The 281,248-nt window shown below is 45.4% G+C and overlaps 2 protein-coding genes across 3 annotated transcripts; both read left to right on the top strand.

Moving 5' to 3' along the window:
• Nucleotides 1-81,613: 81,613 nt before the first annotated feature.
• Nucleotides 81,614-130,287, top strand: LOC143963786 (uncharacterized). The gene is made up of 3 exons (XM_077473517.1): nucleotides 81,614-81,664; nucleotides 89,151-89,531; nucleotides 128,489-130,287. The coding sequence occupies exons 1-3, from the start codon at nucleotides 81,628-81,630 to the stop codon at nucleotides 128,671-128,673; spliced, it is 603 nt and encodes a 200-aa protein (XP_077329643.1). The 5' UTR covers nucleotides 81,614-81,627; the 3' UTR covers nucleotides 128,674-130,287.
• A 5,396-nt stretch (nucleotides 130,288-135,683) lies between these two features.
• LOC143961300 (2-acylglycerol O-acyltransferase 3-like) lies at nucleotides 135,684-209,914 on the top strand. Of its 2 annotated transcripts, none has more exons than XM_077470555.1 (9): nucleotides 135,684-135,829; nucleotides 151,668-151,715; nucleotides 164,808-164,903; nucleotides 168,598-168,705; nucleotides 168,812-168,882; nucleotides 174,661-174,865; nucleotides 179,087-179,261; nucleotides 188,748-188,950; nucleotides 205,309-209,914. In XM_077470555.1, exons 3-9 carry the CDS (start codon nucleotides 164,831-164,833, stop codon nucleotides 205,461-205,463), a joined length of 990 nt encoding a protein of 329 aa, XP_077326681.1. In that variant the 5' UTR covers nucleotides 135,684-135,829; nucleotides 151,668-151,715; nucleotides 164,808-164,830; the 3' UTR covers nucleotides 205,464-209,914. The 2 variants fall into 2 exon arrangements, with proteins under 2 accessions (XP_077326681.1, XP_077326680.1); XM_077470554.1 differs by having other exon boundaries at nucleotides 151,668-151,736.
• The last annotated feature ends 71,334 nt before the right edge of the window (nucleotides 209,915-281,248 follow it).

The raw sequence follows: 281,248 nt of genomic DNA, 5'->3' as shown, positions 1-281,248 counted from the left end.
GGTTGCCATGTCCACAACATAATTAAGAGACACGCTTTAAACTTATTTTGTCCAATTCGTATTGAAGAATATTTTTTTTGGAGGACTTGTGTTTTAAGTCCATTTTGCTCTTTCAGAGACAGATCATACACAAATCAACCTATGCACAGGGCAATAGCCTACAACCTCCATTATTCTGCAGTAAACCAGGGGCATAGTGCAATTATTCAAAGATGTGACCCTGCCAGTACTTGTAAGCACTAGGCAGGTGGTGTATGAAGTGAGTACATTCTTCTCTGTGCCTATTGCAATCCATTCTACCATAATCCATCTCTGTCTTCGATGGTTGTGGTTTGGTGGTGGCAAGCTTTCTTGATATAGGGGACCTCAAGTGTGGAGGTGGACATCCCCAAAGGGTCAGACATAATATTCAATGAATGGAACGTTATGGAAAGCTGTTATTAGACATACAAGAAATAGTCAAAGACCGCAAGCATGATACAGGCGATGGTCAAAGACTGCAAGTAGTATGCTATAGAAAATACTCAGAGACTGAAAACATACAGCAGGGGATGGTCAGAGACTATAGAAGATAGTCAGACACTGACCATGCTACAGGAGATAGTCAGAGATTATGTACATGCTACATGAGCTAGTCAGAGACTACAGTGCCTTGAAAAAGTATTCATACCCCTTTGAATTTTCCACATTTTGTCATGTTACAACCCAAAACGTAAATGTATTTTACTGGGATTTTATGTAATAGACCAACACAGAGTGCCACATAATTGTAAAGTGGAAGGAAAATTATAATTTTTTTTTTTACAAATATTTGAAAAGTGTGCCGTGCATTTAGCCCCCCCCCCTGAGTCAATACTTTGTAGAACCACCTTTCGCTGCAATTACAGCTGCAAGTCTTTTTGGTTATAACTCTACCAGCTTTGCATATCTGAAGAGTGAGATTTTTGCTCATTCTTTGCAAAATAGCTCAAGCTCTGTCAGATTGGACGGAGAGCGTCTGTGAACAGCAATTTTCAAGTCTTGCCACATATTCTCAATTGGATTTAGGTCTGGACTTTGACTGGGCCATTCTAACACATGAATATGCTTTGATCTAAACCATTCCATTGTAGCTCTGGCTGTATGTTTAGGGTCATTGTCCTGCTGGAAGGTGAACCTCCGTCCCAGCCTCAAGTCTTTTGCAGAATCTAACAGGTTTTCTTCGAAGATTGCCCTGTATCTGGCTTCTTCCATCTTCCCATCAACTCTGACCAGCTTCCCTCTCCCTGCTGAAGAAAAACATCCTCACAACATGATGCTGCCACCACCATGTTTCACGGTGGGGATGGTGAGTTCAGGGTGATGTGCAGTGCTAGTTTTCTGCCACACACAGCGTTTTTCTTTTAGGCTAAAAAGTTAAATGTTGGTCTCATCTGACCAGAGCACCTTCTTACACGTTTGCTGTGTCCCTCACATGGCTTCTCACAGACTGCAAACAGGACTTCTTATGGCTTTCTTTCAACAATGGCTTTCTCATTGCCACTCTGTCATAAAGGGCAGATTTGTGGAGAGCATGACTAATAGTTGTCCTGTGGACAGATTCTCCCCCCTGAGCTGTGGATCTCTGCAGATCCTCCAGAGTTACCATGGGCCTCTTGGCTGCTTCTCTGATTAATGATCTCCTTGCCCGGCCTGTCAGTTTGGGTGGATGGTCATGTCTTGGTAGGTTTGCAGTTGTGCCATACTCTTTCCATTTTCAGATGATGGATTGAACAGTGCTCTGTGAGATGTTCAAAGCTCTGGATATTTTTTTTTATAACCTAACCCTGCTTTAAACTTCTCCACCACTTTATCCCTGACTTGACTGGTGTGTTCCTTGGCCTTCGTGATGCTGTTTGTTCACCAAGGTTCTCTAACATACTTCTGAGGGCTTCACAGAACAACTGTATTTATACTGAGATTGAACAACACACAGATGGACTCTATTTACTAATTAGGTGACTTATGAAGGCAATTAGTTCCACTAGATTTTATATCAGAGTAAAGGGGGGTGAGAACAAATGCACGCCACACTTTCAGATATTTATTTAATTTTGAAAACTATTTATCATTTTCCTTCCATTTCACAATTATGTGCCACTTTGTGTTGGTCTATCAAATAAAAGCCCAATAAAATACATTTACGTTTTTGGTTGTAACATGAAAAAACATGGAAAATTTCAATGGGTATTAATACCTTTTCAAAGCACTGTATGTGCATGCTATGGGAGATAGTCAGAGACTATGTGCATGCTATAGGCATACCTCCCAACTTTCTCAGATGGGAATGAGGGACACCTATTAGCAAAATGTTCCCTGCCATGCCCCCCTTAATCACTTCAATACCAGGCACTTAAACACCTTCCTGCCCAGACCAATTTTGAGCTTTCATCGCTGTTGCACTTTGAATGACAATTGCGCGGTCATGCTACACTGTACCCAAATTAAATTTTTATAATTTTTTTCCCACAAATAGAGCTTTATTTTGGTGGTATTTGATCACCTCTACGGGTTTTATTTTTTGCTAAACAAATAAAAAATTTTGTTTCAGTTTCAAAACTTTGTAAATAAGTACGTTTTCTCCTTCACTGATGGGCTAGACTGATGAGCACTGATAATGCGGCACTGATGGGCACCAATGAGGTGGCACCAATGAAGTGGCACTGATGGGCACTGATGGGCGACACGGATGGGCACTGATAGGTGGCACAAATTGGCACTGATAGCTGGCATGGATTGGCATGGATGGGCAGTACAGATGGGCATGGATGGGCGGTACAGATGGGCATGGATATGCGGCACAGATGGGCATGGATAGGCAACACAGATGGGCATGGATGGGCACTGATAGCTGGCACGGATGGGCACTGATAGGCGGCACAGGTGGGCACTGATAGGCGGCACAGGTGGGCACTGATAGGCGGCATTGTATTATGTTATACTGTACTAATGGATGCCAATCAGTGCCAAACAATAATGCATGCCAATCAGTGATGCCCATTGTGGGAACTGATTGGCATCCATTGTGGGCACTGACTGGCATCCCTGGTGGTCTAGGGAGGATTACCTTATGCTGGGCATCCCTGGTGGTCTGGTGGCATCCCTGGCGATCCAGTGTGGGCATCCTCGGGGGGGGGGGGGGGCTGCGCTGATAATCGATCAGCACAGACCCCCCGTCAGAGGAGCAGCCGATCGGCTCTCCTCTACTCGCGTCTGACAGACGCGAGTGAGGAAAAGCTGATCACCGGCTTTTCCGATTTACAATGTGATCAGCCGTGATTGGACACGGCTGATCACGTGGTAAAGAGTCTCTGTCGGAGACTCTTTACCGAGATCGTAGTTGCGGGGTGTCATACTGACACCCCGCAAAAACGATCGCCGCTATGTGCGCCCCCGGGGGCGTGCAGCGGCTCAAAATCCTGATCACGTCATATGATGTCCGATCAGGATTTTGAAAACACTTTGCCGCCGTGTATCTGCTATAGGGCGGGTGGCAAGTGGTTAAAGGAGGACTGTACAAAAAAATAAATGATTGGTTAAACCCACAAGTGCTTTTTTACCGCTACTATTCCTTTATACTGGCCTTTCGGATTTAGAAATGCAGCAATTTAGGAATTGGATGAAAGGTTTTGCACTGGGAAACACATTTTGAAAGATAAATAGTACATTTTACATACAACAAGGGCTGTTACTGATTCATTTTCGTGTTCGATTAATCGACTTTTTTCGATTAATTATGACGCACATACAGATCCAACAACTTTTAGCTGATCCCCTTGCATTGCAACTCTGCATTAGTCAGTGGTAAATGTGGTATACACTATATACAATCACCCAACACTAGTTAGTTTCCACAATCCATGACTTAGCTTCACAGTTCACACAAATACGCTTTAAATTCAGACTGTAGCACTGACGCAAGTCATTTTTTTTCCCACAGTAGCGTGACAATCCCTCCACCTCTAACTAATCACTCTCACCTTATGGCATGGACCCCTGTGCAAACAGGTGGTGATGCAAGCGGGTATCAAAAGGGTTAACACGGACCATAAACTTCTCTCACATCTCCTTAGATCTCAGCAAGGACGCCGGGTCATGGATAGAAAGAAAAGATCTAAGTGCTCACCGCTTAATTATAAGATTTCATTTTTGTGTTCAAACACAAACTACTCACATAAGATGATAAAAACACAGCATGTAAAGCCGACAATCGTGTTAGTTCTGTAGGGCAGCAGCAGGTGATGTCATGCCTAGCTCCTCCCCCGTACGTGTTGCGTTCAATCAGAGCTTCGACGTCACCGGACTCCTCCCTCATTTCCTTCATTAGCAGACGGAGGCACTTGGGGAAAGGGGGAGGAGTCCAGTGACGTTGAAGTCCATGACGTCACCGGATCTCCGACGGAACTCCCTGAAGACCCGGAAGCTGGCGGAGAGGTGAGTACCGATCAAAAGAATTTTGATCAATCAAAAAAATTTACGATTAATCGAGGAATTAATCTTTAATTTCCACAGCCCTGACTAAAATGAGGGACAAATGAGGAGGAATGAGGGACAGAGGGACATTGCCCCGAATGAGGGACAGTCCCTCAAAACCAGGGACAGTTGGGAGCTATGCTATAGGAGATAGTTAGAGACTATGTGCATGCTATGGGAGATGTTCAGAAACTATGTACATGTTATGGGAGATGGTCAGAAACTATGTACATGTTATGGGAGATGGTCAGAAACTATGTACATGTTATGGGAGATGGTCAGAGATGGGAGAGGTTCAGAGACTATGTACATGTTATAGGAGATGGTCATATACTTTGATCATGCTATAGGAGATGCTGGAGACAGGAAAACAGGCTCCAGGAGACCATCATAGACTAGGGACATACGGTATTATACAAGACTGCTAGAAAAAAATGCTATTGCAACCCCCTTTACAAATCAATGCTGCCACATTTGACTCTCAGCAAGATCCATATAAAAATTCAGAGGAGATAAAAATAAAAAAAAGTCAAAAAGAAAATAGATGGACAGCATGGGAAAAAAAACAAAAACAAACAATTTATCTACCATTATATTTTGCTATTATATTATTTTTCAATCACTGTCTTAAGCAAGCATCTAGGTCAGGAAAACCCAGACTAATGACCGCACAATAAATTCCAAAGGGCCACAGCATGGGCTCCAGGTCTGTAGTAATGCAGCATACACACGATCGGAAATTCGGCCAGCAAAAGACCGATGAGAGTTTTTGGTCGGAAAATGCGATCGTGTGTATGCTCCATCGGACTTTTGCTGGCCAAATTTCGGGCAGCAAAAAATTGAGAGCAGGTTCTCAATTTTTCCATCGGAAAAAGTTCCTATCTGAAAATGCGTTCGTGTGTATGCAATTCGGCCACGCGAAAACTCATGCATGCTCAGATTCAACTACGAGACGGAAGCTATTGGCTACTGGTTATTGAACTTCCTTTTTTTAGTCCCGTCGTACGTGTTTGGTGTGACCGTGTGTATGCAAGACAACTTGAATGAAATCTCTTCGGAAATCCGTTGGGAAAACCCTCAGAGCTTTTCCGACCAAAATTTGGATCGTGTGTATGCGGCATTAGTTTATGATTTACTTTTGTCAGAAATGCCAAAACCCTGCTAAACGGGTCACTGGGAATTGAAATGCTACCTGTCAGTACGTGTTGGAGAATAACTGAACATGTATTTAACCAAAACAGTTTATCTTCATCCTCTATGAAAATTGCCATTTGGGTTTCTATTGCATGTAATTTGGTCTTAAAGAGTCACAAAACTGCTGGTAAAAAACACAAAAAAATTAATACTTTACATACTTGCAGTGACAAAATACTTTTTTATTCACTTGCAATTAGATATAAGCATGACAAACATTTTTTTTTTGATTCGTTAATCTAGTCATTTAGCTTCATTAAATTCGGGTGATACATTCAATTTGCATTTGGAATTCGTATTCTGAATCTTTAGAATTTTCTTTGAAATTACCGTTTTCTTTTTCGTTTCGAAACGTTCGAATCGATACATTTTAAATCTATTGAATCTAAAACATTCGATGTTTCAAAGTGAAAAATCTTCATCAAATGATTACAATGACTCTTTAAATCACCCTTGGCTTAATAAATAAGTATTGGCTTAACAGTATTATATCGAAATTTACTCTAATAACATACACAGTCTTTGATTTCAGCAATATGTGTAGTTAGAATTCGACTGGAGTTCAATGCAAAATTCAATTCGAATTTCAGTGCAAATTTTCCGAAATTTCCTTTTATTATATCTGGTAAAAAAAATTTATATTGTAATTTGGGTTTTCGGATATATCCAAATCTCCGAATAAGGACAAATTCATCAGAATATTAATTTGGAACGAAACTAACTGCACATATCTACTTGCAATGTGACTTTGAACTTGCTAGAACCTTTGACTGGTCATTCCCAAACCTCAGCCCCTACCCCTCCTTTCACATCCTTACATATCATCTCTTCCCTGCTGGGAGTGTAACTGTCTGTGCTGGCCCAGCTACTCTGCCCCTCTCTAGATATTCTTTTATGTAGCTGCTAGGGGTGGAGAAAAGGGGAATGTGGCCATATTAGGTCCATGATATCACAGGCATCCCCACCCTTTTGTATATCTGTAGACCGTAGCTCATTGGTCCACCAATACAAACCCAACCCAAACTCATCCTTGGTAGAGATACTGTATAAGCTGTTAAACTATCTTGACTCTTTACTCTGGAAAGCTCTCACCACTGTCTCTCTAGGCTGTGGGCTGTGGGTGGGTCCTCACTGTCTAGGCTGTGGGTGGGTCCTCAATGTCCTTAAGTACAATGCAGGAAAGCTGGTCCTGCATTACACTAAGGACAGTGAGGACCCACCCACGGCCTAGAGAGCCAATCTGCTGGTCCAGCAAGAAAATTGTTCCTGATTTGAAGGGACTGTTCCCCTTTTGGATCAGAGTCCCTCTTTCCTTCCCATGCTTCCTAATTTTTTGTATTTTTATATGGACCTCTATAAAAAATGCACTATTTATCCACCAAAAAGTGTTTTAAAGTGCTGGGGTGGGGGTGATGGGTCTTGCTGCATTATTATTATTTTTTTTTTAGTCCTGGAGTTGTGTTTAAGGTTTCAGTGTTGGGTTATGGCACATATGCTTACATCTTATGAAATGTCAGCTGTATGGTTCAGTGACCTCCCAGTTGTTGATTTTTTGGTATGCCTGTAACCATTGTATATATGCTTGTTTATGATATATATTGTTTTTCTGATAAACTGATAACAATTTGCTATGCATCACACTTGTATTAAATGTATAATATCTTTGTACTGACATCTAGTGGCATCCATTGTAAATACAATTTGTTTATTATTGTATTTCTGAAGTGGTACAATCCAGTTTACCTATGTGTTTAGGTTAGTTGATTTGGACTAGGGTTGCACCGATACCGGTACCAGTGCTGATACTAAGCATTTGCACGAGTATTCAATACTTTCAGGCTCAGTTCTTTCACCTGACAGCGGAATTCCCACACCGACAGTGGGAATGTAAAAAAAAAAAAAAAAGCCAGCAAGTATCGGTTGTTAAGGAGCGGGGCCGCGGCGTCCTTAGCAGCCAATGATCCGTTCAGCTGTCAGTGGGGTTCTCCTGTTGACAGCTGAAGTGTAAACTGAAGTCCCGGCAATTGGAGCTGCGAAAAAAATTAAAAAATAAAAGCAGCCGGGCAATGTTTATCAACAACATTGCTCAGCTCTCAGCCAAAGATAAAAAAAGAAACATTGTTTATTTTTGTATCCTACTTTTTTTCCTCATCTACAGATCAAAGGAATCTACTTATATCTGCAGATGAAGTCAGTTTAAAGCAACCTGTCAAGTAAAAAAAATTGTATTAAATGTTCCTCTGCTAAACCCCTTGTTAACCCTTAATTTATGCTAATCAGCCTTAACCACTTCCCGACCAGCGCACGACGATGTACGTCAACAGAATGGCACGGGCAGGCATATTGGCGTACATGTACGTCCAATCTTCAATGCCGCCTTGCCATCGGGAGCGCTGTGAGTCCGGTCGCGGGACCCGCAGACTCGATCGCCGTGGGCATCCCCGCGATCGTCTCACGGGACGGCTGAATGGAGGAAATGCCGTGTAAACAGCATTTCTCCATTCTGCCTAGCAACTAGTGAGGCTGATCTCTGCTCCATGTGATTGGAGCAGAGATCAGTGTTCACTAAATGAAAGCCCAACCCCCCCACAGTTAGTAACACACCCCTAGGAACACTTAACCCCTACACTGCCACCCTCTGGTTAACCCCTTCACTGCCAGTGTCATTTACACAGGAATCACTGCATTTATATAGCAGTGATTACTGTATAAATGAACATGGTCCCAAAAATGTGTCAAAAATGTCCGATGGGTCCCCCACAATGTCGCAGTCACAATAAAAATCGCTGTTTGCCGCCATTACTAGTAAAAAAAAAATAATAATAAAAAATTATTAATAAAAATGCTATAAAACTATCCCTATTTTGTAAATGCTATAACTTTTGCGCAAACCAATCAATAATCTCTTATTGCGATTTTTTTTAACCAAAAATATGTAGAAGAATACGTATCGGCCTAAACTGAGGGAAAAAAATGTTTTTTTATATATTTTTGGGGGATATTTATTATAACAAAAAGTAAAAAATAATGCGTTTTTTTCAAAATTGTCGCTCTATTTTTGTTTATAGCGCAAAAAATAAAAGCCGCAGGGGTGATCAAATACCACCAAAAGAAAGCTCTATTTGTGGGAAAAAAAGGACGTCAATTTTGTTTGGGAGCCACATCACACGACCGCGCAATTGTCAGTTAAAGCGACGCAGTGCCGAATCACAAAAAGTGGTCTGGTCTTTGACCAGCAAAATGGTCCGGTCTGAAAGTGGTTAAAGAGTAACATTCCCCTCTGGGTGATCTATTACAATGATTTAAACAAACTTTTTTGCAGATTCTTACCTTTTGTTATTCTGAAGAAATTCCTGTGTGCTTGTCTGTGCCCATGTGCGTGAGTCTAATGGGAGTGGTTTCATAATTATCAACCAGTGGTGCACCTGCAGGGCTCTAATGAGGAAACCTGCTGGGCCTGCATTCCTTTAGACGTGGTTTCCTATTGGGAGTATCTCAGCAAAAATTACATTTTTGTTGCAGGGGATGCCTGAAATCTGACTTGTATCTTAGTGCAGACTTCTATGTACAGAACACCTCCAGGTAGCCATATTGCATTGCATTTTCAGAAAAACACAGCGCTGCAGGTAATTTTTAATAAGATTCAATTACAATATAACTTGTTTTGCAATTGTATATGCTATATTATTTTTTCATTATTTCCTATTTTTTTCCTCACAAAACTGGAGTCACCATTTAATTAACTTCTTATTCTCCTCCTTTTAATTATTATTTTCCTGCTGATTTTTTTCTTTGTTCACTTCTATTTTATAAACTATTAATAATTAAAACTTTTTTTTTTTTGCTTTGTTCGTTGGTATTGTTACACACTTTAATATTTACACATTTCACGTTGAAAAAACCGCAAAATACATTTTTTTTAATTTAATTTGTAAATAACTTTTCCATGCTTTATACCATTGCTGACAGCTGAAGTATAAACAAAACAGATACGGTAGGTATCAGTAATTGGCACTAAAGAAAAGTATCGGTATTGGTGCATCCCTAGTTGGATCCATATTCCTCATGTTTCCATGTTCCATATTCCTCATGTTAGTTTTCGGCCTTCACATTGGACACAAGGTATAGAACAGGGGTGGCCAACCCGCGGATTCATTCCTCTTAGGCCACTATACAAGTCATCAGGTGTGCTGCTGTCCAATTGGACACAGAGGGTGACCCCTGCGTTCATCTTTAGTTGAGGGGGTAGAGCTTACATAAAACCCTAGCCGACTGCTGTTGGCATACATTCTGAGTGGGGGCCGCGGGCCGCCCCAGCCAAAAATCTGAGTACCAGCCGCCACTAGACAGGAACCCAGTGGTCAGGGAGAACCTAGCACTGGGATAGGTTCTAGAGGAGGAGGGACAGTGTAGGGATCAATGCAAACTACTTTAGAGATTTCTCTCGTTTGAGCTTACTGCATTCCCCCTTTGTGATAGGTGCCCATCAGCCTTGGCCTTCCGCTCCCTTGCTGGAGTTCAGTCTCCTGTATAAGGCTGGGTTCACATACACTATATTACCATATAGTGGGACATCTGCATTCACATAAAGTTGGAAGCCTGAAATGGTCCAAAATGTCTTGGTATGCTGATGTGGTGTTAGTTGGAGGAATAGTGTCCCATCATTGGTGTCAGTGGGAGGAATAGTACCCCATCATTGGTGTCAGTGGGAGGAATAGTGTCCCATCATTGGTGTCAGTGGGAGGAATAGTGTCCCATCATTGGTGTCAGTGGGAGGAATAGTACCCCATCATTGGTGTCAGTGAGAGGAATAGTGTCCCATCATTGGTGTCAGTGGGAGGAATAGTACCCCATCATTGGTGTCAGTGGGAGGAATAGTGTCCCATCATTGGTGTCAGTGGGAGGAATAGTGTCCCATCATTGGTGTCAGTGGGAGGAATAGTACCCCATCATTGGTGTCAGTGGGAGGAATAGTGTCCCATCATTGGTGTCAGTGGGAGGAATAGTACCCCATCATTGGTGTCAGTGGGAGGAATAGTGTCCCATCATTGGTGTCAGTGGGAGGAATAGTGTCCCATCATTGGTGTCAGTGGGAGGAATAGTGCCCCACCCATCATTGGAGCACAGGTGTGTCAGGTCGAATGTGTCTCTGGAGCTCCTCCAGCTGATCGGTGTGAGAGGGGAGTGGTGGGGAAATCTATCCCAGCTCTCCTGGCCCCTTTCTGGGGAAGCCATGGAGGCAAGCGGGGCCTCTCCTGCTGGAAGTTCTCAGCCATCTCCTGGCCGATCGGGTGACATGCCTTCCTGTGGACAAGCCGATCTCTCTGCCCCTGGTGAGGACGAAGGCTCGCAAGCCAATCGGGAGCAAGTGGTGGCCGGGATAAAGGTCCTAAATCGGGAGAGGGATAAGCTTTACAAGCTATGAGCGGAGCTGAAGCATCTGAGAAGGCAGCGTGAGGGCTTACACAGCCAGAAACGTGGATCTATGGATCAGGAGATCCAATTGACCAATGTCCGTGTGGATCATCAAGAGACCATCGTGGCCATGATGGAAGGCAGAGAGGGGCCCTTCAGGGAGAAATTTGTAAATGACAGGAGGTTTGGAAGGATGACAAGGATGGAGGTGGAGGAGGAGACCCCCAATTCCGCCCCCCCTGCCCCCCCAGGGAGAGGTAAGCAGCCCCATGCCTTCCCAGGACTCAGGAGGCATGCTGAGGGCCATCCAGGTAATGGAGTCTCCTATGCGGGGGGATCAGTTGGTGTTTAATGAGGAGGACTATTCGGATGATGTACCTGATAAGGTAAAGCCAGCAAGGCCCCATGTTGTGGATAAGACTGTTTTTGTGCCTTTCACAGATGATGACAATGTGCCTAATAACAGTCAGACTGCTAATGCTGTGTGCAGCAATGTTGTGCCTGCTGATGCTGCTAATGCTGTGTGCAGCAATTGTGTGCATGATGATGCTGCAATGCAGCAAAATTTACATGTAAAAAGTGTAATTTCTGTGGATGAACTACAGGTATCAGCACAGCCCATTAACCCTTCTTTAGCAGAGTCCAAAGCTGTTTGCCCCACTGCTGCTGAAGACTCTACAGCACAGCATCAGGAGACAGCTGGTACTGCAGCAGTAACTGTGACTATTCCTGATGGGAGAGTGAATGTTTCTGGGACTGATAACAATCACCCCAGCACTAGTGTGATGGACAATCGTCTTGCTGCGGATTCTGCTAATTCACTTCAAACTGTTAATAATGACAATGCTAATAATAATAATGTACAGACTAATGTGACTTCAGTGTGGGGCCTTGGCCCTGATAAACCTACATTTGCTCAGGTGGTACGCTCTTCTCCTGGTAGCTCCGCTCCCAAGCAGGGTTTTCCCCTACAGCCTACAACTTTGGGCCCCCCCGGGATCTGGTCTTGGGTCTCTGGCTTCTGCTGGGGGTCCCAGACGTAATGTAGTAATTCTGAAATGGGAAGGTGGTGCAGTCCCTCCAGCGCGGCGTGCGGTGGTGGATCTCATTTTAGAAATGGGTTTTGAGGCCAATGACCTGTATGCCTTTATACATGTAGCTGGGACACGGGATTATACAGTTAGCTTCACCAGGCCAGAGGGTCTTGACCTGTTCTGGGAGCGATATGAGGCTCGGTGCAGGTCAAGACCCGAATGGGAAGGTCTGGCTCCAGTTGCCATCTCTCAGAGGTCAACAGTTAAAAAAATCACAATCATTCTGACTAATGAGAGCGTCCCCGCTCGGGATTTAGAGGTTTGGTTGCGGAACTATGGGGAGGTTTTGATTAAGCCCAGCAAAATCCTTGATGAGCGTAACATCTGGACTGGGGGTTGGTCAGTAACAGTCAGGTTGGCCAGGGATGGGGATGTTGCCCGTTACCTACCCTCCTCAGCTTTTATAGGGAGGGATAGGATGACTATTTTCTACCCTGGTCAGCCGAAGCTGTGTCACCGCTGTGGAGAAAAGGGGCATTTGAGCTCCTCCTGTTCAGCCTTGATATGTTCAGTGTGTCAGGGTCATATGGCCAAGGACTGCACTGATATGATCAGGTGCAACCTGTGCCTGCACCTTGGCTGTCCCTACAGCAGATGTCCTGAAGCCTGGCACAATATGAAGAAGGCGGTAATGGATGACTTATCTGGGCTGGACGGGATGGAGGGTGAGGCTCCTGGTGTACCATCCTCCTCTGCGGTGACTGACTCCCCTGGTCCTGCTCAGGATCCCTCTCCAGTTCCTGTGGCCACCCCTCCTGTGTCTGTAAGTATTCCTTCTGTATCTGTCTCTGTGTCCCCCCAGCCTACTGTATCCTCTCCTCTTGTGTCAGAACCTTCCAAGTCTGTGCCCCCCATGTCAGTTACCCCCCCCCCCCCTCTAAGTCTGTCTCAAAGGGAACACCACCCCCACCAGGAGTGGTAGCAGGTACTAAAAAGGTCACTTCTTCCTCTGTAAAGGAGTCTTCTGTGAAGACTCCAAAGAAAAACAAGAGATTATGGCATCTCTGTAGCTGACCTGCAGTACCTGGAGGAGAGAAGGAAGGTTGGGAAGCGGAAGCAGGTGATGAGGACGGAACGGGCTCCAGTGCCTGTCTCCAACTGTCATAGGACCTCTGAATGGTATATTTCTTTATCTGGAGCTTCTTCGGTGCAAAGTTATTTTTGCAAGAGACTAGGCTCACCTCCTTGGCAGATATTCATATGACCAAGAAAGAGTGGAGGTATGGTCCATCTTACTGGTCTCTTGCAGCCGAGCCTTACGGCGGTGTGGCGGTGTTGTTTAAAACCAGCATGGTAAATGTCCGGCGGGTTATTGAGGTGGAGATTGGGAGATGTATGGTCTTATATGTCCTTGTGGGGGGGGGGGGGGCAGGACCTGCGCCTAATTAATGTTTATGGGCCGCGCACAAAGTGGGGCAGGAAATGCCTTTTTACAAGGATCAAGCCATTTCTTTTTACACCCCGGCAAGTGGTCTTTGGAGGTGACTTTAATACAGTAACTAGGCCCAAGGACAGGAAGGACTTCAAGGACAGACTGGGATATGATAGCGTTTTTTTAAATAGTATGGTTAAGGATGCTGGTCTTGTGGGTGTGCACATTAAGCACCTCCCGGATGACACCGGGTTCACCTTTCATCGAGGTAGTAGTCAGAGTAGGATAGATAGGGTTTCCTTTGAAGGAGACCTCTGCTTTCTCGCCCCCAGTGGTGCAGGCAGTAGAGTTCTCTGATCACTGTATGCTATCTGTGGTCCTGAATGCTTCAGACTCCCCTCAGAGGGGCAAGGGCATCTGGAGATTGAATTTGACTCTACTCAAGGAAGAACATGTTAGACAATCCTTTGAGGAATTCTTTCAGGCTCAGGTGACCATCCTGGACTTTTGTAGCAGCAAGGCTGAGTGGTGGGAGCTGACCAAAAAGAGGATCGCTGGATTCTTCAGGGGCCTAGCCAATAGAAAGCAGTTTAATAAATAGATGACCTACCAACGTTTACGGAGGAAGCTGGATATTCTTGTCTCGAGAGGAGGAGATCCTGGGGAAATCTCCGATGTGAAACTCCTTCTCAGGACGATTATGGCCTCAAAAACTGGGAAGACAGGCTGGAAATTGCCAATACTAAGGTGGTCAGCTGGAAGAAATGGAAGTTATCTCTAAGCCCTTGTACACACGGTCGGAGATTCCGACGGAATGTGTCCGATCGGACCGTTTTGTCGGATATGTGTGTGGTCTACATCGGACTGTTTCCGTCGGAGTATCCGACGGACCAAGTTTTCCAACTTGTTGGTAAATCTTTCAGACAAAATGCTCCGATCGGACATACTCCGATCATGTGTAGAGAATTCCGATCGGACAAAGTGCCACGCATGCTCAGATCAAATTCCTACACCAAAGCTATTGGCTACTAGCATGGACGTAGTCCCGTCATAACGAAATAACGTCATCATGTCGGATTTTCCGACAACTTTGTCTGACCGTGTGTATGCAACAGTTTCGGACAAAATCCGACGGATTTGGTTGTCGGAATCTCCGACCGTGTGTACAAGGGCTTAGGGAAAGGGTTGATCTGATTAAGACTTACCTGATTCCGATCTTCTTGTATGTCAGCTTTGTCTGCATCTTGCCAGTGTCTCTCTATGCTAGGGTCAGTAGTGTGTTCTTCCAGATGCTGTGGGGGAACAGACTGAACCCCATCAAGAGGAATGTCACCTATCTATCCAGGAGGGAGGGTGGCTTAGGTATGGTCAACCCAGTTCTTTTCTTTTCACTGCCATTTCTCAAATTTAACATTGGTAATATGCTTGCAGTGGAACCTCCTGGATGGGTAGGCATATTTAGATCTTGGTTTAGGCCTTTTCTACGACTTTGGGAAAGAAGGTGGCCAAGTGAAGAATCTCAGGGGTCATCGTGGTCAGCTACCAGCCTATGTTGCTCCGTGCCTGAAGTGCCGTGCCTGAAGTTACTGCAGCAGTGGCGATTGTCGGCTGAAGATCTCAGATTGGTTCAGAGGAAAGTCCTTATGAGTCGAGTCTTGAGCGAAGTTTTTCATGACCCACTAGCCTTAAGGAATTGCCCAGGCCCAGTTTTGAGGGTGGGGTTAAGATTGATTAATCTGGACCTCTAAATTTAGGGATTTGGCCTGGTTGTGCTTCCATGGGAGGCTCTATGTTTGGGGCAATTTGAAATTCCGCAGTGGGGTGGATCGTAGCTGTCCTCGGGAGGAGTGTGCAGATGAGGAGGAGACTATGGACCATTTTCTGCTTCATTGCCCCTTAATATAGAGGTGTCCAAACAGGTGGGACAGGCCCTTTGTGTCCCTTTCCTCTCCAGGCTGGGTTATGCTGAGTGGGTGTACGGAGCATTCAATACTGGTGGGGTTTTTTGTTTGCATACACTTTTTCTAGTTAGCCTAGTCGTCCGTTATTTCACCTGGAACGCACGGTGTCAGGTCAGCATTCAGCATAAAATCCTTCCTGTTGAGGTGGTGGTGTATGACATTCTGCATGAGGTGGAGAAGTTTCGGGTGCTTGAGAGAGACAAGCGGAGTCAGGGGGCTTGGTTGAAGGTGTGGAGGGGTTTCAAGCCTCCCTGACTGCCAGGAGTTTCTTTCCCGGGTGTGGTTGTCTGTCTCTTATCACCCTAGATTTTATAACTTATGATTCATTTTTGATAAATGGCTGCGTACATAGGTGATGGGTTGTGCCTCTTAGGCCCTCTCTGCTTCTTTATGTAAATCGTTTTCTAAGCATGTTTTGCTAATGGACTATGTATATATTGTATATATTCTGAACATGGATGTGTATTCCTTTGTTTTCTGTTGAAGTTTTATAATATGGTTTTGTTTTTTACTTTTGTATAAAATTGGCCACTTGATTCTTTTTAATAAAAGATCAATAGTGCCCCATCACTGGTGTCAGTTGGAGGAATAGTGCCCCATCATTGGTGTCAGAGGGAGGAATAGTGCCCCATTATTGGTGTCAGAGGGAGGAATAGTGCCCCATCATTGGTGTCAGTGGGAGAAATAGTACCCTATCCTTGGCGTTAGTTGGAGGAATAGTGTTCCATCATTGGTGTCAGTGGGAGGGATAGTACCCTATCCTTGGTGTCAGTGGGAGGAATAGTGCCCCATCATTGGTGTCAGTGGGAGGAATAGTGTCCCATCATTGGTGTCAGTGGGAGAAATAGTGCCCCATCATTGGTGTCAGTGAGAGGAATAGTACCCCATCATTGGTGTCAGTGAGAGGAATAGTACCCCATCATTGGTGTCAGTGAGAGGAATAGTACCCCATCATTGGTGTCAGTGAGAGGAATAGTACCCCATCATTGGTGTCAGTGAGAGGAATTGTACCCCATCATTGGTGTCAGTGAGAGGAATAGTACCCCATCATTGGTGTCAGTGAGAGGAATAGTACCCCATCATTGGTGTCAGTGGGAGGAATAGTGCCCCATCATTGGTGTCAGAGGGAGGAATAGTGCCCCATCATTGGTGTCAGAGGGAGGAATAGTGCCCCATCATTGGTGTCAGTGGGAGGAATAGTGCCCCATCATTGGTGTCAGTGGGAGAAATAGTGTGCCATCATTGGTGTCAGTGGGAGGAATAGTACCCTATCCTTGGCATTAGTTGGAGGAATAGTGTTCCATCATTGGTGTCAGTGGGAGGGATAGTACCCTATCCTTGGTGTCAGTGGGAGGAATAGTGCCCCATCATTGGTGTCAGTGGGAGGAATAGTGTCCCATCATTGGTGTCAGTGGGAGAAATAGTGCCCCATCATTGGTGTCAGTGAGAGGAATAGTACCCCATCATTGGTGTCAGTGAGAGGAATAGTACCCCATCATTGGTGTCAGTGAGAGGAATAGTACCCCATCATTGGTGTCAGTGGGAGGAATAGTACCCCATCATTGGTGTCAGTGAGAGGAATAGTACCCCATCATTGGTGTCAGTGAGAGGAATAGTACCCCATCATTGGTGTCAGTGAGAGGAATAGTACCCCATCATTGGTGTCAGTGAGAGGAATAGTACCCCATCATTGGTGTCAGTGAGAGGAATAGTACCCCATCATTGGTGTCAGTGAGAGGAATAGTACCCCATCATTGGTGTCAGTGAGAGGAATAGTACCCCATCATTGGTGTCAGTGGGAGGAATAGTGGCCCATCTGGTGTTAGTTGGAGGAATAGTCCCCATCCTTGGTGTTAGTTGGAGGAATAGTGGTCCATCATTGGTGTCAATGGGAGGAATAGTGCCCCATCATTGGTGTCAGTGGGAGGAATGGGACCCCAAAATTGCTGCACTGAAAGTGACAATTCAAATTAAGATTGAGCAGCCAGCACACAAATTATAACACACACTATACCAATAACTAATAAATACCAAGAAGCACAAGTTGATGTCTGCTTGCACTTATTGTGGATTTAAAGAGGAAGCTTGTATATATTATCCTCTTAAGAACTCACTGGTGGAAGTCATTCATAGAAGTCTCTGTGGACTATTATAAGATTAATTATATTCATTTCACAGTTTTTCTGAATTTGTATATGTTAATTTGTTTGTATTATTCACTTGCTTTATGCACTGCATTTTTTTGCTATTTATGCCCCATCATTGTTATCAATGGTGGGAGGAATGGTGCCCCATTATTGGTGTCAGTGGGAGGAATATGGTGCTAGTGGTAGGAACAGTGCCCCATCATTGGTATCAGTGAGAGGAATAGTGCCCCATGATTGATGTCAATGGGAGGAATAGTGCCCCATCATTGGAATCAGCTGGAGGAATAAAGTCCTATCCTTGGTGTCAGTGAGGGGACCAGGGCCCCATTGTCAGTGTCAGGAACTATGCCCCACTTTTGCTGACAATGAGGGGAATATTGCCCCAAGGGCCGGATAATGGCAAGCAAAGGGTTCAGGTTCCCAGGCCGCAGTTTGAAGATCACTGTGCTAGATTATAGAAGATGTGATCAGAGCTATGAGAGTGATGACTAAAGCAGCGAATATACAGTATATGTGTTTTATACACTTTTTAAGCTGCTTGTTACAATAGTGCCCTCTAGTGGTACTTTAGATTAAATTTAGGAATGGTAACAGCATTCCTATGAACCTTGTGCAAAACCCAAATAAATATGGTGGGAAAAAAAACAAAAACCTACCAATAAAAAATTGCAAACCATATATAGACCAACAGGGGATCCCATTGTGTAAAAACGCTTTATTAAAATTCCAATAAAACCAAAAACAAGAAAGTCACATAAAATTGTGCCTATTGCTCAGCACTAAGTATGTTGCACCGCAACCTCTAGGGGTCGTGCCTGCCGCTCGTAAATCTCTCTATGGAGCCGGCATATGTTAAAATTTCAATCTCTGTACAATGTTTTTGATTTATCAGCAACTCTGTAATATAAAAAATTGCCTACTTGTACAATATATTACCTGGTAAAGCCGACCCAACGCCATGCATTCTGTGGATGTGACAAGCAGCGCGAAACTGCCTGCCTTGTCACCTGTCCCTCAACAGATGCCTGGGAGACCCCACCTCCCTCTTAAATTAACTATCATGTCCCTCCCCATCCTGTTGATCCTGGCCAATACCAGCTCTCCCCTTCCTCTACTTACACTTTCTTGACCCCATAGTTGCTAACCCTTATCACTCTGTCATGCCGGTGTTTCATCACATATGGCGACCCATCACATTTGGCTACCCGCTGGACCGCGCATGCGCGCCGCCGCCATATGCATTCCAACAATGTGGTGATCTGTGCTTTTTGTGCAGAATTTTGTGCCCACACCCCTGAGTCCAGGTTCAAGCCCCACCATCCAAGTGGACACAGAGTTAGATTATAATTATGCCAAGCGCATATGGTGGCGTCACGCATGCGCACTCCAACGGGTAGCAAAATCTGATGGGTAACCGAATGTGACGTGACACCGGCCCTTCACTATCCTTTCCATTTTATTCCCCTCGCTCTGGGTCTTAGTTTAAATCAGCTAGAGGCAGGATCTAATAGAGATCATTCATTGTCATCTGTACAGAGCTACAGAATATGTTAATGCTATAAAAAAGTGAAAAAAGCAATAAATAAAAATGAACCCCCAAAAATGAGTTGAACCTTGCTGGAAACTAGCTAGTCCCATGGAGGCTCTCTACTGCTTTCTAGTGGTCATTCTGCGAACAGCAGGATGCTGCTTACATTTCGTGTTTTATGGTTATGTAGCACAGTGGATGTTCTACATACATAGATGTGCGCACGGGGTGTGCCGGGTGTGCCTGGGCACACCCTAATGTGTGTCTGGAGATCTGCTGTAAGATGCTGCAAGAGACTGTATAGGGAGCTGCCTGTGAAACAGTTTCCCATTGAGCAGTCAGGAAAGCATGTAAGAGCCGCTTAATGCTTTAAACTGTAAGGTAATGTCATTGCTTGGAGATAGGAGCTGTCAAAACTCGGGGCTGATATCGGGGGTGGGCGGGACCAAACAGCTAGCCTATCAAACATGCTAATGTCAAGGGCTGGGCGGACTGCTCCGTGTATGTGGTTCCGTACCCTTTCTATCAGCTATTAAACACCAGCCAATGATTGGGCTGCTTAAGAAAGGGGCGGAGCCACATACACAGATCGGCCCCCCCAGCCCCTATACCGTTGGCTTATGTTTGATAGGCTAGCTGTTTGGTCCCACCCACCCCCGACATCAGCTCAAGTAGTGACATTACAGTTTCACACACTAAAGCCCCATACACACTATTAGATTTTCTGCTGACTTTTTCCTTCAGATTTACCAAAACCATGTAGTAGAAGGTAAAAAATAGTGTAGCGCTTCTGTAATAGTGAATGTGATCAACACATACACAAAAAATTCCAAATAAATGGTCACATGAAAAAATCCATATAAATAAAACAAAGTCCAATAGAATGGGTATGAACTTCCGTGATGTAACTGGTGCAGAGATGGTTAAGCCGTTTCAAGGAAAGAGAGGGGTCTTGTTAAACAGATATGCCCATGTAAAACAGCTTGTCTGTAGACATTAGAAAAGTAGATAAATACTCTTACCAACTGTGTTGGACTCACACGGTCATATGACGGTTGAGTCTGTAAGGCTTGGGGTCCCAACCTAGGACCAGAGGGTGGATCGATGAGGGTCCGTCAAACTGGTGAGGAAACTCCAACCAACTGTGTGCCAAACGATGTGTTTCACGAATGGAACATCAAAATAGGGTGAAAGATGTTAAGGGTTTTAGGCCAAAAAAGAAAAAGGAAAAAGAGAGCTCCACATGCCCCTGTCGAAGACATATATGTCGAAACGCGTCGGGATAGCTGTTGGCACCCTACATTGCTTTTATTTTCATTTTTATCTAATCTCTTTGTGATCACTAAGTCATAAAATATTTTATATAATTTTTTGACTTTTAAATAAATTTGCCGTTTTATACCGTCTGACCCGCACCATGTGGAGCTCTCTTTTTCCTTTTTCTTTTTTGGCCTAAAACCCTTAACATCTTTCACCCTATTTTGGGGTGACCGGGGTATCGGTGTTGATTGTGCTACGTTCGAGCTGGATAAGAAATCATCCTGATGTTCCATCCGTGAAACACATCGCTTGGCACACAGTTGGTTGGAGTTTCCTCACCAGTTTGACGGACCCTCATCGATCCACCCTCTGGTCCTAGGTTGGGACCCCAAGCCTTACAGACTCAACCGTCATATGACCGTGTGAGTCCAACACAGTTGGTAAGAGTATTTATCTACTTTTCTAATGTCTACAGACAAGCTGTTTTACATGGGCATATCTGTTTAGCAAGACCCCTCTCTTTCCTTGAAACGGCTTAACCATCTCTGCACCAGTTACATCACGGAAGTGCACACCCATTCCAATTGGACTTTGTTTTATTTATATGGATTTTTTCATGTGACCATTTATTTGGAATTTTTTGTGTATGTGTTGATCACATTCACTATTACAGAAGCGCTACACTATTTTTTACCTTTTGATTGTGGAACTTTGTTTGTTTTAAGTGTTGGCAGCTGCTTTTTTGTTTTCATTTAGTCATAGCGCAGTGTTTTCCCCTACTTTTTCCATGTAGTAGAAGGGCCTGCCTGATTGCATACAAATTGAAATTCCTAAGGTTTGACCTCATATTATATGGTTTTGGTAAATCTGAAGGAAAAACTGATAGTGTATATGGGGCTCTTGTGGCTCTTACATGCCTAGCTGACTGCTCAATGGGAAACTTCCCCTCTCCTAGATCAGTGCTAATCGGTGCCGCCTATCAATGCCCCTCAGTGCCACCTATCTTTGCCAACCAATGCCACCTATCAGTGCCAATCATTGCTCATCTGTGTCACCTGTCAGTGCCAATCAGTGCCCACAAGTGCTGCCAGTGAGTGCCCATCAGTGCTGCCTGTCAGTGCCGCCTATCAGTGCCAAGCAATGCCATAAATCAGTGTCCATCAGTGCTGCCTATCAGTGCCCACCTGTGCTGTCAATCAGTGAAGCCTATTAGTGCCAACCAATGCCACCTATCAGTGCCAATCAGGGCTGCCTATCAGTGCCAATTAATGCTTCCAATTAGTGCCACCTATCAGTGTTGCCTATCAGTGCCCATCAGTGCTGCCTATCGGTGCAGCCTATCAGTGCCGCCCATCAATGCTGCCTATCAGTGCCACCATGCAGTGCCTATCAGTGCTGCCAACCAGAACCGCCTATCAGTGCCCATCAGTGCTGCCAATCAGTGTCCCCTATCAGTGCCAATCAGAGCTGGCTATCAGTGCCTATGAGTGCTGCCTATCAGTGCTTCCAATCAGTGCCCATCAGTGCACTGAGTGCAGGGATGGGCATTTGAATTTAGCAGCTAGGCACATTGTCTATGGGGGCTGGCCTGGTGGGGCACAACTGAAATCCGTATGTTAATGCCACGTGCTGATCTTTAGTATAATATGTAATCACCACACTACTATTTACAATAAACTACTGGAGGTAAATTAAAAAAGTGTCAGTAAAAGGCCTGCCACTAAGCAGTGTTATGTGTTCCCATACCCCAAAAAAAAGTGCAGCGCTAACTTACTAATCAATAACTTACTAATTGTGGAACCCTGTAATGTATGGAAACCTCAATAAACGTCAATATTACCACAATAACGGTGATAGGTAACGTCACATATAATACACATCCAACTGAAAAAAGAAATAACAAATGTAACTTAGCAGGGATGGTGGAAACCCCTCCTATAGATATTTGCCATACAGATTAACTACAAGTGCAATAACTCCAGTGATATGTGATTTCACATGTAATACACATCCAAATGATAATAAGACATCTTTTTATTTTTAACTTTGCAGGGATGGTGGAAACTTCTCTACAGATAATTGCAATGCAAATTAACTTCGAGTGCAACAACTTTTTAGTTGGGAGGTTCACACCATTATAGCACTGGAATTTTTATTTAGATTGTTGCTCTTAATTTTATATGTTTTAGGTACTATTATAATGCGAATTTTTGTGCTTGAAGTTAATTTTCCACCACCCTCGCTCATCCATGTCTTTATGGACCTTGCTTTCTGTATTGATGTGCAGTCATGTTGGAATAGGAAGGGGCCATCCCCAAACTGTTCCCACAAAGTTGGGAGTATGAAATTGTCCAAAATGTCTTGGTATGCTGACGTCTTAAGAGTTCCCTTTACTGGAACTAAGGGGCCAAGCCCAACCCCTGAAAAACAACCCCACACCATAACCCCCCCCCCCTCCACCAAATGATTTGGACCAGTGCACAAAGTAAGGTCCATAAAGACATGGATGAGCGAGTTTGGGGTGGAGAAACTTCACTGGCCTTCACATTAAAGTGTATGTGGGCCAACTCAATATTGAACCCTACGGACTAAGACTGGGATGCCATTAAAGTTCAGGTGCGTGTAAAGGCAGGTGTCCCAATACTTCTGGTAATACAGTATGTATGTATATATATATATATATATATATATATATATATATATATATATGCATGTGTGTATGAGCTTTGGAATGCACACCCTAATGCAATACACATACAATCTACATATTTATTACAATCTATAAAAACATTTCATAGCTTAGCTGACCACAGAGGTACATTAAACGGAAGCCCCCCCCCCCAGCCTAATATACCACATCTCTCCATTTCCACTGACCCAGATACCACAATGGCACGACACCTCTGCATTCAGCTGGTAAACAAGCAATGTGACAACTGATGACAAAATTATATGTTTCCATCGCCTTTTCCTGTCCGGGTGCTGGGCTGTCAGAGAACGGTGCAGAGAGTGATCATGTGTACAAGAAATCCATATATAACTCAGAGAGTACTGATCTATACCCTAAGAGTACTGATCTATACACCAAGAGTACTCATCTATACACCAAGAGTACTCATCTATACACCAAGACTACTGATCTATACCCTGAGAGTACTTATCTATACCCTCAGAGTACTGATCTATACATCAAGACTACTGATCTATACTCCAAGAGTACTGATCTATACCCTGAGAGTACTGATCTATAGCCTGAGAGTACTGATCTATAGCCTGAGAGTACTCATCTATACACCAAGAGTACTGATCTATACACTGAGAGCAGTGGCGGAATTATATGGGTCTCTGAGATCGCGACTGGGCCCCATGCTTCAGGGGGCCCTTGAGGGTCCCCTTGTATATATCTCAGGCGGCTGAGACCGAGCTCCCCGATCTTCAGCCGAACTGTAATCGGCACTGTGCGGGGAGCTCGGAGTCATCACACTGATTACTAGTGATGTCCAGTTCATGAACGAATCGTTCTTTTGAACCGGTTCTTTTTAGTGAACTGGATGAATCGATTCTTTTCAGTGAACTGATTCGTTTGAAACAGTTCACTCTGCACTCAGTACATAGCAGAGCAGCAGAGCTGGCAGTGGTAATATGATCCTAGAGTGAGAGAGCTCGGCCCCTCCCTGCAACCAATTAGCTGACTCTAAGCACAGTGACACTCAGGAACTGGATACAAACTTAAAACAAGAGCCAGGAGTACACAGTACACCGAGTTAAAGAATCGAACAGTACACCGAGTTAAAGAATCGTACAAGTTACCGAGTTAAAGAATCGTACAAGTTACCGAGTTAACGAGTGAAAGAATCATATCAGTTTTTAGAACACAGTACACTAAAAGAACCACGAGTCACCACCAGTAGAGAACACTACACTAAATCAATGATCAGCTAGCAGTAGTACACTTACAGACTGCTTTATAGACAGAGAGGACAGAGTCAGGATAAGAAGATATCCTCATTCAGATTAATTATTTAACCCTTTAATATTTAGTTGGTTTATGCTAAAGAAGATATTCATGTTAAGAAGGACAGGAATGCCTTCTGGGACATGTGTCTAATTTAGTAGCTATATAACTGAATGAGAGAGCTGTCTAATTTTTATAACACAAAAATACATTTTATCCTGCTTTATGGTAATATTTTTCTGCGTTCTGGTCCTGAGATTTCTATGCCCCCTGGATCCTTAGATTATTATTTATTTTTTTTAATTCCTCCAACCATGACCATTTTTTAAATAGTGGTATAAAAAAATAACACAGACAAAATAGGAAAAAAATCAACAGTTTTTAATAGAACAATATAAAACTATTTAAAAGTACTGGAATAATTACGATAAAAAAAAACATTTATTCACATGCAGATATCGGGGTTGGTGGGGATGGTTTTAGTTTTTATTTTATAATTTTTTCACTTAACAAGCCCCTATGTGATCGTTTGTTGAAGTGACAGGTTCTCTTTATTGCATATGGGGTCTGGTATATGATTATATGAGTATAGGATTGTGCTCAGTGACCTGGGTAGCAGGTGTTCTGTCAGATCAAGCGATCTATAGGAGCAGCCAATATTGCGACTTTCGGTGATGCACAAACAGTCGTGTAAATGAAAAGCGTGTTTTTGTGTGTATTTTCTGCATTCTGATGGGCCAACTTCACAGGTAAGATTGCTAGCTATCAGATTTGTCCGTAGTCTTTACAGTGCATAATGAGGCTCCTTTTACACTTGTGTGACTTATCATGCAACTTGGGACTACAAAGTCGCATGACAAGTCGTACCCCAAGATTTCCAATGAGTACCGTTCATATCTGTGGGTCTTCCAGTCACAGCGACTTCAAAGTAGTTACTGCACTACTTTGGTACGATTTTGATGCGACTTGAGGCAGAGACCTCAAGATTACATAAGTATTCCTTCAAGTCACATCAAAATCGCATCAAAGTCACGGTAAAAATCGTGGCAAAAATTGCATGACTTTCAAGTCGCACAAGTGTGAAAGGAGCCTAACGATTGGATTTTACTACCGTGGACACTTCGCCTGCACGCGGAAGTAAAATACAATCATTTTTCCTGTGAATGCGCTGTAAAGAGAACGGAAAAATATGTCTAGCAATGTTAACTGTGTAGTTAGCCCATCATATGCACAAAAATCCGCTTTTCATTTTCACAGCTTTATGTGTCACCAAAATTGATGACGCTGGCTGATCTGACAGAATAATAGGATTGTGCTACTAGCAAGGAACTAAATGCAAATAAACCTCCCAGGACCTGCCAGCCTTCTGAGAAGAATCATTCTTTTGATTCTAATCATTTAAGAAGGCTGAGTCAGAGCTTCGGTTCACTTGCTTGTCAGTAGACTCAGCAAGTGAACCGAAGAACCGAAGAATCGGTTCATTGAATCGGTTCATTTCACTGAGTAGTTCGAAATGAACCGATTCAGTTAAAAGATCCGGACTTCCCATCACTACTGATTACAACTAAAGTGAAAGCACAGTGTGTGCTCTTTGTCTCCCCTTACAGTGCAGTACCTGGCAGGAAGAGGTAAGTTAAAGAAAGCACTGCTGTTTTTGAAAAGACTTTCTGTATGTATGTGTGTGCATGTGTTTGTGTGTGTGCATGTGCATGTGCGTGTGTGTATATGTGTATGTGTGTAGATGGCGAGTTGGCAATGGGCACACTGGGGGGCATTTGATGGCACATTAGCAGCATTTGATGGCACACTGGCAGCACTTGGCACAGTGGCAGCAATTGATTGCACAGTGGCAGCATTTAATGGCACAGTGGCTGCATTTGATGGGCACAGTGGCAGCATTTGATGGGCACAGTGGCTGAAATTGATGGCACAGTTGTAGCACTTGAGGGCACAGTGGCAGCATTTGAGGGCACAGTGACAGTGTTAAATGGGCACAGTGGCAGCGTTTGCCACAGTACCTGCAATTGATGGCACAGTGGTAGCGTTTAATAGCACAATGACAGTGTTTGTTGGGCACAGAAGCAGCGTTTGGGCACAGTGGCTGCGATTGATGGCACAGTGGCTGCATTTGATGATTTTTTTTCTAAATTTTTTGCGCCCCTCAAAAATTTTGAGCACCAGCCACCGCTGTTTAGATGTATGTATGCACATTTTATGTATGCATGTTTAATCCTGCTCCCCCTCCCCATATTAGAGCTGGATGATTTTCTAAAAAAAAAAAAAAAAAAAAATCTGTGATTTAAAAAAAAAAAAACTCAATTCACAATTCGAATCAAGTTTTTTTTTTTTTGATGGACACTGCGCCAGTCCTGAGTTTTTAGGTGAGGCCGCGGCTTCGTCCTAGTCCGCGAGGCCGGACCCGTGGACTAGGACGAAGCCGCGGCCTCACCTAAAAACTCCTGCCTGTAGCGCCTCAGGACCGGTGCGGTGTCAGCGCCGATCCTGGTGAGAGGAGACTTTGCTGGATCTGGTGGCAGAGGAGGTAGGACACCCACCTTTGAGTCTTTATTAATTGGGGAGCTATTCGGAGGCCAGTCACTGATGGTGCATACAGTGGAGACCATTCATAACAGTGGAGGAATGTGACGGTTGGAGAAGCTGCCATAACTCTTATGGGTAATTTTTGACCCTTTGGGTTCCGAATGTTCTGGTAAGGAGCCAATTCTCATATAGGTGGTGGTGGATTCTGCACGGCTCACAACATTAGAAGAATTTTGTGGATGGACTTTTATTTCCATTTTTCACATTTACAGTCACAAGTGGTGGATATATCTTTTGTCAGACTTTATTTTGTAGGACTTTAGTATATGTTGCTATTTATTTACTTTTTTGTTTAGAGGTTCGAAGTAATTATATATATATATATATATATATATATATATAGATAGAGTATAATTTTTGTATCATATTTTAGGTTCAGGATTCATTCAGCATTTGTGATATTTTAGACATTTTGTCATGGTTATGCAATAGAGTTTGTCTGCTTACCTGTCTCCATGTGTTTATCTCTAGAGACCAGCCGACCCTCACCTGACTGCTTTTGTAATCCATCCTCTGGCATGACTCCACCCTAGCTTCGATCAGATAACTCTATATTAACCTGTGTAGTGATGGCCGAACAGTTCGCCCGGCGGTCGTTTCGCGGCGATTTCGGCTGTTCGCGGTCCGCCAATTCGGCGGACTATTGGCGTTGTTCGCCCGGCGGACTTCCGTGTTTTTACTGTGTAAAGGAACTTTGACCTGATGACACATCCATCATGGGGTACAGGACAGCCAATTGAGACATTACAGCACAAGGTCACTTGGACATTCCCCCTAACCTATAAATACACCCGATCCGGCGGCCATTTTACATTCTTTCTTCTGTCACTATAGGGAAAGGTTGCTGTGTGGAGTAGGGAGAGATAAATCGCTAGCTATTTGGTACACAAAAGTTCTTTTCAGGACTGGTATAGGTGTTAGGTGTATATAGGTTTGCTGTGTTACTGATTGTTGCAGCAGCCTGAGTGTCTTTTGTCAGTTTAGAGAAAGGGACAGAGCGCTGTGTCTGCTGCTATTTTAGGGACAGCCAGATTAGTCATCATCATCATCATTAGCTGTTACTCTCAGGTCCACAAAAGAGCTGTTCCAGTAACCACTAATCGTTCCAGTCTCCTCTTTTTTGCCACTTTGTATAGGGACAGGAAGGAAGCAGTGTGTCAGGCAGTGAGGGTCAGTTTAAAGAGTTGCTGTTACTATTCGTTTCACAAAGGTTCTTTTCAGGACTGGTATCAGTGGTATGGTAATAGGCTTGTACACGTATAATATTCTTTCTTCCAAATATAGAAAGAATATTATACTTGACTGCCGCCCTTCTGCTGCAGTCTGCTAATCATTCACAACTCACTTGTTCCACAAAGCTCTTTATCAGGACTGGTAACTTGGTCTGTGTAGGGTGCTACAGTACATAGGGTTGAGTGAGGTACAGTCTGCTGTTCTGTAAGGACCGCTATCGGTCCACAATAGATAGGGTTGAGGTGCACCACTGCTGACCGCTGCCCTATACTGCAGCAGTCCTTCATTGGTATAGGGACTGACGTACAGTCTGCTAATCACTAACACACAACCTGCTTGGTCCACAAAAGTTCTTATAAGGACTGGTAACTTGGTCTAGGGTGCTACAGTACATAGGGTTGAGTGCGGTACAGTCTGCTGTTCTGTAAGGACCGCTATCGGTCCACAATAGATAGGGTTGAGGTGCACCACTGCTGACCGCTGCCCTATACTGCAGCAGTCCTTCATTGGTATAGGGACTGACGTACAGTCTGCTAATCACTAACACACAACCTGCTTGGTCCACAAAAGTTCTTATAAGGACAGGTAACTTGGTCTAGGGTGCTACAGTACATAGGGTTGAGTGCGGTACAGTCTGCTGTTCTGTAAGGACCGCTATCGGTCCACAATAGATAGGGTTGAGGTGCACCACTGCTGACCGCTGCCCTATACTGCAGCAGTCCTTCATTGGTATAGGGACTGACGTACAGTCTGCTAATCACAAACACACAACCTGCTTGGTCCACAAAAGTTCTTATAAGGACTGGTAACTTGGTCTAGGGTGCTACAGTACATAGGGTTGAGTGTGGTACAGTCTGCTGCTCTGTAAGGACCGCTATCGGTCCACAATACATAGGGTTGAGGTGCACTACTGCTGACCGCTGCCCTATACTGCAGCAGTCCTTCATTGGTATAGGGACTGACGTACAGTCTGCTAATCACTAACACACAACCTGCTTGGTCCACAAAAGTTCTTATAAGGACTGGTAACTTGATCTAGGGTGCTACAGTACATAGGGTTGAGTGAGGTACAGTCTGCTGTTCTGTAAGGACTGCTATCGGTCCACAATAGATAGGGTTGAGGTGCACCACTGCTGACCGCTGCCCTATACTGCAGCAGTCCTTCAGCAGTATAGGGACTGACGTACAGTCTGCTAATCACTAACACACAACCTGCTTGGTCAACAAAAGTTCTTATAAGGACTGGTAACTTGGTCTAGGGTACTACAGTACATAGGGTTGAGTGAGGTACAGTCTGCTGTTCTGTAAGGACCGCTATCAGTCCACAATAGATAGGGTTGAGGTGCACCACTGCTGACCGCTGCCCTATACTGCAGCAGTCCTTCAGCAGTATAGGGACTGACGTACAGTCTGCTAATCACTAACACACAACCTGCTTGGTCCACAAAAGTTCTTATAAGGACTGGTAACTTGGTCTAGGGTGCTACAGTACATAGGGTTGAGTGCGGTACAGTCTGCTGTTCTGTAAGGACCGCTATCGGTCCACAATACATAGGGTTGAGGTGCACCACTGCTGACCGCTGCCCTATACTGCAGCAGTCCTTCATTGGTATAGGGACTGACGTACAGTCTGCTAATCACTAACACACAACCTGCTTGGTCCACAAAAGTTCTTATAAGGACTGGTAACTTGGTCTAGGGTGCTACAGTACATAGGGTTGAGTGCGGTACAGTCTGCTGTTCTGTAAGGACCGCTATCAGTCCACAATACATAGGGTTGAGGTGCACTACTGCTGACCGCTGCCCTATACTGCAGCAGTCCTTCATTGGTATAGGGACTGATGTAAAGTCTTCTAATCAGTCACACACAACCTGCTTGGTCCACAAAAGTTCTTATAAGGACTGGTAACTTGGTCTAGGGTGCTACAGTACATAGGGTTGAGTGAGGTACAATCTGCTATTCTATAAGGACTGTTATCGGTCCACAATACATAGGGTTGAGGTGCACTACTGCTGACCGCTGCCCTATACTGCAGCAGTCCATCATTGGTATAGGGACTGACGTAAAGTCTTCTAATCAGTCACACACAACCTGCTTGGTCCACAAAAGTTCTTATAAGGACTGGTAACTTGGTCTAGGGTGCTACAGTACATAGGGTTGAGTGCGGTACAGTCTGCTGTTCTGTAAGGACCGCTATCGGTCCACAATACATAGGGTTGAGGTGCACTACTGCTGACCGCTGCCCTATACTGCAGCAGTCCTTCATTGGTATAGGGACTGTAGTAAAGTCTTCTAATCAGTCACACACAACCTGCTTGGTCCACAAAAGTTCTTATAAGGACTGGTAACTTGGTCTAGGGTGCTACAGTACATAGGGTTGAGTGAGGTACAGTCTGCTGTTCTGTAAGGACCGCTATCGGTCCAAAATAGATAGGGTTGAGGTGCACCACTGCTGACCGCTGCCCTATACTGCAGCAGTCCTTCATTGGTATAGGGACTGACGTACAGTCTGCAAATCACTAACACACAACCTGCTTGGTCCACAAAAGTTCTTATAAGGACTGGTAACTTGGTCTAGGTTGCTACAGTACATAGGGTTGAGTGCGGTACAGTCTGCTGTTCTGTAAGGACCGCTATCGGTCCACAATACATAGGGTTGAGGTGCACCACTGCTGACCGCTGCCCTATACTGCAGCAGTCCTTCATTGGTATAGGGACTGACGTACAGTCTGCTAATCACTAACACACAACCTGCTTGGTCCACAAAAGTTCTTATAAGGACTGGTAACTTGGTCTAGGGTGCTACAGTACATAGGGTTGAGTGCGGTACAGTCTGCTGTTCTGTAAGGACCGCTATCGGTCCACAATACATAGGGTTGAGGTGCACCACTGCTGACCGCTGCCCTATACTGCAGCAGTCCTTCATTGGTATAGGGACTGATGTAAAGTCTTCTAATCAGTCACACACAACCTGCTTGGTCCACAAAAGTTCTTATAAGGACTGGTAACTTGGTCTAGGGTGCTACAGTACATAGGGTTGAGTGAGGTACAGTCTGCTATTCTATAAGGACTTTTATCGGTCCACAATACATAGGGTTGAGGTGCACTACTGCTGACCGCTGCCCTATACTGCAGCAGTCCATCATTGGTATAGGGACTGACGTAAAGTCTTCTAATCAGTCACACACAACCTGCTTGGTCCACAAAAGTTCTTATAAGGACTGGTAACTTGGTCTAGGGTGCTACAGTACATAGGGTTGAGTGAGGTACAGTCTGCTATTCTATAAAGACTGGTATCGGTCCACAATACATAGGGTTGAGATGCACTACTGCTGACCGCAGCCCTATACTGCAGCAGTTCTTCATCGGTATAGGGACTAAGAGTTTTGTCACAGGGTGATTTAAAAAATGACAGGCAGAGGAAGAGGCAGGCCCTTCCGCAGGGGTGGTAGGGGTAGGGCAGGAGCACCAGCCTTGAGCCAAAGTGGGAAGTTGCAGAAGGTGCGTTCAATTACTTTAAAGGACGCACCAGACTTGGTTGATTGGCTGACTCAGCCTTACTCTTCTGCACCCTCCTCATCCTCTCGATCTGCACCCTCTTCTTCACTCTCTGCTATGTGCACCCCCAAAGACACTACCACCAACACCACCACCACCACCACCACATACCTTCCGCTTGAGTCACAGGAATTATTTTCCGATCCATATCAAGAGGACATTTCTGATGCGCAGCCACTCTTGGTATTGGATCAGGAAGAGGAGGTAGCAACAACCGCTACTCAGCAGTCTGACGACAGTACCCAGATCAGCCCAAGGAGGAGGTTGGTCCCCGGTGTTGCTGCCTACTCCGAGATCTCTACTTATAGCGGTGGGGAAGGTGACGTTGATGATGACGTGTCTAGTGATGTCACGTGGGTGCCCACAAGAGAGGAAGAGGAGGGGAGTTCAGAGGGAGATATGGACCAGCAGATAGGGAGGAGAAGCAGGAATAACTTACATTGCACAGGAGGGACAAAGCAGACTGCAAATGTATCAGGAGCGAGTCATCGACCATGTACGGTCACATCTGGCGCTCCCAGGGCACCGGCACATGGCTCCGCAGTGTGGGCTTTTTTTAACGTGTCCGCTGCTGACAATAGCGTTGCCATCTGCAATCTTTGCAGTCAACGCATTAGTCGCGGTAAGCCCAACACTCACCTAGGGACAACCGCCTTAAGAAGGCACATGAGCAGCCATCACCGAGCCCAGTGGGAGCAGCGAAACACACAAAGCCACACTGCAGGCTCTCACCGTCCAGCCTCGTCTTCTACTTCTCCTTCTCCTCTCTCCTCACAATTGTCCTCCACTCCACCTTCCATCACGCCAAGCTCACGTTTTTCTGCAAAAAGGCAGGCTTCCGTGGGCTTAATGTTCGAGCGTAAAAAAATGATGGCTCCCTCTTGCCCAACGGTTGACGGCTGGCTTGTCAGAACTGATAGCCCGCCATCTACTGCCATATAAACTGGTGGACTCGGAGGCCTTTCGCAAATTTGTGGCCATTGGAACACCACAATGGAAGGTCCCAGGAAGGAGGTATTTCTCGGAGAAGGGCATCCCAGAGCTATATGGCCATGTTCAGCGGCAAGTGAATGTATCTCTGGCACACAGTGTCGGTGCCAAGATACATCTGACCACAGACACGTGGTCTAGCAAACACGGGCAGGGAAGGTATATCACTTTTACTGCCCCCTGGGTGAACCTTCTGACGGCCGTCAAGCATGTAACCCGTGGCACCCGTGTAGATTTGGTTTTACCGCCACGGATTGCATGCAGGCCTGACTCTTCTTCTCCTCCTCCTCCATCCTCCTCCCTCTCCTCCTCAGCTGCCTCCTCCTTTTCCGCTGCTAGCGTCTCTTCCGCTGCACCGCCCAAGCTCCCCAGAACCTATTCCACATGCCAGGTGAGACGTTGCCATGCCGTGGTGCGTCTGTTGTGCCTGGAAGCCAAGAGCCACACTGGCCCGGCACTCCTTTCAGCTTTGCGTTCACAGGCAGATCAGTGGCTAACACCGCTCAATTTGACAGTTGGTAAAGTGGTGTGTGACAACGGTGCCAATCTGCTTAGCGCATTGAAACAGGGCAAAATCACGCACGTGCCATGCATGGCACACGTCTTAAACTTGGTCCTGCAGCGATTCCTTGTCAAATACCCTGGGGTCCAGGACATCTTGCGGCAGGCAAGGAAAATCTCGGCCCATTTCAAAAGATCTTACACGGCCATGGCTCGCCTTGCTGACATTCAGCGGTGACACAATCTGCCGGTCAGACGTCTTATTTGCGATTGCCCGACGCGATGGAACTCAACCTTCTATATGCTTGATAGGCTACTCCAGCAGAAACGTGCACTTAACGTCTACCTGTATGAACTCTGCGGCAGAAACTGTTCTGGGGAGCTGGGTTTTTTTTCATGAGCAGTGGCTGCTCATGCGCGACGCATGCAGACTTCTGCGGCCATTTGAGGAGATCACCAAACTGGTCAGTCGCAGCCATGGCGCCATCAGTGACATGGTACCTTATGCCTTCTTTATGGAGCATGCATTGAGTCGTGTCATTGATCAGGCTGTGGAGGAGCAGGAGCCGGAAGATGAGGAAGTCGCAATGCTGGATGAATTCCCAGGGGGGGCTACTCTATCTGAGACAAGTCAACAACAGGAGTCTGAAGAGGAGTCAGAGGAGGATGGTGCCGGGGCGGATGAGGAGGAGCAAGAAGAGCATGCTTTAAACCTTTCTGGGATCCCTGTTGTGCGTGGATGGGGAGAGGAGAATGAAGAGGACGACATTATCCTGGATGATGAGCAGGAGCCAGGCCACCACACCGCTTCCACTTTAGTGCAAATGGGGGCCTTCATGCTCCAGTGTTTTAATAGGGACCCCCGTATAAAAAGCATAAGGGTCAAGGACCAGTACTGGGTGGCAACGTACTTAGACCCCCGGTACAAACACAAAATGGCGGAAATGTTACCGCCGTCACACAGGGCTGTCAGAATGCAGCACTTCCAGGCCTTGCTTCGAGAAATGCTGCATTCTGCTTTTGCGTGCGCTGGCAGAGGAGCAATTCCCACTCCCAGAGAAGGATTTGCGGGTACCAATCCAACAGCGCCTGCAAGAAGAGGCCAGTTTGAAGATGTGTTGGTGACTTCGGATATGAGGTCATTCTTTCAGCTGACCCATCGACAGGTGTCATCCGGATCCAGCATCAACGAACACCTAGACCGTCAGGTGTCCGACTACATTGGGTTAACGGCCGATGTGGACGCTCTGAGGAGTGATGAACCCCTGGACTACTGGGTGGGCAGGCTTGACCTCTGGCCAGAGCTTGCCCAATTTGCAATCGAACTGTTGGCTTGCCCCTCATCCAGTGTCCTGTCCGAAAGGACGTTCAGCGCAGCAGGGGGGATCGTGACCGATAAGCGTACTCGCCTAGCTCACGACAGTGTTAACTACCTCACATTTATAAAAATGAATGAGGCATGGATCTCGGAGGAATTCAACACATATGACCAGTAGACCATGTATATGTCTATAAACTATTTTTTTAATCAAGCACACAGACCTTCTTTCTTCATTTGGCTCACTTCCTTGTCCCAAAAAAGCACACCGTACTATATGCCCGTACCCTCCTCTTTGATGAGGTTGAGCGGTGTCATATTTCTACTGGGGCTGCTTATGAGGGGATCACACCATCCCTGTGCTGTGCTGAGTTTATCCTGGGCCTGCTTATTATGAGGGGATCACACCATCCCTGTGCTGTGCTGACTTCCTCCTGGGGGTTCTTATTATGAGGGGATCACACCATCCCTGTGCTGTGCTGAGTTTCTCCTGGGCCTGCTTATTATGAGGGGATCACACCATCCCTGTGCTGTGCTGACTTCCTCCTGGGGGTTCTTATTATGAGGGGATCACACCATCCCTGTGCTGTGCTGACTTCCTCCTGGGGGTTCTTATTATGAGGGGATCACACCATCCCTGTGCTGTGCTGACTTCCTCCTGGGGGTTCTTATTATGAGGGGATCACACCATCCCTGTGCTGTGCTGACTTCCTCCTGGGCCTGCTTATTATGAGGGGATCACACCATCCCTGTGCTGTGCTGACTTCCTCCTGGGGGTTCTTATTATGAGAGGATCACACCATCCCTGTGCTGTGCTGAGTTTCTCCTGGGCCTGCTTATTATGAGGGGATCACACCATCCCTGTGCTGTGCTGACTTCCTCCTGGAGGTTCTTATTATGAGGGGATCACACCATCCCTGTGCTGTGCTGACTTCCTCCTGGGGGTTCTTATTATGAGGGGATCACACCATCCCTGTGCTGACTTCCTCCTGGGGGTTCTTATTATGAGGGGATCACACCATCCCTGTGCTGTGCTGAGTTTCTCCTGGGCCTGCTTATTATGAGGGGATCACACCATCCCTGTGCTGTGCTGACTTCCTCCTGGGGGTTCTTATTATGAGGGGATCACACCATCCCTGTGCTGTGCTGAGTTTCTCCTGGGCCTGCTTATTATGAGGGGATCACACCATCCCTGTGCTGTGCTGACTTCCTCCTGGGGGTTCTTATTATGAGGGGATCACACCATCCCTGTGCTGTGCTGAGTTTATCCTGGGCCTGCTTATTATGAGGGGATCACACCATCCCTGTGCTGTGCTGACTTCCTCCTGGGGGTTCTTATTATGAGGGGATCACACCATCCCTGTGCTGTGCTGAGTTTATCCTGGGCCTGCTTATTATGAGGGGATCACACCATCCCTGTGCTGTGCTGACTTCCTCCTGGGGGTTCTTATTATGAGGGGAATCACACCATCCCTGTGCTGTGCTGAGTTTCTCCTGGGCCTGCTTATTATGAGGGGATCACACCATCCCTGTGCTGTGCTGACTTCCTCCTGGGGGTTCTTATTATGAGGGGATCACACCATCCCTGTGCTGTGCTGAGTTTCTCCTGGGCCTGCTTATTATGAGGGGATCACACCATCCCTGTGCTGTGCTGACTTCCTCCTGGGGGTTCTTATTATGAGGGGATCACACCATCCCTGTGCTGTGCTGACTTACTCCTGGGGCTGCTTACGGTGCTGCTGTCAGTGCTGTATATCGCGGTGCTGGTGTGAGTGCTTAATGTCACGCTGCTGCTGTCAGTGCTGTATATCACGGTGCTGATGTCAGTGCTTAATGTCACGCTTCTGATGTCAGTGCTCTCTATCACGGTGCTGCTGTCAGTGCTGTATATCACGGTGCTGATGTCAGTGCTTAATGTCACGCTTCTGATGTCAGTGCTCTCTATCACGCTGCTGCTGTCAATGCTGTATGTCACGGTGCTGGTGTTAATGCTTTATGTCACGCTGCTGATGTCAGTGCCCTCTATCACGGTGCTGCTGCCAGTGCTGTATATCACGGTGCTGATGTCAGTGCTTAATGTCACACTTCTGATGTCAGTGCTCTCTATCACGGTGTTGCTGTCAATGCTGTATGTCACGGTGCTGGTGTTAATGCTTTATGTCACGCTGCTGATGTCAGTGCCCTCTATCACGGTGCTGATGTCAGAGGACTCTATCATGGTGCAGGTGTCATTGCTGTATGTCACGCTGCTGGTGATCATCTCCTGCACCCTCTTCTTTGCCTACCCTGGTCCCTGACCTTCCCTCTCCTCCATTGCCTTCATGCGCTGCACAGTCCAGAATTGTCAGAACAATTTCCCATATAAAAAAGAATGCTTGTAGTTATCGATCCCAAATTCACCTCATACATGTATTATGTCATTGGCCATGTGGTGGGACTATGTTTGCCCAGCTAATAATTATTTTGTGGCTGCAAATTTGACCTAAAGGTTTGCGAAGTTTGCCTCCCATTGAAGTCAATGGGGCCCGCCGCAAACTTTCGGTTTCGCGGTCCGTGTTCGCGAAACATCCCGTCGGAAGTTCATCTATCACTAAACCTGTGCACTGCAGGCCAACCTTACTGATCAACCTTTGTGTGTTTGGCTTCCTGTTACCTGCCGTGTGCTCTTCTGTTACCGTCTTTGGCGTGTCTCTGACTATCCCTGTTTGCCTGTGATCCTGACCTTTTGGCGTGTCCCTGACTATCCCTGTCTGCTTGTGGCCCCGACCTTGGCTTTATCCCTCACTATCCCTATCCTCCTGTTGCCTACTGTGGGTGTAAGCTGGGGGTCGCGATCTGGAGCCAGTTGCAGCCCAGTCCATCCTCACCACTAGAGTCTCTGGTGAACACCTGCTGGCTCTTAGACTCTGCACCCCAGACCCTACGGCTGACTGCTGCAGACGGGAGTCAAGGTGATAAGGAAGGCAGGGCCGCCAAAACACCAAGACAGATCCCACCAGAGTTAGAGCATAAGATTCCCTGGGGCGCGGAGTCTAAGCCCTTGTACACACGGTCGGAGAATCTGTCAGAATGAGTCTTATCAGACCGTGTCGTCAGATAATCCGACTGTGTGTGGTATGCATCGGACTGATTCCGTCCGAATCTCCGTCCGACCCAATTTTCCAACATGTTGGAAATATTTCCCGACCAACTGGGCTGGACGGACCTAATCCGATCATGTGTAGAACATTTTCATCGGACCAAGTGCCACGCATGCTCAGATCAAATTCCTACATCAAAGCTATTGGCTACTAGCCTGAATGTAGTCCCATTGTAACAAAATTACGTCATCACGTTCTGAAAGATCGGATTTTTCGCCAACTTGGCCCGACCGTGTGTATGCAACAGTTTCGGACACAATCCGTCGGACTAAATCCGACGGATTTGGTTGCCAAAATCTCTGACCGTGTGTACGTGGGCTAAGCGCCAGCAGGTGTTCACCAGCGCCTCTAGTGGTGAGGATGGACTGGGCTGCAACTGGCTATTTCAATTTTCACACATAGTGTTTGGGGTGTACAAACACTTTTTGCAATCCCTTTGTGTTTTTTTCAGGAAAATCACAGTTGGTGGGGAGGGGTATTTTGACCCCAATTGGTGAGGTCATTCTTTAACCAATCTATTGATTCAGCACAGGTTAGCTCAGTTCACATTTTTTCCTTGAGCTATACCCTGAGAGTACTGATCAATTCGGCCAGCAAAAGACCGATGAGAGCTTTTGGTCAGAAAATGCGACCGTGTGTATGCTCCATTGGACTTTTGCTGGCCGAATTTCCGCCAGCGAAAGATTAAGAGCATGTTCTCTATTTTTCCAATGGAAAAAGTTTCTATCGGAAATTCCATTCATGTGTATGCAATTCTGACGCGCGAAAAAAAGGCATGCTCAGAATCAAGTACGAGACATAACTGCTCGGTCTGGTCGCACATTCATCACACTGCAAAGTTTATAATCTTTCAATGCTGCTCATAGTCACAGAGTTCTGATAAACGTATTTCTTTATTATTTCTTGTGATCTCCTGAATAATCTTTGTTTTTAAAGCCAGATCTCCATAATAATGTTTAGAATTTTTTTTATAGTCAATTTTTTTTAGTCAATATCTCCTGTTTTTTTTTTTATTATTTTTCTAGTGATCGCCATATTTCATTTTTTTTTGTATATCATTATTATCTTGTATTTTTAAAAATCAAAGGAGATTGCTTGGTGTCCCTTGTTAATTTCACATTGTATTTTTGAAATTGTACCTGCCTACTCACAAACAAACTGTCCTATTTAAAGAAAAACACATAGGCAAATATTTTCATAACAAAAAAATCTCAATTTATTCTGGCTCATAATAACAAAATTAAGAGGGAAGGTAACGCTGGAGAAACAGTTGGAATTTGCAAAGCCTTTGGCCCCCAGGGCAGACAACTCTGTGTATAAAAAAAATTGGTAGCTTGAGAAGTTCATATATAAGGGAGCAAAATCTGGTTGAGGACTCCCAGAGATCAGGAACAGCAGCAAATGACATATGTCCCCAGGCTGTGGTACTACCCCAGGCTGCGTGTCCTGTCAGACCAGACTGAAGCCAGGCAATCACTTTCATGTCTTCTGTGCAGCCTTCCTTACACGCTTTCCTGCAGCCTTCCCTAGAGGCTGTGGCTCTGGAGGTGGACGATGGGCGAGCGCACATAAGTGGACGTCATCTGTCATTTGGCCCCTCAACCCCTTATGGATGGCCGCAAAAATAATTTTCTTGCAGTTGAGGCGTTGGCCCTCCTCCATTTGCTGAAAATTTGAGACTATATAGATGCCATAGGCCTCTCCAGCTTTGAGGGGGGCTTTCAGGGCCTCATTAGCCTCCTTAAGGGGAGGCACCTGAGAGTGGGTGAGACTGGGCCCGGCCATCTCCTGGTTGACACTTACCACCGCCTCATCCTGTCTGCCACATTCCAGAGCCTTGTCCTGGCCGAGGTCTTCCTGTGTATGAAAAAGGGACATAGTTTTAGTTTTTGGTTCATCAATCACACACAATTTTAAGCTCATGACTGTTGCAAATTGAATGTTAATAAATAGAAAAGACTAGCATTTTTCATTCTTGTCACAATCTTTTTTTGCCCCTACTGTCTATTGATATGTCAAACACTTTTTGTTAAATCATTCGTTAGCAATAATAACTTCTATTTAACAATAATTTTCTCACAAAAAATTTCCAAAATACTATACCTGGCTCCAACTGTACTCCTCAATTTCTTCCTGGATGGAAGGCCCAGGTTGGTACTCGGAAGCTTCAGTTGGGACTGAGGGAAGGGCGGATGTAAGGGGAACCGGGAGAGTCGAAAGTGATTCCCTGGCTTCCTTCTGGTCATCCAGAAATGGCATCTTGTTGTAGTACCACAGGCTGGGTACATACACATCCTCTGCTGCAGCTCCTGATCCCATGGACTTCTGGACCTTCTGAAGCGCCTTCCTATATGTGCTTCTCAAGCTACCAATTTTCTTATCCACAAACTCAATGTCTGCGTTGGAGAAACTGCTGGAATTCGTGAAGACGCAGGTCCCCAGCCATGCCTTCCTTGCTGGTTTGTTGCAATATAAGGGATTTATCATCTCCCACAATTGCGTGTATCCCTCTATTTATCTATGAATTGTCCAATAAATTCAGGGTCTTTGAATTGTTTCATTTTTGCTGCAAGACCAAACAAAAAACAAAAACACTAAATATCAGGCTAAACTCTCCTAATCTTATCACAATATAGGCCTCAATTTAGAATCAGTATAGGCCACTCATGTCCCAAGTTAAAAAGTTACCTTCATTATTAAGTTTTTCGCTTCTGTTCCTCCTTCCTTCGCACACAGAACGCACGTACGACACACACATGTTAGCTTTATATACACTGCGCATGCGTGAAACTCCACGCGCGTCGCCCGCCCCTGACGTTCTTTCTAGAATATTCTTCACCCCGTCTTTCGTCGCAGTGGGAGAGGAACATGGCGGAGACACAGCAGGTGCATAATAGCAGTAACGAGGAGGAAAGCCCGGAGCCAGAAACACCCCGATCCAGGAGGAGATTTAAAGCGGAGGTCCACCCTAAAGTGGAGAGACGATCGAGAGATCGGCTTCGGGTGCCGACATCGCGGGCGCGCTGGACAGGTAAGTGTCACTATTTTAAAAGTCAGCAGCTGCAGTATTTGTAGCTGCTGGCTTTTAAAAAAAAAAAAAAAACGCGGACTCCCGGCGGACTCCCGCTTTAAGGCATCCAATATGTTCTTTGCAGAGATGGCACAGACAGTGAACATATTGAAGAGGGCCGACTATGATGGGAAGTATGGACTGTACCTAAACCCAAATGTGAGAAAGGCCAAGATCATGTCTAAAGTTGCGAAAAGTTTGCACAGGAATTTTGGGGTATGACGATCCAAGGAGCAGTTGAGGAAACGCTGGTCAGACCTGAAATTGAGGGAGCAAGATCAGTACAGAAAGATCAAGAGAGTTCTAGACTTCTAAAAAGTAAGTAGTTATCTTGTGTCCCTATTATTATTATCCCTTTCATGGTGTGCCATGTGCTTTTCTTTACTGTTAGACAGTTTAAAATTTTGCTACTTTCATGTTCATAGGCACAGTAATCGGTCGTAGTAAACATTGTTCGTTTGCCAATTAAATACAATGTTTTTGCCAGATACAGGGTTAATTATATTTGGTCATGATAATTTGCATTAAAATAAGGACATTGTCTAGATGTTTTTGAAACTAGAAGGAATTGCAAGAAAAGAGGGGGCAGGGTTAGTGGGACTTTATATGAGGCAACGAATGGGTAAATTCATCTGCCTCCATCCCTGTTATATGCAAAGAATTTGCAACATTGGCAAAAAGAATGTTGGGACTTTATATGAAGCACAGCTAAGAAAATAAAAATTTAAATCACGTGATCATGAGCTCCAAAAATATAAACATTAGGTCAAGAATGTAACATGATAATATGGTTCAATAGAATCTGAGTAATTTATTATACATGATAATAACAGGAAGTGGTTGCACCCCCAAAACAAGTCCATTGATCCTCCATGATGGGAGATAGCACATGTTGACATTAGGCATGGGATCAGGAGATAAATCCCCCAGTTTGACTCCCAATTTGTGTGTATCTCCAAAATTTGGCTTTTACAGGGGTGATATTACCCCATCTGATGAAGACAAGATCAACACATTTTGCACACTAGAATGGCTGATATTTATAACAAAGATACACTCCCCCCCCCCCCCCCCCCCATCTACTGTGTATCACCACTGCGCTGAGCACAAACTTTAAGCTAAGCCGCCACTTTGTAAAAACAAAATGTGTACAATAATCCTTATCTAACCGATAGAATAAGCAGCGCTGAATATAATATAAATCCACACCAGTGAATTAAAAAATATTAAATACTATAGATCCACTCCAGTGAACATGAATTACTAAATGTTACTACACTGTGCAAACCCTGCCCTGCGCATACAGAATTAAATAAAAAAATGAAAAAAAAACTTGTATCAAAATCAATTAACACAAATTATTATATAGTGCATATCAACAGATGAATAGTGATGGCAAATACATACAATCTTTTGAAACAAATCACCCTGTGACTAAATATTGTTCAACACTGAAAATAAATAAACAAAGAACGAGAATCAAATGAATTGTTACAAGTTCTATCAGACAGTGTCCACTTCCTAAAAACATTGTTAAGCCTCATACACACAATAGGACTTTGTACAAACTTTCCCTTGGATTTTTGTACAAAGGGCATCGGCCGAGAACTTGTAATGCATACACAAATCAGGACTTTTTCAGCCAACTTTCACCAAATCACGTGGTTTTTCTGCTCTTTATCGCCACCTTTGGTCAACTTCTGTATTGTTGTCTGATCTTTTGCATTGGTTCTGAGCATGCCTGTTTGTACTTTGTACAAAAGGCCTATGGTTTTCTGTACACATGATCAGACTTTGCTCCATCTGACTTTTGTTGCCAGAAAGTTTGTCCGTTCGCACAGCCAACAAAAGTCCGATGAAAACCAAAAAAAAAGTTTGTCCGATGGAGCATACACACGGTCGGATGTTGCTCCAAAGCAGCTAATTTGCATGTTTGTTGTCAAAAAGTCTGATCGTGTGTATGGGCCTTTACCATCACCACTGTGAAACTTCCTGAGAACATAATATAATGTAACCCAGAGAAATCATAGTCCATACGTTGAATCTTCAGATCATAATCCAAATAATCAAATAGTGAAGAAACGGTGAAAAACAACATTAACCAGTGTCTCTTGAATAAAAAGCAGATTACATCTACACTCCTCCACCACACCGCTCTAGATGTGACTCCTCTCCCCTTATGTGGTTATACTCACCTGCTGTATATGCCTCACACTTTCGTGTTTGGCTGGATACGCTTTTTACCTTTACAGGATTTAGATGGGATATCCACATTTCCAATTCAGAATAAAGGGCTGGTGCCACGGCTGTGTTCATAGATGCCACGGCTGTTCCCATAGATGCCATGGCTGTTCTCATAGATGCCACGGCTGTTCCCATAGATGCCACGGCTGTTCCCATAGATGCCATAACTGTTCCCATAGATGCAACGGCTGTTCCCATAGATGCTCTCATGCAACAAAGAAAAGATTTGCTTCCATAGCGTGATACAGTATAAAACTTTTTAATCACACATAAAAAACCTCTCTCATTACACTCAAATAAAAGGATGAGTAAGGATGTAAGATGTTCAGCATCCTATATGCACCCCTCTCTTTCGCCTAGCAGCCAAAATCCGACATTTTCCGTCATACAATTGACTTAACCCTTTCCCGCCGAGCGTACGCAGATATGCGTACTCGGCTTCCGGGGGGTATACCGGGATGATGCCCGCACCTGCAGGCATCATCCCAGTACCGTTTTTTTGCAGCAGGCGATTGGCTATCCAGGCATAACAACCGATGCGGCTAAAAGCCGCTCGGCTGTTATGCCGGAGGAGCGGGAGGGGACGTCCCCCCCTCCCGCCGCCTCCCGCCGCTGTTACCGGTGCTCCTGCTCGATCGGGAGCACCGATTCGTGATCCGACGCCTCCGGCTGCTGGGGAGGAACTGGAACGAAGCCGTAATCGGCTTCGTTCCAGTCTCCTCATGGTAAACACGGAAGCGACGTCATGACGTCACTTCCCGTTTACTCGGCTGCCAATGGCGCCAGTTTAAAAAAAATATCCGGTTTTCAGAATCGCCGTTTTCGGCGATCTGAATACATTGAAGTGTAAAGGAGGGGTGGGGGGTCTTTTAGACCCCCGATCCCTCCATAAAGAGGACCTGTCACCACCTATTACTGTCACAAGGGATGTTTACATTCCTTGTGACAGCAATAAAAGTGATCAATTTTTTATTTATTTTTTAAAACAATTTAGTCATTTTAAAATAAATAAAATAAATAAAAAAATAAAAATTTTTTTTTTTAAAGCGCCTGCCATCCCCGCGAGCTCGCGAAGCAAAGAAAACGCATACGGAAGTCGCGCCCGCGTATGTAAACGGTGTTCAAATCACACATGTGAGGTATCGCCGCGATCGTCAGAGCGAGAGCAATAATTCTAGCACTAGACCTCCTCTGTAACGCTAACCTGGTAACCGTAAAAAAAATTTAAAGCGTCGCCTATTGAGATTTTTAGGTACCATACTTTGTCGTCAATCTACAAGTGCGCGCAATTATAAAGTGTGACATGTTTGGTATCTATTTACTCGGCATATTCGTCCCTCTTGGAGAGAGACGCCTGATCAAAAAGATCCACCGGGTCTCCATCTATGACAGATCCCCGACCCGGTTGGACCCCCTCCAAGAGGGACGAATACAATCTATGCCACAGAATTAGAATAGGCTTGAATCCTGCTGATGGTGTTTCTTAAAGTGCAATGACACACTGTGGTACTGGAACCCCTTCCGGATGTTTACTAAATGTTCAGAGATTCGCACCCTTAACATCCGTTTGGTGCGACCCACATAAAACAATCCGCAGGGATACCATAGCAAAAATGAACCCTTCCTTCTGATAGTGTTCAAAAGTGAATACATCCCACCATATTTTTGCCTGCTTTTCTAGCAGGTGATCACGGTTTTTTAAATAACCCTGATGGTTAATGTTTTTTTTCACTGTTTCTTCACTATTTCATTATTTGGATTATGATCCGAAGATTCAACGTATGGACTATGATTTCACTGGGTTACATTATATTATGTTCTCAGGAAGTTTCACAGTGGTGTTGGTAACAATGTTTTTAGGAAGTGGACATTGTCTGATAGAACTTGAAACAATTCACTTGATTCTCGTTCTCTCACATACCGATGCAGATTGACATGTTAAGAGTGACTTCCTCTGTTAAAATTCTCCGCTGCCATTCACTACCGATATCTGTGTAGATTAAAATTCTGCTTTTTATTTTTGTGCAATTGAGCTTCAGATTGTTGGAGCGATATTTACATATCATTTTACATATTTACATATAATTTTAAAAGTTTGTTAGATTGTATCATGGATTGACTCTGTATTAATGAGAAATGTGAACTGAAGCATTGATAGAATGGGGACACAGGTGATGCGCATGTGCGGTGATTGCACACCGCCCATTGAGAGCAGTTTGGGGAAAATAAAAGTCAGTTCACCTTGCCTAGTGACCAGTTCCATGATTAAGTCTATTGTATGATGAAACATGTTGGATTTTGGCTACTAGGCGAAAGAGAGAGGTATCTTCCATCAATCCCTGCAAAGCGGCGGTACAGTTAAGGAGCGGTGAGAGACTATCCATCATTCCCGCATACCCTGGGTCCGCTGTGACCACCTATGCTTCAGTATGAGCTATTCAAGAGTGCTGTGACTTTTTATATTTGGCGTGTTTACTCATCCTTTGATTTGAGTGTAATGAGAGAGGTTTTTTATGTGTGATTAAAAAGTTTTATACTGTATCACGCTATGGAAGCAAATCTTTTCTTTGTTGCATGAGAGCATCTATGGGAACAGCCGTGGCATCTATGGGAACAGCCGTGGCATCTATGGGAACAGCCGTGGCATCTATGGGAACAGCCGTGGCACCAGCTCTTTATTCTGAATTGGAAATGTGAATATCCTATTTAAACCCTGTAAAAGGGAAAAGCACATCCAGCCAAACACGAAAGTGTGAGGCATATACAGCGGGTGAGTGTAACCACATAAGGGGAGAGGAGTTACATCTAGAGCGGTGTGGTGGAGGAGTGTAGATGGAATCTGCTTTTTATTCAAGAGACACTGGTTAATGTTTTTTTTCACCGTTTCTTTACTATTTCATTATTTGGATTATGATCTGAAGATTCAACGTATGGACTATGATTTCACTGGGTTACATTATATTACGTTCTCAGGAAGCTTTAGAGTCCGTTCACACAGGGGCAACTTGGGATCCGACTTCAAGTCGCCCCAAGTCGCCTCAGGTCGGACAACATTTAAAAACCAATGTAAGTGAATGAGAGCTGTCTTAATGCATGCTACTGAAGTCGCTCCCACTTCAAAAGAAGTTCCTGTACTACTTGAATCAGACTTGTAGGCGACTGGTACCCATTGATTTCAATGGAGGTCGCCTCCAAGTCGGATTTCTGTCTATACGGAGGTGACTTTGACAGAATTATTAGCTCTGAAGGGGGAACTCCACGCCAAATTTCTGAAAAAAAATTGGCGTGGGTTCCCCCTCCGAGAGCATACCAGGCCCTTAGGTCTGGTATGGATTCCAAGGGGAACCCCCTATGCCGAAAAAACGGCGCGGGGGTCCCCCCAGATCCACACCAGACCCTTATCCGAGCACGCTACCCGGCCGGCCAGGAAAGGGGGTGGGGACGAGCGGGCGCCCCCCCCCTCTCCTGAGCCGTACCAGGCCGCGTGCCCTCAACATGGGGGGGTGCCTTGGGGGAGGGGGGGCGTGCGGCCCCCCCCACCCCAAAGCACCTTGTCCCCATGTCGATGAGGACAAGGGCCTCTTCCCGACAACCCTGGCCGTTGGTTGTCGGGGTCTGCGGGCGGGGGGCTTATCGGAATCCGGGAGCCCCCTTTAATAAGGGGGCCCCCGGATACCGGCCCCCCACCCTATGTGAATGAGTATGGGGTACAATGTACCCCTACCCATTCACCTGTGAAAAAAAGTACAAAAAAAACACAACACAGGGAAAAAATATTTTATTGCACAGCTCCGGGGGTCTTCCGTCTTCGGGGGTCTTCTCGCCGGACTCCTCCGCTATCTTCTTGTAGCTCTTTTGCTAGCGGAGGAGTCCGGCTTTCTTCCTCGCCGCCGGCCTCTTCTCCCGACTTTGGGGGTCTTGTCCCCCTCTTCGGTTCTTCTGCCGGGCCACCGCGCCTTCTTATAGCTCTTTTACAGACGGTGGCCCGGTCTTCTGTCGCCGCCGCCGCCGCCTTCCGTTCTTCTCCTTCTTCTTCTCCTGGAGATGTTGACTCGACGAGCTCTCCGGCCGCAATGCCAGGGACGCGCTGCGCTGCCACTTATATAGGGACAATAGGGCGGTGTCACATGGGTTGATGTCACATGGGTTGGTCACATGGGTTGATGTCACATGGTAAGGGGGCGGGGTCACCATGTGACATCAACCCATGTGACCAACCCATGTGACATCAACCCATGTGACACCGCCCCATTGTCCCTATATAAGTGGCAGTGCAGCGCATCCCTGGCATTGCGTCCGGAGAGCTCGTCGAGTCAACATCTCCAGGAGAAGAAGAAGGAGAAGAACGGAAGGCGGCGGCGGCGACGGCGGCGACAGAAGACCGGGCCACCGCCTGTAAAAGAGCTATAAGAAGGCGCGGTGGCCCGGCAGAAGAACCGAAGAGGGGGACAAGACCCCCGAAGTCGGGAGAAGAGGCCGGCGGCGAGGAAGAAAGCCAGGCTCCTCCGCTAGCAAAAGAGCTACAAGAAGATAGCGGAGGAGTCCGGCGAGAAGACCCCCGGAGCTGTGCAATAAAATATTTTTTCCCTGTGTTGTGTTTTTTTTTGTACTTTTTTTCACAGGTGAATGGGTAGGGGTACAATGTACCCCATACTCATTCACATAGGGTGGGGGGCCGGTATCCGGGGGCCCCCTTATTAAAGGGGGCTCCCGGATTCCGATAAGGCCCCCACCCGCAGACCCCGACGACCAATGGCCAGGGTTGTCGGGAAGAGGCCCTTGTCCTCATCGACATGGGGACAAGGTGCTTTGGGGTTGGGGGGGCCGCACGCCCCCCCCCTCCCCCAAGGCACCCCCCCATGTTGAGGGCATGCGGCCTGGTACGGCTCAGGAGGGGGGGGCGCCCGCTCGTCCCCACCCCCTTTCCAGGCCGGCCGTAGCGTGCTCGGATAAGGGTCTGTTGTGGATCTGGGGGGACCCCCACGCCGTTTTTTCGGCGTAGGGGGTTCCCCTTGGAATCCATACCAGACATAAGGGCCTGGTATGCTCTCGGAGGGGGAACCCACGCCAATTTTTTTTTCAGAAATTTGGCGTGGAGTTCCCCCTTGAGCTCATTCTCTGCTTGGCCACGGCAAAAGTCGCCTGGCCTGGGGCGACTTGTAAGTCGTCCCAAGTCAGGTTGAAGTCATCACAAGTCGCGTCCAAGTTGCCTCACTCAAGTCGCCTACAAGTCGTGTTGCCCCTGTGTGAACGGACCCTTACAGTGGTGATTGTAACAATGTTTTTAGGAAGTGGACACTGTCTGATAGACCTTGAAACTATTCATTTGATTCTCATCCTTTATTTATTTTCAGTGTTGAACAATATTTAGTCACAGGGTGATTTGTTTCAGAAGATTGTATGTATTTGCCATCTCTATTCATCTGTTGATATGCACTATATAATAATTTGTGTTAATTGATTTTGATACAAGTTTTTTTCATTTTTTTATCTAATGCTGTATGCACAAGGCAGGGTTTGCACAGTGAAGTAACATTTAGTAATTCATGTTCACTGGAGTGGCTCTATAGTATTTCATATTTTTTAATTCACTGGTGTGGATTTATATTATAATGTCTGATATTGCCTGAAGTTTTTCAGTGTTGAACTTTGTAAGTTCCTGAGTTGTGTATGTTATGTTTTGAAACATGCATGTTTATGAACCCTAAAAAAAAAAAAATCAAGGTAAAACTTTAGGGAACCAGATTTTTTGTTTTTAAAAAATGAATGTTTTACAACGCACATGTACATGTATATGGAGTAAAAGGTTTTATACTCAACAATGTGTGGCTTCTTCTTTCACTGATCAATACCAGTTTGTGTGTTAAGTTGGTGTTTACAGTGACAACGGGTGTTATTTAATAATGGAAAAACCACTTGGCACTACAAGTGCACTAGGAGACATCAACAAGAAACACAAGCAGTAAATGAAAAACAAGATTTTATCTGATAAAATAGAAAATGTATTACAAATTTGCTGGCATAGCAATGCCCCCCCATCCATAAAATATTAAACATATTTTTCACGCACTTCACAGGCACTTGGGGAGGGGGGAGGGGGGGGGGGCAAGCCAGGACGGCCAGCTTCCAGGGCCATCAATGTTTCATTAAGTCCGGCCTCAGGCCCAACTGAGGCAACATAACTTGGATTTGTTTTTTGTTTTTTTAATTGTGCAGTATGCAGCAACATAAAATGATATGGTTTAGTTTGTACTCCGCCATATTTATGGCTGTTTTTAAATAGGTGGAAATGGTTGACCAGGATCTTAAATGCATTCTTCACGACTCTTCTGGCTCTGGCCAGCCGGTAATTAAAAACCCTCTTCTCCAGGTTGAGGGCCCTCTGGGGGAATGGCCTCATCACATGATCACCCAGACCGAATGCCTCATCTGCGATGAACACAAATGGCAGTCCCTCAATCCCAAGACACTACTCTGGAGACGTTGATAGAACTCTGGGCAAAGACTCCACTATCCGACATCCAGCCATTCCTTCCCAAGTCCACATAGAGGAACTCATATGTCATACACCACCACCATCAACACAATACTATTAAACCCCTTGTAATTATAATAGTATGACCCTGAATGGGGTGGTGGGATGATGTGGACGTGCTTCCCATCAATTGCCCCTACACAGTTGCAAAAAGTCCCAACGACTGGAAAAGTAGGATGCCACAGTCTGCCATTCCTGTGGCGTTGAAGGAAAGTGTGGAGTCAAACAAAAAAAAGTTAGTCATTTTGCACATAAACATTGCAAGCAGATTAGACACAAACATTCTTGGCCAGCATCAGTATAACTTTTTTTGAAGGAGTATTTTTAAGGCAAAAATCTAAGGTCCACTTATCAGATTCACCCCCCCCCCCCCCACTCCAATTTATTGACAGCTGAATGCATAAATAATGTGTGTTACTTTGACCAGCCCTTCCTTATTTACACTATTGGTCATAGCTCCCAACTGTCCCTGATTTGGAGCAATATCCCTCTGTCCCTCATTCCTCCTCATTTGTCCGTCATTTTGGTCTGATCTATATAGTTGTATATAAAATGCACGTTTGATCTATCAAAAAGTGTTTTTCAGTGCTAAACCTTTCACCTATTTCTAAATTGCTGCATTTGTAATTTTCAAAAGTCAATATAAAGGAATAGTAGTGGTAAAAAAAAGCACTTGTGGGTTTAACAAATCTTGTTTTTTTGTAAAATTCTCCTTTAAGGGGGCGTGGCAAGGGGGGTGTCCTATGCCTGCAGACTTTTGCTGATAGGTGTCCCTCATTCCCATCTCAAAAAGTTGGGAGGTATGCTATTGGCAGCCCACTGGACAGGTAAGAAGTGTCATAATACAAAAATGTAAATACACACTGTACAAATGGAAGCACATTTTTACATTCTGCAATTACCTATCAAGATAATAATCGGAGAACAAAACTTTGAACAGTACCATTTGAAAGTATTCAGACAGGACCTTTCACTACATGCTTTGGAGAATTCATCCATAAATATGACCACAAAAGAGGTAGGTATAGTGTGTATAGGTTTGGCAACATCAGCAGATAGAGGATTGGTATCGGTTGACTTAGCAATTGGGGGGAGAGAGGGTTCCAAATGAGTTTGGGCCCCCCCAAAAAAGGCCTATTGCACTATGCATGAATTTAAGGACACAAATAACATTTGTAAACATTTTAGGGGGTGTTTAGGGTAAATTACTACAATGGAGCTGACAAAATACATTGTTAAGTGACTAGGCTAGGTGTATATGGGCCAAGGATAGCATGCTGGGGAGGTTAGTGAAGGCAAATATGCATGAAGGACAAAAAAGGAGCTTTAAAAATTCCAGCATGCATGAGGACAAAGGGGACATTCACAGCATATTACAATCATGGTAATTAGGGAATTATGAAAGAAATACAATACATTAGCAAACATTAAATACATAGAATGTGATGTTAAAAAAAAAATCTTACCTTAATATAGTCCTTCTGCAGGACCTGAATAATGGCAGAACAGGTCTCTGGAATAATGATCCCCAGAGCCTGGGGGGAGATGTCTGTTGAGAACTTGAGGTCCTGCAGGCTTCTCCCAGTCACCAAGTACAGAAACGTGGCGACTAGCCTCTGCTTGGGAGTGATGGCTTGCTGCATGCATGTATCCTGCCTGCTGATATAAGGAGACAGCAAAGGCAACAAATGGTAAAAAACAGGGTCCGTCATCCGGAGATAATTTCTGAAATCATCAGGATTATTCTCCTGGATCTCCCGCAGCAAAGACATGTGAGATAATTGGTCATGCTGGAGCAACCAATTCTTGGTCCATGAACTCTTCCTTGCCCTGTTCATGGACTGGGCTTGTGTCAAAGCAAGAAGCCTAACACCAAGCCCCTGCACAACACAAACTCTTCGACGAGTTCGTACATGCAACATGGCTTCAAAACGGTCGGCTAGTCAGAACGAACTAAACAGAATGCACTGAAGAACAGCAAGACCTGTGAAGAGCGAGCTGAAAATCAGTAACAAGCAGACAAGAACGCACTGAAAAAAAGATACAAAACCACAAGCACAAACTGAACAGCAGTAAAACTATCTAAAAAAGCACGAGTCTGAAAAGCGCGAATCGTCTCTCATCAAATTTCTACTAACACGAGATAAACCCGGGATTAGCAGAAGGAGCCCAAAGGGTGGTGCACTGGCTATTGAACTTCCTTTTTATAGCCCCATAGTATGCGTTGTACATCACCGCGTTCTTGGCGGTCAGAATTTGGTGTGACTGTGTGTATGCAAGACAAGCTTGAGCGGAATTCCGTCGGAAAAGCCTTGGAGAATTCCGATTGTCTGTATGCGGCATAAGAGTACTGATCTAAACACCAAGAACATTGATATACCCTCAGAGTACTCATCTATAAACTGAGAATATTGATCTATACCCTGAGAGTACTGATCTGTACACTAAAGCCGCGTACACACGGGCGGACTGTCTGGCCAACTTAGTCCGTCGAAACACATTTCAGTGGACAGTCCGCTCGTGTGTGGGCTTCAGCTGACTTTTTTAGCGTGCAGTCTGGCGGACTAAGTATTTCGGAATTTCCGTAATACTGTCCGTCATACTTTGGTTTCAGCGAACAATCCGCTCGTGAGTAGGCTAGTTCGACGGACTAAGTATGGCGCATGCTCAGAAAGGATTTACACGGCGAAAGGTTGCATTGCTGTGTATTGGACTTCCTATTTCTAGTCCCGTCGTACGTGCTGTACACGTCATCGCGCATGCTTTCGACGGACTGTTTGTGCATCCGTGTGTGGTCAAGTCTGTTCCTTCGAAAGTAGGACGGACTGTCCGTCGGATTGTCTGACGGACTAAGTTGGCCATACAGTCCGCCCGTGTGTACGTGGCTTTAGAGTACTGATCTATACCCCAAAAGTATTCATCTATATACCAAGAGCACTGATCTATACCCTGAGAGTACTAATCTATAAACTGAGAATACTGATCTATACCCCAAAAGTACTGATCTATACACCAAGAGTACTGCTCTATACCCCAAGAGTACTGATCTATACACCAAATTACTCATCTATACCCTGATGCCGCGTACACGTGACCTTTTGACGGACTAGGTCCGACGGTCTTCCCGACGGACTTTCTGAACGAACGGACTTGGCCACACACGACCAGACTAAGTCCGTTCCAAAGTCCGTTCGTTTTGAACATGATGACGTAAGACGGGGCTAAACAAGGAAGTTCAATAGCCTGTAGCCAATAGCTGCCCTTGCGTCGTATTTGGTCCGTCGGACTAGCACACAGACGACTTGAGTCCATTGGATAGATATGAAACATGTTTTATTTCTAGGTCTGTCAGACTTTTGGGAAAAAAGTCTGCTGGAGCCCACACATGATCGAATTGCCCGACAGATTCCGGTCCGCCGGACCAAGTCTGCCAGAAAGTCAGATCATGTGTACGCTGCATGAGAGTATGGATCTATACACCAAGAGTACTGAACTATACACCAAGAGTACCGATCTATACCTCTAGAGTAGTTATCTATACACCAAGAGTACTGATCTATACCCCTAGAGCAGTGTTTTTCAACTCCAGTCCTCAAGGCACCCCAACAGGTCATGTTTTCAGGATTGCCCTCAGATGAAATGGCTATAGTAATTACTAAGGCAGTGAAAGTGATCAAATCACCTGTACAAAATAATGGAGAGCCTGAAAAAAAACCTGTTGGGGCACCTTGAGGACTGGAGTTGAGAAAAATTGCCCTAGAGTACTGATCTATACTCCTGGAGTACTGATGTACACATCAAGAGTACTGATCTATACACCAAAAGTACTGATCTATACCCTGAGAGTACTGATCTATACCCCAAGAGTATTGATCTATACCCCAAGAGTACTGACCTATACCCCTAGAGCACTGATCTATACACCAAGAGTAATTATCTATACACTAAGAAAATTGACCTATACCCTGAGTGTACTGATCTATACATAGATAGTACTGATCTATACCCCAAGATTACTCATCTATACCCTGAGCGTACTCATCTATACACCAAGAGTACTAATATATTCCCTGAGAGTACTGATCTATATCCAGAGTGTATTGATCTATACCTTGGGAATACTAATCAATACACAGAGAGTGCTGATCTATACCATGAGAGTACTGATCTATATCCTGAGTACTAATCTCAACCCTGAGAGTACGGATCGATACCCCTAGAGTACTCATCTATATAAAGAGAGTACTGATATATACTTTGAGAGTAATGATCAATACACAGGGTGTGCTGATCTATATCCTGAGAGTACTGATCTAAACCTTGAGTGCCGGCTCACACTTCTGCGATGCGATAACCTGTGCGATTCCAGTACGGATTCCCGCATCGCATGTCACCCACTGCCTGTTCACACTGCCCTATGCGAAATGCTGTGGGTGTCAATAGAAAGTTAATGACACCCCTAGGTTGGTTTGCATATCGCAGTGCGAACTGTCAATTCGGACAGGAATCAAATTGCATAGGTGGGAAAACCCATGCACGATTTTGGTCCGAATGCGATGTGAATTCAGCCATACAATCAGTATGACTGAATTTTCATTATGCAGACATCGCATGTGATCTGCACAGCAGTGCGGTGCGAATCACATGCAATGTCTGACATCACAATAATGTGAACAGTGCTGAGAGTGCTCATCTATTACCCATTATCTATACCTTGTTTTCTTTTTTTTTTTTTTTTTTTTACATATTATTATTATAAAGAAGAAATAAACAATGATATATAAACACTGATGTGTTTTCCCTATAGCGGAACTGCATCATTTTTATTTTTCTATATTCCCATTAAATATAGTAAATATGTTTTTTAAAGTGCAAATTTACTATTTTAGAAAAAAAGGGGAACTAGCATATATATACAGCCTTAATATAACTGAACATAGCCAGCATAGCCATGCATAGCCAACTTAGCCTTAAGAAAAAGCCATCTATAGCCAAAACATAGCCAACATAGCAACAATATACCTAGAAAATAGCAGTACAGAGCTAACATAGCCATAATATAGCCACACATAGCCAACATAGCTATGATATAACCATACATACCCAACATAGCCATGATATAGCCAGACCAATTCAACATAACCATAATATAACTGTTCATAGCCAACATAGCCATAATATAAAACCACATATAGCCAACAAAGCCATGATATAGCCAAATACAGTCAACATAGCCATAATATATCTGTACATAGCCAACATAGCCCTAATATAACTGTATATAGCCAACAAAGCCATATTATAACCAAACACAGTCAACATAGCCATAATATAGCTGTACATAGCCAACATAGCCATAATATAAAACCACATATAGCCAACAAAGCCATGATATAGCCAAATACAGTCAACATAGCCATAATATATCTGTACATAGCCAACATAGCCATAATATAACTGTATATAGCCAACAAAGCCATATTATAACCAAACACAGTCAACATAGCCATAATATAGCTGTACATAGCCAACATAGCCATAATATAACCGTATATAGCCAACAAAGCCATGATATAGCCAAACACAGCCAACATAGCCATAATATAACAGAACATAGCCAACATAGCCGTGATATACCTGAGCAAGTCGTACTTGGCTAACATAGTCATAATATAACTGTACATAGCCCTAATATACCAATAACACATAACCAATAAAGCCATAATATAGCCATACAGAGTCCAAATAGCCATAATATAGCTAACATAGCCATCATATACCCACAATATAGCTGAATATAGCCATAATATAGCCATGCATAGCCAACATAGCCATGATATAGCCATAATATAACTCTACATAGCCAACATAGCTATGATATAGCCGGACATAACCAACACAGCCATAATATAACCGCACATAGCCATACAGCATCAACATAGCCATGCATAGCCAACATAGCCATAATATAACTGTACATAGACAACATAGCCATAATATAACTGTATATAGCCAACATAGCTATGATATAGTCGGACATAGCCATGATATAGCTGAACAAAGCCAACATAGCCATAATATAACCATACATAGCCAACAAAGTCATGATATAGTTGTACATAGCGAACATAATCATAATATAGTCTTACATAGCCAACATAGCAATAACATAGCCATAAGCAGGAAGTAATGGATTGTATGGTTTATAAAGGCGAAGTATGTCATCCTCTGTACAAGCTTTTATACTTTTATACTTCGTTGTTGATGCCGTTATTATCTCCTCCATATAATACAACTCTGGAGTCTTTATCATTTGCACTTACTGAGCCTTTAAGTAAAATCTATTTCCAATGGTCTCAGTCGACCCTCGTTGCTTTATTTATGATAGTGTGAATTGGCATATTCCCTCTTAGCAGGTTGCAGCTTGCCGTCAGAGCCTAGATATATAAAATCTTTCAGCTGATTGAAGGCACTGTCAGTATATAAATATCTTTTTGTTGAATTCCGGCTCTCCTCGCCCACGTTGTCACGCTGTATTAAACTGTAACCATCACTGTTCTCTTTCCACCCTTTCCTTGCCCACTCACCTCTGAGCAGCAACTCCATTTTGCCATTTTGTTTTCCTAGTTACTGCATACATTAAAGCTGAACTCCGGGCATGGAAATCTTGGTTTAAATATATTTCTTAATATTCATAAAAGATATAAATCCACTTTGTGTGCACCAAGATATCGCCTTATAAAAAGTATCTGACATCATCATGGTCTGTGCAGAGAGCTGAGCTATGGGAGGGGCCCAGCAGGCTCCACCCACTACAGGCTGCCTGCACAAAACTGCAGGAGAGGGCGGAGACAAGACCAGTCACCCTGCACAAGGAGAGAGAGAGCAGCAGGAAGCAAAGAAAAAATAAAAAGCACATCGAGATTCAATTAAGAATACACGACTCTTATATTTAGACAATATTTACCCATCCTGGAGTTTATCTTTAATATGGTAGTAAACCTAAGAAAAAAAAAAAAAAACCTGCAAGAAAAAGGCATAATGAGCTAGCATGCATAGCAGACTAGCTCATTGTGAATTTCTTACCTGAGATTGAAGTCCCCCGCAGCTGTCCTCGTACACCGCTCTAGCGGCCGACATTGCTCCCAGAGCTACTTCCGGGTATCACCGGCTCCGGCGCTGTGATTGGCCGATGACGTCATGCGCACAGGAGCCCCTGGTAACGGCACACTCACTAAAGGTTTAGGAGATATCCTAAATAAGGTAATCCTTATTATAGGCTTACCTGTAGCAAAAAGTGTGTTGGAAGGGTTTATAACCACTTTAATACATGAGGCTTAATTTACAAAGATTTAAAGGTGAACTCTGAAGAAATAAAAAAAATACCCTTGCAGATGGACTTCCCCAGCACTGCAAGGGTTAAATGCATATTTTTGTCTAGGGTACCAGCAGTACTACCAGGGCTCGGACAAGGGGTGGGCAGGAGGGACGGCTGCCCTGGGCATTGTGGTATCATGTGAGGTTGGGGGCACCACAAGGAAAATTGGAGTGGAGGCGATTTATGTTGGAAAGGAGAATTTTGGAAGCCGCAGGGGCTAAGTAGTGTTATGCAGACACATAATGTTCATACATCTTGGGGGAGGGGGGTGCAGTTTGGCATGTTCGCCCTGGGCTCTAGATGACCTTGTCCTGGCACTGGGTACCATTAAAAAGTAGTTTTACTTACCTTACCCCTCTTCTCTTCAGCACTCAATCCATTGGCCACACTCTGAAGTCACCACATAAAATGCCGGACCAGCAGTGCTGCATTGTAAGTGAGGACGCAGAGGCCCACAGCCCAGAATGTCAAGGAGGAGAGACCACTGGCTGTAAGGGCTTGGTGTGCAGCTACATGTGAACAGCAGCAGCCGCTGTCAGCCTGACATTAGTTTATATAGGCTAAGGTACTATTCGCATTCACCGTCCTTCCATTCACAAGAGTCCACTGATTCTTACCAATAGAATGCGGTTTATATGGCTAAATGGTCATGTGAAAGAGACCTGAGGGCCATTTCACACTACCGCACTGCAGTTTTGCCCGCAGTGTGGGTGTAGCACAGGCGTGCCTGCAGTTTTTGCGCAGTTAGCTCACGATTTCCTACAGGCTTTCTATTAGATGGTGCGTTTTTTTCAAAATGCATCAAAGATGCAATATGAAGGACTTTTGGTGCACTTTCAGAAAACGCACTAAAAACATGCGATCTAATAGAAATAGGAAACTGTGGGTAACTGCACAAAAACCTTGGGTACACTGCGCTGCAGAGAGAAACAGCTGGAAGGGCTCATTTACACTTGCTTTGGCTTCAACAAGGCTTTGGGCAGGCTTTGTTAAAGCTCTCTGAATGCTAGTCAAAGCTCCTGTTACTAAATAAAATGGTTAGCTTACAGTCATGTTTACACATTACTTTTGCTTTGCTTTGGCTTTGCTTCAAAAATTATACCGCATGTAGCTTCAGTGGTGCTTCAAAGGGTCTTCAAAGCCTCCATAGAAGTCTATGGCAAAGCTTGCTTGAAGCCCCACTGAAGCCTCATCGAAGCCCCACTGAAGCCTCATCAAAGCCCCACAAAGTCTCACAAAGCCCCACCGAAGCTCCACTGAAGCCCCACTGAAGCCCCACCGAAGTCTCATCAAAGCTCCAAGCAAAAGCAAGGTGTAAACAGGACTGTAAACTAACCATTTTATTTAGTGACAGGAGGTTTCACTGGTGTTCAGAGAGTTCTAACAAGGCTTGTCTAAAGCCATGTTTTGAAGCAAGTGTAAACTAGCCCTAAGCCCTTGTACACACGGTCGGAGAATCCGTCGGAATGTGTCCTATCGGACCGTGTTGTCGGATAATCTGACTGTGTGTGGTATGCATCGGACTGATTCGGTCGGAATATCCGTCGGACCCAATTTTCCAACTTGTTGGAAATATTTCCCGACCAACTGGGCCGATCGGACATACTCCGATCATGTGTAGAGAATTTTGATCGGACCAAGTGCCACGCATGCTCAGATCAAATTCCTACATCAAAGCTATTGACTACTAGCCTGAATGTAGTCCCATCGTAACGAAATTACGTCATCACGTTCTGAAAGATCGGATTTTTCGACAACTTTGTCCGACCGTGTGTATGCAATAGTTTCGGACAAGATCCGACGGACAAAATCCGACGGATTTGGTTGTCGAAATCTCCGACCGTGTGTACAGGGGCTAAGAGTTAAGAGGAATGTTTGGTGGTAACAGTGGAGTTAAAGTGTTTGCTAACAACAAAAAAAAAAATAAAAATAGATTTCCTGGTCCCTTAAAGCAGATTAAACAGCTTGTACTGTGCAATCTGCCCCCTTTTAAACTGTAAAAAAAACCCTCCCTGAACCTGCCACTTCCTGTATCCCCTCTCTATACTGACCACGAAAATCAGGGCTACTGAGCCCTGACTACCGTCGTCAGAGTGCGTCCCTCCATCATACGCAGCTGTCCTCTCTGCTCTCCTCTCTCCCCCCTCACCCCTTCCTTCCCGCCTGTCAGCCTGTGTCTGGGTGTCTCCATCTATCATCTATGCCCCCCCCCCCCAGCCACTAAGCCACTATTAGCTTTAAATTAGCTTTTAAATGTAAAATGTTACATGCTCACTGCCAGCCCCTCTATGCTATCCTGGCATAGCACACTGCAGTAGGCTTTTTTAAAATCAAGCATTGTAAATACTGATTTAGCGTTGTCTTCAGCCAGTCACGTGACTCTCGGATGGTTTCCAGGGCTACTGCAGGAGGGGCTGAGCGGCCATGTGATCTCCCCAGCTGATGTCAGAAGAAGATCACGGCCCCTCCTGCAACAGCAATCGGAGCTGTACAGCGCCCTTGAGTCATGTGATTGGCCTGAAGACAGCTCTAAATAGGTATTTACAATGCTTGTTTTTCTAAAAGACTAATGCAGTGAGCTATGCCAGGCTCTAATAGAGGGTCTGGCAGTGTATGAGTTATATGGGTTCTGGTTAGGCTCAAGAGAGGGTTAGGAGTAAGCAGTGACTGAAGTTTAGGACTATGGGATTGTAGGCAGGCACAATCTAATTTCTCCACTGCAGGTGGTGCTCAGGTGCAGCGGCCTTGCAGCTAGACAAGAAGTCAAGGGGAACATGGTTCCTCTATGGTTTCCTGGGTCACTGGGGAAGCTATGCAGTTGGATGCTGTTGCCTCATGTGACTCTGACAGCCATCTTGGGTCGGGCAAAGCCTATTTAGGGCCCTGGCTCCAAGGTGTGGTGCACTTTATGCGAGTGGGTAGCATAAGGAAGGGTACCCCGCCTGTTAGGGAAAGTAGGGAGAGGTTCCTGACGAGGAGGGAAAGCGTAGGGTCACAACTCCTCCTTCCCCCTGGGCACAAGACAGCCAGGCCGCGTTCTGCCCTCTTAACAGACACTGTCAGTCTGGCTGAAACCTGTTCTCTTCACATTGCTGGAAATCGTGAGTGTACCCGGTTTGGGCAGTCTTCCCCCTGGGGTTGTTGTGAACTGTTGAGGCATTATTTCACTCCAAGTTTTCTTTGCACCTGATTGTGTGAATTATTGCCATCGCACCACATTGCACCTAACCTACAAGTTTGGTTAAGATTAAGGTTAATTTGTGTTAATCTTCCGGGTGCGCGCCAGAAAGTAACGTAGTGTGCTAACCAGCATTGACAGGAGATTGTGTTATTTGTCTGCTTGTGGTGCCCGGGGGCACGATCCATCTGACCAGCTTTCAGCATAGAAAGGATTATTGAGGATTTGACACATTATTATACAAATGCTCCTCCACTGACCCTGACAAATGTCCCGGCACAGCTGCCAAGCTCAGTCTTGTTTTCTTTCAATGTGACCTGATACGTAAAGCGCTGGCATTTACCAGTCAAATCCTGAAAGAAAGCCGTCTGGACACAGGACCGGGGAAACACCTGCAAGGGATGATAGCATGAAAAGAAGCACAACGTAGTAGTAATGATAGGAGAGTAAAAACATACAGGTTTATTCAGTACAACAGTGTGGAGAGTAATAAGGGTATGCAAAATACAAAAGGCAAAGCCAAAAACAAATAATAAAAACACCTCTTAAAGCAATGATCACTTTATGAGGTATAGGGGGCTTCAGGTGTGGGCCCTGATAAAAGCTACACATAAAGTTCTTTTATATGACCCTCTACAGAAGACTGTCTAAAAGATGGGCGGCACAGTGGTGTAGTGGTTAGCACTCTCACCTAGCAGTAAGAAGTGTCGCTGGTTCAAATCCCAACCACGACACTACCTGCCTTAAGTTTGCATGTTCTCACTGTGCCTGCGTGGGTTTCCTCCGGGTACTCTGGTTTCCTCCCACAATCCAAAGACATGCAGGTAGATTAATTGGCTTCTGTCCAAAATTGGCTCTGGGGACCTTGGATTGTGGGCTCCTTGAGGGTAGGGACCAATGTGAGTGTACAGGTACAGGGATAGGGACAGTTGTAGACACTCACTCAGGTTGAACTGGATAGACTGGTGTCTTTATTCAACCTTACTAACTATGAAACTATGGTTAGCGACTCTGGACATGACATAGTAGATGGTGAGAGACTGTGGACATGCCACCATAGGAGGTGGTCATCCCACATCCCACTAGAGGATATGGTGAGAGACTGTGGACATGCTATAGGAGATGGTCAGAGACTGTGGACTATGGTCATTCCACCATAGTAGGTGGTCAGAGGCTGTGGACCTGAGGGTTGGTTGTAGACTGGAAACATGGAGTACAGACACAGAGTTTGGAATAATTTTACCAGATTTTTAGACTTAAACCCAGGGATGCCCTATTGACATCCACTTTTATGCCCCCCACACTGCTTTTCATAGACACGTGCCGAAAAAAAATCACGCCCCTGTTTTTAGCATGCTCCAATCCAAGGCATAAATACAAACAGATTTCAAATAAGAGGCACCAAGCTGTACATGTGTAGTTAGACACTTTGAAGGTATCAAGAAGAAAAGCATAAATTGCTCCAGTGGCTCCATGTTAGGTTAGCACCTGCACTGAGCAACTAATAGCTTGGCACTTGCACAGTACGATGTGCACACTATGCCACTGGGTGAATGGGGACAGTGTCGGGATGCATGTTTTTGGGGACAGACATTTCAAAACAGGGACAGTCTCCAGGAAACAAGGATGTAAGGTAACCATAGTTTGGGAACATGTTACAAGAGACTACTAGAGATCAGTGCCACTGCAATCCTTTTATAAATCAATTACCCCAATACCAAAGGGAGCATTGATTTTTTTAAATGTTAATGTTTTGCTGGCAGCCGAGGTCCACACAACAAATCCCAAAGGTCAACAGGTAAGACACCAATGCTTCAAGGGTTAAGGAAACCTTTAAACACATTTTTCTGAACATTTCCATATATATATAAAATTTGCCTTCATCCTGTGAGGATCTAATGCATCTACCCCTTGCACATCTGCATACTTACCTAGTCCAGCCCAGTCCTTCCATGATGTCTAGCTTTGTCCAGGCCTCTTCTTCCCACTGCCTGTGTGTTCACAGTAGAACCCTGTAGTCTTCTATTGGGTCATCGCCCAAAGAGGGAAACACTCAAGAGATGGTCGTATACAAGGCTATGTGTAATGGATTTGTCCTAGGAGGGGGGATTTGGAGGGAGAGGATTTGAGCTGTGAGTGGGGATTTTTACTGGAAGAGGGAATTTGTTTGGGGAGAATTTTGGCTTGCAAAGAAAATTTGGCATCTTTGCCCTGGGCACTAGATTACCTTGTCCCGGCAATTCGATAGAGGATTCTCTGCAAACAAACTCAAAAGTTACCAAAAAATGGTTTTATTGTATAGATATCACTTTCTCAAATAAGGTCAAGGCTGCACCAAGTGATATGTCATGAACCTGGGGACCACCCTTCATTACAGGCCCAAGGGGATCCTTATTCTCCCTCCTCACCTCACGCCCTCTCCTCTCCTCTCCCCACCTCACGCCCTGCGCCAAAACGGCAGCACCAATATTAGGAATATGAATACTAGTGTAGTGCAAGTATGTTCAAAAATCATTGCAAAGAGAGATAAGTTGGATACAGAGAAAAGATGGATATATTTCATCAGATCTAAGGTGGCCACGTGTGTTACCATTTTTACAATCAAATTTTCTTAAACGTTAAATTTTCAGATATATTCATTTTTGGATCATGTAACTTATGTGTAGTGGACATCACACATCTAACTTCAGACAAAAGAAAATAGTTATCCAAGTTATTGGGAATGTTCGCCATTCTGTAGAGCTTCCTCAAAGCTTGCTGGGTGAACTTTCTTGGGAGATGAGAGTTGGAACTTCCTGCCAAGTCATTATTTATTATGCCAAGATACCTGGTGTCCTCCAAAGCAAGCTAAGAACATACATGTTTTCGACAAAGCAAACTTGTGTGTGCTGACCATTGTTAAGAGCACTTGTTCAGGGGATGGATAGAGGAGGAACGTCATGTAATATTTAAGGTCACCTTTAGTTGAAGATCAGATAGAATTTTAGGAGCCCTTTATTTAAACCCTCAAGAGCTTCAAGCTTCAAGAGACAAAGTTCCAAGCTTTATGAGATAAAGTATTATTTTTATATAAAAAGGTATATTAGGCAATACTTTTCAAAGACCCATTCCAAACCCTTTAAACATGCTAATTGGTCCTCAGGGCATGTACTAGAACCTGTAGTCCTCGGGGTTGGATACACTGAGTGGGACCTAGCTGTCTCACTTACAATTGATAGGTATACAGAAAAAAATGTCAGACCAAAAAAAAGAAAGAGCTCAAGGAATTTTTAATTGATCATAAGTTGGTTGAAAATATCCAACGCGTTTCAAGGCCAAACCATTCCCCTTTTTTTGGTTTTTAGAACATAGCTAAAATATATCTGAGCACCACAAACTGAAAATGCTATTTAATCCATTTTTAATATCTAAAGCAAATTCACCCATACATCTATGTCTCCATGTTTTATTTTGCTAAGAAATCCCTTTGACAAACACCGCCCCTAGCATTTCTGACTGTGGCCATCTTTCGTAAGGGCAAATTATTCATATAGGATTTACTTCTTGGAATACATCTGGCCTTAGCTCAGGCATGTAGGATGTAGGGTGTGCTTAGCTGAGAAAGTCCCTCCTCCCCTCCTCTAGATGAAAGGAAAAAAAAGCCCGGGAAGACTCCTGAGACGTATGACATTAATTTGGGCTAGGCCAGAAACCAGTAAGCAACTGAAAAAAATTCAAGAAGTTTAAAACAACAAGTAAATATTATATACCTTTCTATCTATTTACTAAGGCTAGCAACATAAGGATTAAAATAGTTAATATTGAAAGAGTTTAGTTCTGCTTTAAGACATTATAAAAAATGCAGCAACCAGTATACTAAGGAATGAATTTATAAAGAAAAAACTGTAGCACCCTGTAGGTAGGTAGGTGCTAAAATAGGATTTTTGTGTATAGGTATGGTAAATTTAGGCAGCCCTGGCTGGCAGCCAGGCCTGTTTGTTTTCATCTGGGCTGGGAGTGGCTCAGGAAAGCAGCTGCTGACTCACAGGCAGCATCACTAAGACCTCCCTCTTCTTTCTAGAGCCTTCTGGAAGGTACTAGAAAGAGAGGAGGAGAGGAGGGGGAGAGTTGCCTGAGGTGTTCTAAGTAGGGATGAGCTTCGTGTTCGAGTCAAACGTACGTTCGACTCGAACATTGGCTGTTCGGGCGTTCGACGAATTCCGAACGTTTGGGCCGTTCGCGTCAAAATTCGAGTGACGCGCGCGCGGACCACAATGCACTGCGGTGGCGCAGTGCATTGCTGCCCCATGATTGGCCAAGCATGCACTGTGACCCCGCATGCTTGGCCAATCGCAGCGCCGGCAGCGAGGAGAGCCATGATTGGCCACAGGCATCCTGCCTGTGGCCAATCATAGCTCAGGCTGTGTAGTGCATGCCCCACACTATATAAGGCCGCCTTTGAGGCGGCTTCGTGTAGTGTGTTACTTAGCATCTGAAGCAGTGGGTGTTCTGTGTACCTTCAACACAGTACACACCAATCGTTTTTGGCTGATTTCCTATCTTGCTGCTGTGTAGTGGTTGTTGTCTGTGCCCTGACTGCAGTATACACCACTATATTCACCTCACCTATATAGCTAGTGATCTAGCTTTAACCACTTAACAACTGCCCATTGCCGATTAACGGCTTCAGGGGGGTTGTTTAACTCTGAGAGGCCGTTAATTAACGGCCTCCCAGAATTCTGCTCTCGCGTGCCCCGAGGTGTGCGCACTCGAGAGCATCCGTGACCGCCGGGTCGCATCACGGATCACGGTAAACGGCCGCTCATAGCGACCGTTTACCACGTGATTGCTCCGTCAAAAATGGCCGTTTGACGGAGTGATCACTTGGAAACAAACCGGCGTCATGTTATGACGCCTGTTCCTCCCTCCCCTCTCTGTACCGATCGGTACAGCGGAGGGGAAAGAGATCGGTGTCAGCAGCGATGTGGGCTGCATCTGCAGTGCCCACATCGCTGCTCACCGAATTTAACCCCTCAATTCCCTGCCAATACTCTGCAATACCAGTGCATACTCTGCAGTACCCTGCCATTACTCTGCAGTACCCCGCCATTACTCTGCAGTGCAGTACCCTGCCATTACTCTGCAGTGCAGTACCCTGCCATTACTCTGCAGTACCCCCCATTACTCTGCAGTAACCCCCATTACTCTGCAGTACCCCCCAATACTCTGCAGTACCCCCCAATACTCTGCAGTACCCGCCATTACTCTGCAGTACCCCCAATACTCTGCAGTACCCCCCAATACTCTGCAGTACCCCGCCATTACTCTGCAGTAACCCCCATTAACCTGCAGTACCCCCCAATACTCTACAGTACCCGCCATTACTCTGCAGTACCCGCCATTACTCTGCAGTACCCCCAATACTCTGCAGTACCCTGCCATTACTCTGCAGTACCCCCCATTACTCTGCAGTAACCCCCATTACTCTGCAGTACCCCCCAATACTCTGCAGTACCCGCCATTACTCTGCAGTACCCGCCATTACTCTGCAGTACCCCCAATACTCTGCAGTACCCTGCCATTACTCTGTAGTACCCCCCAATACTCTGCAGTACCCTGCTATTACTCTGTAGTACCCCGCCAATACCCCGCCAATACTCTGTAATACCCTGCCATAAATTGCCATACCCAGCCATACTCAGAGATACCCAGCCATACTCGGTGATACCCTGAAATACCCAGCCATAGATGCCCCCCACCCCTCACCGCCCTCCGGTGCTTCTACCAACTCGCCAGTACGATCAAAGCCAGAATCTTTTTTTTATTTTTTATTTCAGGCTTCCCAGCCTAGAGGTGAGATGTGGGGTCATATTGACCCCCCAGATTTCACTGTAAAGAGGACCTGTCACCCCATATTCCTATTACAAGGGATGTTTACATTTCTTGTAATAGGAATAAAAGTGATCAAAAATATATTTTTGGGGAAAAAAATGTCAAACTAACATAAATAAAGTAAAATGAACAATAAAAAAATAAAATAAAAATTAAAGCGCCCATGTCCCCATGTGCTCGCATGTGCCACACATGTGAGGTATTGCCGAGAATGTTAGAGCGAGAGCAATAATTCTAGTCCTAGACCTCCTCTGCAACTCAAAACATGTAACCAGTAAAAAAAAAAATTAAAGCGTCGCCTATGGGGATTTTTTAAGTAGCGACGTTTGGCGCCATTCCACGGGCATGTGCAATTTTGAAGAGTGACATGTTTGATATCTATTTACTCAGCATAACTTCATCTTTCACTTTATGCAAACATTGGGCTAACAAGTGGTTAATAATAGAGCTTGCAGTCAGTAGTGTTAGGAGATAGTGCGTGCTGTCTGCGTGCTCTGTACCCAGTACATACCGCTATAATATAGGGCAGGCCCCTACTTTCAAACATCCAACTTACAAACATCTCCTACTTGCAAACGCAAGGAGACAGCAGCAAGTGAGATGAAAAAAGACGGACGACAAAACAAATTATACAGGGGTGATAACCCTTCCCTATGTTTTCCAAAAAGCTTAAAGATATTTTTTTTGACTGGAGCTACACTTTAAAAATGTACCGGTTGAAAATGACAAACAGATTCAACTTAACACAACAAACCTACACAGTCCCTGTCTTGTTTGCACCGCCTGTATACTGCTGTTCTGAGTATATAGGGCCTGGGGGCCACACGCATTTCCTTTTTTTAATATGGGTACGGGGTTCCCCTTAATATGCGTACAAGACCCAAATAGGCTGGTAATGGGCAGGGAGGGCTACCCATGCCATGTTTCTCAATGATTTTCAACCATATTGCAGGAACCAGATATAACATTAAAACCGCAAGCAGTTTTAAATGGTGTTATTTCCGTTTAATGTCATTTTGTGCAGGGACTGTTCTAAACACGGGAAACACGTGGCACTTCACAGGCATACTACAGACACCCCCCAGGCACCATATTTAAAGGAATATTTCACTTTCTTTTTTTCACTTTAATCGTCATTAAAATCAGTGCTCCCGCCAAAACGGCAGTTTTTAAAACTTTTTTTTGCAGTGACCCATGTCCCCTGAGGCAGGAGGCAGGTCCCCAAACCCTTTTTAGGACACTATCTTGCATATTAGCCGTTAAAATTAGCACTTTCCAATTCGAACGTTCGAGTCCCATAGACTTCAATGGGGTTCTAACGTTCGTACCGAACGCGGGGGTCGTTCGCAAGTTCTGGTGCGAACCGAACCGGGGGGTGTTCGGCTCATCCCTAGTTCTAAGTAGTCCTGACCAATCCCCAACCTGGATTGGCAGGGGGCAGGCCTCTTTAAAAACCATGAAGGCATCTTGGACAGGGGAGCTAGCATTGCCGGGCAAGTCTTCAAGGAGAGAAACAACTGGTTGCCTCCAGGAGGGCTGGTGGATGACAAGCACAGTCAGGAGGACTGAGAAGGCACGCCTGAGAGGAATGGGAGCATGCAGTCTGGGATGGGTGCAGAGCCAGTGGAGTGGACTGTGTTGTCAAGGGCAGCTGCAGCAAGGAGGGCCTGAAGATGGGTTGCTGGGCTTAGTAACCAGAGAGAAGACAGCTAGCATCACAAACTTTCTATTTGCTACACTATAGGGGCCCGCGGTCCCTGCCTGCAAAAGGCTATTGCTAAGGCCTGGCTGAGTCAGTGTCAGGCCTAATCAACATGTGCTAGCTGTGCTTGGAACCTTAGAGAGGAAGTGAAGTAATGTGCAGGAAGAGAAATAGAGCAAACCTACTGAAGTGTATATAAGTTTTCCTAATTGATTGTTCTAAAATTCTCAATTGATTGACGTCTTAAATCTATACCTCAGAGTTCTTTAAACCCAGCACGGGACCCTTCTCACCCCAAACGAACAGGGGAGTGGGGAACTTGGATGCATATATCACAGGGATTCAACAGAATCCTTCAGTGTGATTAATTTGTCTTCATATTCCCTATCCCCAGCATGAGGAGAAGTTGCTAAAGTTTTTCGAACACATCAATTCTAACAAACACAATTTAAAATTCACAATGACTTACGACCATGATAAAATGACCTTTTTGGATGTTCAAATGAGGCGCACCCCTGAGAACCAAATTTCTACCACTCTTTTCCGAAAAAGCACCGCATGAAACACGCGGAAAGTTTTCATCCCACAGTGCTTAAAAAATCCACTCCGTATCGGCAATACCTGCGGTTACGTAGGAATTACTCTGACGATTTTCTTTTCAAACAAGAAGCCCATAATCTTCAAACTAGCCTGTTAGCACGTGGCTACAGTCGCTCCTGCCTGCGTAAGGCCTACAATAGAATGGTTGTACAATCTCAATGCGAACCTGCTGTCCAAGAAGAGGGTTGGTAATGGTCCTGGTATGGATCCAACCAGGATCAGGCCTACATTTTTCCAAGCAGCACAATGCTATTAGGAATATCATACAAAGGCATTGGAGAATACTCATGGATGACCTGAAAGTCAAGGGCTTTATTTCAGCTATCCCTTCAATTACTTTCAGGCGTACTACCTCACTGAAAGATAAAGTAGTCCAAAGTGAATTAAAAAATTAACAGAAGAGTTTGAAACATTGTTCAATCCTTGGATCATTTCCCTGTGGACACTGCTCCTTTTGCCAATACATAAGACGTTAAAAAATCTTTCGTCTTCCAAATGAGGAGACTTTTAAGCCCTTACATTTCATCAATTGCCAGACACGGGGAGTGGTATACCTCATATCATGCGATTGTGGGGTATATTACATCGGCAAGACGAAACAGGAATTTCACCGCCGGATATGCAAACACATCTACAGTATGCACATTGGTAATCACTACCTACCACTTGGTCGACATGTGGTGGTAGTGCACAAGTACAAGATGCCTACAGTATCCTTCACCACACTCAATCGGATTCACATTCCGGATCGAGGCGGTGACTGGAACAAAACTTTGTTGCAACTTGAGCAGAGGTGGATATTTAAATTGCATACTACCTCCTCTCCAGGAGTTAACAAGTCCATCCCTTTTGCCCCTTTTTTGAGGGGTTTTGTTTCTGGAAAAACACAATAACTTATTTTCCCCGGAAAAATTACAACAGTAGATGTGTTTGGATATCCCCCTTCCTTTTCGTCTTTAGCATGTCACCTAAGGCCGCGTACACACGCGGGGACTGTTCGCTCAACTTTGTCCGCTGAACAGTGTTTCGGCGGACAGTCCGCTCGTGTGTGGGCTTTCAGCGGACAGTTTCAGCGGACAGTCTGCTGAACAAAGTTTTTCGGAAATTCCGAAAAACTGTCCGCTGAAACTCTGTTTCAGCGAACAGTCCCCTCGTGTGTAGGCTTGTTCGTCAAACTAAGTTCCGCGCATGCTCAGAAAGGATTTACACGCCGAAGTTTGCATTGCAGTGTATGGGACGTCGTATTTTTCGTCCCGTCGTACGTGCCGTTCACGTCATCGCGCACGGTTTCAGCGGACTGTTCGTTCGTCGTGTGTGGGCAAGTCCGTCCATGCTAATTTTGAGCGGACTGTCCGCTGAAACTGTTTGACGGACAAAGTTGAGCGAACAGTCCCCGCGTGTGTACGCGGCCTTACAGATCTATCCATTCCTGATCACTCTCGGACCCCCCCCCCCCACACAACCTGCACATGCGTGGGGCCCCGTGTGCGCGCATGACGCGGGGATGTCAGGCTGTTACGACAAGAGTGGAGCTTTTGCAGGACCGTTTGGCCTTCTCGAACACCAGTGAATCCATACGAGGCAAGCCTCACGGCGGCCATGCCCTCCATGATGACTGGGTGGTGGGGTTCACACACCTGTGGCGGATTCACAGGGATTGGTACACACCCTCAATTTCCTCATGTAAATTATAGTAATAAAGGTCACAGACCGCAGTCTTTTTTATATTGGGCGGTATGGTGCAGCCACATATGTCCTATGATACTTCTTAAGGTAATTTATGCCTTTTTTGTTTGTCAGCGTCTGTTATTTTATTTCGTTTTGGTGTGCGTTTTTGCGCACAATATATATGTTTTCACTGCCTCCCCAAAAGAACGGCCGAGAGCGGGTGAAAGCTGACGAGAACGGCTGAAGGTGGCCGAAAGCTGACGAGAATGGCCGAAGAAGGCCGAGAACTACCGAGCGCCACCGAGATACACAAGACGTGCTGATTATTAATTTTGGTTATAGATTGTATTGTTATTTATTTTTCTTTTTCTTTAAATTTTGTTAATATTGTGTATGGTATTATTAAACATCTATTTTTCTGTATTAGATTTATAAAGTGACGTTCCCTGAGGAAGCGGTGTTCTTAGTACCGCGAAACCGGTCGGATTTATGCGTCATCTCTGTACTTCCGTAAAATAACCCTTGTGTCTAGAAATGTTAAGACCATGTTTTTGAACTTATTTAGTCCTTTGATGGGATTGAATATAATGTGGTTTTGTAACACTAATGTCTATGTATTACCTTTTATATGGATCGAATTATAATAAAATGTAATTGAATTTTAATGATTGTTTCAATTTAATTTGATACCGCAATAGTCCCCGTTCCCACTGAACTAATAGGAAACTCAATTCTAGAGTTTTTTCCTCTTAGTTTTTCTGAGCTATATGCTCAGTTTTTCTTCACACATACTAATTGGGACGATGGTATCTCGGTGTCTTTAGAGGCTATCTATTATCTAGAGATACACAAGACATCGGCCTCTGTATCTGGGTGGTGCCATTTTAAAAAAAAAAGCTGCAAATAGAACTGTCAAGGCTGCAATTGACACTGACAAGGGTAAAACGATGGACAAGGCTGCATGACAAAGCTGCATATGACACTGACAAGGCTGCAAATAATGGATAAGGCTGCAAATGACACTGACAAGGCTGCAATGATGGACAAGGCTGCATGACAAAGCTGCAAATGACACTGACAAGGGTACAATGATGGACAAGGCTGCAGATGGACACTGATAAGGCTGCTTTGATGGCCATTTAAATGTAAGTTTTTTTTCCTTAAACTTCCCTCCTAAAAGTTTTTTTCCTTTAAAATTCCCTCCTAAACTTGGGGTGCGTGTTATACGCCGGTGCTTGTTATACGCGATAAATACGGTACCTCCTTACAGATAGGCAAAAGGTCAATTTTGTCAGTGGGAACTTATCCAAGAGGCAGAAATGGCCCAATGCTGAAGGAACCCCTAGCAACCTCTGGAGGAACCCTAGGGCTCCACGGAACCCTGGTTGAGAATCACTGCCATAGGACAATGGCTCTGCACCATCTCTGTAATACCAAATATACCTAATACTTGGGTTGTGTTTTTAAACCAAACATATATTTTGGTTAAATTATTTATTGTTATAATTATTCATTTTAGACTGGTTGACTCTTCCTGGATTTCAATCCATAGAGCCTTTTATGCCTTGTACACACAGTCGGACATTCCGACCACAAAATCCGTCGGATTTTTTCCGACGGATTTTGTCTGAAACTTGTGTTGCGTACACACGGTCGGACAAAGTTGTCGGAAAATCGGATTGTTCAGAACATGGTGACGTTCGTAGCGTACCACGGGACTTTGTTGAGGCTAGTAGCCAATAGCTTTGGTCTCGTAATTTAATCTGAGCATGCGTGGCACTTTGTCCATCGGAATTCTCTACAAAAGATCGGAAAAAGTCAGATCGGATTTTTTTGCTGGAAAATTTTAGATCCTGCTCTCAAATTTTTTCCGTTTGAATTTCCAACGGAAAAAGTCCGATAGAGCCCACACACGATCAGATTTTCCGACAACATAATCCAATCGGACCTTTTCCGTCTGAATTTCCGACCGTGTGTACAGGGCATGAGTGTTTGCGGCCAATCCCGGGTTAGGACTGCAGTCTTTTTTATATTGGGTGGTATGGTGCAGCCACATATGTCCTCTAATACTTCTTAAGGTAATTTATGCCTTTTTTTCCCCTTGCACTCTTTGGTTGTTTCTTTTGCTGTTGTTTTGGTTAGCATTGCTGTGCTTGCTATTTTATTCTGCATTGATGTGCGTTTTTGCGCACAATATATATGTTTTCACTGTCTTTTCTTTTCTAGTCATGTTTTCCTGTGTTTGTCACTTTCTCCACTTGACATCTCTTGTTGTCATCTTCCTTCCTCTGGTCTGCACTTGTTTTCACAATCATATTATTACTTACACATACTTTTCATTTTTTTTCTTCACTCGTCCTATTTTCATACATCCTTTCTGCTCATCTTTCACCCCTATACACACTTTTTACTTCAGTTTCATTCATTTACTTTTTTCTTTTTTTTTCTTCTCTGTATTCTTTATTCTTTTCACTGTGCAGAATACACTTGTTTATGGCATACTATTTTCACTTATAAAGCTGATGTTTAGTGTCACTCTGACCCTCCGTTTATTTATTTTGCTTATTTTTATGCACATATGACCAGAGGCCCATATATGCATGTGTGTGTGTGTGTATATATATATATATATATATATATATATATATATATATATATATATATATATATATATATATATATATATATATATATATATATATATATATATGAATGCATTGTTTATTTTGTCGGATACTCTATTTTAAGTAATTGGGTGTTGGTACCATGTGATTTGGTTGTTTGACCGCTCACGTACACTATGGGCAGGTCATCTAATTCACCCTGGATTTCTGCCATAGGTGTGACCCAACCTCCGTCCGACCTCCGTCTGTTTGTTGGGGGGTCATTTTCAGTGTGAATTCTTGTAAGCCTTATCACTGGATTATCGCCTCAGCTTGGTTTTTGGGACTGTGGGGTGCACTGGGACCACCTGGGGAGAGGAAAAAAGTTTTTAAAGGATCTCCATGTAGGAAGTTTTTTCCTTGTTGAACATACACTATTGGGTATACACGATATTACATGTCTGCACCGTAGGGCATTTATTGTTCTTCCATTGTGCGTATATAACTTTGACATGTATGCCTACAATATATATATATTTTTTCTTAGCAGACCGATCCTCTGAAGAAGACCCTTGGTATATGGGTTGAGTTTTATTATTAATGTTGCTATGAAACTCCTGTCTGCAAATGTATATTTGGTTTAGTTTTAATTTTCCTAATTTTTTAACAATCATGTTTGCCGACAAAGAAGTAAGCAGCCGGGTCTGGCGAGCTGAGAAGGAGCATGGAGGATCGCGGATCCCCGGCTTCCAGCGACACATCCACTGGAGGGCAGTCGGCTAGCGAGGAAGAGCTGGCAGATGAGCGATCCGAAGGTGAGCTGTTGCAGTCGGAGGATGATGAGCAGCAGGGATGTCCGGCAGTGGTGGAATCGGGACCTTCGGCTGGTGGGACCCCATCCAGGCATCTCGGTAAGTTTGCAAATAATGTTTCTTGTGTACCGTGTACTGATGTGGGAAATATGGGCGTAGGTCAGGTCCCAACGGGGCGGTCAGCTATGACCGCGCCTTCACGTCCGGCCACGTTGGTCTCGGACCGCACAACGGCGGAATCAGGGTTTCACTGGTTCTTCGCGAGCTTGAAGGCGTTAGTTCACCGGTTTGAACCAGGTAAAGGTGGGGTTTAGGCTCTGGCGTCAGCATGGGTGGCCCCAGGGACAGGGGTTGGGGGGACCAGTGGGACGTCGATTGGGTCAGGGAGTCTTGCGGGAGTGGCTAAGGAGCCAGCAGACAAGGATGCAGTACAAAAGCCCGCGGGGGAGGCTACCACTGAGACGGCTAAGAAACAAGACTTGGTGAGGTTGGCGGACGCAGCTAAATGCGAGGTTTATGTGTGCTTCGAGGGGCCCCTCAGTTCTCATTTCAGGGAGAAGACCTTGAATGGGGAATACATGGATATTTTCGCTCTTCTACTGCTGGAAAAGTTTAATTTGGATAGGGTGAGGCCGGAAGACCACAAGAAGGAGGATGAAGAAAAAAAAGAGGTATAGGCTCATTCCTAGGACTTTCCCAAATTGGCTGCAGGCGTTTGCGATAATGGCAAGCGTGATAGGGGAAAAGAACCCAGAACACTGCTCGGCACTGTTCTGCTATTTGCACGCCATGGGAGAGGCATACAGAGTCTGCGATGGAACATCATGGCTGCGCTACGACGAACAATTTAGACAGCGGAGGGCGATTTGCCCATCCTTGAGGTGGGATCATAAGGACATCAGCTTATGGATGCGCCTTATGACCTCAGCTAGGCCGACGAGTCAGTTTTTTCAAGGGGAGACCGGTGGGTCAACCAACCCCCGGACAATCAGCCACAAGAAAGAAAGGGGTGGGTTGGCAATTCAGTGAGGGCTCCTGCAAGTTTGGGGCTCGTGCAAATACAAGCACGAATGCTCTGGCTGTGGAGGAAGACACCCCATGTCCCGCTGCTTCAAACAAAGGAAAGGTAGGACAGGAGACGCTGTTGGTAAGGGGGACACCAACGGTGAGAGTGGAAAGGATGCAGCCTTTCCTCGATAGGTACCCTGATAGGGAGTAATTGCTGGCCCAGGGTTTTTCAGAGGGATTTCGGATTCCGTTGCAGTTGGACAACACTCCCCCGTTGGCACGCAATTTGAGATCCGAGCTGCAACACACTGGGGTGGTGTCGGAAAAACTAAAAAAGGAAGTTGCGCTGGGACGCATAGGGGTCCCTTCCCCTTTGTGCCAATACCGGATTTGGTTCTGTCACCATTGGGGGTAGTGCCTAAAAAGGAGCCTAATAAATTCAGGCTCATCCATCATATGTCGTTTCCGAAAGGGGGTTCAGTAAACTATGCCATTGAACCGAAGATTTGCGCTGTGTCTTATACATCATTTGATGCAGCAGTATTCTGGGTGAGGAAATATGGCAAGGAGGCTTTGGGTTTGGGAATCAAAAATTTTCCTTTCACTCATTTTGCATAGGGGCAGCTACAGAAGCAGTTAGATGGGGATTAGATGAGGCTGCGGTAAAACGGATTGGGAGATGGGGATCTAGGAGGTTTAAATCGTATGTTCGCCCTCACCTCTTGACTGTATAAGGTAGGAGGAGGGAGGGGTAACAGTACGCTGTATTTTGTGTTTTTAGGTCAATATTGACTGTGTTGGGGGTTGTTTTTCTTCTCTTCCTTTCTTGCAGGAAGAACTCAGGGCCTGGTCTGGATAGTAGGCCACTCATATATATGTTGGGGGGCTAGGAGAGGTGATGCTCATCCAGAAGGGAGGCAGCTTGATTTTTCCAGACAGGATGCATGTATTAAATAGTTGGGGGTGCCGGGCATACTTTGGGGCAGGGCGGTGTCAGGGGTACATAGATTTGCACTGGACAGGCCTCCGGATGTGTTGGTACTACACGTGGGGGGCAATGATCTAGGCAGCAGGACAATGTTGGATTTGGTGAGGGATATTAAATTCGACTTTTGGCAGCTCCGCCTTGCCTTCCCACACATGATCGTAGTGTGGTCAGACATGGTGGCCAGGACCTCTTGGAGGTTGGTGAGATAGAGAAGATCAATAGGGCAAGGAAGAAAGTGAACAAGGAGGTCATTGGCTTTGTGGTCAGGAATGGGGGTTGGCAATCCGGCACCTGGAATTAGAAGTGGATACCTGGCGTTATTTGAAGAGAGATGGTGTTCACCTGAACGATGTGGGGATTGACTTGTGGTCCTTGGATCTGCATGATGGGATACAGCGAAAACCTTACCCTTGTGTGCTGTGGCATGTTGTTGTTCTTTGCAGGTGAAGGATTAACCCCAGATATGGAATAGTTTGGGACCTATCGGTGGTATGGTACCCGTGGGTGGTGGTCCAGCTAACAGTGGTTTTAGCTGGAAGTTGGTTATCGGATGCACTGCGGTCAGTGGTCTTGCCTCTGAGTTAGCATGTCAGCTTGAGGCCTATTTTAGTTTTAAGGTATCGCAGTGCGGTAGTGGATCTGGAGGTATGATTGGTGGGTTTTTCCTGCAAAGGCCAACGGGAGGAGTTTAATGGAGGAGGTGCCTTACTACTTTATTCAGTTATGTTAATTTATGTTAATTTAAGGGGCACGCAGCAGTTGGAGCAATAATAAAAAAATGGTTATGGTAGCAATAAGTAAGTAAGACATCTGTTATACAATGGTCATGATCATTCATTTGTTATTGGGCAAATGTGCAAAATCAGCAGAGGATCAAATACTTTTCCCCCACTGTAGCACCCTCCCTGACACAAGACATGACAAGGCATGGTGAAAATTGTAGTTCCTGAACAATAGGAGGGCCATAGTTTGGAATCCATGAGCTACATTTTTGTAGCTTAACCGCTTGCCGACCAGCCGCCGTCATTATACTGCGCCAAGGTGGCACGATCACGCAAATCGACGTAGCTGTACGTCGGCTCGGGAACTCACTTGTGTGTGCACGCTCCCATTGGCCAGCGGGGGAGCCAATCAGCAATCGTTCCCCACGAGAGCTGTGTAAACAAGGCAGATCTCCATTCTGACAGTGGAGATCACACAGATTCTGTCTTTCTGCTAATCAGGAAGATGGATCTGTGGGTTTCCCCAGTCACACCCTCCCCCATACAGTTAGAAAACACAAACAGGGAACACATTTAACCCCTTGATCGCCCCTTATGTTAACTCCTTCCCTGTCAGTGTCATTAGTACAATGTCAGTGCATATTTTTAGCACTGATTACTGTAATGTCACTGGTTCCCAAAAAAAGTGTCAAAAATTTCAGTTAGGTGTCCGATCTGTCCACCACAATGTCACAGTCCCGCTAAAAATCATTGATCACTGCCATCACTAGTAAAAAAAAAAAAAATAATAATAATAATAATAAAAATTCCATAAATCTATTCCGTTTTGTAGACCAATCAATATGCTTATTGCGGATTTTTTTTAACCAAAAATATATAGCAGAATACATATTGGCCTAAACTGATGAATACATTTCTTTTTACACATTTATTTTTCTTATTTGGAAATGTATTATAGCAGAAAGTAAAAAAAATATTTATTTTTTTCCAAAATTGTCGGTCTCTTTTTTTTTTTTTTTGTTTATAGTGCAAAAAACAAAAACTGCAGAGGTGATCAAATACCACCAAAAGAAAGCATTAATTGTCTGAACAAAAAAGACATCAGTTTTGTTTGGGAACAGTGTTGCACGACCGCGCAAATGTCATTTAAAATGAGGCAGTGCCAAATCGCAAAAAATGGCCTGGTGCGGAAGTGGTTAAATATTGATATTTGCACTGAAAACTGGCATTTTGCCTAACTTTTTGAACTGCGTCAGTAAAAATATGGCTCTGTCAGTAATTTTGTGTGTCCTGTCAGTAAATTTCACTATGGGAGGTTGATCTGTTATCCTAGTGCGCTCCTTCCTGTATTCCTATGGTATGAGTCAATATCAAGTTCCCGTTGAAGGAAGCCTTGCTGTATGTAAACGTCTTTACTGAAACAAGTGAGATTGTTTGAAGTTTTCCTTCATGATTGCACCAAGAAGTTTTTTGGGTCCTAAGGGCTCTTTAACTACTTGACATCCACTCTATTGCCGAATGACGACCACAGCACGGATCTGAATTCCCAGGAGGCCGTCAGGGTGCATGTGGAGCGTGCTGTGATCACCAAGTCAATGAGACTCGGGTTATCACCGATTCGAGTAAGGGGCCGGTCCCGGCCCCTTACCATGTGATCAGCTGTCAGCCAATGAACAAAAGCTCTTTTTTTTTCTCCTCAAGCTGACAGCGGAGGATAAAAAAAATCTGATCGCTGGCTCATTATTATTATTATTATACACGATTTATATAGCGCCAACAGTTTACGCAGCGCTTTACAATGTATAGGGGGGACGACAACACAATTAACAGTGCAGTTCAATACAAAAGGTAAAGGAGGGCCCTGCTCGTAGAGCTTACAATCTAAATAGAGGGGGCGGTACAAAAGGTAATAGCTGCAGAGAACGATTTGATGGGGGCGGCTCGGGGACAGTTGTTCGGTGGGTGTGGGATAGGCTTCCCTGAATAAATGAGTTTTCAGGGATCTCCTAAAGGTGGACAGGTTAGGGGCTGATCTGATAAACAGGGAGTTCCAGAGGATGGGAGAGGCTCTGCATAAGTCTTGAAGGCGAGCATGGGAGGAGGTAACAAGGGATCTGGAGAGCAGGAGATCCTGGGAGGAGCAGAGGGGACGATTTGGGTGATATCTGCAGATGGGGTTGGTGATGTAGATGGGGGCGAGGTTGTGGATGACTTTGTATGTTATGGTTGGCATTTTGAATTTTACACGGTGGGGTAGGGGGAGCCAGTGAAGGGATTGGCAGAGAGGGGAAGCAGTCACGGATTGATTAGTAAGGGGTATTAGTCTAGCAGCAGCATTCATAATAGACTGAAGGGGGGATAGCCTGCTTAAGAGTAGGCCATTAAGGAGAGATTTGCAGTAGTCAAGGCGGGAAATAATCAAGGAGTGAACGAGTTACTTTGTGGTGTCATTAGTCAGGAAGGGTTGAATTCTGGAGATGTTGCGGAGGTGAAGGCGGCAGGATTTAGCCAGTGATTGGATGTGGGGCCTGAAGGAGAGGTCAGAGTCAAGGATTACACCCAGGACCCTGGCATGTGTGGAGGGACCAATGGTTGTGTTGTTGATATTAATGGTGAACAGGGGGGTGGGGGGGGGGAGTGAAGGAGGAAATATAACAAGCTCAGTTTTAGAAAGATTGAGTTTGAGGAAGTGGTGTGACATACATACTGACATGCGGTGACAGAAGACCGGGCCACCGCCTATAAAAGAGCTAGAAGAAGGCACGGTGGCCCGGCAAGAAGAACGGAAGAGGGGGACAAGACCCCCGAAGTCGGAAGAAGAGGGCGGCGGCGAAGAAGAAAGCCGGGCTCCTCCGCTAGTAAAAGAGCTAGCAGAAGATAGAGGAGGAGTCCGGCGAGAAGACCCCCGAAGAAGGAAGAAGACCCCCAGAGCTGTGCAATAAACCATTTTAACCCTTGTGTGTTGTGTTTTTTTTTTACTTTTTTTTACAGATGAATGGGTAGGGGTACATTGTACCCCATAATCATTCACATAGGGTGGGTTGGCTGGGATCCGGGGGCCCCCTTATTAAAGGGGGCTCACGGATTCCAATAAGCCCCCCGCCCGCAGACCCCAACAACCAACGGCCAGGGTTGTCGGGAAGAGGCCCTTGTCCTCATCAACATGGGGACAAGGTGCTTTGGGGTGGGGGGCCACGCGGCCTGGTACGGCCCCCAATGTTGAGGGCACGCAGCCTGGTACGGCTCAGGAGGGGGGAGGGCGCTTGCTCGTCCCCACCCTCTTTCCTGGCCGGCCAGGTAGCGTGCTCAGATAAGAGTCTGATGTGGACCTAGGGGGGGACCCCCACGCCGATTTTTCGGCATAGGGATTCCCCTTTAACTCCATACCGGGTGACGGGGCCAGCGACGCCTCCTTCGCTGGCCCCGGCTACCTGGAAATGCGCTCAGAATGAGCGGACTTTTCTCCGGGCGGGAAAAGTCAGTTCATTTCAAAAGTACGGCGGACTGGCACACACACGGCCGGATTGTCCGCCGAAATGCGAGTCCAGGTAAAAAAAGTCCGCCAGAGCCCACACACGGGGGAATTGAAGTCCGCTGGACTTTTCCACTGGATTGTTTGATCGTGTGTACGAGGCATTAGGAGCTCACAATCTAATGTCCCTACCACTGTAATACCCCCAAATACAGCCAAATAATTCATCTTTGAGTTTTTTAAGAGGGCATGTACAATTTGCAAGAACCAGTCCTGCCGATGGTGGACTTTACTGGCACCCACATGAGACAGAGTCCAATTCATAAAAAGTATCAACCTTTATTCAGAACCTTTTAAAAATAACGCTCAATGCGTTAGTAAATCGTTAGCAATGCGTTAGTCAATTGTTTAAACCAATAATGTCACAATATGGTATACACTGTTACCAAAAGTATTGGAACGCCTGCCTATATACACACACATTAACTTTAATGGCATGCCCTGTACACATGGTTGAACTATCTGGCGAAAAATGTGCGATCGGATCTTGTTGTCGGAAAATCCGATTATGTTTGGGCTCCATCTGACTTTTTCCGTCAGACTTTCCAACACACAAAGTTTGAGAGCAGGATCTAAAATTTTCCGTCAACAAAATCCGATCGTTTGTCCGTGGGAATTGTGTACACATGATCAGAATTTAAACGATCGGATTTTGTTGACGGAAAATTTTAGATCCTGCTCTCAAACTTTGTGTGTTGGAAAGTCTGACGGAAAAAGTCAGATGGAGCCCAAACATAATCGGATTTTCCGACAACAAGATCCGATCGTTTAAATTCTGATCATGTGTACACAATTCCCACGGACAAAGTGCCATGCATGCTCAGAATAAGTTACGAGACAAAAGCTATTGGCTACTGCTCTCTTTATAGTACGTATTGTACGTCACCGCGTCTGAACAATCAGATTTTCCGACAACTTTGTGCGACCGTGTGTATGCAAGACAAGTTTGGGCCAAAATCCATCAGAAAAAAATCAGACAGATTTTGTCGTCGGAAAGTCAGACCGTGTATACAGGGCATTAGTCTGTAGGATTCAATATTGAGTTGGCCCATCCTTTGTAGCTATAACAGCTTCACCTCTTCTGGGAAGACTGCCCACAAGGTTTAGGAGTGTGTCTATGGGACCATTCTTCCAGAAGCGCATTTGTGAGGTCAGACACTGATGTGATTAGAAGATCTCCGCTCTAATTCATCCCAAACGTTGTTCTATCGGGTTGAGGTCAGGACTCTATGCAGGTCAGTCAAGTTCCTCCTTTGCGCTCTGGTCCAAATAAATTGGTGGATGGGGGATTATGGTGTGGGGTTGTTTTTCAGGGGTTGGGCTTTGCCCCTTAGTTCCAGTGAAGGGAACTCTTAAGGCGTCAGCAATACCAAGACATTTTGGAAAATTTCATGCTCCCAAATTTGTGGGAACAGTTTGGAGATGACCCCTTCCTATTCCAACATGACTGTGCACAAAGCAAAATCCAAAAAGACATGGATAGCATGAGCGAGTTTAGGGTGGAGGAACTTGATTTACCTGTACAAAGTCCTGACCTCAACCCAATAGAACACCTTTGTGATGAGTGAGAACAGAGACTGCAAGCCATGCCTTCTTGTCCACATCCAGTGCCAGTAAAGTCCAACATCAGCAGGACTGGTTCTTCCAAAATGTACATGTACAAGATAATTTGGATGTGGCAGGGGTAGAGGTCTCCATGAAGCCCCATGCAGAGGATGTTCGGGTGGAATTTAAAACCAGGATCCAGTACTGGGGAGGCTGAGCAGGAACTAGTGACCAAACACTTAGCTACCAGGTAAAAAGGGGTTAATTTTTTTTACCTTTTTTTTTTTTCGTTTAGTGTGTTTCTGGCGGATGCTTTCTTGTCTATAGGGTGGGGCATGATGGGTGACCTTATTTTTATTATGTCACTTTAGAATGTGCCTCAGTTTGCTTGCAGTGGCTGCAGCTGGAGGTCATGCTACCGGTGTCCCTCATTATCCTGCTTCTGACAGGTGAAACAATCCAGGGAAGGGGTTTTTGGGGGGAACATTTACAGGGGTGTCTCCTTCCAAAATCTATGTTTTGGTTATGTCTGGATGCTTGGAAGCAGAACTGTCTAACAGCTTCTTATATTACAGGGTCACGTCGCCCTAAATTTATATGTCAACTATAAATGGAGACAAGTGTCATGAGCCACTTGATGAATTTTTTGGGGAAGTTGCCTTAAAGGGAAATAAAATTTGGCCATATATCTGTTCGAAATGTTGTAACATATTTGCTATTTGCCATTTTCTGTGTTAAAGTGGACCTGCCATAAGAGAGTTATGGGGGCTGCTATCTTTCTTAAGGTGGTATTAAATCCAAAACCAAGCATTTATTATATTGCAGCTTAGCAATTCTTAGATGTCATAGTTGATTCGTTTTAGGCTTTCTTTCCTATATTTTCATTTGGTGATCTGATCAGCAAGTCTGTTGTCTTTCAAAAGAACAAGCTTTCTTGCAGTTACAGGGATGAGACAAACCATTTAACACTGAGGCCGCGTACACACGGGCGGATTGTCTGCCCAACTTAGTCCGCTGAACCGTGTTTCAGCGGACAATCCGCTCGTGTGTGGGCTTCAGCTGACTTTTTCAGCGGACAGTCTGACGGACTTAGTCTTTCGGAATTTCCGTAATTTTGTCCGTCCAAACTTGGTTTTGTCCGTCCAAACTTGGTTTCAGCGGACAGTCCGCTCGTGTGTAGGCAAGTTGGACGGACTAAGTATGGCGCATGCTCAGAAAGGATTTACACGGCCGAAGGTTGCATTGCAGTGTATTGGACGTCGTTTTTCTAGTCCCGTCGTACGTGCTGTACACGTCATCGCACAAGCTTTCAGCGGACTGTCTGTTCATCGTGTGTGGTCAAGTCTGTTCATTCAAAAGTTGAACGGACTGTCTGTCGGATTGTCTGACGAACTTAGTTGGGCAGACAATCCGCCCGTGTGTACGCGGCCTTACAAGGGTATTTAAAGTGGTTGTAAACCCTTAAACACCACTTTGAACTACAGGTAAGCCTAGATTAAGGCTTACCTGTAGGTCCAAGAAATATCTCCTAAACCTATACGGTTTAGGAGATATTTCCAAAAAGACAGGCACCGCTGTCTACGGCGCATGCGCCGTAGACAGCGGCGCGCAGGCGCACTGAGCGCGCTGCAGATCGTGGCGATATGCCGCTCGTGTCGGCTCCCGTGCGCATGCACGGGAGTGACGTTATCGCGGCTCCAGCGAATCACAGTGCCGGAGCAGCGAGACCCAGAAGTCGCTCCGGGATACATGGCAGCGGTGAACATAAAGGAGGAGGACCGCTTCGGGGGCTTCGTTCTCGGGTAAGTTATTCATAATGCTAGTATGCTAGTAGCTCATTATGCCTTTGCCTTGCAGGTTGCATTTTTTTTTTTAAAGTGCCTTTACTTCCTCTTTAAAGTGTAAGTTCACCTTTACAGAAAATCCGTAAGATAAACTTACAATGGACCCCCCCCCCCCCGGGTCCCCCTGTACCGGAGTCCTTTACAGAAAATCTGTAAGCTAACCTTACAATGGAAAATCATCACCTTTTATATAATTATATAAAAAACATTGTCCTAAAAGAAAAAAAAAAAAAAACTGTTGCTGTAACTACTTGTGTAAACGCAGTGTGAGCTCGAGTTTGACTTTAATTTGTGCGAACAAACTGCACAATTAAAATTTAACTGGGACAACATGACCACTGCTGATTTATTGTGTTTGTTTTTTTCTTTATCAAACCCACACTATAACTCACGCTTAATGGAAAAAATATAGGAATATATGCAAAACATATATAAAAATATATAAAAAAAGACCGTCTCTGCTGTTACAAAGTTACTAAATAAGGGACTAAAACCTTAGTAGTATAGTATATAAATGGTAACAGCGCTGGCAGAATAAAGTGCTAACATAACACAATGGGGGTTATTTACTAAAGGAAAATCCATTTTGCCCTGCATGTGCACTTGGAAGTAAAGTCGCTATAGATCGGAGGGGGATATGCATGGAAAATAAAAAACAGCATTTTAGCTTGCACATGATTGGATGATATCTACTGTATCCTATGTAGATATTGGAAGCACTTAGCACTTTATATTTTTTTCTTATTTCACAGTAGGGGTTATTTACCAAAGGAAAATCCATTTTAAAGTAAAGTCGCTGTAGATCCGAGGGGGGCATGCAAGGAAAATAAAAAACAGCATTTTAGCTTGCACGTGATTGGACGATAAAATCAGCAGAGCCTCCCCTCATTTCAGATCTACCCTTTAGATTTACAGCTACTGCACTTCCAAGTGCACTTGCAGTGCAAAGTGGAGTTGCCTTTCATAAATAACCCCCACTGTGAAATAAAAAAAAATATAAAGTGCTAAGTGCTTCCAATATCTACATAGGATACAGTGCAAAAAGATCACACAATAGACCATATAAAATGTTCTGAAAATGTGCCAAATGCTCCCAATGATAATCAATATCACTGCATGAATGTTTCTGATTAGATGATCTCCCCTCTTGTGACCCTACTCACCAAAGTTGGTGGACCCTCAGTTTGCAGTCCGGGGGTCAAAAAGGCTTAGCCCTTGTACACACGGTCGGAGATTCCGACAACCAAAGTTGGTGGACCCTCAGCTTTGTAGTCTGGGGGTCAAACAGGCTTAGCCCTTGTACACACGGTCGGAGTTTCCGACAACCAAAGTTGGTGGACCCTCAGCTTTGTAGTCTGGGGGTCAAACAGGCTTAGCCCTTGTACACACGGTCGGAGATTCCGACAACCAAATCCGTCGGATTTTGTCCATCGGATTTTGTCCGACGGATTTTGTCTGAAACTGTTGTATACACACGATCGGACAAAGTTGTCGGAAAATCCGACGTGATGACGTTATTTCGTTACGACGGGACTACGTTCACGCTAGTAGCCAATAGCTTTGGTGTAGGAATTTAATCTGAGCATGCATGGCACTTTGTTCAATCGGAATTGAAGCGCCAACCCCAGCCATTTCTCCGATAAATTGCCTGCAAAAAAATGTATTTTCTGGCAGTGCCCCTCCCGAGACTAGGCTCTGGATCTGCCCCTGGCTACAGTAAGGTGGGGGTTAAAAATTATTCAAGTACAGTAAGAGGAGGTCTGAACTTAAGGAGGGTCTTCAAGAGAGATACATCACTGGAGGATAGTGGGGTGTAGCAGGGTGGGGTTGGGTGGTCCTTAGGGGTTGCTAGGAAGGGTGTGGGGATTCTAAAATCATTCGTCTTGGGACAGCAAACAACGACATTCCCCCGCCCACCCGCCCCCTTTTTTTGTGCAGGTCAAGGATAAGTTTGTTTGTTGTTTTAGCTTGTTTCTAGTGACAGGGTCACTTCGGATGTCGTAGCAGCTAGCAGTGGTCATAGGGATTTGTAAGCGGGGGATGGTAACATTATTTGGAGGACGATGGGCTGGGCCCCTCACAGAGATGAGTGGACCTGCCCTAATGAGGGCAGAAGTAGGAGGTGGCTGTATCGGCTGGTGAGTTTTGCCAAATTAATTGTCCCTGTGCTGGCGTAAGTCATGGCTAGGGGCCGGGAAAGAGGCAAGGTGGTGCCAGATACAGACAGTGAAGTCAATAGTGCCTTCAAAAATCCTATGCAGTTATGTTACCAGATGATTATGGATGTTTTAAATGCTTTAAAAATGTTTTCTGTTATGTTTTGTTAATAAAAGGCTGCTATGGCCATTTAAACCCAAAGAACAAGGTGTAATGGGTGGTGTAGTGGTTAGCACTCTCACCTAGCAGTAGGAAGCGTCGCTGGTTCGCATCCCAACCACGACACCACCTGCCTGGAGTTTGCATGTTCTCCCTGTGCCTGTGTGGGTTTCCTCTGGGTACTCCGGTTTCCTCCCACAATCCAAAGACATGTAGGTAGGTTAATTGGCTTCTGTCCAAAATTGGCCCTAGTATATGAATGGGGACCTTGGATTGTGGGCTACTTGAGGGTAGGGACTGATGTGAGTGTGCAATGTACAGGGATAGGGACAATTGTAGACACTCACTCGGGATGGACTGGTGTCTTTATTCAACCTTACTAACTATGAAACTATGAAACAAGGTGTCTGGTTTATTTACTGGTATGTTATGGAAATGAAAGGGAAATGGCATTCAGCCTGGAATTGGACAATAGCCCAGACATGTCACAATTAATTTTGATACATAGGGCTTACTATACCCCCAAAGAAACTTTTCCGGTATGGATATAGAGTAGATGATGAATGTCCAGGATGTCACGGAATAGGGGATTTGGTCCATCTGATGTGGAGGTGTCCAAAACTATTTAGGTATTGGAACGACATACTTGAAGAAATTAATAGTACCTTCGGGACCAAGTTGGAGATGGATGCCACATTATGTCTTCTGGGAAAAATATCTAAAAATATCAAGATCGCTGTAATAAGACGCTTATTTCAAGCACGAAAGTTAATCGCTCAAAATTAGCAATCTGTAAGGCCCCCCCCTACAATGGAAGAATGGGGGAGGGTGATGGATGCTAATGTATGGAGGGAAAAAGTGGTATTTACAAGTCAGAAGACATTGGATAAATTCTTAAAAATGTGGACGCCATGGCTGGATAAAATGGAGTGCCCATTATAGAGGTGAAGGGAGACTACTCTGCAAGAAAGAGCAAGGAGAGAGATCTAAAGCAGGATATGGCAAGGACTGGAATGGGAAGATAGGTGGTAGAGAGTAGGAAATGAATAAACACTATCTTTATTGAAACTCAAACAACGAATACCATGATAGATTGGAAAGTTTAGTTTGGGTTGCACGGGAAGGTGGGAGGGGCTAAAGGGGAGGGAGGGTTATAAAGAAGGAATCGGTACTAACTGTGGTAAAGGAAACACGATAGGTGCAGCACATACATTTTGGTTTGCCATCCCTGTTCAAGGGATCATCTCCTGATATGCTTCACAACGAATCGCTCCCAGCACCAGCTGAGGGAGGACGGGCAAAGAGCAATGGGTTTACTACAAGCTATAGAGGGCTTGCCCGGCTCCGTCAGCTGATGAGGGGAGGCAAAAATGGCTTGGTAAAATGTTTATTTTTCTGTATTTCTTTGATTAAAATGTATGAGCCTCTGGAGAGGTGCTGTATTTGTATTATATGTATGAAAGAAATGAAAATATAATAAAAAGAAAGTAGTTTGAATAATGTTTTAAATGTAATATTTAAATATGCTAGTACATCTAACACTCCCCTTCCCCCAGACTGACAATGCTGCTGTCCAAAGGTGTCCCCTGTGCTCCTTCATTCATAGTGGAGGCACTCTAATACACAAGGTGTGTTACTGTTCAGAAAAAAAGCTTTAAAAAAAAGAAAACTAATGCATACACTACACTACTGATTGATATATTACATGTGTGGTTTTGGATTTAACACCGCTTTAAAAATATTATTTGCCTGGAACTGATTCTGTTCCATCACTCACCACTCTGACTGTCTTGCATGGCAGTCTCATTCCTTACTAAGAGTCTGGCCCCACCAGACATACACATGCACATAAGGCATGGGTTAAATGCTCATTTGGCTAGGAAGGAAGAAATATATACCAACAAAGTAAAACGAAATAAAAGGCTTATGATCAGGATAAGCCTAAGGGCGCGTACACACGGGCGGACTGTTCGCCCAACTTTGTCCGCTGAACAGTGTTTCAGCGGACAGTCCGCTCGTGTGTGGGCTTCAGCGGACAGTTTCAGCGGACAGTCTGACGAACAAAGTTTTTCGGAATTTCCGTAAGACAGTCCGCTTGTGTGTAGGCTTGTTCGACAAACTAAGTTTCGCGCATGCTCAGAAAGGATTTACACGGCGAAGGTTGCATTGCAGTGTATTGGACGTCGTATTTCTCATCCCGTCGTATGTGCCGTTCACGTCATCGCGCACACTTTCAGCGGACTGTTCGTTCATCGTGTGCGGTCAAGTCCGTTCATGCAAATTTTGAGCGGACTGTTTGTCGGATTGTTTGACAAACAAAGTTGGGCGAACAGTCCGCCCGTGTGTACGCGGCCTTAGAAAGCTGAGTACGAACATAGTCAAGTCATTCACAAGTGTAATCCTTGTAGAGTTGCCACCTCATCCCTTTAGGCCAGGTTCACACTGATGCGACAACACTCCAACATTGGGAACTCATGTCGCATGACATGTGAAAATCAATGTTTCCCTATGGGAGCCATCTTAACTGGTCCGACACAAGTCGGTCCAACTTTGAAAATGCTCCCTGCACTACTTTGGTCCGACTTTGATCCTACTTAAGCCCATTGAATATCACTGAAGTCAGATCAAAGTCGGATCGCCGTCTTACCTGATCCGACTTTGGCATGTGACTTGTGCTCTGATGGTCTTGAGGGGGAACTCTACACCAAATTTTAAATTAAAAAAACGGCATGGGTTCCCCCTCCAAAAGCATACCAGGCCCTTTGGTCTGATATGGATTTTAAGGAGAACCCCCTACGGCGTGGGGTTCCCCCCAAAATCCATACCAAAACAAAGGACCTGGTGGTCTTGGAGGGGGAATCCATGCCGGTTTTTTATTTAGAATTTGGCGTGAAGTTCCCCCTCAAAATTCATACCAAAAAACAGTGCCTGGTATTGGCGGGGATCCACGTTGTATCCACGTTCATTGAAGTCGGACTGGTCTCTGACTTCAAGTCGCAGGGCAAAGCCGGATCCAAAGTAGGACAAGTGTCATGTCGCACCAGTGTGAGCCCCGAACCTAAACCTGAACACATATGGATTACACAGATTCTGAGGCTAATTTAATGCAGATAAGGCACCAAGTGAGTTTAATTACCACCTTAATCAGCCACGGAACAGTGTAATTAACATGTGTTCAGGTTTAAAGGGATGAGGTGGCAACCCTAAATCCAGGGCATTAAACCATCAGATCAAAGTCAAAGTCAGGCAAAGCAGAATCCAGGGCATGAGCAGACAGACAAACCCAATGATTAAGCACAATCAAAATGTTCGGCAGTCTTTTTAAGTGCTTTGTTATAGGACAGGTGTGGTGTGCGCTACAGCAAGTCCTGAGCTGTAATGTGAAAAGATGACCATCAGCTGGCACAAGCTTTATGCTGGTCACTACAGGATAACATGGCTAAAACTCAGCAGAAAATTTGTGAAAACAAGCTGAATATAACTTTAGAAAAGCATCTGGTAATATACAAAAATATGGATGTAGAAGCGGGTGCCGGGTATAGGGCAGTGATGGCGAACCTTGGAACCCCAGATGTTTTGGAACTACATTTCCCATGGTGTTCATGCACTCTGAAATGTAGCTGAGCATCATGGGAAATGTAGTTCCAAAACGTGGAGTGCCAAGGTTCACATTCACTGGTATAGGGTGTTCTTGCCAGCTGTAACTTAAATCAGCTTGAAGTGGCCTGCAGATCATGGGGACCAAAATAATCTTACACTGGTATTTCTTTTCCAGGTTTTGTGACACCATGGAATGTCACCCAGTTTCCGGAGATCCTCCCTGTTCACGAACAAACTCAACTTAACCTTAAATGCACCTTTGACCAGAGATCTCCAAAGCCTACAGCCGTCACCTTCATGTGGTTCTGGAATAATGTCAGTGTCTACGGCTTCACATCGAAACAGGGAACCAATGGGAGCAACATAACTGAACTTGAGGACCCCAGAGTGAGCCTGGAAACAGATTGGGAAGGCACCAGCAATTTGACAATAAGGAATTCGATGCCTGGAGACAATGGACTGTACGTGTGCTTGGTGATAATACACACACCCCTCCCCATAACCACAGGAAAGGGAAAAGGGACTCAGGTTTTTGTGCTGAAGAACCCAGAGAAATGTGAGTATGACTGAAGGAAGCTGTTGGGGAATGATTATGGGAGCTTTGTTGTAGGGCACATTAGGTGTCACATACATTCTTGCTTCATGGCTTATTGCAGAAGTCTACAAACCTTTCACTACAAGGGCCACATCCTACATGTTTAAAATATTCACAAGCAGAAAGAAAAATCAGTTTTAGAAATTAATTAATACAATTTAATGAGTAAATAAACACGATCAGAAGTCCCCCTACCATTACATAAGATGTCCTGCCTTCACATTAGAGCACCCCCTCCCCTTCATATTAGAGTTCTACGTTCACATCAGAAGCCCCCCCATCACACCAGAATCCTCCCCATCACCTCAGAGTTCTTACTTCACATAAGAGCTCCTACTTCACATCAGAGTCCCATTTCACTTCAGGGTCCCCCTTCATGTCAGAGGCAACTCTCCAATGACATTAGACATCCCTCCTTCACATTAGAGCAGCCCTCTTCACATCCAAAGCCCCCACTGCAGTAGAAGTCCCTCCTTCATATCAGACACCCCCCTTCACATCAGAGCCCTCATTTTACCTCAGAAGTCCCCCCTTCACATGAGAGCGCCCCCCCCCCACTTGACGTCAAAGTCCCCCTTTCACATTAGAAGCCCCCATCACATCAGAGTACCCCTTACATCAGAATCCAAATCAGAGTCCCCCCTTACATCAGGGTTCTTTTTATATTCCCCCCTACATCAGTATTCCAATCAGAGTCCCTCCTAATATAAGGGTCCTTAGCCGAGTCCCTTCTTATATCAGCGTCCTCAGAAGCAGAGACCAACTGATCTGAATCCCAAGTCTGTGCGCTAAGTCTCAGGATACGCCACTGACCCTAGCTGCGGACTGGATAAAATTTCATAGTGGGCTGGATGTGGCCTGTGGGCCATAGTTTAGGAACCCCTGGCATAGTGGGACACAGGTAAAGAGAAAACTGTGCAGCTGCTGACATTTGAACCCCCCAACCTGCCAACCTGCCTAGTTCTTTCAGATCTTTCCTAAGTAGGGATCCAAGGATGGAGGACAGCCCTAGAGCATCCACTCACTGCAATAGTTAGCTCCCATGAACTGTATCAGTCCTGACAGATGACCTTTAAAATGCAACATAACTTTTTGATTTACTTTACCCTAAAACCCCATAAGCAGTAAACCACACTGCAATCTCCTTAGCCCTACACATCTTCTCTGATTTTAGCTATGACTCATTTCAAACCATATGTAGTTTCCACAGCTCTTTAATGCTGGCTTGGCATATATAGAATTAAGGCACAATAGCAATCCTTCTAAATCTTCATTGCCTAGCCAGGCCCAGGGGACCAGGGCACCATTGCCTCTTGGGCAGAGTTAAGTAATTTTAAAATTTGTCTGTTCCTATTTATAAGTTGATAGAATCTTATTTTTGACAATGATTTCAGCATGGAAGGTTAATTTAGCATTATTTGTGGGGAGTCACTGCTGATAAAGCCCAAATACTTACATGCCTCCCAGCCATCCATACTTGTTGTGCTCCCACTCTGGCTCTTAATGATCTAGCATCCCTCACTCCTTGAAAGAAGTCAGGGAAGCACAAATGGCTTGGTGGGGTAACATTTCATCTCTTGGTTGGATCCTGTATGTTTTAAAGAGTGTGAAGAATTGGTCTCCAGTCACTTTTGAAAGGGTTGACAAAGTTTATTTAGTATGAACTCTGGGGAGAAAGGGATTAGGGCACAGCATACCCAAAGAACCATATGTAGAATTTGAATCCTACTTACAGTTAATATACTGTAGAAAATGAACTTTAAGCCAGGCCGACACGCTGTATTCTTCTGACTGTAAAGCATTTACAGCACATGAACTCCTTGGACGAGGAAATAGACTTCTTACCATGTCCAAGCTTGTACCCAGCTTCTCCAGACATTCTTCCAGCAGATGTAATGCCTCTCTGGTTCCATCTCCATTCCTCATGGGTAGTCCCTGTGGCAAAGCAGATCAAGCTTTCAAGCCCAAAACTCAGGCTCTCTTTCTTCAAGTACATGTCCTCCCCAGGGCCGTCTTTAAGGCAGGGCAAAAGGGGCAGCTGCCCTGGGCCCTGTCATTGTTGTGGGGCCCAAAAACAGCTGCCTCATACTTGCCAAATATCCAGGTTTAAATTCCCTTGTCCCTTGAAGTTTTATTCCTGTGCTGTGTCCTGATATCTCAGTGTGAAGTGCTGCTACTAATGCTGCCCAGCTCTGCCCTATTGTTGTGTGCAGATGACTCACCTGCAAACCCTGTGTTTACATGTAAATAACCGGCATTCGTATGTAAATAGCGGTGACAATACTGAGTAAATAGCTGCGGCTGGCAGCATTGATATGTAAATAAATTCCTATGTATATCATGCTCCCCTGCTGTGAGGAGGTGATGTGCTGTAAACTCCAGCAACTAATCAGTGAGCCGTAATGTGTGCTGTAACTTCTAGCAACTAGTCAGTAAGCAGTAATGATATGCTGTAACTGCTGGCAACCAATCGCAATTGCTGCCTGATCTGATACAGAAAACTGATTTTAAGTCTAGCTACTATTTATTGTATGTCTCAGAGTAGGTGGAGAGGGAAATTGCATGGGGGGGGGCCCAAGAAAATTTTTGCCCAGGGTCCAATCTATATTAAAGACGGCCCTGGTCCTCCCAGTAAGCAGACCATGGAGATCAGAGAATAGCTGCACACCTCCTTCCCAGAAAATTCCTTTGAGGCAAAAGAGCTTCCAGAAGGTTCCCCCCAGATATTTTTACCCTTCCCGGCAACAATAAATCTCCTAGTGGTTGGCCAGGGAGGTATAACTATTCATAACTCAGAATTATTGAACCAAATCATATGGCAATTTTTAAAGTAAGCGATACATACAAGAGTGGGTAACACAAAAATACTAAATACATTTTACATTTTACATTTAGAATAAATATAAAATAAAAAATGCAGTGTTTCCAGTGATACTTGCCTGGGTTTAAAGAAGAAACATACAAAGTAATAACAAAATTATTATTTTTTTGGATCCACGTTAAAAGACAACTGTAAAAAATACGGATGCAGCCATTGATGATGGTGCCCTATCCTTAATTTTCTAGTTTCTGTACTTTTTTAGTCACTAACCATGAACACATATGCTGTGTGATATGGGGAATGTTTAGCTCTCGTGGCAGATGCACTTTTGAAGTGAGTTCCCATCAGTCCAAACTATTTTTAAAGGGTCTGGTAGTCCAATTTTATTAAACAGAAAAAAAGAATGTCCTTACACACAGATTTTCCATGCAGGGGTTTGTCTCCAACAAACACAAATAATGAAAAAACAAAACAAATACTAAGCCACCTGGCTCCTAAGACTCACTTAGCCTTGGTTGCAGTACCTTGATGCATGGGCCCACTCTTGCCCTCCAAACAGGTTTCTCCAGCCCTCCTCCCTCCCCGTGTTTTAGAGACTTCCAGACCTCCTCCAGCCCCCTGAACCTGCTAGCTGCCTCAGCTTTCTGGCACTCCTAGACCCTCTCTTGGTCTCCCAAGCCCGTGTAGCTGTCCTGACTTTTCCAGTCCTTTGGGCCAAACATCCCCCACACAAGGGATGCAGTCTCTGATAGAAACAACCCAATCTCTTGACAGGGATCTGTCTCTACAAGACAGTAGGGATGGCCGAACTGTTCGCCCGGCGGTCGGTTCGTGGCGAATTTCGGCTGTTCGCGGTCCGCCCAATCTGCGGACTATTGCCGCTGTTCGCCCAGCAGACTTACGTGTTTACTGTGTAAAAGAACTTTGACCAATGATGACACATCCATCATGTGGTACAGGATAGCCAATTGAGACATTACAGCACATGGACACTTGGACATTCCCCCTAACTTATAAATAGACCCAATCCGGCGGCCATTTTACATTCTTTCTACTGTCAATATAGGGAGAGGTTGCTGTGTGGAGCAGGGAGAGACTGCAGTGACACAAATCGCTAGCTATTAGATGCACAAAAGTCCTTTTAAGGACTGGTATGGTATAGGAGTAGTACAGTATATAGGGTTGAGTGAACTGCTGTGCTTGTAAATCCAGCAGCCTGTCTTTAGTGAGTGCAGGGAGGGACAGGACGCTGTGTGTAGCAGGGACAGTCAGTTTAATCATTAGCTGTTACTATTAGGTCCACAAAAGTCCTTTTCAGGACTGGTATGGTGTAGTAGTAAGGATATAGTTTTGAGTGCAGTGCTATTCAAGTTATTGTTGCAGCAGCCTGTGTTTTGTCAGTTTAAATAGGGACAGACAGGAAGCTGTGTGTAGCAGTGAGGGACAGTCAGTTTAATCATTAGCTGTTACTATTAGGTCCACAGAGGTCCTTTTCTGCTGATGTCAGTGCTCTCTATCACGGTGCTGGTGTCAGATCACTCTATCACGGTGCAGGTGTCAGTGCTCTATATCACGGTGCTGGTGATGATCATCTCCTGCTCCCTCTTCTTTGCCTACCCTGACCTTCCCTCGCCTCCATTGCCTCATGAGTCCTGAAGTTTCAGAATTTCACATATAAAATAAGAATGCTTGTAGTTGTCGATCCCAGATTCACCTCATACATGTGTTATGTCATTGGCCATGTGGTGAGACTATGTGTGCACAGTTAGTAATTATTTTGTGGCTGCAAATATGACCTGTAGGTTTGTAAAGTTCGCCTCCCATTGAAGTCAATGGGGCCCGCCGCGAACGTTACGGTTCGTGAACTATCGGCCGCGTTTGCGTTTCGCGTTCACGAAACGTCCCGTCGGAAGTTCGCCCATCACTACAAGACAGCAACTGTCCTGAGCTCTGACCAGACCATCATTATAAGGGCTGTGGACACACACACACTGCTGGTTTTCCACGAAACCCAGACACTGGGTTTAAGATCTCTTTCTTCTCAAGACACTTTGAAATCACCAAACTACAGAGCCCAATCCAAAAATACAAAAATCCAGTGAAATCTGTAAAAACAGTTTTCTTCGCTCATAATCTATACTCCAGAGTCCCACATGCTGAAAACGTGCAAATCCAGTGTCGTTTTTCCAACCATTCTCTAATCTCACACCGTGGCAGGCCCTGCACTGTCACAGCAGATAAAAAGTCCTGACTTGATAAGGAGTCCTAACTTGACCCTGACTTTCCTAATCTGCATATTTGTTTTAGGTCAGCGTCTTAATAAAGTATGAAAAGCCAGAGATTCTGACTTCTTGTCCAGATAAGTAAATGCTTGACCTCACAAATGGTGTTTTGGTGGAATGGGCAAAAGTTCCCAAAGATGCACTCCAAAATCTTGTGAACATTCTTTCCAGAGGGGTTGAAGCTGTTATAGCCACAAGGAGTCAGATCAACTCCAAACTAATGCCCATGGTTTTGGCATTTAGATGTCCAACAAGTTTATATAGGTGTGATGATCAAGTGTCTACAAATGTTTGGCCATATAATCTACCTGGGTAGTATAATTGTATTCTAAATGATAGGACTGGATAATAAAAACTAGAGTAAAAATCAAACTGCTGACAACAGTATTAGATAAGCCAATATTTTCGAAGGAACGGTCAGCAATGGCCGCTCCTCCCATGAAAACATACTTTGCAGTGTATGCTTGACTAATACTCCTGCAAACAGTTTGTCAGACCTTGGAACCTTTTTAGTTGCACGATATTGCTTTGAAACTCACATGTGTAACTGCTAATTGGAACACCTCTTTGATGGCTTTTACCTACTGCTAATTAGAAAGTTGACTTCATAAGACTCAGATCTATGACCGTGTCGGTTATTGTGGTTTATTTACTTTGTAGCCTTTTCATGTGATGCTTTTCTCTCCTTTCAAGTTTAGTGCTAATCAGTTATATTTAGAAATTTCAGCAACTTCTCATTTCTAGCTCAGCACATTTATATTTTTCCTGATTGGCTTAGCATGAAATGTGTACATTTCTTAGCTATCTACTGAATGTATGCATTGATTGTATGTAAAAAATATTTTAAATATTATGTCGATGTGTTTTTTTTGCTCTATGAGCATTTAAGCTACTCTATATGGCCAAATGCATGCGGATACCCCTCCAGATAATTGAGTTAAGATGTTTCCAGTACATTGCATATGCTCCGGCATACAAAGACATTTTAAACAATTGTTTGCTTTCACCTTTGTAGCAACAGTTTGGGGAAGGCCTTTTTTTGTTCCAGCATGAATGAGACCTTGTGCACGAAGCCAACTCCATGAAGACATGGTTTGTCCAGTTTGGTGTGGAAGAACTCTAGTGGTCTGCACAGAGCCTCCATGTACTGGACGGGCCTTAACCCATTACAACCCTTTTGGGAAAATTGGAACCCCCATTGCAGGCCAGGTCTTCTTATCAAAATAAGTAAGTACCTGTCCTTATAAATGCTGTTTTGTCGAAATGGGTAGAAATTCCCCAAAGCACTCTTGTGGCAATCCTTCCCAAAAATATTGAAGTTATAGCCACAAGGGGTTGGGGCTACTCCAATCTAATGCCCATGTTTTAGGAATGGGATATCCAACAAGTTCATATAGGTGCGATGGTCAGGTGTCTACAAACAGTTTGCCGTGTAGTGTACATGGGTAGGATATTTATATTGCTAGATGACAGGCCTCATTTATAAAAACTAGAGTAACAATCAAACTGCTGATCATAGTATTGCTCTTATTTTCCAGCGAATGAAAGATAAATATTGATAGATTTACAGTTTTGCTGATCAGTATGCTCTGGTGACATGCTCACAGCTTTCAATCAATATATACATGTAGTGGGACCCCGTAAGGGCCGCATATGTTACCAGGTCCTAAACTATAGGACAGAGGCAGCCAGGCACACAGCGACTGTTTATACACTCTGGCTCATTGATCAGTCTACGGCAGGGATATGCAATTAGCGGACCTCCAGCTGTTGCAGAACTACAAGTCCCATGAGGCATAGCGAGGCTTTCACAGCCACAAGCATTACACTCAGAGGCAGAGGCATGATGGGACTTGTAGTTTTGCAACAGCTGGAGGTCCACTAATTGCATATCCCCGGTCTACGGGTTTGACTTTTTCTGTATTTAATTAATACTCATTATTTATTATTATTTTTATATTAAAATAGGGAGGGGATCAAGGGTGGGGCAGGATACTCCAAAATGCTGGGACAAAGGTGTCAGAGGGCAGTTTACACAATTGCAGAACAGTTTCTTTTCACTTTACAGCAGTGGACTGTGAGATATTTGTAAAGCAACACAGTAAAACTGGAACAGTCTTCAGATTCACAATTAGGGACCATGTAGCAGCTTGTACAACAGATAGGAGGTTCTACTTAAAAAAACCCTGGAACAGGATCAGTCCATAGGTTCAGCATCTTGTAAGTAGCTTGGCATCCAGCCCTAGGGCTGAAGGGGCAGACATCCCCTCCTTGGCTCATTGATCAATCCCCACAGGGGGAAAAGAGACAATCCTCTCAGGGTACCAAACTATTTAACAGCACTCACAGCCACCTTCTGGGCACAGCTCCCCTAGGGCCCTCCTTAATATTCAGGCCGGTTACTTACTTTGAACCCCTTCAGAAACTTCAGACTAGGTAATGGCAACATTTCAAAAGCTTTACCTAAGGAATAAATCAACATGATGGCAATTGCAGTTAACAGTTTGAAATAAAATGAAGAAATTTCCCTAGCATTCCTAGTCCCTCTTTGGCAGAGCCCATACTTGGCAGAGGCCAGGAATGGTATCTTCAGGAAGGACTGCAGGTTCCAGCAATCCTTCTACATCTTGCTGGCTGTCTGTGTCTTTCCTCCCATACAGACTATGTGTTAAGCCCCATACACACTATCAGTTTTTCTTTTGAGTTTTTCCTTCAGATTTACTAAAACCATATAATATGAAGTCAAACTTTAGGAGTTTAAATTTGTATGAAATCAGGCAGGCCCTTGCACTACATGGTTTTGGTAAACCTGAAGGTTTTTTTAGTCTTCCTCTCTCTCTCTCTCTGTGTAAAGATCCTCTCTCTGTGTGTGAGCTCCCCTGGGTCTCAGTCCTTGCCCCTTTTATAGCACACAGGACCAGAGGGTCGGACCCTAGATCACTACATGCCTATAAGCCGACCAAAATGAACAATCATTGCTCCTCTGGCTACAGCAGGAGGCAAAAACTGCATTTACCTGGCAGCCTAACTAGGAGGATGGCACATACAATTTTAAAGTAGATCTAAGAGTTTAGGTCTTCTAGCCTAGGATACTACCTAGTGCCTACAGAAGCCATTTGGCGCTAAGGAAGGAGATGCCTTAAAGCGGAGGTCCACCCTAAAGTGGACCTTCCGCTCATCGGAACCCTCCCCCCCTCCGGTGCCACAATCGGCACCTTTCAGGGGGGAGGGGGGTGCAGTTACCTGGATAATCCAGGTAACTGCACCCACTTCCGGGACAGCTCTCTGCGGAAAGGGGCGTAACTTACGCCCCTTTCCGCAAGTGCCCGCCCCTTCCCGCAAGTGCCCCGCTGCCTGCTGGGAAACACACAGCTCCCAGAGGCAGCGGGGAGCGTCCTTATTGCGCAGCGCAATTCGCACATGCGCAGTAGGGAACCGGGAAATGAAGCCGAAAGGCTCCATTTCCTGATTCCCATACCCAAGATGGCGGCGGCAGGACCCGACAGACGACCTAGCGATCGGCTTCGGGTGCCGACATCGCGGGCACGCTGGACAGGTAAGTGTCACTATTTTAAAAGTCAGCAGCTGCAGTATTTGTAGCTGCTGGCTTTAAAAAAAAAAAAAAACGCAGAGTCCCGGTGGACTCCCGCTTTAAATGTCAACCTAACTCTTATGCTAGGTTCTAACTGCTGCAATGTGATTTTGATCTGACTTTCAGTGTGGTTATGTAATGCTACTTGGATGCTACTCTAAGTCTACATATTCTATGGGGCCAAAATCACGCTGGAATTGCATCAAAGTAGTACAGAAACCTTTTCTAAAATTGCTCCATGTTGAGTCGCATTGATGTGAACTGACACCATTGAAAATAATGTGATTTACATGTCATTGTCTTGCAATTCTGTGCGACTCAAGTTGCATCTGAATTCGCATTAGTGTGAACCAGGCCTTATTCCATTTTAAAACACTAAACCTCAGCCCAACCCCTAACCTTTAACTTAACCTTATCCCTCAACACTACCCTTTACCCAAACCCTAGCATTCAACCTAACCAATAACTTAAAATCCTAATCCCATCTGCCGCCCCAACTTTAAACCTACCACTAATCCTTAGTCCTCAACCAAACTACATTTCCACCTAAATACTAAACTACAACCTATCCCCTATCCACAAAATTAACTCAAATCTAACCCGTACCCGTCAACCCAAATGTTGATCCTTCATCCTCACCCTAACCTTCCACCTAACCTCTTACTGGTGATAGATATCTATCTATCTGTCTATCTATCTGGCTAAGGACAGTCAATTTCATGGTTCATTATATCCGGTAGTAGTTAGTTACATCCAACTGAGCTTGTTATGTAATGTTGAAGACATTTTGTAGCTTGTCTAAGCTTCCTCATGGTTCCTTGCACTATAAGAAGCCTTGTCTCCTTCTCATAGAAGAAATGGTAGCATCATCTTGATGAGTTTATTAGCTAGAAGACTCTTTCTTTGGATACCACCTTTGTCTGCATGGAGGAAAGGGGCAGGAGGAGAAGGAGCAGATTGTCTCTCTCCTTTCCTATTCATGTGAAGAAGGGGAACTGTCAGTGCAGGCTCTGGGCTGTATGAGGATGTATGAGAGAGATACTCACAGCTCAGAGCCCTGCGGCCATCAACCCCCCTAGGGCCCCCCCCGACACAGCCCTGTCACAAGTCCAACCTTTGCGACCCAGGTAGTTCCACCACTGGTGAAATTTTTATATGAATTGAAGAGATGTTAAAAGAAAGGGACAGGGGACTAATATTTTACATTGAGGCCCAAAGAAGATTTGATACACCACTGCTTTGTAGACATCATTGTGTAAATCCAGGGAGACCAGAGACCAAGGAGACTTTAATATCACAGTGTGCTAAGAGTTATTTAAAATTTAGAATGACATTTGGAAGGAATAAAGCCCTGGTTTTTATTGCTGTCTGTGTCTCTGTTGGGTAAATTTTCCCTCACTTCCTGTCCTGGCATTGGGGCAACAGGAAATGGGGGGGGGGATACCCTTGACACCCGATCATTCCTTATTATTGCTAAAACACAAAAGAGCATTTAACCACCGTTGAACTAATCTGAGTTTAAGCTAGAGGGCACTATACCCAACATTATCTATTTCTACACAGTTCATTCACCCATGTTGTTTATGCACTGTTTTTTCACAAGGCTTGTCCAGGTATGGTTTTGTGTAGAGCCCATATGTCATTCTCTTTTCATATGCACCCATCACAGACAATGCAGCGTCCTGGGCGTGTTGCCAATCACAGTTGGTTGAGCGAATTAGGCTGGCACGATCCCCCTATGTTGCTGTGACCCCTGGGCCAAGCCGCCTCTCTCCCAGTCTCCGGTCCCTTGTTTACACGTTACCCTTCAAAAGTATTAGCTGACATAAGCTTGACATGTTGCGGATCAGCGGCATAGCGCTATATTTTGTTCCTGGCACTCCGCTACTTCAAAGCCCGTGCTCACTATAACCAAATTACATCATTGTTGTTAGCTGGTTTATGTAACAATGAGTTTAACTATATAAATTGACAAATATTTGGAGACTAATTTGAACTGAAGATGCTTAAAACTAAGGTGGTACAGAAGTGGAACGATATTTTTCCAGCCTACTGCAGACTCATTGACTAAAGGTGTAACCAACACCAGTTTACTGGGATTATAAATGGAGGAGAAGCGCAGGTCAATGGTCAACAGTGTTAAAGAGGAAGCTTCATCGGTGTTCAGTGGGCTAATAACCACCAATGGAAAATGCCATTTCTTCAAGTACAATTCAGAGGAATTTCTGTGTTTTTTGGAATTTAGGTTGGAACCATCAATACTTTGGAACCGGGGGTTACACTTTTGGTTATAACCAAGAACCTGACTATCAATATCTTGCCTTGCCAATGGTTTATTTGCAGGTTGGTCTTCCATCTGTTGTGTGGTCCTCTATCTAAGAACCGACTGTGAGTTCAGCCTCTGTCAAGGGGGTTACTGCTTGACCTCACCCTGATTGACATTGATGGCCTTTATCTCTTTACTGTTCCTTGGCTTCTTTAGGCTGTTTTTAAATTTGCACTTAAATTGGAAGTAAACTTTGTTGGTGGGGTACAAGTTTTTGCGTAATCTGCAAGTATGCACAGCAAATTTACAGCTTATGATGCACGTCCCCCACCACCGCCATCTCCACTACCAATTCTTTAAGGTCCTGCTGTGATCTTCTTTAGACCTTTGGTGAGCACTGATGACATAAACTTCAGTGCATTCTAGCTGATGTAACTCCTGTACATCTTGTCACCTGGGCTAAGTATACTTTGCATGACACATGTAAAATGAAAGGAAAAAATTAAATTAACAAAGCTAAATAAATAAAAAATCTAAATTAAAAATAAAAATAAAATGAAAATAAAGAAAAAATAAAAAAATGTATTAATTAAAGAAAAGGTTGGGAAAAGAGTAGACATCTTTTGGCAGAAGAGACTTTGCATGGCTCTTCTACTGAAACCTCTCTTTTCCCTACCAATTTTTTTGCAATTGTCTTGCAAAATCCCTACCTTTTAGCATTTGTTTATTTTTAGAATTAAATTTTACTTTAAATATCCAAATTAACACCTAAAACTTATTGATGAAGAATCAGCAATAAAATGTGCTTTTAAAACGAAATTCCATAAAATGTGCACTTAATGCCTTCTAAATTGCAAGCGCACACTTTTACATTCGCAAGAAAAAAAGAAATTGACTATGATGTCACCAGAGTTGCAACATTTTAACGAGTAAGGTTTAGTTAAAAATGTCTGTGAAAACTTTTTACAAACTTTCCCGTGGATTTTTGTACAAAGGATGTCGGCCGTGAACTTGTATTGCATACACACGGCAGAACTTTTTCAGCCAACTTTCACCAAATCAGGTGGCTTTTCTGCTCTTTACCGCCACCTTTGGTAGCGTCTGTATTTTTGTCTGATCTTTTTCATTGGTTCTGAGCATGCGTGTTTGTACTTTGTACAAAAGTCCTATGGTTTTCTGTACACACCATTGGACTTTGCTCCATCTGACTTTTGTTGCCAAAGTGTTTGTCCGTTCGCACAGCCAACAAAAGTCAGGCGAAAACCGAAAAAGTTTGTCCTACACACGGTTGGATAATGCCTTAAAACAGCTAATTTGCATGTTTGTTGTCAAAAAGTCTGATCGCGTGTATGGGCCTTTACAAACTTACTTCAACCTTGTGTGTAGGAGGCAAGGATGGGTTAGTGTAATGAAACATAGATATCTACTAGAGGGCAATCTAAAAGACTTTATACAGTGCCTTGCAAAAGTATTCACCCCCCTTGGTTTTTTACCTATTTTGTTTCATTGCAGCCTTTAGTTCAATGTTTTTTTAATCTGAAATATATGCGATTGATCAGAAAACAATAGTTAAGTTAGTGAAGTAAAATTTGAAAAATATATACATAAAACTTTTTTTTCCAGAAATAAAAAAATTGATAATTGCCATGTGCGAATGTACTGGCAAAACCAGGGACAACTTCCTTGTTATGTACAACCCCAATTGATTCTTCCTTAGTAGCTAACAGTCTGAGTTAGTTCAGCAACATCCCAATACAGCACAGGCTAGGAACTCTCAGTCCCTTTGAACGTAGCACAATGTGATGTGAACTGCATCCTGCAGTACCCCCAACTCCCCTTTTTGTAGACACTGATCCTAGCTCTACCACTGCAGGAAATGCTAGCCCACCTGGCTACCTCTTTACCAGTGTACCCGACTGACTCTCTTCACCGGTCTACCTGACTGACTCTCTGGAGATCTCCCAGGACAGGGCTATAGAAGACACCATTATATTCCAGAGAGACCTGCTACCTATGCCAGTCTCTCCCCTTGTAGATCCCTGCACCATGCTGTAGTACTCCCATTGTCCTCCTTGCTCACGCTGCCTCTCAGGAAAGACTCCCTCCAAGCTTCTTCTGTTGTCAGGATCCTCCCAGGCTAGCCCTGTCCAGAGGCAGAGCACCCACCCCCTTAGACTTGGGGGTTTGCTTCAAGGGCCAATGACAGCCTCCTCAGCACTGCATCGCCATCTTCCACTCGACCAAGGGCTCACTTAGTCCCCTACCAGGCCCACCTCCAGGGGATTGACTAAGCTCCCCTAAATGTGTAGAACAACCCTCCTAGCCTTCACCTTCTAGCTTCCAGAATGTTCTCCAACTTTCCAGAACCAGGGTGAGACACAAGAGAACTGTCTGTATGAGTCAGGCTGCCCTGTACTCTAATAACCTTGGCCCAGATTAAGACTCACAGGGTTTAAACATGAGCCAGAATATGTTTTACCTAATCTACCACGAGTAGCATACTAGAGTGTGCTACACGTATATATACATTGGGCTTGCAAGTGGTTTACCAGGGTTATAGCTGTTATCAGCCATAGCCCCGATAGTTTTTTTTCAGTAGGTGATTGGTTTTCTCATGGAAGAGTTCTGAAGAGCTAATTAGTCGCTGGATCACTTTCAGGAGCAGCAAGAGGGGTCGCTGACCCCCCTCCCCCAGCGCTCGGCGGTGTTTCTTGGGCTTACCGCTTTTACCAATTCCCACGGCTGTCCATAGAGGTGAACAGAGACCAGATCATCTCTGATCACCTCTATGATTTTGGAGGACCAGAGCAACGTCATGATGTCACTTCCGGTCTAGTGCGGAAGTAAACAATTCTTTTTTTTTTTTTTAAGCAAAAGATGAAAAAAAAAATGTTTTGATCTTTTGCTTTTAAAGGTAGAGGAGAGATTTGAGGTCTTATAGATGCCAGATCTCTTCATAAAGAGGACCTGTCATCCCTTCTATTACAAAGGAGTTTTTCATTCCTTGTAATAGGAATAAAAGTAATAAAATTGTTTTTAAAAGGGACAGTGTAAAAAAAAAAAAAAAAATAGATATTAAAGTGCCCCCATCTCTCCTTTCTTGTTAGCAGCAGCGATGTATGTAAACGGTGTTCGCACCCCACATGGGAAGTGTCGCCATGAACGTTAAAACAAGAGCAATGATTCTAGCACTAAACCTCCTCTGTAAACTGATAAACTAAACAATTTTAAAGCGTCGCCTATGGAAGTATCGTAGTTTGTCGCCATTCCACAAGCGTGTGCAATTTTAAAGCGTGACATAATTTACTTGGCGTAACATCATCTTTTATATTTTACCAAAAATTAGGTTATATTGTTTTTTTTTTTTACATTAAAATCCATTAAAGTGTGCTTTTAAAAAAAAAAAAAATTGCATTTGAAAAGCTGTTGCCCAAATACCGTGTAACAAAAAAAATAAACTCCAGCAATCGCCATTTAATTCTCTAGGGTCTCTGCTAAAAAAATGTAGATAATGTTGGGGAGTTGTAAGTAATTTTCTAGCAAAAAATACAGATTTTTTTCTTTGTATACAAAAAGTGCCTGAAAAGGCTTGGTCTTTAAGTCGTTATCAGAAAGTACCTGAATAAGGTCTATCAGGGGCATGGTCACTCTAGGTAGATTTAAAAAAAAATCTTTCACAAGAGCCGCCAAATGTTTTTGCAAGCACATTTGAAAGTAGCAGTGACATCATCTTTATGTCGGGACAAGGTCATCTAGAGCCCAGGCAAACATACCAAACTGCACCCCCCTCCCAAGATCTATGAGCATTATGTGTCAGCAAACCCCCCCCCCCAAAAAAAATTAAAAAAATAAAAATCAAGCACTAATCTGAATGCTTAATCCCCCCTCCCCCAGTAAAAAAAAAAAACTCCCCTACCAGCACTATTCTTTGCCCACCAAACACAGATACTCTCACCAAATCCCCCCAGCACAAACCCCCCTCCCAAAAAAAACACCCCTCCTAGCACAAATCCTCTATGCCTCAAATTTCCCCTCCAAACACAAATCTCCCCCCACTCCAAATCCCCCCTTCCAGCTCAAATTCTACCCCCAATCCCCCCTCCTAGCACAAATCTCCCCCAAAAGAAATTCCCCTCCTAATATAAACATCCCCCAGTCATCAGTACTAGTACAAATCCCCCCCCAAAAAAAATTTTATAAAAAGAATCCCCTTCTAGCACAAATTTCCTCCTCCTTCTACCATATCACCAGTTCTAGCACAAACCCCCAAATCCCCCTTCCTGACACAAATCCCCCCAAATCCCCATTCCTAGCACACACTCCTAATTTCCCCCTCCTAGAACAATTTTTATCCCTGCCACCCTCCAAATTCCCACTCCCAACACAAACCTCCCCCACCTCACATGATCCCACAGTTCCCGGGGCAGCCGTCCCTTCTGCCCATCCCTTATCCTGGCCCTGGCTGTACATAACCTGTGCAGAGAGCACAGCAGTGGGAGTGGCACAGCAGGCCCCACCCACTAAAGGCTGCCTGCTGAAAACTAAAGGAGGGGGCGGAGACAAGACCAGTCACTCTGCACAAGGAGAGAGAGCAGCAGTGAGCGGTCTTTATTACAGGAAGTCTCACACTGGATTACTGATCTGGAAGAAATACACAAAGCACACTAAGTTTTGAGGAAGAAAAGCCACAACTCCTGTGTTTAGGCAGTATTTGATTATCCTGAAGTTTAGCCTTTTTTTAAATCTGTAGATGTAAAAATATCGATAACGACTTTAGGAAATTACATTAACCTGTTAAAACATGTATGAGATTTTAATGTTTATGTAGTACTGACCCCCGAGGGAGCAGCTGATTTAATTGGGCTTACCGTTACCTTCTTGACCTCGTGTATGTCTAGGGGTTTCCCGAGGTAGATGGCCCAAGAACTGCAGAGACTGACACCAGATCCGCTTATGGGATTTTTATTTGCAAAGAAGAATAAACGAAACACAGTCTCTCAAAGTAGTGTTAGAAGGTTTAGGTAGGAAAGTCCAGGTACTCTTGGAACTAAGTCAAGTAGGAAAGAGTCTCTCACATTAGGAAAATCCAGAGAATAGCCATTCACAGCTGGATCCTCACCCTTATCAGATAGTCCTTCTCTCACCAGGCCTAGCAGCCGATAGAGTGCTCAAACAAAGCAAAGTCTCTGCCACAGACTTGTTGTAGAACACTTGAATAACTGAAAGATGTAGACAACTTAGATCAGTGTTTCTCAACTCCAGTCCTCAAGGCGCCCCAACAGGTCATGTTTTCAGGTTTTCCATTACTTTGCACAGGTGATTTAATCAGTTTGACTGCCTTAGCAATTACCACAGCCATTTCATCTGCGGGAAATCCTGAAAACATGACCTGTTGGGGCGCCTTGAGGACTGGAGTTGAGAAACCCTTGTACAGTACCAGTATCTTGCAGCCGGTCCGGCGATACCATACGAGATCAGATTCGCTTGGGGTCTTTCAACTAAGCCTCCCGGCTTCATCTAAGAAGCCAACCCTTGCTTGGCCTTCTCCCAAAGAGTCCTCCCCTGGATGCTTTTTCCAGTTGCTGGGCCTCTCCACAAACCGAGACGGCACCGGACCACCTCCGAATCCTTCCTTCAGTTACGTTGCCTTGGGCCAGCCCCGAGATTTGGAATCGGGTGGATCCGCACCCCAGGCCATGAGAGCCCTGGGGGCTGGTCAGGAGGGTCAGGACCAAACAGGCAGAAAGCACTTCTGGACCGGAAGCCCGAAGCACGTGATGTCAGCACCGTAAGTACCCCCTCCCAGAATGCACAGCAAGAGTGACACTCCCACTGGGCTAGTTCTGAGAGATAACTGGTACTCAATGCATCCAACTGAACTGTGTTCTAGCACCTGCCAGAAATGACAGCGCCACCTATGGTCAAGCAAAACACAATGCAATCCAGCCAGACTGAGACTGAGACCAAAATTTAGTGTTATTGAACCCAAAACCAAACTGTGGTTCCAGGAATATTAAATGGCAAAAACACTTAGCCCGTGCTCTTCGGGAGCCGGCGCTACATTTAGTTTTACATATTTATTATTAAAGGTACTTATATAGTGCTATTAATTTACGCAGCGCTTTACATATATTGGACATACAGTATCTCACAAAAGTGAGTACACCCCTCACGTTTTTGTAAATATTTTATTCTATCTTTTCATGTGACAACACTGACGGTTTTTCTGACGGAGTTCTGATGGAGTTTTGCGGAAACGGTCTTGCCTACACATAATCACACCAAAGTCTGATTGTCTAGAATGCGGTGACGTACAAAACGTATGACGGGACTAGAAAAAGGAAGTTCAATAGCCAGTAGCCAATAGCTGCCCATGCCTTTTTGGTACGTCGGAACAGCATACAGATGAACGGTTTTCGAAAATGTTCTATTTCTAGGTCCATCAGAATTTTTGAAAAAAAATGTCCGATGAGGCCCACACACGATCGGAATATCCGATGAAAAGATTCTGTCTGACTTTTTCTGCCGGAAAGTCCGACTGTGTGTACATGGCATAAGAAGATTGCCAAGACCCTGAAACTGAGCTACAGCATGGTGGCCAAGACCATATAGTGTTTTAACAGGACAGGTTCCACTCAGAACAGGCCTCACCATGGTCGACCAAAGAAGTTGAGTGCGCATGCTCAGCATCATATCCAGAGGTTGTCTTTGGGAAATAGATGTATGAGTGCTGCCAGCATTGCTGCAGAGGTTGAAGGGGTGGGGGGGGTCAGCCTGTCAGTGCTCAGACCATACACCGCACACTGCATCAAATTGGTCTGCATGGCTGTCATCCCAGAAGGAAGCCTCTTCTAAAGATGATGCACAAGAAAGCCCGCAAACAGGTTGCTGAAGACAAGCAGACTAAGGACATGGATTACTGGAACCATATCCTGTGGTCTGATGAGCTCACATAAACTTATTTGGTTCAGATGGTGTCAAGCTTGTGTGGTGTCAACCAGGTGAGGAGTACAAAGACAAGTGTGTCTTCTCTACAGTCAAGCATGGTGGTGGGAGTGTCATGGTCTGGGGCTGCATGAGTGCTGCCGGCACAGGGGAGCTACAGATCATTGAGGGAACCATGAATGCCAACATGTACTGTGACATACTGAAGCTGAGCATGATCCCCTCCCTTCAGAGACTGGGCCTCAGGGCAGTATTCCAACATGATAATGACCCCAAACACACCTCCAAGATGACCACTGCCTTGCTAAAGAAGCTGAGGGTAAAGGCGATGGACTGGCCAAGCATGTCTCCAGACCTAAACTCTATTGAGCATCTGTGGGACATCCTCAAACAGAAGGTGGTGGAGCGCAAGGTCTCTAACATCCACCAGCTCTGTGATGTCATCATGGAGGAGGGGAAGAGGACTCCAGTGGCAACCTGTGAAGCTCTGGTGAACTCCATGCCCAAGAGGGTTAAGGCAGTGCTGGAAAATAATGGTGGCCACACAAAATATTGACAATTTGGTCCCAATTTGGACATTTTCACTTAGGGGTGTACTCAGTTTTGTTGCCGGTGGTTTAGACATTAATGGCTGTGTGTTGAGTTATTTTGAGGGGACAGCAAATTTACACTGTTATACAAGCTGTACACTCACTACTTTACATCGTAGCAAAGTGTAATTTCTTCAGTATTGTCACATGAAAAGATTAAAATTGAAATTGAAATTATTTACAAAAATGTGAGGGGTGTACTCACTTTTGTGAGATAGTGTAGCTGTACAATCACCTAAAATTGGCAGATCACTGACAAACATACTTGGAGAGGACAGGGCTGTGTGTTACTGTGATTCACTTGCCAGTAGGGAACATACAGCTTCCACTGCATGCTGCAAGCTTATCACAGTGTGCAGAGATATGGGAATTACTGCATGCTGACCAGCAGAGGGTGCTGTACATTATCTAGAAAAATAAGGCAAGGATCGGGTTCAGCTTTAAGACACATAGGCCTCATGCACACAGGATTTTATTTTAACTCTACTAGGAGCCGTCCTCCTGGCAGTAGCATTTTTACAAGTGTTTAGGCCCATTTACAGGCATCAAATGGTTGGGCATTAATTGATTTAATTAGGAAGAATATTTATTCTGGCCATTAAAACGAATTAACACTCAAGCGCTAAACACGCCAAGCATTAACACACGTTTAGTTGCGTTTACAAGCTTCAAGCATTTTTTTTGCCAAAACTTTGCTGCTCCTGGACACATAAGTCAACATTAAGGCCGCGTACACACGGGCGGACTGTTCGCCCAACTTTGTCCGCTGAACAGTGTTTCAGCGGACAGTCCGCTCGTGTGTGGGCTTTCAGCGGACAGTTTCAGCAGACAGTCTGACGAACAAAGTTTTTCGGAATTTCCGTAAAACTGTCCGCTGAAACTTGGTTTCAGCGAACAGTCCCCTCGTGTGTAGGCTTGTTCGTCAAACTAAGTTCCGCGCATGCTCAGAAAGGATTTACACGCCGAAAGTTGTAATGCAATGTATAGGACGTCGTATTTTGCGTCCCGTCGTACGGCACGTTCACGTCATCGCGCACGGTTTCAGCAAACTGTTCGTACGTCGTGTGTGGCCATGTCCGTCCATGCTAATTTTGAGCGGACTGTTTGCCGAAACTGTTTGACGGACAAAGTTGGCCGAACAGTCCGCCCGTGTGTACGCGGCCTTAGGCCCCATTCATACCTGAGCGATTATCTGCTTAAAGCTTAAAGTTCCAAAAAAATCAATTATTCTCTATGGAGACGGTTCACATCTCCACTCCATGTCACCTGAAGCTCAAACAAGTTCTGGAGCTTTTTTTGTTGCTCGAATCAGGCAGATTTGGGCATTTATGGCGCGTTTGTATTCCCATCTAAATGGATGGAAACGTGCCATTCACACGTTTCTGCTAAAATGAAAAAAGTACAAATTTAAAAAAAGGAATAATATATGAATAAATCAATGTAAAATAAATACACAACTAAAAATCATCATAAATAAGTAAAACAAATTAATAATGTGTAATAATACATTAATAAATAATAATTAACCTCTAACCTAATAATAATAATAATCAAATAACAATAAATTAAACACCCAAGCTCGAACAAAAAATTATATTAATAATAATTTATTTTGTGTTAGGGTTTAGGGTGTTTAGTTATTTATTATTATTTTATTTATTATTTTATTTTCTTTAAGGGGTAAGTGTTAATTTTTTATTTATTCTTACTTGGTATTCATTTCTTGAATTACATTTTTTATTTAAAAGATTTAAATAAATAAAATAATAAATAACCCTTACCCAAACTCCTAATCCTAACCCTAACCTAAACTGAACTCGAACCTCTAACCCTAATGAAAAAACATTATAAATACCTAGCAAAAAATTAAGCAGCAGATTTCTCTATTGGCTAATAAAAAATTATCAAAGCCCAAAAACGCTGCATACAAACGCATAAAATGCATGAAAAAAAAACCTGGAAAAGAGCTCAAAGATGCTATGCTCAGGTGTAAATGCAGCCTTAGGGGAGTTTAGAGGCAGAAAAAAAAATGGCAGATGCCCCTGTGAGCAGCTGTAAAAACGTCCAGTGTGCATGAGGTGTAAAGTAGGCTGCTGTCCCTTGAAGCTTTGTCCTTTAGGCCTCATTGCCACACAACATAAACGTATAAATCCTGGTAAGTGCGTCAATGAGGCCTATGCATATAAATTGCGCTAAAAGGAACATATCTGGTTGCCTTAGCATCCAATCAGGGGCCTTATTTTCCTTACAGGTCTGCATTGAAGATATGACAGATGGAAGATGATTGCTTGCTCCTGCTTGGAGCTCATTGACATTAGGAACTGTGTGTGAATCACACAGGAAAGTTGTGCGGTTCCTGTGCAGTTCTGTGCAGTGCGATTTCAGCCCTATTGATTTTGAATGGGATGAAACCGCACCGCACCAAAAGCAGTGCATGCACTACTTTTTGAAAAGCATGGCAACCTGGGTAGGTGGGGCTTCAGCAGTTGCAGAGTAGTAATCGGTGGATGAACATCCCGCGTAGCTTGCAGCTGCGTGCGTCGCCCTGCAAAAGATGAGTGAGTTAGATCAATTATTGGCCCAGCTCAGGACGGCAGCTGACGTGCATGGCTTGGCATGGGTGCAGAGCCAGGTAGCGGCTTTATTATAAGGGGTCTGTCAGAGTCCCCCGCAGCCAGGGCCTCACTGCGTGCTCGGAGGTCCAGGCCTCAAGAGTGCTTCAGTCCTGACAGGACCCCTCAGGCTCAGCGCCGCAACGGGAGCCCGCCTTCAGACCCCAGTGGAGAGCCTTGGAGGAATCCCCAGCTCAGGCGGAGCTCTCAGGGGATGGGTAATCACCGGCGTGTGGCCCTGGTCCCATTTTCCATCATCAGGATTCTGAAACGTGCAGCTGTTGTGGCTGGTGATGCTCCAGTCAGCACGACGGCTCGGCGGGGAGAGAGTGATGTCGGTGGGCACCGGCCTGCCCCCGGGTGCGGCCGACAACCCTTCTCTGATTTGGTCTTGTTTATGGATGCGGCTGGATCAGTTTGCTATGGGGCATACATTCAGGGGCGTTGGAGTGCGGAACGGTGGCCTGAGGAATGGAGTTTGGTGGGATTGTTAAAGAGCCTAGTATTGTTGGAATTGTGCTGGCGGTCGAAATTTTGGGGGATGCATTTCGCAATAAGAAAGTGCGCTTTCACTGTGACAATATGGGAGTAGTAACGACTATCAATAACATCTCGGCCTCTTCCCTGCCAGCGGTGCGCCTTTTGCGCCACTTAATGTTGCTATGCCTGCAATTGAATGCATTCATTTATGCTGTGCACATTCCTGTGATTAGTGATGGCCCGAACATCCGACGGGACGTTTTGCGAACGCGGACCGCGAACGAGGCCGACCGTTCGCAAAACCGAACGTTCGCCGCGGGCCCCATTGACTTCAATGGGAGGCGAACGTTTCAAACCTTTAGCTCGAATTTGCAGCCACTAGGTAATTATTAGCAGGAAAAACATAGTCCCACCACCTGGCCAATGACATAATACATGTATGAGGTGAATTTGGGATCGATAACTACAAGCATTCTTTTTTTATTTGGAAAATTGTTCTGACAATTCAGGACTGTGGAGCGCATGAAGGCAATGGAGGAGAGGGAAGGTCAGGGACCAGGGTAGGCAAAGAAGAGGGTGCAGGAGATGATCACCAGCAGCGTCACATACAGCAATGACACATGCACCGTGATAGAGGCATCTGACAACAGCACCGTGATAGAGGGCACTGACATCAGCAGCGTGACATAAAGCATTAACACCAGTACCGTGACATACAGCATTGACAGCAACACCGTGATATACAGCACTGACATCAGAAGCGTGACATTAAGCACTGACATCAGCACAGTGATATACAGCACTGACATCAGAAGCGTGACATAAAGCATTAACACCAGCAGCGTGACATACAGCACTGACATCAGCACAGTGATATACAGCACTGACATCAGAAGCGTGACATAAAGCATTAACACCAGCACTGTGACATACAGCATTGACAGCAACACCGTGATATACAGCACTGACATCAGAAGCGTGACATTAAGCACTGACATCAGCACCGTGATATACAGCACTGACAGCAGCACCGTGATAGAGGGCACTGACATCAGAAGCGTGACATACAGCACTGACATCAGCACCGTGATATACAGCACTGACAGCAGCACCGTGATAGAGAGTACTGACATCAGAAGCGTGACATTAAGCACTGACATCAGCACAGTGATATACAGCACTGACATCAGAAGCGTGACATAAAGCATTAACACCAGCACCGTGACATACAGCATTGACAGCAACACCGTGATATACAGCACTGACATCAGAAGCGTGGCATTAAGCACTGACATCAGCACCGTGATATACAGCACTGACAGCAGCACCGTGACAGAGAGTACTGACATCAGAAGCGTGACATTAAGCACTGACATCAGCACAGTGATATACAGCACTGACATCAGAAGCGTGACATAAAGCATTAACACCAGCACCGTGACATACAGCATTGACAGCAACACCGTGATATACAGCACTGACATCAGAAGCGTGGCATTAAGCACTGACATCAGCACCGTGATATACAGCACTGACAGCAGCACCGTGATAGAGGGCACTGACATCAGAAGCGTGACATACAGCACTGACATCAGCACAGTGATATACAGCACTGACAGCAGCACCGTGACATTAAGCACTCACACCAGCACCGTGATATACAGCACTGACAGCAGCACCGTAAGCAGCCCCAGGAGTAAGTCAGCACAGCACAGGGATGGTGTGATCCCCTCATAATAAGAACCCCCAGGAGGAAGTCAGCACAGCACAGGGATGGTGTGATCCCTCATAGTAAGCAGGCCCAGGAGAAACTCAGCACAGCACAGGGATGGTGTGATCCCCTCATAAGAAGAACCCCCAGGAGGAAGTCAGCACAGCACAGGGATGGTGTGATCCCCTCATAGTAAGCAGGCCCAGGAGAAACTCAGCACAGCACAGGGATGGTGTGATCCCCTCATAAGAAGAACCCCCAGGAGGAAGTCAGCACAGCACTCTGCGACGGCGGTAACATTTCCGCCATTTTGTGTTTGTACCGGGGGTCTAAGTACATTGCCAGCCAGTACTGGTCCTTGACCCTTATGCTTTTTATACGGGGGTCCCTATTAAAACACTGGAGCATGAAGGCCCCCATTTGCACTAAAGTGGAAGCGGTGTGGTGGCCTGGCTCCTGCTCATCATCCAGGATAATGTCGTCCTCTTCATTCTCCTACCAATGAAGGACTGCTGCAGTATAGGGCAGCGGTCAGCAGTAGTGCACCTCAACCCTATGTATTGTGGACCGATAACAGTCCTTATAGAATAGCAGACTGTACCTCACTCAACCCTATGTACTGTAGCACCCTAGACCAAGTTACCAGTCCTTATAAGAACTTTTGTGGACCAAGCAGGTTGTGTGTGACTGATTAGAAGACTTTACGTCAGTCCCTATACCAATGAAGGACTGCTGCAGTATAGGGCTTCGGTCAGCAGTAGTGCACCTCAACCCTATGTATTGTGGACCGATAACAGTCCTTATAGAATAGCAGACTGTACCTCACTCAACCCTATGTACTGTAGCACCCTAGACCAAGTTACCAGTCCTTATAAGAACTTTTGTGGACCAAGCAGGTTGTGTGTTAGTGATTAGCAGACTGTACGTCAGTCCCTATACCAATGAAGGACTGCTGCAGTATAGGGCAGCAGTCAGCAGTAGTGCACCTCAACCCTATTAATTGCGGACCGATAGCGGTCCTTACAGAACAGCAGACTGTACCGCACTCAACCCTATGTACTGTAGCACCCTAGACCAAGTTACCAGTCCTTATAGGAACTTTTGTGGACCAAGCAGGTTGTGTGTTAGTGATTAGCAGACTGTACGTCAGTCCCTATACTGCTGAAGGACTGCTGCAGTATAGGGCAGCGGTCAGCAGTGGTGCACCTCAACCCTATCTATTGTGGACCGATAGCGGTCCTTACAGAACAGCAGACTGTACCGCACTCAACCCTATGTACTGTAGCACCCTAGACCAAGTTACCAGTCCTTATAAGAACTTTTGTGGACCAAGCAGGTTGTGTGTTAGTGATTAGCAGACTGTACGTCAGTCCCTATACCAATGAAGGACTGCTGCAGTATAGGGCAGCAGTCAGCAGTAGTGCACCTCAACCCTATCTATTGTGGACCGATAGCGGTCCTTACAGAACAGCAGACTGTACCGCACTCAACCCTATGTACTGTAGCACCCTAGACCAAGTTACCAGTCCTTATAAGAACTTTTGTGGACCAAGCAGGTTGTGTGTTAGTGATTAGCAGACTGTACGTCAGTCCCTATACCAATGAAGGACTGCTGCAGTATAGGGCAGCAGTCAGCAGTAGTGCACCTCAACCCTATCTATTGCGGACCGATAGCGGTCCTTACAGAACAGCAGACTGTACCGCACTCAACCCTATGTACTGTAGCACCCTAGACCAAGTTACCAGTCCTTATAGGAACTTTTGTGGACCAAGCAGGTTGTGTGTTAGTGATTAGCAGACTGTACGTCAGTCCCTATACCAATGAAGGACTGCTGCAGTATAGGGCAGCAGTCAGCAGTAGTGCACCTCAACCCTATCTATTGTGGACCGATAGCGGTCCTTACAGAACAGCAGACTGTACCGCACTCAACCCTATGTACTGTAGCACCCTAGACCAAGTTACCAGTCCTTATAGGAACTTTTGTGGACCAAGCAGGTTGTGTGTTAGTGATTAGCAGACTGTACGTCAGTCCCTATACTGCTGAAGGACTGCTGCAGTATAGGGCAGCGGTCAGCAGTGGTGCACCTCAACCCTATCTATTGTGGACCGATAGCGGTCCTTACAGAACAGCAGACTGTACCGCACTCAACCCTATGTACTGTAGCACCCTAGACCAAGTTACCAGTCCTTATAAGAACTTTTGTGGACCAAGCAGGTTGTGTGTTAGTGATTAGCAGACTGTACGTCAGTCCCTATACCAATGAAGGACTGCTGCAGTATAGGGCAGCAGTCAGCAGTAGTGCACCTCAACCCTATCTATTGTGGACCGATAGCGGTCCTTACAGAACAGCAGACTGTACCGCACTCAACCCTATGTACTGTAGCACCCTAGACCAAGTTACCAGTCCTTATAGGAACTTTTGTGGACCAAGCAGGTTGTGTGTTAGTGATTAGCAGACTGTACGTCAGTCCCTATACCAATGAAGGACTGCTGCAGTATAGGGCAGCGGTCAGCAGTGGTGCACCTCAACCCTATCTATTGTGGACCGATAGCGGTCCTTACAGAACAGCAGACTGTACTGCACTCAACCCTATGTACTGTAGCACCCTACACAGACCAAGTTACCAGTCCTGATAAAGAGCTTTGTGGAACAAGTGAGTTGTGAATGATTAGCAGACTGCAGCAGAAGGGCAGCAGTCAAGTATAATATTCTTTCTATATTTGGAAGAAAGAATATTATACGTGTACAAGCCTATTACCGTACCACTGATACCAGTCCTGAAAAGAACCTTTGTGGAACTAATAGTAACAGCAAGTCTTTAAACTGACCCTCACTGCCTGACAACACTGCTTCCTTCCTGTCCCTATACAAAGTGGCAAAAAAGAGTAGACTGGAACGATTAGTGGTTACTGGAACAGCTATTTTGTGGACCTGATAGTAACAGCTAATGATGATGATGATGATGAAAGACTAATCTGGCTGCCCCTGTAGCACACACTGTCCTTTCCCTTTCTCTAAACTGACAAAAGACACTCAGGCTGCTGCAAGAATCAGTAGCACAGCAAACCTATATACACCTAACACCTATACCAGTCCTGAAAAGAACTTTTGTGTACCAAATAGCTAGCGTTTTATCTGTCCCTACTCCACACAGCAACCTTTCCCTATAGTGACAGAAGAAAGAATGTAAAATGGCCACCGGATCGGGTGTATTTATAGGTTAGGGGGAATGTCCAAGTGTCCATGTGCTGTCATGTCTCAATTGGCTGTCCTGTACCCCATGATAGACGTGTCATCATAGGTCAAAGTTCTTTTACACATAAAACACGTAAGTCCGCCGGGGCGAACGACGGGAAAAGGCGAGCGAACGAGCGGACCGCGAACGACCGAAATTCGCGGCGAAACGACCGCCGGGCGAACCGTTCGGCCATCACTACCTGTGATCTATAACAAGGTAGCGGATGCTTTGTCCCATTTTCAGTGGGATAAGTTTCGCCCGTTGGCACTGACAGCAGAGAAACATGGGATGCCTTGTCCCCGGAGGCTGTGGAAGATCGCATTGGAGTCGCCGTTGGATTGATTCAGGATTCCCTGAGTGGCGCAACATGGAAAGTATATTCCAAGGCCTGGCGGGAATGAAGTTTGTTGATGTTGGAGGTAGGCGGGGTGGAGCGCGGGGGGGGGGGCTGTCACCTCCTTGGATTTGTATTTTGTGGTGCGTAATTTTGTTTGGGGGCTTCAGCGTCGGCAGTGGATCGTAAATTGGCGGGCCTAGCTTTCTGGTTCAAGTTAAAGGGTGTTGGGGATTTTACCAAAGCCTTTGTGGTCAGGCAGGCAATGAAGGGGGTATGTCAGGGGTTGCCGTTCCTGTGACCCTCGGCGCCCAGTGTCCGTTTCCATATTGCGGACCATCTTGGAACGGCTGCAATCGGTTTGTTCTTCAGCTTACGAACTGATTTTTTTTCGGGTGGCCTTTCTGCTAGCCTTTTTTGGAGCCCTCCAGATTGGCGAATTGTGTAGCAGGGTGTATATTATGGGAGGATGTGGTATTTACTGATTCAACGGTATGGATTAGGATTCAACGTTCAAGAACAGATCAGGAAGGCAGGGAGATGCAATTGGAATTGTTCCAGGGCAATACTACAGGTCTTTGTCCAGTTTTTGTGATGGAACAGTTCTCTTTGCTACAACCGCATATGGGCGGCTCCCTGTTGTTGCATGCTGATTGTTCCTGTTTATCCAGGTTCCAATATGTGGGTTTTGACCCGTCTGAGTACACGTCTCATCCCCCTCGCATTTGTGCGGCCACCGAGGTGTCTCGGTGGGGTTTGGATGACAACGTTGTCAAGCCGGTGGTGGGAGTCCAATAGATTCAGGCTGTACGTCAGGCCTCACTTATTGGGGGCTGGTATAATTTTTCCTTTCCGTTTTCTTTTCTGTCCTCTTTTGTTTTATGTTGTTTGTCAGTTGGTCTTCATTTTCGGTAGGTGGTAATGTGGTTCTTTGTTTACTTGCAGGTCAGCGATGCCTCATCTGGATCCTGGGACATTTGTACATTTTTTGGGAAGCAAAAAGGGCAGAAGTCAGGCCAGAGGTTAGACCTTCCCCGTGAGTTGGGCAGCATTCGATGGATCGGTGTCCGCGGCATGCTGTGGAGTCGGGTGGCCCCTGAGATTAACCGTTTTGCCAGGTTGGATAGGGCTCCAGATATCCTTATCCTCTAGGGAGCTTATCAGAGATATCAGATTTGATTTTCTCAGGCTTTGGAGTTCTTTTCCGGGCACCATCATACTCTGGTCTGACATAGTGGCCCGAACGACATGGCAAGTGGCCAAATTGGTGCAGAAACTTAATAAGGCTTGACGTAAAAAAGGAGGTGGGGAGGTTTTTTATTAGGAACGGAGGCCTGGTCATCAGACATTTATATCTGAAGTCTGATACTTGACAATTCCAGAGAGGTGACGGAGTTCGCCTTAGTTCTGTGTGTATTGACCTGTGGTTTCTGGGGTTGGAGAATGGCCTACAGCGGACTTTCCGTGTGTGACGGGGGGAGTGTAAGGCTTTACACTTGCGTCGCTGTGTCGTTTTGGCGTCCTTGACGGAGGTCTAAATCTGGACAATGGATAAACGGTGGGGAACCATCTGAGGTATGATATCCTCAAGTGGTAACAGTTCACTGTGTAGTGACCGGGTATTGTTAAGAACCCTGGGTGGCTGAGGTTAGTTGGGTTTAGGCCCTGAGTAAATAGGTTGCTGCTGGTGCCTCAGACACAAAAAATTTTAGGGGTATATGGTACCGTCAAGGAGCTCAAAATCAATATATCTGCATTAAGTCAGTTATTATTAGGTTAGTTATGTGAAATAAAGTTTTTGTTAATTAAAAGGTCGATTTCGGACATTTAACCCCACCCCATGTGTTGTGTGGTTCTTATATAAGTAAGGATGTGGCTTTGGTTACAATGAGTGAGTAATTGGTTAGTGGGGTGGTAAGTTCTTAGCTACCCTAGTCATGTTCATATGCACTTTTTTTTAAGAGTTTATAGCAAGTGGCCAGCTAATGGGGCTTATGTTTAAAAATTGTGTCGGCAAGAAAATGCATTGTTGCTCCTTAGCAACCAGTCAGCTGCCAGCTGTCCATGGTTCAAAGATGAAACAAAGATCCTGAGTGGTTTATATGGCCAACATGAATTATCCCTTTAAGCATTCTTTTCCTCTACGTGTGTTGGTTGTATTCTATATTTAGATGAGGTATATGTAAGCTTATCTCCCTCTGCAGAGCGTTTGCAATCTGTGTGTAGAGTAGTTTCATCCTCTTTGCATGTGGCATTAGCAGTCTTAGCATGCAGGATCTGTGTCCAGGATTAGGAGGCCTTTTCCTGTAGGCGTCTGTAAATGAAGGAAAATGTGACTTGCACAGACATGCCATATTGATGGTCTATTTTCTCTGCTCTGAAGTGAGAAGGTTAGGGATGTGGAAAACCATCTCCCATGTAACAAATGTAAAAACTTTTCATAAAATGATGCAAATCACTCTCAAACTTCTTACTGGTGTCCTCCATAACAGTAAACTTGGAAAAAACATGGCTGCACACCACATACTCCAGCATCTTCATAGATTTTTTTGATCCTGATAGGGTGACCATGAGAACCCCACCTGGAATCTTTTACTCTAACCAGTTCCACCCAAAAGTTCTGCTCTGTTATCAATCTGCCTTCGTAGGAAGAGCATGCAGCTCTGCTCTATTTATATTTGTATTTATATTTTTCACGTATTTGAAAAAAAAAAATGATTTCATCAAATCCCTGTGAAATAAACTGCTGAAGGTTTTCTTTGGACCTAAATACCCCTTATAAGTTTATTCTGTGTTGATATACTGTGATTATATCAAATATACTTCCACCTTATTCTGGAAATTATATAATAAATGACAGTAGGGTGAGAACCTTATAATTCTTCCTTACTGGAGAAATGGTATAATACATGACAGCAGGGTGAGAACCTTATAATTCTTCCTTACTGGGGAAATGGTATAATACATGACAGTAGGGTGAGGACCTCATAATTCTTCCTTATTGGAGAAATGGTATAATAACCGACAGTGGGGTGAAGACCTTATAATTATTCCTTACTTGGAAAATGTTATAATAAATGGCAGTAGGGTGAGGACTAGTGATGGCCGAACGGTTCGCCCGGCAGTCGTTTCACGGCGAATTTCGGTCGTTCGCAGTCCGCGCGTTCGCTCGCCTTTTCCCGTCGTTTGCCCCGGCGGACTTACGTGTTTAATGTGTAAAAGAACTTTGACCTATGATGACACGTCTGTCATGGGGTACAGGCCAGCCAATTGAGACATGACAGCACATGGACACTTGGACATTCCCCCTAACCTATAAATACACCCGATCCGGTGGCCATTTTACATTCTTTCTTCTGTCACTATAGGGAAAGGTTGCTGTGTGGAGTAGGGAGAGATAAAACGCTAGCTATTTGGTACACAAAAGTTCTTTTCAGGACTGGTATAGGTGTTAGGCTGCGTACACACGCGGGGACTGTTCGCCCAACTTTGTCCGCTGAACAGTGTTTCAGCGGACAGTCCGCCCGTGTGTGGGCTTTCAGCGGACAGTTTCAGCGAACAGTTTGCTGAACAAGGTTTTTCGGAATTTCCGAAAAACTGTCCGCTGAAACTTGGTTTCAGCGAACAGTCCCCTCGTGTGTAGGCTTGTTCGTCAAACTAAGTTCCGCGCATGCTCAGAAAGGATTTACACGCCGAAAGTTGTAATGCAATGTATAGGACGTCGTATTTTGCGTCCCGTCGTACGTGCCGTTCACGTCATCGCGCACGGTTTCAGCAAACTGTTCGTTCGTCGTGTGTGGGCAAGTCCGTCCATGCTAATTTTGAGCGGACTGTTTGCTGAAACTGTTTGTCGGACAAAGTTGAGCGAACAGTCCCCGTGTGTGTACGCGGCCTTAGGTGTATATAGGTTTGCTGTGCTACTGATTCTTGCAGCAGCCTGAGTGTCTTTTGTCAGTTTAGAGAAAGGGAAAGGACGGTGTGTGCTACAGGGACAGCCAGATTAGTCTTTCATCATCATCATCATCATCATTAGCTGTTACTATCAGGTCCACAAAAGAGCTGTTTCAGTAACCACTAATCGTTCCAGTCTACTCTTTTTTGCCACTTTGTATAGGGACAGGAAGGAAGCAGTGTTGTCAGGCAGTGAGGGTCAGTTTAAAGACTTGCTGTTACTATTAGTTCCACAAAGGTTCTTTTCAGGACTGGTATCAGTGGTACGGTAACAGGCTTGTACACGTATAATATTCTTTCTTCCAAATATAGAAAGAATATTATACTTGACTGCTGCCCTTCTGCTGCAGTCTGCTAATCATTCACAACTCACTTGTTCCACAAAGCTCTTTATCAGGACTGGTAACTTGGTCTGTGTAGGGTGCTACAGTACATAGGGTTGAGTGCAGTACAGTCTGCTGTTCTGTAAGGACCGCTATCGGTCCACAATAGATAGGGTTGAGGTGCACCACTGCTGACCGCTGCCCTATACTGCAGCAGTCCTTCATTGGTATAGGGACTGAAGTACAGTCTGCTAAGCACTAACACACAACCTGCTTGGTCCACAAAAGTTCCTATAAGGACTGGTAACTTGGTCTAGGGTGCTACAGTACATAGGGTTGAGTGCGGTACAGTCTGCTGTTCTGTAAGGACCGCTATCGGTCCACAATACATAGGGTTGAGGTGTACCACTGCTGACCGCTGCCCTATACTGCAGCAGTCCTTCATTGGCATAGGGACTGAAGTACAGTCTGCTAATCACTAACACACAACCTGCTTGGTCCTCAAAAGTTCCTATAAGGACTGGTAACTTGGTCTAGGGTGCTACAGTACATAGGGTTGAGTGCAGTACAGTCTGATGTTCTGTAAGGACCGCTATCGGTCCACAATAGATAGGGTTGAGGTGCACCACTGCTGACCGCTGCCCTATACTGCAGCAGTCCTTCATTGGTATAGGGACTGAAGTACAGTCTGCTAATCACTAACACACAACCTGCTTGGTCCACAAAAGTTCCTATAAGGACTGGTAACTTGGTCTAGGGTGCTACAGTACATAGGGTTGAGTGCAGTACAGTCTGATGTTCTGTAAGGACCGCTATCGGTCCACAATAGATAGGGTTGACGTGCACCACTGCTGACCGCTGCCCTATACTGCAGCAGTCCTTCATTGGTATAGGGACTGAAGTACAGTCTGCTAATCACTAACACACAACCTGCTTGGTCCACAAAAGTTCCTATAAGGACTGGTAACTTGGTCTAGGGTGCTACAGTACATAGGGTTGAGTGCAGTACAGTCTGCTGTTCTGTAAGGACCGCTATCGGTCCACAATAGATAGGGTTGAGGTGCACCACTGCTGACCGCTGCCCTATACTGCAGCAGTCCTTCATTGGTATAGGGACTGAAGTACAGTCTGCTAATCACTAACACACAACCTGCTTGGTCCACAAAAGTTCCTATAAGGACTGGTAACTTGGTCTAGGGTGCTACAGTACATAGGATTGAGTGCAGTACAGTCTGCTGTTCTGTAAGGACCGCTATTGGTCCACAATAGATAGGGTTGAGGTGCACCACTGCTGACCGCTGCCCTATACTGCAGCAGTCCTTCATTGGCATAGGGACTGAAGTACAGTCTGCTAATCACTAACACACAACCTGCTTGGTCCACAAAAGTTCCTATAAGGACTGGTAACTTGGTCTAGGGTGCTACAGTACATAGGGTTGAGTGCAGTACAGTCTGCTGTTCTGTAAGGACCGCTATCGATCCACAATAGATAGGGTTGAGGTGCACCACTGCTGACCGCTGCCCTATACTGCAGCAGTCCTTCATTGGCATAGGGACTGAAGTACAGTCTGCTAATCACTAACACACAACCTGCTTGATCCACAAAAGTTCCTATAAGGACTGGTAACTTGGTCTAGGGTGCTACAGTACATAGGGTTGAGTGCGGTACAGTCTGCTGTTCTGTAAGGACCGCTATCGGTCCACAATAGATAGGGTTGAGGTGCACCACTGCTGACTGCTGCCCTATACTGCAGCAGTCCTTCATTGGTATAGGGACTAAGAGTTTTGTCACAGGGTGATGTAAAAAATGACAGGCAGAGGAAGAGGCAGGCCCTTCCGCAGGGGTGGTAGGGGTAGGGCAGGAGCACCAGCCTTGAGCCAAAGTGGGAAGTTGCAGAAGGTGCGTTCAATTACTTTAAAGGATGCACCAGACTTGGTTGAGTGGCTCACTCAGCCTTACTCTTCTGCACCCTCCTCATCGTCTCGATCTGCACCCTCTTCTTCACTCTCTGCTATGTGCACCCCCAAAGACACTACCACCAACAACACCACCACCACCACCACCACATACCTTCCGCTTGAGTCACAGGAATTATTTTCCGATCCATATCAAGAGGACATTTCTGATGCGCAGCCACTCTTGGTATTGGATCAGGAAGAGGAGGTAGCAACAACCGCTACTCAGCAGTCTGACGACAGTACCCAGATCCGCCCAAGGAGGAGGTTGGTCCCCGGTGTTGCTGCCTACTCCGAGATCTCTACTTATAGCGGTGGGGAAGGTGACGTTGATGATAACGTGTCTAGTGATGTCACGTGGGTGCCCACAAGAGAGGAAGAGGGGGGGAGTTCAGAGGGAGATATGGACCAGCAGATAGGGAGGAGAAGCAGGACTAACTTACATTGCACAGGAGGGACAAAGCAGACTGCAAATGTATCAGGAGCGAGTCATCGACCATGTACGGTCACATCTGGCGCTCCCAGGACACCGGCACATGGCTCCGCAGTGTGGGTTTTTTTTAACGTGTCCGCTGCTGACAATAGTGTTGCCATCTGCAATCTTTGCAGTCAACGCATTAGTCGCGGTAAGCCCAACACTCACCTAGGGACGACCGCCTTAAGAAGGCACATGAGCAGCCATCACCGAGCCGAGTGGGAGCAACAGGACACACAAAGCCACACTGCAGGCTCTCACCGTCCAGCCTCGTCTTCTACTTCTCCTCTCTCCTCACAATTGTCCTCCACTCCACTTTCCATCACGCCAAGCTCACGTTTTTCTGCAAAAAGGCAGGCTTCCGTGGGCCTAATGTTCGAGCGTAAAAAAATGATGACGCCGGATAACCCTCTTGCCCAACGGTTGACGGCTGGCTTGTCAGAACTCATAGCCCGCCAACTACTGCCATATAAACTGGTGGACTCGGAGGCCTTTCGCAAATTTGTGGCCATTGGAACACCACAATAGAAGGTCCCAGGAAAGAAGTATTTCTCAGAGAAGGGCATCCCAGAGCTATATGGCCATGTTCAGGGGCAAGTGAATGTATCTCTGGCACACAGTGTCGGTGCCAAGATACATCTGACCACAGACACGTGGTCTAGCAAACACGGGCAGGGAAGGTATATCACTTTTACTGCCCACTGGGTGAACCTTCTGACGGCCGTCAAGCATGTAACCCGTGGCACCCGTGTAGATTTGGTTTTACCGCCACGGATTGCATGCAGGCCTGACTGTTCTTCTCCTCCTCCTCCTACTCCATCCTCCTCCCTCTCCTCCTCAGCTGCCTCCTCCTTTTCTGCTGCTAGCGTCTCTTCTGCTGCACCGCCCAAGCTCCCCAGAACCTATTCCACATGCCAGGTGAGACGTTGCCATGCCGTGCTGCGTCTGTTGTGTCTAGAAGCCAAGAGCCACACTGGCCCGGCACTCCTTTCAGCTTTGCGTTCACAGGCAGATCAGTGGCTAACACCGCTCAATTTGACAGTTGGTAAAGTGGTGTGTGACAACGGTGCCAATCTGCTTAGCGCATTGAAACAGGGCAAAATCACGCACGTGCCATGCATGGCACACGTCTTAAACTTGGTCGTGCAGCGATTCCTTGTCAAATACCCTGGGGTCCAGGACATCTTGCGGCAGGCAAGGAAAATCTCAGCCCATTTCAGAAGATCTTACACGGCCATGGCTCGCCTTGCTGACATTCAGCGGCGACACCATCTGCCAGTCAGACGTCTTATTTGCGATTGCCCGACGCGATGGAACTCAACCTTCTATATGCTTGATAGGCTGCTCCAGCAGAAACGTGCAGTTAACGTCTACCTGTATGAACTCTGCGAAAGAAACGGTTCTGGGGAGCTGGGGTTTTTTTCACCGCGCCAGTGGCTGCTCATGCGCGACGCATGCAGACTTCTGCGGCCATTTGAGGAGATCACCAAACTGGTCAGTCACAGCCATGGCGCCATCAGTGACATGGTACCTTATGCCTTCTTTATGGAGCGTGCATTGCGTCGTGTCATTGATCAGGCTGTGGAGGAGCAGGAGCGGGAAGATGAGGAAGTCGCAATGCTGGATGAATTCCCAGGGGGGGCTACTCTATCTGAGACAAGTCAACAACAGGAGTCTGAAGAGGAGTCAGAGGAGGATGGTGCCGGGGCGGATGAGAAGGAGCAAGAAGAGCGTGCTTTAAACCTTTCTGGGATCCCTGTTGTGCGTGGATGGGGAGAGGAGAATGAAAAGGACGACATTATCCTGGATGATTAGCAGGAGCCAGGCCACCACACCGCTTCCACTTTAGTGCAAATGGGGGCCTTCATGCTCCAGTGTTTTAATAGGGACCCCCGTATAAAAAGCATAAGGGTCAAGGACCAGTACTGGGTGGCAACGTACTTAGACCCCCGGTACAAACACAAAATGGCGGAAATGTTACCGCCGTCGCAGAGGGCTGTCAGAATGCAGCACTTCCAGGCCTTGCTTCGAGAAATGCTGCATTCTGCTTTTGCGTGCGCTGGCAGAGGAGCAATTCCCACTCCCAGAGAAGGATTTGCGGGTACCAATCCAACAGCGCCTGCAAGAAGAGGCCGGTTTGAAGATGTGTTGGTGACTTCCGATATGAGGTCATTCTTTCAGCTGACCCATCGACAGGTGTCATCCGGATCCAGCATCAGGGAACGCCTAGACCGTCAGGTGTCCGACTACATTGGGTTAATGGCCGATGTGGACGCTCTGAGGAGTGATGAACCCCTGGACTACTGGGTGGGCAGGCTTGACCTCTGGCCAGAGCTTGCCCAATTTGCAATCGAACTGTTGGCTTGCCCCTCATCCAGTGTCCTGTCCGAAAGGACGTTCAGCGCAGCAGGGGGGATTGTGACCGATAAGCGTACTCGCCTAGCTCACGACAGTGTTAACTACCTCACATTTATAAAAATGAATGAAGCATGGATCTCGGAGGAATTCAACACATGTGACCAGTAGACCATGTATATGTCTATAAACTATTTTTTTAATCAAGCACACAGACCTTCTTTCTTCATTTGGCTCACTTCCTTGTCCCAAAAAAGCACACCGTACTATATGCCCCTACCCTCCTCTTTGAAGAGGTTGAGCGGTGTCATATTTCTACTGGGGCTGCTTATGATATCCCTGTGCTGTGCTGACTTCCTCCTGGGGGTTCTTATTATGAGGGGATCACACCATCCCTGTGCTGTGCTGAGTTTCTCCTGGGCCTGCTTACTATGAGGGGATCACACCATCCCTGTGCTGTGCTGACTTCCTCCTGGGGGTTCTTATTATGAGGGGATCACACCATCCCTGTGCTGTGCTGAGTTTCTCCTGGGCCTGCTTACTATGAGGGGATCACACCATCCCTGTGCTGTGCTGACTTCCTCCTGGGGGTTCTTATTATGAGGGGATCACACCATCCCTGTGCTGTGCTGACTTACTCCTGGGGCTGCTTACGGTGCTGCTGTCAGTGCTGTATATCACGGTGCTGGTGTGAGTGCTTAATGTCACGGTGCTGCTGTCAGTGCTGTATATCACGGTGCTGATGTCAGTGCTTAATGTCACGCTTCTGATGTCAGTACTCTCTATCACGGTGTTGCTGTCAATGCTGTATGTCACGGTGCTGATGTTAATGCTTTATGTCACGCTGCTGATGTCAGTGCCCTCTATCACGGTGCTGTTGTCAGATGCGTCTATCACGGTGCATGTGTCATTGCTGTATGTCACGCTGCTGGTGATCATCTCCTGCACCCTCTTCTTTGCCTACCCTGGTCCCTGACCTTCCCTCTCCTCCATTGCCTTCATGCGCTCCACAGTCCTGAATTGTCAGAACAATTTCCCAAATAAAAAAAGAATGCTTGTAGTTATCGATCCCAAATTCACCTCATACATGTATTATGTCATTGGCCATGTGGTGGGACTATGTTTTTCCTGCTAATAATTACCTAGTGGCTGCAAATTCGACCTAAAGGTTTGAAACGTTCGCCTCCCATTGAAGTCAATGGGGCCCGCGGCGAACGTTCGGTTTCGTGAACGGTCAGCCCCGTTCGCGGTTCGCGAAACGTCCCGTCGGAAGTTCGTCCATCACTAGTGAGGACATTCTAATTCTTCCTTACTGGGGAAATGGTATAATACATGACAGTAGGGTGAGGACCTTATAATTCTTCCTTACTGGGGAAATGGTATAATACATGACAGTAGGGTGAGGACCTTATAATTCTTCCTTACTGGGGAAATGGTATAATACATGACAGTAGGGTGAGGACCTTATAATTCTTCCTTACTGGAGAAATGGTGCAATAAAGGACAGTGGGGTCAGGACTTTATAAGTCTTCCTTACTGGGTAAATGGTATAATAAATGACAGTAGGGTGAGGACCTTATAATTCTTCCTTACTGGAGAAATGGTATAATACATGACAGTAGGGTGAGGACCTTATAATTCTTCCTTACTGGGGAAATGGTATAATACATGACAGTAGGGTGAGGACCTTATAATTCTTCCTTACTGGGGAAATGGTATAATAAATGACAGTAGGGTGAGGACCTCATAATTCTTCCTTATTGGAGAAATGGTATAATACATGACAGTAGGGTGAAAACCTTATAATTCTTCCTTACTGGAGAAATGGTATAATACATGACAGTAGGGTGAGGACCTTATAATTCTTCCTTACTGGGGAAATGGTATAATAAATGACAGTAGGGTGAGGACCTCATAATTCTTCCTTATTGGAGAAATGGTATAATAACCGACAGTGGGGTGAAGACCTTATAATTATTCCTTACTTGGAAAATGGTATAATAAATGGCAGTAGGGTGAGGACCTTATAATTCTTCCTTACTGGGGAAATGGTATAATACATGACAGTAGGGTGAGGACCTTATAATTCTTCCTTACTGGGGAAATGGTATAATACATGACAGTGGGGTCAGGACTTTATAAGTCTTCCTTACTGGGTAAATGGTATAATAAATGACAGTAGGGTGAGGACCTTTTAATTTTTCCTTACTGGAGAAATGGTATAATAAACGACAGTAGGGTGAGGACCTTATAATTCCTCCTTATTGGGGAAATGGTATAATAAACGACAGTAGGGTGAGGACCTTATAATTTTTCCTTACTGGGTAAATGGTATAATAAACGACAGTAGGGTGAGGACCTTTTAATTCTTCCTTACTGGGGAAATGGTGAAATAAACAACAGTAGGGTGAGGACCTTATAATTCCTCCTTATTGGGGAAATGGTATAATAAACGACAGTAGGGTGAGGACCTTATAATTTTTCCTTACTGGAGAAATGGTGTAATAAAGGACAGTAGGTTGAGGACCTTATAATTCTTCCTTACTGGGGAAATATTATAATAAATGACAGTAGGATGAAGACCTTATAATTAATCCTTACTGGGGTAATGGTATAATAAATGACTTTAGGGTGAAGAGCTTAAAAATTGTTCCTTACTGGGGAAATAATATAATAAATGACAGTAGAGACTTACAATTCTCTGCACTTCTATCAGTCATTTGTGCTAGGATTCATCAGTGCTTTCATCACTCTGTGGCTTAGAGGGTCAGATAGAAAGGATGTGGGTAACCTAAAGTACAAGATATGGAATTGGCAGATGATCAACAGAACCCCTTTAATACTATATATCCCATTGAGGAGGGATAGAGCAAACAGATTTTCACCTTTTGGGCTGAAGATTGTAAATAATTTGGTTACTCGTTAATTTTCCTGTCTTGTTTAAAATTTGGTTAAACAGTTCTCCTGTATATGTCTGTTTTTAGGTACCACACCACCTCTTCACATGACCTCCACAGATCAGACCACGACATCACCGTCTACTTCTCACCGCTGTTTCCTGTCTGTACCCCTGTGCATTGTCCTGTTTCCCCTTTTCCTGGTAATAGTCCTTTCCATGTGTGGGGGTTCCTTGATTTATCTGAAAATGAGGGCACGTAATCACAATTAAAGTAGAACTACATTCAAAGCTTTTCTTTATTTTGGATAGAGTAAAGGAGGGTTATAACACCATTTTTCTTTCTTTCTTTGCCTACTGCATCCCATTGGGGGGGTTGCTCATCACTTACTGTCCCATAGCCAAAACAGGAAGTGACAGGATATACCTCCAAAGTGAGGGAACCTCTGGTTGTCACGGGATCTCCAAATCTAGTGTTCACACTTACCCTCTATTACTGTTCTGGGGACAACCTAAAAATTTGGATTTTTCTTTTGGTGATAACAGTAAACAGGACAAATTGAGAGGATGAATCTCCTTAAAGGAGGCACAGACAGCTAAAATAGCATGACAGGCATTCTAATCCCTCTCCACTCTATCCAAACCTAAAAAATGGCTTTAGTTGTACTTTAAGAGTATAAAAGAAAGAGTTAGTCCACCTGAAACTAAAATTAAAGTGGGAAGATTCTTCAGTTGAAACTCTCACTCCTTCTGCTTTATTTTTCATGGTGTAATAAAGTCAGTAAAATATCCAACAGAGAGATTGGGAACCCCTATTAAAGGATGTGGTAGGTGGGAGGAGTTGGGAACATCAATGCAAAGTTATTTCACTTTTCTGAGTCTGTACTCACCCTTTAAAACACCGCAGCTCTTCAACCACTAGGGAGCATAGGTTGTGCTGGCTACGGAGCTCCAGGTTTAATCTGCCAAGGGAAATGTTGGGGTCTGAAATTAGACCACTGCTTACCCACATAGAGAAATAGCCTCACTCTGCAGTTGCTGGCAGGAGACAGGACTTTTTACTCAGGTTGTACCTAAAGCATGTCAAAATAATATAGACAATGAGGTCACTTTAGCATATATCAAGTATACCCCTAGGGCATGTCCAATATACTGAATAATACAGAGGGGTAAAGTTACAGGTCCTCTATGATGTTATTTTCTCTCCTGCTTATGGTACCTTCCTATTAGTCTACAGATAGAAAAATGGTAGCTTTAAAAAAAATAATCAAGTCCTGGCCTCAGTCCCATTGAAATGCTGTGACATGATCTGAGTCAGGGCGTTCAAGCAAGACAGAACTATTTATAACAATAATTATCCAAAACACCCTCTAACCAGCAGTAGCCAGGAACTAATGAAAGGAAAACCTGTATGGCTGCACACCAAACTGAGATCCAAATGCCTATATTCACATACAACCGTGAAGAACGTGAAGCAAGGGAGGAACCACTTAGGCGTTTCACACATGAAAGCACAATTTGTGTGTGAAATGCGTCAGCCATTCCTGCTTTGCTTGTACAAGTAGTGCTCTTCATGTTCTTCTCGGTCGTATGTGTATCAAGGCATTTGGAGGTCAGTTTGGTGTGGAGCCATCCGGATTTTCATTTAATTATTGCTTCAGCTGCGATTAGGCGAGCACTCTGCAGTGAGGAGATCATTCCGTTGGAGCCATTTCACCTGTGAGTAGCGTAGATCTTTTGTGTGTTGAGCCATAGGAACTACTTGGTGGAGCTTGTTGCCAAGAAATGAGGTTTCTCTAGCCATTATAAATGTAATATATGTACATTTTTCCAGCAATAAAATCAATTTCTGAAACCATTTGTTAATAAAGATATGACATAGTAAAATGTTGTGTGTGTTGTTTATTAAAAAAGTGCCTGTTATGCCCCGTACACACGACCAGACTTTTCAACATCAAAAGTCTGACGGAATGATTCCGGCAGACTATTCGAACGTGTGTGGGCTGCAGAAGTCTGACAGACTTTAGAAATGGAACATGTTTCAAATTTTTCCGACAGAACTCTGCCGGACCCAGAAATCCGCTCGTGTGTGTGCTAGTCTGACGGACTAAAACCGACGCTAGGGCAGCTATTGGCTACTGGCTATAAACTTCCTTATTCTAGTCCAGTCATACGTCATCACGTTCGAATCCGTCGGACTTTGGTGTGATTGGGAGTGGCCAAGTCCGTTCATTCGGAAAGTCCGTCAGAACTCTGTCAGAACTCCGTCGAAAGTCTGCCGGACTTAAGTCTGCAGGTCTGGAGAAGGATCTTTTGTCTCCCTCACTGAAATGAGTCATGTAGAAGCTGGGTGGGGCAGGTGTGGGAGTGACGTCATCTTGACCCAGTCAATGAAAACACCTGGCCATCGGTACTCAGACAAAGGCCAGCTAAAGGTGTCAGCAACTGGTAGGGAGCTCCAGAACACCTCAGCGCTGGGGAGAAGATGAGCATGGTTCCTCTTTAAGGCTCAATTCACAAAGCTTAAACACAAGTATTAGGAGCAGCTGTGGCTGGTCCATATGGGGCGCAGGAGCGCCGGCCCCCTAATTTACATGCAGGGTGCCGGAAAGCATGGATTACAATTTTTTTTTTTTTTAGAAGCACATGATTAGAGCCTGAGCCTCTAATTGGCTTAAAAATGGGTGGGCTCGGGGCGCAAAGGACAGCGCCCCGAGCCCACCCAGTCCTGTGGGAGGGATACAGCAGAGCTGTGAGAGGGGCCAATCCGGCTCAGGAAGCGTGTTCCGAGACCCGATTAGCTGAGAGGAGAAGCGATCACATTGGCCACGGAGGAGAAGGAGGGAGGAGAAGGGGAAGCAGCACTGCCGTGAAGCTGAGGAACGAGGAGATGCAGGGTGAAGCTGCCACCTGCCACCTGGAGGAAGCCCGCAACCTAGATGGGGCAAGCATGGAGACTGATAGACCGACGGGGGGGGGGGGGGGGGGTGCAGGAGGGAGACCCGACCGTCCCTCTCCAGGGGGGATGTCGGCGGACGGAATGCAAAAAAAATATACCACCTGCTGCCACTAATTAGGAGTTTTATTTTTTTTGTCATGTGTCTGTAATTTTCAAATGTCTTGGACTCCACTGATAATTACTGTCACTTTTTACTTTTTGGAAACACAAGTATCCATGTGATGTACGATAGATATTATATATATATACTTGTGCTCATAAGTTTACATACCCTGACAGAATTCAGGATTTCTTGGCCATTTGTCAGAGAATATGAATGATAACACAAAAACTTCTTTCACTCATGGTTAGCGTTTGGCTGAAGCCATTCATTATCAATCAACTGTGTTTACTCTTTTTAAAATCATAATGACAACAGTAATTTCCCAAATGACCCTGATCAAAAGTTTACATACCCCAGTTCTTAATACCGTGTATTGCCCCCTTTAACATTAGAGGCAGCTTGAAGTCTTTTGTGGTATTTGTAGATGAAGCTCTTTATCTTCTCAGATGGTAAAGCTGCCCGTTCCTCTTGGCAAAAACCCTCCAGTTCCTGTAAATTCTTGGGCTGTCTTGCATGATTTGCACGTTTGAGATCTCCCCAGAGTGGCTCAATGATATTGAGGTCAGGAGACTGAGATGCCACTCCAGAACCTTCACTTTATTCTGCTGTAGCCAATGGCAGGTCAACTTGGCCTTGTGTTTTGGATCATTGTCATGTTGGAATGTCCAAGTACGTCCCATTCGCAGCTTCCATGCAAATGTTCCTCCAGTATTTTTTGATAACATGCTGCATTCATCTTGATATAAATTTTGACCAAATTTCCTGTGTCTTTGTAGCTCACACATCCCCAAAACATCAGCGATCCACCTCCGTGTTTCACAGTAGGAATGGTGTACCTTTCATCATAGGCCTTGTTGACGCTCCAAATGAAGCATTTATGGTTGTGGCCAAAAAGCTCAATTTTGGTCGCATCACTTCAAATGACTTTGTGGCAGAAGGTTTGAGGCTTGTTCTGTGCTGTTTGGCATATTGTAAGCGGGATACTTTGTGGCATTTGCGTAGTAATGGCTTTCTTCTGGCGACTAGAACATGCAGCCCATCTTTCTTCAAGTGCCTCCTTATTGTGCCTCTTGAAACAGCCACACCACATGTTTTCAGAGAGTCCTGTATTTCACCTGACGTTATTTGTGGGTTTTTCTTTGCATCCCGAACAATTTTCCTGGCAGTTGTGGCTGAAGTTCTAGTTGATCTACCTGACCGTGGTTTGGTTTCAACAGAACCCCTCATTTTCCACTTCTTGATTAGAGTTTGAACACTGCTGATTGGCATTCTCAATTCCTTGGATATCTTTTTATATCCCTCTCCAGTTTTATACAGTTCAACTACCTTTTCACGCAGATCCTTTGACAATCCTTTTGCGATCCCCATGACCCAGAATCCAGAAACGTCAGTGCAGCACTGGATGAAAGATGCAAGGGTCTGTCAGGAGTCCAGAAACTCATTGACCTTTTATACACAGACATTAAATACAAGCAAACAGATCATAGGTGAGGATGGTTACCTTTTAATAGCATTCAAACCCCTTTGTGTCAACTTGTGTGCATGTTATCAGGCCAAAATCACCAGGGTATGTACATTTTTGATCAGGGTCATTTGGGTAGTTTCTGTTGTCATTATGATTTTAAAAAAGTAAACACAGTTGATTGATAATAAATGGCTTCAGCCAAACATTAACCATGAGAGAAAGAAAAGTTTTTGTGTTATCATTCATATTCTCTGAAAAATGGCTAAGAAATCATAAATTCTGCCAGGGTATGTAAACTTATGAGCACAACTGTATAATACTAATAATAAAATAAAAAATGTACACATTTAAAGTCAACTGATTCTTAGATGTTTCATCTTCCACATCCACATTCCATCTGATTTCACAACATTACTGTGCTGTACATAGCATGTGCAGAGAGCAGAGCTGTGGGAGGGACCCAGCAGGCCCCACCCACTACAGGCTACCTGTAGAAAACGACAGGAGGGGGTGGAGACAAGACCAGTCACCATGCACAAGGAGAGAGAGCAGCAGTGATCGCCAGGATGGAAAATGATCAATACTTTGGTTACGAATATGATTGTATTTGGATCAGATTGTTAGAATACATGATGCAATCAGTAACTTACATTCATAAATTACAATTGTATCTTAACCACCACTGGCACTTTCACCCCCTCCCTACCCAGGCCAATTTTCTGATTTTGGCGCTGTTACACTTTGAATAACAATTGCGCGGTCATGCAACACTGTACCCATATGACATTTAAAAAAAATGTGGAGACAGATAAAGCTTTCTTTTGGCGGTATTAAATCTCCACTGTGGTTTTTATTTTTGCTAAACAGACAAAAAAACACAAAAAAAGTAGACAAAAAAAAAGTTTCTCTTCATTTCTGTTATAAAATTTTGCAAATAAGTAATTTTTCTTCACTGATGTGCGGCGATGAGGCTGCACTGATAGGCACTGATAGTCTGCACTGATGGCCACTGATGAGGCTGCACTGATAGGCACTATTAAGCTGCACTGATCTGCACGGATGGGCACTGATAAGCTGCACTGATGAGGCTGCACCGATGGGCACTGAGGAGGCGACACTGATTCAGATTCAGAATACTTTAATAATCCCACAGGGAAATTAGTCAATAATCCCAAAGGAAAATTATTAATGATTTGATGGGCACTGATAATCTGCACTGATGGGCACGGATAAGGAGGCACTGATGAGGCTGTACTGATAGATGGTACTGATAGGTGGCACTAATAAACTGTACTGATAGGCACTATTAAGCTGCACTGATCTGCAGGGATGGGCACTGATAAGCTTCACTGATGGGCACTGATGAGGTGGCATTGATGAGCACTGATAGTCTGCACTGATGAGGCTGCACTGATGGGCACTGATGAGGCGACACTGATTCTGATTCAGAATATTTTAATAATCCCAAAGGAAAATTATTAATGATTTGATGGGCACTGATGAGGCGGCACTGATGAGCACTATTAAGCTGCACTGATCTGCATGGATGGGCACTGATAAGCTGCACTGATAAGGCTGCACTGATGGGCACTGATGAGGCGACATTGATTCAGATTCAGAATACTTTATTAATCCCACAGGGAAATTAGTGAATAATCCCAAAGGAAAATTATTAATGATTTGATGGGCACTGATGAGGCGGCACTGATGAGCACTATTAAGCTGCACTGATCTGCATGGATGGGCACTGATAAGCTGCACTGATAAGGCTGCACTGATGGGCACTGATGAGGCGACATTGATTCAGATTCAGAATACTTTATTAATCCCACAGGGAAATTAGTGAATAATCCCAAAGGAAAATTATTAATGATCTGATGGGCACTGATGGGCACTGATAATCTGCACTGATGGGCACGGATAAGGAGGCACTGATGAGGCTGTACTGATAGATGGTACTGATAGATGGCACTAATAAACTGCACTATTAAGCTGCACTGATCTGCACGGATGGGCACTGATGAGCTGCACTGATGAGCACCGATAGTCTGCACTGATGAGGTTGCACTGATGGGCACTGATGAGGCGACACTGATTCAGATTCAGAATACTTTAATAATCCCACAGGGAAATTAGTGAATAATCCCAAAGGAAAATTATTACTGATTTGATGGGCACTGATGAGACAGCACAGATGGGCACTAATAATCTGCACTGATGGGCACGGATAAGGAGGCACTGATGAGGCTGTACTGATAGATGGCACTGATAGGTGGCATTAATAAACTGCACTGATCTGCACAGATGGGCACTGATAAGCTTAACTGATGGGCACTGATCAACACTGATAGTCTGCACTGATGAGGCTGCACTGATGGGCACTGATGAGGCAATACTGATTCAGATTCAGAATACTTTAATAATCCCACAGGGAAATGAGTGAATAAGAAGTGGAAGTGGGCATGTCTGCGTGATCTTAGTGATTGGAAGATTTCCCTCCTCCATTCCTATTCTGGGAACATCTGTAAAATGTTGGACTTCCTATCACTTCCTATGACCAGCAGGACAAATATAAAAGGGAAATCTCATACAGGCAGCATTGGATACACTGGGGCATGGGAAACACTTTAATATACTGCTAGGCATTTCTATTATTTTGTCGCTTTGCTTCGCTGGCGGTGACCAGAGAGTTAAATGTCATTGTGTACCGGGGTCAGTGTCCTCAACATGGTAACATGAGCAAAGTTCAGAGCATCAGATAAGGAGATATTGATATGGAGATGTGTGCACACAGGAACACAACACACCGACTGACACAGATCTGCGGAAACACAATATGAGCACCTAGGTGGGACACACCGATCACACCGCCAAGATAAAGGGGGCGAGGAGCTGCTGTAAGGTAAGAGCCTATGTGTGTGAGCACATTGGACAATATGGTCCAAGGTTATGCTGCAGATATTATCTGTTGCTGGTTTTCCATCCACAGTTCCATATTTTTAAAATGTGTCCCTAAAAATGTCTCAAGCGCTTTAACAATACAAGATATTCCGATGGACAATGTCCGATAGGACCATGTTGTCGGATAATCCGACCGTGTGTGGGCTCCATCAGACTGTTTCCGTCGGACCAAGTTTTCCATCTGGGCTATAAAATTTTCCAACAACATGATCCGATCGGACTTTCTCCGATTGTGTGTAGAGAATTCCGATCGGACAAAGTGCCACGCATGCTCAGATCAAATTCCTAGACCAAAGCTATTGGCTACTAGCCTGAACGTAGTCCCATCGTAACAAAATTACGTCATCACGTTCTGAACGATCAGATTTTCCGACAACTGTGCTTGCAACAGTTTCGGACAAAATCCGTCGAACAAAATCCGTCGAATAAAATCCAACGGATTTGGTTGTCAGAATGTCCGACCGTGTGTACAAGGGCTAAGAGTGAATAAACAGAGGTGAAGCCATGTGAAGTCATCTAAAAAAAAGTTGTGTTGGGAAAATGGCTGAAAGTAGATCTTAGGGTTATTTTACGTTATCCCAAACGCTCAGTGTATGTTTCATCAGGGGAATGAGAGATGAGGGTCTTGAGTTGGGGGGAGTCCAAGGTAAAGATTTAGCATTTACAGGAGCTGGTTTTCAGCTCTACCCATAGGGGAGCTGCACTTTCAGTAAAAAGCAATCAACAGAGCGATTTTGGTGTGACCATGTGTAGGCAAGACAGATTGAGCGGAATTCTGATGGGAAAACCATTTTTCCGATGAGAATTCCGATCGTGTGTACGCGGCATAACATGTCTCTATAACCAAACAATATATACCCAGATAGCACAAAGATAGCACAAAGTTGAAGTTTTAAGGTGCAGAAAGATCAATCAAGAGCAAAATTTACAAAAAATTGAATTTATTTTTTTATTTATTACATACAGGGCCGTCTTTAATATTGATTGGACCCTGGGCAAAACTTTTCTTGGCCCCCCCCCCCCCCATGCAATTTCACTCTCCACCTGCTCTGAGACATACAATAAATAGCAGCTAGACTCAAAATCAGTTTACTGAATAAGATCAGGCAGCTATTGCGATTGGTTGCCAGAGGTTACAGTGTATCATTACTGCTCACTGACTGGTTGCTAGAGGTTACAGCACACATTACGGCTCACTGATTAGTTACTAGAGGTTACAGCACATGATTTTTGCTTGTTGATTGGTTGCTAGAGATTACTGGGGATATGACCTCATGAGGCATGATATACATATGAATGCCGCCGGCCGCCGCTATTAACATATGAATTCTGGTAATTTACATGTAAACACAGGGTCTGTAGGTGAGTCATCTGTACAACAATAGGGCAGAGCTGGGCAGCGTTAGTAGCAGCACTTCACACTGAGATCTTGGGACACAGCACAGGACTAAAGCCCCATACACACTATCAGTTTTTCCTTCAGATTTACCAAAACCATATAATATGAGGAGTTTCAATTTGTATGCAGTCAGGCAGGCCCTTGCACTACATGGTTTTGGTAAAACCGAAGGAAAAACTCAGCAGAAAAACTGATAGTGTGCATGGTGCTTAAAACCTCAAGGGACGAGGGAATTTAAACCAGGATAGTTGGCAAGTATGAGGCAGATGCTTTGGGCTCCACAACAATGACAGGGCCCAGAGCAGCTGCCCCTTTTGCCTTAAAAATGGCCCTGATTACATAGATATGGTAAAATAATTTATAAAATTTAGGGCATAACGACCCAGTGGTCAAGGTACAAAAAGTGTGATTGACTTTACGTGTTTCACCACAAATGTGGTTTCTTCTGGAGCTTTTGTAGAACCTTGTTATTTATTAATTTGCCACCTTTCAGAATGGTCTTGGTTCCAAATGATCCCCTAGACCAGTGATGGCGAACCTTGGCACCCCAGATGTTTTGGAACTACATTTCCCATAATGCTCATGCACTCTGCAGCATAGGTGAGCATCATGGGAAATGTAGTTCCATAACATCTGGGGTGCCAAGGTTCGCCATCACTGCCCTAGACCCATCAAAAGGTTTTATAGGGAACGTCTTTTCCAAAAAAGAGGAAAAAGAGCCATTGCTCTATAGAAGCACCTAGTGTTTCAAGGAATTTTAATGAATCGATTGATCAATATTTGAATCCTTGTCCGTATAAAAACCTCTTCTATTGCCAGCAAGTTTATAAGGTAATTATACCATCTAAGCACTTACCTCTACCTTTTGATGGGTCTAGGGGATCATTTGGAACCAAGACCATTCTGAAAAAAATGGCAAATATTAATTAACAAGGATCTACAAAAGCTTCAGAAGAAGCCACTTATGTGGTGAAACATGTAGAGGCAATCACACTTTTGTACCTTGACCACTGGGTCATTATGGTCAGGGGCGTTGCTACTAGGTCTTCAAAAGATCTGGGGCTGGAGCCCATAGCAGCATAGTAAAGAAAGTCATATGCTCAGGCAGGCATACACATCAGGGTTACATCAGGGTCCCCAGAGAGCCCCCCAGTTACATCAGGGTCCCCAGAGAGCCCTTAGTTACATTGGTGTCCTCAAAGAGCTCCCCCAGTTACATCAGGGTCCCAGAGAGCCCCCAGTTACATTAGGGTCCCCAGAGAGCCTCCAGTTACATTAGGGTCCCCAGAGAGCCCCCCAGTTACATCAGGGTCCCCAGAGAGCCCCCCAGTTACATCAGGGTCCCAAGAGAGCCCCCCAGTTACATCAGGGTCCCAAGAGAGCCCCCCAGTTACATAAGGGTCCCAAGAGAGCCTCCCCTCCCCTTGGGGGCCCCTGCAGAGACTTGGGGCTATGGGCCCAATATTCGGGGCTATAGCCCCAAAAGCCACCCCCTAGCGGCTCCACTGGTTATGGGCTAAATTTTATAAATTGTTTTACAATATCTATGTAATAAAAAATTTTAATTTTTTGTAAATTTTGCCCTTGATCGATCTTTCTTGCACCTTAAAACTCCAAATTTGTGCTCTCTGGTTATATATTGTTTGGTCATATTTAAAGGAAGTGGTTCATTTATTAAAGTCTCCTAGCTCCAATATCAATTTGATAAACGTCTCTATAACCACTTCAGCCCCGAAAAGGTTTTACCCCCTTCTTGACCAGGCCATATTTTTGCGATACGGTACTGCGTTATTTTAACTGACAATTGCGCGGTCGTGGGGCACTCTGCCCAAACAAAATTGCGCTATAAACAAAAAAAAGTGACAAATTATTAAAAAAATATATATATTTTTTTCTTTCTGCTATAAAACCCATCCAAAAAAATAAATAAATAAATGAAAAAAAAATCTAATTTCTTCATCAATTTAGGCCATATGTATTCTGCTACATATTTTTGGTAAAAGGCCTCTTTCACACTGCAAGTCCGCCTGCATCCGCCTGTCCATTTTTCAGATCCGAGCGGACTATCCATTGACTCCTATGGGGAGACGGATGTCAGCGGAGATGTGTCAGCTGACACCTGTCTGCCATCAGATCCGCTAAAATCAGACGATTGGCAATACGTTCGCCATCCATCGTAGCGGATCGGATGAGATCTGATGAAAACGAACATGCTGTCTGTTTTCATCCAATCTCTCCATAGGAATCAGCGGTGCTATGACAGGCCCCTCCCCGCTCAGTGAGCAGAGACGGACCTGTCATCCGCCAGGCTCAGCCGAGATAAAAAAGAGAGCTCTCCTGCTGAGTTGGCGGACTCCACTAAATGGATCTGCCTGGTGTGAATGAGGCCAAAAAAATCCCAATAAGCGTGTATTGATTGGTTTGTCCTAAAGTTATCGCCTCTACAAACAATGGCATATTTTTACGGAATTTTTCATTTTTATTTGTACTAATAATGGCGGCGATTAGTGATTTTTAGCAGGACTGCAACATGTGGCAGACAAATCGAACACTGACACTTTTTTGGGGACCAGTGACACTAATGCAGCGATCAGTGCTAAAAAAAATGCACTGTCACTATACTAATGACACTGGCAGGGAAGGGGTTAAGATCAGGGGTGATCAAAGGGTTAAGTGTGCTAATAGAGAGTAATTTCTAACTGTGTGTGGGGGTGGCTTAACTGGAGGAGGACAGAGATCTGTGTTCTTGTTTAGCAGAAACACAAGATCTCTCTTTTCCTCTTTGACAGAACGGCGGTCTGCATTGTTTACATACCTCCGTTCTGCCTCTCTTGTCAATGATCAGAGGGTCCAGGTGGACATCGCATCCGCTGTTCCCACTAATTGGCTCCTGCTGTGTCCAATCACAGCAGATCACCGGTACGCTCCCGTGCACCCCAGACCCAGGAAGAGGCAACAACATACAGGTACATTATTTTGCACAGCCAGGCTGCCCTACCGCAGTAAATGTGCAGTGGGCAGTGTTCATTTTGGCAGCAAATTTTTATATAGTTTTAGTCTTATGCCCTGTACACACAGTCGGAAATTCAGACGGCAAAGGTCTGATCGGATTATATTGTCGAAAAATCCGATCACGTGTGGGCTCTATCAGACTTTTTCCGTCGGAGATTCAGACGGAAAAAATTTGAGAGCAGGATCTCAAATTTTCCGACAAAAAAAATCAGATCTGACTTTTTCCGATCGTTTGTAGAGATTTCCGATCGGACAAAGTGCCACGCATGCTCAGATCACATTACAAGACCAAAGCTATTGTCTACTAGCCTCAACATAGTCCCGTCATAACGAACGAACGTCATCCTGTTCCGAAACAATCAGATTTTCCAACAACTTTGTCCGACCATGTGTATGCAACACCAGTTTAGGACACAATCCGTCGGAAAAAATCCGACGGATTTTGTGGTCGGAATGTCTGACCGTGTGTACAAGGCATAAGGATCGATTGTTCAGTCTAGTCAGCATAATGCCGCGTACACATGACCGGACTTTCCAGCAGAAAGGGTCCGGCGGTCTTCCCGACGGACTTTCAACGGAGTTACGATGGACTTCCGAACGAATGCCCACACGCGAACGGACTAGTCCCTTCGAAAGTCCATTTGTTTTGACCGTGATGACGTACGACGGGACTAGAAAATTAGGTTCAATAGCCAGTAGCCAATAGCTGCCCTTGCATCATATATGGTCCGTCGGACCAGCATACAGACGAACGGTTTTCCCAATAGGAATTGAGTCCGTTGGACAGATTTGAAACATGTTCTATTTCTAGGTCCGTCTGATTTTTTTAAAAAAGAAAAACGACCGGACTAGCCCACACAGGATCAGACTATCCGACGGAATGATTCCGTCTGACATAGTCTGCCAGAAAGTCCGGTCGTGTGTATGCAGCATAAGAGTATTTAATATAGCCAGTTTGTCTAGTGTGACCTAGGTAGGGAAGGAGGTGTGTGACCTTGATCAGTGTGTGTACTTTTCATTAAACAACTGTTATTGCACAGAAGATAGGGATTTATGGCTTCCTATGCCCAGATGACCTCTAGTTATCAGCAGGTGATGTCACTCTACAGTGTCTATCTATGGTATAGACAGTCTCATGTGCTGTGCACATGAAATACACATGGATGGACTGGTGACATCATGTCCAAAAGGAATTTCGCAAGCTGCAGATCATACTGATCGTACACATTTCATGACCAATGCATTAGGGACATACCTCTCCGTACTTTTTACCCCTTTGTTAATTACCCCTTCTTTCCCTTTCTATAATCCTATTACCATTACACTCTACATTTTCCCTCCAACCCAATAATCAGGCCACACAGGAGTTTGGAGTATAAAATGGCCATAGCAGCCTTTTATTAACACTCTTCCAACCAATAACTTAAATAACTTTATTAAATATATCTATATATATAACAACTTTTTGGTAACGGCAATTTTAAAGAACTCCCAGTCAGTTGGTCTTTGACGGTACCACGTTCCACCTTTTTAAACATAACCTTTATTACCATTACACTGCGGGACCAACTTTTACCATACCAGGCCTCCGGCCGTTTATAAGCCTGGAGACAACCACCTTCCCGCAATGCCACCAAATCCCGTATTCCAGCCTACCCTTCCGCTGGGATACACCAAAAGGGAGGGCCCATATCCCTATGAGCTCCCCCCCACATTTCCATCATCTGTTTCCTTTTGCCCCATCAAAGACCAAAAGACACCGCCACAGCCCGCAAGGATGACCCCCTTATCCTTAAGGGCCCCGCCACACCCTCAGGGCCCGTTCAATCCCATCTTGCAAGCCCAAAGCCCAAAGGTCAATGCCCACTGCCGTCAGATGGACCCCATCCCCCCAAAGGTACATGCCCACGTTAACCTCCAACTCCAAGTGGCGCGCCACCAAACCCCCATCACGCTTTATAAACCTCCCCAAAACCTTGTTAACTTTAATTCGGGCTTTATTAAGTCTGACCACCGACCGTGCCATCCGCCATGCCGTACGTGCTATTATGTCCGACCAGACTATGACCATATCCGGGAAGTCCCTCCGAAGCATCAGAAAATCGCAATTCACATCTGCAACAATATCCCGAGTGGACCTAATCCCCAGGTCATTCCCCCCAACATGGAGAACCAGTACATCGGGGGGCCTATCCAGTCTGGCGTACCGGTGTATTTCAGGTACGACCCTCTCCACTTCATCCCCGGGATACCCAACCACCTGATGCAAGCCTCCCTACGTGGGATCCCCAGCTGCCTTCCTTCCGGTCTGACATCTGCTCGCCTCGCACCCCAAAAAACATAGGAGTGTCCGAGAATCCAGACGAGGCGTGGTAAACCTCCATCTGAAATGACACAGACAAAAATCAGCACCCCATTACACAAGCCCCAAGCACCCCCCAACCCAAAAAACAGTCTACACCAAGTGCGGCCGAACATAAGACCTAAAACGCCTGGACTCCCACCTCTCTATCCGTTTTACTGCAGCCTCGTCCAACCCGAATCTGGCAGCCTCTGTGGCCTCCCCGATGCGGAAGGAGTGCGAAGCAAACTGCGCCCGTCGAACCCCCCCGACCTCAAACATTTCCTAAACACCGCTACAAATTGGAATTTGGACAGGAAACTCCTATCCCGATGCACCAGCAGCGGACCCTCCCCTTGCGGCCGAAGCCGCATGAACTCCGTCACCGCCATCACCGGACAGATCTCCGAACCCGGCAATGCATACAACCAAACGTCCACACCCTTCCCTTTCTGGTCCGTTTTAGACCTGCGCAGTTTCAAACACACGCAACCCTCCCCCAATGTAACATCCTGACCCAACAAACCCCCCCCAACGGTTTTCGCCGGACTAACCAACTCCCCCACCCGAAAGGCCCCGAAAAAAGCCAAGGAAAAAGCTGTTCGAAACAGGTGAGCTTCATAACCCGACGCACACAGCCTCCCCAACTGCCGGCAAATCACCTGTAAAATTGCAAAAGTCACCGGCCTTCTCCCATCCGGCTTCTGATTACCCTCCAGGTACCCCTTCAGCCCCTGTCGCACCCAGAAACCTTTGATCGCATCCGGTTCGCCCCGCAACTTAAACCAGAAAGCCAGTGCCGCCAGCTTCCGTTCGATCCCAGAAACTGACCCCAACCCTTCCATCTGTCTGACTACAAAATATAAAATCAACAAACCGCTGTCCACCCTCCGATCCCCCAGCTCGGCGTCCGCCAGCCGTGAAAATTCCAGCCACTCCCTCCAAACCCTACTGTACGCCGACCAAGTCGACTCGCTCACCGACTTCTTGATCCACGCGGCGGGGATCCCAAAGCAATTGTCCAAAGCCACTCTGGGCAGGGGATCCCCTCGCTCGCCGCTCCTGGCGCCAAGTCCCGAAACCTCTGCCACTGAAATCGAGACAAGGCATCGGCCAGGTTATTCTCCACCCCCGGAATGTGCACGGCATACAAAAATATGTTCATCTGCAGGCACCGCAGCACCAGATGGCGCAGCAGCCTGATCACCGGAGGGGAAGAACCCGAAATCCGGTTAATCACCTGCACGACTCCCATATTATCACAATTCAACCTGATCTTAAGGTCCCGACAAGACGCACCCCACAATTCCAAAGCCACCACCACCGGAAACAGCTCCAGTAGCACCAGGTTCTTAATCAACCCTGCCTCCACCCAAGTCTGTGGCCATGCCTCCGCACTCCACTGACCCTGAAAATAAGCCCCGTATCCTGTCGCCCCCGCCGCATCCGTCACCAGCTCTAGGTCGAAATTACTCAGCGGCCCATCCATCCAAACCGAACGTCCGTTGTAGTCTTCCAAAAATGTGTGCCACACCCGCAAATCCAATTTTCTTCCCCAGACTGAGCCACGTTGCCCTCACGCTCCTCCCCTTCCTTTTAATATGCTCCGCCCCCCGTATTTCTTTTTCTATACTCCACCTCCTATCTTTGTTCTGTTAACTCCCTACGTTCCTCCCTCAGCATTTGTCATGTCCGGCCCTCCTCCCAGCCTCTGGCTTAATTCCGTGCCTCTCTTATATTGTCCACTTCCCATTTCTTGGAAGGTGAATGTGCAGATGTTGATATTTTTCAGCGTTCAGTTTTCAGAAAGAAAATCCAAAATGTTATAGTTGCCCCCAAAACAAGGACTGAGGGAAAATCTTCAGATGGGGACAACTGTTCTGGGGATAATTATCTAACACGATCGGAATTCCGGCCAGAAAAAGACAGATGAGAGCTTTTCATCGGAAAATGCGACCAAGACATGTACGTAGCTGTAGTGCAACGTAAGCGTAGGACATACATGACAGGGTGCAAGGCTTACGCAGGGGAATGGTACGAGGGGGTTAAGAAAGTTGCAAGGCTTACCTGATTGGAGGATGGTGTAAGAGGGGGTGGAGTAGAGTTGATGTGAAGGCACGCGAGTTTAGGAAGGTCAGCAGTCTGGAGCAGCAGGTCAGGAGGAACGTTCCCGCCCGCCCGCCCTTAATAGGGAGGGTTGGAGAATATGAGGTGACCATGAGTACGGGTGGCGGTAGGGTCCTTGACGGCTGGTATACAATTTATCTGTTTCAAAATGAGGTTTTGGAAAAGTTAGGACCCATCATAGGAATGGAGTCCTCCCGGGTGGTCTGGCGGCTGGCCAGACTGACGGGCTAATAAGTTGGGGGTCTGTGGTCAATTGGTAAGTCCCCTAGGCAAGTTGGCGGCTTGGGACGAATGCCATAAAAAGTTGGGATTACAGGCTCAAGAAGAAATGGGGTCGTCAGGGATCAACAACTGTTTATCTGATGAGCTGGTTTTGGTTACAACAAAATAGATGGTAAAATAAAATGGTTACAGAAGTTTTAAATAAAAAAAGTTTAGTTTGGTTTATGGTTTAAATAAAGGCCTAAAAGGCCATTTACATCCAGCAGGTGTTTGTATCATTAATTATAGAATAAGGTATAAAAGGGGTGTACATGTATGGATTGGCATAGTAAGGTATCTGGCTACCTTGTCATGTGTATGCTTCATCGGAATTTAGCTGTCCGAATTTCTGCCAGCCAAAAATTGATAGCATGTTCTCAATTTTCCAGACGGAAAAACTTTCTAACGGTAATTCCGATCGTGTGTATGCAATTCCGACATGCCAAAAATCACGCATGCTCAGATTCAACTATGAGACTATTGGCTACTGGCTATTGAACTTCCTTTTTCTAGTCACGTCGTATGTGTTGTACATCACCACGTTATAAATGATCGGAATTTGATGTGACCGTGTGTAGGCAAGACAGCTTGAGCCGAATTCCGTTTTTCATCGGGAAAACCATCAGAGCTTTTTCCGACGAGAATTCTGATCGTGTGTACATGGCATATGAGAAGAATTCCTTTCACTTTGGGAAGTTGTCTCTAATTTCCTGTGGAAGTGAAGGGACATTTACCAAATGACAACAATAATCTCCAGCACTGGTGTCAGTGGATGCAACAATAAATCCCAACATTGGTGTCAGTGGATGCAATAATAACCCCCAGCATTAGTGTCATTGGATGCAATAATAGCCCCCAGCTTTAGTGTGAGTGAACTTGGTAATAACCCCCAGCATTGGTGTCAAGGAACCTAACGATAACCCCCAGCATTGGTGTCAGTGGATGCAATAATAACTCCCAGCATTGGTGTCAGTAAACCCAATAATCACCCGCAGCATTGGTGTCAGGGAACCCAACAATAATCCCCAGCATTAGTGTCAGTGGATGCAATAATAACCCCCAGCATTGGTATCAGCGGATACAATAATAGCCCCCAGTATTGGTGTCAGTGGATGCAATAATAGCCCCCAGCTTTAGTGTGACCGAACTTGGTAATAACCCCCAGCATTGGTGTCAAGGAACCCAACTATAACCCCCAGCATTGGTGTCAGTGAATGCAATAATAACTCCTAGCATTGGTGTCAGGGAACCCAACAATAACCCCCCAGCATTGGTGTCAGAGGATGCAATAACAACCCCCAGCTTTGGTGTCAGGGAACCCAATAATAACCCCCAGCATTGATGTCAGTGAACCCAACAATAACCCCCAGCATTAGTGTCAGTGGATGTAATAATAACACCCGGCATTGGTGTCAGTGGATGCAATAATGACCCCAAGCTTTTGTGTGAGTGAACTAAATAATAACCCCCAGCACTGGTTTCAGTGGATCCAATGATAATGCTTTCTTCGATAGAAAAATCTCATACTTAGATTGAGACATACTGTGTCCATCATGAAGTGCTGAGGTAAGCCACAAGGATAAACCCAGGATGGTGTGAGAGCAATGTGGCGATGGTTTAAGGGCTATGCGGATGGTGATAGAACAATATGGTGTCTTGGGCTGTGCAATGACTCGATCTGTGTGGCAGGTCAGATTCTCATACCAGAAACAAGATACAGTGGTGTGAAAAAGTGTTTGCCCCCTTCCTCATTTCCTTTTCCTTTGCATGTTTGTCACACTTAAGTGTTTCGGAACATCAAACCAATTTAAACAATAGTCAAGGACAACACAAGTAAACACAAAATGCAATTTGTAAATGAAGGTGTTTATTATTAAAGGTGAAAAAAAATCCAAACCATCATGGCCCTGTGTGAAAAAGTGATTGCCCCCTAAACCTAATAACTGGTTGGGCCACCCTTAGCAGCAACAACTGCAACCAAGCGTTTGCGATAACGTGCAATGAGGCTTTTACAGTGTCCTGGAGGAATTTTGGCCCACTCGTCTTTGCAGAATTGTCCTAATTCAGTTACATTAGAGGGTTTTCGAGCATGAACGGCCTTTTTAAGGTCATACCACAGCATCTCAATAGGATTCAGGTCAGGACTTTGGCTAGGCCACTCCAAAGTCTTCATTTTGTTTTTCTTCAGCCATTCGGTGGTGGACTTGCTGGTGTGTTTAGGATCATTGTCGTGCTGCAGAACCCAAGTTCGTTTCAGCTTGAGTACACGAACAGATGGTCGGACATTCTCCTTCAGGATCTCTTGGTAGACAGCAGAATTCATAGTTCCTTTTATCACGGCAAGTCTTCCAGGTCCTGAAGCAGCAAAACAGCCCCAGACCATCACACTACCACCACCATATTTTACTGTTGGTATAATGTTCTTTTTATGAAATGCAGTGTTCCTTCTACGCCAGATATACTTGGACACACACCTTCCAAAGAGTTCCACTTTTGTCTCATCGGTCCACAGAATGTTGTCCCAAAAGTCTTGGGGATCATCAAGATGTGTTGTGGAGAAATTGAGACGAGCTTTGATGTTCTTTTTGCTCAGACGTGGTTTTCTCCTTGGAACTCTGCCATGCAGGCCATTTTTGCCCAGTCTTTTCCTGATGGTGGAGGCATGAACGCTGACCTTAACTGAGGCAAGTGAGACCTGCAGTTCCTTGGACGTTGTTGTGGGGTCTTTTGTGACCTCTTGGATGAGTCGTCGCTGCGCTCTTGGGGTAATTTTGGGCGGCCGGCCACTCCTGGGAAGGTTCACCACTGTTCCATGTCTTCGCCATTTGTGGATAATGGCTCTCACTGTGGTTCGCTGGATTCCCAAAGCTTTGGAAATGGCTTTATAACCCTTTCCAGACTGATAGATCTCAATTACTTTCTTTCTCAATTGTTCCTGAATTTCTTTGGGTCTCGGCATGATGTGTAGCTTTTAAGGATCTTCTGGTGGACCTTACTGTGTCAAGCAGCTCCTATTTAAGTAATGCCTTGATTGTGAACAGGTGTGGCAATAATCAGGCCTGGGTGTGGCTAGAGAAACTGAACTCAGGTGTGGACAACCACAGTTATAGTATGTTTTAACAAGGGGGGCAATCACTTTTTCACACAGGGCCATGATGGTTTGGATTTTTTTTCACCTTTAATAATAAACACCTTCATTTACAAATTGCATTTTGTGTTTACTTGTGTTGTCCTTGACTATTGTTTAAATTGGTTTGATGTTCCGAAACACTTAAGTGTGACAAACATGCAAAGGAACAGGAAATGAGGAAGGGGGCAAACACTTTTTCACACCACTGTATGCCTGTGCTCAAATAGACTCTCATACCATAGATGCTTATTGAATACTGGCCTCACACCATCTTGGGTTTATCCTTGTTGCTTCCCTCTGCACTACATACTGGACACCATATATCTGAATGTACAGTAAGTATTTTTTTTTATGGAATAGAGCAGTATATTTACTGATCCTTGCTCCCTGCTTTTTCTGCTTCTTTATATACATATGGATTGGATCAACCTCACATGTACTTAGTGTAAAGTTTGGGGATATTAGCTCCGCGGGACCAAGTGCATAAACCGGTCAAAGGTGAAACCAAAAAGACTTTTTATTTATAATTAAATCAAAATAAGGCTTTTCTTTCAGCATACAAAAAGAACAAGAAAAGAAAGCACCTACAGTTCTGTAGTCAGGTCTTCGCCCCAAAGTTTTCAGAGTCCTTATAGCAATCTTTTGTAGCCAGCAACACAGCAACACAGCAACACAGCAACACAGCAACACAGCAACACAGCAACACAGCAACACAGCAACACAGCAACACAGCTCCTCAGACAAGTGTTAATCTCCTCCTCACCACCACCTCTCTACTACTTCCTGTCTTATGAGCTGTCTTCTTGGAGGCCTTTAACCCCCTGTGTGCCGAATCCATGTGGTCAGGGAGGGAGGCTCTTTCCCACCCAAATGTCACTTCAGAGCCCCCCAAATTCCGGGGTCCCAACTATCTCTCTTTTAATATAGAGAGGACCGCAAGTCAGTCCTCTCCTAATGACTATCCCCGGAATTTCTCACCCATTTTTGGGTGACCCCCTGAAGCCTACTGGGATTCCCTTAAAGGGACCACAACCCAAATACAGGTGCTACATAGCACCCATCCAGGATAGCACCCGTCCAGGACCCAACCTTGGCGTCCTGTACATTAGGAACTTGTGTCAGTGGATGCAATAATAACTCCCAGCATTGGTGTCGGGGAACCCCATAATAACCCCCAGTGTTGGTGTCAGGGAACCTCATAATAACCCCCAGCATTAGTGTCAGGGAACTCAACAATAACCCCCCGCATTGGTGTCAGTAGATACAATAACAATCCCCAGCATTGATGTGAGGGAACCTGATAATAACCACCAGCATTGGTGCCAGGAAACCCAACAATAACCCCCAGCATTGGTGTCAGTGGATGCAATAAAACTGCCCAGCATTGGTGTCAGTGAATATAATAACTGTCTGCTGCACTAGTGTCAGTGAACCCAATAATAACCCCCAGCACTGGTGTCATTGGATGTGAAAATAACTCCCAGCATTGGTGTCAGTGGATGCAATAATAACCCCCAGCATTGTTATCAGTGGATGCAATAACAACCCCCAGCATTGGTGTCAGGGAATCGGATAATAACCCCCAGCATTGGTGTTAGGCAATGCAATAACAACCCCCAGCATTAGTGTCAAGGAACCTGATAATAACCCCCAGCATTTGTGTCAGTGGATACAATAACAATCCCCAGGATTAGTGTTAGTGAACCTAGTAATAACCCCCAGCACAGGTGTCAGTGGATGCAATAATAACCCCCAGCACCGGTGTCAGTGGATGCAATAATAATCCCCACTATTGGTGTCAGTGGATCCAATAAAACCGCCCAGCATTAGTGTCAGTGAATATTATAACTATCTGAGGAACTGGTGTCAGTGAACCCAATAATAACCCTCAGCACTGGTGTCAGCGGATTCAATAATAACCCTCAGCATTAATGTCAGTGAACCCAATAAAAACTCCCAGCATTGACGTCGGTGGAAGCGATAATAACCCCCAGCGTTGGATGCAATACTAACTGCCAAAATTGGTGTCAGTGAACCCAATAATAACTCCCAGCATTGCTGTTAGTTTCCACAATAAAAACCCGCAGCATTTGTGCCAGTGCAGTAATAACCCCCAGAATTTTTTACCAGTCACCTCTGCACCACTCTGCCACACTGTGCACTTTTCTCCCACAGAGACTCAGCTCCCATAAGCACCCCTCATTCACAGCTCCCCTTGTCCAACATTTGTGTCTGCACTCCCCATCCACAGCTCACCTCTGCACTCCTTGTTTACAGTTCATCTCTGCACCCCTCATTCACAGCTTTACTGAATGGAACAGCTGTGCTGGTGTGTGGTCTTTAACTTTTGTTTCCCTGCCGCTGTCTGTACACAATCGCAATGTTGGCAGCAACAGAGACACAATAAACATGGCAGGCAGGCACAGCACCCAGGGCACCAGGCAATAGATGTGGGGCACATGCCCCAGGTGCACACTGCTAGTGACACCACTGCCATGAGAATTGTCAAGTTCCTGGCCTTTCTATCAGCCTGGAAAGCTACCTGAAAGTTGGTTCTCGGGCAGCCTTTGCTCAGGCAGTTCTGGGGGACATCACTCCAGCATGGATCACAGGTTGATGCTGTGATCCCAGGACATCACCTGAGACACAGCATTGACTGAGCAAAGTGCCAAAATGTGAGCATCTAAGCCATTGCAGCGAATCAAAAATCATTGTACCGAACTCCGATGGGGGCAAAATGAATTCTGATCGCTGATATATGTTGCTGCACTTAAAATTTAACACTAAAGATGTAAAGAAAAGCCCGGAGTAAGTCACAGGCTCAGCATAGGGCTGGCATGACTGGGCAGCAGGGCAAACCAGCAGTGAGAGGGGTTAAGTATATAAGTATATAAGGGAAGTGTAGCTGCCCATGGTAGGGGGTGGTCTTAGAAGTTCATTCCTGGGGGGGTGGGAGTGGCCAGGGTCCGGTGACACTGGATGAAGAAGTAGCTCCCACCCTCCTGCCCTGTTTTTTGTGTTGTAATGTATATTATATGATGTGTTTGGGGGAAGTGGTAGCGGTTGGAGATCTTTGGAGGCATTAAAAAGTAAGAACAAGATGGCATAAGTGGGGAACCATAATTGTATGGGATCCTTAGTTGATGCCAGTTAACCAAGGTTTAACTAGCATTGGGAGATGGGTATCTGCATTGGAAGGTGCAGAGTGGTATTGTCCTCGAATCGGCGAGCTGCAACTGGGGACCTTGTGTGGACACGCCGATACTAAAAAAATTTGAGCAGTGCCTTCAATGATTCTCAATATAGGTATTATGTATCTGGGAGAGTATTGTTTTAAATAAATGTTATGTTAAGATGTTAATAAAATGCCCGGCGTGGCCAATTTACTCCAAAATGGGTGCCGTCTGGTTATTTAAGATGGTATGTAGGGTGTATGGTATCTTAGGTTACAAGCAGTTTGTATAGATTTTTTTTCCTTCTGACACTAAATCAGCTTTATCTCCATACAGGGTGACAGAGTCCTGAGTGTGACCACAGTTGTCCAGCCTTGTGAGCAGGTGAACCCTCTTCATGATTAGGTGATATGTTCAAACCATCACACCCTTACTATTTACCTTTGCTCACCTTAACTTAAACTGTGATAAATGCTAGCTGCCTACTTAACAGTTATGTTTTGCTGACCAAGAACAAGGATATGGATTATCAATTGCAACACTTTTCATTTATTTCCAGGTCTGTGACTAGGCAGCTAGTATTTTCAGAAAAGGGCAGTCAACATATTTCGGTCCTGCTAGACGTTCTTGTAAGCCTTGTTATTTTAGAGCTTCAGCTAAAACATTGGCAATTGACTGCTGAAGGTCTATATGATCAACTTTAATTTCTTACAAGTACGAGATCTAACAACTTGCTGTCACTCACCAGAATAGGATAGGAATTGTTTTATTTACTCAATTCTGCTACTAAATTGACTAGTAATTGATCACTAGGAGTAGTAGATGATCGCTACAAGAAACAAATGGCTCCATATTGAGCAAACTACACAGACAGCATGCAGTAGCATACCTCCCAGCTAGGAATGATCTGGATTCAGTCAGAACTTGGTCCAGAACCTGTGGGAAGCTGTCACATGATCTCACCCCCACTGGCTCAATCAGCTATGGCTGGGGCATGCTTGTTAAGCTTTTGACTCCTATATGGCCACATGGCCATATTATATCAATGCCATTGACCTAATATGGCCATGTGGCCATTTTAGCTCAATGATGTCACAAGCAACCCTGCCCTTTTGCATACCTACAGCTGAGAAGCAGGGAATACCTGAGGAGTGGGGGCTGGTGGGATGAGATTGTGTGATAGGTTATGAAAGGAAAATAACTTTTTTCCACTGCTGCTGCCTTTCCTTTATACTGCCTCTCCAAAAAAAAAAAAAAAATGCAATAATAGATGATCAAGCTTTAATTGTAGGAAAATTGGTAGCTCACCTTCAAAATTGCCATCTTGTGTATGCGGCTGTGAGGCTTCAAGTGGTAGAGGGTCAACAGGGCCAGCAACACTCCCATCACCTGAACCGGAAACTGCATCCTTGGAGGACTCCAGAGAATCAGCAGGACTAGACACCTCTGGGAATGGTACTTTGGGACTGTAGTACTCTCCTCCTTGGGATTAGCTGGGGCTAGAGGCCCAGGTTCAAAGGGAGGCAGATACTTCTCAAAAGGGACTTCTTGGGTTGGCGGTAGATCCTCGGGGTTGTCGACCCTACTGTCGGCAGCAGCTTTGGTGGAACTCAGCATGTAGGGTCTCAGCAGATTGTGGTGGAGCCATCTTTTTAATAGTTCTGTACCTTCTGAGGCCACTGATAGGGGTGCCTTCCCACTTGGACTCCAACTTGCTGGAAATCCATTGGGGTCTCCCACAGATTTGAATCCTGTCGACTACACCAAGCGAGGGTAGGATGCGACATGGTGGACCGACAGCAACTAGCACCCCTAGAGGCTAAGGTAGCATATAACAGTATATTGAGACAGTGCCAAAAAACATACAATCAGGCCTGGCGGGTGAGCACAGCTAACTGGGGCCACTTCCAAACAGTAGTAGAGGACCGTGATCTTGAAATGATGCCAACGGCTTCTACACTGAGGGGTGGGAATGTGGCCTGGCTAGTCCACACCCAAACGGGAGGGTTTCTGAGAGGAGAATGTGTAGTCCCTGCACTTTTCCTACTCCCTGGAACCTTTCTCTAATGCTAAGCACTGTCCCTGCCAGACAGTAAACCTGTCCCTACACTAGCCACTAACATAAAGCTTTCCAAATCCAGGAGCCGGAGTCTTAAATAGACTCTGCCCTGCCCAAGATGGCCACCAAGTTCACATGGGGTTCCAGCATCCAATTGGACATCTTTTTCTTAGTGACTGCAGGAAGTCATAAAGTAACCCTGTTCCTCACAACTTCCTGCTGTCAGAAACCATGAAATCAGACCGAGACAGAAGTACGGTGAAATCACACTTGTTTAATAATAAAAGTAAAAAGAACAAACATAGTCAAAACATAGCCAAAGTTCAGTAACCGGAATGGATAGTGAGCCAAGCCAGAAGTCAGGAATCAATGTAGTGGAACAGCAAGCAGGATCTGGAGCCAGAAGGGATGTCAGCAAAGCAAGTCTTTAACCACTTCCCACCCGGCCAATGCATATATACGGCCGGGTGGGAGCCGTCTACTCCTGATAGGCCGTTCAGGAACGTCCTTCAGAAGTAGCGGGATCGCGCGCGCGCGTGCCCGCGCAGCGGCGCGATCCCGATGTGCTCGTGTCACCCGGACACGGCACATCTCAGATCGGCAGGAGGGCTCTGTGATTGGCCCTCCTGATCACATGACGGCCGTGTCCAATCACGGCCGTCATGTGATGTAAACAAACAGCCAGTTGCTAGGCAATCGGCTCTCCTCTCCTCACACGGAAGTCATCGCTGAGGAGAGGAGAGCAGAACGCTGCACCCGGCTGATGATCAGTGAGTATGAGCTGTTTTTTACAGCTTTTTACTCACTGATCATCAGTCTAGTGTCAACACACAACACACCACACAGTACAAACACAGTCCCCACATATGTCCCCAAAACACACATGTCCCCAAAACATACATGTCCCCAAATAATAAAAACACATGTCCCCAATAATAAAAACATGTCCCCCACATATGTCCCACTAAAATCACATGTCCCAATGATTATCTGCACACATATGTACGTGATCACCTGCACACATATGTACATGATCATTTGCGTACATATGTCCCTGATCACACAAACCAATTATTATACACTTAACGGAATTTTTTTTACCAAAAACATGTAGCAGAATACATTTTGGCTTAAATTTATGACAAAATTTGATTTTATTGGATTTCTTTTCAAATAGAAAAAAGAAAATATTGTTTTTTTTCCAAATTTCCGCTTTCTTTGCGCTTATATCGCAAAAAATAAAAAACGGAGTCGTGAATAAATAACACCAAAATAAAGCTCTATTTATGCGAACAAAATGATAACCATTTCATTTGGGTACAGTGTAGCATGACCGCGCAATTGTTATTGAAAGCGCTAGAGCGATGAAAGCTGAAAATTGGGCTGGGAAGGAAGGGGGTGAAAGTGCCCTGTATTGTAGTGGTTAAACAAGAATGCAGGTGAAGGCAGAGATCCACTGGGCTGAACGGCTTAAGTAGGCGGGAGTGAGGAGCAGGATATCATCAATAGCTGAGTGTCTGTGTAGAGATAGAAGCTGGCAATTAGCCGACAGCTGAGTGTCCAGTTCTTAGGAGGAAGGGCTGAGCCCAGCCCTGACACCTGCCCCTTCTGCAATGCCGGTTTGGTCAAGCGCCACCTACAGTGGGTAAAGCTCAATACCATCCAGTAATGATACTAGGGAACCTTGGGTTTAAATAGGCATCTGGGCACCAGGATCAGTGGATGTGTCTGTGTGTCCACATATGCACCAATGGCGCATGCATGCATGTGCGTTTTAATCCTTGCAAGTCCAGTTACACACCCTCTATTCTTGATCCAGTGACAGCTGTAACATTTTAACTTTATATAATTTTCAAGAGTCAATAGGACACATAGAGAGGGGGAATCTCCCAAGCGGGTACACACAGAGCAAAATTAAACCGAACAGAGGTTCTAAACCTTCCATGCTCCTTTCAAAATGAAAGATAAACCCTTTGGCTGGATATATTTTATAAATTCACATGTAAATTGAATCAGTATTTTTCTACATGTGTAGGAGTACAACAGAGATTTCTGTCTTTTACAGATAATGTAAATAGATGCTCAGGAAGTAGGAGTGAAGTCCTTTGAGACCTTGAACCCAATATGTGTATCAATAAGTGTCAAAGTCCAGAAATGATTAGATAAAAGGGGAGTCAGTGCCAGATGGCACATGCCCTTGTTAATTTCTCTGTATGAAATCTCCTTCTCGTTCACAAGCAAACCTGATCTAAAAGTGTATATAAACTCACAAACAAAAATATAAAAATAAAATAATATATATTTAAGTTTAACAGTCCTTAGAATTAATCGCCGCATTAGTTTCCTTTTTTTTAGGCTTTTTCCTTCTTGAGGTGACACTAAACAATATTTGTCTTCTCGAAAAATAATTCATATACATCCACTACTTCAGTGATTCTCAACCTTTTTTTCAGTTGTGACACCCTGTAAAATTCTTGAAGCACCCCATTCAAAAATGTGTAGCAATATGGACTACAATTGCAACCAACAGTTATTTCCTGCCCTATCTGTATATTATATTATCCCTCTAGTGCCCGGTGTAAACTGACATCATATTAGTGAGCCCAACCAAATGGGTTTGTGGGATCAGTAGTTCCACCAGATGATGATTCCCCTGCATTCCCACCACATATCCCAGGGATCTTTGCTACCATCAGGGAGCTTGCTGGGAACGGCTATAAAAAAAAAAAAAAAACAGAGACCCGCCCCAGGCTCTCTTATTCCCGGGCCTCATGTGTGATGGATCTCTCTGTGCAGGGAGAGTGAGATTGCGGCCTACTGCGCAGGTGTACGACATTCCTGCCTAACCGAGAAGGGGTTTAGCGCTGCCTGCTGTTCATAGGACATCTGACCAGCAACAATTTGACCATACAGCAACCCACGTTTCATGTTTCGGATTCGGGTGACCATCACAAGAGGGTCCGCAGTCAGGAAGTCTATTCGGAAGTCGCTGTCTGGAAGGTGCTTGATCGGCAGGGTCGTTGGTGAGAGGGCAATTGCCCACCTTTGCAAGTATTTCCTTAGTTGTTTTACTGGAACACTGTGTACAGACAGCTTTACTTTGGGAACACTTCACTGCACTTCTATTTGAACACTGTACATAATCATCTTTAGCTGCAGTAAGTACAAGATATACTACCACTCTGTTACTACACCTTATTGGATACAGTTAATGAGCTCAAACTGCTGGTGAAGACCATCATATCTGCAATGAGGTCATTCTGTCATTGCTACTTAAAGGGCCCTTTATACCATCCTTGTTTAGCTTCATCTCTCATTAGCAAAAAGGTTGAACAGGCCGGCCTGGGTTTCTCTTTCTAGAAGTATTCTCAGAATGTATGCACGAGTTTCCCTTACAATCCTCCCGCCTGACTTCTCCCATCCTGTCACCGGAGCTGCCGCATGTGGACTCCCCCATGGGCTCTACCACTTCCCGAGCATCTGGGGGGCAATAAGAGGGGGACATTAGGGACTTGATAGCAGACCTGCAGGCTATGGCTGCATCCATTGTGTCCGCCCTGTTCCGGGAGCTACATGACATTAAACAATAGGTGGACATGGTGGAGGAGCGAGTTACTACCCTGGAGACTTCCAAAACTACAGTTGACACCTGGCTGGAGATCCTGGAGGCTTCTCAGGCCTTATACCGCCAACACCTCATCGTCATGCAGCTCAAAATCGATGATGGGGAAAAACAGGGAACAGGAGAAACAATCTTCGTCTCCGGGGTATTCCTGAGGCAACTATGGGAGAACACCTGTGTGCAACAATAACAGGCATTCTCAATTAGCTCCTGGACAAGGCTCCCACCGCAGAACTTGAGCTAGACAGGGTCCATCGGGTGCAGGGCCCGCGGCCTCCACCCTCAACTGCACCTTCCCCCTCTCCACCTATAGACGTTCTGTGCAGGGTCCATTTCTATGTCATCAAGGAAGAGATTCAGCATCGGGCATAGGCCCATGGCCCTATAGAGTTTGACGGTGCTATTATCAAGGTATACCCGGATATCTCCCGACAGACCCGTGTGATGCAGGGCATGCTATGCCCTTTACTGGAAGTCATCCACAATGCAGGGACCATGTGTCGGTGGGGTCATCCTTTCCACCTCGTTGCCCTGGTTGATTGCTGGGGACTTTCTACCCATCAATGTCTGTCTATGGGTGAGTTCTCCGCCTCCAGTCCTGACCCGACCATCCTCTCCCCAACCCTCTGTCTGAAGTACCCAGAGTGCCTCCCGGGGCCACGACTTTGTTTTACTTCTACTTTTTTGGGGTTGACCGCTCCCTCCTAAACTGCTGTGGTGCAATGGGGGTGAGGAACTCGCCAAGTGGATGCCTTGCAGTCATTTGATCCCTGACAACAGTGTGGGGTGATCAGTGGGGTTAGAGTTGCAATGTTTTACATAGTCAATGTCTATCTGTATGTATGTCTATTGCATCGTGTACGGTTCACAGGCACGCCATCCCCATTTTTAACTATTTTGTCTCCTTCTAGCGGTATATATGTCTTTTGACTCAGTCTGTGTACCTCTATTGTTATGTCTCTTGAGCCTACCACTACCCTAACTAGGGTTTTCTCCTTACGGCATCATACCTACTCCTGCTTAGACTACCTTCTGATCACCCATAGAGTGATCCTGTGGGTTCATTCGGGTCACATTGGAGACGTACTTTTGTCAGACCATGCTCCCATCATCTGACCTTACAGTTAGGCCATACTGTTCGGAGCCCTCCGTCATGGAGTCTGAACGAGGCTCTACTCCAATCCCCTAAAGTCCGTCAAACCTTGACAGCTACCCTCTCTGAGTACATCGTTCTGAATGAGGATGCGGTGAATAACCCGCTCATGGTCTGGGAAGACCACAAGTCAGTGATCAGGAGCTCACGCCTGAAATGGGAAAGGGCCGTGCAGGTCGTCACTTTGCTTGCCCGACTCCGTCGCCTAGAAAGCACACACAAAGCCAGTATCGCCTGTTCGGTACAGTGTGAGTTACTTAAGACCTGAGAAGGACTCAACTGCCTGCTTTTCCATAAAGCGAAACAGAAACTGGCCTGGTCTCATAGGACTATGCACGAATTTTTGAATAAAACCCGTACACTCCTCGCGAGGGCGCTTCGTAGACTTCGTACATAAAATGATATTCCACATATCACTTCACCTTCGTGGCGGAAGCTGTCTCGGTCGGATGAGATGGGTGCGGTTTTTTATTCTTTCTTCCATGGCTTATACAACCAAGACCCGATACCTACCTTGGAAGCCTCCATTGGTCTTAACGAAAATATTCACACCTATATTGAGTCCTCTGGTATGCCTTCTCTCCCCTCCTCAGTGTGAGAACAACTGGAAGCTCCTATCACGAAGGAGGAATTGGCTAATGCACTTTCCCAGGCCAAACCAAAGAAGGCGTCAGGGCCGAAAATCTGACGGCCGCTTACCACAAGATGTTTTATGCCTTGCTCATGCTGCGCCTAGTAGCCTCTCTCAACTCCTTGGAGGAGGGGAGGCTGATGCCGGTGAACACCCTTAGAGCTTTAATTTCCCTGATACCCAAAGAGGGCAAGGATCCGGCCCAGTTTGGCAGTTACCTCCCCATTCCCCTTTAAATACCGACTTGAAATTTTTCACAAAGATTTGGCCAATAGATTGCTACCTTGTCTCCCGAGTCTAATACATAAAGACCAGGTGGAGTTTGTCTCTCTTCGAGAGCCTCGTGACAACATGCTTTGTGTCATAAATTTGATTCACGCGGCAAGGACCTCCAAGAAACCACTTATTCTGCTCTCCACAGATGCAGACAAAGCATTTGACAGTCCATTGGTCCTCCTTCCGAGCAACTATGGAGCATATTGGCCTCGGGTCCTCCATGCTGGGCTGGATTTCTGCACTCTACTCACAGCCCTCTGCGGCGATAAAAGTCAATGAGACCAGGTCTGACTTTTTTGACATATCAAACGGGACACAGCAGGGCTGCCCTCTCTCTCCCCTCATATTCTGTCAGAAACCATGAATCAGGCCGAGACAGAAATACAGTTAAATCACACTTGTTTAATAATAAAAGTAAACAGAACAAACGTAGTCAAAATATAGCCAATGTTCGGTAACCGGAACGGATAGTCAGACAAGCCAGAAAGTCAGGAAGCCAGAAGATCAGCGTAGTGGAACAGCAAGCAGGATCTGGAGCCAGAAGGAATGTCAGCCAAGCAAGTCTTTAACAGGAATGCAGGAGATAGTCTATGTGCTGTTGACCAAGGTGAAGGCAGAGATCATCTGGGCTGGGTGGCTTAAGTAGTCAGGACTGACGAGCAGGATATCATCAACAAGTGAGTCACTGTGGAGAGATAGGAGTTGGCAATTAGCTGAGCAGCCAGCTCAGAGGAAGGAAGGACTGAGCCCAGCCCTGCCATATTCATACTGACTTTGGAACCCTTTCTCTGCATGGTTCGGACTGACCTCAATATCTCTGGCTATCGTAATCCCTCAGGGTATCATAGGGTGGTATCGTTTGCTGACAACTTGATATTTTTCCTGACAGACCCACTTACCTCCCTGCCGAACCTTCTACAGGCCCTGCGGACATATGGGTCCTTATGCCATTTTAAGATCAACCTGGGAAAATCCTCTACCCTCAATATTTCGGCAGACCCTGTGGTAGTCCAGAGTCTTAAGCCTTCCTTCCCCTTTCACTGGACTTCCACGGCACTAGGGCACTAACATTACTCTTGACCCGGGCCAAACTGTACTGTAAATTTTGAGCCACTTCTCTCCAGACTGAGGGAAGATCTGTTACACTGGCATGCTTTAAACCTGACTTGGTTTGGCTGCTGCAATGCTCTCGAAATGACAGTACTACCGCGGATACTCTTTTTCTTACAAGCTCTCCCCTTACAGCTTCTGCCCCACTTCTTTCACACAATTGGCTCACTGTTCCATAAATTTGTATGGGCACATCAGAAACCACGTCAGACGTTACAGAGTCTGTCGCTACCGAAGGGTTCCTGGGGCCTTGCTCTTTCAGACATCCGGAAATATGATAGGGCTGCTCATCTCAACAGGATAGTAGACTGCCATTGTCATGGGGAGGCCAAGCTTTGGGTCTCCATGGAGTTGGAATACTCTCAGGGCACCGCTTTGAGTTATCATGGATATCCCTCCCCATTCCCAGAGAGATGTGTGCCCATCATACCCTGGGTAGTACATTGCAAGTAGCTCGGGGATCGTTTCGGAACTCAACCATCTCTCCACTCCCATCGCCTATGATTCCCATCACAGGCAATCCTGAATTCATTCCGGGTATTCAGGGTGAGCAGTTTCATCACTTCAAGGCCAAGGGATATTCTCACCTGACGAACTTCCTCACGCCTGCAGGGAATCTCATTTCTTCTGACCTAACATGTCTTATTGACCCCCCCTTTAGATTTATGGAGTGGATTGCAGCTGCGCTCCTTTCTCCACCATTGTGCTTGTGTCCCAGGTATCCTTCGCCCATGTACTTATTTTTAATCAATATGTCACAAAGGTGAACCGTATGTGCCACAAAGGCCGTGTACCAAATACATCATTCCCTCTCGTTGCTATATTCCTCCCTGATCCACCCGAGTGAGGATTATAACCCTCAGTTTCTGACTAAATGGGAGGACCTGGCTCTGAGCCTTACTCCTGCCCAAAGACTAAAGACTCTTCATTTTGCTCAAAAGTCTTCTATGGCCACAAGGGTACAGTAGACTAGCTGTAAGATCCTCACTAGATGATACAGGGTCCCCTCCCAGCTCCATCGCATGATTCTCCAGGTTCCAGACTCTTGTTAGCGTTGTGGTGCTGGGGGGGGGGGACTATGGTCCACTTTTTCTGAGAATGCCCCAAAATTCAACAGTTCTGGCAAGATGTAACTGCTATTAGCAAAAAACTTACAGCCAATCCTGCGGCCTGCTTGCTGCATTTGATGGATCGACCAATTAAAAAATACAAATCTTCTCTCACAATGCAACTTCTAAATGCTGCGAAGGCTGGCTTTCCGCTTTGCTGGAGAGATGCCTTGTTTACTTTGGCAGATCCCCATTCTGTCTCTGCGAGGAACGATCGTGGGCAGCCAGCGGACATCAAGTCCGCTGGACCCCCTGATTGGCTCCCCCGCTGGCCAATCTGCATGTGCACATGTCCACAGAAATGCAACGCAATGTACACCTACGATGATTTGCACAGCCGAGCCAGTATATCTGCGGCGGCTGGTCGGCAAAAGGTTAATGGTCTTGTAATCTGTTTGTCATCAAATTGTTTCTTATTGTGTTTTTCTTCTTCCTTGTAATGTCTTTCATGAGCTGCTAAACCTCTTCTTTTCCCTCCTCACTTCTCTTTGTTTGAAACAGGCAGTGCACTTTTGTAGGCAGGTGCAACTTGGCCTCCATTCAGTAGGTGGTGCCACTATACCAATAGAGTGGGCTCTTTAGAGGGGAATTGTTCCTTGAGAGATCCCATAGTTGTTATAGAGGTTACAGCTGTTTGACTTTTGGTGTCCTCTGGCCGCCATCTTGGTGTGTTGTTAGGGTGCCCATCCCATTTGAGTGCACCTGGAGTGTTTGGACAGGTGAGGGACAGAGACCTTATGTGTCAGGTAGAGTTATTAATGCAGGGTGAGGTTCTTGATCGAGCAGGGTGAGTGTGCTTGTTTTATACAAGCTTTCTGGTACCTGGACCAGCAATTGGGAAACCTCTTTAGCAGTGTTGCTTTTTTATACTGCAGTCCACCACACCTTTAGGAGAAGCCGTCCTCTGGTACTCCAGGCCAAGCTTGGAGCACTGCCTCACTGCAATACTGTGCCATTGTTGATTATATTGTTGTAATACTATGCCATTGCCAAATAATATATGGCTGCAAAACTGTGCCTTTCCTAAGTGTAGTCCCTATGCATTGCGTAGCACCCTCAGTGTTACCTCAGTGTAGGTAAATTTAATTGAGCTTCTCTTATAGGCAGAGGAGTATGGGTGAATTGGTTTAGACTGGACAGGGCTTCACAGCTGTGGGTCTGTAATCTCCTCTTGGCTTCTAGAACTCACTGTATAGCTCTAGAACTTAGTGGGTGGAGAAACAGAGTAGGCACGTGCAATTTTTTTTGATTTGAATCTAAATTCAAGCATATTTCTTGTTATTCAAAGATTCAGATGTATCCCCCCCCAGCACCTTGTCTCCATTAAGGGGACTAGGGCCTCTTCCCCACAACCCTAGCCCGCGGGTTGTGGGGTAGAGGCCCTTGCCCCCATCAACGTGGAGATGATGTGCTTTTTGGGGGAGCCCCCCTGCCTCAAAGCACCCCCCTATGTTGTGGGCATGTGGTATAGTTCAGAAGGGGGGGACACTCTCTCATTCCCCCTTCCCTGGCCTGCTGGACTGCATGCTCACATATGTATTTTGGGGGGGAACCCACGCCATTTTTTAAAAAACATTTTGGCTTTGGGTCACCTTAAAACCCATACCAGACTTGAAGGGTTGTAAAGGACGTGGCAGCCAGCTTCCCATCCTGTTTCTTAACATCCATCTATTCTTCACACAGCATTCGGATTGGTTGATAATTTCCAAAAATGTTTAATTCGTTAGAAAATGAAAATAAATAAATAATTGAAATGAAACGAAACTAAATGAAACTAAACAAATTCCGAAACCAATTAAGGAAACAAAATTAACAACATACTGAATCTATCCGAAACAGACTTAAAGGAATAGTTATGTTCTGCGCATGTCTAGAACAGAGGCTGCAGCCCTGATTTTTACAACCAGTCTTTGAGGAGTCAAAGCTCAGTGGGTGGGGGACAACCCATAAATATTCAGAAGCGTGGCAGTCAAGGAAGAAAGTCCAGGGTCCAGTCATCTGGAGGGGACCCTGTGCTGGGGGGGGGGGGGGGGCTCTGACCCTGGGGAGGCCAGGTGAAAGGCCAGGGGAAGGAGAGAGCAAGGGGAAGAGATAAGGAGCAACTGGAAGCATCACACCCTTTACCAGCTCCAGCTAGGCTTAGCTGAAGCCTTCCTGAAAGCAAGACCTGGTCTGTGTGCCCATACAGCAGCCTATTGGATTCCAGGAGCTACTAAAAGGGACTGAGTGAGTAACTTCCATTTCAATTTACCCCAAGCCTATACAGAGAAGACAGTAAGGCTATCATACTTTACATGTTTAGGACTAGGGGACAGCTTAGAGCCAGCCCAAAGCAGCCAGAAGCAACCCCATAACTGTAGCTTGGGACAGCAGGTGCTTTGGCATTCCTACAAGAAGCAGCACTTGCATCTTCAGTTTGGAACCTTTTTTGTTGCTATCTTAGCTGCACCATCACTCCCACGAGTGGACAGCACATTTGAAGTCAGTTCTTAGCAGCCTTTACATTAGGAAGTCCTCAAGAGTTGATTCAAGTTCTACAGTTCTGGGCATCCAATGCATTCCCATTCCCTATCCAATGTATCCCCTAAATAAACAAAAACAAAACCCCTAGACTGTTTATTGAGCCTGTAAAGAAAGTGTGAAAATTCCTGTTGCCGCTGTGTGGAAGGGGAAAGCCCGTAAATTCAGTGGCTCCTACGGGAGTAAGCGCTACAATTGCACAGCAAAGTATGTCTTCCATCCCTCCTTCAATTATGCAATATCAAAATTCAGAAAATAACATATTGTTATTTATACTGTCCATTCTTGCAGATTAGTGGATGCATCTACTCCTGAAGAAGTGATTTAATTAACACGAAACGCGTTGAGCATTGACAGGATGCACCCAGGTTTTATACAATCATCATTGCATATATTTTATAATCTCTGCTATATTCTATTATTTTCTTACATGGAGTGTACACTCCATACATCCGTAACTGGAACGTGCTGCTATATAGTGGCTTTATAATGTATTTCATACTGAGTGCGATTTTATACCCTCTTTATGACAATAAACTTGCTAAGTCACTATACGTGTATTACCTTATTTGGTTGTCATTTGCCTCACACAAAGTCCCAACTCCCTTTCTATGTTCATTTATCAACACAAGGGTTGTCCCAGAAAACTTCAGAAATTGTGGTCTCCATGGCTTTCTTCATCCAACCTAGGCTCAATTTTTCATTGTGGAGCTTCTTGAGAATTACTGTAGTGGAGAAACTCTCCCTAGCTCAATGGATTTTTGGATGAGTTATTATGACACATGCGTTTTCTCTAGACTTTGCCACTTTAGTTGGCTGGTGTCTGGATCTGCCATGACATGAATGGGCTAAGCATAGGAACTGGCATTACTATCTCCTATTAGTAAGAATTTGTGAGCTGTATAATGGGATAAGACATACTGCCATATATGGCTATATATTGTGTTCTGACTGCGTTTTATGATGGTACGTTAAATTTGTTTCTTTCATGGGCAGGTGACAAACAAATAAGGTTCGGTATGGAGGACTCTGTAAGGAAACATATCCTGGCCATCAGTGTATTTCAATGGGTGTTGACTTTTCTCCTAATGGGTAAGTGAACCTTCAATGCCATGTCCAGTGTGCCATTTGTGAATTAAAGTTGAGGACACACATCATCTGAACTTACCGTATATACTCGAGTATAGGCCGACCCGAATATAAGCCGAGGCCCCCAATTTACCCCCAAAAAAACTGGCAAACTTATTGACTCGTGTATAAGCCGAGGGTGAGACATGCCTGTCCATCCCTGTGTGTGTGTCCGTCCATCCCTGTGTGTCCGTCCATCCCTGTGTGTCCGTCCATCCCTGTGTGTCCGTCCATCCATCCCTGTGTGTGTGTGTGTCCATCCATCCATCCATCCCTGTGTGTGTGTGTCTCCATCCATCCATCCATCCCTGTGTGTGTGTGTCTCCATCCATCCATCCCTGTGTGTGTGTGTCTCCATCCATCCATCCATCCCTGTGTGTGTGTGTATCCATCCATCCCTGTGTGTGTGTGTGTCTCCATCCATCCGTGTGTGTGTGTGTGTGTGTCCAGCCTACCTGTGTCCCGAGCCTTTGTCCCGAGCCTCCGTCCCGTGCCTTGCCTCCTTGCCTCCGTCCCGTGCCGTGCCTTGCCTCCGTCCCGTGTCGTGCCTTGCCTTGCCTCCGTCCCGTCCCGTCCCGTGCCGTGCCTTGCCTTGCCTCCGTCCCGTGCCCTCTTCGTCGGCGCCTCGGCGGCCATTGTAAAATTCAAAAGCCGCGCCTCCGCCTTCGCCTGTGATAGGCGGAACACTGAATTTCCCAGCAGCCTGTGTTCCGCCTATCACGGACATCGTATCATCCTCGTCCGTAGTACGAGGATGATACGATGTCCGTGATAGGCGGAACACAGGCTGCTGGGAAATTCAGTGTTCCGCCTATCACAGGCGAAGGCGGAGCCGGAGGCGCGGCTTTTGAATTATAGAATGGCCGCTGTCTGTCTGCTCGACACGCTGATCGAGCGGGCAGACAGCGATGACTCGAGTATAAGCCGAGGGGGGCACTTTCAGCCTCAAAAAAGAGGCTGAAAATCTCGGCTTATACTCGAGTATATACGGTAGATCACTTTCACAATCAGTTGGAGTTTTGAGGACCACACACCTATCCTGTGACCCCAGGATATGACCTGCAGCACTCAGCAACCTCTCTGATTGTGGTTGGCTGAGACTCAAACAAATCCCTCTGCAAACACAAACCGACATTCTCCCCTAGGTCTTACAATTCAGCAGCACTAAAGCCCTTGTACACATGGTCGGAGAATCCGTCAGAATGTGTCCTATCGGACCGTGTCGTCGGATAATCCGACTGTGTGTGGTATGCATCGGACTGATTCCGTCCGAATATCCGTCTGACTCAATTTTCCAACATGTTGGAAATATTTCCAGACCAACTGGTTCGATCGGACATACTCCGATCATGTGTAGCGAATTTTGATCGGACCAAGTGCCGCACATGCTCAGATAAAATTCCTACATCAAAGCTATTGGCTACTAGCCTGAATGTAGTCCCATCATAACGAAATTACGTCATCACGTTCTGAAAGATCAGATTTTTCGACAACTTAGTCCGACCGTGTGTATGCAACAGTTTCGGACACAATCCATCGGACTAAATCCGACGGACAAAATCCGACGGATTTGGTTGGCAGAATCTCCGACCGTGTATACAGGGGCTAACACCTCCTCTTGAAGGAGTCCAATCCACTTTGATTCCTCCTTGGGTCAGACCTGAGAGGCATATAGTCATCAAATGAATTTTACTGACTTCTGGTAGCCCTTCTCCATGAGAATATTTAAAAACTTTCCAGGACACTGTAAGCTCCTGGAAGTTCCCGGTCCATATTCCATGAGGACTAGAGACTCTTGCCCTAACCAATGACACCACAAAGTTCCTACTTCACTCCATGGTCATCTCTCGCCTCGACTACTGCAACTCCTTCCTCATTAGCTTACCCTTTAATAGGCTATCCCCCCTTCAGTCCATCATGAATGCTGCTGCCGGACTCAACCACCTTTTAGTGTCTGCTACCTCTCTCTACCACCCAACAAATTAAATTCAAAATACTAACAACTTACAAAGACATGCACAACTCGGCCCCAAGCTACATCACTAACCTTGTCTCTAAATACCAATCAAATTGTTCTCTTTGTTCCTCCCAAGACCTGCTTCTCTATCTCCCTTGTCACCTCCTGCCATACTCAATCTCTAGAGCCTCTCCCATTCTCTGGAACTCCCTACCCTTCTCTGTCAGACTATCTCCTACTCTGTCCACTTTTAGACGATCCCTGAAACCCCTTATCTTCAGAGAGGCCTACCCTGTCCCCACCTAACAACTGTACTTTTATTTTCTACATCAGCTCACCCCCCACAGTTATTACATTTTGTATCTCTTTACCCTCCCTTTTAGATTGTAAGCTCTAATGAGCAGGGCCCTCTGATTCCTAGTCTATTAAATTGTATTGTAATTGTATTGTCTGCCCTTATGTTGTGCTGTGTAAACTGTTGGCACTATATAAATCCTGTATAATAATAATAATAATAATAATTGCTCAAATGGCAGACCTAGTTATCTCACACCATACAGAGAAAAGTGTTACTCCTCTGAATGCCACCAAAGAATGACCTTCACACGTCAACAACCACAAGAGGAACCCTTTCTCCTGATTGTGGAGAACTTTGCCTAAATTAGAAGGTAAATTAGGGTCAAATCTCTTAAAGGCCTAGTAACACCTCTTACATATAGAATTAACCAAGCTGTACTGATCAAAAGTTGGATGGGTTTCTGCAGCACTGCTTTTAAAATAAAGGACTTAAATTTTTTGTAATTTAACCTCCTAATGTTTTCCCACAATGAAGCTTTCCATACATAGTTAGATTTTCATTCAAACATTCATACCGAAATTCAGAAAAATTGTCGGCCCGAACATTCTTTCTTGACATCAAGTCCACTCATTTTGTTCAAAAGCCCTTGCAATTTCATCCAGACCTGCAACTTTAATGAATTCCCAGACATATTAAAGAAGAAGTAAACCCTGATGGGTTTCATTCCCTGCAAAGGTAAAGCATAATGGACTACTATGCATCGCATAGTAGTCATTTATGTGTCACTTACCTATGTGTCACTTACCTGACACAGGAGCCAGCGAAGTCACCGCTGTCCCCTGTAGTCCGGCGCATCCATCTTGTTGGTGGGGTCTCGCAGCTCCGACGCTGTCATTCGGCGAAGCCGCGATGACGTCACTCCCGCGCATGCGCACGGGAGCCGACACGTGCGGCATCTTCGTCGTTGATGATGCCGCGCTTAGTGCGCCTGCGCGCCGCTGTCTACGGCGCATGCGTCGTAGACAGCGGTGCCTGTCTTCGGGCAAATATCTCCTAAACCGTATAGGTTTAGGAGATATTTCTTGGACCTACAGGTAAGCCTTAATCTAGGCTTACCTGTAGGTCAAAGTGTGTTGTAAGGGTTTACAACCACTTTAAACAGATTTCATTATATTATTCCCAGACAAAAACCATATTCATAGTTAGAATTTAGTTTATAAAAAAAAACCTTTACGCTTAACAGTCAAAACCGATTTGACCCTGCTAACCATTGGAATATTGATCAAAGGTTCAGAAAATGGAAATTTTCAAACAAGTTCTAATGGTGTATGACCAGTTTTATAATAAAAGAAAACTCCTTTTTTACAGTGCAGTTCATTTTCTGCTTTCCTATCTCCACGCAGGAACATTTTTCACCTTGCTGCTCATCTATCTCCTCTTCACCTCATTTTGGCTGATTTCAGTGGTCTATTTCTCCTGGCTGTTAATTGACTGGGACACTCCATCTCGAGGTAACAGTCTTTGATATATTTTTTTGATGCTCTGATACATACTCATATGATATTCTCATATTATTTAGGACACAGGACTTACTGGGTCTTGATTGTTTCCTGGCAGGTGGTCGCAGAGTGCAGTGGGTAAGGGATTGGACAGTGTGGAAGAATTTTAGAGACTATTTCCCAATAAAGGTATTTATTTAATAACATTTGTATGTTTCAACAACTAACTTTTGATAAAATTCCCAATGTATGTTTTAGGTGATCTTTGAATTTTGGTTCTTTAGTTATGATTCTTATGCCCCGTACACACGATCGGAAATTCGGCCAGCAAAAGACCGATGAGAGCTTTTGGTCGGAAAATTTGACCATGTGTATGCTCCATCGGACTTTTGCTGGCCGAATTCCCGCCAGCAAAAGATTGAGAGCAGGTTCTCAATTTTTCGGTCTGGAAAAGTTCAGATCGGAAATTCCGATCGTCTGTACCAATTCTGATGCGGAAAATTCCTACACATGATCGAAAACAATTTGATGCATGCTCGGGAAGCATGGAACTTAATTTCTCGGCTCATCGTAGTGTTGTACGTCACCGCGTTCTTGATGGTCGAAAGTTCAGTAAACTTTTGTGTGACCGTGTGTATGCAAGCCCAACTTGAGTGGAATTCCGTCGGAAAAACCATTCAAAGATTTTTTAGACAGAAAATCCGCTTGTGTGTACGCGGCATTAGACTTTGTCATTTTTTACTTATTGGGGCTTTGAAGAAAGGTCTGTGCTAGAATCCACGTGGGTATGTAGTGCTCACCTCCAAAAGGGCCCAATGAATGGTCCCAAAGTTCTTTCCCAAACTACATTATTCACAGCCAAACACACAGCCTCAGTCACTCTTCTGCCTCAATTAATAGTCTGGGGTTATCATTTTGTATGCTTTATTAAACTTGAACTTGGATGGGTTCAGGGTAACTGTGGGATACTCATGTAGGGCAAAGTAGTAACCTAAGGACACACAGCAACAAATAATGGGCTGAACTACACAGGGACACTGTAAGGAATGTCCACCTTTCAACACAGGCTGGCACTGATGTATGAGGGATAGAAGTAGCACACAGTCACTGGGATCTCGCACAATGTCTGTACTCACAAATGAAATGTCTCTGGATAGTTGGATGCCTCCTTCTAATATCAGCCAGACATGTCTCCTGTGGGCTCTTCAGACCAGATCCCTAGGTAAATCCCTCAGTCTGCTCCAGCAAAACCTCAGTAGATTAGGCCCCACAGCTAATACAACTGGGACCTTGATGAGCAAATGAAGAAGTACAACTGGACTGCCCAGAAGGGCAGAAGCCCTTAGGGCTGGGAACTTCTGGGAAAGAACCCCTCTACTCAAACTATGTATGCACTGACTGGGCACCCCCCCCCCCCCCCAGTGGTTGGTCAGGACCACATAAATATTCCACCTGTAGATTTGACTCTCCCAGCCCACTAATTTCCAGCACTCTCCAGAAAACAGGGGGAAGCAGTCAAACCCATAACCAGTGAAACCCAGAGTGGACCAAAACAATCAAATGTTGCTCCGCTAATTACAGATGAGTTAAAGAGCTACATTTACCTAACTATCTAGCACCCAACTAGGAGGGTGCTACAGGTAAATCTGGCCTTTGGCTTTTTTTACATTAATTATTTATACATTGCCATGTTATTGTACCTAGTAATATATATATATATATATATATATATATATATATATATATATATATATATATATATATATATATATATATATATAGGTTTATGGCCTGCTTTGGGTTGAGAAGGTGGAACCAAGTACTATGTGAATAAGGTAGAACCAAGTTATATTTGAATTATCTTGTTTCAGTTATATATACTGTACAAAAAATACGGTTATGAAAACAAGACTAACTAAGGTTATGAAAACTTCTGTTAACGTTGAAGACATAGCAGTCATAGACAGTTTATGCCTCTTTGAAACAATTTTTAACGCAGGACCCAGAAATCAAGAAATATGACATAGACTGGCACTTACAAGAGCAAGGATGAAAGATCTATAAAAGATCTTGAAAGCTCTATAAGAAATCTTCTAAAGGTACTGATGTGCCTACAAGAACAGAGATCAGAATTGTCCAGGTTGATGTATTTTCTATCACTGTATGAATGAGAAGGAAGAAACAAGACTGGAAAAGTGTGGATGCCTCTGAACTTTGGTGTTGGTGACATATTCTATAGATCATTCAACAAACCAAGCTCAATGTTTCACTAGAAGCCCAAATTACTAAAGTCTTGACTGAAGTCATATTATGGACACATTATGAGAAGAACTGATTACAACAAAATTGGAAAAATAGGATTTTTTAAATACAGCTTACCTGTAAAATCCTTTTCTTCGGAATACATGACGGGACATAGAGGCTTTGATAATTACTTAGTGGTTTAGGTAGTGACCATCAGGTGATTGAACACTGGCAACCCTAATTACAAGGTGAGTTCCCCCCTATATAATCCCTTCCATATGGAGAGTACCTCAGTTTTGTAGCAAAGCAATAAGTATCCCAACGTAAAATCCCGAAGAGGGGAGGGAGCTCTGTGGACTGTGAAGTATTCCCAAGAAAAGGATTTTGCAGGTAAGCTGTATTTTAAAAATCCTATTTTCTTGTTCATACATCACGGGACAAAGAGATAATTACTTAGTCACATAGCAATGCCCAAATTGAGGGGAGGAAGACACAAATCATAAAAAATCTTCTTCTTTACACCATAAGCCTGAACAATAACCTGCCAAATCCACCTAGAAATAGTGGATTTCGACAATGCCTGACCCTTTTTGGGGCCTTCTGGCAGAACAAATAGACAATCAATCTTTCGTATCTGAGCCGTTGCCTGCAGATAGATTCTGACTGCTCTTACGGCATCTAAAGAGTGTAACAATTTTTCCTCCACGGACTGTGGTTCTAGAAAGGACGGTAGGACCAAATCTTGATTCAGATGGAATCCCAAAACCACTTTAGGCAAAAAGTCAGATGAGGACGCAGAACCAGCCTGTCTTTGTGTATAATCAAATATGGCTTTTTACAAGAAAGTCCTGCTAAGTGCGATACCCTTCTAGCCAAGGAAATGGCTACCAGAAAAACCAACTTCTTTGTCAAAAGAACTAGAGAAGCATGGTGCAATGGTTCAAAAAGTTGTTTCTGTAAATCAGACAAAACCAAATTCAAATCATATGAGCACACACAGGAGGCTTAACTGGTGGATTCAAGCGTAGTGCCCCCTGAACAAAGGCCCGGACCAGGGAATGAGAGGCAAACGTTTTTTGGAAGAATACCGACAAGACCAGATCTGGCCCTTGATAGTACTCAAGGCGAGCTTCATCTCTATGCCTAATTGAAGAAAGGCAAGAATCCTGCTAATGGCATACTTTCTGGGATGCCACCCCCTGGATACACACTAAGAAACATATGCCTTTGGTCTCAACCGCCAAACCGTCAAATTCAGGCTTTGTAAGGCAGGATGAAATATTGGACCCTGTGAGAGTAGATCCGGGCATAGCGGGAGAACTCAAGGTCTTCCTTCTGCCATCTTTACGATCTCCGCCTACCATGGGTGTTTGGGCCAAGCTGAACCCACCAGAATTACTGCCTTTCCTTCCCTTTTGACTCTCCAAAGGAATCACGGGAGAAGTGGAACTGGAAGGAACTCATAGATCAGAGAGTACTGACCCCATGGAATTGTTAAGGCATCTGACCCTTGTGCTAGCATCTTGTTGAATCTGGAAGCCAACAGGTCTACATCCAGGGTACCTCACTTTCGACATATGGCCTGAAATATGTTGGGGTGTAGAGACCACTCTCCTGGGCACAGATGCTGGCGGCTTAGGAGATCCACCTGCCAATTTTATACCCCTGGAATGAAGACCACAGATAGGCAAGGAACATGCCTCTCTGCCCATGAGAAAATGTGATTCACCTCCTTTTGGGCATCCAGACTCCTGGTGCCCCCTTGGTAAATGGTATAGGCTACTGCCGTAGCATTGTCGGACTGTATCTGGACAGGACAACCCTGCAACCTGCAAGTCCAGACCCTGAGGGCTAGATAGATTTACCCGAATCACCAGAATGTTGATGGGCAAGAGTCTTTCAGCTCTGGACCATCTTCCCTGGGTGGAAGCTTCTTCCAGAACCAATGCCCAGCCTATTAGGCTAGCATCTGTGGTTACGACTTTCCAAGTAACTGGAACAAAGGATCCACCAATTGAGGCTCTGGCGTACCCAAGGTGATAGGCACATTGGAAGATCCAAGGCTTGTACTCTTTTGTTCCAGACCGAGAGGATCCTGCTCTACAAAGGCCTTGAGTGAAACTGATCAAAATGGGGAGAGCAACAAGGGTGGGACTTTACATGAAGAAACTAGAATTTGGTGAACAATTGGGAAAATTTTATTATATAGCTGCGAGTATTTTTAAATGACTTTAGAAATGTCATTTTGCTGTCAGACTGTTCTAAACAGGGGAAACAAGCGCCCCTTTACAGACATACTATAGACACCCCCCAGGTACACTTTTATTGTTTCACTTTAAGCATTATTAAAATCACTGCTCCCCCAAAAAAAAAAAAACAGCCGTTTTTAAAACTTTTCTTTGCATTGATACATGTCCCCTGGGGCAGGACCCAGGTCCCCAAACACTTTTTATGACAATAACTTGCATATAAACCTTTAAAATTAGCACTTTTGATTTCTCCCATAGACTTTTAAAGCGTGTTCCTCGGCTTTCGAATTTGCCGCAAACACTTAAAGTTATTCGCTGTTCGGCGAATGGGCGAAACAGCCAATTTTCGAGTCGAACTCATGTTCGACCCGAACATAAAGCCCATCCCTATCAAAGAGAGACATTACAGGCAAAAACTCGTTTCTTCTTTCACAAGGCCCTGGTACCATCCATCTTGGGGTATTTATTGGCCCGAGGTATGGATCCGGTTGTAAAGCTCCTAGGCCCCCGCAGAGACCATCAAGCAGAGCTTTGTTCTTAGCACATCTTTAACGTGACCAACCACCTTAGACACTGGTGAAAAAACTGGAGGTACTCTCAATATAGGAGGGGTTATATAGGGGAGGAGCTAGCCTTGTAATTAGGGTTGCCAGTGTCCAATCACCTGATGGTGACTATCTAACCTACTAAGTAATTATTAAAGTCTCTCTGTCTCGTGATGTATGAACAAGAAAACATTATTCTGCTTGGAGAAGAAGATGACCATCAATAGGATGGCTGCATGCAATTCACAGAAAGTAGGAACATACCATTGTGAAGACTCAAGACCCAAACAGAAGACAAACAATTCTGGAGAAAAACTATCAATCAACTTGATGTCACGTCAAGAAGAAATCCATCCAAACCTAACAAGATAAAAGGGAAGGCAGCAATACAGAGATTTTCCATGCAGTCCTTTTTTCTGCTGCTATATGTCTTCAGTCTGATGACCAGTGTCATTCACCCCAATTTCTCCGAGCCTGGGTCATTTTTCACCATTCCCAGTTTGTTACTGGACAGAGAAATAAGAGGCAGCACAGTGGTGAGCATGTCTGCAGTCTCTGACCTTCTCCTGTATCATGCCCAGAGGCTTTGACTATATCCTGTTGTGTGCCTGCTCTCTCTGACACTGAATATTCACTATATTGTATGTGTGGCCCTTTAGTGAAGTTGAGGGCCATAATTGAGCCCCCCCCCCCCCCCATTTCAAGAAAGAGGACCACCACTGTATTAGACCAGTGTTTCTCAACTCCAGTCCTCAAGGCGCCCTAACAGGTCATGTTTTCAGGATTTCCATTATATTGCACAGGTGATTTGATCAATTTCATGACCTGTTGGGGCGCCTTGAGGACTGGTGTTGAGAAATGCTATATTAGACAGTGTATATCATGTTTAATATTATTATTGTTTATTGGTATCTTCTGAATCTTGACAGCTCGTGCCAGCTTCTCCACTCAGCCCCGACAGGAATTACGTCCTTGGTTGTCACCCTCATGGCATTTTCTCTACTTCCACATTTTGCAACTTTGGTACTGATGCCACCGGCTTCTCCGAGCTGTATCCAGGGGTCCGTCCTTTTCTGGCAGTCCTCGCGGGCTTATTCAAACTTCCCATTTATCGTGATTACGTCATGTCAGCCGGTACGGTTTTTGATTACATTGAATAATAACTTTGTATTATTAGCTGCTTTTATTTGTTAAGTGCATGCAGTGAATTCACCTGAGCCATGTGATAAAACCATTAGGCCACAAAACATATATAAAAATTAAAAAAAGAAAATGGAATTCATTTCATACAGTGATCAGGATACATTTTTGATTATAATGATCCTGTAATAAGGTACTGGTCATTTTGGTCTTCATTTTGTCATTAAATCATTCACTTTTTCACTTCCAGACCAGCCACCGCAGTTTTACTGCGGCAGGTTGGCTCGGCTGGGCAAATCGACGTTACCTTACGCCACTTTTCCTTTTGGCCACTATGTGCGCACGTGCCCGGAGCTGATGCGAGTGCCCGGTGGGCGATGAACACTGGGCACCCGCAATCGCTCGTGACAGAGCGAGAACCAGGATCTGTGCGTGTAGACACAAAAATCCCAGTTCTTTCAGGGGAGTAGAGACAGCTCGTGCGTTCATACTAAGTATGAACACCGATCTCTCTCTCCTCCTAGACAGTCCCATCCCCTTCTACAGTTAGAACACACCTAGGGAACACAGTTAACCCCTTGATCACCCCCTAATGTTAACCCCTTTCCTGCCAGTGATATTTACACAGTAATCAGTGCATTTTTATAGCACTGATCACTGTATAATTGTCAATGGTCCCAAAAATGTATCAAAAGTGGCCAATTTGTCTGCCGCAATATCACAGCTCCATTAAAAATCACAGATCGCCGCCATTACTAGTTAAAAAAAAATAATAATAAAAATGGCATAAATCTATTTTGTAGACTCTATAAATTTTGCGCAAACCAATCAATATACGCTTATTGCGATTTTTTTTTTAACCAAAAATATATAGAAGTATACATATCGGCCTAAACTGAGAAAAAAATTAGTTCTTTTGAAAAAAAATGTGCGATATTTATTATAGCAAAAAGTATGATATGGGGTTGATTTACTAAAGGAAAATCTACTCTTCACTGCAAGTGCACTTGGAAGTGCAATCGCTGTAGATCTGAGGGGAAGATCTGAAAGGAGGGGAAGCTCTGCTGATTTTATCATCCAATCATGTGCAAGCAAAAATGCTGTTCTTTATTTTGCTTGCATGTCCCCCTCAGGTCTACAGCGTCTGCCCTTCCACTTGGATTTGCCTTTAGTAAATGACGCCCATTGTGTTGTTTTTTTGCAAAATTGTCACTCTTCTTTTGTTTATAACGCAAAAAATAAAAAACACAGAGGTGATCAAATACCACCAAAAGAAAGCTCTATTTGTGGGAAAAAAAAGAACATCAATTTAGTCAGGGTACAGAGTTGCACGACTGTGCAATTGTCAGTTAAAGTGAGGCAGTGCCGTATCACAAAAAAATGGCCTGGTCATTGAGCAACCAAATCTTCCGGGGCTGAAGTGGTGAAATGGACCCCGATAGGAAGATTGGCCCTCGTGTCCTGAGCCCATGACAGAAATCGATGGAATCTTAACCTTTAAGACTTTACTAAAAAAATATTTAGTTTTTTTGTGTTCTGTGCTGATAACAGAGACACAGACAGCAAAAAAGCTTTAATCTTTCCTTGATCTAATGAGATCAATACCTTAAAAAAGAAAAAAAGAAAAAAAAACATTAAATTAAAAAAAGCTATGTCAGACCCAGAGACCCTGATCTCCAAAATATCCCAATTTTAAAAAGGAACTCTTACAAAAAAATAAGAATGCTCTTGCAAACTAGTGCAAAATAGCATTATTACACCTTTAATAAATTAGACAGAATATAAAAAATGAAGCCACACTTAAAGGTTTACACGCCTATTCTGGGCACATCTGACTGCTAGACTAGTGGTCATCAACCCCGTCCTCAGGGCCCACTAACAGGGCAGGTTTTATGTATTACCTTGGGGAAGATGCAGACTAGAATACTCCAATCACTGAGCAGCAAATTATATTACTTGTATTTCAGTTATCTTGCAAACCTGGCCTGTTAGTGGGCCCTGAGGACGGGGTTGATGATCACTGTGCTAGACTGTCTGAGGGCCTATCCAGAAGTGGGAGAACAGCGCAGGGTTGGGATTGCGTCTTGCAGTCCAACCAGAAGTGATGGTTCTGCCGTCCGGAGAATCTGTCGAGGTAGAAGGGAAGCTGTCGCCACTAAGGGACCATCCACCTTGTTACCAGGGACCACTGTTAGTAGCTGAAGCAAGTACCAGAGCAGTATTCTCACCAACCGTGGACGGTGAGGAATCGGGAAAGTTGAGCGGGTATCAAGTCAGGGACCCAGCCAGGGGAGGTGACGCTTGCAGACCAGCCTTGTGTGTCAAGCCAGGGACCAAGCAGGCCAGTGGGGTGAAGCCTGAGAAGTATCTGCAGTGCCAAGCTAGGGACCCAGCAGAGAAGCTGGGGTGATTGCAGGAGCTCAAGGAATTCAGTGGCAGTGAATCATCTAGTCTAATGGGAGACCGGGAGCTGAGTGGGCAGAAGAACTGCAGAAGGTGCTCGAGTTCCGAACCTCCGACTTACAAACAACTCCTACTTATGAACAGCAGGTGGCAACAGGGAGCACATCGGAAAACATTGGAAAACGACATTGGAAAACAGCAGATAACATCGGAAAATGCAGTTCTGCGCTTGCGTGTCCGAATTGCAAACAAATCCTACTTAACAAACAGGCAGTCCCTAACCTGTTCATAACTCGGGGACTGCCTGTACAAGAAGAGATTGTAGTGGAAGTGAAGGAACGGTTACACTTTGTATTAGGAGCTGTTAAAGGCTGTTGCCATAGGAGATAGCATTCCTGCACATGCAGATGTGGCGTCTTGCTAGATGCCTTTCTTTGCATGGCTGTCCTCCTGTAGAAGTCTAATGCCCCGTACACACAATCAGAAATTCGTCCAGCAAAAGACCTGAGAGCTTTTGGTCGGAAAATGCGACCGTGTGTATGCTGCATCGGACTTTTGCTGCCCGAATTCCCACCAGCAAAAGATTGAAAGCATGTTCTCAATTTTTCGGTCGGAAAAAGTTTTGATCGGAAATTCCGATCGTCTTTACCAATTCGGACTTGCAAAATTCCTACGCATGCTCAGAAACAATTCGAAACATGCTCGCAAGCATTGAACTTAATTTTCTTGGCTCGTCGTAGTGTTGTACGTCACCGCGTTCTTGACGGTCGAAAGTTCAGCGAACTTTTGTGTGACCGTGTGTATGCAAGCCAAGCTTGAGCGGAATTCCGTCGGAAAAACCATCCAGGATTTTTCTGACGGAAAATCCGCTCGTGTGTATGCGGCATCAGTGTCTGCCAAATAAAGTTGCAACTGCTTAAGGGTGTCCTGGCCCTATACCTCTCTCCCAAAGTTCTGTTTAAGAGAAATAAAATCTCTTTGCATTCAAGAAGTGTCTGTCGCCCATGAATCGTCCTTGCATTACACCCACTATGCCTTGCAACCCATATACAGAAGGATGTCAGCTATCTCTGGAGGTTCTCATTAGACTGAAGAAGGCCTAGGACCTTGCTACACTTATAATAAAGCTTACCTGTAGGTAAAATAAGTATCTCCTAAACGTACACTGTTTAGGAGATATTCTAATGAGCAGTAGCTGGTGATTTTACTAGGGCATGCACTCTGAAGGAACAGCATACTAGCAAATTATGATATTGACTTGCAGGGGGAAACTTTTTTTCTTTTATTTTCATAGACTTTACTACCGCTTTAAAAACCATGGACTGCATTTAGGTCTATTAAAAAAAAAAAAAATCGGATTATTTTAATAGAGGTATATTATTTCTGCACCAGTTAGCAGGTATATACTTATCTTTTGTAGGATTCTACATAAACTATTGTCTGGAGTCAGGCTCCGTTCACACCTGAGCGATCTGGACTATGGGCGGAATTGTTGCGATTCTGCCCGCGATTCCAGAATTATTTCTTAATGTCACCCCCAATGCGGGGTGATTTTGCGGTAATTGTTAAGCAGCAACACATGCTAAAATTGTGGCAAAAATCGAAACTGCAAACGCTCTTAGCTCTGTGCCAAGATTTGGTACATGAGCTTCTCTGGTGCCGCTCTAAAAAAAACAAAAGAAAAGCTATAAAAAAAATGAGCTGCAGCAGCAGTCTCTGCAGATCGCTCAGGTGTGAATGGAGCCTTAGGCTTTAGTCTAGTAAAGTCTTTTTCTTATGTCCTATTACCTTATCCTCTACCTTTTTTCCTAGGATGCATTCCTGTAAATAAGGACAGCCTAAAATACATCCTCACCAGCTGCGGCACTGGGAATGCACTATTTATTGTGGTGGGAGGAGCAGCGGAGTCCCTGCAAAGTAGTCCAGGACAACATGTCATCACACTGGGGGGCAGGAAGGGATTTGTCCGACTGGCCTTGGAGAATGGGTAGGTTACATCACCAAATGATGCTCCTCTGGGGCAAGCAGGAACCAAAACAAACATGGACCTGTTCTGACCGGTGGCAGTAATGATCTATAACTACCAACTTGTAGCGTTTCCCTGTGTTAATTGCTTCTACCTGCTTCTGTTGAGATGCTTTTGGTAGTTAGTGTGGTAGGTAATAATAAGGCCTTGCTCACACTGACAGCAAGGGGCAATAAAAAGAGACTGTTGATCTGCGTTTTTTCTGCCACAACCTTCTAGCCACAAATGAATATGGCCAAGAGCTTTGCTAGTATACATTTCTGTGGTCGTGCCTTGATGCGATAAAATCTTTACAACTGAGACCATGCGTGACTTATTCAAGTGAATGAGACTATGCCACCATTGCATGATCCATACAGTTCTGCCACAGTGTGAATTTTCAATGGTTAAAGCAAGGTCAGAAGGAGACATATTGCCTCCAAGCCACTCTGAAAAGTTTTTCAGGGGGGCGGTAAACGCTACTGCACATGTAAACGAGGGCTAACTGAGTTTTCGAATATATACCCACCCTAGCCAATTACCCAAGGTCTTGGTTCAGTAGTAGAGCAGTGGAAAGTTGATGAATGTTTGGTGCACATCTTCTAGAGCGTTTTTTCTCTCCTGGACTTTGCCACAACTTGGGGCTTGTGCCAGAGGCTCAGGGAATTTCAGCTACCCTGCTGGAGGGCATATCCCGAGGGATCTTGGGTAGCAAAATAGTAGACATAATGGGGCATCTGTAATGGAATCTTCAGTACTGAAGAGGTGCAAAATATAAAAAAACATTTACTTCTCATAAATCAAGGTTCCTATGGCTGCTATCAAACTGTCAAGAGCTAAATTGATATGAGAACGTGAAATATCTATTGCAGCTAAAGAAAGACTGTGCCTGCTGCTAGAGGGAGATATGTAGATCTGATCTGACTGTTATAAAAAGGCCAAATACTGCCAAGAGGCTGATATTAGAGGGTCAGCTAATAAAAGAACACCTAAGGCATTTTGTTCTTTTTGGGTAACCTGTACCCCATCCCTCTCTCCTAGAAGTTCAGCAACAAATTGTAAAAAAGACTAAAGTGACTGCTGCCCAACTGTTTTTCACCAAACTTGAAAGGTAAATGTTGACCTGCCAAACCACCACCCTTAGAGAAAGAGCACTACAAAAATTTACTGATGGGTTACATGTTGTGACCTGCTATTTACTGCATAATAGAAAGCTCAAAATGGTAATTTAATGCTTACCTCTTCTGGTAACAGCCGTGTAAGGATAGATTAAAACCTAACCATTGAGGTATGGTGCATTAAAGCACATACTTTTCTTGATCATACATCACGGGACACAGGAGCTCATTACATAGTGGGTTATATAGTCACCTCTGGTGATTGGACACTGGTTAACCCCAATTAAGGAGAATTCCTCCCCTATATAACCCCTCCCATATGGGAGGCACCTCAGTTTTTTCGCCAGTGTCTATGGTGGTTGGTCACGCTGTGACGTCGCCACGTGTTGCGAAAGGAGGACGGGCTCTCGTTTTGCCAGCCGGCTTGTTTTTCATGTGCGATCATTCTGGTTATATGTGTATTTCTATTTGCAATTAAACGAGTACTAAAGTTTTTTACACTATGGGAAGCTTCTTTCTTTCTACATTTTGAACATGTATATCGGGTACCAATGAAAATTACGGAGTGTCATAAGAACCTACAATCTATGGATCGTTTGTCCCTGATTGGCAAAGCATTCGGTGGAGGCGGGGAGCTATCAATAGCTTGAGATCATAAACGCTCCTTATGCTTTACCATCTGGTAAGCGCATTTATTTTCCGGTGGCTGGGCACAGTAGTGATAAGGAAGTGTGGAATCACTGTGGTGCGATCGGCTCCTTTTGCTCAATAACACAAACTTTTTATGGACTTTTTGATTTGTTTCTTGTAGTTTGTTGGCGCAGCTCTTTTTTCTTATTTTTACATAAAACATGTGCTATGAAGAAAGCTCTGTGCAGGTCCCTGCGGGGGCCTAAGGGCTACAACAAACCGGATCCATATCTCGGGCCGATATTTGACTCCCAAGATGGTATGGTACCCGGGCCTCGTCATCCGAAGAAACGAGGTTTGGCCTGTAAATCCTCTCCATTGGAAGACTGGGCTCTGGGAAAACCAGACTTGGTGTACTGTTTACACAGAGCGCACAAAAGTTTCTGGCAGAGTCTTTTACAAGGTCCAGGTAGGAGGTTCTTCTGAGAAAGAACCCCAGATAGACCTGAAGGTTGGCTAGCTCTGCCCGCCGTGATGGGTGAAGGCTGGAATCTGTCTGTTTCAGCAATTCCTGCGGCGAGGACAGGTAAGGGAAGTTAATCCTATATATATATTTATATGATGGATTTCTTCACTTTGAGTAGTTGTATGTCTTACCTGGTTTCCACCACTAGAGGGAGTAAGAGCAGCCTGGTGCATACTTACATGCCTTTCAGTACACACGGTCAGTGAAGCCTGGTTCTCCAGAGGTCTCACGTCTCCACTGCAGTCCCTGCCACAACAAGGTAATACAGGGGTCCCTCGTAGTCTGGGGGTCCCACGCAGCTCTGATAAGACTCCTTTTCCCCCCCCTGGATTCCGGCGGTCCTCGTGCACGCACGCGGGCACGTGCAAGCGTGCCGAGCGCGCTCCCGGGCTAATGTAGGAGGGGGGAGTGTGGTTGTGAGCCGTGCACGTTGGTGTGCATGGCGCTGTACTGCGCAGACGCCAGGCGGCAGTTTTAAAAGCCCAGAGCGTCAGGGGACTGTAAGTGAGTGACACAGGAGCTGTGGGCAGTAAGCATCCCAGGGGATTGGATCCAGGCAAACCTTAGACACCTACTCAGCATCAGGTTGTGCAGTATTAAGCATATATATGTTATTGTGAGACTTTTAGCACAACAGTGATTGCACTTTGTATTAGTACCTCTGCTTTGTAGCTTAGGACTATGTCTCCTCATAAGAGGGTCTCAGGGGGAGGTAACAAGGGCACTGGTAAATCACCGCCTAGGTCCAGGGGTTCTAAAAATGCCTGTAAGTTACCATTCCCCACTGCAAGACTGGAGCCAGCCTCACAGGACGAGTCAGTGCCCCTGTCAGGATTTGCAGCCTCTCCTAATGTCCCAGCCCGGTATATGTCACTGAGGACTCCCTTAGGGCTACATTGGAGGGTTTTGAAGGGAGAATCATGAATTTTATTTATGCTTCCCTGAAAGATAGCAGGAAAAGGGGTAGATCCCCTCCCTCTGCTGACATTCCTCTCTCAGATGACACTTCTGACAATGAGGAGAGATCCGTATCTTGGGACAGGGATCTTGAGCAGTCGGATGAATCAGAGGAAGAGGAGAGAGTCCCCTCCTCCCAGGCGCTCAGAAAACAGGTGCAGTATTACACTGAATTGGTGCGTACCACATTCAGAATGCCTGCTGCTGAAGTCGCAACGTCCTCTGTTTCTTCCCTAGGAGGCAGGAAAGTCCCACAGACTGCTTTTTCCTTCCCAATTGATCCCTTAATAGGTAAATTGTTGTATGAGGATTGGGGACATTCCGATAAACTGTTTACTCCTCCTAAAAGGTTTTCTATGCATTATCCTCTGGAGGAAAGTTTCACCAAGAAATGGGGAGTCCCATCTGTCGATGCGGCTGTTTCTTGTGGGAATAAAAACCTGACCTGTCCATTGGATAATGCTCAGGTATTTAAGGATTCAACTGATAAGAGGTTGGAAACATTATTAAAAGCCTCCTTTTCCATGACTGGTGCTGTAGTGCAACCTACAGTCACAGCCATGGGGTTGTGTCAGTTCCTCAAGGAACAGGTTAAGCGGATGCTTGGCCTCCTTCCCAGTGAGGAAGTGGAGAATTATGCAGAAATACCTCAAATTCTGTGTTTCATGATTGATGTGATTTTGGATTCTGTCCAACAAGCATCTCGTTTGTCTTTCCTGTTGGTACACATGCGAAGGGCCCTATGGCTAAAGAATTGGGCAGCTGAGCTGTCATGCAAGAAGCATTTGATTGGGTTCCCATTTAAAGGGGAGCGTCTGTTTGGAGAAGAATTAGACAAATTCGTCCAAAATATTTCAGGGGGTAAATCTACTCTCCTTCCAGTCAAAAAGAGCAAACGTCCGTCATTTAGGCATTCTCTCTCTCCCGGAGCATCAAGCTCAAAGCTGTGGCGACGGCCTTCTCAACCCTCCTCTACAGGAAAGGCTCAGGGCCGGGCCCAAGGGCAGAAAAAGACTTGGGGGCGGAAGCCTGCCAAGCAGAGCCCAAAAGCTTCCTTGTGAAGGGGCGCCCCCGCTCGGCTGAGTGGGGGGAAGGCTTTGGCAGTTTGCGGAAGCCTGGCGGGAAGAGATCCGGGACAAGTGGGTGATCTCTTCGGTATCTCTGGGCTACAAGCTAGAGTTTCAGGAGATTCCACCTTCTCGCTTTCTAAGGTCAAGGATCCCCAGGGATCCAGTAAAGCAAAAACCGCTATTTCTGGACTTAGATCACTTACGATCCCAAGGGGTGATAGTAGAAGTGGACCCAGAAGAACAGGGTTCAGGGTTTTACTCGAATCTCTTCACCGTTCCGAAGCCAAATGGAAGTGTCAGACCTATCCTGGATCTGAAGGATCTGAACCGGTTTTTACGCATCCGGTCCTTCCGAATGCAGTCAATTCGCACTGTGGTCTCTTCCCTGCAAGGGGGAGAGTTTATGGCATCAATAGACATCAAGGATGCATATCTCCATGTGCCAATTTTTCCCGCACACCAAAGGTATCTAAGGTTCGCGGTAGAGCGGCGCCATTTTCAATTTGTGGCCTTGCCGTTCAGGCTCGCTACGGCCCCTCGAGTCTTCACAAAGATTCTGGACCCTCTCTTGGCAAACCTAAGAGCTCAGGGTATAGCCTAGGTTGGATTATGAACCTAGAAAAGTCGTCCCTACAGCCTGCTACCAGGTTGGAATACCTGGGTATGTTTATCGACACCGCTCAGGGCAAGGTGTTTCTTCCAAGGCCAAAAGCCTTGGCCATCGGGGATCTTATGCGCCTAATTCTGGGCAGGAGATCTTCCCCCATTCGGTTATGCATGAGACTGTTAGGGAAAATGGTCGCCTCCTTCGAGACCGTTCCATTTGCCCAGTTCCACTCAAGGCCTCTGCAAAGATGCATCCTTGCGGCCTGGAACAGGAAGCCCCAATCCTTGGATCTTCCTATGCGTCTATCCCCAGGGATACGCAGGAGTCTCGTCTGGTGGTTACAAACCGAGAATTTGCTGAAAGGCAAAACCTTTCTTCCTCTTCCATGGAAGGTTATTACGACAGATGCCAGCCTGACAGGCTGGGTAGTAGTGTTAGAGGAGACATGCTCGCAGGGGAAATGGTCTGCGATTGAGAAGCTATTGCCCATAAATGTCTTGGAGATCCGGGCAATTTATATGGCTCTCATAAGGTGGTCTTCCAGACTAGGGGGTCTCCCTGTTTGGGTTCAGTCCGACAATGCCACAGCAGTGGCTTATATCAATCACCAGGGCGGTAAAGGAGTCTGGTAGCACAAAAAGAGGTGAATCGCATACTTGTCTGGGCAGAAAAGCATGTTCCATGCCTTTCTGCAGTCTTCATTCCAGGAGTGGAAAAGTGGCAGACGGATTTTCAGAGCCGCCAGCAGTTGTGCCCAGGAGAATGGGCTCTGCACCCCGACGTGTTTTTGGACATATGTCGCAGGTGGGGTACTCCAGACGTAGATCTGTTTGTGTCCAGGTTCAACAGAAAACTGGACAAATTCGTATCAACAAGAGATACACTTGCTCAGGGGTCAGATGCTCTGACAGTTCCCTGGGATCAGTACAATCTGATTTATGCCTTCCCCCCGTACCCGCTTCTGTCGCGGTTCCTGGGAAGAGTCAAGAGGGAAACAAAGTCGGTCCTTTTGGTAGCCCCGGCTTGGCCCAGGCGACCGTGGTACGCAGAGATCATGAAGTTGGCAGTAGGCAGGCCATGGATCCTCCCTCTCCAGCCAGATCTGCTCTCACAGGGTCCAATCTACCATCCTGCTTTACACAGTCTGAATTTGATGGTTTGGCTGCTGAGACCCACATTCTGAGAGACCGTGGCCTTTTCGGGGCCAGTCCTTTCTACTCTGTTCATTGCCAGAAAGCCGGCCTCCAGGCTTATTTACTACAAAATCTGGAGGGCATATGTTTCCTGGTGTGAACTCAGGGAATGGCATCCTAGAAAGTATGTCATTAGAAGGATCTTGGCCTTTCTCCAGTCAGGCCTAGAAATGAATTTGGCCATAAGTACTATCAAGGTGCAGATTTCGGCCTTGTCACTATTTTTTCAGAAGCCACTTGCATCGCATTCCCTGGTGCGGGCTTTCATCCAGGGGGCTATGCGGATAAGGCCGCCAGTCAAACCTCCGGTATGCCCATGGGATCTAAATTTGGTTCTCTCGGCTTTGCAGGGGCAACCTTTTGAACCTTTGCATCTGGCTTCATTAGTTCTTTTGACCAAAAAATTGGTTTTCTTGGTAGCCATTTCCACGGCTAGAAGAGTGTCAGAACTAGCAGCTCTCTTCAGCAAAGAGCCGAATCTAATTGTTCATAAGGACTGGGTGGTCATGTGCCCCAACAGGTCCTTTCTACCTAAGGTGGTTATGGGATTCCATTTGAATCAAGATGTAATCCTACCATCCTTTTTTCCGGACCCACAGTCCGCAGAAGAAGAATCTTTGCACACTTTGGATGTGGTTAGGGCAATCAGATAAGGAAAACTGATTGCTTATTTATTTTGCCGGAAGGCCCTACGAAGGGCCAGGAGGCATCAAAATCCACTCTCTCGAGGTGGATTAGAGAGATTATTTTTCAGGCCTATAATGTTAGAGGGAAAATCCCTCCTTTTCAAGTGAAAGCGCACTCTACTAGGGCTGTAAGTGCTTCTTGGGCAGTGCATCACCAGGCCTCCCTGGCTCAGATCTGTAAGGCTGCAACTTGGTCATCAGTCCACACATTCACCAGATTCTATCAGGTGGATGTCAGAGGGCAAGAGGATATCGCCTTTGGGCGCAGTGTACTGCAGGCTGCAGTTTAGGTCCTCCGGCCCATGGCGGTCTATAATTATGATCTGTGTCTCCCTCCCCTCAATCTGAGCATTGCTTTGGGACATCAAACTATGTAATGAGCTCCTGTGTCCCGTGATGTATGATCAAGAAAATGGGATTTTTATATACAGCTTACCTGTAAAATCCTTTTCTTGAGAGTACATCACGGGACACAGGGCTCCCGCCCCTCTTGGGTTTTTACGTGGTTTCCTATTGCTTTGCTACAAAACTGAGGTGCCTCCCATATGGGAGGGGTTATATAGGGGAGGAATTCTCCTTAATTGGGGTTAACCAGTGTCCAATCACTAGAGGTGACTATATAACCCACTATGTAATGAAGCTCCTGTGTCCCGTGATGTACTCTCAAGAAAAGAATTTTACAGGTAAGCTGTATATAAAAATCCTATTTTTTTTCCATAGGTTTACAGTATGTGTGCAGCTACATTAGGCAGCCCATTAAAAATAAATGTACTGGCACGCATCTAAGTGGCCCAGAAATGAAACCTGCACATTTTTTTGACAGCATGCCATACTGCAACACACCTCTGTTGACAAGGTGCATTTGGGTGTCATTCAGCAGGGCCCAGACAGAAAGAACAGCTGACCTTGACTTCCAGTAGCCTGGCGCGCCCCCTCACAGCACACTTCCAATAATTGGTTTCCAACTAGGGGGCCACGGCTTGATGCTTCACACTGTGCATATGCAACTTGCCTCAAACTGCTAGAAAGCAAGACATTGGCCATGCTTGTGTAGTGTTCACTCCATTCTAACCATTGGCAGCTACGGCAAGGGGGCAAAGAATGGGTGCAGGATGGCACACCCATTTAATGTCATACATTAGCAGTGGGCAAGGGAGGCACAGTTCCACATCCTTGCCCTGGGCGCTGGATGAACCTGTCCTGGTACTGTCATTTAGAATCCACTGCAATCCACAGGAATGTGTGTGCTCCCATGTAATGTGAAAAGGGCCTAAGAGGGGATTTCACTGTAGTGCTACCCCCAAAGGAGTCGCTTGCCACTTGCCCCTCTGACACACTTGATTGAATGAAAGTTACTGTAAACACTTAAAAGAACACAAGCATAAATACTTTTAACTTGACTGTGAATTAGTACCAGTAAATAGACAAAAGACTGTTTAGCTGTAAATTAACTAAATTTATTGATATAGGTTAGAGTAAAGGGTGGTTTGAGCATAAATTAACACACAGAAGGTAGGTTCAGACACAGTCCGCTAAATGGTAGAATCATTATTCCATGGTAACTTAGAATAGAGTCCTCTACCCTTAGGCTGGGATTAACTCATGAATCAGCAAAGTCAGCAATAAACAGTGCATATAAGTATTAACTGCAATGTGAACAATAATACTATAACTAGTTTTGGTGCACTGTAGGAAAATGGCAAGGATATAGGCAATGTCCCCTGAAGGGTACCTCTTTGCATAAGCAATAGGTGAAGGTCTCTGTGTAGCAGCTGTAAAGGGACAGTCTTTAGTCCTAACTCTTCAACTGGTTATCCGGGGCCCAGTTGTACTGTTGGTGCACATGAGAATAGTCTCGGTCAAGCCTGCAGGCCACAATAAGGCTATTAGATGATTATATGGTCAGTTCCTAAGGGGCTCAGTGTCTCTAGCAGCAGATAGTAAATACCCACAGCAGTAGCTCACCAGTCCAAGTGCTATTACAGCTCACCATCCGGTCATATACATCAATTAGTCTACTCTCTGCTCTGCACCTAGGTGACTCTGACTGTTGGAACATTTGGACATAGCACTCCAGATCTTGCTCAGGCTGCCATTATGCAGCAGTGATGGTGCACACTGGACAGTGATGTGCACTCTCCGGGCTCCCTCATAGCAAGAGGAAGCTGTGTCCTCTATAGCCGAAGAAAATGCAGCTCTTTCACGTCGTCCTGCCAATCTCCCTCTGGGAAATGCAGTTCAATGGTCAATAAAAGTCCACAGTATGGTTCCCTTCCTGAACGTCACTTTCACGTTTCACTGCGGCCAACATACATGTCTATGGAGCTCCTTGACTTCCTGTCCCCTTGTTGGCAGAAGGCAGACAGTGAGATTAATCAGCACATCAGAGATAGTGTAAAGAGCCCCTCCAAACTGTCATAACATGTTCATAATAGCCATGTACTGGGCTATATCCCCTTATTTTGGAGAGATTTTCTCTCACTTGCTGTTGTGTTTCTGGAAAAGGAAGTAAAGGGAAATCTCCCCAATGTGGCAACAATAGCAAAAAAACAAAAAACAAAAAAAAAAACTTTATAGCGTTTCCAAACATTCTTCCTCCATCCAAAGTTAAACGAAAAACATTTTTCTATAAATGCTCTTTAATGCGATCACAGTATAACTGCATCTCTCATTTCCTGCAGGGCAGACCTTGTGCCAGTGTATTGCTTCGGAGAGAATGACATCTATGAACAGGTTCACTTTACTCCGGGCTCCTGGAGCTGGAAGCTGCAACTCCTCTTTCAGAAATATGTGGGATTTGCCCCCTGCCTGTTCAAAGGCACTGCAGTGTTTGGGGAGAGCAGCTGGGGCCTAAACCCCTTCCCTCGACCCCTAACTACTGTAGGTGAGTATGGTGTTTAAACTTTCTGGGGCACAATCCACAAGCAAGAAGAGCACTAGGGAGGACAGAAAGAGAGAATGAGGCTGGAGAGGGCAGAAACAGAGAAGGAAGCTGGAGAGGGTAGAATCAGAGAAGTAAGTTGGATATGGTAAAATTAGAGAAGACACCAGAAAGGATGGAATCAGAGAAGGCAGCTGGAGAAGGCAAAATCCGAGAAGGAACCTGGAGGTGGTAGAATCAGAGAAGGAAGCTGCAGATTGTAGAATTAGAGAAGGAAGCTGGAGAGAGTAGAATTGGTAAAGGAAGCTTAAGATGGTAGATTCGGCAAAGGAAGCTTAAGACGGTAGAATTAGAGAAAGAAGCTGGAGATGGTATAAAAAAGAGAAGGTAGCTGGAGATTGTAGGATCAGATAACAAAGCTGACAATGGTAGAATCAGAGAAGGTAGCTGGACATGGTAGAATCAGAGAAGGAGATTTAGAGGGTAGAATCAGAGAAGGAAGTTACAGAGGACAGAATGAGAGAAGGAAGCTGGGGAAGTTAGAATTAGAGAAAGAAGTTGGAGAGGCTAGCATTAAAGAAGGAGGCTGGAGAGGGTAGAATCAGAGAAAGAAGCTGGAGAGGGTAGAATCAGAGAAAGAAGCTGGAGAGGGTAGAATTGGAGAAGAAAGCTGGAGAGTGTAGAATTAGAGAAGGAAGCTGGAGAGGGTGGAATTAGAGAAGGAAGCTGGAGAGGGTGGAATTAGAGAAGGAAGCTGGAGAGGGTGGAATTAGAGAAGGAAGCTGGAGAGGGTGGAATTAGAGAAGGAAGCTGGAGAGGGTGGAATTAGAGAAGGACGCTAAAGAGTGTAGAGTCAGAGAAGAAAACTAAAGAGGGTAGAATCAGAGAAGGAAGCTGGAGATGTTAGAATCAGAGAAGAAGGCTGGAGAAGACAGAATCAGAGAAGGACACCGGAGAGAGTTGAATCAGTAAAGGAAGCTTAAGATGGTAGATTCGGTAAAGGAATCGTAGATGGTAGAATTAGAGAAAGAAGCTGGAGATGGTAGAAAAAAGAGAAGGTAGCTGGAGATGGTAGAAAAAAGAGAAGGTAGCTGGAGATTGTAGGATCAGATAACGAAGCTGATGATGGTAGAATCAGAGAAGGTAGATGGAAATGGTAGAATCAGAGAAGAAAGCTGGAGAGTGTAGATTCAGAGAAGGAAGCTGGAGAGGGTGGAATTAGAGAAGGATGCTAGAGAGTGTAGAATCAGAGAAGGAAACCAGAGAGGGTAGAATCAGAGAAGGAAGCTGGAGAGCGTATAATTAGAGAAGGAAGTTGGGTAGGGTAGCATTAAAAAGGAGGCTGGAAATGGTAGAATCAGAGAAGGAAGCTGGATAGGGTAGAATAAAAGAAGGAAGCTGGAGATGGTAGAATCAGCGAACGAGACTGGAGAAGGTACAATCAGAGAAGGAAGCTGGACAGAGTAGAATTAGAGAAGGAAGCTGGGGAGTCGAATTAGAGAAGGCAGTTGGAAAAAGTACCATCAAAGGAGGAGGCTGGAGAGCGTATAATGAGAGAAGGAAGCTGGAGAGAGTAGCATCAAAGAAGGAAGCTGGAGAGAGTAGCATCAAAGAAGGAAGCTGGAGCTGGTAGAATCAGAGAAGTACACTGGAGAGGGTAGAATCAGAGAAAGAAGCTGGAGAGGGTAGAATCAGAGAAGCAAGCGACAGTGGACAGAATCATATAAGAAAGCTGGGGATCGGAGAAATTGGAGAAGGAAGCTAGAGAGAGTGGAATTAGAGAAGGATGCTAGACAGTGTAGAATCTAAGAAGGAAGCTGGAGAGGGTATAATTAGAGAAGATAGTTGGGTAGGGTAGCATTAAAATGGAGGCTAGAGATGGTAGAATCAGAGAAGGAGACTGGAGAGGGTAGAATCCGAGAAGGAAGGTGGAGAGGATACAATAAGAGAAGGAAGCTGGGGGAAGGTAGAAATATAGAAGGAAGTTGGAGAGGGTAGCATTAAATAAGGAGGCTAGAGAGGGTAGAAAATGAAAAGAAAGCTGGAGGAAAGCACATATGAAATTGAGTAAATTCTATGCTACTTGGCAACACTGGATACAAGATTCCAGAGCTCAATTACACTCTTGATCTTAACAGTCTTTCTTGAGCCCCTATGCCACTGCTCTCATACGGGCGGGAGGGGGGGAAATCCATCTGACCCTCATAGGACATGGGTCCGAGCCCTCTGCGGTGTGCCTGCTTATAGCATTTAAGGATTTTTCTTCTTCTACCCTCTTTAATGCCATACTCACCCGTTTCTCCGCTCATCCTCCATCTTTCTCTACCCTTCTTTAGATGCTCTGAGGGGGAGAGATTTGAGGCAGTCTCTCCCCGCCAGTTATTCCCTTCTCGCTAAGGTATCATGATCTTACGCCTGTCACCTCCTTGCCCCCCTCTTCTCTCTCCACAATTTGCTGTATAGAATTACCCTTTTGTCATGTTAAGTTTGTTGGCATTGACATTGCATTATTTACTTTGACTTTTATGCGATCTGTGCTGTACTTGCAGTTTTTTGTTCAATAAAATTTTTGAAACCTAAAAAAAAAAAAAAAAAAAAAAAAAAAAGAAAAGAAAGCTGGAGATGGTAGAATCAGAGAAGGATACTGGAGAGGGTAAAATTAGAGAAGGAAGCTGGAGAGGGAAGAATTCGAGAAGGAAGCTGGGGAGGGTAGAATTATAGAAGGAAGTTGGAGAGGGCAGAATCAGAGAAGGAAGCTGGGGTGGATAGAGGTTAGTCAGAAGCTGAAGATGGAAGAATCAGACAAGGAGGATGGAGAAAGTAGAATTACAGAAGGAGATTGGAGAGGGACTATCAGAGAAGGAGGTTGGTGAGGGCAGAATAAGAGAATGAGGATGAATAGGTGGATAAAAATAATATTTCCATTACTTAAACAACTCCCTGGTTTAGTATATCATTGGTTTATCAGTGAGCTCTTGGCAGCTGGAAAACCCAACTCTCCCCCCACCCACACCATGAAGTCTCACTCCTCCAGTGGCATGTCCTGTAATGATATAAGCACAGTAGAAGGAATCCCTATTCTGCACACTTGGTGGTGCTGACTCTGTGTGGTGAAATGCAGCAGACTCATGATATCATCTCAGCCCTGGCAAAGTCAAAGACTGGGGCTCCCCAGCCTTTCAAAATTAAAAAGATAATAGCACTTCTGAAAAATCATACTGTTGCTGTATATTGGGACATGTCAAGAATTTATTTAGGCAACGTTTGCAGAGTTACTGAAAGATACAGTTTTTGCCCTTGTACACACGGTCGGAGAATCCGTCGAAATGTGTCCTATCGGACCGTGTCATCGGATAATCCGACTGTGTGTGGTATGCATCGGACCGATTCCGTCGGAATATCCGTCGGACCCAATTTTCCAACATGTTGGAAATATTTCCCGACCAACTGGGCCGATCGGACATACTCCGATCATGTGTAGAGAATTTTGATCGGACCAAGTGCCACGCATGCTCAGATCAAATTCCTACATCAAAGCTATTGGCTACTAGCCTAAATGTAGTCCCATCGTAAAGGAAATTACGTCATCACGTTCTGAAAGATCGGATTTTTTCACCAACTTTGTCCGACCGTGTGTATGCAACAGTTTCGGACAAGATCCGACGGGCAAAATCCGACGGATTTGGTTGTGGAAATCTCCGACCGTGTGTACAGGGGCTTAGAGTTAAGAATCTGGTGCGCGGTGTATCTGGCCAACATTCATTAATAATTTAAATACCAGTTTTGGCTGAACTGTCTTTTGAAATATAAACTTTCTGCCTCATTAAATTGGAAGAAGCATGACACATTTACTGTATGTGAGATAGCCATGTCCTCCAAAGGTATTCTCACCAATCCGTACTCTCTTGTGGTCTCCCTGCAACCTCAGAAGCCCTTGGTCCGTTAATTGGCCCAAGTGCATTCAAGCTGGGATGGGGGGGGGTGTTTTTTAATGTACGCATTTACTGTCACAAGGGGGGAGCAGTGACATCATCCACCCAGGTAAACTCTGACACCTTTTTTAAACTGCATACATGCAGTGAGGAGTCATTGGGGGACTATGGATAGATAAATATAGCTTCCCGGTGGATAGGAAATTAGGAGGCACTGTCATTGTGCTGAATATTCAGGTGACAGTGTCTATTTAAAGAGCTCAACACTTGAAACAAAGGCATACCAAGCAGCAGTAAAAGTAATTTTTGGAAAAGATAACAGAACTAGGACAATTTAACATTTTCAACCTCAGTCATCCAAAAAGGACTTTTTACTTTCTGGCATCAGCACAATTCCTTGCTTTCGGTATCTGCAGAATATATGGATCAGATGTTCTGCTGGGTGAGCAGATAAGATGTTCTCTGAGGTTTATATTTGAGATAATCTGCAGGGTATATATGAGGAGTGCTCATGGGGGGTTAGAGATGAGATCTGCTGCAGGCTGTGCATTAGAGAAATGTTCTGCAGGGGGTATATTCTGTAATATCTTTGGTTAGATATTATGCAAGGTGTATAGACATGAGTTTTGTGTCATGTATAGGTAGTTTGCCAGGTCTATAAGTGAGAAGCTCTGCAGGTATGAAAAGTCCTGTGGCATGTTTGGATGAGATGCTCTGCACCTTGTCTGGGTGAGAGGGGGTGTAGGGTACCCTGGCGATGACGCCATGGTCTGTGTCTGCAGGTGATCCTCAGCGAGTAAAATTCCAGGTAATGGTAGTAGTATCTGCATATTGTGTGTCATCAGGTTACACAGATAGTACAAGAGACAGGGAGAGTTATATATAGAGCACAATGTGACCGAGGAGGAGACAGGGACAGAGAGAGGGAGAGACAGGGACCAGGACAGAGATAGCTATATATAGAGCACAATGTGAGCACAATGTGACCGAGGAGTGAGACAGGGACAGAGAGAGGGGGAGACAGGGACCAAGACAGAGAGAGCTATATATAGAGCACAATGTGACCGAGGAGGGAGACCGGGACAGAGACAGGGACTAGGACAGAGAGAGCTATATATAGAGCACAATGTGACTGAGGAGGGAGACAGGGACAGAGAGACAGAGACGGGGACAAGGACAGAGAGAGCTATATATAGAGCACAATGTGACTGAGGAGGGAGACAGGGACAGGGAGAGGGAGACAGGGACCAGGACAGAGAGAGCTATATATAGAGCACAATGTGACTGAGGAGGGAGACAGGGACAGATACAGGGACCAGGACAGATAAAGGGAGACAGGGACCAGGACAGGGAAAGGGAGACAGGGACCAGGACAGGGAGAGGGAGACAGGGACCAGGACAGAGAGAGGGAGACAGGGACCAGGACGGAGAGAGGAAGACAAGGACCAGGACAGAGAGAGGGGGACAGGGAACAGGACAGAGAGAGGGGGACAGGGACCAGGACAGAGAGAGGAAGACAAGGACCAGGACAGAGAGAGGGTGACAGGGAACAGGACAGAGAGAGGGGGACAGGGACCAGGACAGATAGAGGGAGACAGGGACCAGGACAGGGAGAGGGAGACAGGGACCAGGACAGAGAGAGGAAGATAGGGACCAGGACGGAGAGAGGAAGACAAGGACAAGGACAGAGAGAGGGGGACAGCGAACAGGACAGAGAGAGGGGGGACAGGGACCAGGACATAGAGAGGAAGACAAGGACCAGGACAGAGAGAGGGGGGCAGGGAACAGGACAGAGAGAGGGAGACAGGGACCAGGACAGAGAGAGGGGGGCAGGGAACAGGACAGAGAGAGGGGGACAGGGAGCAGGACAGAGAGAGGGAGACAGGGACCAGGACAGAGAGAGGGGGGCAGGGAACAGGACAGAGAGAGGGGGGCAGGGAACAGGACAGAGAGAGGGGGACAGGGACCAGGACAGGGAAATGGAGACAGGGACCAGGACAGGGAGAGGGAGACAGGGACCAGGACAGAGAGAGGGAGACAGGGACCAGGACAGGGAAAGGGAGACAGGGACCAGGACAGAGAGAGGAAGACAAGGACCAGGACAGAGAGAGGGGGACAGGGAACAGGACAGAGCGAGGGGGACAGGGACCAGGACAGAGAGAGGGAGACAGGGACCAGGGCAGAGAGAGGGAGACAGGGACCAGGACAGAGAGAGGGGGACAGGGAACAGGACAGAGAGAGGGGGGCAGGGAACAAGACAGATAGAGGGAGACAGGGACCAGGACAGGGAAAGAGAGACAGGGACCAGGACAGGGAGAGGGAGACAGGGACCAGGACAGGGAGAGGGAGACAGGGACCAGGACAGGGAGAGGGAGACAGGGACCAGGACAGGGAAAGGGAGACAGGGAGCAGGACAGAGAGAGGGAGACAGGGACCAGGACAGAGAGAGGGGGGCAGGGAACAGGACAGAGAGAGGGGGACAGGGAATAGGACAGAGAGAGGGGGACAGGGACCAGGACAGAGAGAGGGGGACAGGGACCAGGATAGAGAGAGGGGGACAGGGACCAGGACAGAGAGAGGGGGACAGGGACCAGGATAGAGAGAGGGGGACAGGGACCGGGACAGAGAGGGGGACATAAACAAATTATTTTCTAAGGAGGGTCACATCAGAAGAGACCTCCCAAAGAAACAAAGGTGGCTACTCTGTCTTTAACGGGCAATTAAGGATCAAAAAGTGATAAAATGTACTTATATTTTATTATGTATCAAAAGTTAAACAATTAAAAATGAGTTATTTAGTAAATACTGAAACAAAAAGACTATAAAAAGCTGGTCTTGCTGGATATCAGATAGTTTAACACCATCTATGTTTCAAAACATGGGGTGCACAAAACAACAAAGAACAAACAATCAACAAACAAAAACGTTCCGGCCGCCTAACATCACCACACATGCAATAAGACCCTGCGGTCAAACGGCCAATGTAGAAGTCTGAATAATATTGGTGGATGTAGAGGGAATCGGTGCATGTGTGGCCCCCGGGGGTGTAGGAGGATTGCAGATATTAAAGTGGACAGCTGTCTATTCTCCTGATGTCACAGATGGTTTCCAAACTAAAGAGCAATTAGCTCATCCTTTGCTGTCTTAAATAAATGGAACATATGTGGTCAAGTGTAAGGTATATGCAGGAATCATTTCATCTATTGTGAGATTAGAGTTCCTGGATAATATATTGCTGCTGAAGTTATGTCTGGACATCCAAGGAAGACTGGATTCAAACAAGTTTACTGATAGCTGGTTAGTTATATATCCTTGATCAAGGTTTATTGATAGTGCAAATACTGATTTTCATTTACCATAGCTATCGTTATACAATATCACCATTAGCCTTGTGTCATTCACATATGGCTGTCCATAGATTAGACCAGCATATGAATCGTGTAGTTCATATAGAACAATAGAGTATTAATTAATAGAGATATTTAATAGAGATATCAGCTGACATATATTTGCATGGTAGTGATTTCCTACATTACTGGACCATTTTTGTTATTTGTTTGTTGATTGTTTGTTCTTGTCTATGTGTTTTGTTATTTTGTGCACCCCATGTTTTGAAACATTGATGGTGTTATGCCCCGTATACACTATTGGAAATTACGCCAGCGAAAGTCCAATGAGAGCTTTTGATCGGAAAATGCGATCGTGTGTATGCTCCATTGGACTTTTGCTGGCAGAATTTCGGCCAGCAAAATATTGAGAGCAGGTTCTCAATTTTTCAGTGGGAAAAAGTTCCGATCAGAAATTTCAATCATCTGTACAAATTTCTACGCGCAAAATTCCTACGCATGCTCGGAAACAATTCGACGTCTGCTCGAAAGCATTGAACTTCATCTTCTCGGCTCGTCGTAGTGTTGTACTTTACCGCGTTCTTGGCGGTCGAAAGTTCAGCAAACTTTTGTGTGACCGTGTGTATGCAAGGCAAGCTTGAGCGGAATTCCGTCGGAAAAAACATCCAAGATTTATCCGCTCGTGTGTATAAAGGGACAGAGAGACAGGGACTGAGACAGTGATCAATATATAGACAGAGACATGGAGGAGAGAGAGGAGAAAGAGGAGAGAGAGATGAATCAGAGACATTAAAGAGAAAGAAGAGAGGATGAATGAGAGGCATAAACGAGAGAGATAAGAGATTAAAGGATCAGAGGAGAGTATACAGTATAGAGGAGAGAGAGAGAGAAAAGATGAATTGTTAGAGAAACCGAGGAGAAAGAGAAGAGAGGGGTGGATTGGAGATATAGAGAAGAGAGAACTTGGGGAAAGATCAGAGACAGAGAAGAGAGAGGGATGGATTGAAGACATAGAGGAGAGAGAGAAGAGAGGGATGAATCAGACATAGAGGAGAGAGAAGAGAGGGATGGATCAGACATAGAGGACAGAGAAGAGAGGGATGGATCAGACATAGAGGAGAGAAGAGAGGGATGGATCAGACATAGAGGAGAGAGAAGAGAGGTATGGATCAGACATAGAGGAGAGAGAAGAGAGGGATGGATCAGACATAGAGGAGAGAGAAGAGAGGGATGGATCAGACATAGAGGAGAGAGAAGAGAGGGCTGGATCAGACATAGAGGAGATAGACGAGAGGGAAGGATCAGAGACATTGAGGAGAGAGAAGAGAGGGATGGATCAGACATAGAGGAGAGAGAAGAGAGGGATGGATCAGAGACATTGAGGAGAGAGAAGAGAGGGATGGATCATAGAGGAGAGAGAAGAGAGGGATGGATCAGACATAGAGGAGAGAGAAGAGAGGGATGTATCACACATAAAGGAGAGAGAAGAGAGGGATTGATCAGACATAGAGGAGAGAGAAGAGAGGGATGGATCAGACATAGAGGAGAGAGAGAAGAGAGGGATGGATCAGACATAAAGGAGAGAGAAGAGAGGGATGGATCAGACATAGAGGAGAGAGAAGAGAGGGATGGTTTAGACATAAAGGAGAGAGAAGAGAGGGATGGATCAGACAAAGAGGAGAGAGAAGAGAGGGATGGATCAGACATAGAGGAGAGAGAAGAGAGGGATGGATCAGAGACATTGAGGAGAGAGAAGAGAGGGATGGATCAGACATAGAGGAGAGAGAGAAGAGAGGGATGGATCAGACATAAAGGAGAGAGAAGAGAGGGATGGATCAGACATAGAGGAGAGAGAAGAGAGGGATGGATCAGACATAGAGGAGATAGAAGAGAGGGATGGATCAGAGACATTGAGGAGAGAGAAGAGAGGGATGGATCAGACATAGAGGAGATAGAAGAGAGGGATGTATCAGACATAAAGGAGAGAGAAGAGCGGGATTGATCAGACATTGGAGGAGAGAGGTAAGAGGGATGGATCAGAGACATAGAGGAGAGAAAAGAGAGGGATGGATCGGACATAGAGGAGAGAGAAGAGAGGGATGGATCAGACATAGAGGAGAGAGAAGAGAGGGATGGATCAGAGACATCGAGGAGAGAGAAGAGAGGGATGAATCAGACATAGAGGAGAGAGAAGAGAGGGCTGGATCAGACATAGAGGAGAGAGAAGAGAGGGATGGATCAGACATAGAGGAGAGAGAAGAGAGGGATGGATCAGACATAGAGGAGAGAGAAGAAAGGGATGGATCAGACATTGAGGAGAGAGAAGAGAGGGATGTATCAGACATAAAGGAGAGAGAAGAGAGGGGTTGATAAGACATAGAGGAGAGAGAATAGAGGGATGGATCAGACATAGAGGAGAGAGAAGAGAGGGATGAATCAGAGACATCGAGGAGAGAAAAGAGAGGGATGGATCAGACATAGAGGAGAGAGAAGAGAGGGATGGATCAGACATAGAGGAGAGAGAAGAGAGGGATGTATCAGACATAAAGGAGAGAGAAGAGAGGGATTGATCAGACATAGAGGAGAGAGAAGAGAGGGATGGATCAGACATAGAGGAGAGAGAAGAGAGGGATGGATCAGATATAGAGGAGAGAGAAGAGAGGGATGGATCAGACATAAAGGAGAGAGAAGAGAGGGATGGATCAGAGACATAGAGGAGAGAGAGAAGAGAGGGATGGATCAGACATAGAGGAGAGAGAGAAGAGAGGGATGGATCAGACATAAAGGAGAGAGAAGAGAGGGATGGATCAGACATAGAGGAGAGAGAAGAGAGGGATGTATCAGACATAAAGGAGAGAGAAGAGCGGGATTGATCAGAGACATCGAGGAGAGAGAAGAGAGGGATGGATCAGACATAGAGGAGAGAGAAGAGAGGAATGGATCAGAGACATCGAGGAGAGAGAAGAGAGGGATGGATCAGACATAGAGGAGAGAGAAGAGAGGGCTGGATCAGACATTAAGGAGAGAGAAGAGAGGGATGTATCAGACATAGAGGAGAGAGAAGAGAGGGATGGATCAGACATAGAGGAGAGAAAAGAGAGGGATGTATCAGACATAAAGGAGAGAGAAGAGAGGGGTTGATCAGACATAGAGGAGAGAGAAGAGAGGGATGGATCAGACATAGAGGAGAGAGAAGAGAGGGATGGATTAGAGACATCAAGGAGAGAGAAGAGAGGGATGGATCAGACATAGAGGAGAGAGAAGAGAGGGATGGATCAGACATAGAGGAGAGAGAAGAGAGGGATGTATCAGACATAAAGGAGAGAGAAGAGAGGGATTGATCAGACATAGAGGAGAGAGAAGAGAGGGATGGATCAGACATAGAGGAGAGAGAAGAGAGGGATGTATCAGACATAAAGGAGAGAAAAGAGAGGGATTGATCAGACATAGAGGAGAGAGAAGAGAGGGATGGATCAGACATAGAGGAGAGAGAAGAGAGGGATGGATCAGAGACATTGAGGAGAGAGAAGAGAGGGATGGATCAGACATAGAGGAGAGAGAGAAGAGAGGGATGGATCAGACATAAAGGAGACAGAAGAGAGGGATGGCTCAGACATAGAGGAGAGAGAAGAGAGGGATGTATCAGACATAAAGGAGAGAGAAGAGCGGGATTGATCAGACATTAGAGGAGAGAGGTGAGAGGGATGGATCAGAGACATAGAGGAGAGAGAAGAGAGGGATGGATTAGACATAGAGGAGAGAAGAGAGGGATGGATCAGATATAGAGGAGAGAAGAGAGGGATGGATCAGACATAGAGGAGAGAAGAGAGGGGTGGATCGGATGGATCAGACATAGAGGAGAGAAGAGAGGGATGGATCGGATGGATCAGACATAGAGGAGAGAAGAGAGGGATGGATCGGACATAGAGGAGAGAGAAGAAAGGGATGGATTAGACATAGAGGAGAGAAGAGAGGGATGGATCAGATATAGAGGAGAGAAGAGAGGGATGGATCAGACATAGAGGAGAGAAGAGAGGGGTGGATCGGATGGATCAGACATAGAGGAGAGAAGAGAGGGATGGATCGGATGGATCAGACATAGAGGAGAGAAGAGAGGGATGGATCAGTCATAAAGGAGAGAGAAGAGCGGGATTGATCAGACATTAGAGGAGAGAGGTGAGAGGGATGGATCAGAGACATAGAGGAGAGAGAAGAGAGGGATGGATTAGACATAGAGGAGAGAAGAGAGGGATGGATCAGATATAGAGGAGAGAAGAGAGGGATGGATCAGACATAGAGGAGAGAAGAGAGGGGTGGATCGGATGGATCAGACATAGAGGAGAGAAGAGAGGGATGGATCGGATGGATCAGACATAGAGGAGAGAAGAGAGGGATGGATCGGATATAGAGGAGAGAGAAGAGAGGGATGGATTAGACATAGAAGAGAGAAGAGAGGGATGGATCAGACATAGAGGAGGGAAGAGAGGAATGGATCAGACATAGAGGAGGGAAGAGAGGAATGGATCAGACATAGAGGAGAGAAGGGTAGAGGAGAAGGAGATGGTGGGAGAAGAGGCTGGTAGACGGCGGGGAGGAGTGCTAGTCAGCGGGAGGTGCGGGGGGGAGAACAGATGGAGAATACAGATGACGGAGGATATTAGGAGAGAACAGAGAGGTAGGCAGAAAATGAGACAGGACACCATACTATAGATAGTAATAGGCAGCAGAGCCTGACATGAAAGAGACTGGATGTATTGTGGGATGAATATATTAGAATAGATATAAAAGCGTGGATATATTTAGGAAGGGGGGGGGGGGGGCAGGGGTGAAGTGGGGATAAAAGGGGAGTGACTTTATTAGGAAAGGATATATCAGAGATGTATAAAATAAGGATGATCATATATATATACTGAATATATCAGGAATAGATACAGTGTCTTGAAAAAGTATTCATACCCCTTAATATTTTCCACATTTTGTCATGTTACAACCAAAAATGTAATTGTATTTTATTGGGATTTTATGTGATAGACCAACACAAAGTGGCACATAATTGTGAACTGTAAAGCCGCGTACACACGGGCACACTGTCTGGCCAACTAAGTCCGTCAGACAATCCGACAGACAGTCCGTCCTACTTTCGAATGAACGGACTTGACCACACACGATGAACAGACAGTCCGCTGAAAGCTTGCGCGATGACGTGTACAGCACGTACGACGGGACTAGAAATACGACGTCCAATACACTGCAATGCAACCTTTCGCCGTGTAAATCCTTTCTGAGCATGCGCCATACTTAGCCCGTCCATCTAGCCTACTCACGAGCGGACTGTCCGCTGAAACCAGAGTTGGACGGACTGTATTACGGAAATTCCGAAAGACTTAGTCCGCCAGACTGTCCGCTGAAAAAGTGCGCTGAAGCCCACACACGAGCGGACTGTCCGCTCAAATGTGTTTCAGCGGACTAAGTTGGACAGACAGTCCTCCCGTGTGTACGCGGCTTAAGGAAAATGATAAATGGTTTTCAATTTTTTTACAAATAAATATATGAAAATTGTGGGATACATTTGCATTCAGCCCCCCCTCCTTTCACTGCAATTACAGCTGCAATGCTTTTTGGGGATGTCTCTACCAGCTTTGCACATCTAAAGAATGACATTTTTGCCCATTCTTCTTTGCAAAATAGCTCAAGCTCTGTCAGATTGGATGGAGAGTGTCTTTCCATCAACTCTGACCAGCTTCCCTGTCCCTGTTGAAGAAAAGCATCCCCACAGCATGATTCTGCCACCACCATGTTTCACGGTGGGGATGGTGTGTTCAGGGTGATGTGATATGTTAGTTTTCGCCACACATAGCGTTTTGCTTTTAGGTCAAAAAGTTAAATTTTGTTCTCCTCTGACCAGAGCACTTTCTTCTACATGTTTGCTGTGTCCCCCAAATGGCTTCTCGCAAACTGGACTTCTTATGGCTTTCTTTCAACTATGGATGTATTTTTGCCACTCTTCCATAAAGGCCAGAGCACGACTAATAGTTGTCCTGTGGACAAATTCTCCCACCTGAGCTGTGGATCTCTGCAGCTCCTACAGGTTTATTATGGGCCTCTTGGCTGCTTCTCTGATTAATGCTCTCCTTGCCCGGCCGGTCAGTTTGGGTGGACGGCCATGTCTTGGTAGGTTTGCAGTTGTGCCATACTCTTTCCATTTTCAGATGATGGATTGAACAGAGCTCTGTGAGATGTTCAAAGCTTGGGGATATTTTTTTATAACCTAACCCTGCTTTAAACTTCTCCACAACTTTATCCCTGACCTGTCTGGTGAGTTCCTTGGCCTTCATGATGCTGTTTGTTCACTACGGTTCTCTAACAAACTTCTGAGGGGTTCACAGAACAGCTGTATTTGTACTGAGATTAAATTACACACAGGTGCATGCTAGTTACTAATTAGGTGACTTCTGAAGGCAATTGGTTCCACTAGATTTTAGTTAGGGGTATCAGAGTAAAGGGGACTGAAGACAAATGCACACCAAAATTTATAGATATTTATTTGTAAAAAATGTTATGGATGTTTGTATACATCAGTGAGGGATATAATAGGGATGGATGTAATGGGGTTGGGTATAATATGGATTGATATATTAGGGATGGGTATAACAGAAATGGATAGATCAGGGATGGATATAACAGGGGTGGATATAATAAGGATGACTATATGAGGAATTAGTATAGTTGGAATGGATAGTTTGTGAATTTAAATGCTGGTGATGGAAATATCAGGGATGGATATACGGTATAAGAGATGAGTATGATAGAAATGTACAGTATATGTCAGGGATAGACTTAATTTGGATGGATATATCTGAGTATATCACAGTACTTCCCCCTCACTGGGCTGGGAGGGGTTGTGTCTGTGGGTTGTGAGTTGGTGGAGAGGGTTGGATGTCAGTAGTGATTTGGTTAGGTGTTCAGGGAGGGATGATGTCTGTGGGGAGTGAGTTGGGTGGGGAGGGAGGAAAGTCAGTAGGGGTTGAGTTGGGTGGGGATGGATGGATCTCAGTGGGGGGGGGGGGGGGTGAGTTGGGTGGGGAGGGACAAATGTCAATGGGGGGGTGAGTTGGGTGGGGAGGGATGAATGTCAATAGGGGTTGAGTGGGGTGAGGAGGGATGGATCTCAGTGGGGGGTGAGTTGTGTGGGGAGGGACAGATGTCGATGTGGGGGTGAGTTGGGTGGGGAGGGATGGATCTCAGTGGGTGGGTGAGTTGAGCAGGAAAGGGACAGATTACAGTAGGGGGGTGAGTTCGGTGGGGAGGGATGAATGTCAGTTGACGTTGAATTGGATGTGGAGAGATGAATGTCAGTAGGGGTTGAGTTGGGTGTGGAGAGATGAATGCCAGTAGGGGTTTAGTTGGGTGTGGAGGGATGTATTTCAGTGGGGGGTGAGTTGGGTGGGGAGGGACAGATGTCAATGGGGGGTGAGTTGGGTGGAGAGGGATGAATCCCACCTGAGGTGAGGTGAGGTGGGTGGAGAAGGATGGATGTCCGTGGGGGGTGAGTTGAGCGGAGAGGTGTCATTGGGGGGGGGGGGGGTGAGTTGGGTAGGGAGGGATGAGGTCAGTAGGGGTGAGTTGGGTGGGGAGAGATGGATCTCAGTGGGGGATGAGTTGGGTGGAGAGGGATGGATGTCAGTGGGGGTGAGTTGGGTGGGGAGAGATATATCTAAGTGGGGGGTGAGTTGGGTGGAGAGGGATGGATGTCAGTGGGGGTGAGTTGGCTGGGAAGAGATGGATCTCAGTGGGGGGGGGGGGTGAGTTGGGATGGATGTCAGTGGGGGGGGGGTGAGTTGGGTGGATCCGGATGGATGTCAGTGGGGGTGAGTTGGGTGGGGAGAGATGGATCTCAGTGGGGGATGAGTTGGGTGGGGAGAGATAGATCTTAGCTTGTGTGAGTTAGATGGGGAGGGATGATGTCAATGAGGGGTGAGGAGGGATGGATGTCAGTGGGGGTGAGTTGGGTAGGGAGGGATGGATCCCAATTGGGTGCGGAGGGATGGATGTCAGTGGGGGGTGAGTTGAGCAGAGAGAGACAGATGTCAGTGGGGGGTGAGTTGAGCAGAGAGAGACAGATGTCAGTGGGGGGTGAGTTGAGCAGAGAGAGACAGATGTCAGTGGGGGGTGAGTTGGGTGGCGAGTAATGGAGGTCAGTGGGGGGTGAGTTAGACTCTGGCACACCTAAGATGGCCACCGGATTCACCTAGGCGGACAGTATTTTCACCGTATTTTCTTGACTTCCTCGCCCTATGCAATGTCGCTGCAGTGGAATGCCACCTGCAGTGGAGAAAGTGGACTGCACCTGCCTACATACTGATGCTAGATCTGCTTTAAGTGAGATCTCGCCTCCCTTTAATTTAGTGATTGTCACGAATGAGCTAAAGGGGACCTCAAATGTTGCCCCTGACATCATCAAAGGGCGGCACATAATGTTGAATAAATGTAATGCCTGAGAGGACTGCAGACCTAATAAAGGAAAGGAGGGTCAGAGATTGGGGAGATGCTACAATTTTTAGCTGGGGATATGTTGCAGAAGACAATACAAAACTGAGAACATGTTACATGAGACTAGTAGAGATCAATACTATTACCCTGATCAATGTTCCCACTACAGACTACTGAAGCCTGAGGGCCGCACATCATAAACCAAAGGGCGACGTGCGGCCCTCAGGCCACTGGTTGGGCACCAGGGCTTTAAAGTTGTTCTAAGGGCAGAAGGTATTATACCTTAATGCATTCTATGTGCAGCAGCGCCCCCAGCACCCCTAATACTTACCTGAACCCCATCACGATCCAGTGATGTGCACGAGAGCCTCAGCTCTCTGAGGACTCTCCTTCCTCATTGGCTGAGACAACAGTGGATGCTATTGGCAGGAGGGAGGAGTCAGTAGCTCCGGCAGAGGATCCAAGAAGAGGAGGATTGGGGCTGCTCTGTGCAAAACCACTGCACAGAACAGCTAAGTATGTAAATATGTTTCGTTGTTTTTAAGCCCAACCTTTATTAACACTTTAAGTGATTGTCTCCTTTTTGTTTCAGTGGGAAGACCCATCCATGTGCCGCATTGTCCCGTCCCTTCAGAAGAAGAAGTGTCACATTATCACAAACTCTACATAGAGGGAATGAAACAGCTCTTTGACGAGTACAAGGTGTCTTGTGGACTCTCAGCTAGTGATGTTCTACAGATCATCTGACCCGGTTTTGGGCAGCATCTGGCTCTCCATCTACGACAATACAATACAAGGCAGTGTGCCATGGACATTCTGGCACTCAATACACAATCCCTACCATGGATTCCTTTAAGGCTAACTAAACACAAAATGATTATTTCGGTTATGGATGGCTGTTGTTGGGTTATACCAACTGACCTGTCTTCTTCTCATGTAGACTTGCCCAGTAAATCACATATCTGGTATTTCCAGGTATAAGGGATCATGTGACTTACTCTCCTTTCTTCTAAGGGATGGTGTGCATGCTTGATGATTGGCCACTCAGGACTTTCACATGGAATGAGGATTGTCATCATCTCTGTGTAGGTTCCAGTCATGAGTTTAAACCTACACAGGACTTCATCTCCTAACTCCTGGAGGCCAACGTTTGATTGGTTAATGTGGAGGGGGTGGGCGGATGATGTCACAACCTCCACCTCAGCCAATCAGAGGAAGTCTTGTATTCATTGACTCAACACAAAACATTATGTGACGGGCAGCGCTAAGCTCGGTTTGATTTTGTTTCGGGGACAGGACAGGAAGTCCCTCTACCACTGATGAAACAACATTGTATACTGTATGTACTATTGCACTATTTAACCACTTGCCACTTGCCTGCCCACAATGCACTGTGGACGGGTGGCTGGAGTAGGCAAAGCGACATGCCCATACATTGCTGCCTACTTTTGGGTTTACTTTACACATAGTTAGGCACATTTTTAACCCCTTGATCACCCTAGATTTTAACCCCTTTCCAGCCAGCGTCATTAGTACAGAGATGGTGTATAATATTATCACTGAATTAATGTCACTGGCGATGTCAGTTCCCCTCAGCATCAGTTAGTGTCAGATTAGTGCCGCACTATCGCAGTCCTGTTATATATATATATATATATATATACACACACACACACACATATATATATATATATATATATATATATATATATATATATATATACCATAGTTTGTAGGCACGATAACTTTCATGCAAACTAATCAATATACACCTATTGGGATTTTTTTTTTTTTTTTAATCAAAGATATGTAGCAGAATTAATTTTTTTCTTTTTGTATGAAGAAATTAGATTTTTTAAATCAAAAGATTTTTTTGGATATGTTTTAAAGTAAAAAATATAGTTTCTTTTCACAATTTTTTGTCTTTTTTTTTTGTTTTATATTGCAAAAAAAAAAAAAAACAGTGGTGATCAAATACCACAAAAAGAAAGCTCTATGTGTGACAAAAATGATAGAAAATTGTGTTTGGGTACAGCTTTGCGTGACCGCACACTTAACATTTAAAATAGCGCAGTGCTAAATAGCAAAAAATGGCCTGGTCATGAAGGAGGTAAAATCTCCCGGAGCTGAAGTGGTTAAAGTGAAAGCAAATTAGGAGTTATGCTGTAAGACTAGATGTTATGGGATGTTAAGTGTTAATTTTAGAATTACAAGATAACTTTTTTTTTTTCATAAGGAGGGCTGGGTTAGGCTAATGTGCAGCCAATCTCTTTAGTTTTAGATCAAATATGGAGAGATTAGACCCCTGTCCGGTTAATTTTTACCATCTCTTCACTTTATGTCCTGATGACACCATAGGAACCCATCTTTGAGAGTCATTACAGGAACAGGAGTCCCCATTTCAGGACTTACCCTTACCTTTTGCTCTGGTGACAACAAACTTTTGGATTTTCCCTAATTTTCTGTCTCACTAACAGTGGTCACCAAGACAAACAGAGGGCTCAGTTTCCCCAGTGGGGTCGCAGATATGAATAAAAAAAAACACAGTCTAACTAGGCTTAGGGTCTTTATGGACCTTGCTTTGTGCACTGATCCAAATCATTTGGTGGAGGGGGGGTTATGGGTTGGGGTTGTTTATCAGGAGTTGGGCTTGGCCCCTTAGTTCCAGTGAAGGGATATCTTAAGGCGTCGGCATACCAAGACATTTTGGACAATTTCATGCTCCCAACTTTGATGGAACAGTTTGGGGATGGCCTGTTCCTATTCCAACACGACTATGCACCAGTGCATAAAGCAAGGTCCATAAAGACATAGATTAGCAAGTTTGGGGTGGCCTGACCTCAACCCGATAGAACACTTTGGGATGAATTTCAGAGGAGACTGTGAGCCAGGCCTTCTCGTGCCTGACCTCACAAATGCGCTTCTAGAAGAATGGTCAAACATTCCCATAGACACACTCCTAAACCTTGTGGACAGCCTTCCCAGAAGAGTTAAAGCTGTTATAGCTGCAAAGGGTGGGCCAACTCAATATTGAACCCTACGGACTAAAACTGAGATGCCATTAAAGTTCATGTGCATGTAAAGGCAGGCATCCCATTAATTTTGGAAATATAGTGTACATTTCTAGCTCTAGTAGAGTGATAATAATGGGTTGCTAGCTCTCCCCCTCATCTATTCTGTGAATGGACAAGGGCAAATGAGGGGTGGATAAACATCGAACAGTGCGAAATTGGTCAACAGTAAGACAGTTTTAACCAGTGATAATAAGGCTGAAAGGTGTATAAGAGAAAAAGATAGGTGTTTTACCACAAGTATTACGAGATCAATGATACAACACAATGAAATTGATCAGCAGCAGAAAAATTGTAATCAGCAAGGCTAGGCCCAAATTTACAGATTTAAGTTTTACTACAAGTATTAAATAATGTAGAGAATAGAGCAGTGCAAAACTGGCTAGTAGCAGTTTTAATGAACAATAACAGGCCTAACTGGTGTATGCCTAACTTTCATTTTATCTAAGGGGATAGGATAGAGCAGAAAATGTAAGTGAAATAATATGAGATGGTTTAGGTGAACACTGTTGTTTCAAGTGATGCAGCGGTGTGCTATACACAATAGGCAGCTCTGAGAACAGATGGTTAGCAACAGGTGAATACTCCACTTTGAGTAGTCCAAGCCCAAAAGGTTTCCCCTATAACTAAAATATCATTGTTAGGTGGACAGATCCTTTAAGCCGAAGACACAAGAATGAGACGGCTTAAAACAAGCAGACAGCCATTGGCCATGCCAATTATAGAAAAATTATAAAGCTTTTCTTCCATGTATTTTATTTTTGATAATGTTTACACGTTTATAAGCTGATCTCTAGTTTGCATTATTTTTATAGAATTTCTGTGTGCTGATAATTATTTAACACAAGGTGCTTGTATGATACTAATTTTGCAGAGCACGCTAAAAATTCAACAGAGAAAGCTCACTTTTGACCACCTTGGTTGGTCCACCTGAAGATCCATACAGGGTTTTAACTGCATAGAGGAGGGCCAAAAGATTCCTTGACCCCCTTTGAAACTTTATGTATCACAACTGAAAGCCCGACCAGACTTCTGTCCAAACTATGTAAGCTTTTGTTGGACCTTTCATCTCAGACCACACCCTATTATATTAGGGAGTGGGAGAACAAGCTTGAATATCGCTTCCCAGCAGACGGGATTGATATAGCCACCAGACTGGCCGATACGTCTTCTGTTTTCTCCCAAATGCAGGAGCCTTGTTTCAACTTTCTGACACATTGGTATAGGGTATAGATATACCCCTCTGCACATTGCTGGAAAGGATGTGAACAGAGGGGAAAGTTTCTACACATTTGGTGGGACTGCCTCTGCATTAAACCCTTCTCGGCAGAAATCCAGAACCTTATTGACAAAGTCACACAATTCCAGCTTGAGCACAACCCTCTTCTTGTATTGTTTCATGCTACCAAATTACTGGTTGGTAAATATAAATGTTCTTTGATGCCTCACCTCATCAATGCTGGCAGAAGCCTTATACCCCATACATTGGAGATCCTCGGTGGTCCCCAGTTTGCGGGACTGGCTCCTAAGGGTACTGGAAATTCAGGCAGCAAGAGTGGAGACACCAATGCCTTGATAGCTATTTCCAGTTCTATATGATCTGGGAAGTCTGGATTGATTTTACCACCTCTGACCTCTATAAACAATGATGCAGTGATATTCTTCAGTTTGGTTGCATAACTGAGACACTTTTTTCACGGTTGACCATATTGCCAAACTAGGGGTGGTTTGGAATACTTACTGTTGAGTGTTTTCTAAACTTCTCCCTCCTACTTTCTCAACCTTCAAGCCCTCTTTCCACTTTTTCCTACTTCCTTATTCTTGCTTCTATTTCTTAGCTTTTCTGATTTTATAGACCCGGTATTGTTCCAAAGTCTGGGCTTTTAGTGAACATAGTTACTAGATAGTTCTATACTTGTACATGTTATGGTGATATTGGAATCGTACCTTTACGTGCTTTTGGGACGTTTGCCCTGAAGACAATCAGTTCTTGATAATTGCCCTGTGTATGGATACCGGCAGGCTTTTTGAGTCGTCTGTACCTATTGATGTACGGTTATGTTTTTCTCATATGCTTAAATAAACATTTTTCACACACAAAAAAAAAAAAAATATGCAAAACATTTATTACATTTCGTTTTTTTTTTCTGAACTTGTCTGAACAGTCGCAGCAAAGGATGACCTTTGGAATAATTTATTTACTTTAATGACTTTGTTGGTTTTTTAATCCCTTTAAAGCTTAGCTCCAGGCAAAAAGCTAAATACACATAAACTACATACTGTATAAAGAACTGTTTTACCAGCCAATTAATTTGTAATTTTATCCATCCACTCCTGAGATTTACACAACTTTCCATCCACCACAGCCATGCCAGTGACTTGACTTTACAGCAGTTAAGCAGCACAGCAAGACCACCATTCCACCTCTGTTCTGTGATTGGATACTGAAGGAGTAGCAGCCTTCTGGTGAGGTCAACTCTCTCCTCCTTCTGTAAACATGTTCCTTTTTAGCACATGTGTATGTGAGGAGGGCCTGATTGGCTGAGAGTACTAAACTTCTTACCCCAAAATCTGATTACAGGGGATCACAAGAGACTGATATCAAAATAAGTTCCCACTCTAGTTGCATTCATAAATAAATGTAATTTTTTGTAAATGCATGACAGCATTTTGTCATTCAGCTTTAAAGGAGAACACTGTTCTAGTCCATGGTACTCTGCAAATGGACACATCTCAAGACATGGGTGGACTGACCATTGGGCCACTCGGGCATTGCCCGAGGGCCCCGAGCCACCAGGGGGCCCCATCAGGGTTGCCAGCCTCAGTAAAACCAGGGACAGTATGTAAAAATCTGTGTTTTTTTTTACATCTGTCTCTAAAATGTCCCTTACCGACATCCTTTTGGTCTACAAATCCCAACATCATAGCTGCCCCACCTCTCCAGTACCTTCTCAGCCAATATAAACGTGTATACTGTGTGTACATGTATGTGTATACTGTGTGATTGTATACTGTGTGTGTGTATACTGCATGGCCCCATAATTTCCTATTGCCTGGGGGCCCCATGAGTTGTCAGTCCACCCCTGTCTGAAGAGGAGCCCCAAAAGTGTCTTTGCTCAGTACTTGCTTAGATGGATAGTGGTAGGTAGCTCACATTTACCGAGCTGGACTTTAGTAGTAGTCCCACCATCTTTTAAGCGCATAGCATAGCCCGAAAGATCTAATTGTGACCCCTCAGTATAGGGCTCCGGCACAACTCCCACAGCACAGTTGTCTATGCTTCCAGCTTCAAAGAATGTGTACCATGCTTAGCCTTTACAGATGACTCTACTTGCCCTCTCCAATTCCCGTATGTTCTCTTTCAAACGCTACCCTATGGATTGACATATCTCCTTAGATCCAATCTATCTAGATAGTATGGTCACCTCGCTCGCCACTCGTTTGTTTGTGTTTTGCTTCACCTGCTTTTATGTGAGTACCGCAGTTTACTCGGCTGCCTATTAAATAAATATTTGAACATACTTCACCATTAGAGTCTCCCCTGTCTCTCCTCCTCCCTTTGCTGGCCCACAACAATATCCTGAGAAGAAGATATATGACAAGTATATAGGACATCTATATTGGGCTATAGGCAGTCCGGAATCGATAAGGATACCCAGAGAGATCGCTTGTAGGATATAACACTTGGATCATTCCCGGCTATTTGTTTAATGCTGTGTACCCTACAGCAGTAAGGTAAGGGGCCATGCCACCCGTGGGAGTAATCGCACCAAAGATTTAACCATCACAGTCATTTTGTCACTTTTTTGCCAGATGCAAAGTCACTTTGTCACTGCTGCTAATTGGAACTTTCAGCACTTTAATACACCAGCACTCTTTTTTTTTAAGACACCATTCGTCTATTTTGAACTGTCAATGTTTACATTTTATATATTTTTGCTTCATTGTTGATGCTTTAATAATTTTTTTGCACTTTATTTATGGACATATTCTCGGTTTACATATGCAATTTTGCACAGTGAATTTCACTTACAGTCAATTTCTATTTGGATTTTATATATATATATATATATATATATATATATATATATATATATATATATATATATTGTGTATTTTTTACTCACCGTTGCAATTCATGATATTTAGTGTCATGTTATATATTTAGCACTTTATTTGACCACGCCAGCATTTGTTTTGGAGCGTAGCACCATATATTGGTTTATTCATAAGAAGACAATGACTTTCCTAAACCCTGTCTCTGCCGAGAACTAACATTAAAGAGGAAGTAAACTCTCCCACTCTGATGCTTCTCTTCATTTAGTCAATTGTAATAAGTAATTATCAGACTATAGCCACTGTAATCCGGCCCAAATCGCATATTACTTACTGTTTAAAGAAATAAAAAAAAAACTTGTTTCCAGGGGTTAGGCAGCGCCATCTTAAGTATTCTTTTCTGAGTCCACAGTGGAGTGTATTTCCGCCCTTACATTGAGCATTTCCTGTACTGTTAACCTCCTTCTCAATCCAACGTTTCTATGGCAACCCTGTTTCCCTGTTCATAGCTGACTTGTTTTATTTCATAGTATTTACTTGTGGAGATGTCTAATGTTTGCCTGTGTCAGTCTTATCAGCTTCAGCTGATAAGAATGCAGTAATGGCCAGGTTTACACTGCATGTGATGTCACATGGTCACATGGTGTGTAGGAGGAAGCTCTGAATGATTCTGAAGTCTCCTTGAAGTTCAGTGTTGTGCTGTAGGAAGTCCTGATAACAGATAGATTAACACATAGAGAGTGTGCCGTAAATCAGGGGAGATCTGGGCATGCTCAGTGACTTCATTCTAAAGAACAAAAAGGATTATAACAATACTAAGAAAGTAAGGAGATATCTACAAGGAGTGTTCATTAGGGTTTTTTATGCTGATTTACATGGGACAAAGTTGTGGGGGAGGGTTTACAACCACTTTAACTGAGGGAACTTAAAAAAATAGGGGGGGGGGGTCTAGCTGGGACTGAATGAACTAACACTAAACAGGAGAGGGAGAAACCAAAATCACTTATTCCGCGTACACACGATCTGAGTTTTCGTCTGAAAAATTTTGGATGTTTTTTTCTGACGGAATTCCGCTCAAGCTTGGCTTGCATTCACACGGTCACACAAAAGTTCTCTGAATTTTCGGCCGCCAAGAAAGCGGTGAGGTACAACACTACGACAAGCCGAGAAAATGAAGTTCAATGCTTCCGAGCATGCGTCGAATTGTTTCCGAGCATGCGTAGGAATTTTATGCTTCGGAATTGCTACAGACGATAGGAATTTCCGATCGGAACTTTTTCCGTCGGAAAAATAGAGAACCTGCTCTCAATCTTTTGTTGGCGGAAAATCCGACAGCAAAAGTCCGATGGAGCATACACGCGGTCGGAATTTCTGACCAAAAGCTCGCATTGGACTTTTGCTGGCAGGATTTCCAATCGTGTGTATGGGGATTTAGTGGCTCAAAACTGCCACTAGGTGTTAGAATACTACTGAACAATAATAACCTGATGCAGTGCCAAAAAATACAGAAAAAATACTTAAAGAGGAGTTCCACCCTATTTTACAACTTAAAGGAATGACCACCCCTCCACCACTCGTTTTTGCATAATTATTACTATTATTTCTTTACTTATCTTATGTGAAGTACTGAATGTACTTTCTTCCTACCTCGGCCGTGGCTCAAGGCATAATTTCCTCTTTCACCCTGTGTCATTCTGGGACCTGTATGTGTCCGAGAAGACGATGGGCCATTCAGAAAGCGCCGCGCGACTTGCGCATGCGCAGTAGGAAACCGGAAGTGAAGCCTGAAGGCTCCACTGCTGGTTTCCCTTAGTTAAAGTGGTTGTAAACCCTTACAGCACACTTTGACCTACAGGTAAGCCTAGATTAAGGCTTACCTGTAGGTCCAAGAAATATCTCCTAAACCTACACAGTTTAGGAGATATTTACTAAAATACAGCGACAGCGGGGCGCAGGCGCACTGAGCGCGGCACCGTCAAGGACGAAGATCCCGCGCATGTCGGCTCCCGTGCGCATGCACGGGAGTGACGTCATTGCGGCTTCGCCGAATGACAGCGGCGGAGCAGCGAGACCCCACCGAGAAGATGGATGCGCCGGACTACAGGGGACTGGCTCCTGTGTCAGGTAAGTGACACATAATGGACTACTATGCATCGCAGTAAGTAAGTAAGTGACACATAATGGACTACACAGCTGGAACACCGCTTTAAATTGTCACTAAACCCACATCATTAAAAACAAACAATAAATGGTGTATTCATGGTTTTCATGCTCACTGAGTCACTATGAGATTCGTTTTCTGTATTCTGAAAAATAACTTGGTTGATCCTGCTGCTCTCTATTTCCACCTTCTGTCCATGTCCCCAATTCAGCTAGGGATTTTGCAGAGCAGTGTTGTCAGCTCTGCACATGCTCAGTTTTCAGTGAGTTTCTATGCTGAATATTTCCTCCCTATCAAATATGAACAGCCCATGTGACTATAGAGTCACACATGTGGGTGTATACACAGTGGTAAACGGCAGCCCACTCCCTCCCTTCTCCTCCATGTCCACTAACCAGCTAAACAGAAAGGGGGCAGGATATTATATGTAGATTGATGGAGGCTTCACCCCCCCCCCCCTCTTATTCTAAGACACAGGCTGCAGGGGCGTGACACAGCCTGTGACTGGCGGAAATCCGCCCACACCATGTTATTGACAAAAAATAATAAAGATTTGATTTCAAATATATATTTGTATGACTATTTTAATAGTTTATTCATATTAATTATTTATTAATTATTATGAATTATTTATTTTTACTCTGTATTCCAAAGGCTGTTTTTTTTTGTGAACATGTGACCAGCAGCAGAGGACTAGAGGTGCCTCCTGCTGTTTTCTTGCGGACAGGCTGGGAGAGAGCTGGGTCATGTGGGAGCTGTATATCGATTAGGAAAAAGGGTACTTACCGTATATACTCGAGTATAGGTCGACTCGAATATAAACCGAGGCCCCTAATTTACCACAAAAAACTGGGAAAATGTATTGACTCGTGTATAAGCCGAAGATGAGACATGCAGCAGCTACTGTTACAGCTTAAAAGAGTGGAAAAGAGGGTCAACAATGCCCATCTGCAGCTGCATACCTCCCTGTGTACCTCCCTGTGTCCATTGCAGCCTACCTGTGTCCTGTGCATGCCTCCGTGTGCCAATCTGCAGCCTCTGTGTCCTTCTGCAGCTCTGTGCCCATCTGCAGCTCCGTGTGCCATTTTGCACCGATCAGCATGTCATAAAAACATACGGCGGCCATTCCAGGATTCAAAAGCCGCACCTCTCCTCCTCGTCTGTGACAGACGGCGGCCATTCCACTGTTCAAAAGCCGCGCCTCCCTGTCTGTGATAGGCGGAACACTCAATTTCCCAGCAGTCAGTGTTCCGCCTATCACGGACATCCGCTCATCCTCATACTACGGACGAGGATGAGAGGATGTCCGTGATAGGCGGAACACTGACTTCTGGGAAATTGAGTGTTACGCCTATCACAGACAGGGAGGCGCGGCTTTTGAACAGTGGAATGGCCGCCGTCTGTCTGCACGACACGCTGATCAGGTAGGCAGACGGCGGTGACTCGAGTATAAGCCGAGGGGGGCACTTTCAGCCTAAAAAAAGGGGCTGAAAATCTCGGCTTATACTCGAGTATATACGGTAGATTATCCATATACAGAAATAGAAGGGACAAAGTAAATTAAAGCGGGGTTCCACCCTAAAGTGGAACTTCCGCTGATCGGAACCCTCCCCCCCTCCGGTATCACAATTGGCACCTTTCAGGAGGGAGGGGGGTGCAGATACCTGTCAAAGACAGGTATTTACACCCACTTCCGGGCATAGACTCCCACGGGAGTCTATGCCTCTTCCTGTCCCTGCGCGCTGTCTGCTGGGACACACATGGGTCCCAGAGACAACGCGGACAATTCCTATTGCGCTGCACGACTCGCGCATGCGCAGTAGGGAACCGGGAAGTGAAGCCGCAATGCTTCACTTCCTGATTCCCTTACCTAGAATGGTGACGGCGGCAGCCGAGAGCCGAGCGATCGATCGGCCTCGGCTGCCGGCATCGCTGGACCCCGGGACAGGTGAGTGTCCATTTATTAAAAGTCAGCAGCTGCAGTATTTGTAGCTGCTGGCTTTTAATATTTTTTTCCCCAGTGCAATCCCGCTTTAAACAGCGTGTGTTTAGTATCACTTTAAAAGTGGGCTGGAACACTGACACACCTCCAGATGAGGCCTGGATATACTCCTTGTCCTGCAATAGCCGTTTTTGAGGCAACACACCCTGACTGCAGTGCCGGGACAAGATCATCCAATACCCAGGGCAAAGAATCCAAATTGACCCCCCCTCCCCATTATGTGTGAGCTTTTGAGGAGGGGGGAGAGAGAGCACAGCCTGCACCTCCTCCTCCCGGCTCTCTCCTTGCTGCTTCCAGTGCTGGGCTAACAGAAGTAGTGGTGCTGCTTTCACTAGCCCTGTCAGCCTTATAGTAAAAGGAACTTGTGGTGCCCCCAACCTTACAATACACGCTGCGCCTCGGGCAGTTGTTCCTTCTGCCCAACCCTTTGTCCCGGCCCTGCCTGACTCTATTCCTTCCAGGTTCTCAACACCTTTCCCTGATGGAGCCACCAAGCTCAGTATAAAAGATGACTGCACTGTGTCACACCAAGGGATGTGGCCCAAAGCCTGCATGTTGTACACTATATTATCAAAAGTATTGGGACACCTGCCTTTACACGCACATGAACATTAATGGCATCCCAGTCTTAGTCCGTAGGGTTCAATATTGAGTTGGCCCACCCTTTGCAGCTATAACAGCTTCAACTCTTCTGGGAAGGCTGCTCACAAGGTTGTAGAAGTGTGTTTATGGGAATGTTTGACCATTCTTATAGAAGCGCATTTGTGAGGTAAGGCACTGATGTGGATGAGAAAGCCTGGCTCGCAGTCTCTGCTCTAATTCATCTCAAAGATCAGGTTGAGGCCAGGACTCTGTGCAGGCCAGTCAAGTTCCTCCATCCCAAACTCGCTCATCCATGTTTCTTGATCATACATCACGGGACACAGGAGCTTCATTACATAGTGGGTTATATAGGCACCTCTGGTGATTGGACACTGGTTGACCCTAATTAAGGAGAATTCCTCCCCTATATAACCCCTCCCATCCGGGAGGCACCTCAGTTTTTTCGCCAGTGTCTGGTCGATGGTCACGTAAAACTTAGCTCTATGCGGGTCCCGGCGAGGGCCGAAGGGCTACAACAAACCGGACCGATACAACATACCTCGGGCCGATATTTGACTCCCAAGATGGTATGGTACCCGGGCCTCGTCTGCCGAAGACACGAGGTTTTGCCTGTAAGTCCTCTCCATTGGAAGACTGGACTCTGGGACAACCAGACTTGGGGTACTGTTGACTCAGGGCGCCCGTAAGTTTCTGGCAGAGTTTTTTACAAGGCCCAGGTAGGAGGATCTTTTCGTAAGAACCCCAGATACGCCTGAAGGTTGGCTAACAATACCCGCCGTGATGGGTGAAGGCTGGAATTGGTCTGAACACAGCAATTCCTGCGGCGGGGAACAGGTATGGGAAGTCATCCTATATATTTAATATATGAATGGATTTCTTCGTTGTGAGTAGTTGTATGTCTTACCTGGTTTCCACCACTTGAGGGAGTAAGAGCAGCCTGATGCATACTTACATGCCTTTCAAACAAACACGCTCAGTGAAATGCCTGGTCCTCCCAGCTACTCACGTCTCCTTGCAGTCCCTGCCACAATAAAGGTAAAAAAGGGGTCCCACGCAGATCAGGGGGTCCCATGTCACTTCTTTTGGGTTCTCCTCCCCCCCCCGGATCCCGCGGTCCTCGTGCACGCGCGCGGGCGCGTGCACGCGCGCCGGGCGCGCTCCCGGCCTAATGGGGAAGGGGGGGGGTGTGGTTGCCAGCTGTGCACAATCAGGTGCTCTATGCTGCAATGCAGGCGCCAAAACGGCCGATTTAAAAGCCCAGAGCGTCAGGGGACTGTAAGGTGAGACACAGGAGCTGTGGGCTGTAAGCATCCGTGGGATTGGATCCAGGCGACCCCTAAGACACCTACTCTGCATCATATTGTGCAGTTAAGCTAATATTGATTTATTGTGAGACTTTAAGCACAAATAAGTGATTGCATTTTACATTAGTAACTCTGCTTTGTAGCTCAGTACTATGTCTCCTCGTAAGAGGGTTTCAGGGGCAGGTAACAAAAGCACTGGCAAATTACCGCCTAGGTCCAGGGGTTCCAAAAGTGCATGCAGATTACCATCCCCCTCTGCAAGAGTGGAGCCTGCATCTCAAGACGAGTCAGTGCCCCTTTCAGGCTTTGCAGCCTCTCCTAATGTCGCAGCCCCGGTCTATGTCACTGAGGACTCCCTTAGGGCTACATTGGAGAGTTTTGAAGGGAGGATAATGAATTTTATTTCTGCTTCCCTAAAAGATAGCAGAAAAAGGGGTAGATCCCCTCCCTCTGCTGAAATCCCTCTCTCAGACAGCTGCTCTGAAAATGAGGAGAGATCCCTATCTTTAGAAAGGGATCATGAGCAGTCGGATCAGTCAGAGGATGAGGAGTTAGTCCCCTCCTCCCAGGCACTCAGAAAGCAGGTGCAGTATTACACTGAATTGGTGCGTACCACATTTAGAATGCCGCCTGCTGAAGTCGCTACATCCTCTGTCTCTTCCCTGGGAGTCAGGAAAGCCCCACAGACTGCTTGTTCCTTCCCAATTCATCCTTTAATGGCTGACTTGATGTATGAGGACTGGGGACATCCCGATAAACTGTTTACTCCTCCCAAGAGGTTTTCTATGAATTATCCCGTGGAGGAAAGTTTCACCAAGAAATGGGGGGCCCCGTCTGTTGATGCGGCTATCTCTTGTGTGAATAAAAACCTAACTTGTCCTTTGGATAATGCACAGGTATTTAAGGATCCAGCTGACAAAAGGCTGGAAACCTTGTTAAAAGCCTCCTTTTCCATGGCCGGCGCTGTGGTGCAACCTACAGTCGCAGCCGTGGGGTTGTGTCAGTTCCTTAAGGAACAGGTCAAACAAATGTTTGAACTCCTCCCCAGCAAGGAAGTAGTGAAATATGCAGAGATGCCTCACATCTTATGTTTCATAATTGATGCGATTTTGGATTCTGTCCAACAAGCATCACGTTTGTCCCTCATGTTGGTACACATGCGTAGGGCTCTATGGCTAAAGAATTGGGCCGCTGAGATGTCATGCAAGAAGCATTTGGCTGGGTTCCCATTTAAAGGGGAACGTTTGTTTGGAGAAGAACTAGATAAATTCGTCCAAAATATCTCAGGAGGTAAATCTACACTCCTTCCAGTCAAGAAGAGTAAGCGTCCCTCATTCAGGCGTACTCTTTCTCCCGAAGCGTCAAGCTCTAAACAGTGGCGACGGCCTTCCCAGCCCTCCGCTGCTAGAAAGCCTCAGGGCCGAGCCCAGGGACAGAAGAGGACTTGGGGGCGGAAGCCTGCCAAGCAAACCTCCAAGACCTCCTTGTGAAGGGGCGCCCCCGCTCGACCGAGTGGGGGGAAGGCTCCTGCGGTTTGCAGGCGCCTGGCGGGAGGAGATTCAGGACAAATGGGTGATCTCTTCGGTATCTCTGGGCTACAGGCTAGAATTTCAGAAGATTCCACCCTCTCGTTTTCTAAGGTCAAGGATCCCCAGGGATCCGATAGAGCGGAAACCGCTACTCCTGGCCTTAGATCAGTTACTATCCCAAGGAGTGATAGTAGAGGTGAGCCCGAAAGATCAGGGTTCAGGGTTTTATTCGAATCTCTTCACCTTTCCAAAACCAAACGGAAGTGTCAGACCTATCTTGGATCTGAGAGACTTAAACCGGTTTCTACACATCCAGACCTTCCGGATGCAGTCTATACGCACTGTGGTTTCCTCCCTGCAGGGAGGAGAATTCATGGCATCAATAGATATCAGAGATGCATATCTCCATGTGCCAATATTTCCCGCACACCAGAAGTTTCTAAGGTTCGCGGTAGAGCAGCGCCACTTTCAATTTGTGGCCCTGCCATTCGGCCTAGCTACGGCCCCCCGAGTCTTCACGAAGATTCTAGACCCTCTCTTAGCAACTTTAAGAGTTCAGGGCATAGCCGTCATGGCTTACCTAGACGACTTGCTTCTCGTAGAGAGAACTATAACGAGCCTAAGTCGCAGCGTCACCAGAACGCTAGAACATCTGGGCCGCCTAGGTTGGATTATAAACCTAGAAAAGTCGTCTCTGCAACCGACCACCAGGTTGGATTACCTGGGTCTCATTATCGACACCGCTCAGGGCAGGGTGTTCCTTCCAAGGCCAAAGGCCTTGGCCATTGGAGATCTGGTGCGCCTAGTTCTGGGCAGAAGATCTCCCTCTATTCGCCTATGTATGAGACTGTTGGGAAAGATGGTCGCCTCATTCGAGGCTGTCCCATTTGCCCAGTTCCACTCAAGGCCCCTGCAAAAATGCATCCTTGCGATTTGGAACAGGAAGCCCCAATTTCTGGATCTTCCTATGTGTTTATCCCCCCGGGCACGCAAGAGTCTTGTTTGGTGGTTACAAACCAGAAATTTGCTAAAAGGCAAAACCTTTCTTCCCCTCTCATGGAAGATTGTCACAACGGATGCCAGCCTGACAGGCTGGGGAGCCGTATTAGAGGGAACATGCTCGCAGGGAAAATGGTCTGCGACCGAAAGTCTGTTGCCCATAAATATCCTAGAGATTCGGGCAGTTTACATGGCACTCAGAGAGTGGTCTCACAGACTGCGAGGCTTCCCGGTTCGGATTCAGTCCGACAATGCCACCGCGGTGGCTTATATCAATCACCAGGGCGGTACCAGAAGTCTGGTGGCCCAAAACGAGGTGAATCGCATACTTGTCTGGGCAGAAGAGCATGTTCCGTGCCTCTCTGCAGTCTTCATCCCAGGAGTGGAGAATTGGCAGGCGGATTATCTCAGCCGCCAGCAGTTGTGCCCAGGAGAATGGGCTCTGCACCCCGATGTGTTTCGAGACATATGTTACAGGTGGGGCACTCCAGACGTGGATCTGTTTGCGTCCAGATTCAACAGGAAACTGGACAACTTTGTGTCAAGGACAAGAGATGCACTTGCTCAGGGGTCAGATGCTCTGACAGTTCCCTGGAGTCAGTACAACCTGATCTATGCCTTCCCCCCGAACCCGCTACTGTCACGGTTCCTGGGAAGGGTCAAGAGGGAGGCGAAGTCGGTCCTTCTAGTGGCCCCGGCTTGGCCCAGGCGACCATGGTTCGCAGAGATCATGAAGCTAGCAGTGGGCAGGCCATGGACCCTCCCTCTCCGGCCAGATCTGCTCTCGCAGGGCCCAATTTACCATCCTGCTTTACGCAGTCTGAATTTGACGGTCTGGCTGCTGAGACCCACATTTTAAAAGGCCGTGGTCTTTCGGGGCCAGTCCTTTCCACTCTGGTCAATGCCAGAAAGCCGGCCTCCAGGCGTATCTATTACAAAATCTGGAGGGCATATGTTTCCTGGTGTGAACCCAGGAGATGGCATCCCAGAAGGTATGTCATTAACAGAATCTTGGCCTTTCTCCAATCAGGCCTTGAATTGAATTTGGCCATAAGCACCATCAAGGTGCAGATTTCGGCCCTGTCGGTCTTTTTTCAAAGACCGCTTGCATCACATTCCCTGGTACGGGCCTTTATCCAGGGGGCTATGCGGATGAGACCGCCAGTCAGACCTCCGGTATGCCCATGGGATCTGAATTTGGTTCTCTCGGCCTTAGTAGCCCAACCATTTGAACCTTTGCATCTTGCTTCGTTAGTCTTCTTGACAAAGAAGCTAGTCTTCCTAGTAGCCATATCCACGGCTAGAAGGGTATCAGAATTGGCAGCTCTTTCTTGTAAAGAGCCCTATTTAATTATCCATAAGGACCGGGTGGTTATGCGTCCCAACAGGTCCTTTCTACCTAAGATGGTTTCAGGTTTTCATCTGAATCAAGATATAATCCTACCATCCTTTTTTCCAAATCCTCAGTCCATAGAGGAAGAGTCCTTACACACTTTAGATGTGGTTAGAGCAATCAGTCTTTATCTTCAAGCAACTGCTCAGATAAGAAAAACTGACTGCTTATTTATTCTGCCAGAAGGCCCTAGAAGGGGTCAGGCAGCGTCAAAGTCCACTCTCTCGAGATGGATCAGACAGGTTATTTCTCAGGCCTATAGCTTAAAGGGGAAGATTCCTCCTTTTCAGGTGAAAGCGCACTCTACTAGGGCTGTCAGTGCTTCTTGGGCAGTGCATCACCAGGCCTCCCTGGCTCAGATCTGTAAGGCTGCGACTTGGTCATCAATCCACACATTCACCAGATTCTATCAGGTGGATGTCAGAGGGCAAGAGGATATCGCCTTGGGGCGCAGTGTACTGCAGGCTGCAGTTTAGGTCCTCAGGTCCCTGGCGGTCTATGCTTATGATCTGTGTCTCCCTCCCCTCAACCTGAGCATTGCTTTGGGACATCCCACTATGTAATGAAGCTCCTGTGTCCCGTGATGTATGATCAAGAAAATGGGATTTTTATATACAGCTTACCTGTAAAATCCTTTTCTTGAGAGTACATCATGGGACACAGGGCTCCCGCCCCTCTTGGGTTTTACGTGGTTCTTATTGCTTTGCTACAAAACTGAGGTGCCTCCCGGATGGGAGGGGTTATATAGGGGAGGAATTCTCCTTAATTAGGGTCAACCAGTGTCCAATCACCAGAGGTGCCTATATAACCCACTATGTAATGAAGCTCCTGTGTCCCGTGATGTACTCTCAAGAAAAGGATTTTACAGGTAAGCTGTATATAAAAATCCCATTTTTTATGGCCCTTGTTTGTCCACTGGTATAAATCATTTGATGGAGGGGGATTATGGCGTGGGGATGTTTTTTTAAAGCATGACATGTTAGGTATCTATTTACTTGGCTTAACAACATCTTTTATATTTCACTAAAAAAAATAGTTATCTATGGTGTTTTTTTGCATTACAATTCATTAAAGTGTACTTTTTTTAAACAAATTGGGTTTGAAAGACCACTGCACAAATACTATGTGGCATAAAATATTGCAATGACAGTTATTTTATTCTCTAGGGTCTCGGCTAAAAAATTTTTTTATTGAGGTTCTAAGTAATTTTCTAGAAAAAAAATACTGATTTAAACTTTTAAATGAAAAGTTACAGAAAATTCCAAGTGTAACAATGTATCACCCTTGATGTATAACCTTTCCTAGCCTAATTTGTCTCGCCTTGTATATACCAGAGCTCATATTTTAATTCATTTTTTATATATGTTTTGTGTAATATCCTTTGAAATAAAAAAATCTGTGATTTTTTTACAAAATATTTGACTCCTATTTGCTGCTAAAAAGCCCTGTGGGGAACTTGCCACTTTCTTTCCAAAGACTTTAATAGGGGTCTGCAGCCCTCTCAGACTCTCATACACGTGTCGCTCTATGATAAAGTTCCAGAAAAGGCCTGATCTAAGGCCTTTTGTTTATGTTTTACCTATAGGTGAGCCTATAATAAGGTTTACCTGTAGGTACTGTAAATATCTCCAAAATGCGTACCATTTAGAAGATATTTACTTGTGAAGCCACTGGTGACGTTACTGGTGCATGCGCTCTGATACAGCATACCGTGCCGTTCTTTCACAGTGACGTCATCAGTGACGCCATCATGACTTACCCATTCACAGGATTAAAGCCAGTGAACCTGGAAAGAAGACTGGGTGAAGATGGAAGCCCTGTCAGTGGTGACAGCACACCACCAGAGGGCTTCATTTTAAGGTGAGTTTCACATAATGTGGTAGCATGAAATCTTTTGAGATGGGAATGAGGGACACCTATCAGCAAAAGTATTCAGGCATAGGACACACCCCTTGCCACGCCCCCTTAAAGGAGAATTGTACAGAAAAACAAGATTGGTTAAACCCAATAGTGCTTTTTTTTCCCATTACTATTCCTTTATATTGGCTTTTGGAATTTAAAAACGCTGCTATCTAGAAATCAGATGAAAGGTTTAGGGCTGGAAAACACTTTTTGTTAGATAAAAAGTGCATTTTATTATCAACGCTAAAGATCAGACCAAAATGAGGTACAAATAAGGAGGAATGAAGGGCAGAGGGACATTGCTCAAAATCAGGGACTGTCCCTCAAAATCAGGGACAGTTGGGAGTTATGATACTAGCACATTACAACATTGAAAACAGCAGAAAAAAAAAACTCTTGCACATTAGTGTGATGTCCAGGTGGTCTATTACTCAAGGGATGATGTCTCAGCCCCTGTACACACGGTCGGAGATTTTGCCAACCAAATCCGTCGGATTTTGCCCGTCGGATTTAGTCCGACGGATTGTGTCCGAAACTGTTGCATACACATGGTTGGGCCAAGTTGGCGAAAAATCCGATCTTTCAGAACGTGATGACGTAATTTCGTTACGATGGGACTACATTCAGGCTAGTAGCCAATAGCTTTGATGTAGGAATTTGATCTGAGCATGCGTGGCACTTGGTCCGATGAAAATGCTCTACACATGATTGGAGTATGTCCGTCCGGCCCAGTTGGTCGGGAAATCTTTCCAACATGTTGGAAAATTGGGTCGGACGGAGATTCGGACAGAATCAGTCCGATGCATACCACACACAGTCGGATTATCTGATGACACGGTCCGATAAGACTCATTCCGACAGATTCTCCGACCGTGTGTACAAGGGCTCAGGCTTTGCTGCCCTCCAGGATAAGGGATGTCCTAATAGTCACTAGAAAGAGAAAAGAGGTGCGTACCAGCCTAGTGCATTATGCCAAGTATATTTATTAATATTAAAAAAAAAAGTAAAAAACTACTCAAAAAATGTGAAGAAAAATTGCTGTAAAAGTCGCTAAATTGTGGCAATCAGTCCGGTGCTTACAGGCAGCTCCCCCCCTGATATAGTGGCCAGGATGAGTTGGCGGCTGTTGACCGTTTGAACAAGTTGCGGATTAAGGTGAACAAAAGGGTGGGGCAGTTTGTGATCAGAAATGGGGGTTTGGTGGTCCGCCATCGGGAGTTGGAACGGGATGTGGGTTTGTACCTCTTGGCTGCATCTTTCGGACGTCGGGTTGGATCTTTGGGCCCTGGGTTTGCAGGAGGGGATACAGCGGGCTCTGAGAGTGTGGCGGGGCTCCCAAGGGTGAGAGGGTCCCCCTTGTTAGCTGATAGCGGTGGTGGTGGCTTGTATGGTGGTAATGGACCCAGGAGATGGAAGTGTGGCGGACCCATTAGGGACATGGGCTCCCTTGGCTAGTTGTCTCCGGGCTGAAGTTATCACGGCCGGAGGCCTAGTACGGTAGCCTGCCCGCAGTGTAAAAAGTGATACATTATTTGGGGAAGTGCCATACAAGCCACCGAGTTTAAAAAACTGATGTTTCTGAGTTGTTGTTATTTATGGTTAAAGTGGATACTTGTTTTATATATTTTATAAATAAAAGGCTGCTGTGGCCGGTTATACCCCATAAAGAAGGTGTGGTCTCATTCTTATAGGTTAAGAGAATGGGGTACAGGTTTGGGGGGTGTAACGATGGGGCTGCAGTTTGGGAAATGAGGAGGTGTGCCTCTTATTTACACTGGTCAAGAAAGGCCTGGGAACGGACAGAGTGCAGCGATGGGTAGTGAAAGGGCCAGCATGACAGTGAGAGAAGGGCACAGCAAAGGGTTAAGTTTTTGGAGAAGGTGTAGTGATAGGGGGGTGGCCAGAAAAGAACGGGAGGGGAGGATACAGTAAGTGTAGGCAGGAAGAGGAGGAGGATCAGTCTAGCCGAGGGACACGAGGAGTAAGAGGAGTTTCCCGCCCACCCTCCCTGTGTTTATGGATGCGCGGCTGGCATTAATTTAATTTTGATTTTCAAGTGCAGGATGCGTTCATCATGGCAGCTGTCAGGATGGTGGTGGTGGTGGCTTGTAAGGTGGTAACGGACCCAGGAGATGGAAGTGTTGGGGACCCATTAGGGACATGGGCTCCCTTGGTTACAGCTAACGCGGGTTAGCTGAGGATGGGAAGGTGGACACTGTGGGTAGTGAGTTGTCTCCAGGCTGAAGTTATCACAGCCAGAGGCCTAGTACGGTAGCCTGCCCGCAGTGTAAAAAGTGCCATATAAGCCGAAGTGCCATAGAAGGTGTGGTCTCATTCTTATAGGTTAAGAGAATGGGGTACAGGTTTGGGGGGGTGTAACGATGGGGCTGCAGTTTGGGAAATGAGGAGGTGTGCCTCTTATTTACACTGGTCAAGGAATACTAGTGATAAAAAAAGCACTTGTGGGTTTAACAAATATATATATTTTTTTATAATTCTCCTTTAAGGGGGAGTGGCATGGTGCGTGTTCTATACCTACATACTTTTGCTAATAGGAGTCCCTCATTTTCATCTCAAAAAGTTGGAAGATATGCCAGAACACCAAATGTGAAAGCAAATGCATAAATCAGAAGTAATGCCACAAAATGCATCCCAAATGCATTACAAATGCATGTAAACCTGCATGCTGACTTGCAGCTTGAATGTGGGGAGGAATAACATTCTAAGGTTCTAAATCCTCACTACTTCATGAAGAATGAAAAAAAAAAAAAGCCTTTAGATATACTTCAAGCCATCTTCTGGATTCCTATATAAAGTGCTCCTTAAAAGAGAAGTTTGGACTTTGAAAACAAAATAACATTTATACTCACCTAGGTGGATACAGCATTGATCTGTCCCCTGCTAGCTCTGCAGTGAGAACTGAGCAATCAAACACCTCTGATCGCTCAGTTCTCCCCCTTCGCTCTGAGCAGAGAGCCATGATTATCACTCTCTGGCTCTCTGCTCTGCCCCTCCCGTTTTTTACTGAAGATATGGGCTGTGGAGGGGGTGCAAAGGGCTCGCTTAGGCTCTCAGCAGACCGCTGAGAGGGTGAGCTATGTGCCGATCTGGTGTTCTGGGCGGATACTGGCCGTATGGTTGGGATCTTTTCAGTACCTGGAGCGGCTCTGTGACATCAGCCGACAGTGGATCACCGAAGTGCAGAACGAACTGCACTCATGTGATCCATAGAAGTATGACAAAAATAGCTTAGGCTATATTTGTCCTTTAGCCTCTTGCCACCCACGTAAAGCACATGCACAGCAGCAAAGAGAGTGGGATTTAACAGCCACATGCCGTATATACTCTATATGCAAGTTCAGCCAGCGCAGGTTTCTGTATTGTAAGTGAGCACACCGAGCTGTCAAAGATGGCTGTTTAACGATCGGGAAACGGTGGGACCAGCTCCCGATCAAGTCACCGATGTGACAGCCAATCACAGTCGTGGCATGATTAGGCAGCCCTTCCAGGCTAAATAGCTTAGTTAAAGGGTTGCTGAGGGAAGGGGTAAAGCCCAATTACAGGCACAGCTACCTTTATTAACGTTTTAACTTGACTTCTTGAATAACTGCTCTTATTTTAGACATTGTTCCAAAGCAGCGGGCTGCCGTAAGTGTGGCACCCCATTGTACATAGCAGGAGCTCTCAGCAGTTTTGAGAGCTCCTGAAGTAATAACAAAATAAGAGGAGTAATATAAGATTAAAAGTAATATAAGATTTAAAAAAATGATAAAACGGCTGTGCCCCGAGCTGAGATTTCAATGTGATCTGATCTTCAAAAAAGATAAAATTCAACTAGAAAACCTGAAAATGTTTTACATCTAATAATGTCTCTATTTAATAAATGGGGTAACCAAGGTCATTGATGGAAACAGCATGTGAGGCTGAAACCTTTCTATTTATAATAACCTCAGCCAAGCACTTTCCGTAATTGCAGATCTCACCTGTGCCAAGGGTAAGGATGTGTTTGTTCGTGCCCATCACAGTATACAACATTTCTTCAGTTCATGTATATTCTTGGATGCCTTTCTTTAAAGGGGTTGTAAAGGTAAATGTTTTTTCACCTTAATGCATTCTATGCATTAAGGTGAAAAAACATCTGACAGTGCCTGCGCCCCCAGCCCCCCCGTTTTACTTACCTCACCCCTTGAAAATCCTGTGCTCGCCCCCGCCGTCCTTTCCATCGTTCAGCCTGGCCGCTGATTGGCTGTAGTGGATGGATGGAAAGCAGCGCAGCCATTGGTTTGCGCTGCTGCCAATCACATCCACTGACGCGGAGCGCCGGGGGCAGGGCCATGTGATACAGTGATCGGCTATAGCCGCCGACTGTATCACGGGAGCGCACCCTCAGGTGCTTCTCACCATGCGAGGGAGCTCGCATGAACGTGAGAAGCACCTGCGGGAGGAAGCCGAGACAGCTGCTGAGGGACCCCAGAAGAGCAGGTTTGGGGCCACTCTGTGCAAAACGAGCTGCACAGTGGAGGTAAGTATAACATGTTTGTTATTTTTAAAAAAAAATTCACTTTACAATCTCTTTAATGCCCATAGCTCCCAAATGTCCCTGATTTCGGGGGACTGTCCTTGATTTGGAACAAAGTCCCTCTGTCCATCTTTCCTCCTCATTTGTCCCTCATTTTGGTCTTATCTATATAGCTGTATATAAAATGCACAAATTATCTATCAAAAATTATTTTACAGGACTAAACCTTTCTTTCACAATATTTTTATTGAATAAAGGTAAACTCACAGAACAGTGAACAGTCGCCAAGGCCAGTGGCTGAGAGTGGTTTGAGAATGACAATATATATACCTGTAGCGGCAGCTCCTGAAGAGCATGCGCTATGCAGTTTTTCTAAAATTAAAGTTGCCCAAACTGCAGTTTGGTTTGGGTGTAATTATCTAAATTGGGCCTCAGCATCAGTCTGACTGGACTGTGAGATGTTCAGCCTGGCTACAGGGGGCACTGTCTCTTTTGGCAGGCATGGAACTGTAGTCTGGTCAGGCGCTTAGGTGACTCTCTCTCGGAGCCAGCCCAGTGGGAGGGGCCCTCTCCCTGTGCTTCTGGAAGAGGGTACATAAGATGCGGATGTCATGTGGTTCGGGGTTCCGGTCCAGTATGATGTGCTGATTACATGGTCCTGGTCCTCCTGACCAGCCCCCAGGAAGGCTATGGCCTGGAGTGCAGATCCACCCGACTTTAATGTCTTGGAGCTGGCTAGCCCAAGGCAAGGAAACTAAAGGAGGATTCTGAGGTGGTTGGGTGCCGTCTCCGGTTTGGGAGAGACCCAGTGTACTTCAAGCATTGCAGGGGAGGACTCTTTAGAATAACACCATGTACGGATTGTTTTCTTAACAAGAGCCTGGAAGGGCTGAAGTAACCGAGAGAATCCGGTCTAGTGGATATCGCCAAGCTGGCTGAAAGATCCAGGTATCCCACAAGTGTTCTAAAGTTTAGTTTCCCTACGTGTTCTGCAACAACGTCTGTGACAAAGACTTTCTTTACTCGGACTTTCACTGAGGTGCGTAAGCGTGGGAGGAGCCCTTGCCGAAAAGCCAGCGAAGTTAAGCAACCCAAGCATCCCAGTGGGAGGAGTCTGAGTTCTTCTTTCCTGCACAAGGCACTGCGTGAGAGTGTGTTGCGGAAAGAGGAAAGACAAGTTGATATTTTTTTATCGGAGTGTTGGAGAAAATTTCTTTGAGGATGTACCGTGCTGCGGGTATGCAACCAGGATCCAGGATGTCAGGATCCAGGATGCCTCTTGGAAGGGGTCCCGCAGAAATACAGCTGCCTGGTACCGTGCTCACAGACACGGGCATTCGCCTGCTGCCGCAAGGGCGGTTCATATTATACACCGCTGGAGACATCAAGGGCCTGGGTATGTTATGCGGAAAGTGTGACAGCCTAGTCGCCAACCCTCGGCCATTCTCTAGATGTAAGAGGTGTGGAGAATACACTTTTAAAGTCAACCAGCCCACTGAATTGCCTCGGGCCTACCACATGGACTGGGTCAAGGGTATGGCAATTGAGGAGGCAATAGTCTACGCTCCAGCATCATCCGTTGGAGCTCGTATTGCAAGAGAGGATGCTGCACTCTCTGAAGTCCAGAATACTACCCTGGAGGTCGTGGACACGACCCCTGCCGTGAGTGTTGCCGCAGAGAAGCTCGCTTGCAAGGAGGGGAAACAACCCAGCGGTTCTGGTGGCCAAAAAAACGATCGTCCCTACGTCGTCCCGAATATTTGGAAAAGGATACCCGTGGACAAGCACAGGAAGGCTGCGGGTGTTGCTACCAGGAACTGCCGGCCCGCAGGGGAGTCGTTGCAGAGCTCGGGGAACAGTTCTGGCTCTGATGAAGGAGATGACTGGCACTTTGAACCCAAATTGCCGTGAGTACTTTTTGAACTTTCTTTTAACGGCTTGTAGTAGTTAAGCCATTCTAAAAATAAAAATAAAATAAAAAAACTGCCCGATCATGATGAGGCCAATCTGGGTCTCCGAGACTTTTAGAATAAACAGGTGGCAACAGAGTATGAGGTTGGACTTCCCCTATGTTATGGCTGTCATTGAAAGGAACCCTGAGGCCTGGTACGAGGACGATGTTTGGAGCTATTTAAAGGTACCAAAGCCACTCCGGAAAAAGGCTTTCTCACCGGAGCTTTATGAACGGTTTGTCGGATGTCTACGGCATTGGAGCTACGGTCGGCACATTTATGAGGACAAAGTTGTGATCTGCAGACCAGATAAAGACAGTGCCGTGTACTTTATTACTACTGTGGATGCACAGGGGAAAGACTTTGCCTGATCCCCATTTCTACTGGTGAACTGTTCCTGAGTCAAGACTTGCAAGGAGAGTTTCTCTTGGTCTTTGCCTTTTTGCAAAAAATTTCTTGAGGCTACTGAACTATGGGGTAGTTAGACAGAGCCAGTTACACAGAGAATGGATCATCCGCGTGTCAAGAACATTTAACCTGTTTTAAGTTAGAGACTGCACTTCATGGTGGCATGAGTCGGCACAATTTGCACTGTTTTACAGAGAAAAAAAACGGTTTTAGAGGTTTTGAGAGTTTAGAAGAGAGGAATCCATGGAGATGAGCCCTGCTGCAAAGCATTGCATCAAAACTCACGGAAAGGGGCAAAAATTGTAATTACATGCCCCTGTTTAAAACAGGGGCTGAAAAATTGGGCCTTAGCCACTGGTGGCGGCACCTAGAACCAAAAATGTTCTTCCAAGCTATCAACAGGGTCATTGAGGAGGAAGAGGATAGTCAGTCAACATAACAGGACAGTCACTCAGCATCAGCATGGGCAGTCTTAAAGGGATGTCAAAAAAAATTATTCAGTTACATCAGCTTCAGGTGCTTGGTAGCTGGTGGTGATCCAAGACTGATTAGTCTTTATGAAGGTCAGTCGATCAAACGAGTCGGTGGACAGGCACACCCTGTGATTGGTTACAAAGCCTCCAGCAGCACTGAATGTGCATTCCAAAAGAACACTGGATGCAGGACAGGCCAGTAGCTCAATTGCATACTGTGCAAGCTCTGGTCAGTGATCCATCCTTAAGACCCAGTAAGCCAGAGTATTTTCGGTGGGAAAGGTGTCCAAGTCTGACCTTGCCCCTAGGTATTCCTGCACCATGTAAGTCAGACGCTGGCGATGGTTGCTGGAACCGATCATACCTTGGGGCTGCGGACTAAAAAATTGTTTGAATGCATCGGTCAGATGGCCACCCTCTCCACCTCTCCTTCTGTGACTGACCGAAGCCTCAGCAACACGTTGTCCAGGACCAGGAGTTTGTAACCTCCCAGTCTCTGGGAACGCGTTGCACAGACCTTTCTGCAAGGCCTCCTGGAGATGTCTCATCCTCTGCTCCCTCTGCGACGGGAAGATAAGGTCCGCAACCTTACCCTTGTTCAAGGAGAGTTGCCAGCCAGTAATGGTCCCTCTCCTTGATCCGAAGAATACGAGGATCCTTCCACAGACTTTGCAGGATCAGGGATGCCATGCAGCGTAGGTTAGCTGAGGCATTCGGTCCGAAGTCCTCTGGGTCACTAAAGACAACATGATCCACAGCCACCTCCTCCCAGCCACGTAGAAGTCCACGGGTTTCTTGGGACTGTAAACCATCCCTAAAAGACTGCTGATGCTGAGTGCCAGGCTCCACCTCCATGCTGACACAATCCTCCTCCTCCTTGTCCTCTTCCTGTGTGATGGGTGGGACAGCAGGAACACTGTCTGGATAAAGGGGGCCTTGAGAGGAAAGGAAGTCCTCTTCTTTCTGTCTCTGTTCTGCCTCAAGTGCCCTGTCCATTATTCCACGCAGCGTATGCTCCAACAGGTGGACAAGAGGTACAGTGTCACTGATGCATGCACTGTCACTGCTCACCATCCTCGTGGCCTCCTCAAATGGTGACAGGACAGTGCGTGCATCCCTGATCATGTCCCACTGGCGTGGTGAAAAAAACCGAGCTCCCCTGACCCTGTCCCGGTGCCGTAGTCACACAGGTACTCATTGATGGCCCTCTGCTGCGTGTGCAGCCGCTGCAGCATGGCTAAAGTTTAGTTCCACCTGGTGGGCATGTCACATATAAGGTGGTTCTTGGGCAGGTTCAACTCCTTTTGGAGCACAGCCAGCCGAGCACTGGCATTATATGATCGTCGGAAATGCACACAGACTTTCCTGGCCTGCCTCAGGACATCCTGTAAGCCCGGGTACCTGCCCAAGAACCACTGCACCACCAGCTTAAGGATGTGAGCCACACAGGGCACATGGGTCAGTTGTCCCTGCCGGAGGGAGGAGAGGAGGTTGGTGCCATTGTCGCAAACCACCATTCCTGGCTTAAGCTGGCGTGGCGTCAACCACCTCTCAGCCTGCCCCTGCAGAGCTGACAAAATATCTGCCCCAAGTGTGGCTCCTGGCCCCCAAACACACCAGCTCAAGCATGGCATGGCATCTTTTTGCCTGCGTATTTGCGTAGCCCCTTGAATGCCTACGGAGCATCGCTGGTTCCGAGGACAAAGCCCAGGAAGAGGCCATGGAGGAAGAAGAAGTGGAGGTGGTGGAGGAGAGAGGTGTGTCACAACAGTAGTAGCATTTTGGAGGCGTGTTGGCGGAACAACCTTCAACACTACTGCACCTTGTCCTGCATCCTTCCCAGCTGCCAGAAGAGTGACCCAATGGGCCGTGAAAGATAGGTAATGTCCCTGTCCATGCCTGCTGGACCATGAGCCAGCGGTAATATGCACCTTACCACTGACTGCCCTGTCCAGCGAAGCATGGACATTTCCTTCCACATGCTGGTAGAGAGCCGGAATCGCCCTCCATGAGAAAAAGTGGCGTTTGGGGACCTGCCACTGAGGAACCGCACATTGCACAAACTCACGGAAAGGGGCAGAGTCTACCAACTGAAAAGGCAGCAGTTGAAGTGCTAGCAATTTAGCCAAGCTAGCATTCAACCGCTGGGCATGTGGATGGCTGGGAGTGAACTTCTTTCGCCGCTCCAGCAGCTGGGGCAGGGACATTTGCCTGCTATAATCGGACGTGGGTTTACTGCTAGCAGAGTGCCCGGAAGCACTTGGCTGTGACACACCTAATTCTACACCTTCATTCCTCTCAGAGCAGGTTTCAGAGAGGACTGAAGGTCTAGTGGGGTTGGAGATGCCAGCTGATGAGGAGCAAGGAGAGGTCCGCTTTGTTCTTTGGTGTGGGTCTGTAAGGTACGCTTGCCAATGAGCTGTCTGGTCAAGCATGTGGTGCCCAAGCGGCTGATGTTTTGGCAATGCGAGATACGCTTGAGACATATGTTGCAAATAGCAGCGGTGCAATCTGATGCACTCGTCTCAATAAAGGCCCACACCAAAGAACTTTTGGAATAACGTGCAGAGGCAGCGCCCTGCACAGGCGGAGCTCTGCGGTGTGATTCAGTCGGTGTGCTGCCCCTAAGCTGGCCCCCAGAGGGCATCCTGCCTCACTGGAGATGTGCCTCCTCCTCATCTCTCCTATCAGGCACCCACGTGGAGTCAGTGACTTCATCACCCCCTCCCTCTTCATCACTGGAGCAAACCTGGCAGTATGCTGCAGCTGGTGGAACATGACTGCCAGATTGCTGTCCTTCTTGAGCATCCCCTCTCTCTGCGCTCACGCTACTGCCTTCCTCTAGCTGGGTATCATCATCAGAGCCTTTAAAACGCTGAGCATCCTCCTGGAGCATGTACCCAATACTGTGCTCAAACAGTTTGGGGGACTCTTCAGGAGGACATGGTGGGTCTAGGGAAGGAGTGACTGATGATGACATTGAGACGAAGGAAGAGGATGCATTGGCAGCTGCTTTGCCAGTACCTTGAGCCTGTGTGAGAGAGGATGAGGAGGATGAGGAGGGCTTGGTCATCCCTTTGACCAAGTCTTCGGCATGATGCGGCTCAACGCGTCCAGCTGCCAAAAATAAGGACAAGCGTGTCCCATGGCCACGTACTGATGACGATGCACCGCGTCCATGACCAGCACTGTTGTCTCTAGACAAAGACCCTGCTTGCCCTTTTTTATTGGCTCGTAACTGTCTGCCTCTCCTTGTTGGCCTTCCAGACATACTAATGACCTGCAGGGAGATGGGAAAAAAAGCAATTGGGGTAGCTTTAGGTGCACACTGAGCAGGTGACACAGTACACTGGCTGTAATTACTGCAGCTGCCTGCCTGTGGTATAGGATCTGAAGAACGCCAGCAACTGGGGTAGCTTGAGGTATATACTGTGCAGGTGGCATAATACACCAACTGTAACTGCTGCAGCTGCCTGTGGTACAGAAAAAGAACAACACCAGCAATAAGGGGTAGCTTCAGGTGTATACTGTGCAGGAGGCACAATACACCCACTGTAACAGCTACAGATGCCTGTGGTAGAGAAACAGAACAACACCAGCAATAAGGGGTAGCTTCAGGTGTATACTGTACAGGAGGCACAATACACCCACTGTAACTGCTACAGATGCCTGTGTTACAGAAATATAACAAAAACAGCAATAAGTTGTAGCTTCAGGTGTATACTGTGCAGGAGGCACAATACGCCCACTGTAACTGCTGCAGATGCCTGTGTTCGAGAAACAGAACAACACCAGCAATAAGGGGTAGCTTCAGTTGTATACTGTGCAGGAGGCACAATACACCCATTGTAACTGCTGCAGATGCCTGTGTTAGAGAAACAGAACACCAGCAATAAGGGGTAGCTTCAGGTGTACACTGTGCAGGAGGCCCACTACACCCACTGTAACTGCTGCAGATGCCTGCGTTACAGAAACAAAACAACACCAGCAATAAGGGGTAGCTTCAGGTGTATACTGTGCAGGAGACACAATACACCCACTTTTACTGCGCTAGGTTAACAAGCAAAGATGACACTGTCCCTGCCTATCCTGCCTATCCTGCTCTCTCCCTGCACGCATACACACTACACACTACACGCTGGCAGCCTTATATAGTGTGGGGCGTGTACTAAACCCCCTGAGCTATTATTTAATTATGGTGCTCCTCGCTGCCGGCGCTGTGATTGGCCAAGCATGCAGGGTCACAGTGCATGCTTGGCCAATCATCAGCCAGCAATGCACTGCGATGGCGCAGTGCATTATGGGCCGTGAGAGCCACATGAATATGGCGCGAATGGCCCACAAAGTTCTGGATTCGCCAGACAGGCGAACAGCCGGTGTTCGAGTCATCCCTATTTAAAGCCCAGAGAATACGCTAAGCAAACAGCTTTTCAGAAATCATGTAGAAACAAACATGCAGTACCTGAGATTGACCTATGTTCATTTATAAAGATAAAGTCCGAGAGTCTCTCAGGCCAAAAAAAATCTTGAAAGCCTCCTCATGTAAAAGAGGGCTATACCCCCACCCAAAGACCGATAAGCTTTACCATCAAAAGAAGAAAAACATTTTTACCCCAAAAGTGTGGCTCTCTGGCTCAGCATACTGGCACAGATAAAATAGGAAGCAAGAAATAGATATGTAGCACTGACCCCCAAAGGAGCTGCTGGTTTTAATGGGTTTAATGTTACCTTCTTGACCTTGTGTGCGCCTAGGGGTTTCCCGTGGTAGATGGCCCAAAGAATTGCAGAAACTGACACTGGATCCTCTTTTTGGGATATTTATTGGAAAAGATAACACAGTTTCTGTGGGTAGAGGGTTAGGAAAGGTAGTTCAGGTACTTTTGGAACTGCAAAGAATAGGAAGTCTCTCACAATAGAAATCCAGAGAATTACTGTTTCACAACTGGATTCTCACAACTACCGGATAGGCCTTCTCACACTAAGCCTAGCAGCTGATAGAGTGTTCAGTAAAACAAAAGTCTCTGCCACAAACTTGAATGTAGAACACTGGAACAAAGTCTCTGCCACAGACTTGGATGTAGAACACTTGTGAAAAGTCTCTGCCACAGACTTGGATGTAACTGAGGGATATAGATAAATTTAGAGAGCTATCATACGGTACCAGTATCTTGCTGATGGTCCGGCGATACCGTATGAGTATAGATCCATTTAGTGTCCTTCAAGGCTCTTTCTGAGAAGCCAGCCTTATGCATTGCCTTCTCCCGAAGAGTCCTCCTCTGGGTGCTTCTCCAGTTGCTGGGCCTCTCCTCAGATGTGACGGCGCTGGACCACCTTTGAATCCTCCTCTCAGTTACTTCACCTCGGGCTAGCCAGGATGGCAGGATGGCACTCAATACGCTCAGCCAGACTGCGTTCTCACTCTTGCCAGCGGTGACAGCGACACCTGTGGCCAAGAATAACACAGTGCAATCCAACCAGACTGGCACTGAAACCATAATTTGGCATAATCAACCCTAAAACCCAACTGTGGTTTTAGGAAATATTAAATTGAAGGAGCCGGCGTTACAGATAGGAAAAAGAAAATAGAAAAAAGAAAAGAACATTCGTTAACTTCAAGATAGGCTTACCAAGTAGAGCTTCCCATGGGTCCTTCTGTATATTAGAATGAAAGAGGGTATTAACCAAAGGGTAGGACTAAACATTTCAAGTTTCTAAATTGCTGCATTTGTAAATATCAAAAGCCAATATAAAGGATTAATAGTGCTAAAAAAAGCACTTGTGGGTTTAACCAATTTTTTTATGTAATTTTCCTTTAAGGCCTCATGCACACGAGACACAGATGAAACCTCTGTTAAAAAAAAGCTGAAACGCGCGTTTAGAAACGCGCGTTTTGCCACGTTTGCATGCCGCGTTTAGACGCGTTTAGACGCGTTTAGACGCGTTTGCGTTTAAACGCGTTTATAAAGATAACATCATGTAGACCCTCCCCAAGCTCTCAAAGCATTTTTTTAACTATTTCTGCTATTTTGATCAGAGTGAGCAGCAGCAGCATAGAGAGCAGTTGTACACTTGCATTTGCCGTGTCACTTGCCACGGCACCTGCCACAAGTTGTGGATTGTCCACTTGCCACGTCACTTGCCACAAGTTGGGGATTGTCCACTTGCCACATCACCTGCCACGTCACCTGCCACAAATTGTGGATTGTCCACTTGCCACGTCACTTGCCACATCACCTGCCACGTCACTTGCCACGAGATGTGGATTGTCCACTTTCCACGTCATCTGCCATGCCACCTGCCACAAGCTGTGGATTGTCCACTTGCCACGTCACCAGCCACATCACCTGCCACAAGTTGTGGATTGTCCACTTGCCACGTGACTTGCCACATCACCTGCCACGTCACTTGCCACATCACCTGCCACAAGTTGTGGATTGTCTACTTGCCGCGTCACTTGCCACATCACCTGCCACGTCACTTGCCACGAGATGTGGATTGTCCACTTTCCACGTCATCTGCCATGCCACCTGCCACAAGCTGTGGATTGTCCACTTGCCACGTCACCAGCCACATCACCTGCCACAAGTTGTGGATTGTCCACTTGCCACGTGACTTGCCACATCACCTGCCACGTCACTTGCCACATCACCTGCCACAAGTTGTGGATTGTCTACTTGCCGCGTCACTTGCCACATCACCTGCCACGTCACTTGCCACGAGATGTGGATTGTCCACTTTCCACGTCATCTGCCATGCCACCTGCCACAAGCTGTGGATTGTCCACTTGCCACGTCACCAGCCACATCACCTGCCACAAGTTGTGGATTGTCCACTTGCCACGTGACTTGCCACATCACCTGCCACGTCACTTGCCACATCACCTGCCACAAGTTGTGGATTGTCTACTTGCCGCGTCACTTGCCACATCACCTGCCACGTCACTTGCCACGTCACCTGCCACAAGTTGTGGATTGTTCACTTGCCACGTCACCTGCCACGTCACCTGCCACAAGTTGTGGATTGTCCACTTGCCACGTCACTTGCCACAAGCTGTGGATTGTCCATTTGCCACATCACTTGCCACGTCACCTGCCACGTCACCTGCCACGTCACTTGCCACGTCACCTGCCACAAGTTTTGGATTGTCCACTTGCCATGTCACTTGCCACGTCAGCTGCCACGTCACTTGCCACATCACCTGCCACGTCACCTGCCACAAGTTGTGAATTGTCCACTTGCCACGTCACTTGCCACATCACCTGCCACGTCACTTGCCACGAGATGTGGATTGTCCACTTGCCATGTCACTTGCCACGTCACCTGCCACGTCACTTGCCACAAGATGTGGATTGTCCACTTGTTACATCACCTGCCACATCACTTGCCACATCACCTGCCACGTCACCTGCCTCAAGTTGTGGATTGTCCACTTGCCACGTCACTTGCCACATCACCTGCCACGTCACTTGCCACAAGATGTGGATTGTCCACTTTCCACGTCACCTGCCATGCCATCTGCCACAAGTTGTGGATTGTCCACTTACCACGTCACCAGCCACATCACCTGCCACAAGTTGTGGATTGTCCACTTGCCACACCACTTTCCACGTCACCTGCCACAAGATGTGGATTGTCCACTTGCCACGTCACCAGCCACATCACCTGCCACAAGTTGTGGATTGTCCACTTGCCACGTCCCTTGCCACGTCCCCTGCCACGTCACCTGCCACAAGTGGATTGTCCACTTGCCACATCACTTGCCACATCACCTGCCACAAGTTGTGGATTGTCCACTCGCCACGTCACTTGCCACATCACCTGCCACAAGTGGATTGTCCACTTGCCACGTCACTTGCCACGTCCCCTGCCACAAGTGGATTGTCCACTTGCCACGTCACTTGCCACGTCACCTGCCACAAGTTATGGATTGTCCACTTGCCACGTCACATGCCAGTCACCTGCCACAAGTTGTTGATTTTCCACTTGCCACGTCACCTGCCAAGTCACTTGCCGCGTCACCTGCCAGGTCACTTGCCACGTCACCTGCCACAAGTTGTGGATTGTCCACTTTCCACGTCACTTGCCACTTCACCTGCCACGTCACTTGCCACAAGTTGTGGATTGTCCACTTGCCACATCACTTGCCACCTGTCATGTCACTTGCCACAAGTTGTGGATTGTCCACTTGCCACGTCACTTGCCACAAGTTGTGGATTGTCCACTTGCAATTGCAATTGTTTAAAATATTTTTCTAATGGTTTTTCATCATTTGCAATCATTTTTGAGATTTTTAATGTAAAAAAAAAGGTCACCTTTAAAAACGCATATAAACGCAAACGCGGCTAAACGCGGGTGCCGCGTTTAGCCGCGTTTTGCGTCTGAAACGCAGAAATTTTTGTTTCTGAACGCATTTTTTTGCTTCTGGAAAAACGAGATTAAACGCAACTGCATATAAACGGAAAAAAACGAGACTGTGTGCATGGACACATAGGATAACATTGAATGAGTTCAGGTGCAGTTGAAAAAACTGTCCAACTGCATCTGAACGCGCGTTTAACTGCGTCTCGTGTGCATGAGGCCTAAGGGGGCATAGCAGGGGGTGTGTCCTCTGCCTACATGCTTTTGCTAGTAGGTGTCCCTCATTCCCATCTTAGAAAGTTGGGAGGTATGCAATGACCTGAAAAAGTAGCCATCTCCAGTGTCTGAACAGAAAAGTTAAATGAAAATAAAGTGGAACTTCAATCAGAAAAAAATAACTCTTGTCCATTTGCCCCTTTCCGATCTCCACCAAATAAGCAAATTAACCTTTGCAACCCCCCCCCCCCCCCCATTTCCATTCTCAACTAGGCGACAATGAAATGTCTGTGCTCCTGCAACCTCCAAGGATATTCCCATTTTATAACCCATGAGGCTTTAGGAGCAGGGACCCACAGTGGCTGGAGGGTGGACCTGGTGGTGCATCATCGGGGGCTGACTGCAAGAACCCAAAAGAGACAGCTGGCTCCCAAAGACGTAGAAGAAAAAATGCATGAGGGACCAGGTGTGGCTGGATTCGCTGGACATGTGACTAGGCAAATTGAGGCTCACCCAGCACACAAGATAAGAGGGGGTTAAAAATAATACCACAGAGGGTAAAAATTCCTGTAATTTACTTATAGGCTGGGGTGGGGAAGGCTTATGTTAGTGGGACTTTAGAGTGGGGCATCATTGTACACCAAAAACAAACATCTCCTGGTGTTTATAGCAAGCCGCAGCTTTTTAATGGGATTTAGGTCTAGACTTTGACCTGGTCATTCCAAAATATAAACCCCGTTAACCACTTTAATGTTAATTTACTCCTTTATTTTAAAACACTCCTGTAAAATTATCCTCCCTAGTCAAACTGTAGTTAAAAACCTATAAATAAAAATGTTTTCTCCAGAAATAGAGATTCTGCAGTACAGACCATCTAGGCATAATCAGACTACAAGTAGTGAGCCCATTGCTCAAGTATTGACCAACTTTCAAAAACTTGTAATTGAACCATTCTGACTTTATCACGCTGATAAGATACCTTTGACCTAAGAAAAGCAATCACTCTCTGCAAACGAAGTCCATTTTTAATCTTCATTTATATGAGAGGTACGGTAATAAACACCTAAAACACGATAAAAACATACAACAAATTGTATGTACATTATTCAGTCTATGTACATAACACTGAAGTTAATGTTTGAGAATGCATTATATTTTTGTAAATATTTTTATTTATCATGTTTAGAGTAAAAATGTTAGTTTTTTTATTCCTTTTTGGTCATTATAAATTTCACACGTGACTATAATGGTTCTGTATCAATTTCATTTTAGTTACTTTAAAAAAAAATGTATACAATGTATATAATGTAAACTCTATCTATTTATCTATCTATCTATCTATCTATCTATCTATCTATCTATCTATCTATCTATCTATCTATCTATCTATCTATCTATCTATCTATCTATCTATCAGTTTGTCTGATTGAACCTCAGACATCCGCCCTTACTCAGGATGGCCACTGCTAGAGATCCTAGAGGGGTGTTTTTCAAAGTAATTTCTCAGCAAAATAAAACATGGAGACATGGTTGGATGGGTGAGTTTGCTTTGAATATTACAAATAATTTAAATAGCATTTTCGGTTCGTGGTGTTCTCCACTTTAATGAATGAGTCATTAGGATGAATCGTTTAACTTGTTTATGTACATTTTAGCTTGAGCTATTGAGTTCTTTAACAGCATTGTAATTGTATACACATTTACATGTATTTGTTTAAATTTCTCATATTTAACCCCTCCCTGCCCAGGCCTGTTATTCTGGGAGGATGTCATTTGACGTCCTCCCAGGATCGCACCTCACCGGACACAGCAGATGACAGATCAGTGTAGCGGCCCGCTGCCGGTACCACGTGATCACTGTGATCAATCACAGCAGATCACATAACAATTGTACAGAATGACTGGCTTTGATTATTGCCAGTCATTGTGTACTGATTGGTCACAGTGATCACATGGTATAGACATGACCAGTCACAGCCCATCTGTACCATGTGATTAGCTGTGGCCAATCACAGATAATCATAACAATACACACTGAATGAATCTATTTAATTTAGTAAGAATGATTGTTTATAACAGTGATATTCACTGTTATACACAATCATAGTGTGTAAAAAATAGAAATCCTGATCACCTCACTAAGAGTAGTACAGTGTTACTATGATAGCGCTGTATGGCTCTGGTCACATTATGTAGAAAAAAAATGAAAGAAAAACACATTTACATTTTTTTTTTTTTTTATGTACTGTCACCAGTCAGTTTCCCTGATTGAATAGTAATGATGGGCTAATGGCGCTACCTCAAACCTTATATTACCTTTTATCTTCCCTATAGGCTCTGTGCAACCCAATATGTGTTTGCTATAATGTCCCAATTTTTTGTGTTTATGTCCAACTAATTTTTTCTGTTAACCCAAATTCAACCACGTGCCACTACAAACTAGTTGTATTGATTACCCTACGTTGAGTAACCTCGAAAAAGGTGGACACGTTCAGTTATTCACTAACGTGATCAATCAATCAATCAGAATCCCAAAGGGATAATTAATAAATAAATTAAACCCTAAAGCACCCAAAACCACATATGAAATCCAAGAATCCCAAACAGTGTTCAAACTATTTTTGTGATACTAATTTTTGTGATAATAAAAAAATATTAGTATACTAAACAAAAACAAACGCACTCCGTGTACAAAGCCCCTTATAGGGGAAAATATAACACCTATAATCGCACTGCGTTTGCGTAGTTCCTGTGCTAATAATTACTTCCACTGTGCACAATTTATATTTCCACTAAAATACCCCAGTGAATGAAAAAATATTGCAATAAAGAAACAAAGACAACCAAAACCATGAAAAATACAAAAATAAAAAAATAAAAAATGAGATGAAAAATAAAACGAATGTGTGGGGTAATTTCTAACCCCCTTAAGAATGTAAAAAATACAAAAGCCTGGAAGAAATGTGAATAAGATCAAAATATCAATAGATATATATATATAAAGTCCACAAAAAAGTCTCTTATCAGGTATTTTCAACCATGCGATTATTCTTTTTCAAATAACAGGAAGGTGACTTTTGTGATTAGGCCTGCTTATTGGTGACTTCCGTGCTCGTTCCCCCTCAAGGGTCCCCACTCACCGAATCCACGCACCCCCTAGGGGGTATAGTGCCTGTAATGAGGATTCTTCTAATTAGCTCTGTCTTCAGCTGGTCCTCCCCAGGGTTTATTGGAAATGATGAAAGAAGGAGGCTTTGTTATCCACCAATGGGTCCCCCTCCACACATCGGTGTCTGACCTCATCGGCCACAATTCCTACAGGCACAATACCCCCTAGGGGGTGCGTGGATTCCGTGAGTGGGGACCCTTGAGGGGGAACGAGCACGGAAGTCACCAATAAGCAGGCCTAATCACAAAAGTCACCTTCCTGTTATTTGAAAAAGAATAATCGCATGGTTGAAAATACCTGATAAGAGACTTTTTTGTGGACTTTATATATATATATCTATTGATATTTTGATCTTATTCACATTTCTTCCAGGCTTTTGTATTTTTTACATTCTTAAGGGGGTTAGAAATTACCCCACACATTCGTTTTATTTTTCATCTCATTTTTTATTTTTTTATTTTTGTATTTTTCATGGTTTTGGTTGTCTTTGTTTCTTTATTGCAATATTTTTTCATTCACTGGGGTATTTTAGTGGAAATATAAATTGTGCACAGTGGAAGTAATTATTAGCACAGGAACTACGCAAACGCAGTGCGATTATAGGTGTTATATTTTCCCCTATAAGGGGCTTTGTACACGGAGTGCGTTTGTTTTTGTTTAGTATACTAATATTTTTTTATTATCACAAAAATTAGTATCACAAAAATAGTTTGAACACTGTTTGGGATTCTTGGATTTCATATGTGGTTTTGGGTGCTTTAGGGTTTAATTTATTTATTAATTATCCCTTTGGGATTCTGATTGATTGATTGATCACGTTAGTGAATAACTGAACGTGTCCACCTTTTTCGAGGTTACTCAACGTAGGGTAATCAATACAACTAGTTTGTAGTGGCACGTGGTTGAATTTGGGTTAACAGAAAAAATTAGTTGGACATAAACACAAAAAATTGGGACATTATAGCAAACACATATTGGGTTGCACAGAGCCTATAGGGAAGATAAAAGGTAATATAAGGTTTGAGGTAGCGCCATTAGCCCATCATTACTATTCAATTTTTAAACATAACCTGGTTTGCAGATTGTGTTCTTAGGGAGGCAGCAACCTCATAGCGATTAATATAAATAGGTCCAATTTTTATATATGTATTTTTTATAAATGTATTTTCTACATTGTTATACCTTATAAAAACTGAAACTAGTAATACATTATCAATAGAGCCTGGGGGAGGCACAGGCATTCACATATATCCCTGTTTTGACTGTGACCTATTCCATAAGCGCGGCCTTCCGTGTACAATCAGTTTCCCTGATTGCTGCCACACCAGTTATATGATAACGCTGTACTGCACTGGAAATAATATATAAACAATAACAAAAATAATTGTGAAAAAAAAAAAACATTTCTTAATTTCTTAATCTTCCGTAAAAAGTAACAACAGAAAACAATAAAAAAAAACTCGCCATGCCTCTTACTAAATCTCAAACCAGTCTGCCCATTCTCCTCCGCCCTCTGACATCAACAATCAATTTCCTCCATACATCTGCTACTCGCTGGATACAATAAAAAAAAACTCGCCATGCCTCTTACTAAATCTCAAACCAGTCTGCCCATTCTCCTCCGCCCTCTGACATCAACAATCAATTTCCTCCATACATCTGCTACTCGCTGGATACTTTTTTGGACCATTCCTCCATACATCTGCTACTCGCTGGATACTTTTTTGGACCATTCTCTGTAAACCCTAGAAATGGTTGTGCGTGAAAATCCCGATAGCAGTTTTTGACTATCCCATCTGGCGCCAACAAGCATGCCATGTTCAAAGTCTTCACCACGTCTAGATGGCTAAATGCATTGAGCAGCTGCCATGTGATTGGCTGATTAGCAATTTGTGTTACCAAGCTATTGAACAGGTGTACAGTAACTAATAACGTGTCTGGTGAGTGTATATTAAAAATCCATTTTGCTCAGACAATACAGCCATTCCATGTGTGCAGTACAAAACAAGAATTTTATTGAAAAATATATACAAACACACAAACAATCCTCGAAAATTTGACAAATCTCACACTATAATAAAATAATTAAAAAAAACACCCAAATCCCCAACCCCCTATTTATGTCTACATCTCCTAATGTCCTTGTAAATGATTATTATTATACATGATTTATATACCCTGTTTCCCCGAAAATAAGACCTTGCATGATTGTCGGTTAGGGCTGTAATATAAGCCTTACCCCCCAAATAAGCCCTACCCTGTTTCCCCAAAAATAAGCCCCACCCTGAAAATAAGACCCACATGGACTTTAACTAGGTCTTATTTGGGGGGTAGGGCTTATATTGCAGCCATCACCGACAATCACGCTAGGTCTTATTTTCGGGAAAACAGGGTAGCACCAACAGTTTACACAGCGCTTTACAATGTAGAGGGGGACCAGCACAATTACAGTACAGTTAAATACAGAAGGGACAGGAGGGCCTTGCTCATAGAGCTTACATAATAAAGGGAGAGGGTGGTGGTACAAGAGGTAATAAATGCAGGGAATGATATGATGGGGGGTGACTTGGGGACAGTCGTTAGGTGGGTGTGGGATAGGCTTTCCTGAATAAGTGAGCTTTCAGGGATCTCCTAAAGGTGGGCAGGTTAGGGGCTGATTGGATATACCATTGCAGGGAGTTCCAGAGGATGGGAGAGGCTCTGGAGAAGTCCTGAAGGAGAGCATGAGAGGAGGTAACAAGGGAGCTAGAGAGCAGGAGGTCCTGGGAGGAGCGGAGGGGATGATTTGGGAGATATCTGCAGACGAGTTTGGTGATGTAGCTTGGGGTGATGTTTTGGATGGCCTTGTATGTTGTGGTTAGCATTTTGAATTTTGTACGGTGTGGTAGGGGAAGCCAGTGAAGTGATTGGCAGAGAGGGGCAGCAGTCACGGATCGGTTAGTGAGGTGTATTAGTCTAGCAGCAGCATTCATAATAGACTGAAGGGGGGATAGACTGCATAAGGGTAGGCCATTAAGGAGAGCGTTGCATTACTCAAGGCCGGAAATAATCAAGGAGTGAATAAGTTGCTTAGTGGTGTCATTAGTTAGGAAGGGTCAAATTCTGGAGATGTTGCAGAGGTTAAGTCGGCAGGATTTAGCCAGTGATTGGATGTGGGGGCTGAAGGAGAGGTCAGAGTCAAGGATTACACCCAGCACCCTGGCATTTGTGGAGGGACCAATTGATCTTAATGGTAAAGTCATGGGGGGGGGGGGGTGGAGAAGGAGGAAATATTACAAGCTCAGTTTTAGAAAGATTGAGTATGAGAAAGTGGTGTGACATCCATACCGATATGTCATTCAGTAAGTCTAAGGCCGCGTACACACGAGCAGATTGTATGGCCTACTTAGTCCGTCGTACAATCCGAAGGACAGTCCGTCCTACTTTCGAATGAACGGACTTGACCACACACGGATGCACAAACATTCCGTCGAAAGCTTGCGCGATGACGTGTACAGCACGTACGACGGGACTAGAAATAGGAAGTCCAATACACAGCAATGCAACCTTTCACCGTGTAAATCCTTTCTGAGCATGCGCCATTCTTAGTCCGTCGAACTAGCCTACTCACGAGCGGATTGTCCGCTGAAACCAAAGTATGACGGACAGTATTACGGAAATTCCAAAAATACTTAGTACGCCAGACTGCACGCTGAAAAAGTCAGCTGAAGCCCACACACGAGCGGACTGTCCGCTGAAATGTGTTTCGACGGACTAAGTTGGCCATACAGTCCGCCCGTGTGTACGGGGCTTAAGATCCGTGAGGAAATCGAGGGGGTGAGTTGAGGATTGGAGAGATAGATCTGGGTGTCAGCAGCGTAGAGGTGATATGGAAAGCCATGGGAGCTTATCAACTGGCCCAGGGAAGAGGTACAGAGTGAGAATAGGAGGGGCCCAAAGATGGAGCCTTAGGGTAGCCCAACAGAGAGAGGTAGAGGAGCGGAGGAGATGGAGTTGTAAGTGACACTGAAAGTGCGCTGAGATAGGTAGGAGGAGAACCAGGATGATGATGACCATTCATACAAACCATGTATGACAAATTATAACCATTTATACAGTATGTATCTCCACAGTATCATCAATCTTTATATTTTCTATTTCAAGTGAGAAGTATGACCATATTGTATGAATGGACAAGAAAAGAATCCAGACTTGACCTTGTATGCACGAAACACACCAAACTGCCATGTAGTATAAAGGTTCTGCTTAGTTTTCTTTTTTCTATCAAATACTTTGTTTTATTTTTTGCAAAGATTCTCCTTTGTTGGTAAGAAATTAACCTCTATGTGACTATGAACTGAAGAATGGATATCAAAATGGATAACATGGCAAAGCGTCATCCACTTGCAATTGGCTCAATATAATTGTATTTGTATTCCTCCAATGCATCAATAACTCAAGTAACAGCAACCAACTGGTAATGCCAAGTGTGCCACAAAACTAGGTGTCATGAAAGTCCTGAAGAGAATGAAAATCCAAACCGCTAAAACACATTGGTGTAGCCCTATCTCTCGTATAAGACATATCATTTGAGCAGCAGTTTCATTTCAATCTCCCCCATACCAGTATAGAATACAACTTTAGTGTTGCCAACTTGTAGTATAAGAGCCACATACTGTATGATATAGATTCATCTAATGCAGGAAAATGTCTCCATAAGCGCACTGAACATTTTCAGTCATTTCACTAGGAGGAGGGTGGGTTGGGTTCCAAAGGATAAAGCCTGACCGTTTTCGCCAGTCCAGACCGGTTGCATCAGGGGCTATAAGGCTGATTTATTTATTAAAGGTACCTGTATAGCACCATTAATTTATGCAGTGCTTTACATATATAATGTACATTCACATCAGTCCCTGCCCACAAGGAGCTTACAATCTAAGGTCCCTATCTCACATAAAGATACTAGGGCCAATTAACCTGGAGTGTTGGAGGAAACCTGAATACCCAGATGAAACCCACACAGGTACAGGGAGAACATGCAAACTCTAGGCAGATAGTGCCATGGATGGGTATCATACTGACAACCCTAGAGCTGCCAGAGGGAAGTGCTAACCACTGTGAATGAATGAATGAATGAATGAATCAATCAATGTCTGCTGAACATGCATATGTAAAATGTAATATGCTGATAGGATAAGGTGACCAGATTTTTAAAATGAAATCCGGGGGAATTTTTTTTTACTGGTAATGACACCAATCAGCAACTCTCTGCCCATCGTCGCCGCCACCCACTTCACAGCGTGTCAAGTCTTACTCTCCAGGCCTCGGCTACTACTGGGTGGGGAGCAGAGGAAGATCATTCTGCCAGGGAAGGCAAGGACTTGAGCCAAGGCAGAAGAACATGCTAGCAGAGCTGAATGGGCATTGACACGAAACTGAAGAAATATTTCCTCCACTCCGGAGCAGCGATACCCGGAAGAAGATGGACGCTTCGTGCTACAGGGGACAGCGGTGACATCGCTGGCTCCTGTGTCAGGTAAGTGACACATAATGGGCTACTATGCGATGCATAGTAGTCCATTATGCTTTACCTTTGCAGGGAGAGAAAGAGGAAGTAAACCCATCAGGGTTTACTTCCTCTTTAAGGGTTAAAAAGGAAGGCAGCCATCCTTCACAGTGTGTCCAGAACTTTGCAAGGCATGAAAGTGTAGCAGATGACATTTGGGATCAAATGTCACACGCACTGTAAATAGTTTACAATAGTTTTTGCCTCAGGACCCTACAGTACTGAGGGTTAATTATGTAGGTAGGCCTTAACACCAGTCTGGCCAGGCCATGATTGATGTTCTGCCTGGTCATGTGAACGGTGAGGTGCACATGAAAGGCTAGAACCAGGCCTGGTTGGATGTTTGGGTATGGCCCTCTCTGAGCCAATCAGCGGGAGTGCCGGGGCCGCTGAGGAGTCTGGCCTTGGAGAGCCAGGTGCCCATGCCTGTCTTGAGTATGGCCTGGATGGCCATGTCTACAGAGGCATATTTGAGAGAAAACTCTTCAGAGGGAATAAGAGAATTCAGAGAACTTGCCCTTGACAAGCCCAATAGGGCTGACTCTCCAGGTGTTGAAGGGGGGCTGGGTGAACGGGCCTATCATGAAGTCCCGATCTAACTCCACTAGCAGGAGCTGGTCTATAGCCTGTTCGTCGGTGGCCGCCGACCGTAGGTTCCGACATTCATATGTCACATGAGGCAGAGAAATGAGACCCGTGTGGAAGCCTTCCGTAAACCCTTGAACGAGGTAGGTGGCCAGAGAGGGATTGGGGTGTGAGGAAAGATAGAAGCCGAGCCATGTGACGTTGACCCGGCTTAGTCACGCTTTCTTCAGGTGCTTGACCTCACACAGGAGCCTGGGGTGAGCCCTTTGGCAAAGGGTACAAATATGCAACAGACGGCACTGGCTGAAGTTGCAGGAGCCGTATGTATAGTTGTTGCAGATTGCTGCTCCTCCTACGGTCCTGACCGGGCTCCCAAATTTGTCTAACTGAGGCAGGCATGCAGGGGCCTGCTGGCCCTGAACTGCAGCAGAGGTAGAAGGGTTTTCTGAGGGGCGAGCTGATGTCGAGTTGGCGCACCAAGTGGCAATGTAGGTGACCAACTGGCAAATTGCGCAGAGGGGTGAACGTAGGCCCGCAACGTGGCGACAAAACAGCTATCCATGACACCCCAGTCGGTAGGCGTCTGGGATTGCAGGAGCCTGGCGGCCGCTTTAGCATAGAAAGAGCGGTGATAGTCATAGAAGCCAAAACCCCCGTATTTGTAGCCCAAGTCCACAACAGTATGGAGATACCGATCCAGCTCCTCTCTCCTGCTGGGGGAGGCTGAGCAGATGACATCCCTCAAAATGCCGAAGGCCAACGTGAACTCTGTCACCGATAGTTTCCTGTCCAACCTGGGATCTTTGGCCTTGAGGACCACCGATACGTCCCCCCACGTGTATGCCTTATTCTCTGCCAGGTCATGGACGAAGATGAGCAGGGAGGCGAGGTTGACGTAAAAAATTTTTGTTAAGAGTTCCACATCTGTCACAGACAACTGGCTAAAACGGTGACTTTAATGGGGGGTGGTGCGTTTGAAATGAAATGAAATGAAATGAAATGAAAAATGAATTGAGACAAACAAACAAACAATTAAATGTTGCCTTAAATGAAACATCTGCCATGACAGAGGCACGACTCGGTCGTGTTGCAGACGCAACTGACAACGAACCGGACTCTGGAGCATGTACTGAAATGAGGCAATTAGTGAAATGAGGCCAATGAGCAAGGCCCCCCGGAATGAATCGGAACATTGCATAACAACTGGATTCGAACCGGGGTGCAGTACGTTACAATGAAATGAATGATTCTGCCATGACAGAGGCCCAGATCGCCATGCCGTAACTTGCAACTGAGCCCAAAACGGACTCTGGAGCATGTATTGAAATAAGGCTTGTCCTGGGGCACGCCGAGACGAATTTAGTGCATAGGTGTGACTGTATTCATATCGGAGCGTTATGGGTGACAACAAAATGATACCCATGACGAAGACAAGAATCAGAGAGTAAGCCCATGATTGACAAATGAATCCTGTCTCTGGAGCATGTACTAAAATGAGGCCAAACAACTGGGCACACCGGAACAAACCGGTGCATCTGTAAATGCGACAGGATTCGAATCGGAGCGTAATAAGTGACCAGAAATGATATGCCATGACAGAGACAAGAATCAGCGACTGGACCCATGATTTTGACAAAGAATCCGTCTCTGGAGCATGTACAGAAATGAGGCCAAACAACTGGGCACACCGGAGCGAATCGGTGCATTCCTGAAATGCGACTGGATTTGTATCGGCGCGTAATACGTGACAAGAAATTATATGCCATGGCAAAGACAAGAATCAGAGACTGAACCTGAACCTGCGACTGACTCTGTCTCTGAGGCATGTACTGAAATGAGGCCGAAAACTGGGGCACACCGGAGCGAATCGGTGCATCGGAGATGCGACTGGATTTGAATCGGAGCTCGGTAAGTGACAGAAATGAATGAAATGATTAGAAATGATTGCGAGCTTTCGGAATTGATATAAAATGATCCGGACTGATTAGAACGTTCTGACATGATAAGCAACGACCTGTGACTTTAGAAATGATTCGAACAATTCAAAATGGTTAGAAATGACTAGAGATTTGTTTCGAATAAATGATATGTTTGCGAAATGAATGCCTGATGTGGCATTGACCGATGTGACAACGAATCATTCGTGAAGCAAAGGAGCAACCGAAGGTTTTGGTAACGAATGCGTGCGACATGATCGGAACACGTTTTTGTGAAATGTTTGTGAGTGGTTCGTGAGTTCAGGATATCGCAGTTTAGTGACATAATAAAATGCATGAAATGAGAAATGGGAGCTGAAGCCCTACCTGCGACAGCCGGACCAGATGTGTTGTACGACAACGGCGATTCGAGTATTGAAAACTCTTATAACGACAACACATGAACGCTCAACTCACGGACACGAAGACAGACTCATAACACAGACTCACGAAGATGGGACTAACGAATACGGGAACTCATGAACACTGAACTCACAACGTATAATATCGAATAGTCGGCCCTAGATCTCTGATGTAACAGATATTGCGCACAGGAACCAACAAGGAACGCAGCCGAATGGGCTGATTAAATACCCCTCCGGGCTCCTCCCATAAATTCAGGCCACCATACTGGCCTTCTTAAATATATATATATGAAATAAAATAAAAAAATAAACAAATTTTAAAAACTGTTACACATGGAAATATTTGAAGCATAATTCTCTTCTATATGTATGGAAGCCTATTGAAGAGGTTAATGATGTATGAACGGCCAAGCAAGTAAAATAGAAAAAAGGGGGGGTAAGTATGCAGTAAACATGAAGAGGTGCTGAAGGGGGAACAGGCTGTGGTGTATAGAATTAATAATAATAATGAACAGTAAAGATAAAGTTGGTGCTGTGTTCCCCCTAATTGGTATACAAAGGATGTATATGTTTGTGTGTCCCCTCATGGTGTGGATACCAAGTGGGGTGAACCTAATGATGGATCATGCAACATGCATATGCCTGCACATATACATTTATATATATATATGAAATATTATTATCATATATTTACCATACCACTCCTGACCGGTAGAGCAGAGACAGACCTGTTTGTGGGGGGGGGGGAGAAACAAACCAGAGAGACAGGGCTAAGGGGAAGAGAGGAAGGAGGGGGGAGAAACAAACCAGAAATGGGTGTGTGATCTGTTATAACAATGTCTATGCGTCTAATTCCTCATTGAGTAACCCTGGAGAGAGGGAATTGAGGGAATATATCCAGAAAGTCCCCCGCTGGCAGAGTCGTTTGAAACGCTCCACAGGTGGCCTCTATGACCCAAACCTTCAGACCTTCGGTGGATTTTTTATCTTCAGTCAAAAAATTTCTTGGCACACTGTACTCATCACATCCCTGTTCGATGAACTGTCTGTGCTTTCCAAACCATTGGCGGAGGGGACGGATGGTTCTGCCAACATATAGGAGGACACAAGGACAGGTCAGACAGTATTCTACATGATCACTGGAGCAATTGTGAAACTCTTTTCTCTTTGAGAAGCTTTTTTGTCCATGCTGTACAAATTTACACACCGGGCACGACATTTAGGGGGGGCACCAGTATGTGTCACTGGCTGTCTCCTCCAAATTTTACGTTCCTGTGTCCCCCTCACTCCGGCTGCCATGTTCAGTGTTCGGCGCCCTGTGATTGAGTGTATGGGGGTCATGTGAGGCCTGTCCTGCGGTTGCTCCTAAAGTCCCGCCTCCGCACATGACCCCCCATGCGTCCCAATTACAGTGCACCGGACACTGAACATGGCAGGAGACAAGCAAAAATGTGAGTCTTCTGAGGAGACTCTTCTCCTCCTCCTATATTCTGGACTGATCCAGGCCAGGACCATGGACAAGAAGAAGGTGAGTGAGAGTCGTGTTAGTGGCCCCGGGGGGAGAGATAGAGAGAGAACAGTGTAGTATGGTGGTCAGTCAGTGTAGTATGGTGGTCAGGCAGTGTAGTGGTCAGTGTAGTATGGTGCTCAGTGTCGTGTAGTATGGTGGTTAGTGTAGTGTAGTGTGGTGGTCAGTGTAGTGTAGTGGTCAGTGTAGTATGGGGGTCATTGTATTTTAGTATGGTGGTTAGTGTAGTGTAGTGTAGTGTGGTGGTCAGTGTAGTGGTCAGTGTAGTATAGTGGTCAGTGTAGTGTAGTGGTCAGTGTAGTAAAGTGGTCAGTGTAGTATGCTGATCAGTGTAGTATGCTGATCAGTGTAGTGTAGTGGTCAGTGTAGTATGGTGGTCAGTGTAGTGTAGTGGTCAGTGTAGTATAGTGATCAGTGTAGTGTAGTTTAGTGGTCAGTGTAGTGGTCAGTGTAGTATGGTGGTCAGTGTAGCATAATATGGTGGTCAGTGTGGCATGGTGGTCAGTGTAGCGTAGTATGGTGGTCAGTGTATTATGGTGGTCAGTGTAGCATAGTATAGTGGTTAGTGTAGTATAGTGAACAGTGTGGTATAGTGGTCAGTGGAGTGTCACAGGTGCCAGCTGACCTACAGAAGTAAAGGTAAGACACAGATCGGCTCTGCAGCTGATCTGTGACATAGGGGGTAAGGGGCTTTATACTGTACTAGTCGAAGGGACTCATTGTGTGCTAAAAGTTCATGCGTTAGGGGGTGCAAATTACTTGCCTTGCCCTGGGTGCTGACAACCCACGCTACGCCACTGCAGGGGGGTGTAAACGGTGGGACCTGGCTTGGGCTTGCGGATCTTACTTGGTGCAATTTGGCTCTTGATATTTTTGGCCTTGCAGTAGGAAAATTTGGGTTTGGATGTTAGGGTGGAACCCAGAAAAAGACCTTCCAGCAGGATGGGCCAGTTCTTGATGAAGATTTTTTCCATTTTTCTGTAGCGGTCATGGAACTGGGTGATAAACCTCATTGGCTGGAGCCCTTCTGGCATGTAGGGTTTAGGTGTCGGTTTAACCTGATACTGATGGAAAGCGTAATCTACGAGAGCTGGGGGGTATGCCATGTCCAGAAACGTTTGGGTTAAGAGTTGGCCTTGGATAGTATTATTCCATGGTACTAAAGGGGAAGTAAAAAAAATATCAAGAGTCACTGGTCCCGCATCCCTTGAATGCCGCAAAAAGATTGATACCTAGGAATTGGCAAGAAGAGGAGAGCCCACCAATCTGGGAGTGGATAGATGCAGTAGAAGAAACCTATTGTATGGACAGGCGAAGTGATAGGTATGGCGATAAGAGACTGTTAACAACAGACAAATGGCAAGAGTGGAAAAATTAAAAAAAAACATGGAGCTATGCAGAGCATATAAGAAGGAAACAGGAAAACAGGAAAGACAGAAATCAAATCAATTTCTCGCATTGTGAAATAGATGAGGATGGGGGGTGGGGAATTTAGCAGAGGATGGAGAGACATAGGTTGGCATGAACAGTTTTGAGAGTTTCTTTTTCTTTTTTCTTTTTGAATCAAAATAAAGGATTTAAGTAACTTAAAAAAAAAAAGGGATTGGACAAGAATAAGGCTACAATGATGTGAAGGCGAGGAGGACATAAATGAATGTAAAGTTGATTGGGGCCTCTTGGAAAAATTCGCTGAAGTAGCAAAAAAAAAGAAAAAAAAAGAAAAAAAAAAAGAGTTGGCCTTGGGTCTGGTAATCCTTGTCTCTGGTACGATTGCGTCGGATCCTGTGGAACTGGCTCTTGGGGACATTGCTCTTCCATCTGGGGCGGTGGCAACTCTGCTAGTGTATGTATGAGTTTCCTGCAGTGGGTTTCACATAGTTGGTGGCATCTATTTGTGTGCCACTGTGGTAAAGTTCTAGACCCAAGAAGGCCAGTTTGTCAGGGTCCGCTAACAAGGTGAAAGAGAGTCCCAAGTTGTTGTGATTACAATGGAAAACAAACTGCGTGAGGTTCTCCATGCTGCCATCCCAGATGATTATTACATCATCGATGTAACGCCCATAAAAAATGATGTTGGCAGCAAAGGGATTGTTGTGTGTGATATGGGGGAATTCCCAATAACCCATCATTAGATTTGCCTAGCTTGGGGCGAAGTTTGCCCCCATGGCAGTGCCTTAGGTTTGTAGATAGAACTGATCTTCAAATTCAAAGTAATTATGCTTGAGGCAAAAAGTTGTTGACTCAAGTATGAAGTGGGCTTATCGTGGATTTAATAAGAGGATCAGTGGATAGGAAGTGTTCTACTGCCATCAGTCCTACATCATGGGGAAAGGATGTGTAAAGGGAGGTGACATCCAGGGATGCCCATATGTACATGGGTTCCCAGGAGTAGAATGATAACATGTCCAGTGTCTCTGATGTATAATGGGAGATTCTGTGCCAGAGGTTGTAAGAAGAGATCCACATACATGGAAGCCACTGGTGACACTTTCCATTGAAGCAACAATGGGCCGTCCTTGTGGGTTATTGATATCTTTATGTATTTGCAGGTGGTAAATGTACGGAGTTTTGTAAAAACTTTTAATGATAAAAGAGAACTCTGGTTTGGAAATAATTTCTTCCTGGGGGGCTCTATTGGCTAATGTGGTAGTGAAACGGTGCAGAGGGTCCTGAGTTAACTTAGAGTAGGTTTTGGCATCTGGCAACAGTCTCAGGGATTCCTTTATGTAATCTATGTAATCCATTTTATTTTGAATTACAATACCTCCACCCTTGTCTGCAGCTTTAATGATGATGTCCTCATCGTTGGCCAGAGTGTCTAGTGCTGTTCGTTCAGCCTTGGATAGGTTGGATATTTTCTTGGAGTTCGGGTTGGTTTGGCACATCTTGATGAGGTCTGCATACACCAACTGATAAAAGGAGTGTATGTAGGGACCTTTTTTGTATACTGGGTTGAATATTGGGTATGTTGAACGGGGAGGGGTAGGTAAATGTGCTGAATGAGCCAAACCAATTCTCATAATAAAGTTCTGCCGGGTCATTGATGAAAGAAAGATCACTGAAATCTAGCCGTGGGGTATCCAGGTGTGGGGGTACTTTGCCATCTTCTGGGAGATGCAGGTTTTTTGAAGATTGTATGTTGTAAAACCTCTTCACTGTGAGATCCCTGATGAATTTGTTTAGATCCCTGAATAATGTGACTGGGCTGGGGTGGGTGCAAAGGTGAGACCCTTGCTGAGGAGGGATGAGTTGTGTGGTGACAAGGTGTGTGTGAGGAGAGGTTGAAGATTTTGATAGTCTCTGCATTTTTTCTTTTTGGTTGTCTTCCTCTACCCCCCCCCCCCTTCCTCTCCTGCATGTTTTCTTTTCAAAATGTTGGATGGGGGCATAAGTCTAAAAAATCATCTGGATAGGAAGTGGGGGGATGGGTGGCCGCAGGATCCGGTAGTGGGCATGAATTGCATGATGTCTCGAGTCTGATGTTGGTAGTTTCACTGGTGGTGACACCGGTGCTTGGGCAGGGTGATTTGTTGCTGGAGTTTGGGTTGGCCACAGGTGTTGTAGCTGAATCTGTAGCTGAACCGAGAATGGTACATGAAATGTTAGAGGGTGGAATGGGGCTAGCTGTGGCTGGGTAGGTGGAGCGGAGGTGCTTATGTTGTTTTGTAAGACGTTTCAGTTTGGGGGGTGAGTTTGGGAGGATGGGTATTGGATATCAATGGAAGCTGAACTGTGTTTCCTGAGATAGGTGCAGGAGTGGGTGGGATGGGCAACAAAGGTTCTTTTCGGAAGTGGCCGAGTAACAGTCAGGATGTTGTCTGGAGTGGATGATTGCATTTTTTACAACAAAACACTATGTTTGTGCTGTAGTCTTTGAGATCTCTTCTGAATTTTCCTAATTTGTTGGCGATGAGGTCATCTTCTTTTTTTATGGTGTTTGCCTTTAGTGTTCTCAGCCAGGTGCTTGTGAGGTGTTTGATGCTCTGTATGATGCCCTTGCACAGATTAGTGATTTTGAGTGTAAAGCCCCATACACACTATCAGATTTTCTGCTGATTTTTGTCTTCAGATTTACCAAAACCATATCATGCAAGGGCCTGCCTGATTGCATACACATTGAAACTCCTAAGGTCTGACCTCATATTATATGGTTTTGGTAAATCTGAAGGAAAAAATCAGCAGAAAATATGATAGTGTGTATGGGGTTTAAGGATGTCATATTTCCTTTTTCTTTGTTGGATAATGACCTTAATCCATTTAGCAGTACAGAAATCTGACATGTATTCCCATGCTTTTGTTAACTCAGGTTCTAAGAATGAACATTGTTTCAGGATTTGGAGCCCTCTGGGTGTGATCTTGTGGAGGAGGTATTTTTCCAGAAAGAAGCAGTCCCACCTTTTTTGGTTAGCGGAGAACATGCATTCCTCTAGTTTGCAAAATGAGGTGCAGAAGGATTGGAGTGTGGGACCCTGGGGGAGAGGGGGATTGTGGGTGAAGAATTGGGTGGGGAATAGGGATGAGCCGAATACCCCCCGGTTCGGTTCACACCAGAACCATGGAAACGGACTGAAAATTCGTAAGAAATTTAGAACCCTATTAAAGTCTATGGGACTCAAATGTTCGAAATCAAAAGTGCTAATTTTAAAGGCTAATATGCAAGATATGCAACAGACAACACCAGCAATAAGGGGTATCCTCAGGTGTATACTGTGCTGGAGGCACACAACACCCACTTTAACTCCTGCAGATGCCTGTATTAGAGAACACCAGCAATAAAGGGTAGATACAGGTGTATACTGTGCTGTGCTGGAGGCACACAACACCCACTAACTCCTGCAGATGCCTGTATTAGAGAACACCACCAAAAAGGGTAGCTACAGGTGTATACTGTGCTAGAGGCACACAACACCCACTTTAACTCCTGCAGATGCCTGAGAAAAGAACACACTGTCCCTACCTATCGAGCGCTTTCGATGCACGCCGGAACACACTACACAAGGCCGCCACGCTGGTGGCCATATATAGTGTGGGACGTGTACTAAACCCCCTGAGCTATAATTGGCCACAGGCATCCTGCCTGTGACCAATTATGGCTCTCCTCACTGCCGGCGCTGTGATTGGCCAAGCATGCGGGGTCACAGTGCATGCTTGGCCAATCATGAGCCAGCAATGCACTGAACGGCCCGTGTTCGAGGCAAACACCAAGCTCATCCCTAGTGGGGAATAAAGAGTAAAAATCATCTAAAATTTTGAACTTAGCCTCTTCAATGCTAGAGATGAGCTTCATATGTTTAGATAAAAAATTAATAATATAAAATAATGCCGCGTACACACGAGCGGATTGTATGGCGTACTTAGTCCGTCATACAATCCGACGGACAATCCGTCGTAGTTTCCACTGAACGGACTTGACCACACACGGATACACAAACAGTCTGTCGAAAGCTTGCGCGATGACGTGTACAGCACGTACGACGGGACTAGAAATAGGAAGTCCAAGACACAGCAAAGCACCCTTCCGCCGTGTAAATCCTTTCTGGGCATGCGCCATTCTTAGTCCGTCGAACTAGCATACTGACGACCGTATTGTCCGCTGAAACCAAAGTACGACGGACAGAATTTCGAAAAAACCGAAATACTTAGTACTCCGGACTGCACGCTGAAAAAGTCCGCTGAAGCCCACACACGAGCGGATTGTCCGCTGAAATGTGTTTCGACGGACTAAGTACGCCATACAATCCGCCCGTGTGTACGCGGCATAAGGTAAACTAGAGAAAAAATATAAAATAAATAAATAAGATAAAATTAATAAAAATAAATAAATAAAATAAAAAATTGATAGTAAGAAGTCAAAGTGTTCAAGGATTTTTCCAGTGGTGCAGCACAGAAAAAGGGAATGGAGTTCAGTTAGCAGTATAGTCAGTGTTTATCTGGTGCTCCAGATGGAGTAATCCTTAGTGGTATTGTGTGTGGCTCTAATGTCTGGATGGTGATGTATCCATAGAAAGGGGTATTAAGGGTTAAAAAGGAAGGCAGCCATCCTTCAGAGTGTGTTCAGAACTCTGCAAGACATGTAAGGAAAAAACAGGGAGGGGGAGGCCCTGACCTTAGAGTAGAGAATGATGACTTTAATAGGATAAGATTAACTACTTCCCGACCAACTGCCGCAGTTACACTGCGGCAGGTTAGCTGCCCTGCAAGAGCCGTCGTAGCTATACATTGGCTCGCGGGGTCGGGATAGGTGTGCCCGCTGCACAGCGGGGGTGCCGATGCTCGTGGCCGATGGTCGTGATGACCGCAGGCCACAAGCGATCGTGAGCAGGAGAGACAGCACATGGACGAGCATATGTAAACACACACTTCCCTGTTCTGTTCTGACAGGAGTGACAGATCGTGTGTTCCTATTAGCTAGGAACCACGATCCGTCATTTCTGCTAGTCGGCCCCCTCCCCCTTCAGTTAGAATCACCTCCCAGGGAACAGTTAACCCCTCGATCGCCTCCTAGTGTTAACCCCTTCACTGCCAACGACATTTTTACAGTAACCAATGCAATTTTATAGCATTAATCGCTGTATTAATGCCAATGGTCCCAAAAATGTGTCAAAATTGTCCGATGTGTATCCACCATAATGTCACAGTCCCGATAAAAATCATATATCGCCGCCATTACTTGTAAAAAAAAAATAATAAAAATGCTATAAATCTATCCCCTATTTTGTAGACTCTATAACTTTTGCGCAAATCAATCAATATACGCTTATTGTGATTTTTTTTTACCGAAAATATGTAGAAGAATACGTATCGGCCTAAACTGAGGGAAAAAAAAGCTTTTTATATATATCTTTGGGGGATATTTATTATAGCAAAAAGTAAAAAATAATGTGTTTTTTTTTCAAAATTGTCGCTCTTTTTTTGTTTATAGCACAAAAAATAAAAAAAACACAAAGATGATCAAATACCACTAAAAGAAAGCTCTATTTGTGGGGAAAAAAGGACATCAATTTTGTCTGGGTCGCATGACCGCACAATTGTCAGTTAAAGCGATGCAGTGCCGAATCGCAAAAAATGGCCCGTTCATTCAGCAGCCAAATCTTCCGGAGCGGAAGCGGTTAAATAGTTCTGCTGCTGTGGAGAAGCTCTCATCTGCTGTCAGAGAAAGTCTTCACCAAAGCTTCACTAGGGAAGTAAGTTATAATCCTCAGGTGTAAAGGTCTTCTAGAATATTCCGCCGAAATCCCTTCCCCAGCCAAGTTCTCCAATAAAACAAAAACAACAAAAATCCCCATGACTGGTTATTGGAGTAGTGAGCGGAAGTGTGTGTGCACCTGGCTGTGGGGGCTGAAGTTGTGGGAACCCTGGGCAAAAATACTGGTGTATCGCTATATATTGCCAATAAATGTGCAGATCTTATGAACTCGCCATCCAAAACTGCTTCCTCCGTCTTCGTGGTGGTATCCTGTACACTGGAAACATAAGTCCTAGGCGGGTTCCTCCACTAAGGTCAATGTATGCAGAATTCACTGGGTACATCCAGGTGAACAGAGCGACATTACTCTTTAATAAGACTGACTTTCCAAATCCATTATTGAAAAGCGGAAAGTGAATCAGCCGACAGACGTGTCATATTCTAACAAGGAGACAAGAAGGGGCACAGTGCCAGCTAAGCACAAACACTGAGTCACTGGTGGCTGTTAAAGACATACAGTACCCATACCTCCCAACTTCCTGAGATGAACTGACACCTTCTAGAATAATCCCTCTTTAATTAAAAATCCCCCCTTCCCCAATTCCAATCGCCTCACCCCCTTCTACCACAAATCCTCTTTCTCCCTAGTCCCACCTCCCAGCACAAATCCCCTTCCAGCACAAATCTTCTCTGCCCCCCGGCCCCTTATCATTCATGGTTACATAGAAGGTGAGGTCGAAAAAACACACAAGTCCATCAAGTCCAACCTATGTGTGTGATTATATGTCAGTATTACATTGTATATCCCTATATGTTGCGGTCGTTCAGGTACTTACCTAATAGTTTTTTGAAACTATCAATGCTCCCCTCTTTGACCACCACCTGTGGAAGGGAATTCCACATCCTTGCCGCTCTTGCAGTAAAGAACCCTCTATGTAGTTTAAGGTTAGTTCTCTTTTCTTCTAATTTTAATGAGTGGCCATGAGTCTTGTTAAACTCCCTTCCGCAAAAAAGTTTTATCCCTATTGTGGGGTCACCAGTATGGTATTTGTAAATTGAAATTATATACTGTCAAGCGTCTCTTCTCCGGAGAGAATAAGTTCAGTGCTCACAACCTTTCTTCATAACTAATATCCTCCAGACCCTTTATTAGCTTTGTTGCCCTTCTTTGTACTCGCGCCATTTCCAGTACATCCTTCCTGAGGACTGGTGCCCAGAACTGGACAGCATACTCAAGGTGTGGCCGGACCAGAGTAGAGCGGGAGAATGATCATTTAATCTCGGGAGTGAATCCCCTTTTTAGGGGTGAATATATTTTTATTATATGCAAGATAAAATAAGAACAGACAAGGAAACAGGTAACAACAGTATATCACAATTATCATCAAATAGGCACATTGGTAAGAAAAAAAGAGAGAAAAAAAAAGGGGGGGGGTACAGGAGAGTCAACAGGATTAGGGTGGAGCAGGGGGGGGAGGGGGGTGTGGGAGCTAAGGCGCCCCCTCCGTAGTGCCAAGTACATAAAAGTGCAAATACGGACAGCTTTGGTGACTAGGAACATTTTTTCGTTTTGAGGAGAACACTCGTTTCCCCACGCAGTGTCATCACCTTTTGGACACTGCCCAGGTATAAGTGCTATCCGTTACTCTGTCATATAGAGGAGGGTAGCAGAAGTATCAAAGCAAGGGGGTAAGGGGGAAAAAAGGGGGAAGCACAGCAGATGCTTTTACCAAATAGGTTATGTGTGATATCCTCATTTGTTGGCATAAAATCCACCACATGAGGTCGAGCGTGGGGGCAGATTCAAGTAGGTCCGTCCCCCAAGTATAACTTTTGGTCACCCCAGCGATGCCAACCTCCAGTCATAAGTGGAGCTAGGTCTGCTCGTTAGATCCTAAGATTATTAAGGAAGAGATCCGATTTGGAGTGGTGACGCCAGAGGAACCACAAAGGGGTAATCTTATCATATGTGTCCTCCGCCTTCGCCTGCAATTCCTCCATGAGCATCATGTCATTAAGGATGTCCACCCAACTAGAAATAGGGGGGATGGAGTCATTCTTCCAGTATAGAGAAATGACATGGCGAGCTGCAGAGAGGAAGAATCTTAAAAGACACCGCCTTGAGTTTGAATCGTTCCTGGAAGGATGGATAGGAGGGCAGACAGAGGCGAAGGAGACAATGAAGTTTGATATACATCATTATATATCCCAAAAATCTTATCCCAGAATGGACGAACCTTAACACAGTCCCACCATATATGGATGTAGGATCCTTGTCCTCTGTGACATCGCCAACACACATCTGTAGTTGATGGGAACATCTTGTGCACCGAGACCGGAACCCTGTACCACCTCGACAACAATTTGTAGTTCTTCTCTTGCGTGAACCCGGACCTGGATGATTTATGTGTGAGTGTAAACGAGGTAGTCCACTGTGCTGGAGAGATCACCATATTCAGATTTCTGGACCACTTACTTGTGTATGCGGGGAAAGAGTCATGTAGTTGGGCTTGAATATCTTTGTATATTAACAGTAAGGTGTGTCTGGGGGTTTGAGAGAGACTGCAGAGGTCCTCAAATGGTGTGAGTGGTATGTGGGCCCTCCCAGAGGTTTAGCTAGATTGTGGTTAGCCAGTCTGTCGTAATAGTGGTCTGCGGGTCTGAGGGGGGGTGGAAATGACCAGTGGTGGGATGGACAAATTGGTTAGCTACTGGCCAATTTTCCCGGCTGTATGTCCCACAATGTTCCCTAGAGGAGAAAGCAGGTAGGGCTGAGTTGTCAAATAACGAAGAGAGAGGGCTTGGGTCGGTGGACAAGGCATAAAGATTAGCTTTATTGTACCATAGCGTGAGGGCTGCCTTCATTAGAGGAGAGACTCCTTGCATTGTGCAAAATGTGGTGTTGTATCCCCACAAGAGGGCTCGTAGATCCATTTTTGCCATGTCCTGTTCGATAAAGGTGGAGGGTTTAGTGAGTGGCCTCGGGAACCATTCCAGAAGTCTGGAGAATAGCGCTGAGGAGTGGTATAGTTGGAAGTCCGGGAGGCCTGTATCCTCTTTGAACTTGGGGGCACATAAAACTTTATGTTTAAGTCTAGGGGGGTGGTTTTGCCACAGGAACTTGCCCACCATAGAGCGCAATGCGAGAAAAAATGTCTTTGGGAGGAGGATGGGAAGTGTTTGAAACAGATATGTCTTTGGGAGTATATCCATTTTAATAACATTCATTCTCCCCTACCAGGTGAGCTTGAGGTTATGCCAATTTTAGAGGGAACGTCTAATATTGGTTAGTAGTGGAGTAAAATTTAGGGGATAAACATTGTGTATCTCGTTAGGGATCTCCATCTATAGGTATTTGACCGAGCGTGATTGCCACCTGAAGGGGAATTGCTTTTGGATGAAGCTCAGATCTTTCGGCTGTAAAGATATATTTAGAGCTTCTGTTTTGTTTAGGTTCAATTTGAAATTGCTATGTGCTCCAAAACTGTCAAGCTCCTCCAGGATGGCTGGGAGACTAATTCGGGGTTGGGTGACATACAGGAGTAGATCGTCCGCGTAGAGTGACAGCTTACGGGGAGCCGAGGGAGTGAGGATCCCTGAATCCCCTTTTTAATGCATGCCAATATTCTGTTTGCTTTGTTAGCAGCAGCTTGGCATTGCATGCCTTTGATGAGCCTTTCATCTACTAGGACCCCCAGGTCCTTTTCTATCCTAGATTCCCCCAGAGGTTCTCCCCCCAGTGTATAGATTGCATTCCTATTTTTGCCATCTAAATGCATTATTTTAAATTTTCCATTTGCCATGTAGTTGCCCACCCCATTAATTTGTTCCTCCTAGCACAAATGATTTCCCCCTTTTAGCACAAATCCCCTCACAAATCTCCTCAATCCCTACTCCCAACACAATTACTCTCCCCCATCTAACACAAATTTGCCTGCAAATGCCCCCTTCTTGCACAAATTCCCCCCAACACAAATTCTCTCCCCCTTCTAGCACTATTTCCCCTGCAAGTCCCCCCCCCCCCCCACCCCAGCACGAATTCCACCCCTTAGCAAAAATGCTCTTCCACCTTCTAGCACAAATCTTCCCCCAACACAAAAAATCCTTTCCCCCTTCTAACACTAATCCTCCCCCTTCTAGCACAAGTGCTTTCCCCTCCCAAATCACCCCCAGGACAAATTATCCTCTTCCCCCAATGACTCTCCCAGCATAGATGCACCATCAACACAAATCTTTGTGACCTGCACCCTGACCCCCCAGGTCCTTGTGTCCTCCTAGTGCAATTTTCAGATCTCAGATCGGGCGTTACTCACTGCAGGGGGAAGTTGCTCCTCCTGGGTTGCTCCTCTTGTTGTGTATGATACACGTCAGAGAAAAGGAGGAGTCTAAGGGAAGTTTCCCTCAGCTCTGACGCATATTCTTGTCACAGGAAAAGGTCCTGTGGGATGCATTAGTGGAGCCAAGTGATGGAATTCTGGCACTAAGTTCCGGAACTGCAGCTTGGATCTGCGGGACGCCAGGTTTTTGTTTGAAATCCTGGGAAGGTCCTGCATAACCCAGGACAGTCGGGTGGTATGAACCTATTATAGAAATATACAGTATTTGTGTTTAGACTTGAACTTTACAACGTGGCACTACAGTTCCAAATTTGCTCATCCCTACCACAGCGTAAGATGATCGTGGAAGCTATACATTGTGTAGAGGCTGCTAGCCCAACATTCACACTCCCTACATTTATTAAATTAAAACAGTAATCTAAAACATATAAAGAATCTTCAGGGTTTCTAGCACCTCTTATTCTCTTTTCCATGCATCAGCTGACATGAGGGCTGACACAGTGTTTGAAAGCCTGACAATGTGGAAAAGGATGTGACAAATTCCAGTCCGCTCAAGTGGCTATAATTGTTTTGTGAATGAGAGATAAAAGCAGAATGTAAAGCCAGCTACTGGTGTGTGGTCATTGTTAGACATGTTTTTTTGCATCTAGTAGCATTCCATATCACGCAACACTTCCACAGCCATTCATGTGACTCTAAGGACTGGATGGAGCATTTATTATAAAGCAGGTGAACACAGTGGTTTTCATTCCTAATACACAGAAGCAAGACAAAAAGAAAGCAATTTACTTTAAATGTTAACTTTATAGAGATGATTTTAAATATCCACTAAGTTTAGTCCTGGATCTGTTAAATCAAAGACAATGGAGGTTTGCAAATAATAACTCATCTAATTTTTTTGTCTTTTTGTTTGGAAAAGAAAAAAATATATATACCAGTCCAAAAGGATTTCCTAGAGGCTCCCAGGCTAGTGGGCCATATGTGGGATTTTCTAGAAGCTCCTAGATTAGCAGGCCAAGTGTAGGCTCTAAACTTTTAAACTAGCAGGCCATGTGTAGGGTCTCCTAGACTAGCAAGCCAAGTGTAGGATCTCCAAGGAGCCTCTAAACTAGCGGGCCATGTGTAGGATCTCCTAGACTAACAGGCCAAGTGTATGATCTCCTAGGAGCTTCTAAACTAGCGGGTCATGTGTAGGGTCGCCTAAACTAGCAGGCCAGGAGTAGCATTACCTAGGAGCTTCGAAACTAGTGGGCCATGTGTAGGATCTCCTAGACTAACAGGCCAAGTGTATGATCTCCTAGGAGCTTCTAAACTAGCGGGTCATGTGTAGGGTCGCCTAAACTAGCAGGCCAGGAGTAGCATTACCTAGGAGCTTCGAAACTAGTGGGCCATGTGTAGGATCTCCTAGACTAGCAGGCCATGTGTATGATATCCTAGATTAGCAGGCCAAGTGTTAGATCTCCTAGGAGCTTCTAAACTACCAGGCTATGTGTAGGATCTTCTAGACTAACAGGCCAAGTGTAGGATCGCCTAGAACTGGGGTCTCCAAACTTTCTAAACAAAGGGCCAGTTTATTGTCCTTCAGACATTAGGGGGCCAGACTGTGGGGTAGAAAATGCCCCTATGTCAGTGGGAGTAAACAATGCCTCTGACTCGATGGTCAGTGGGAGTAAAAAAAAAGACATAGCACCTCTGGTCAGTAGGAGTGGGAATAGTGCCCTGTCAATGTTATTGAAGAAATAGTGCCCCAACATTGGTGTCATTGGGAGGAATGATGCCCCATCATTGGTGTCAGCGAAATTAATTTGGCCCCATCATTGATGCCAGTCGGAGGAAAAGCAGCATGCACAGGGTTCATCCAGAATTATAGTGTATATACTGTACATGTGAAATGGATCCGACCAATCATCTAGTGAGTACCTGTCCCCATCCTGATTATGTAATTTGGTGCATGAACAATGAAGAACCACACACTGAGACTGTGTTCAGATACGTGATATTTCTTTATTCTTCCTGGTTACATGTGGTTTTATATATGTGAGCGACTTGTGCTGTGAGGGAGTACATTGTTATCTAGATACTAGTAGCTTCTGATTGGCTATGTCCATGTAAGATGAACTTCCTCCAGGATCTAGGTGTCAGCATCTTGGGTGTAGCCCTGGACGGAGGCGCCATCTTAGTTATACATTATTCACTCGATGGGAGGAGGTGCTGCTTGCAGCCATTTTGAGGAAAGCACTTTGCTCAAAATGCACTTTGAGGAATAGAAAGCACTTTCATATGCAAAAATATAGACTTTGTATTATAAACAAGAATGGAAATAGAAATAGAAAATGGGCATTTTATCTGACCCATCACAGTCCCCCCTTAAAATTACAAATTTCAACCATCCCTAATCACCCTAACTCATCTGTCCGTATGTGCCTTGTAAATCTTTTGTGCTGCACGTCAGATGGGTGATGGCTTTTCCATCACCCCCCTTGCCACAGACATTGCACATAAGGAAGCCAAATGCTGTCCCTAATGACATTGTACTTCACAGGTAGGGACTGCAATGGAGTGTAAGGTTTCTCATCTGCCCCATAAAAATCTCCTCCTTCTTGATTCAAGAAAGTTGGGGTGCTATTTTCCACAGTTTTCTCCACTAACTGCTTCAGACAAGGTAAAATGCAACAAACCATCAGTGCGAGGATGATCAAAATGATCAAGACAGCTATACCTATTTGGGCTAAAATATATTTCCACCCGCTCAGCCGGCTAAAATATTTTTCCATGGGTCTGAGATACCAGAATTCTTCTTCAACTCTACTGATAGGCTTTCCAACTTTTTTATGGCCAGGGTGACCTTAACATTTGGACCAGTGTTGTCAGGGATGTATGTACAGCACGTCCCTGTACCTTCTATCATTTTACAAATATCCCCCTTCTCCGTTAAAATCATGTCTAAGGCCATCCTATTCTGAAATGTCATGTAAGATGTGGGGGCTAATTGGTCAGCAATCCCCTGTAGGGCATCTCTGGTGTAATTCACAAACCATTGCTGATTGTAATATATCCAGTCCGCATTTTTGTTGACAGTGATTATGGGAATCAGAGACTCAAAAACTGCCTTTACTTGGTCTCGGGCTTTAAACTCATCTGGGACCCCCCTTGGGACCCCTATGGCATCTATATACACATATGTGTCAAAACTTCCCTCAGGAGCACTCCTCTTAGTGATAGCCACCTGTTGGGTCCTCACCAGATTTAACTTGAAAAATATATAAAAAGGATATACAATATAGACATCATGGTGCAGTCAATGTCTTGTCCTCTGTGTTTGGGACTTTTTTGCAGTGGGAGGCCTGGATCCAAGTGTTCTTCCCAGCCAACTTAACAGATGTGGTTGTGGTCAGCAGGACCTGGAAGGGACCATCATATCTGGGTTCAAGGAGATGTTTTCTCACAAATTTCTTTACCAGCACCCAATCTCCAGGCAGTATGTCACGTACCTGGTGGTAGAGCCCCGACTTGCAGGAGGAGACCTCTCTTGCGGCTCCGACTCAAGGTAACACAAGAGTCAAGAGTGGCACGAGTGTCCGGCAGGATCAACAGTTCGATCAGGGGATGGCTGGAATCGGAGGGAAACAGGATCAGCAGGCAGGTGCAGGAAGCTGAAGCAGAGCGGCAGGCGGAGAGGCTGGACCAGGACACCAATGCAGGAACTCTGGCAGACGCAGGACTTCAGGCAGGTGCTGGAACCACTACTGGAGGTAGAGCAGCAGACGGCACCGGAACAGGAGGCTGGAAGCAGAGCAGTCAGACAAGCCGGGTCGGAGGTCAAGCGGTCAGCGGAGGTACCAAGAATCAAGCAGGTGGATGGTCGGACGAGCCGGGTCGGTAAACGGGCAGGCAGCAAAAGCACCAAAGGATCAAGCAGAGGGGAAGTCAGGCAGGCCGGGGTCAGATGCAGGCAGATAGCAGAAGTAGTAGGTAAACAAGCCGGGTCAACAGGTCACAGAAGGCAGGTTCTCGGAATCAGGGTACTCGCACGCTGTAGATCAGACAGCAAGAACTGGATGTGACCAACTGAGTTAAATAGCCCGCCTGGCGCCAACGAGCGCACACACGCACGCACGACCGCGCGCACGGACGCGCGCAGGAGCGCACCCGCGGACGCGCGGCGGAAGGTCCGGACTGACCACTGCTGGCAGGATCCTTGTGACACAGTAGTTGGTGTATTCCTGTATCTAATTCAGGATCTGTAATGGAAGAAAACACCTGGGCACATATTCGGGTAATTCTCATGATAAAGCAGTTATATAGTTAGTCAACACATCAGACTGCAGTTATAACTGTTGTGGAAAATAACAATCAAGTCTAGGGGCTAAACCAAACAAAATCAAAATAACAACCAAATTTAGGGGCTGAACCAAACAAAATCTCGTAAGGGGATAGGGAGTGTTCTCTCCTTGGTGTGTATCTGATGCTTAACAGGGCAATGGGCAGACTGTATGACCAGCTCATACCAGTTTCGTGGGCCATTCATTCTTTCTACCTTCCCGCTACTCTGGGGGTGGTAGGGTGTGTGAAACTACTAAGGTGTACTCAAATCGTCCACTCTTTTGCATTTGGATGTGGTCAATTTGTATCCGCTGGAAAGGGTACAAGGGCTTTGCCAGGTGTTTCTGCGGCGTCTTCTCTGTGCGTCCCGGGTTACACTTTGCACAATTGGTGCATGACTTACATAAGTTGCTAGTCAGTGGAGTGATTCCTGGTGCTACATAGTATTTGTTGATGAGGGAATTCATAAGAGTCTTTGACAGATGGGCAGCTCCATGTACCCATTGTTCCACAGCCGGATATATATTCCTGGGCAAGCAAGGTTTCTTGTTGCACTCAAATAGTCCATCCTTGAGGGTTGCTCCCCTCTGCTTCCAGCTTTCCTTCTTATCCAGACTTGCTGCTTCCTGTAGTTCTTTTAGATAAACTCTGTCCACTGAGAGAGTCTATAGGGCAAGCACGGGGTGGTCTTCTTCTAAAACACCGCTTTCCACTTCCCGTGGACAGCTTCGGAAATTGGAAATTCTACCTGAAGAGGGATCCGGAGGAAACTGCGCACAGCTTCATCTACCCATTGGGTCTCTTTATCCAGAATTTCCTCTTCTAGGTGAGCCGTTATGTAGGGATACAGGTACCCATATTCCTCAGCCACTTTCTTTATGATGATTCGCTGCACCTTGGACAGCCTGGGCAGGTTTTTGGGGTCTCCATACCCGGGTAGGACCTGTGCGCCTGGAGCACGCTGTACCGGGTACCTAGCAACAACATCCGGCTTGCAATCAGACTTATTCATGGGTGTTTGCTTGGTATGGAGAGCTTTGGGGACCCATCACGCCCACCGATCTTCCTCAAAAGATTTAGTAATGCTTACCAACAGAGCTGCATTGGCAGACTCTTGATATCACTTCCAGTGGGGATATTGACATTCTTGTCCCAATCCGCCTGCAGTATCCTTGGAGATTGAGCTGGTGAGTCTACCTCAAGCAGCTGTTCCCTGCAACGTCCACAAATTATCCAAAGCCTCAGGTGTGTGGACTACTCTTTGGTAAATACCGCACTCCGAAGTCATTCAGGACAGGTTTCGCCTCGCTCGGACTGAAACCAACACCCAGAGCATACATCTTCCAATCCGCCATCGTACTTCCAAACTGCGCCATCTTCTCCAACCCTCAACCAGGCATACGTGGCAGCACTTCCTTATCCTCTTCTGCAGAGTGGGGGCTCCTCCCCCTGCCAACGGATTGGTGCAGATACTTTCTGGAAACTTTAGCGCCCGTCTGCTTGCTTCTGCAGTGCGTCATATCTGTAATGGAGTCCCCTACAACTCAGTGTCTGCCTGCACTCCAGCAGCCTCAGCTACATCTGGAAAAGAGGTGCTGACTGCCAAGGGGTGAGTGAGCTCACCATCCATCCCTGTCTGTGACTGAAGTCTCCCCCCTTCTCTCTCTTGCCTCTGATCTGGAGATGCATGGTCGGAGCCACGAAACCATTACATCCAGTGTGAACACCAGGCTGTCGGTTCCATCGCTGTTCTGACGTATGATACAGAAATGCACAGTTTGGAGTCGCAGGATCATTACATCTAGTGCAAACACCAACAACTGAGGTGTTGTGAGCTCGTTTAACCCACTGACGTATGGTATGTGTGTCCATCACATCCGGTAAGAGTACCCAACCTTTCATTTGAACAACTTTCAAGTGTACTTTGGCATTCGATCTATTGATCTGGACTTATGTCAACAATTCCATCTGGAATTTGCTTGCTTCTCTCCATTGCACTTGTTTTTGCTTGGACACTGCCATTCATTATCTGTCACATATAATTAGTTAAAAAAATAGTATTTTATCTATTTGCACTTGTGTTTATCATTCGTTTTGATGTTTATATTTGAACATATTATTTATAGTGTGTTCACTATTTTTCTTTTCACATGTCATGAGTGATATTTCCCACTAGTCCTTGAGTTGTGTTCCAGAGAAGCACGGATTATGAATGCAATGATATAAGGAGTGCTGGACATGACAGTGTGGATGAGGGACACAGAGGGTTAAGCTTTATGGGTGGAGCTGAGGAAAAAGGTTTGCAGGAAGCAAGTTCAGTGTAGGGGAGGGGTCATATAAAAGGGAGGGGTGTGGCTTTAGGGGATCATTCGGATCCCAGCGTGACACAGAGGAGGCAGTTTTTCCCGCCCTCCCGCCCTAATGTTATGTGTTTGTTTTGTTGTGTCGTTTGTTGCTGGTCTTTTCTTCTTTTGCAGGTTTCGTCGGTTGTCACGGCAGCTGAAGGTTTTCCTGTGTTGGCGGTGTGTTTTCTGGTGGTTTCTGACGGTAGACAGGTACTCAGAAGGGATCTGAGGGTGTGGGGGGCTCATCTAACGATCGGCCCCTCTGGGTATTCCTGAACGTTGGAGGGAATACGGTTATGTTCACTGGCGGAAGTTGTCTCCGACCGGTCACAGGTGGAGGCCTTTGGGAAGTTGGTGAGGTGTACCGCAGTGATTTGGTATTGTCTTAAGTGGGGTCACCGTCAGAGATCACCAGAATGGGCAGTTAATGTTATTTAATGTGGTTTAATGGTAATAAAGTTATTTATATTTATATATCTATATATATTTAGATATTTTCATATTTACAAGTTATTGGAGTGAATTTTGAGTTATGTTTAATAAAGGCTGTTGTGGCCAGTTTACTCCAACCTATGGTGTGGTCTCGTTTCTAATAGGGGAAGGTATGGGTAAGGAATAATATAAGGGGAACATTCAGACTACACTAGTCAAGTACAATCCATGTGACATATTAGGCTCACATTTTATTATATTTTCACATATCACCACGTGTAGGTGAGTTCTAGATGTTTCTATATATCTAGTCATATCACTAACTTGCTGAAGTTTCCCAATTCTTCACTGTCCCCGTTTGGTGAAAATACTGCTCTGGTACTTGCTTCAGCTACTCACAGTGGTCCCGGTGATAAGGTGGATGGTCCCTTAGTGGTGACAGCTTCCCCCCTACCTCCGACCATGGCAGGTTCTCCAGCTGCCAGAACCGTCACTTCTGGTTGGACTGCAAGCCGCAGTCCCAACCCTACGCTGCACTCCAGCTTCTGGATAGGCCCTTAGACAGCCTAGCAGTCAGATGTCCCCAGGATAGGCCTCAGGCTCTGGCCTATCACCCCATGGCAGCACAACACATGTCCACCCAGACAGCCATCCAGGTGTAAAAGAACCCAGATCAATCACCTGACCACACCCGAATAAATAGGCTCTCCCAGCAGGCCAAGGGACCAAAGAAGATCCCTGCCCATTGGCTGAGATACCCCATCTATTCCTAATCTGTCCTTGCAATGCTAGTGACAGAATAGAGAAGTGCAGCAATTCCAGATTTAGGGTGGAATCAATTGATCCCCTATCAATTGGCCAAGGCGACTATACCTGGCAGGTAAATTTACTAGGAACCCTGCCTAAACATCAGGGTGCTACATCTGCATTCACTAAACTGATACACCACTATAGTAACGGTAGTACAATATTGTGTAATCAGTATGCTGTGCAAATAAATTTATGCATAAATCAAAAAACAAAATCAAGACAACAGGACAAGATGTTCTTCCAATTGCAGTGCATATGAAAGTACAGCTACTGTAAACATTAACCCCTTCCCACCGAGCGTACGCAGATGTGCGTACTCGGCTTCCGGGGGTTATACCGGGATGATGCCCGCACCTGAGCGGGCGATTGGCTTTCCAGCCATAACAACCGATGCCGCTAAAAGCCGCTCGGCTGTTATGCCGGAGGAGCGGGAGGGGACGTCCCCCCTCCCGCCGCTCTTACCGGTGCTCCCGTTCAATCGGGAGCACCGATCTCACATCCGCCGCTTCCAGCGGCTAGGGAGGGACTGGAATGACGCCGTAAGCGGCGTCATTCCAGTCTCCTAATTGTAAACACGGAAGCGACGTCATGACGTCACTTCCTGTTTACTCGGCTGCCAATGGCGCCGGATTTAAAAAAATATACAGTATTCAGAATCGCAGTTTCTGTAAACGGTGTTCAAATCACACATGTGAGGTATCGCTGCGATTGTCAGAGCAAGATCAATAATTCTAGCACTAGAGCTCCTCTGTAACTCTAACCTGGTAACCAGAAAAAAAAATCAAAACGTTGCCTATTGAGATTTTTAGGTACCGTAGTTTGTCGTCATTCCACAAGTGCGTGCAATTATAAAGTGTGACATGTTTGGTATCTATTTACTCGGCGCAACATTATCTTTCACATTATACAAAAAAATTGGGCAAATTTTATTGTTTAGTTTTTTTAAAATTCATGAAAGGTGTCACTTTTCCCAAAAAGTTGCGTTTAAAATACCGCTGCGCAAATACCGCGTGACATAAAATATTGCAACAATCGCCGTTTTATTCTCTAGAGTCTCTGCTAAAAAAAATATTTATAATGTTTGGGGGTTCTAAGTAATTTTTTTGCAAAAAATATGGATTCTAACTTGTAAACACCAAATGTCAAAAATAGGCTTAGTCATGAAAGGGTTAAAGTGCTTTTCCAAAAAAGTCTGTGCGTGTTTATTTCTTTCCTTTATCTGCAACTATGCTCCACATCAACCATTGAAGATCGACGATCCTCTGAAGATATCATATGGATGATGGGAGCCACGCTGCTGATGTCACATCCACTGACATCATTTTTTGTGCATTGGAGCACATCTTTACTAGAAAGTGTATATGTAGGGGGGTAGGACTGAGTATGTGTGGTGATGTTTCCAGGATCCAGTTGGTAATCACTACAGCACCCACCATTGATGAGCATTGTTTTTGAGGAACGTGTGCGATGGGAATATAGATAATGCTCTTGTACAGTGGTTACCAACCATTTGGACCTCACGGACCATGTGTCAAGTGTAGTATCTCCTAGGAGCTCCCAGACCATTGGCCCGAGTGTAGGAGCTCCTGGACTAGAGGATCAAGTGTAGGCTATACTAAGAGCTCCTACACTAGTGGCCATGTGTAGAATTTCTCAAAGAGCTTACAGACCAGCAAGCCAAATATAGGCTCTCTAATGGCACGTACACACGACTGGACTTTCGATGGACTAGGTCCGACGGTCTTCCCGACGGACTTTCGGCGGAGGTCCGAAGGACTTTACAAATGAACGGACTTGGCCACACACAAGCACACCAAAGCCTGACGGGTTCGAACTTGATGAGGTACGACTGGACTAGAATAATGTATGGAGGGAGCTGAAACTTCTAGTTGCCAAGGGACAGCCAAGGAACCTTAAGGGTTTAAAGAAGATCTGTAAAGAAGAGTGGACCAAAATCCCTCCTAAAATGTGTGCAAACCTGGTCACCAACTACAAGAAGTGTCTTACCTCTGTACTTGCCAACAAGGGTTTCTCCACCAAGTACTACTAATGCCGTGTACACACGACCAGACTTTTTGATGGACTAGGTCCGACGGTCTTCCCGGACTTGACCACACACAAGCACACCAAAGTCCTACGGATTCAAATGTGATGACGTACGACTGGACTAGAATAAGGAAGTTCATAGCCAGTAGCCAATAGCTGCCCTAGCGTCGGTTTTCGTCCGTCGGACTAGCATACAGATTTTTCGACCAGACCCGAGTCCGTCTGAAAAATTTGAAACATGTTTTGAATCTAAAGTCCATCTGATTTTTGGACAGCAAAGGTCCGATGAAGCCCACACATGATCGAATTGTCCGGCGGATTTGTTCCATCGAACCTAGTCCGTCGAAAAGTCCGGTCATGTGTACGCTGTTGTGTGGACCAAGTATAAGATCTCTCAGGAGCTCCTAGACCAGTGGGCCAAGTTTAAGATATCCTAGGAGCTCTTAGACTAGTGGGCAAACTGTAGTATCTCCTAGGAGCTCCTAGACCAGTGTAATACTGTATATTCTAGGACAGTGATGGCGAACCTTGGCACCCCAGATGTTTTGGAACTACATTTCCCATGATGCTCAACTACACTACAGAGTGCATGAGCATAATGGGAAATGTAGTTGTAGCAAAATCTCTGACCTCTTCCAGCCTAATGAGAATCTTCAAGGCCAAAGATAGCTGACATCCTTCAATATGTAGTGCGATGTGAGGCATAGTGGGTGCAAAGGTAGTCAAAGTCATTGGGCGCCAGATACTTCTTGGATGTAAAAGAGGTTTTATTTATTTGACAGATCTTTTTATATTTTGTTGGGGAAAGAGGGTTAGGGCTAGGACACCCTTAAGAAGTTGCAATTTCAAATGGCAGACTCCGAGACTTCAATAGGAGAACAGCAATACAGGGAAAGGCCCCAGCAAGGTGCCACTTCTGCATGTGCAGGATTGCTGTCTCCTATGGTCACAGTACTTAAACAGTTCCTAACTCAAAGTAACAGTTCTCTCTGCTGTACTACAAATTCTTCTTGTAGTTCCTGTTCTCTCACTGGACCCTCTGATTCACTGACTCCTGTGAGCTCCTCATGGTTTTGCGGTGGTATCTCCCTCAAGCATACCAAGCTTGGCACTTCGGATACCTTCAAGCTTCACCCCTGCTGACTGGTTCGGTCCCTAGCTTAACACACAAGGCTGCTCTGCAAGCATCACCTAAACTGGTTGGGTCCCTGACTTGATCGCCTGAAGTTTCCTGATTCTCCACCATGCCCATTCGGTGAGAATACTGCTCTGGTACTTGCTTCAGTTACTCACTGTGGTCCCTGGTAAAGTCGATTGATCCCTTTGTGGTGACAGCTTCCCTTCTACTTCCAACCACTGTCAGATTCTCCTGCTGGCAGAACCGTCAGTTTTGGTTGGACTGCAAGCTGCAGTTCCAACCCTGCGTTACCCTCTTCTCTTACTTCTGGATAGGCTCTCACACAGTCTAGTAGCCTGATGCCCCCGGGATAGGCCCAATCTATGGCCTAGCAGCCTAGGCCAGATGACATACGTCCACCCAGAAGGTGGTCTGGGTTGCATACAAGAACCTGGATTACCTGACCTCACCCGAATATATAGGCTCTCCCGGCAGGCCAAGGGATTAAATTCTGCCCATTGGCTGAGATACCCCATATACATATAACCTGACCTTTAGTTGTCCTTCTCAATCTAATATCCCCAAGTGCCCGGCCACCTGGTGATAGAAGAGGAGAGTACAACCAGGCCAAACTTAGGGAGAAGTCAATAGATCCCTCGTAATTAACTACAGTAGCTACTCCTGACATGGAATTTGGTGAGGAGCTCCCTGACTAAACCCCAGAGCGCTACATCTTTCCAAAAACATCTGGGATGCCAAGGTTCACCATCACTGTGCTAGGAGCTCCTGGACTAGAGGACTAAGTGAAGGCTATCCTAAGGATTCAAGCGTAGAATTTCCAAGAAGCTCCTAGACTGGCAAGCCAAGTGTAGGATCTCCTATGAGCTCCTAGGCTAGTGGGCCAAGTGTAGGAGTGTGAAGAATCATTACATGGCCAAAGGTTTGAGCACTTACAGCCTGTCAGAATGGGCACAAATTCCTACAAAGACATTCTAAAAATCCTATAAAAAGCCTTCCTAGGAGTGGAGTCTGTGATAGCCACAAAGGAAGGGGCAATGCCATATTAATGACCATGGTTTTGAAACAAGACATCCAAAAGCCCATATCAAAGTAATGGTTGGATACCCACAAACGTGGCTCTATAGTGTATGCATAGCCATCTCTGAGCCAGGCTATAGGTTTTATGGAGCTAGTAGGTATACTTTAACCTCGCTTTAAGCTGGCCATACACTATACAATCTCTGCACAATCTCATTTAGACTTACCAAAACTATGTAACATGAGGACAAACCTAAATAATCCCTTCAATTAGCATGAAATAAAGCCACGTACACACGGGCGGACTGTCTGGCCTACTTAGTCCGCCGAAACACATTTCAGCGGACAGTCCGCTCGTGTGTGGGCTTCAGCGGACTTTTTCAGCGTGCAGTCTGGCGGACTAAGTATTTCGGAATGTTGGAAATACTGTCCGCTGGACTCGCATTTCGGCGGACAATCCGCCCGTGTGTGTGCCAGTCCGCCGTACTTTTGAAATGAGCGGACTTTTCCCGCCCGGAGAAAAGACCGCTCATTTCGAGCGGGTATCCAGGTAGGCGGGGCCCGCGACGGAGACGTCGCTGGCCCCGCCGCCTGGTATGGACTTAAAGGGGAACCCCAACGCCGAAAAAAATTGGCGTGGGGGTCCCCCCAAGTCCACAACAGACCCTTGTCCGAGCACGCTACCCGGCCGGCCAGGAAAGGGGGGCGAGCGAGCGCCCCCCCTCCTGAGCCGTACCAGGCCGCGTGCCCTCAACATGGGGGTGCCTTGGGGAAGGGGGGGGCGCGCGGCCCCCCCACCCCAAAGCACCTTGTCCCCATGTTGATGAGGACAAGGGCCTCTTCCCGACAACCCTGGCCGTTGGTTGTCGGGGTCTGCGGGCGGGGGACTTATCGGAATCCGGGAGCCCCCTTTAATAAGGGGGCCCCCGGATACCGGCCCCCCACCCTATGTACAAAAAAAAACACAACACAGGGTTAAAATATATATTTTTTTTTTATACAAACGTTTTTATTGGTGGTAAAAGAAAAACAAGTAGATCAACAGACACAAGTACATGACAGCATCAATGGAAAGCATAATAGAAATACACATCATACAAATGTTGCTGGCACAGCAGCGGACCAAGCCCAACAAGGAACTTTTACAAAAGTGATTAATGTACACAGCCTGGACCGTATGCACCAGATGATGCTTATCAAGTGCAAAGATGTACATAATAGAAGGTTAGTAAAACAGGGGAAAATAAACGAAACACGGATAGAAAATTAACCTTGCAATAATTATTACAATTGACTTCACAGACAGATAGCTAATACTCCACAGTACTGTTTCCAAGCTGGTGCTAGTCTCAGGTCTGGATCAAAGATATAGGAGAATAAGCCATCAAAAAGTAGAAATATAAGAATCCAATGGGACCGCCTGGACTCCGGTGCATCACCTACTGAGGGATATAGGGGGAGGGACCCCCCATAGGACCGGAACACATCGGCCATTCGGACCATTTGGCAGTATGGATATGCATGGTGTCCATAATGGTGTGATGTACCCGTTCCATTAGACGGATAGCGTCCATCCTACCAAGCACCCCTGACCAGGAGGTGACTTGCGAGCGCCAATGTAGCGCAATCGTCCAGTGGACAGCACAGAACAATGTGTTGATCAACCTTTGGGTGGGGCGGGAAACCCCTGTTATAGGAGCGAACAACAAACAGTGTGCAGGTGACAAGTCAACCACGGATCCAACATTCGAGGACACCGTGGTGCGTACCCGATCCCAAACACCCTGGAGCTGGGGACAGCTCCAGAAAATATGGATCAGAGAGCCCGTTTCCGGGCAACCCCTAAAACAGTGGTCAGGAACCGTGGGGTAAAACCTGTGAATCCTATCCGGGGTGAGGTACCAACGAGTGTGAAGCTTCACAACAGTGTCCTTCACCGCCATAGATCTGGCACACCTATGCATATTCACAAGCATCGCACTCCATTCCTCAGGCGAGAACTCTGTGTCTAGATCAGTTTCCCAGAGGCACATCGCCCTAGTCTTCTCTGGCATCTGGGATCCCAGAAGGTGTTTGTACACCGTAGAAATAATACCCCTGTCTCTGGAGTGTCTGTAGCATAAAGATTCAAATTGGGTATTAGAGATGTTGTCTAAAGAACTATAATGTGTTTGAAAAAAGTGTCGAATCTGGAGATATTTGTAAAATTCGGCCCTAGGTACCTCATGTTGTGATTGGAGTTGTGAAAAGGAGGTGAAAACACCTCGTCTACCAGAAAGGGCCCGCAGAGTGACCAAAGACCTCTGGATCCACCATCTGAAGGCAGCAGGAGACCCAAACGCCAGGGGGAATCTCCTATCGCCCAAAAATGATGCCAAAGTGGGTCTGTTAGGTCGCAGTCTAAATTTAGTCCTATACAGTGACCAGAGGTATAAGGAGCTACTCACTATGCTATTAAGAGGGGCTAAGTCCCTTGGACGGAGACTCTCCTGCCACAGGACTCCCGGAAGGAAATAAGGACGCAAAGACTGAGTTTCAAATTGCAACCACGGTATACCAACCGTAGGAGCATGCCATTGAGCCGCCTGGGCCAACCTGGCCGCTAAGTAATATAGCCATATATCTGGGAGTCCCAGGCCGCCCTGTAAAAGTGAACGATGCATTAGGTGTCTCCCCAGCCTGGGCCTCTTGCCCAGCCAGAGAAAAGTGTTAATATTGCGTTGTAGAGAGGTGAGGGCTTGGCGTGACACATAAATAGGGAGAGCTCTGAAGTAATATAATAGTTTCGGCAAAATAGACATTTTAACCGCTACAACCCTCCCTATCAAGGGGATGCGAAAAGTCGACCACAAACGCAGCCACCTCCGAACCATTGTAAAGGCCGGAGGATAGTTGGCGCTATAGATTTCTGGTAAGGAAGGAGCTAGATGGACCCCTAGGTATAAAATAGTGCTTTTAGAGAGAGAGAGACCAAAATATGAGCGCATATTAGAAACTTCTGCAGGGGTAAAGTTGACAGGAAGGGCAGCACACTTAGCTATATTCACCCCCAAGCCCGAAAGCTTGTGAAAGGTGCCCAAGAGCTCCAGAAGATTGGGAAGAGCTATCAAAGGATTGGGTAAAAACAAAAGGACATCGTCCGCGTAAAGGCTAAGCTTGTACTCCCCTTCCTCCTTCAAGTACCCCCCTATGTTCGGATTAGTAATAATGGCTCTGGCGAGGGGCTCCAGAGCCAAGGCAAATATTAGAGGGGATAAGGGACAGCCCTGGCGGGTACCCCGACTTATAGGAAAAAATTCGGAGGAACTACCGGGGAGTTTGATCCTAGTATGGGGTCTATGATACAGTGCTTTAAAACCATTAATAAATTCGCCCCCGAAACCAAACCTGGCCAAAACCCGGTCTAGATAGGGCCAGAGGACACTGTCGAATGCTTTTTGGATATCCAACCCTAAAATCAGGACTTTACGGGAGAAGAGGTTCGCATCTTGAATGATATTCATTGCCAAACGAATGTTATCAGTGATCTGCCTGTTGGGGATAAAACCAGTCTGCTCCGGGCCCACAAGGGCACATACAATAGGGGCCAGTCTGTTTGCCAATATCTTTCCTAGGATTTTAATATCATTATTTAACACCGAGATGGGCCTAAAATTTTGGGGTAGGGAGTGGTCTTTATGGGGTTTGGGGATCAGGGTCATATTAGCATGCAACATCTCGTCAGGGAGAGTCTGTCCTTGTAGCGTCTGATTAATGAGTCTGGACAATTTAGGGGCTAGGATCTGTGAAAATTTCTTGTAATACGTGGAGGTGTAGCCATCCGGGCCGGGGGCTGTAGAGGATTTGAGTGTCTTAATAGTGTCCAACACCTCCTGTTCGGTGCAGGGGGCGTTAAGTGCGGTCCGCTGTGAATCGGAGAGGGATGGGAGGGGGAGCGAGTCCAGCCACTCATCCACATTGTTCGGCAGTGGTTGCGAGGGAGGGGATAAAAGGTCTCGGTAAAAGGAGGAGAAAATTTTGAGTACTTCGTTAGGGTGTGAGACCAGAGTACCCTTGTCATTTTTCAATTTATAAACATGAGTAGGTTGTAAAGATTGGTGTAATTTACGCGAGAACATCCTGGAAGCCGTGTTACTGTGTAGCAGAAATCTAGCTTTTGACCACCGAAGTGATTTCTCGGTACGTTCCGAGAGGATAGTGTCTAGTTCGGTACGCTTTTGATTAATCAAGAGAAGGACATCTGGGGAATGTGTCTGTGCGCGGGACTGGTAGAGGGCTCGCAGGTCCCGTGTGAGGGCCTGGATCCTAGCATTACTTTGTTTCTTCCTAGTGACTGCTATTTCAATTAAACGACCACGGAGAACCGCTTTATGAGCGGTCCAAAGAACCTGGGGTGAGATGTCCGGGGTATCATTAATCGTGAAGTAGTCTGCTAGGTGGCTCTCAATCTGAGTATAAGTAGTGGGGTCGGAGAGTAGGGAATCATTCAGTCGCCAGGAGGCAAGAGAGGGGGAGAGGCCTACGTGGGAGGTATGGAAGGCCACAATATGATGATCAGACCATGGGCACGGGTGGATAGTAGTGTGTGAGGAATTGGCCAAAAGAACCGGGGAAGCAAAGATATAATCTAGCCTAGCGTAGCTATCATGAGGGTGAGAGTAGTGTGTATATTCTCGAACTCCAATATTAAGGGCCCTCCAGGTGTCGATAAGCTGCAAACCATCCAATGCTTTAGAGAGAAATTTAGGGAAAACCCTAGCGCTATGTGATGTTCGGCTCCTATC

Source organism: Lithobates pipiens, unplaced genomic scaffold (assembly GCF_037356315.1).
Source record: "Lithobates pipiens isolate NorthernLeopardFrog02 unplaced genomic scaffold, aLitPip1_a1.2 Scaffold_8, whole genome shotgun sequence".
NCBI lineage: Eukaryota > Metazoa > Chordata > Amphibia > Anura > Ranidae > Lithobates > Lithobates pipiens.
The sequence above is the reverse complement of the archived record's forward strand: the minus strand, read 5'-3'. Positions and strand labels throughout refer to the sequence as shown.

Bases quoted from the DNA above. Each gene is read 5' to 3' on its own strand.
- LOC143963786 (XM_077473517.1), top strand. From the start codon at position 81,628: ATGCTACCGGTGTCCCTCATTATCCTGCTTCTGACAG. The intron at 81,665-89,150 runs GTGAAACAATCC...TTTCTTTTCCAG, and splicing joins CATTATCCTGCTTCTGACAG to GTTTTGTGACACCATGGAAT. The intron at 89,532-128,488 runs GTGAGTATGACT...GTCTGTTTTTAG, and splicing joins GCTGAAGAACCCAGAGAAAT to GTACCACACCACCTCTTCAC.
- LOC143961300 (XM_077470555.1), top strand. From the start codon at position 164,831: ATGGAGGACTCTGTAAGGAAACATATCCTGGCCATCAGTGTATTTCAA. The intron at 164,904-168,597 runs GTAAGTGAACCT...ATCTCCACGCAG, and splicing joins GTTGACTTTTCTCCTAATGG to GAACATTTTTCACCTTGCTG. The intron at 188,951-205,308 runs GTGAGTATGGTG...TTTTTGTTTCAG, and splicing joins TCGACCCCTAACTACTGTAG to TGGGAAGACCCATCCATGTG.